The sequence below is a fragment of the Hippopotamus amphibius genome, chromosome 9 (assembly GCF_030028045.1).
Source record: "Hippopotamus amphibius kiboko isolate mHipAmp2 chromosome 9, mHipAmp2.hap2, whole genome shotgun sequence".
Taxonomy (NCBI): Eukaryota; Metazoa; Chordata; class Mammalia; order Artiodactyla; family Hippopotamidae; genus Hippopotamus; species Hippopotamus amphibius.
Window position 1 is genome coordinate 27,022,372 of NC_080194.1, and position 278,457 is coordinate 27,300,828.

General features: G+C 50.5%; 6 protein-coding genes across 12 annotated transcripts; 3 read left to right on the forward strand and 3 right to left on the reverse strand.

Annotated features, from left to right (window-relative positions):
* Positions 1-3,377: 3,377 nt before the first annotated feature.
* Positions 3,378-83,968, reverse strand: OTOG (otogelin). The gene is made up of 56 exons (XM_057749336.1): positions 83,872-83,968; positions 83,372-83,426; positions 83,146-83,206; positions 79,316-79,391; positions 78,359-78,451; positions 78,022-78,176; positions 75,654-75,772; positions 73,866-74,071; positions 72,891-73,021; positions 72,523-72,629; positions 71,993-72,102; positions 71,459-71,587; positions 70,491-70,599; positions 70,153-70,199; positions 69,500-69,645; positions 65,337-65,469; positions 64,272-64,449; positions 62,588-62,712; positions 61,493-61,705; positions 59,731-59,923; positions 58,286-58,360; positions 57,987-58,030; positions 56,364-56,517; positions 49,661-49,768; positions 46,227-46,365; positions 44,193-44,327; positions 43,753-43,899; positions 43,337-43,456; positions 40,824-40,940; positions 39,994-40,150; positions 37,233-37,259; positions 34,487-34,654; positions 30,067-30,345; positions 28,022-28,139; positions 27,215-27,294; positions 24,904-26,702; positions 23,920-24,088; positions 23,485-23,630; positions 22,795-22,884; positions 21,040-21,223; positions 18,103-18,323; positions 17,754-17,892; positions 16,135-16,329; positions 15,725-15,937; positions 15,118-15,222; positions 14,812-14,919; positions 14,072-14,173; positions 11,261-11,359; positions 9,905-9,945; positions 8,863-8,938; positions 8,584-8,762; positions 7,727-7,831; positions 7,411-7,530; positions 6,146-6,191; positions 3,690-3,769; positions 3,378-3,578 (listed from the first exon to the last, which is right to left on the reverse strand). The coding sequence occupies exons 1-56, from the start codon at positions 83,966-83,968 to the stop codon at positions 3,378-3,380; spliced, it is 8,769 nt and encodes a 2,922-aa protein (XP_057605319.1).
* A 3,032-nt stretch (positions 83,969-87,000) lies between these two features.
* On the forward strand, positions 87,001-136,983 carry USH1C (USH1 protein network component harmonin). Of its 2 annotated transcripts, XM_057749718.1 has the most exons (21): positions 87,011-87,077; positions 97,219-97,286; positions 98,599-98,742; positions 98,889-99,027; positions 103,753-103,861; positions 103,988-104,012; positions 104,204-104,261; positions 104,572-104,666; positions 106,460-106,544; positions 107,809-107,868; positions 108,029-108,085; positions 108,390-108,532; positions 109,610-109,675; positions 110,041-110,165; positions 113,677-113,750; positions 128,771-128,812; positions 129,355-129,408; positions 129,745-129,844; positions 132,650-132,756; positions 134,112-134,167; positions 136,549-136,983. In XM_057749718.1, exons 1-21 carry the CDS (start codon positions 87,042-87,044, stop codon positions 136,559-136,561), a joined length of 1,656 nt encoding a protein of 551 aa, XP_057605701.1. In that variant the 5' UTR covers positions 87,011-87,041; the 3' UTR covers positions 136,562-136,983. The 2 variants fall into 2 exon arrangements, with proteins under 2 accessions (XP_057605702.1, XP_057605701.1); XM_057749719.1 differs by lacking the exon at positions 109,610-109,675 and having other exon boundaries at positions 87,001-87,077.
* A 16,780-nt stretch (positions 136,984-153,763) lies between these two features.
* Positions 153,764-229,307, forward strand: ABCC8 (ATP binding cassette subfamily C member 8). 5 transcript variants are annotated; one of them, XM_057748816.1, is made up of 39 exons: positions 153,764-153,911; positions 155,182-155,323; positions 160,047-160,168; positions 165,299-165,465; positions 167,069-167,311; positions 168,193-168,381; positions 175,406-175,570; positions 178,736-178,891; positions 182,916-183,050; positions 183,374-183,536; positions 192,319-192,359; positions 193,570-193,715; positions 195,447-195,552; positions 195,729-195,845; positions 196,230-196,305; positions 197,053-197,158; positions 205,474-205,506; positions 207,902-207,937; positions 208,692-208,790; positions 209,826-209,910; positions 210,598-210,678; positions 212,336-212,473; positions 214,058-214,183; positions 215,127-215,226; positions 215,453-215,694; positions 215,781-215,947; positions 217,046-217,115; positions 217,606-217,763; positions 219,464-219,556; positions 223,365-223,467; positions 224,003-224,116; positions 224,448-224,568; positions 224,713-224,843; positions 226,149-226,227; positions 226,434-226,542; positions 226,955-227,058; positions 227,839-227,972; positions 228,457-228,519; positions 229,064-229,307. In XM_057748816.1, the coding sequence occupies exons 1-39, from the start codon at positions 153,764-153,766 to the stop codon at positions 229,199-229,201; spliced, it is 4,746 nt and encodes a 1,581-aa protein (XP_057604799.1). In that variant the 3' UTR covers positions 229,202-229,307. The 5 variants fall into 5 exon arrangements, with proteins under 5 accessions (XP_057604799.1, XP_057604798.1, XP_057604800.1 ...); XM_057748815.1 differs by having other exon boundaries at positions 195,447-195,589; positions 195,694-195,845; positions 229,064-229,273; XM_057748817.1 differs by having other exon boundaries at positions 205,471-205,506; positions 229,064-229,273.
* A 3,341-nt stretch (positions 229,308-232,648) lies between these two features.
* KCNJ11 (potassium inwardly rectifying channel subfamily J member 11) lies at positions 232,649-235,605 on the forward strand. Its single transcript, XM_057747314.1, has one exon. It carries the CDS (start codon positions 233,338-233,340, stop codon positions 234,502-234,504), a length of 1,167 nt encoding a protein of 388 aa, XP_057603297.1. The 5' UTR covers positions 232,649-233,337; the 3' UTR covers positions 234,505-235,605.
* A 2,540-nt stretch (positions 235,606-238,145) lies between these two features.
* NCR3LG1 (natural killer cell cytotoxicity receptor 3 ligand 1) lies at positions 238,146-257,382 on the reverse strand. Of its 2 annotated transcripts, XR_009047536.1 has the most exons (6): positions 257,013-257,382; positions 250,051-250,398; positions 242,971-243,297; positions 241,717-241,810; positions 239,854-241,058; positions 238,146-238,368 (listed from the first exon to the last, which is right to left on the reverse strand). XR_009047536.1 is itself a non-coding variant. In XM_057696025.1 (5 exons), exons 1-5 carry the CDS (start codon positions 257,110-257,112, stop codon positions 241,037-241,039), a joined length of 891 nt encoding a protein of 296 aa, XP_057552008.1. In that variant the 5' UTR covers positions 257,113-257,382; the 3' UTR covers positions 238,146-241,036. The 2 variants fall into 2 exon arrangements, 1 of the variants encoding a protein (XP_057552008.1); XM_057696025.1 differs by having other exon boundaries at positions 238,146-241,058.
* An 8,643-nt stretch (positions 257,383-266,025) lies between these two features.
* LOC130829304 (tetratricopeptide repeat protein 19, mitochondrial-like) lies at positions 266,026-268,687 on the reverse strand. The gene is made up of 2 exons (XM_057695671.1): positions 268,478-268,687; positions 266,026-268,412 (listed from the first exon to the last, which is right to left on the reverse strand). Exons 1-2 carry the CDS (start codon positions 268,650-268,652, stop codon positions 267,472-267,474), a joined length of 1,116 nt encoding a protein of 371 aa, XP_057551654.1. The 5' UTR covers positions 268,653-268,687; the 3' UTR covers positions 266,026-267,471.
* Between the last annotated feature and the right edge of the window lie 9,770 nt (positions 268,688-278,457).

Here is a 278,457-nt window from a genome sequence, read left to right on the forward strand (position 1 = left end):
AGAACCGTTGTTCAGCCTACCACAGCTGCCTAGAAATAGGATGGCTTAGTCAAAGGGTATATGTATTTTTAATGTAAATCAACATTTCAAAATTATACCAATGAAAACTCATATCAACACTATGGGTACTGGCTTTTTCAGGGCAACTGGGCAGCACTGCTTCAGGTTTAAAATGCTCATGCTTTTCTTTCTTCCCGCAGTACAGAGCAAGGTAGCATGCTGGTTGGTGATTTGCTTCTGGCTAATCTTTCACTAATCTTAGCCTAAAAGAGTTGGTTCCCCAGGGGGAAGCCAGGGGAACAGGACTGGGAGTTTTGGCCAAAGGGTTGGGGTGTGAGGTTGACTTCCAGGAGAAGCAGGCAGGAGAGGGTGCCTGCGTCGGGGATGGAAACCCAGGAACACCGTGATTCCAGCGATTGGTGTGACCATCAGAATCTGTGGCCACCTGTGACTATACAGTGAGGGTGGAGCAGGCAGCCTGGAAACTGCTGCCACCTGGAGCCAAGAGGGCCAAGTCAGCAAAGTTGGGTCACCAGTGACAGGCTATGAAGAACAGGCCCCTGAAAGTCTGAGGCCTCCCTTCCAAACTGAGGCTGCAGAAAGACATTTAGGCTGAGACTGGCTGGCTTGAGCTGGTGCCCTCTGCCTGTTTACACAACAGCTGACAAGGGATGGTCCTACTCAAAAGCTGCCTGCTTATACATGCAAATAAACAGAAGGGAATGGTAGTGAGCTGAGGGTTGAACAGCCAGGAACACTGGGATTCCAGCAATGACTAAAAGACCACCTTTATCTTAATCCAAACATCTTGCTGTATAATAGAATTAGTATTTTAAATCAGTTCTCTTTAAAGGTTGGTTTAAGGTCATGTTCTGTTGAGCTCAGGGGTCAAAACTCTCTCTGAAAGCTATTGACATGTGACTTAGGGAGTGTGTTGTGCTGAGAAAATGACTGATTACAGGCCATTAATTATCATCAGTGATGGAGAAGTGTGGAAGCCTTGTCCTACCCCATCTCTGGCTATAATGATAAGAAATTAAGAAGTACAAAGTATACATTTAAGGCTATACATGTCCCTCTAAGTACTTCTTTAGCTGCATCTCACAAGCTTAATGTGTTGTAATTTCATAATCATGAGGATCATAATATTGTTTAATTTCCACTCTGATTTATTCTTTGGTCCACTGCTTATTTAGAAGAGTGTTTCTTAAGAGGCTGTAAAGCTCTCTTTTCATTAGGAAAAGTCCCAGGGCTCATGTTAGCAGACAGATATACCATGAGGGTAGACATATATTAGTGAAATAAAAACCAAGCCTTCCAAGTGTTAGCTTCGCAGGAGATGCTCTACCCGTCCAGGCTGAGTAGAGCTCTTGCACCCAAACATTGACCCAGGCCCTAGGAATTTCCCCCTATTATTTGTGGGTGCTTCCTCAGGCCTCGCCTCTCCTATTCCTCCCCAAATGGGAAAACCCAGGAAAGCGTTCTCCCACTTGCCCCTTAGATGTGCCACAGACCTTTAAAGTTGAAGGGTCACTAAGAACTCCATCCCTCGATTCTCCCTAACCTTAGTACAGTCAACAGTAGCTGCAAAGCTTACAGAGCTCTATGAGAGAACAACAGGGACATAAATACAGAAATGTTGAGAGGCCAACATGAAACCTACTCTCAGGGCCCGACCCATCCACATCCTGTGTGAGAGGCATCTGTCCCTGGCCCCCGCAGAGCTCAGACCACTCCTCAGGCCCCTCACCTGGGTGCCAGCTTTCCAGCTCCCAAAGTCCTCTTCTCCTCTCCGCCCCACCCCAGGAACTAGCCTCCTATCCGTTCAATTCCAACCAGCAGATGCCAGTGGAGGACCTGCTTTGAGTGGGGCACAGTGCTGGGCACAGGTGGGGTAGGAGAAGTCAGGGTGACCTCCAGGGCCATAAAATAGGATTTTGTCTTCATAGCTGAAATTTCTTCAGATTCAAAGCAAACCTGACACCTTCAGAGATGCCCAGAGGTCTGATGTCTTCTTGTGTTTTATTGGATATATAAACAGAATACAGATACAGAAACAAAGAGGCTGCAAGAACAGCTGGGGAGCATCCTGGCACAGGGCTCCAACCCCAATTCTAGGGGCACCAGGGCAGCCACACACCTCCAGACATACAGGGCAGTGCTGGGGGCCGAACAACCTCACGCTCATGCCCTCGGGACCCAGCAGCACAAAGTGGCACGTGGGTTGGGGAGGCTACCGGGTGGGGTGTAGAGGGGCCCCTAAGCTGGCTTTAGGAAGGACTCTCTGGTTCAGATGCAAGCTCTGACAAATGCTCAGAGATGGCTGCACACGCGTTGAGCCCGCATTTCCCACTGACTGTTGCGCTCCTGCCGGACGGTCCCATGAAGCAGAGAGCTGGGATTTGGCTGAGCCACTAAACCCCCACTCTGCCACCCCACCCCCACCCCCCAAGACCAACTCTGCTGTGTTCTTGGAGAAAAGGCACATTGTAAAGCCAGGGTCTGCCCTTGCAGGCTGAAGGTATCATTAAACAGCCTAGGGCACTCGGAGGGGTGGGCTGTCCACCCACACGGAAATGAGTTGTGCTGGACCCTCACTGAGGAGGGCATTCCCTCCCAACACACCTCACCAGAGCCCGTCTATCTGTCAGGGAGGTCAGTTTTGAAGGATGGGAGTGGGGGTGGGTATGGATCCGGCATGGCCCTGCTCTTCTAAATCCTTTCCTGAATTACAAGGTCAGTAACAGAATACCAGGGCATCCCTCTTGGGGCTACCGGGGACTTGAAGATCACTGAGTCCACTCCCCAGTTTCCATACCTGACCTCACAGACACTGGTGAGAGCACGTGGGCCTGGGAACCCACCCTCTTTGCTTCTGGGACGTCCTCGTGGGCAGTGCTGTGTCGACCTGGCTGTTGCAGTTATAGCCCCTATCCTTTGACTGAGTTTGTGGCTCTTGCATGGTCAAAAGGGCTGAGAAAGAGAATGGGCTGTCACATCTGGGCCCTCCACTGGTCTTGGGTCCAGCCCTGGTCCTGGCTTCTCAGTAAAGCTCTCACCCTCTCCACCAAAGCACTGCAGCCAGAGTCACAGATGTGCAGGGGCTGCTGCCCCTCCCCAGGGCCTTTCCCAGACCTCAAGCCAGGGACATAGCTGAGTTCCCTGCGCTGTGGCACTTTCCCATATCTGGAGGAGGGGGAGCCCAGAGAGGGAGCCAGGATGGGCTGGTGTGGCCCGTTCCAGTCACGCTCTGTGCCCCTGTTCACCATCCCATGCTCAGCACGTACCAGCTCTCCACACCTTTAGTGCCCCCCGCCCACCCTACACTGGGCCAGCTGGAAGCAGAAAGTGGTCCAGCCAGCCCCAGCCTCCAGGCCTCAGGACCACTGGCAGGCGCAGTCGGTGGGCTCCTGCACGGTGTAAGGCACCCAGGTGGCATTGGTGGCACAGAAGAGCTGCACGGAGCGCCGCTGCAGGCCCACCTCGCGGCAGCACTTGCAGAAGCGGGCGTAGGTGTTGATGTTGTAGTTGTAGATGCTGGCGGACGGGCACCTCCCATCGCAGGACACTAGGTTCACCTGGAGGCGGGCAGGCCAGTGAGACAGCCGGTGTGGCTTCCTTCCCCCGAAGCCCTCTCCATCCCCATCGTTGGTGGTGCCCCGCCCCACCCCCACCTCACAACCACGCACAGGGGTGTTGCTCCTGCATTCGTTCTTGCGGATGGTCATGCGGATGGTCACCTTCTTACAGGAGCGCCCGTCCTCTTTACCTGGGGAGACAGGCTGGCTGAGGCAGCCGTGGCGGAGGAGCACTCCTGGGGCAGCAGGCTGGGCCAGACCGGGGCGGTTAGTGTCATGCTGGAGGTCCCTCCACCAGCGTTAGTGCCCATGCCTTAGAGCCCCTCCCCATCAGAGGGAAAGCCTTTTAACTCAGTGCCCTGGAAGGAGGTGGAGGCAGCAAGGCAGGGGAGATGGGTGAGACAGGGAAGGATGCCTTGGATGGCCTGGGGGCTCTGGGCTAGGGACGAGGAGGATTTGGGGACAAGGCAAGCTGCCTCCCCACCCCAGCCCCAACACCTGTCTCTAACGCATCGGTGAGCCTGGGTGTGTCCTCTCCTGTCTCTGAGCTTCAGTTTAAGCATTAAGATCCTGCAACTTCCTGAGTGAATGGAAACCCCAGTCCCTCCTAGCATGAGGCTTGCACGCAGCAGGATCACTCTGTTTCCATAGCTATCAAACAGAACAGGGCCAGGCGCCCACCTCACACAGCCATTAGGGAGGTAGAAATTGATAAGCGAGCAGTTTCCTCTGCCTGCACCATGCCTCCCACAGACAACCAATCACATAGCTCACGTACACCCTCACTTGCTCAAATATTTCCTCACCAAGGCCTTTTCTGATCCTTTTCTTGAAACTACAACATCCTGCCTCCACCCGACCTCCCTCCCTGACCCCTCCCTTCCTTATTTCTATGCAGGGCACTGTCACCATCCTGAGAGGCACGCTTGTAATGACGCTCTTGACATGTAAGCTTTAGCGTCTTCTTTCGCACAGGCTCCTTCCACAATTTGTTGTGAGTTCTGCCATTCTAAATAAATCTTCACTCTCACGCCTCAATATGGATTTTTAAGTTTGTGTTTTTTTCCTTAATGAAGCCCCCCAACCCTGGCCAACTGCATAAGCTTCATCCCCCATAAAACCAGATGCTTCCATCCTATTGTAATTTTACTTGCTATTCTGTCTCTCCCACTAAAACGTCACCTCCATGAGGCTGTGTCATTTGTGCTGTGTCTACAGTGCTTAGAACAGGGCCTGGCATATTGGTGCTAAGTAAATATTGCCGGATGCATAGACTTCCTCTGTGACCCCAGGGTGCCCGTGTTAAATGGGGTGAAATCCTCTCTTCTGGCCTCTGGGTTTCACCATAGTAGGTTTCCGACCACACCGGCTGCAGGTCTCCAGGCCAGAGCTAAATTCACTTCTTTGCTCCCTCTCTGCTCCCAGGAGGCAGGAGAAGCAAGGGCTGTTCTGGCCATGGCCTCAGGGTCCTGGACTGAGACCAGCTGAGTGACCAGCGGGAGCAAAGCAGTGGTGGCATTGGGCATTGGTGGGTGCTGGACACCAGGAGAGCAGACACTGCTGAAGCATTCCATGCAAGCCCAAGGGTGCAGCTTGCTACCCAGCATGCACTGCTGGCCCTATGGCCTTTGCCAGAGGCAGGGAACAGGGGCACCACACGCGCTCTCCCCGCCCCCCCCCAGAGCTCAGGGCCACCTAGCAGATGGGACGTTGTCAGAAATAGCAACGCGGCTACACGCCTCCAGTCCTGTGGGCTTCCAAGAGGAGTACCTGGGTGGCAGTGGACACTAACCCGTGGAGGAGAGGCAGGGCTAACGGGGACCATGGGAAACAGGGTCCCCGGGGAACTTGGGGAGAGGGACATGGGTCGCAGGTCACAGGGAGCACATGGGACATTCAGGGAGCATGAGCTGTGGGTCAGAGATCAGCCAATGAGGCACTGAGCCCAGTTTCCTTGGAATATGTGAAGTGGACATAAAAGGGTCCAAAATTCTACATCCCTCCAAGGAAGGGTTGAGGGCCCTGGGGATGGGAGGCATATGTGCAAAGGTCCTAAGGCTGACTGGAACGTGCACGCACACGTGGTTGGGGCCACAGGTTCCAGGGCCCAGGGGTGGGGACAGATGCACAGAGTTCTCACTTGGACTCGGTCTGGGAGTCTGAGCTCCCATGGGCCTGAGGCCCACCCAGAAGGCACCTCCAAGACAGGGCTCCTGACCACAGAGACAATTCACGTGGGGGGCATCTGGGCTGGGGTCTTGGCAGGGCAGGAGGAGGCAGAGCAGCTGGTGAGTTACTGACCTCCTGGACCCAACATTCCGATGTCCCGTCTCCAATAGGAGCAGAGGCCTTTTGTTGGGACAGGGATATGAGCATGGCCCCTGCCCGCCTGCACATCTGTGTCTGTGCTGTGAGCCCCATGGTGGGGGTGTTATCCCGTCATCTACTCACCCCTGAAGGGCCACCTCCGGAGGTGCCAGGCCAGGAACCTGGCCCTCTGAGCCCCGACATGCACACTATCTCCCAACCAGAGCCCCTCACCCCTGGCCTCCACCCTGCTCACTCACATGTCCTGCAGCATCCTTCCAAGGAAGGTACCACTGAGCCTCCAACCTAGAGGGAAAGGAGGAAAGATAGGTGGGAGGCCCCATCCTAGGCCAGGAAGCAAGACTGCAGCAGAGGCAATAAGATTGCAAGAGTCTAGACTCCCTTCCTCCCATGATGCTCCAGGGCAGGAGTTCCAGGCCCCACTGTCCATCAGGCCCTGTTGTCCATTAGGCCCTGGCTGGAGGGGGAAGGGGCCCCTGAGTTGGTCATGAGAGCCACAGGGGCTAACCCAGCTGGTGGGGACACTGGCACTGAGGCTGTCTCAGCCCCCAATGCGGCTAGAGGCTGGGCAGTGCAGGGCGCCAGGGCCATCTGTCTTTCCTTATGCACCCCCCACCCACTTCTGTCGTCCCCTTTAGTGTTTCCTGCACAGAGGTTCAGGGAGCCAAAAGGTGGGGACTGACCCACTTGGGTCAGTGGCCTGGGCTCTATCTCAGCCCTGGATAAGCTACCCCTTTCCTCCGGACTTAGTTTTCCCATGTCTAAAATGGGACAATGATCCCTGATAACCCTCCTCCCCTACTGTGAAATGGATGAAACAGTGGACGTGACAGTTCTTTGTAAAGAAGTGTGTGTGTGTGTGTGTCTCAGTATATGTGTGTGGTTTTGTGAGCACAGATGTGTGTGTACATGCATGATTTTGCACATGCGTGTCTATGTGTGTGCAGAGAATGACTGGATGTGTATAACTGTTTTCTAGGTGAGACCAGAAATCTTTAAATGCCCAACATTAATGTTGGAAACTCCAATAATTCAACAACAACCTCAAATCCTCCAGGAAATCCTTTTCCTTGAGGTGTGCCCATAGTGACAGCCGTCCATGCTAGTACTGGACACCCGTTAGCCCATCGCGGACTGAACTGTGCGTCTGCGTGGTGCGTGTGTGTGATGGTGCGTGGTGTGAGTACTGGCTCGCCAAGGTGTTAGTGTTCCTGTGGAGTGTGTGGTGCCTGTGAGTGGCTGACTGCCCGTGTTGATGTGTGCCTAGAACACGTGACAAAGTATGTCTGCGTGCATCTGGGCGTGGCCGTGTGATGCAGTCAAAACAAAGATACGTGGAGAGATGTGGAGTTGGGGTGGCGGGGCAGGTCCAGGCTCCAGCGGAACCCTCCTTACACACCCCCCCAAACCACAAGACACCCCAGCCCCTCCTCAGCACCACCACGGAGACAGCTGATGCCCCTGGCCTCAGGCCATGCTGCGGGGGAAAGCGGCTGGCTCTGACCTTGGCACATTCGGTCTCATTGAGTGGTGGGCAGCTGATGGGCGAGCGGACGAGCACGGCGCCCAGGGGAGTGCTGCTGCAGTGGTGGCGGGTACAGTCTGAGATCCAGGACGCCCCGGGCTGGAGGGCACAGAGGTGGCCAATGGGGACTTGTGGCTGATGGCCCTAGTAAACCAACAGGGCACGGCTCCAAAGACAAGTGCAGCCCAGGACGTGGCACTACCCGGGACCCCCATCTGTACCCAGCCCTGGGCCCTGGTCCTAGGTGTCCCCTCCTGGGACGCCTTCCCAGATGCACAGTTAAGGGGCTGCCTACCAAGAACAGGGAGGTGGTGCCGTTGGGGAAAGTGAAGAGGCAGGACACGTTCCTGCAGGAGCCGCAGCAGGCCGCCAGGTCCCTCGGGTGCTCATACTCCTGGTTCTGCGGGACAGGGCAGGGCGCGATGGGCTTCTGCCACGCACTCACCTCCACCCTCCTGCCTCTCCCACTGTCTGCTTGTCCCTGAGCCCAGAACCCAGAGAAGCGACCCCTGTAGATGCTCGGAAAGGAAACTCCTAGCCTCCTTCTATCTCAGGCAGGAAGGTCGTCCTTATGTCTACCCTGAGCCTCCCTTGCAGCAGGTCCTAGACCACACCCCCGTGCACAAAGATACGGCCTTGCTGGTAATTAAGGGTTCCAGTTCTGGTTCCAGATAAACTTCAGTTTGTATCCCAGGTCTTCTGGGAATTTTGACAAATGGCTGGACCTCCCTAAACCTCAGTTTTCTCATCTGAAAAATGGGAATAATTTTAATCTCTTTTATTCAACTAATACTTAGCCCTTATTAGAGGCCAGTCACTGTCCTAGGTACGGGGCATGAAGAAGCACTCAACAAACGGTAGCAACACAAATACACAAACCAACAGGATAGGGAATGTGCCAGGCATAAGTAGGTGCTTAATAAATGTGTGTTTTCCCTGTCAAATACCCACCTTGCCAAGCCTTCACTCGCTGTTCCCCTCCTGGCCTCTGCACTTTCCACCGAGGCCTCGGAGGTCCCCCCCGAAGGCCCACTCCCTAGACTCATCCAAAGAGCCTGGGCGAGCTTGAAAGGCCCCTCCAATTCCCAGAGCAGGAACGGTCTGCAAGCCAGCCCCCCCACCCCACTCCCACCCTGCGCCGCTGCCCCCTACCGCCTCGCAATGGACGTCACACAGCACAGAGGTGGTGTTGATCTGGTAGAAGCCGGTAAGAGGGTCGAGCAGGTCGGTGCAGCGGGAGGTGTGGCACACGCCGTCTGCCGAGAGCTCCACCACCGTCTGGCCCGGCTGCATCACCCCCAGCTCGCGGCTCAGACACACGGGGGCCTTCACTGGACGGGCGAGCAGGGTGGCGACAGTCACTGAGAGCCCAGCATCACACCGGCCCCAGGCCGGCTGGCCCACCCCTGGCTCCCCCCCGCCCCCACTCACCGCACTCGTATTTGGCGCAGCCGCACGGGTTCTCCGCGCTGTGCATGAACACCTCGTCCAGCTGGGACTTCTCCCACTGGGTGGGCAGAGGCGGTCAGCACCCGGGGGTGAGGGGGCCAGCCCCACCGTAGGGCGCAGCCTGCCACCTGGGGCCCTCTCTCCTGGCAGTGGGCGGGAGTGGGGGTGGGGCTGGGGGGCCCTTGGTACCCTGTGAGCGCGGTCACCCTCCCGCAAGGATGCCCGTGTGGCTCCAAGCCTCTCCGCTGAGGAGCGCTCCCCTATGTCCTCTCCCGTCATTCTGAGGGGCCGCCAGCCACATCCGCGAGGGCCCTGCTTGCCTCATACCTTCCCTTCCTTCTCACCCGTTAAAACGAGGAGAGGATGGGATGAGGGACAAAAGGAGAGAAAATGTGGGCTGGGTGTGGGGGGTCGGGGTAGGGAATACTTACAATCTAGAAAATTATGTAAAACACATAACTTTAAGCATAACTTTATATTTCTGAAAGTATTTCTGCTTCTCTCGGTGGCCATGCAGCCTGGCAGTTAAGGGCACGTTCCCTGGAGCCAGATCTCCTGGGTTGCAGCCCTGGCTCTGTCATTGACTAGCTACATGACCTTAACCTTAGTTTTCTTGTTTGTAGTATTGAGATAATCATAGATTCAATCTCGTTGGGTTGTCGTGAGAATTAATACGATAATATACATAAAAGGCCAAGGAGAGCTCCTGGCGTACAGTTAGCTCTCAGCAAACACTAGCTACTGTCATGAGTGGCATCATCACCCCCACCACCCTCACCATCACCTCCAGCATCATCACTAGTAGTACTTAACCCTCACCACAACTCTGAAGCGTGATCAGCCCCATTTTACAAGCGAGGGCGCTGTGCCCAGAGGGCAGAGCTTGGAACAAAAATGCTGTCTTGTAATTCAAGGCTCATTGCACTGGATGCAAGGAATAGGATCTCCAAGAAAAGGAAAACAGAAGGAAAGAAAATGAGGGGAGGCAGACCAGGGGGAGCAGGGAGAAGCAGGGTCTTCATACCAGGTGGCACCGGGGCACTGGGATTGTGTCACAGTCACACTCTGAAAAACAGGAGGTGCCAGGGTCCACCTCACCAGACGTGTCCAGGTGGGAGTCCCCCGGGCATCCCAGACCCCTCACTGCTGGTGTAGCCCCTCCTCTAGCCACCCTCCATCCGCACATGCGTGGGGGACTGCGTGGGGGCTGCCGCTTCCCTGGTTGGGCAAGTGGGGCATGAGGGGTTCTGATGCCGAGCTCCACACTGAACGTGCAGGGAGGATAAACAGGTAGATGGATCACCCTCGGGTTCCCTATCACCTGGGCTTCCTCCCTCCCTGTGCTCCGGAGCCCGTTCTAGAGCCGAGTGGGGCCTCTCCAGGAAGGAACAAGGCAAGGGTGGAATTTCTGACCACCTGCATCTCCCAAATGTATGGTCAGCAAGCTGGGCTCTACTCCGAGCCTTCGCCCTGTGAACAGGTCCAGTTCTGAGGACCTGTTCGAGGTCCTGTAGAGGCACCACTGACTAACGCAAGGGCTGCACCAGCTCTAGCTGGAGGAGGAGGAGAAGTCAAGTTCACAGCGGCTGTGAAACACACTTTGGAGTCACCCACTCATGCAGCAAATAGTGTTAAGTAGCCTATACGCCGAGGTTTTTCTGTGTTCTGGGGACAAAGCCACAGATAAAACAGACTAAAATGCCTGCCCTTGTGAAGTTTACAGTCTAGTGAGGCCTGGAAAAAGCATGCAAAATATCCAGATGCAAAACAGAGTTTCTCAACTGTTTTTTGAGAAAATTTTTTTTTTAATATTTTTTTGATGTGGACCATTTTTAAAGTCTTTATTGAATTTGTTACAATGTTGCTTCTGTTTTATGGTTTTGTTTTTTGGCCTCGAGCCATGTGGGATCTTAAAGACTCCCCAACCAGGGATGGAACCCACACTCCCTCTATTGGGAGGTAAAGTCCTCCTAACCAAGGGACTGCCAGGGAAGTCCCTGAAAAACATTTTTATATAAAGCTCACTGGTGTTCATTACTGATCACTGCCATTCCCCGCCTGCTTCCCAAAAGGATTTGAGGTGAATTTGAACAAAATCATATTTACTACCAGATGGTTGCAAATAAAGACTTTCTAAGGTGGAGACGTTCCTGTTTGGAACAGGGAAGTTGCCTTTGTCCTTCATTTATCCTGGGGAGACGAAGAACATTCAGCACTCAGGAAGCAGAGGCAGCGGGAGGGCCACTTTGGTGGCTTCCCTCTGGTGACTCTGGAGGGGTCGAATCTGGACCAAGTGGACAGTTGTGGGCCCGGCTACCCCCTCCCCCCAGGGGCCTGGATCTCTGCCTTTGGGGAGGGGTGTCCCTGCGTGGGGACTTACCGCAGGACTTGTAGGGGCAGCAGCGCTCTGGGCTCCACACCTCCACCAGGGCAGTGCCCATGCCACACTGCACGTGGGGGCAGCGGAAGCTCTCACACACTGCGTGGGAAGGGAGGCAGGGGACACGTCAGCCCCAGACACCTTGGAGCGGGAATCCTCAGAAACACACTGGCTAAGGAGGGGGTACCTCCCAGCTGCTCCCGAGGCCCCCCCAATGTCCTCAGATACCCTCTGGAGTCCAGGGGAGAAGACTGGGCTCCTGAATTCTTCCCGTAGTACTACATCAGGAGGCCCTAGTTCTGCTCCGGGAGGCATCAGTGACCTGACAATGTCAGAACCTTAAACTCACTCCTTGGATTCCGTGTCACCCTGAGAGTAGTAGTCAGAGGGGAGCCAGTGACCAGGGGAAGCTCCGTTGATGGGACCGTTTCTCTCTAAGAAGAACACAACTCCTCCCATGCTTTGGAGACCTCATCCTCTCGTAGGCCACCTGGAGCCTGCTCTGCTTCAGCAGATGCTACACTCTAGGGCTCGCACTTCCCTTCTTCCTGCTCTTCAGCCAGTCCCCTCTTAGTTTAGGATTCCTCGGCCATTCTTATTTATTGAGAGGCCAAGGCAAGGAGGAGGGGATCCCTGGATACAACTTTTTGGTGGGGAGGGGATGGCCAGGGTCAACGCACTTACAATCTTTACAATGAAAGATTGTAAAACTTATTTGATTTACTAAAAAAATTATTGGCACAGGTAAGGATTATCAATAGGTGTTTCAAAAATTTAAGAGGTGGAGGGGGAGAAGGACATTTGTAAAGTATCCAAGTAATGGGTTATTTTCTGATTGAAAGAGGCAATTTGTAAGATGGACGTAAGATGGACAGATCAGACAGCTGCCACCCTAATCCAGGGCCAACATGATCCTCGGTTATAGTGGCTCACCCAGAGAGTACATGTCTCCTGGTGTGATGTCCTGTGAAGCTCAAGGACAGTGTAGCCAAAGATTTCTAACTTGAATCCACCAAGTCTTGAATCTAACTTCCCGTTTACAGGAAGCACCGAGGACAAAGGAGCAAGGTAAATGGTTTCAAGAGGAAGCAACCAGATAAGTTCAGAAGTTGGGACTTCCTGCAGGACCACAGCCTGAACTCTACAATACAGTATGATACAGAAGAAGGGATATGTGCTACATTAAAAGGCATTTAAGAGACAATGTTAATGTGTGAGCCTGCCTGGGATCCTGTGTTGGACAGACCAGGAAAATCATGGACTGGTATGATATGACTTGAAAATATATTAACATGAAAGGTAAAGATCATTAACTGAAAATACCTGGCTAAAAAAGAGCATGTATGGTATGACTTCACTGTGGTAAAACACACTTACATAAGGGGGTAGAATATCTAGAAGGATATGTACTGAATTGGAGCATACTGACAATGGAATACCTGCAAGGCAGGAAAAGAGTATTTTCATTTTCTTATAATTGCTTGGATTCTGTATTCTCTAGAAGGCTTAGGTAGTGCTTTTGTATGAAAAGCATAATGAAGACTGGGACAAGGTAATAACATCGATGGCCTCTGCTTATTGAGCACCTACTATATGCCAAGCACCGTTATATTAAAATCGTATGTACCCAGCACACACTTCATGTATATTATTTCTAACCTTCACAACAGCCCCTGGAGGCACACACTATTTTCACCATTTTACAAACGAGGAACCTTGGCTCAGGGAGTTTGTATGTTGCCCCAGGCCACACAGAAAAGGTAGAACTGGGACTCAAAACCATGACTGACTCCATATGCCTGTACTCACTCCACGTTACCAGAGTACTTCCTGAGAAACACGGAGAGGGCGTCTGAGGAGGAAAGACAAGGGGAGAGGCTGAAGAGGAGGGAGGAGAGGAAGGACGGTGAGCCTCTGCTCAGATCAGCTCTGTAAACACTTTGCGACAAGTGGCCTCTGAGCCCCCAGGTGGAGCTATCAATACTTGGTCAGTACCGCCAGGCCTTTTGGGGAACTCTCGTGACCGCCTACACTGTTTCAAAGTTGGTTCTTGACATTGAACCAATCAGTCGGGGTTGCCCTCGGGGTGTCCTGGAGGAGGCCCCTCCCCTACACTGCTCTGAGCCAGTGCGGTCTACCCCACATGTTTCCTACAGTCGGTGTGGAAAGGAATTTTTGTAAATTAAGTCACATTGAAATGTAACCCTTTGGTTAATTTTCATCCATTAGGTTTGCTTAGAGCCCATGATGCTGACTGTACTGTGCTTATTAGGTACTATTAAGGTATACACACACGATGTTAAGGTGCATCCGACATACAGGTGCTAAGTCCTGTAAAAACATCAGAACGGGCCCGCTCTTGTTTGCAAAATAAAAGAGCTTCAGAGGCTTCAGAATGCAGCCTTGTGCAGGTGCTGTGGTAACAGCCGCAAGAGGGACCCCGAGGCAGGGGCCCTGGGTCGGTCAGAGAATGGGGGCTGCGGAGCTAGGCCGGGAGGATGCGAGTGGCCTAAGCATTTGTCCCTCAACCCACGCCTCCCCCTGGCCCTTGGGGGCCTCTGTGGAGGGGATAGGGACCCTCCTTAGGAAGCCTCAGAGCCATCTACGTGACAGCCCCGACCCCCGCCTTCCAGCTCCCAGGGCCGGGCCCAGCTTCCTCAGGTGGGGCCTCCTTCCTTGGCTTCTGCAGAGCTCACCATCTGGGGGCTCCCCATTCCCCCCTGTTGAACTCCCATTGGTCCCAGGATGAGGACTCTGTGAAGGTCCCCACAGCCCCTTCCGGCCCTGGCCCCCACGTCCAGCAGGACTCACCGCACTGGTACAGAGGGCAGCAGAGCTCCGTGGTGTTCCTGTCCACGGTGAGCGCTTCCCCTTCCTGACACTCGGGGATGGGATCCGGACAGTCGCCACAGGCTGAGGGGAGAGAGGGGCCACTGCTGTCGCAGGCAGCCCCCGTCCTGGGGAGCGTGGTCAAAGCAGTTTGCTGGGGGAGGCACCTAAACCCCAGGTGTGACAGGAGCCAGACTCATAATGTTACTGAACCAAACTTGGTTCCGCTCACCTGTGTGCAGTAAAGCCAACCTACTGACACTGGGATGTGATAAAGGGAAGTGCAGCCTTTATTGCAGGTGCCAAGAAAGGGAGCTAATGCTTCAAAGACCTGAACTCCTTGCTCAGCACCTGCAATAAAGGCTGCACGTTCCTTCATCACATCCCAGTATCAGCGGGCTGGCTTTACTGCACACAGGCGAGCGGACCCAAGTTTGGTTTGGTAACACTAGCAGTGCTCCACAGTCCTGTGTGGCAGAACCTGGACGTTCTCCCTCACGTCCACCTAAATCCTTACACTGAACAAGCACCAATTTTCTCGTGTTCAGTAATGTACGGGGTGAAGCAGTGGTGGTTTCCTCTTCCTCCTACACGTCCTTCTGGACAGGGATTCCCACTGCATCCGAAGATCCCCACCCTTTCCTCCCAGCCACCCAGGGAGCAGGGGTGAGGAAGGAGGTGGCTGTGATCCAGGTGGCACGTCTGATGGCACGTCCACCCACCACAGAAGTAGGAGGTGCAGCATGACTCCCCCAGGCGGCCCGCAATCAGGACCTGGTCCTGGCGGCAGCTGGGAACCAGCTCTGCTTCACACAGGTCTGGGTCACACTCTGGGGAAAAGACAGAAAGAATTCAGCACGGGGAGCAGATCCTGCGTGGTCAGGCCTGAGTCCCCACCTTAGCTCTGCTTTCATCTCCAGCCAGAAGCCAGTCCCCAGAGCTGTCCACGCTCCCCTCCCCTGACTGCAGGGCTCCCCCGCCCCAGGCTGGTAGGTGCCCCTCCCTCCCCCCACCCCAGGACCTCTCACCACAGCTGTAACTGGGGCAGCAGGAGTCCTCCGGGAAGTGGGTAAGGAGTCGGTGGCCTGGGCTGCAGGTGGGGGCAAGGCCCTCGCACAGCGTCTGGTTACACACTGGCCCGGGGGCCACAGGGCCTGTCACCTGGAGGCTGGGACTCCCCCAGCCTCCAGCACGGCCCAGCCCCTGGACACGTGGCCCCCAGTACTTCCCCCAGCCCCCAGGACCCATGCTCTTGGAGGGGGTCTCTGAGGGTCACACAGGGTCCAGGACTGAGACAGAAGAGCAATCAGAGTTAACATCGAGACAGGTCAGGTGCCCACTGCTTTTCCACTAAATCAGTGTCAATGTCTGTGATTCTCATAACAACCCAGAAAGTATGTACAATGATCAGCCTCATGTTACAGGGGACTTGACCAAGGCACGGAGGAGGCTAAATGATCTGCCGAGGTCACAAGGCTGCAAGGTGGTAGAGGGAGCGTCCACCAGGGGAGTCCCACCCCACAAGACACTTTCATTTCCCCAGGCCTTACCCTATCCAGCAAGGTTAAGAGGCAGAGCTGGAGCCTTTTAACCATCTTACAGTTGAGGTCTAGGGAAGCGCAGGGTGGGACTCACCACAGACAGTCCCCAGGCAGCAGGGATCCTCGGTGGGCAGGAGCAGAGCTACCTCCCCGAAGCGCGGGCAGCTCTCAGGGCGGGGCCCAGGGCAGCCCAGGTCCACCGGGACGATGGTGTCCGGAGCTTGGCATTGGTGCTGGCAGCAGCCACTGAGGGAGCTGTTCCAGGTCTCCCCCAGGGCCCGTGGCGCCCCCGTGCTGTCCGTGCAGGCTACAGTGGGCACGGCGGGGTGCAGGGGACTGAGCAGGGTGGGGACACTCCGACTGTCCCAGGTCAGAGCCCCCCTGGGAAACTGACCACCCCCAGAGCGGACCTGATGGGACCCAGGGGGCCTCGGTCATGGACAGCAGGAGGGCGAAGGTGACCCTAGGTCGAGGAGGGCCCTGGCCAGAAGGGGAGGAACCTACCGCACTTCTCCTCAGGGATGCAGAGCCCCGAGTGGCGCCGGTGCAAGATGGTGCCCTCAGAGCAGACGCAGCCCTCGCCCAGCACCTGGCACTGCTCTGGGTCCAGGGGGCCCAGCATCCCATCCTGGCACGTCTCGGGGGGCTCACAGGCTGCCACACATGCCTGGTATGTGGAGTCGCTGGAGCACAGGAAGGCTGCAGGGGCACAGCAGGGGGCACCAGGCCTAGCTCAGACCCCAGGCAGGCAGGGGGAGGAGGGGGCTCAGAGCGTCACCTGTGCCTCAGCAGAGAGGGCAAAGGGGTTTAGTGTCATTGCCTCCTTTCTCTACATCAGGAGCCAGCAAAGCACAGCCCACAGCCCAAACCCAGCCTGCTGCCTGGTTTGGCAAATAAAGTTTTATTGAAACACAGCCACGCCCATTCATTTGCCTGTTATACCTGGCTGCTTCTGTACTACAAGTGCAGAGCCGAGTAATTGTGACAGAGACCATATGGCCCCAAAAGCCTCAAATATTTACGTCTGGTCCTCTACAGAAAATATTTGCCAATTCCTTGCTGTAGATCAGTGTTTCCAATCTTTCTAAAAACTAGATCTTACATTGTGGCCCAACATACACATGCACATAAACAGTGGTGCTCAAGCTGACTGCAAAAGAGTCACCGGGAGCCCTTGCAACGCCATGGCTGGGACGGCTCCCCCCACCGCCAATTGAATTAGCATTTCTGATTGTGGGGCCCAAGCATGAATACTTTTTGGAATTCCCTGGGTGATTTCAAAGGGTAGCTGGGATTGAGAATCACTGATATACTGAAACAAAAAACCTTTTTCACAAAACAATCCTTAACCTTTCTAGGTGCAGTACATACCAGTATTTTTTTATTCTATTGTATTTTTTAAATGCGGATGCTGACTGCCAAAGTTGATTTCATACCCACGCAGTTGGGATCCACCATTTGAAAAACATTACCCTAGATGATTTTGTCTTTTCATCTTCTATCTGTCATAATTATAGGTGCAGCCTTCCTTTGAGCTGTTTCCAGCCTTTCTGGACATATTCACATTTATAAATCAAAGTGCTCTAGGCCGATCCATCCCTGCCTACCCTAGTAATGCAAACCTAATGGGGGTGGGGAGGCATGGCTCTCACACCCATCCTCAACGAAGGAGAGGAGAGACCGAAAGAGAAAGATGACCAGAAATTAAGAGAAAGGAACGAATATTTACTGGATGGTTATGTGTGATGGGCCTGTGTGAGGCGTTCTGTACACATTATCTCATGTCAACTTCAAACCAACCCTGGAGGGAGCTGCTATTACTGCCCCCATTGTACAGGTGAGGCGAGGAGACTCAGAGAAACTAAATAATAAACAAATAATATTTACTTGACATATTAATAGTATAACAAAAGTAAATTTTTAAATTTGTTAGTTTATATATTCAGACAATATTTATAAATTGATTAATATCTATTAGTGAATGAATGAATAATTAAACCTGGGAAAGCCTAGACTTGGACTCAAGTCTGTGAGCCTTTCTTCCACTCTAACAGGGGTGAGGAGTGAGAGCAACAGAAGCCCTGGAGGAGATCCCCGCCGCCCACCCTGCCCCCACAACTCACGGCAGTAGTCGGAGCGCCGCCACTCTATGCACACGTGGAACTTGTGGCACATGGCCACGTACACGGTCAGTGCCACGCAGGGCTGCTGCACGTACTTGGTGTCCTGGATCCACAGCTCACAGAACGACTCCGGGCTGACCTGGGCCATGCATCAGACGGTGCTGCCTACCCTGATTCCCCACATCCCAGGGCTCAGCTCCTCCCAGCCCGGCCCCGGGGCGGCAAGGAGCTTCTGCAGGCTCCCAATCCGTCCCAAGATCAACCCCTCTGGGGAGCTTGCCCCCTGCAGGTAGGTGATGCCATTCCCAGCCCGGGAGGCCTCCCACCCCGGGACCCAGGTGGCACCTACAAAGCGGTGGCAGGCGCTGAACGTGCGGTTGGACACCATGCGAAGGCAGGGCGAGCAGTCGGCTGTGGTACAGCTGTCCGGGCGGAAACGGGCCTGGCCCACTGAGGTCAGGGAGCTGGGCACCTGCCAGCTGTCCAGAAAGGGAGCAGGGTCCTCGGCCTTACCCACCACAGAGCCATCCTCCAAGGTGAGGTCATTGGCTGCATCCCCATCACAGATACCTGAAAGGGGCAGAATTACCCCAGCGTCCATAATAATCTCCACCACTCTCAGTTCCCAGCTGTCACACTGAGTATTCTTCACGATAATTCTTTAAGGCTGGTATTTCTATTATCCCCATTTTATAGATGAGAGAAATAAGGCACAGAGAAGCTAAGAAACCCGCTGTGTAAGAAACTGTCTTTGTTTAGGAAATACACATCAGGGACTTCCCTGGTGGTGCTGTGGTTAAGAATCTGCCTGCCAATGCAGGGGACATGGGTTAGATCCCTGGTTTGGGAAGATCCCACATGCTGCGGAGCCACTAAGCCCATGTGCCACAACTACTGAGCCTGTGCTCTAGAGCCCGCGAGCCACAACTGCTGAGCCCACGTGCTACAACTACTGAAGCACGCGTGCCTAGAGCCTGTGCTCTGCAACAAGAGAAGTCACTGCACTAAGAAGCCCGCGTACCACAATGAAGAGTAGCCCCTGCTCATTGCAACCAGAGAAAGCCCAGGTGCAGCAATGAACACCCGCCGCAGCCAAAAATAAATAAATAAATAAATAAATAAATAAATTTATTAAAAAAAGAAGGAAATACACACCAAAGTATCTAAGGATGAAGGAACATAATGTCTCAAACATACTTTCAAATGGTTGAGAAAAAATGTATTATATACACGGCATATGCAGAGAAAAGTGAATATATGAAAATGCATATATACATATATATACTTGCACATATATATGTATATATATACAGAGGGAGAAAGAGAAACAAATGGGCAAAATGTGAACACTTGGTAAATCTCGGTAAAAAGTAAATGGGAGTTCCTTATACTATTTTTGCAACTTCTAAGTTTAATGTTATATCAAAATTAAAAGTTACTCCAAAATATCTGCTTTAGCAGAGATTGCTAGCTAATTATAACACCTGTTTCCTCTTCTTCCTGGGTGGTCCACTAGCCTATTTCTCCCAGGCTCTCTTGTGGCTGGTGAGACCATGTGGTGAGTCCCCGCCAATGGAACATGAGTGAAGGTGAAGGGCGCCGCTTCAGGGCCAGATGCATAAAACCTGCCCAACTTTTTTCCCTTCTGTGCAGTTGGAAGCTTGTGTTGAAATGGTAGAGACGCAAGATGGAAGTAATCTCCACTGGGAATTTATGTGAGCAAGAAATAAACTTCTATTGTGTTAAGGCACTGAGACGGGGCCGGGGCTGAAGTCCATCTGTCACAGCTTCTAACGTGACCTTAACCTCTGGCTTCATCTCTCACACTCTAGGCTCCAAACACACACTTCCTTGCCCTTGACTTTGCGTATGCTGCTGCTCCTGTCTGAAACACTTTCTCAGAAGTCTTTCCTTCACACGCCCCTCAGATGTACCGTCCAGGACCTTCCCAATTCTGTGTAATAGGTTCAGTTTGCAGGTCTGTCGTGCTCTCTGAGGGCAAAGATTCATTTTCCTTTATAGTCTCACTCCCTCAACATTCCCCCAAGTTGCCTAGCAGGTGCTGAGGATACCAAGTGTTAGTCGATAAAATAGAGATAACTTAGCTGACTTTTGCTCTGACACCTCCAGCCACCAATTTTGTGAATATAAAGCATGATTTAATACAAAATGCTCAGATTTTATCAACTGTCCCAATGGTCAGGTTTTTGGTCTTGGCACTGAGTCACTGAAGGGTGTCACAAAGGCATCCTAGGGAGGAGACGGCCTGCCAGAGGCTGACCACAGCACTCTTCACTAGGCATAATCAGTAGAAGGAAGAAAGAGTGAGAAAGGGGTGGCAATGGTGGTGATGGCGGGGTGCGTGTGTGTGTGTGTGTGTGTGTGTGTGTGTAAGGAGAGATGTTTGTGTCAGTAGGAACGGAAGGTTCCTAAAACATATTTTGTCTGTTTTGCCTACTATTCTGTCCCTAGTGACTGGTACCTGGTAATATGTGTTGCACAAATGAAAGAATGAGCAAGGAGCAGAGTGACAGGTGTTAGCTCATGTGCAGAAGGCATTGTGAATGTAGGGGCATGAGTTTGCATGAATCAAATGGGTGCAAACTTATGGATGGAGGGCATGCAAGCATGTCTGTGTGTGAGTATTCCTACATCACCCATCATCATAATCACAGCAGTCCGTCATGGAGTGCCTTATGGGGGCCTATGTCCTTCTGCGCATGCAAGGACCAGCCATCCACTCTTAGACTCCTCCTGTACCCCTTTTTCTCATCAAAATACATCCAGGCCCTTAGGGCAAGCGCTCCGTAACCATGCTGTGGTCTGAAAAGCACTAGTTCTGTGTTGTGGCAGCTCTGCTGTGTGATCTTAGGCACGCCACTTAACTTCTCTGAGCCCCCTTTCTTCTTTAGTTCAATGGCCATCCCCCAGGGCTATCGTGTGGTTGACCTGGAATAAGTGAACTCAGAATGTGGAAGTGCTTTGCGAAGCACCCAGGCATATGCGGACAGGGAGGATTATCTAGTATTAGGAAGCGATCAGGGAAGCTGACAGACAATCTTGGCTGAAGTGACAACTGGCCGAGGCCAGAGCCCTGCACCATCTCCCTGTTGGCAGCTTCAGCCCCAGAACACAAGACATTAGGTCTCCGTCCTGGCAGCTCTGCTGGTCCCACCTCTGGCCCGGCACTCTGTCCCAGTTTTCCCTGTTCCGGGGGAACCTGTGTCTGGAGACAGAGGTGGACCCAGGAAGCATTCCCCTCCCCCAAAGCTGGGCCCCACCTCACCGCACAGCCCGCGCCCCTGGGCCTCGCTGGCTTTGCTGGCCTCCAGGATCAGGAGCCCTGAGCTGTGCAGCCATTGGATCTGGATGTGTGATGGCGTCCGGATCATGTACATGTGGCCCGTGTCCTCAATTCTGAACCCGTGCCTGCTCACGGGGGGCCACACAGGCTGTGAGCCCACAGACACCTTGTGGGGGAGGGTGATCAAGGTGAGCACAGCTTGTCTGCCTGTCCATCCATCCCTCCTTCCCTCCCTCCCTCCATCCATTTTTCCAACTAGCAGTTATTAAGAATCTGCAGGCTCTGTTTCAGGCACATGCAGTCAAGACACAGTCCAAGGTGGCATGGAAAAGTTCTGAAAATATTTTACGAGCACAAAACAATGAAATGAGAAGTGCAACAGCTGGAGGCAGGTAACATCTACATGCACAAGTAAGCACAAATCCTGAGCCCTTCTAATCACTCTCTCCTTTCCTGGTTCTGCTCAGATCATTTCTTGCAGAAGGTTTTCCCTAAACCCCCAGCCTCTAGGTTGGGTACCCCTTCTCTGGGGTCTCCCCAGCTCTGTGCTGCCCTTTCAGACAGATTTGTTTCCTCATCAAGGCCCTCCGTGGACCGTTGAGTTTCTTCGGAGCAGAAACCATGTCTCACTCACCTTTGAATCCCCCAGCACCTGCCTTTGGGCCTGACATAAATTGGGGGCTCAATCAATGTTTGCTAAATATGCAACACTTTAAACTCAAAGCTGCAACCCCGGCCACATTTAGACAAGGTTAAATTTGTATGTATTATGGATTATTAGCTTTACTCTGTAGAAATAGGAGATGAAAAGATTAGGATTTTAAAATATTTATAATGATGTTATACCCTCCCACCTAAGAATCACTGTTTTATTAATCACTTTGCAAATTATCTAGTGCATAAACTACTGTGTTGAGTAGAGGGAGCCCTAGCCCAGCAGTTAGAAAACTTTGACCTTGGGCAAGTCCCTGGCTCTCTCATAACCTGAGCCTTCTGAGCTGTATAAACAGGGCCATGGGCTCCATGATGCTGGAGTACCTGGGATGAAACCCAGGGATTTTTATGCTTAAGCCTCCATCGCCTGGAAAACCCACTGTCCTAAGCCTTGTTCCTGGGAGTCTCACAAGATGTGGCCCTTTTGTTCAACATTCAAGAACAGGTTCTAGTAAGAGGACGGCAGGTCTTGGCTCAGGAAGAGGTGGGAAGAGCCGGGACTTTGGGACCTGAGGAGGAGATGAGTCAGCCCTGATCACCCTCCCGCTGGGAAGAGCAAAGGCAGGGCCCTCGGAGCAGGTACCCCACACAGTGAGGGCTGTGGGTTGGCACCAGCCTCCTTGACAGAGATGGGCTTAATACGAAGCCGATACAGCTTAAATTCAAGGCTCCTCGCTTAGTCCCCTTCTTGGAAGGACCTCTAGTGGTGTGTTCACATGGCCTTATATTTTTGCAAAAATTGCGGAAGTGAGATATTTTAACCACAGTCATTCAAGTCTACTGTCTCTTGCCACTTAACTTCTTTTCTATCACAATATTCCTCCTGGTACACTTCCTCCCCTGACATTAGAGTGGCCACTCTATTTTATTAGAATACTCTAATTAAAATTACCTCCAATTACACCTAATTTTGCATTCTTTTTCTTTTAGAGGGTCCCTCCCCACCCTTACCTCCAATTGTGAATAAACCTCAAAGCCCCTCCTCCCCTAGATTCTGCCCGTCCGGCTCTTCGATGCCCTTACCTTCCGGTTGAAGCGGTCGATGGTGACCTGATGGGTCAGGTGAGTCACATTCAGCATCACCAGACAGAACGGGGGCCAGTTCAGGTGCCCCTGCAGAGAGAATCCAGCCCTCATCAACCCAGAGCCCCGTCCTGCTGCCTCCTCCTCCTGGGGAGCAGCTCTCCCCCCACCCCCACCCCAACCCTCCCTCAATATGCCAGGGGCACCCACTGGGGCTGTGCAGGTGATGCCCAGAACCCCACAGCACATTCTGACCTCCTGCAAGCCCAGCCCCCCCCCCCCCCCCCCCCCAGAATGAAAAGCTGCTTCCTTCCACCTGGCTCACAGGGGCATCCTAGCAGGTGATGCCCTGCAGCCAGCACCCTTGACCACAGGCCACATCCTAAGGGTGGCATCTTAGCTCCTCTGCATTTCAGAGCCTCTCACAGAGGGGCCTAGGCAGCTGGGATGAGCCGGGAACCATGCAGGCCGCAGGGAGGGCCAGGAGGTGGCGCTCCACTCACTCTTTTCCCTGGTGCTGGTTCCAGAAGACCCACCCCCCGCCTCCCGAGATAGACGGAGCTGCTGCAGGGGCCTGCTTACCTGACCTTGCCTCTGATACCCCTCAAAGCCCAACTCACTGCTCAGTCTCCCCTCCAAACCTAGTCAGGTCCCGAGGCCCCGGCAGGAAGGGAAGCAGGGGACAGTCACCAGGTTGGCACTTTTGCAGTCGAGGACGTGGACGGTGACCATTTCGTCGGGGCTCTGGCTGAGGATGTAGATGGCCTCCTTGAACAGGGCCACGTGGCTCCCGTCAAAGGTGACAAAGCTCAGGTCAGGGAAGATCGAGCAGCGGCCTGGGGAGGGCAGGGATGAGAAGAATAAACAGATGCCCCCAGGGCCGAGGCCACCCAGGAACAGGAGGCCTTTTCCTGGGTGATCCAGAGGCCCTGGAGGGCTGGAGGGCCACACAGAGACCAGAGGTCGCAAGGGTAGGAAATCTGCCAGGTCGGGGGTCAGAGGTCCCACGGGGGTTCATATCAGGGTGACCCTGAGGCTGGAGATCACACAGGTGAGGGGCAGAGGTGACGCTGGGGCGGGGGTATGAGGAAGACACGGGAGGCGCCAGCGGACCCCGCGACTCACAGGCACACTCCCAGACGGGGCAGCAGCGGTCCCCGCCCACCCTCACCGCGAGGCCCAGGACCCCGCAGTGAGGGGGTGCGGCACCCCGGGGGCAGTGCTGGGACTGGTTCACTCGGAGCAGCTGGCCCTCCAGGCAGATGTGGCGGACACACTCCTGCTCGGCGATTGGCTGGGGAGGAACAGCCTGGGTGACCCCCTTGGGACCACAGCCACTCACTCCCCTGCCCACCCACCCCCAAGCCGTAGGGGCACAGAGCCTTACCCTTGTAGGTTCTGGCAGGCAGGAGACCCTGAGGTACAATGACAACGAGGGGATGGTGTCTTCCCCCTCCCTCCACCCACCCAACACACCATCGGGGGCCTGGGGCTGGGCGGAGCATGAGACGGGTCAGGGCACTAAGTCCAGAGCGGCTGCATATCCGCCTGGCCCTGCAGAGAGCTGCACAGGCGTGCAGACCTACTAGCTCAGACGCATCGAAACCCAAGCACACGCGAGCACACACACTCTTTATCTCTTTTCTTACAAACAGACAGACATACACCATCTTGCAACACCATATATCACATGCACAAGAGCACACACGCAGACAAACAGGTGGTCACATGGAGTCCCATACACGTAAACACAAATGAGTTCACACACAGTCCGATGTGGGTACACAGACACAAACATGCAACACACACATCTGCACACCAGGCTGTCACACCCTGGGTGTCACCCCAAGCCATCCAATAGGCCCCTGGGCCCCAAGAGGGGCACAAGGGGACCTGCTATGGCATCAGGGGCCCAGAAGAGGCTCCGGGAGCTTGGGGCAGGGGTCAGGATGGTGACTAAATGGCCATCTGGCAGCCGGGAAGCTGGCTAAGGAGAAGCTGCCGCTGGCCTTGAGGATGTGAGAGAATGACAGTGTCCAAGCCCTGGGGCACAGGAGGGAAGGCATGGAGGGTACACATACAGGGGCAGAGCCCTGACAAGTCACTCACGACACACGTGGCAGACACATTGGCTTCCGTGGTAGTTGCCGTGGTTTCGGCCAAACCTGCCGAGATGCTCTGGGCTGCAGCCGAGCGCCCAGACTGCGCGGTGGTGGCCTCTCTCTCCGGCTCTGCCGGGGCCTGAGGTCCTGCCGAGGTGCCATGGGCCTCAGTCAGCAGGGGGAGCAGAACCAGTGAGCTCTCTCGGGAGGCCGTCCTGGCCGAGACTCGGCTGAGTGGGTGGGACGTGGGCACCAGTGGCACTGTGTCGGCCCAGGGGCCCTCAGCCTCCGTCGCCAAGGCAGCAACAGTGTGGACCACCGCAGGCGTGAGTTCTGGGGGCCCCCCCTGGGTAGAGCCGTCCATCCAGGTGGGCAGAGACACCTGCTTGGACAGGATGGCCGTCCTCTCCGTGGTGCTCTTTCGTGGGGCGGCAGACACGGTGGAAGCCGCCCCCTCAGCCACAGCCACGACCCCAGAGGCTGGCAGTGTGGCCCCCAGGGGCAGGCCCGGAGCTGTGCCTGCTGCCTGAGGGACCCCATGACTGGGCGTGTGCACCTGGGCCGTGAGAGTGGGGCTGAGAGGCAGCGCGGGGCTGGGTGTCCAAGCAGGCGGAGTCGCGGCCACCGTGAGAGATGCGGCCTGCGGCTGGAGCGGAGGGGTGACGGCAGAGCCTTCGGGGCCAGGCGTGGCCACAGGGGCGGACGTGCCCACCTTGGCCAGGGGCAGGCTGGTGTCAGGGGGCAGGCCAGAGAGGAGCCGGGGTGGCCGAGTTGAGGCCAGAGATGCGAAGGGCGAGGCCCCCAGCCCGTGAGCATCCGTGGACAGGCCGGTGGCAGCGGCAGTCCCCGAGGGCACCGCGGGGGGCCTGGCGGCTGTGGTGGCCTGCTGGGAGGGGCGGGGCGGGGCGGTGGGGAACGGGCTTGGCAGTGGGGGTGCTGGCGGGCCCGTGGGCTGGCCGGGCCCAGGTTGGACCCTCTCTGTGGACGGCGCCGTCTCCACTCTCTTGGTCACCAGGGGACGCGCAGGAATCTGTCCCGCTGCCGTTCTAGCCTCGGCCGGGGAGCTGCTGGGACTGGGAACGCTCTGGGCCTGTGCGGTCTGGGGGATCCCTGTCCCGACCACGGCTTTCGTTATTGCTGGTGTCAGCAAAGCCTCGTGGGATCCTGAGGAAGTGGGGAGCCTGGAGGTCACTGCAGGGGAAGCCACAGGCCCGGAGGAGGGACTTGCAGGCAACTCCAGGCTTGGGGAGGGCTGGAGGGGTGTCGTCTTAACAGGCAAGGAGCCAAGGCCTAGGACCGTCACGGCTTTGGTCACGAGAGGGAAGCGAGGCGCGGGGGGCGACAGGGAGGAGACGGTGACGTTGGGGCTCCCCGCAAAGATCACAGTCACCTTGCTCGTCTCCATGGCACCCGACCCCACGCCTGATGTGGTCATCTGCTGTGTGAGGGAGAGGGATGAGGGCTCTGGGGCACGGGGGGTAGCCAGGTGGCTGGCGGTCACTCCCGTGCTGGCCGGGGCCTCTGTGGGCTGCTCAGGGAGGTTAGAAGCCGTGACCCCCAGGGGCTGCTGCTGAGTGGCCTGGGTGGGGCCTGGAGACAGCGCTGGCCCCTCAGTGGCTTCCGTGGGTGGGTTCAGGGCCACGGTGGGTGGGACAGCTGGTGTGAGTGCTGGCCTGTGGGATGGGGCCTCGGGAGCTTCCTGTGGCAACTGCAGCTCCTTGTCACTGGGGGTGGGCAGCTCTTGACTGGGAGGCAGGGTCTCGTTGCCAAGGGCTTCTGTGGGAACCAACACCGCAGGCTCCACACCTGGGGCAGTTGAGACAAGAGGCTCAGCCAGCGAGGCGACTGCCGCCCGGGGGCTCATCGCTGGGCAGGGCTGTGACGTGGGGCTCCCGGGCGGCACCCTTGGTGAGGGGGTAGGCAACTTCTGACAGCCAGCCAGGCTGCCTGACCAACCCAGGGCCTCTGTCACACGGTGTTAGATGACTCAGGGAAGTCAGCAGGTCTGGACCCAGCCCCGTACCTCAAAGCCTGAACCCAGAGCCCAGAGGCCTCAGGTCCAAGTCTGGCTGCAGTCTTAACACGTGATGCAAGCCAGTCCCGTCCCCACACGGGCCTCACTTTTCCTCTCTGAGCTGGGAGGAGCGGACCAGGTGAGGCCGCCGCCTGGTCTATAGCATTCTCCTTCTCCTTCCAGAGCCCCCTGTGCTGACTCTGCTTCTCCAGGGACCTGGGGGCTCTGGTGAGTGTGACTGCTCAATGAGGCCCGGGGGGTTTACAGGACACCTGACGAGGGATGAGACGCCCCGGCCACTCACAGTCCTCCAAGTAGACGCATCTCTGTGTGACTTCATCCAGGACCCTGGGGGTGGGGCACGCAGGCACACAGCCTTCCACCCTGCGGACAGAGCAGGTGCTGGTTAGCGGTCTGGAGCATGGGGAGGGCCACCTCCTTCCACCAGGATGCAGCACAGGCCTCATCCTTTCTTGTGACACGTCACACACGCACTCACATGATCCTCCATGGAGACACCGTGCACAGGCGCACACGTGCCCCAACATGCACGCGGCACACTCCTGCCCTCAGGCTGGGAGGGAAATGTGAACAAGGCCGGGTTATGCACACACTTGTGTCCACGCTCACACATGCGCAAGTGTCTCCGTTTAGGCGTGTTCTCATGTGCCTCTTCCACACCTGCGGGACTCAAAACGTCTCACATGGATACACACACTGTCCACACAGTCTGCCAGAGTATCAGTGTACACATCCTTATGTACACACACCCAGTGGCACCGGCACCCAGATAAATGCAGCTCACACACATGTACACACACAGCTGTGTACAGCTGTGCACCCACAGCTACCCCTGCACAACCGCAGGGCTCAGCTTGACGCACATGTGCACAAATTGATATTCACATATGCCGATCTCAGGCACGTTCACCCTGGTCCACACACATCCCCATACCCAGTCCACGAAATAGACATACACAAGTACATGTGAGTACACACACACGCTGCAGCACATGCTCACGCCTAAACCTACAGCCCACATACAAGCCCATTCACACAGGTGAATCCTCAAACACACTGATGTACACAGCTCGACTCCATGCCCCCTCACCTGGGCACATCCCGGCAGCTGGCTGCCCGAGGGTCCCGGCAGGTTTGGAAGCAGGGGCTGGCACAGGCCTCGTAGCTCCACGTGCAGGTGGAGTAGGCAGCCCCCGAGGGCTTGGCATCTGGAAAGGTGCCCCCAACCCAGGGTCCCGAGACAGTGAGCCTGGGTACCAGCTCCTGATCGGGTGCCAGAGCACAGAGGTCATCCCAGCTCAGCCCATGCCCACCCTGCTCCACGGAAGAGATAAATGGACTCATGCAAGAAAAGCAAAGACTGACATGAAATGAAATGATAAAATAAAATAAAAAAGTAAAAAAAAAAAAAATCCAACCTGAGGGGAAACTATATTCCTGAGAGTTGAGGTCAGTGCTGGGGGATTCCTGGGTTGGGACTCTGGGAACTTGGTGGAGGGGCTGAGGACTGTGGGGGTGGGGCTATGGAATGGGCTGCTGGACTTGGGCTTGGTGAGAGGCGGCCAAAGAAGAGGCTGGGACCCCTGATCTTTTCATAAGGCTGCCCTGTCACCCTGCCCCTCTGGGACCATGGTGGCTAATGATAATAATAAAAGCCAACTCTCAACACCAAACACTACACTCAACCTTTCACAAGTACTTACTCAATCCTCACAATAGTCCTATGAAGTAGCACCATTATTATCCCCATTTTATAGATGAGGAAACTGAGCACAGAAGAAGCTGGGGATGATAAACCTTCCCAGAGGAGATTTCCTCAAAAAAGGCCTTGTGGCCAGTGCCTTGACAAATGAAGTCTCCTCAGAGAAAGTCTGGAGCCCGTGGGGGGCTTCAAGGCAGACCAGACCCCAGACCACGTTGGCACGAGTGACCCATCTCTGAAACCATGGCCTGAGCTGGGAGGTGTGGGCAAGCTCCCCAGCAGGCTGGAGGGAGCACTCCCACCCGGGCGGCCCCATCCTGACTGCGCAGTGTCTCCACGCTACTGCTGACTGTGAAGAAGCCTGCTTTGCTAAGATCCTTGAGACCAGAACTAGGAACTATGAGTCAGGCCCAGAGCAAAGCCCGGGAGATCCAGCCAGTCCTCACCACGACCTTCTGAGGCAAATATCCCCGTTGCACAGGTGAAGAGACAGGGCAGGGAGGAGGGGCCGGGGCTCACCCCAGGGCCAAGGACCAGGGTCAGGATTCGAACCTGCCTGCCTTCAAAGCCTGGGCTTGTGCTACTCCGCCCTGGTGTCTTCCAGCAAGGGACACAAGTCCTGCCATCACAGCCAGGGATGACTCTGTCCTGGGTGGGGCTCGCTGGTGGACTTGAACGTGAGAGTGAGCTGGCCCAGCCCTGGGCTGGGAGGGGCGGGGAATGATACACGAAAGCCTGACTGGGGACGGATCTACACACGTCTGCATGTAAACGGATCCATTCACACAGCACGGGTGCCCTCACAGGCGCAAACATTCGTGTGCACGTGCAGGACAGAGAGGCCAGCCTGGAGCAGTAAGGAAACTGTGATCACGGTCTCCAGGGTTTAGGCAGAGAACAGCTAGCGCGGGGCAGACCCACCCGGCAGGGGGATGGAAAACCCTGGAACCCGCTGGTCTCAGCTGGAAAGGGCACAAAGCCGCCGCATCACCGCCCAGGGTCTTGGGCCTCCCGTGGGGGCCAGGGGTGCTGCGAGCTCCTCAGCCTGTGCCCCAGTGGGCAGTCTTTGCGCTCACAGGGCAGGCATGTGTCCCCAGCAGCAAGAAACCCGAGCCTGTGGGCCGTGCAAGCTGCAGCCACGATGATCGCTTTTCTCACTTCCGCAAAGGCCGCCCTATTTTTAGACCTTGTAAGTGGCCTGTGGGGATAGGCAGGACCCAGGAAGCTGGCTAGGCCCCAAGCCACACTGCCCGAGGCTCCCTGGGCTACCAACACAGAGGCGGGGCCCTCTCCCATCTCAGGGGTGGCACCCCTGGGGCCTCCCTGTGCCAGGAGGGTGCGGGTCCTGTCTCTTGAGGGCCATTGGGAGGGGGAGGTGGGGAGAGAGCAGGGAGGGACGCTGAGGGAGGGGCTGAGGCAGGGTGGACGCCTACCCAGAAGGCGGAAGAGGGTGCCCCGGCGGAAAGCCTCCGTGTGCTCGTACAGCCGCAGGGCCAGCACGGGGCCCGACACGTAAAGGAAGACCCCGGGCTCCGCCAGGGACTCCAGGGCCACCAGGCCCACCCGCCACGTCCCCCGGTGCAGGGAGAAGGAGGCACGGCGGTGGAATGCATCACTGGCCTCCCACTTGGCCAGCTCCAGAGACCCGTTGGCTGTGACGCGGAGGAAGAAGTTGGGTCTGTCCGCTGCCTCCAGGGATACCACATCTGGGTCTGCAAAGAGCCACGGGGGTAAGGTCAGCAGAGAGGGGTCCAGATGCGGGGAGGGGGAAGACACCCGGGCACTGTCTGCAATCTCAGTGACTCAGGGCGGAGCCCAGCTCCTCCAAGCCTGCCCCGCCGCCCCTCAGCCCACCCACCGCTGCCTGCTGGCCGCCCGTCTGCACACACCCCCTCTCGCCCAGGGAGGGAAGGTGGGGGGTTACACCCCCAACCGCCAAGTCTTGGGGAGGTGACTGAACTGCCCCCTCTCTCCTTCCTTCTGTTCCCGCCTTCCTTTCTTCCTGCTTCTTCCCCTCTCTCCACTTTCCCTCCCTCCTGGAAACATCTTTGAGGACTCTCTGGGTACCCGGTGCTATGCTAGATGCTAGGGATACGGCCGTGAGTAGGACAGACAGAAACGGCCGTCTGGGTGGAGTTCTGCTCTATCGGACATACTAGACGCGCTGGGGTTTGCTGATTTGTCAGGTTTTTTTTGGTCCCTCTCCTCACAGAATCCCAGAGGGTCAGAGCTGGGGGACCTAGGGACGTTAAGCTCAACCCCCAGCACGGAAACTGCCCCAGCGATGGGACGGGGCCTGTCCAGAGGCCAGAGCTGGGCTCTGCTGTCCTCTCTCCTGTCTCCACAGGACCTGCTTCTAGAGAGTGGGGGTCGCGGCTACGTCGATCCCCTCAGCCCCCTCCCCCACACACCCAGGGCCCTGCAGGGTCCGGACCCAAATCCACAAGCAGGTGTCTGCAGTCCCGGCTGCCACGGCTGGCGGTGCTGTGGGCAAGCGAATTAACGCCTCCAGGCTGCGAGGCACAAACAACGTGTGACAGCCCAGCTCCCGGCCTGGTGTCTCGCCCCCGACCCACCACCCTGCCCCGTGGCCCCAGGAGGGATAGACCTGCCGGGGCAGCTGTGAGAAGATAGGAGGGGACTGGAGGAAGAAGCCATCATTAATGTCAACAACATCTGCTGTTGATCAAGGACTTAACGCCATGCCAGACGCAATGCTAAGCAAGCCCTCTACCTGCTGCTTCTATTAAATCCAAGAGACCTGTGAGATGGTGAATTCATTCATTCAGCACCTAATATTACTGAGGGCCCCACCAGGTGCCAGGCACCATGCTAGGCACTGGGGACACAGTAGGGAACAAAACGATAAAGCCCCTGTCCTCGTGGAGCTGACGTTCAAGTGGTGGGTGGCGGGGGTGGGGGGGACAGGGGAGTAAACATAATGAACAAGCCAATTCTATAACAGGTTAGAAGGTGATGACATTGTTCTCCCCATTTCACAGATGAGGGACATGAGGCCTAGAGTCACACTGACGGTGGATGAGGGAGGCGGGATTGGAGTCCAGGCTCTTAACCACTGCACAGTCAGCCCCAGGGATGGGATCCAGGAGTGGGGACGGGGCAGCCCAGGCGGGTACAGCACTGAGTCCCTTGCTGTGTGACCTCAGGCAAGTCACTTCCCCTCTCTGGGTCTCGGCTTTCTCCTTTGTGAAGACTGCAGTTGGCCTAAATCAAGGTTCTCAATCATTTGTCCTGAAGTCATCCTAACAGGGGAGAGGCTGAAAGCCAGACCCTGAGGTCTGGGTCTGAAATTCCACCCACAGTTGGTTGACTTCACGGATGTGGAACCATGGATACAGAGGACTGACTGTACAAAGTCTTGTTTTACCTTAAATAATCAAGTGATTTTCACTTTCCATTTTCTAAATTTTACTTCTCTTTCAGGAGGCAGCCTGCCAAAAGGCTGGCTGCTGTCACTTGCAAGTGATGTACCCTTGGGTAAGTTACCTAACCTCTCTGGGCCTCAGTTCTCATATCTGTAAACTGGGAAAACAACAGCACCTCCCTCCTAAGAATGTTGTGAGGATTAAATGACTTATTATACATGAAGCACTTAGAGCCATGTGCCCAGCACATGGTAGGTGCTACAGAAGAGTAAGGTATTATTAATAATAAATCAGTAAACTCTTCCAAAAATCTTTAAGTAGCGCTGATACTCCAGGGAGATGTGCCACCAGGTTGTGGCTTATATTCCTTCAGTACATCCCACAGGACATCGAGAGCATGAGATGAGAGGCTCAGGACTAAAAAACTGCTGAATCCTCCTCTCTGTGACATCTTCTGCTCTCCACTTCTTCCCAAAACAATCTTTTGCATCCTTCAAGGCCGAATTCAAGGGACACCTCCTCCATGTAGCCACCCCAGATCTTCCCTGGAAGGCACGTTCTCTTCCGCTGTCCAGTACTCTGGGCACAGCACAGGGAAGGAGCACAGGAGAGGGTGGAAGTGGGAGCCTGGGTCCTCACTGGGCCCTGCTCCCAGCTGCCCAGGAGACCCAGGTCTGACTGAGTTGGAGGCTGGCCTTCACAGCCTCAGGGCATCCTGTCCACAGCGACATTCTCCAGGGCCAGGCTACTCTAGGGTTCTGCTTAATATGCCATAAAACCACTGGAAAATCAACACTCCCTCTTGACTAGACTTTACATACTGGGCTAAAATATTGAATGAGAACAGAAAATTCCCACTAAGTAGATGGCCTATTGCATCTGGAAGGTTGTAAGATACCCTCCCTTCTTCAAGCAGGACCACACAGATCTGGGGTCGGGGATGTCTAGAGAGGAAGTGTTCTCTTTAGGGGCAGTGGGGATGCTCCTGGCCCTCCCGTGGCCCAGTCCCTGCTCCTCACTCCCAGGTTTCCTTGTGCAGTGATGTGATTCCCCCCGGCACCTCCTGTTGTACCCTGGGCTCACCCCGCCATGAACATTACCCTTAGCTGTGCCAGGGGCGTCCCCCTCCTCCTTAAAGCCCCTCCATGGTTCCCCACTGCCCTCAGAATAAAGATCCACCTCCTGAGCCTGGCTCCTTCCAACCCCTCAAGGAACATCACTTATTCTAAGAAGGCTCTTCTGACTCCCCAAGACTGTTTTAGGGTCTCCTGCTTCCCACAGGCACTGTAACTGCCTTTGACTTGTTTGTGCCCTGGATAGGACTGTGGACTCCTGGTGGGCGGGGATGGTGTCTCTGACATCACTGATTCTCCAGTGCCCAGCTCTGTGCCTGGCATGGGAACAGGGCTCAGTGCGAGGGAGGGAGACAAGGAGAGCAGAAGGGGAAGAGGAGGGGAGGAAGAGAGAGAGAGAGAGAAAGGGAATGATTCTCATAAATAGACAAACCGCAGACCCCGAGAATCTGAGAACTTAAATTCTTAGGTTGGAATAAACTCTCTGAGATGTGTCTTTCTTTAAGATTCCAGTCGATGCTGGGATTGGCTGCATGGACCATCCCTGTGATTAGGGAGACACTGACTACATGGAACCAACAGGATTTGGGGGGAAAAACTCTGATCAGTGATTGCAGTGACCACATACTGGGACACGCAGAAATGACCGCAGAAAAGAAGGCTTTCTAGCACTGGTGAACTCAGGCCTTGGCCGGCCCAAAGCCCAACACAAACACCACCCAGGGTCACTCCCCACCAGGCAAGGTCCTGCCACCTCTCAGACACTACTGAACTCTGAAGAGAAGATGGTGCCCACTAGAGATAAGCCCTTTGGGTCGGCTGGCGGTCTGAGACCCAGGAGGCTGGCTGGTTCCAGGTGTGCTTCAGTCTGTGTAACCCACCAGCCCAGGACTCAGGACCATAACCTGAGCCCACTCCTCCATTCACAGGAGAATGTCCCCCTGGAGTTAATACAACAGCCAGCTCCCCTCTGGCATTTAAAGTCTATCTAGTCTTAAAAATAGAGAGGAGGAGTCGGGGGTGGGGTGGGGTGGGCGGTTGGTGGGTAGGAAGAGGGAGAATAAGAAGGAACAATAATAAGAGCTGGGGGAGGAGGGGAAGTAGTAGTTACTGCCGCCCGGCTTTTCTGAAACACAGCTGTTGTGTAAAGCAAGATACAAAGGTACATCTGGACCTTGGCCTCCCTGTTTTTTCCAGGAAGAAGATGAAAGCTGTTTCTTGAAAGAGGCCAAGAGGCTGACCCAGGAGCCCGTCTCAGCTGGGAAAGGCGAGCCTGCTGGAGCCCCACATTTCTCCAGCTGCTACAGCTGGCCTAGGCCATCAGCATCCTCCCCTCCTCTGGCACCTGCTTGCCTCCACCAAGGGCTGGAGCAGGGGCAGAGAGTGGGCCTCACCGTGGGCCTTGGCCTTGTACAGCGCAGCCGTCAGCAGGAAGTTCACGATGTCCCCCGGCGCCACGTCCTCTGCACTCACTAGGACGATGGCATCGCCAGCCGCCTGCACGGCCACCAGGGCACCGCCGGCCACCAAGCTGGCCAGCTGGTAGGGGCCCTTACCTAGTGCTGGAGAGAAGGGGCCCAGTCGTAAGCCCTGCCTCCCTGGGCCTTTGCCCGCCTGCCAACCCCGCGTGCCCAGCTCTGCCAGAAGCAGGAGAAGAGAGGATGCTGAAGAGCTCCTCGTGGTCACCTCCCTCACCCCAGGCCCCGGAGACCTTGATTTCCATGAAAAGAAAGGGACGGGAGCCCCAGGTTGCCAGCCTCAGAGGGGAACGGACCTCCTGCACAGCACCTAAATCACTTCACAGGAAGCCTGGAAACAAGGCCAACCCTGGGGCATCTGGGCCCCCCCAAATGTCTCTCCATGGGCCTGTCCCCCTGACTGAGAGTCTACCATTCCGGCTGCTGCAATATTCAGAGCTGCCTGTGGGAGACGATGCCAGACCTGGTCTCTGCCCGCCTGATGTCTGAAGGGTAAAGGCCGTGCAGGCTTGGACTCAGCATTAGTGTTTACCTATTTATTTCGAACACGTCACTTTTGTGTCTCTTGGGTTCCTGCGGTTGTCGGTTGCCAGTAAGCTGGACAGAGGCATGGGTTTCCTAGACCATTGTAACAGCCTTGCAAGTGACCTCCCAGCCTCTGGGGTGCCCTGCCCTCCACAGTCACCTTCGTAGCCACACTCCCTGCTGCGACTCCTCGACGGCTCCCCTTGGCCCTCTGGATAGACGCCAAGAGCCCAGCTTGAATTCGGGGGTCCTGCACAGCCCATCCCCTGCCCCTGCCACACCGAGCTTCTCTCGCTCTTCCTTGTAAGAGCTGTGTGGTGTCCTGGCTTAGGGCCTCAGCACGCTGTCCCACCCACTCAGCGCAGTCCTCCCTGTTCTGTGCCCTGGGCCAATGCCTCCTCAATCTCTGGGGCCCAGCTCAAATGTCGCCTTCTTGGTGAAGCTCTCCCCGCACCCTCTCCCACCACACGCGACCATCCTCCCTCCCCTGTGCTCCGGCAGCCTCAGAGCACGGCACACGCTGATCACAGCTCTTAGGAGGAGGGTCTTGATCAGGGGTCCACGTCCGTCTCCCCTATCAGACGGGACACAGGCAGTGCTGTGCTGGGTTAACAATCAGCTCTCAAAAGACAAACAAACAAAACCCCTTTTGATAATGTTTGCTGATTTCCGTGGTGTAAATATTCCCACCAGTGGTCAACCTCAGACTACCGATTGAACGTGGAGTGAAGAACATGATGGGTTCTGGAAAGCCAGGGTGGGCCGGCTCCACAGCACCACTGGGACAGGTCTCCTTAACCATTGAATCCCCAGCACCCGGCAAGGGCCTGGACCAAAGAAAGTGCTGGCAGAAAAGCAGAGTAAGAATGGATGTGTGGGTGGGTGAGTGGGTGGAGGATGCTAGAAACAGCTTGTCCTTTGCCAGTTACTGCCACCCAAAATGCCACAGAAGGGAGAAATGCTGCTCAGAGCTGTCTTGCTGAAATGTCTTGCCTGGTGTCAGACAGACCCCACCTGTGCAGGGACTGCAATCTTCCCATTGCAGATTCATGCTTTTAGGAGTTAAATGTTTGGGCCATCAGGAGTCCCTCGGGGCTAACGTTTTGGTGGGACCGTAGTCACTGTGAAAGATCCTGCTGTATCCTGGTCCAGCCCTCATCTCGTGGACCTCCTAACTGGTATCTTTGTCCCTCTAGTCAGTCAGCCCTCATCTAGTGGACCCCCTAGTCAGTCAACCCTCATCTCGTGGACCCCCTAACTGGTATCTTTGTCTCTCTCTAGTCAGTCCTGCATTATTTCACCTGCCTTACTCCCACCAGGGGGATGTTTCTCAAAGCAAAATCTGATCATGCAGGTAACTGAGGACAAAGCCTTGGGCTTAGACGCATATAGGCCTGCTCCTGGCAGGATGATGCCTGGAAGTAGTGACAGAGGGCACCTCAGCAGTCAAAGGTGAATGGCCCCAAGGACTTGATGAGCAGCTAATGCTGCCAACCTGGCCCCACCACACAAAGATCAGTGCTGAAAACTACTGCTGGGCAGCTTCCAATCCCACCCACCCCCAGTGATTAAACTGACTAATTGGTTCTAACACTGGAGGTTTACCTCCCTGGGGGCTTTAGTCATGACCTGGTTAATGCAGAAGTTGGAGCATATCCTGGTGCCCTGCAACACTGGCTAAACTTGAAGATGAATCTGCCAGGCTGTGCTGGCAATAGGTTTTGCCCCAGCAAAGGATGAGGGGTTTGCACTTGCCTTCGCCAACTCAAAACTTCAGGAAACCCAGGACAGTGTTCTGCGGGCCTGATGAGCTAGATTGTAAAGGCTATGGGGCAGCACATCGTTACAAACGGGGTTTGCACTTCCTGGTGAAGCTGCACGGCATGAGCACAGCCCTGGGAAGCTAGCCCGGCCTGGGCTCTGGACAGAGGCTGCAGGCGTTGCTGGGGACAGAGTTCCGGGGCCTCCCTGGGCCCTGCACTGTCAGGGCTCTCTCTGCATGATGGAGTCTTCCTCCCCTGAGTCAGTGCTCTTCCAGGGCCTGCAGGGCCTCAGGATGATGGATGCTGTTGTGGCACCAGGGCAGGGACAGCAGTGCCCCAGCTTTCAAGACTCCACTTGGGGAGGATGAGCTTACCTTTGTTAAAGAAGTCACAGTCATATGCTGAAAGAGACAGAGAACAGAGACTTCTTGAGAAGCCTGGAACAGATGGACAGGGCCAAGGTCCCTAGCATCCCAGCTCTCTCTCCTTCCCCAAGGACCGGACCTGGCCTGCCTCCCAAACTCCAAGATCCAGACATGGTCATTGATCCAGATGTCTCAAGGTGTAGCAGATACAATGGCTCCTCTCTGTGCCCCCAACACAAGGCTCAAAGCCTGGCCCAGAGTAGGCCTTCAGCATGTACCTAATGAATGAATGAATGAATGAATGGATACTGGACAGAAGGGTGTGTTCTGTGTGACCCCAAAGGCCAAGAATAGAATCAAGGGGTGGAAGCTCCAATCGGAAATGTTGTGGAAGGTCCTGGAGGAATGCAAGGACAAGATAGAAGCTGGTTTTTCAAGAGTCTTGGGTAAGAAAGAGCCAGGGGCCTCCAGGATCCAAGCCTTTTCCAGATCCCTGGGTGCAGTTTCCATCAGGTGGTGACAAGCTCCTCCAAGTGTGTGCTCCATACGCCCTCTAGTGGCCCAATGCAGCACCACAGCCTGTTCCCCTGGCAAGTCAAACTAAACGGATTCCTTAGTCCCTTGGAATAAACGGGGGACTTTGCAGGGGCCACCTAAAGCCAGGAGCAAGACCATGAGAAACCAGTTGACCCAGCTGGTCTGGGACAAAGGCTAGGGAGGGGCCTCCCTCACTCACAGGCATGGTCTGAAGAGAGCCACCAACTGCACCCCACACTCTCAAACCCCTTGATGAACACTATGTCTTTGCGTTTGGCATCACCCTCTGGAAACAGCACTAGGAATCAGTAGACTGACGCACCATGTGGCTATGGGAAAGCATGTGCTTCTCCTCACTTGTGGACTCAGAAGGTTGAACTTGAAAATTAGAAGATTTTCAAGTCTCTGGTTTCAAGTGCGTACCAGGCCAACGGGAGGTCACCCAGAGAAGTCATCAAGAGCCAGCTCTCTAGAGACCCACAAACCTGGGTTCAAATCCCATCTCTGTCACTCATCAGCTGTGCATACTGGGACAGGTTCCTCAACCTCTCGGAAATTTAGTGCCCTCCTCTATAGGACAGGGACCACCACTAGCATCTGCCCCACAGACTTGTGAGGCCTGGATGGGAGTAAGGCAAGGGTGCACCTGAGGTACACAATGTAAGGGGACCTCAAAAATCTCTGTAATTAGGATATGTAATATTTTAGTACAATTTTTTAATTTCAAAATTAATGCAAGATACCCACGATGAACAAAATATTGACATTTTAAAATAAAGACAAAATCAGTGACAGCACCTTGCTGAGCCATACTGAAGCCCGAGGCAAAAGGAAAAATCAGTAATATTGAGCCCGTCATTACTTAAAGTTGTGATATTTTGTGCATCCAAGATGTTTTTGCATTCGTTTTGATTTTTTTAAAATAGTGCCTTAAAATGTGATTTATCTTGATTACTGAGTGTTTTGGTGCCCCCTTACATCTTGTGCTCCAGGCTCTGGCCTCATTTGCTTCACCCTAGTCCTGAATATTAAATGAGTTAATGCACAGAAGGCACAGGGCCTGGCACACAGTAGATACTCAGTAAGCGTGTGTTCCCTTCTCTGTCCTGAAGGATTTTTATGAGAGAAGTAGAAGGAGAAACAGACTGCATGAGGCCCCAAAGCATCAGTGGTGGAAGGGTCTCATGGTAAAATGGGCAAAGGAAAAGGAAGCCAAAGGCAGATTCTGCTCCATCTTCCTCTGAGGTCATCCTGCCTGGAGCTCTCAGGGCTCAGGACATGCCAGCACCCATGTCCCCACGAAATATGACAGCAACTTCAGTTCTAGCATAAGTGCAGTGCCAAGTGCTTTATGTGCATTATCTCATTTAAATCTCAGAGCCCGCTGCAAGACAGATACAGTTCTCTTACCCTCAATTACAACTCAGAGTGTAAGGAACATGCCAAGGTCATCCTGCTTGGTGAGACTTGAGTCTGAACCCAGACAGTGTGGCCCTAGCGCCTGTGTAATAACCACTGCACCCCAAAGTGAGGTGTATTGCGCCAAGAAGATCTTTGGTGTGCAGGAACAAATAATAAATAATCAATTAATTAATCATTTAGATTTCTGTGTATTTTATTTCATCTTTTAAATATTTACTTTTGTATGTTTTGTGACTTACATTTACACTGCTACTAATATATACATATATACATACAGGTTTCTATGTGTGTATATATATGTATGTGTGCTCAAAATGTTTTTACTTGATACCAAAAGCATCTGCAGACCACCACTGCTCCAAAAAAACTGCTATCTTGTGGTGCCTCTGATGTGCCCCGTGTATCTCAGCTGACAAAGGGTTTTCACATTCACTATCTCGTTTGACCCTCACAGTAAACCTGGTGGGACAGGTCTATTCCTATTTTTCAGATGAGAAAATGGAGCCCCAGAGAGGCTGGGGGACGTGTGTGAGGTCACACAGCTTGCAAATGGCAGCTCTGTGTCTGGAACCCAGGGCTCCAACTCCTGTGGTAAAGTGGTTAAGAGCACGGGTTTGCAGATGAGCCCTGGTTCCTCCACCAACCTGTGTGACCTTGAGCATGTTACTTAACCTCTCTCCTTCTAGCCCATTTCTCCAACTGTAAAACAGGAACAAACAGTCCTACTTCACAGGGTAGTTGTAAGAATTCAATGAATGCCACAGCGATGGGACCCCACTCTCCCCCTCGGGTGACTGGTCTGGACACTCACGGCAGAGGCGCGGGGTCCTCCAGTCGACGGCCACCCCGTGCTGGCAGCACTGGTGGGCATAGGCGGACACGCTGGCACAGAAGCACTCACAGTCGCCGCCCCGACTGCACCCACATGTGTCTGTCAGGCAGTTTGAGTAAAACCAAGTGACATCCACCTGGAGGAGGTCACAAGTCAGAGGTCAGATGTCAGACCCTGAATGTTAGCCCTTCCGCTTCTGGGCTGATGCCACTTAGCCTGAAGGAGCAGCACACACGTGAAGGGACCACAGGACGGGGCGAGCTGCCCGTGTGGGGTGAGGGCAGAGAGGCAGGCAGCTGAGAGGGAGACGCTACCTCCATGGCCCAGGCAGAGCCTGCTTTTGAGAACTAAGCTCTCTCCTTCCCCAGCCCTAGGCTATTGCATCCAGGGGCTTAGGGGGTGGCTGTGAATCCCCAGCTGAGGGCTTCGAGGCCCCTGAGGGGACCGTGCAGAGCTAAGCACCAGCTCTCCCCTGTCTCTGCTGAGGGCTGATGCCACAGCGTGAGGGGTCTGTGTTCCCCATTCAGGAGAACTTCCTGATGGGGAGGAAGAGCCAGACTGAGATAGGCTTGAAAAGGGCACAGAAGCTGTTTGACTGTCTGTCTGTCCCAGGTCATCTGGGCAAACAGAACAGACTCATCTGAGGCAGACCAGGGGCAGGAGCATGGCGGAGGTGAGTCTCCCCTCTAGACCTGAGGTGTCTCTCCAAGGCATGCGGAGCGGGGCGGGGGGTGGGGGTCTGAGAGCAGAAGGGATTACAGGGAGGGTGGGGAGGGGCTCAGAAGCAGCCAAGCCCGGGGTCCACTCACCACAGGGTGGCAGGTCTCAAACGCCTCGCTAAGCAGGACGCTGCACTCCTTTTTGGCAAAAGGTTCTCGGAGAGGATTCAGGACACATGTGTCTCGGGGGTCGAGGGTGTCTGGGCACTGAGGGGGCAAAGGCAGCACTGTTGATCTCCCTACCCTCAAATGCCTCTTGCCTGATGTGATGGACAGACTCTCAGAGTGGCTCCCTTGATCCCAGCCTCCTGTGTTCATATCCTTGTATAATCCCCTAACCTTTGTGGGACCAAACGGACACGTCGACAAAAGACAGCAAAGGTGACACATGGATGTGGCTATGTGCCGGTGACTGCATTGTCACATTGCATAAGACTGTAGAGCCCATCTGGCTGGAGTCTCTCCCTCGCTGCCTGTGAATGACACATGGCAGGAATGGTGGGTGGTCCCTAGGAACTAAGGGTCATCCTGGGCCAACAGCTCACAAAAAACCTAAATCTCTCAGTTCTACGGCTACAAGGAATTGCTGTCAACGACCACATGAGTGGCCAGAGAAGCAGATCCCTCTCTAGTCGAACCTTCAGGTGAGAGCCCAGCCCTGGCTGACACCTTGGCTGCAGCCTGTGATACTGAAGGCAGAGAAGCGAATCAAGCTGTGTCCTGATTCCTGACCCAGAGAAACGGTGAGATAATACATGTGTGTGGCTGGATGCTGCTAAGTCTGCAGGGATGTTGTTACACAGCCACAGAAAACTGATACAGATGTCCCTGAGGTCTGCTGCACCTCCTCCCTCAGGCCTGCAATGTCACTGGAGCCCCCCAGGGTATGCCCAAGGGGATTATCAAGAGAGAAATGACAGTGAAGGGTGAGAGGAGGGAAGCAACAAAGGTTAGTCACCCACTCAGCTTCTCTAAAATTGAATGGGTTAGAGCGTACTTTTCTGAGGCTGTGAGAACAGCCTTGTCCTACCTCAGAATTACATTGTCCTGCCTCCAGGCCATGCCTAACTTCTCCCCTGACCCCAGTCTATACAGGCTTACCTCCATCTACTCCCCAACAGAGAACTAGGAACCTAAGGTCACTCAGTCCAGGACAGGCAAATACGTAACACTCATATCGGCAGTCTCTAATGCAGCACCCATGGCAGACATAACTAATCAATCACAGTTCTTCCAGATGAGCCTGACACAAGTGTTGGTATTTCTCAACACAGCTTTCTAGGCAGCCTCATCTGACTGATCATATTTTTCACATGAAGTAAAATCAATTCACTCTCCCTCTTCCAGCTCCTTCACTTCACAACGGACCACAGAGAAGATGGGACTTATTCAAGGTCACCCTTGAGTCACCCATCCAGCAAGTCACTGGATGATCTAAGGTAAGAACCCAAAATAATAAAACAAACAAAAAAAGAAAAACAAAATTAAGTAAAATAATTTTTTATATAAAAAACTAAGACAAGAACCCAGGTCTCCTGCTGTTAGCTCAGTACTGTTTCCTCCCATTGTTCACAGCTTGGCAGCTTCAGTCAGACATCAGCCAAACCTCAGAGACATCCCTAGTCATTTCTGCCTCTGCTAATATCGTCCTCCCTCTCAGAGGCCTTCTCTCTGATACATTCATCCATCCAAGTATGGTCTATCCAAGACCTAGAGTCTGTCATACAGAGTGAAGTAAGTCAGAAAGAGAAAGACAAATATTGTATGCTAACTCACATATACGGAATCTAAAAATGGTACTGATGAACTCAGTGACAAGAATAAGGATGCAGATGCAGAGAATGGACTGGAGAACTCGAGGTTTGGGAGGGGGCGGGGGGTGAAGGGGAAGCTGAGACGAAGCGAGAGAGTAGCACAGATGTATATATACTACCAACTGTAAAATAGATAGCCAGTGGGAAGTTGTTATAGTACAAAGGGTGTTCAACTCGAGGATGGAAGATGCCTTAGAGGACTGGGAGGGGGAGGATGGGGGGGACTCGAGGGAGGGAGGGAATACGGGGATATATGTATAAAAACAGATGATTGAACTTGGTGTACCCCCCCCAAAAAAATAATAAATTTAAAAAAAAAAAAAAAAAAAAAGTATGGTCTATCTTTTAAGTACCACAGCAGTCCCACCACCTTCAGGAAGCCTTCTCTGATTGCCTCAACCCATGTAGGTCTCTCTTGGTCTCTCCTTTGTGCCAGACCTATCACCAGACACTGGGGGCACAGAGATGGGTAAGATGGTCATGCTTCAACAAGCTTCATCTTCCCTACTAGGTGGTCATCTCTCTTTGGACAGAGACTTTGTTTCCTTCCCAGCCCCAGCCCTCCCACCAGGGCTTGGTCCAGGGTCTGATTTGTGAGATAGGACAGTGCAGGTCCTCAGGCCACAGGACAGAGTCCAGGGCTGAGGATGCCAGGTCGGAGGCTGAGAGAGAGGTTGCACAAGCAGCCTTGCACCAATGTCCCTCTTCCCTGACCTGTAGCCAGGTTCTCTCAGTGCTGACCAGGGTCCCTCTGGGTGAGGGAAGTGAGCCAGCTTGGAGAGGCTTTACCTCGACCGCAGCCCAACTGCCACCAAACTCCTGGGGGTTAGTTAACTCTAAGTTCTCTGGGGTCCTCATCTCATTGATGGTCTTTAAGTCAAAGTTCCCACAGAGTCCTGCCAGCTGGCCCTGAAAGAAGAGAGAATGGTCAGTTTCAGGCATTCCAAGGGTGAACCATGGGCAGAGGGGGTCTCCATGAGCCTAAGAGTCTCCATGGGCCCAGAAGCAACTATGGGGGTCACAGTGTGCAGAGAGATAGATGAGTCAGAGGAGAAGGGGCCCAGAGTGGGGTGGGGCAGATAGGACAGAAGGCACGAGGCTCCCGGCTCTTTGGCAAGGGTACAGCTCATGCAAGGATGCCCAGGGGTTGGCTTGGATCTAGGCAGTAGCACAGGGCCCATGAGGGTCATTGCTCACGTGACTACCTGCCACTGTGGCCCCGCCTGAATGTGCACCGTGGTTCTCTGGTCCCATAAGAGGGTGACGTGCTCCCGTGGGAAATGCACCAGCGTGAAAAATCCTGCTTGCCACGTATGGACCTCCTGATTCTCGTCCAGGAAGCTCTCCGGACTCTAGGGGGACAGAGGTGGCCATTCTTGAGGCCAGAGTGTCCCCCAACACCTAGGTCAGCTGGGCCTGGTTACAAGTCACTGCCCAGCCTCAGGAATTCACCAGTTCCTCTGCCTCCCTCATGCCCTGACGTTGACCTCTGGGTTCCTGGCTGTAGCCAAGGAATTCAGTCCTGGCTGATGACTCAGTGGCTCCAAGAGAAAACGCGAGGGTAAGGAAACCAGTGCTTAGCTCTCTTCTGCCCCCTATTAACAGGCAAATTGTCTACACAACCTTCACTTGCACCGGGCCTTACAGGATTTCCTGAGTCGTCATCGAAGATGATGAGTGAGTTCCCAACGTTGATGGAAATAAATTTCCTGCAGATGATGCCAGAGCTGTAGCAGTTTACGTTCTCTACAATCACAGAAAAGCTGAAATCTGATGTGCTCTGCGGAGAAATAAGTTATTGCATTAAACCAGGGAGGAAAGAGATTCTGCTGAGAGACGGAGGGTAGAGGGACACAGACTCTGAAATAGTTTTCAACCCATTTCTACTTCACACGAGCTGTGTGACTCTCAGCAACTTACTTCAGCTCTCTCAAGCTCAATTTTGTTTTGTGTTCCTGGTGCCGTGTTTAGCATGTAGGGACTCTCCAAAAAGGGTCTGATGAATGAATGAATGAATACATAATAGGGATGGCTGGTGTTGACAGGGGTGTGGGGGAAGGGGCACTGTCTTATACACACTGATGAGAGTAACGTTAGCCTTTTTGGAGGGCAATTTGCTGGCACTGGACAACATTCTAAATGTATCACTTTTATAGCAATTCTACTTCTAAGAGTCTGGAGACACGTCCACACAAGTAGTCACTGAGCGTTTAAATATTGACAACAACCTAAATGTCCATCAATGGTGAATAATAAAACAAACCAGAGCACATCCTTTCTGTGGAATTCTACAGAAAGAAGAAAATTTTACTGGCTATATGAGATAATGTCCAAAGTATACTATTAAGTGACAAAAGCAAATTGCGGGACTCTATTCATAGAAACTAAACAAAATGTGTGTATGTGTGTCTGTCTGTCTGTCTTATGAAAAATGACCTTGCAGTATTCACACCTGTTATAAGCGCTTATTCAGCAGGGAATAGGAACAGAAGAGATGCGAAGAGGAATATTTGTTTTTAATATATGCTTCTACATTGTTTTAAATGTTAGTGAAGAGCATGTAAAACCTTTGAAATTTAAAAAATAAAATAAAGCGAGGTCTATAATCTTTGTCTTGTGGAGTTATTAAAATCATGTGAAAGACCCCAGCACAGTGCCTGCTCCCTAGATAGGACTTATTACATAAACGGTTTGTCATTGGGACTTCCCTGGTGGCACAGCGGTAAAGAATCCACCTGCCAATTCACCAGGGGACACGGGTTCAAGCCTTGGTCTGGGAAGATCCCACATGCCGCAGAGCAAATAAGCCCACGAGCGTCAACTACTGAGCTCAAGTGCCACAACTACTGAAGCACACGCACCTAGAGCCCACGCTCTGCAACAAGGAGTAGCCCCCACTCTCTGCAACCAGGGAAAGCCCATGTGCAACAACAAAGACTCAACACAGCCAAAGATAGATAGATAAATTAATTAATTAATTTTTTAAAAAAGGTTTGTCGTTACTATTATCATTATCACTGTTACTGTTCCTCTTACTATTATTTGATGAGATGGACAGGCCCTTAGCACAACCAAGGTCCCTGAATGTGACTGAGGCACTCTCCCATCTGCCTTGTTGGTACCCTTTTCTCCTTCCCGAGGGGATCCTACCCCACATCGCCATTCCTTTTCCTCTGGGTGAGCTGGTGGCTTTAATACATGACTCCTTTAGCACACCAACTCTCTAGTCAGATATCTTGACTTCAACTTGACCCCAATTTTGTCCCTGACTAGTTGTGTGACCTCGGGTGAGATACCAACTTCCCTAAGCCCAAGTTGCTCCAGCTATAACACGGACTCAATAAACTCTGCCTTGCTGTAAGAATTAAGTGAAATAATGCTTTAAAATGGCTTGGTAGACCACTGGGCATATAATAAAGGCCCAGAAAGCATTTGCTTTTACTATTACAGATAGAAAAACCACTGGCACCCGAGAGGGCAAGGTTATAATGGTGAGTGGACAGGCAGTGGGGTATTTATGACTGGCGGGCTCTGTCCAGCCCCAGTGTTGCTCCTCAGCACTTCTTTGAGTCTCTAAATTGTCACACACCAGGGCTTAGATCCTCAAACCCACCCAATTATGCATCAGCTGCTCTGGGTGCCCATGAAGCCAGCTGTGCAGACACACCCAGGCACTCACCTTGACCAGGTGCACTTTGCAGGCCCCCACGAAGTCAAACGGGAGCCCATCAAACGTGCGGTAGTGCCGGTCGCCATAGGCCGTGCAGGTGGAGGCGCAGGGGTGGAGCGCACACTGGAACGAGCCGTGCTGGCACACACTGAAACACAGGTGCCCAGACCCCTCACAGGGCATGCCCCACCCCCACCCTGAATATCCACGACCAAGCCGCTGCCCATCAAAGTGCCCACTGTGTGTCCCTGGGCCGGGTGTCAACACACATCATCAACCTCCAAATGCCCAAAGAGTGCGAGGGTGGGTCCCCATTTATGTAGGAGACGCTGGAACTCAGAGAGGTTAAGCCAATAAATAACAGAGTCAAGACTGAATCCATATCTATTTGACTCCAATGGTCACACTCTCTTTACCACTCCTATCATTCATTCACTCATTCATTCAACAAGTAATAAGCATCAAATATATCCCAGGCACTATTCTAAGGATTTGAGATACATCAGTGAACAAAACAGCAAAACACCACTGCCCTTGGGAAGCTTATATTCTAGAGGAGGAAGTTACACACTAAATAATAAAAAATAATAAGTAAGCACGAGCAGGTAATAGAGTGGGTAAGAAGGTGATGAGTGCTCTGGGGGGGGTAGAAGCAAGATAAAGGGGATTGGGAATGTGTGTGTGGGTGGTTTGTAATTTTAAATAAGGTGGACAGAGGGATATGTGAGCAGAGACTTAATGGAGGTGAGAAAATTAAATATATGGACATCTGGAAGAAGAGCACCCTGGGCAGAGGGTACAGCCTTTGCAAAGCTCCCGAAGAACACTCAGGAAGACAACACGGCTAGAATGGAGAGTGTAGGAGGAGAGGAGGAATTCAGGGAGGTAACAGAGGTCCAGATCCCATAGGTCCAAGAAGGCCATTGTAAGAATGGCAGCTTTGCTAGGAGTAAGTGCGGGAGTGTTTGGAGGATTTAATCACAGGAATAATAGGATCCGATTTATGTTCGACTCTGGCTGCTGCATTGAGCCTAAGCTGGAGGGTGGAAGCAGAAAGATCAGTTGAGAGGTTATTCTGCAACTTAGGAAAGAGATGATGGTGGCTCAGAGCAGGGTAACAGCAGTGAAGGAATGAGATCCAGATTCTGGATCTATTTGAAGGCAGAACCCAAAGGATTTGCAGACTGCACGAAGGTAGTAAGAGAGACAACTCAAGGATGATTCCAGGTATTTTGGCCTAAGCAACTGGAAAAACGAAGTCTTCCTCCACCTAGATGGGGAAGGCTGAGTGAGAAGCAGGTCTGAGAGGGAAGGTCAGGTGTTCGGTTTTGGGCCTGCTGGCATCTGAGATGTCCATTAGACACACATGTGGTGATGTCAAGTGGGCGGCTGGATGTGTGAGTCTGGAGTCCAGGAGTAAGGTTTGGACTATGGGTAGAAATTTGGGAATCATATGCCAGTGGATGGGCCTTATCGCCAGGAGACTGGGTGAGGTCACCAACGGAGCGAGTATGAATACAGAAGAGGTACCTCGGGGCACTCAATATGAAGAATTTGGAGAAGAGGAAGAGTCAGCTGAAGAACCTGAGAAGGAGCGGCAAGAAAGGCAGGGGGGAAAAGAAGAGAGGAATTTCAGAGCCACATGAAGAAAGGTATGAAGTGGGACTTCCCTGGTGGCACAGTGGTTAAGAATCCGCCTGCCAATGCAAGGGACACGGGTTCGAGCCCTGGTCTGGAAAGATACCACATGCTGTGGAGTAACTAAGCCCATGGGCCACAACTACTGAGCCCACGTGCTGCAACTACTGAAGTTCGCATGCCTAGAGCCCATACTCCACAACTAGAGAAAGCCTGCTTGCAGCAACAAAGACCAAACGCAGCCAATAAATAAATAAATAATAAATAACTTAAAAAAAATACACCAAGCTTGACCTGAAGCTACTTTACACAGGATCTTGTGCCCAAGCTGACCCCTTGGAAGAGTCACTGGAATGTGATGTAGGGCCAGGAAGGAGAAAGCAGGTTCCATTGGGTGCTGAGCTCCACTGGAATGAGCTGGCCAGACCTCTTCAAGGAGTCCTCATCCTGTTTCCTTCCCCTCTTCATCCTAGCCCCACCAGTCTAGCTGATGCACTTCAGCCGTTTTCCAGAGAGTTGTAGGAGCCAGGGATCAGTGGTCCCTGAGTGTCCTCTGGCCCTCTGGGGCAGTGGAAGAGCCACCTTGATCCTGCAGACACATCAGGGCTGGAGGAGCACTGGGGCTCTCAGAGCCCCAGAAAGCCAAGGCCAGGCCCTCTGCAGGAGTGCAAGGGCACAGGGGGAATGTCAGGGAGGCTCCACGTGCCTCCGCGCGCCAGGAACACAGAGCACATCTGGCATAGGAGGCCGCAGCAGGAGCCGCCCAGCCTGGGAGACATGGGTTGAAAGGCCTCATTGGTTGTTGGGGTAGTTATAAGGCCTTTGGGGGGGTCATTGGGTGAACCTCAAGATTTAGGTGATTACAAGGTGGGAGAGAGTCTCAGCGCTCCCACAAGCAGAGGACAGGTGGAGAGTGCGAAAATAAGTTACTTAAAAGAGAATCACGATAGGTCCTTCCAGGAGCCAAGCCTTGGGAAAGTGAGTTCACATGAGTTAGGCACAGCAGCCCTGGAAGCCTGCGGGGATACTTAGGAGGTTGAGACTCTACTCACTTCCAACCCCTGCTGCTTGGCTCAGGGCAAGCTCTGCAGAACTGGCCCCAAGTCTGTTTTCACAGAATCCAGTCCAGGTTCACACACTCTCACGTGTGTATACTTACATTAACGGATATACGGTGTGCAAATATATTCACATATACACTCGCTCTCATATATAGGCATGTACGTATTCATAGGAAATCACAAATGCACATTTTACATATTGTTCACTGACATGTAAATACAAATACGCACACCCAGTGCATGCACATATTCGCACACTTTGCACATACATGTCCCCACCTACTAAATGGAGGCAGAGGCACACGAATGTATATAAACACAGCTGTATACATGCACAAACTCATACCCGTATGTATTCACTAACACATTCAGATGAATGCCCATCTTTTCACATACATGGACGTGCATATACATTCACATATGCCGTCTATGTATTCTGGACACGTGCCCACCCTTACATACCCATATAAATACATAAACACACCGTCATGATTACAATACACATCTATACACATTCATATACATATTTGATCAAACTCACATTCATGTAAATACTCACAAAAACACCCCCCAAAATTCTATGTGTACACTTGTATGTATCCACAAACCCACACATAGCACACAAACACACAGCATGAATGTGAATGTGGTTGAAGGGGGAATGCTAGATTGTACTGGTGACCGTGCATCGATATCCATCCCCACTCCCAGCAGAAAGCAGAGCCCAGATGGGGCCTCACTTACCAGGAATGGCAGGGAGACATGACCTGGTCCCCAGGGAAGTACTCCTTCCCCTTCCAAGTGCATGGGCACTCCTCTGGCAGGAAACATGCATCCCCATGTCTGAGCAGGCTGTAAGGACACAGCAGGCAGGTGGTCAGGAGAGCACCCTTCCCATCTCTGCCACCTGTGGAGGATCCTGTATCCACATGGATGCCTTGGGGTGGCTCTCAGAATTTACTCTGGAAAAGAGTGACCATGTACCTACCACCATCCTGCTGCTGCCCAATGGGGTTCAGAGGCACCTCAGTATCTGGAAAAACCCGAAACAGACTTGGTCCTGCTCAGAAGTCTCTGCCATACATCAGGAAGCAAGGCTCAGCGCTACCGGCCAACCACCCCCCCCAACCCCCGGCCAGGCTGGATGCCAGTCGTCCTGCAGGCACTAACTGTATACTAGTGAACAGACCATGACATGGGCATTGACCCTCCTACCCAGGTGGCTCATGGACTGATGAGTACACTTACACTGAAAAGAAATGTTAAAGGGAATTTTTCAGGAAGATGGAAACTCAGATCCACATGAAGGAATGAAGAGACCCAAGAGTGGAAAATATGTTGGTAAATATTTTTTTAATTATTTCTTAATTTCTTTAAGAGATAACTGAGCCTTTAGAGTGAGATTAACATCAATTAATTGTGGGGTTTATAACACATGTAGAAATAAAATGTGTGACAATAACAGTACGGAGGACAAGAGGGAAGTAAATGAAAGCAGACTGGTGGAAATAGTCTACATAAAGTGGTAAAACATTAATTCATGGTAGACTGTGATAAGTGAAAGATACATACTGTAACCTCTGGGGAACCACAAAAATAAAAAATACCAGGATGTACAGTTAAAATGAAATAAAGGAGAAAAAATAGAACACTAAAAAATACTTAACCCAAAAGAAGAAAGAAAATAAGAAAAAACAAAGAACAATAGGACAAACAGATAACAAATAACAAGATGGCAGTATTAAACTCAATCCAATTACATCAAATGCAAATGTATAAACCCTCTAATTACAAGGGAGAAACTGTAACATTGGCTAAAAGAGCAAGACCCAACTATATTCTGTTTACAAAAGACACAGCTGAAATACAAAGGCACAGACACGCTAAAAGTGAAATGATGGGAAAAGATATCATGTAAACAGTAGTCACAAGACAGAATGGCTATATTAACACTACACAAAGTAGACTTCAAGACAAGTAGTATTAACTGCAATAATGAGGGATATTTCATAATAATAACAGTCAGTTTATCAGGAGAACATAACAATCCTAAACAGGCCTGCACCAAGTATCAGAGCTTCAAAAACAGAAGCAAAAACTCACAGAACTAAAAGGAGAAAAGAGACAAAAGCACAATTATAGTTGGCGATTTCAACATTCTTCTTCATTAATGACAGAACAAATAGGCAAAAAATCATCATAGAGGTATCTACAAATTTCACAACTTAGGATGAACAACAAAAACACCAAATATCTATGAATAGATTCAATGACAAATGTGCAAAGCTTTAGGTGAAAACTGTGAAACGCTGCTGAGAGAAATTGAAGAAGGCCCAGTAAATGGAGCAATAATGACATATTTGTAGATTGGAGGACACATTAGCATGAAGATGTCAGTTCTCCCAAACTGATCTATAGATTCAGCACAATCCCACTCAAAATCCCAGAGGCCGTTTTGTAGAAATTGGCAAGCTGATCCTAAATTTACAAGGAAATTCAAAGACTTAGAAGTGCCAAAAAAACTTTGAAAAGGAACGAAGTTGGAGCACTATCAATTTCTGATTTCAGGACTTACTATAAACCTTCAGAAATCAGGACAGTGTGATATTGGCCTAAAGATGGACTAATAGATCAATGGAACAAATAAAGAGTCCTGAAATAGATCCACATGTATACAGCCAATTGATTTTTTTTTAAAGTACAAAAACAATTCAATAGGGAAAGGAAAGTGTTTTTTTTAATGGGGTAGAACCACTGGATATCCATCAGAAAAAAATAAAATAAAATAACTTCATTTTACAGCATATACAAAATACAATAATTTTAGACAGATTATAGACCCAAATGTAAAAGCGAAATTTATAAAGCTCCTAGAGGAAAATATAGAAGAATATCTTTGGAACCGTGGCAAAGATCTTAGGACATAGAAAGCACTAATCAGAAAGAAAAAAGTGACAAGGTAGACATCACCAAAATTTTCAACTTCTGCTCATCAGAAGTTTTTAGACATATTAAGACACTTTAAGTAAATAAACAGGCAAATCATAGACTGGGGAAAATATTTGCAATACATATATCTGACCAAGGACTTGCATCCAGAATACATAAAGAACTTCTGCAACTCAATTTTTCCAAAAAATCAACTAAACAAAAAGTGAGCAAAAGACTTGAGTGGACACTTTACAAAGCAAGATACGCAAACGGCCCAACAACACATGAAAAAGGACTTATCATTAGTCTTCAGGGAAATACAAATTACAACCATAACGTTATTTGACTATGCTCTCGCTAAAATAGCAAAAATGAGAAAGACTGAAAACATCAAGTGTTAGTGAGGATGTGGAGAACTCTCACACAATGAGAGCGTGAAATGGTACAAATGCTTTGGAAAATAGTCTGGCAATTTCTTATGTAGTTAAACATACATCTACCCTACAACTCAGTTCCACAGTGGAGTGTTCATCCAGGAGAATGCAGCCTTATTGAAAATAGCCCAAACTGTAAATAACCCAAATATGCATCAGCCTTTGAGTGGACAAATCAATTACTGCACATTTCAACAATGGAATACTACTGAGTAATAAAAAGAAGCAAGCTACTGGAAAATGCAACAATGTGGATCAACCTCAAAGACATATGTTAAGGAGAAGAAGCCAGACATCAAAGGGTAGATACTGTATGATTCTACTTTCATGAAGCTCTAAATAGGCAGAGTCTATCTCTGCCAAAATGAATCACTGTGGTGCAGGGGTGGGGGACGTACCAACTGGGAAAAGGCATAGAGCATGAGGGAATTTTTTGAGGGGAAGGAAGTATTGTATATCTTGATGGAGGTGTGGGTTACAAGATGGTATAAATTTGTCAAAGCTTAGCAAACTGTATACTTATAATCTGTGTTTTACTGCGTATAAATTAGCCTCACTTTTAAAAACATTCAAAGGAAAAAGAGTGAGACATGAAAAATTCATTTGACGCTCCATATTTAAGGAGGGGCCCATCATTTTGTAGAGGAACCCCCAAAGTGTCAGCTTCTAGAGTTTTTTTTTCTCTTGGCCCAGCCAATTTTTAGGAGAAGAATCATCTTTCATTTCCTGCCTGCAAGGCAAAAACTCTGATGCCACCATCCCGGGAACCAAGCTGGGGAGGAAGGCTGGGTCCCAGTAGGCTTTCACTCAGTCTCCCTATTTTCACTCTGCATCTCATCCCTGCCTGTGTCTCCGAGATCAAAGTCTCTGATTTGACTTTTCTAGAGACTCTTACCACCTTTCTCTGCTGGATAGGGTTTGGGAATCTGGGGGTTTAACTGCTCCTTACACAGACTTGCAACTCACTCTCCTGTCTTGCCCCCACCGCCCCTCCTTCTGAGACGCCTGGAGCCTCCTGTTCCTGACGCTGTCAACATCATGTAGGCTGTTTCTCCTTGGCCTTCCCCTCTACAAGCATCAGTTGTCAACCTCTGCCCTGCAAGGTCAGTTTCTACAGAGTGACCTTCATTTCTTCTTCAAAAACTGTTGACCCATCTTATGTCACTGTCATCCCATTCCTATTCTCTTTGTCCCTGGTGATTTATACTTTTTTTGCCCCATTACCAACATTTCACTGTGGTTGTGAGAGGAAGCAGGAAAAAAATGAAAAAGCATGTGCTTAATCCACAACTTCTACCTGAAGCTATTTAACATTTCTAAGCCTCCGTTTTTTCATGCGTAAAACAGGGCTAAGGACACCGTCTTTCCAAAGTCATTATGAGAATTTAATTATAGGCCTGGGCACACTGCCTAGCACTTAGTAGAGACACAATAATTATTCGTTTCTTGCCCTTCCTTTCCCCATAATTGCATCAGACACCAGTGACGGGCTGGCTCACCACCTTCCATCTTCACCCCCAGGAGCTTCCCTACTGCCCACCATCCACTGGGGGTTGGGTCGCAGCCTTCCCTACCGCCCATCATCCACCACTCCCTCCTGGCCTTTTGCAGACCTGCCTGCATCCCTAGAACCTTCTGTGTGCCCATCACAGACAGGAGCATGCAGAGAGGAGCTCTGGCCTCTGTCTTCAAGGTGCCCTAAATTTGTGGAGCACCCTCTCCTTAACTGTTAAGGGACCCTCTCGTTCCAGACCCTCTCAGGGGCCATTTGCACATGCTTGGGATGCAACCAAAGGAAGACAATGCCATCACTCACATAGAGTGCTTATTCTGTGCCATTTTACAGATGAGGAAACTGAGCCTCAGCGAAGTTAACTGATTCACCCAGTAAGTGGTGAAATCAGGACTCAAGCCTGACTCCAAAGTTCGTGCTCCTACCACTGTGCTACACTGCCTAGTGGCCCCAGAGCCCTTGGCTCAGCACCAAGATGCAAAAGAATTTGGAATGGCACAGACAGCCCCAGACCTCTGCAGTGGCCCAGGAGCAATACATAACACCCAGAGATTCTAAGAAACACCATGGAGAGGGGCAGAGGGACCAGAGGTCCAGAGGGCCCCACATAGGGGTTGCTAGCTGTCATTGGGAGCCCTATCCCAGCTCCCAAGAGAATGTTCCACCATGGCAGGAAATGCCTGTCCTTCCTTTACAAGTTGAGACTGTAACAATTTCCCTTCCACAAGCCCCTGTGGAGTGGGTATAAGCTCTTCACAGGGCATTTGACACAGCACGTGAGCCACTAGGGCAAATACCCCAAGAGGTGATGGGGCTTCAGCACTAAGAAGGGGACGAGGACAAGTTCTCTGGAGGGCTTGCTGTGCCCGGCTCCTCGTAGGCACTGTCTTCTTGGGTGTTATCTGCCCTCAATTTACAGATAAGCAAACTCGGGCTCATAAAAAGTGATTTGTCTGACATCACATAGCTAGTGACAAACATTAAGTTCTCTGGACTGTGGATGCGCTTGGCACAGCCCCAGGACCTGGATTGAACTTTGAGAGGCCTGGACCAGTGGAAGAGGATTCGGGTACTGTCCTGCTCAGACTGGTCCTTCAAACAAACAGCCAGCACAGCCTCACAGGCAAGAAAACTATTTCCCAAGTGGTCCTGTAACTTGTCAAAGGTCACCCAGCCCTTAGAAATCTTCACATCCTATCCTACCCTTCAGAGCCTGGGGATTGAAAAGGAGCCCTGCTCCGGTTTCGGGATCTTCTGAGTTAAACTAATCCCTAATGTTGGACATTGCTTTAGAACCTTGCTACTCAAAGTGTGGTCCCCAGACCAGCAACATTGGCACCTCCTGGGAGCTTGTTAGAAATGTAGAGTCTCAGGCCTAGGGGTCCTGCGCGAGTTCTCCAGACCTCACAGGGGTCCCTGGTGGATGCTCTTGCCTGGAAAAGGGCAAGCTCATAACCCACATCATGACCTCTGTAGGGGACAAGACCCCAGGTCTCACAGAGCCAGCATGCGCTGGCCAAAGGGCAGGGTCTGCAGTAAGCAGAGTTGGGTTTGGGTCATGGATCCTTGGGCAGGCCACTTCCCTCCAACCAACCCTTGGTCTCAGTTTCTTCATCTGCAAAATGGGAATAATGATTCTCCCCTGCTTTCTCCCAAGGATACTCTGAGATCGAAGAAGATCATTATATCAAGGTGTTTTAGAAACAGCAAACGCCAACTGAATCTTCCCTCCCCTTCCTACCCTAGAAGCCCTGACCCTCTTTCTCACTTCTTTTGGCTGCCAGGTCTGGGCTGGGACTCCCAGCTGAGAGCACTGGTCTCTGCCCAGGCTGAAGGACACAGCTCAGCCCTGCCAAGTCATGGGATGAGGCACCTAACTGTCTTTTCAGCCTAGACCTGAAGCAAGACCAGAATCAGGAATGAGAACTGGCAGAGCGGGGCACTGGGCCCCTGCAGCCACTTTGGCATACAGAGCACCCATGAGGCAACCCACAAATCTCAGCTCATGCAGGTCACCCAGCTGCGAAGGCAGCATCTCAGGCACTCAGGAAGGAGACTACTTCCACTGGGTGGGGCCTTTCTTTTCTAAGTATTACTGGGGCCTGAGCCCTCTACCTGGTCAGAATTTTGCAGGGATAAAAGTTGAGAGCTAAACATGGGTTTCCTCTCCCACGGTCTTCAGCCATGAGACCTCTAGAGCATGCTTGGCACCCATCCAGTGATTGGCTCCTCATTTAATCCTCACAACAGTCTCTTGAGGTGGTAGGAATTATCACTATTCCCATTTTACAGATAAAAAGCTGAGCCTCAGAGGGAGAGGGTAGGACACTTCCTTGTCCAAGGTGACATGCTGGTGAGAAGCAGAGGTGGGTAGACTCCACTCTGGCTTGGGTCCCACCCTCCTGCTCCTTCTCAGACTCCTTGCTGGGCCTTTTGCTGTCACTGGCCAGCCCTGGGCTGTGCCTCCCTGCAAGGCTGTGTGAGGTTTTCCCTGTCCCTCACTCCACCCTGTGGTCCCCGGTTCTGCCAACCTTCAGGAGTGGTAACCCATGGCAACATGGATACATACCCTTGGGGACAGGCGCATCCTGAGAGGCAGGGGCCACGGGCTGGCATGCTCAGGTTCAGCAGCTGCTGCTCACACGTCCTCTCTCTGCTCAGCTCAGGGTCAGTGTGCAGGTCACTGCAGTTCACGAAGACCTGGCCTGCTGGGCAGGCAGCAGCTGGAGGAGAAAAGGGTGGTGCTGGCAAGAGCCTGGACACTCAGCAGGATGCTTGGAACACTGGACCTGGGGTGGGTTCCTGGGCTGTAGTGGGGCCAGGGAGACCTGGGTGCCAACATCTGGCAGATGCAGGCAGAGATGGGGCTCCGATGCTTTCTCACGCCCTGGCTGCCCCTGAGGCATTTCTTGGGTTCCCAGGTGCACATGACAGTGGTCAGGAGGGGTGTGTGCTGTCCCACAATAGGACAACCAGTACCAATTATTGGAGGTGTCCTTTCCACCAGGCATCGTTGCAGGCTCTTCGCATGCATTTTCTTATTTAATCCAGCAACAACTATGTGAGGTATTACTATCCTACACTTTCCCATATAATGGAAAGAAGCCACTTCTGCTCTCAAAAGGCATGATAAGGTGAGAGGAAGTGCCGCGGAGGGACCAGGAGAGGAGCCAGAAAGGGGATAGCCATGCAGTGCAGCAGGGTGGCCAGGGGACTTTTAACAACAGGGAAGTCAGGGGACTTTAAACAATAGGGAAGTCGACTTCCCATTTACCTGTATTTCTGTGACATAAACCCACTCTCTCTCCTCAAGCCTTCAGCCAAGTTGGCCATGTACACTTATACACTGTGAGTGATCTTTTTTAGGGGAAGTCAATAAAAGGAGGCTGAGTTCCATGCCCAACCTGGGATGGAACGGGGATAAAGAGATAGCTACAGGAGATGAAACTAAAGTCCCAAAGGGAAGAAACCTGAAGCCACAAACAACACAAACACTTTCAGGGACATACACGAAATGTGGAGATAACATAGGAATCTAGGTTATATACAAAAGAGGAAGCGAAGGCCCAGAGAGGTGAAGTGAGTTACCCAGGGCTGCACAGGCAGTGAGTGCCAGGCAGCATTTGTTCTCTGATCTCCTCTGTGCCAATCTCCGTGCTTAGTGGCATCATCTGCCCCAGGAGTCCCTCCCTGAAGGCTCCAACCCCCTGTCCCACCACCTCCAAGCCCCTCACAGACTGACCCACCACTGTACCACCCTGACCCCCCATCTCTACTGCCTGTGAGGGTCTCAAGGCCCAGCCTATCCTCCCCACCGCTGTGATCCCACATCACGCACTGGGCTGGACAGCCAGCCTCAGTAGACATGTAATGGTTCACACCGAGGAAATCCAGGACCCAGGGGAGGTCAAGGGACTGTCCAGGTACCCCAGCTAGCTACCCCTGAGGGAGACAGAGTCTCAGCGTCTCCTTGAGAAGCAGGAGGGACAGCCACTAGAATGAGGCTGAGGCTGGGACAAGATTTCATGATGCTTCCCTCTAAGCCGGAGCCTCTCCAGAGAGGGCAAGGAATTCAGTGTGGCACAAGAGCCGGGCTGGGCGCGCCTCGTCCTGGTCTGTCCTCGAGCTCCCCATCCTCCTCTCCACAACCCCACTACCATGAAGGGGCCCCCACCCTCCCGGTCACCCTTACCTGGGGCTCTGCTATCACAGCTCATGACTCCATCTTTGCAGTGGCTGCAGTGAGAGAGAGAGAGAGAGAGAGGCACTGGGATCAGCCCACCCAGTCACTGCAGGGCCCAGAGACCCCGCGTCACTGCACGCGGGTCACGGCGGGGTTCAGACAGACATCCCCACTTCTGTCCCTGGCTCCCTGCGCAGAGGGAGAGGGAGAGTGTCACTTCCTGGAAAGTTCCACAGAGCTGCATTGTCTTTAGTCAGGAACTCCCGCTTAAAAGAGAGGATAAAAACGCTGCTGTCTGGGACGCTCACCAGTGGCCCAGAGAAGGGATGTCGCTGTCTCCAGGGGGATAGTCCGTCCCTTGGACGTGGCAGGAGCACTGGTTCCTATAAACCCGGCAACAGAGAAAGGTGAGCTGGCTCAGGAGCCGGGGCGGGGACCCCAAGGACGGGGACTGCCCCCCCCCAAAGCCAGCCGGGGGCACCCACACCCAGCGCCCCTTCTGATGGATCAGCGCCTCCACCACACAGGTGGTTAAATACTTCGAACACCAGGCTAGGGCCTCCAAAATATATCACCTTCCCCGTCCTTACGGAGGTCCTGTAAGGTGGGGATCCTTACGCGACCCTCTCTGCGGGTTCCTCTCTGCAGGTTCCTCTCTGTAGGTCATCGGAGGGCAAAGACTCTTCCTCCTCCCATCCCTCCCCCGGCACCTGCCGGTCACGGCCAAGTGCAGACCGTGGAGCAGAGCAGCTGAGGCTGGAAGGGACAGCTGAACTCATTCAACCCCAGTGCTTCTCACCGACTTCTCCCCCTCGAACGCCTGCTCCACCGCATCTAACCCTCAGAGGCTCCCTTCCCGGGCAGTACTCAGCCTCAAGGGTGGGGCAGGGCACAGCAACCGGATCTCAAGGGAGGACTCCCGTTTGAAAAGGCCTCTGAGTGAGTCAAACATGCCCCCAGAGGGGCTTCTCTCCAGCCCCACCCCCCCATCATTCAGTCACACGTGATACCATTTTACAGAGGAAGAAACAGGCCTGGGGGGACCAAGGGCCTTGCCAGTCAGCCTGGGGGTCCTGTGAGGTCCCCACCTCCCCCGACCAGCTCTGCCCTCCCGCCACACCAAGAAGGCCCACAGCCAGGTCTCGGGGCCTTCCCTTGTGCCCTCTGCCTGGAGCACTCTTCCCTCAAATCTCTGCTCAAATGTCACCTCGCCAGAGAGGCCTTCCTCCCGTGCTCACCTCATGTGACACAACAGTAAGCCCTCCCTGCCCCCGGACTCCCTGTTCTCACGCAGCTGTATTTGGCTTTGTAGCTCCCGTTACCACCAGACCTATTAAGTGTCTGTTTATTTGCTTCTTTTCTGTCTCACCACCCAGAATGTGAGCTCTGTGAGGGCAGGATTCTGCTTTGCTCATTGCTGAGTTCCCAGGGCCTAGAAATGTCGGGGACACACTAGGGCAGTAAAGCTTTGTGGAAGGAGAGGGCGATGAGGGCAGTGACCCTCTTGGCTCCGTGGGGTTGTCCTGTCTGGTGGGAAAGCCGGGCTGGAGCAAGGAGCCAGAGCCGATGCGAGAGGCCTGGGAGGGGGGTCCAGAGGAGGGAGCCCACCCACCGACCCAGCTCATCCTCCCAGCTCTGCCCCGAGACTGCGAGATGAAGTAGGGACATGAGAGGCCCAGTCAGGCACCCCAGTTTCATATGCTCTGGAGACCCCCAGCCTCATCAGACACAGACCTCAAGCCAGCCTGCTCACCTGGGGACACAGAGGTCAGCCTGGGTGTCCAGATAGGTGTCTGGTGGGCAGGCACAGCCCTCTACACACTCGTGCCCGCTGAGGTCGCCGCCACCATCAACCCCACAGGCCTCAGGGCCAGCCAGGTCCTGGCAGGTTTGTCCACACAGAGCCACACAGGGGCTGTACTCCTTGGTGGCCTCGCAGGACAGTGCTGTAGCGGGAAATGTGACCAGGCTTTGTCTCCCTTGCACCCACAGCTGTGTGGCCATCATCGTTAAGAGGAGAACTGAGAGCCAGAGAAGTTAAGACATTTGCCCAAGGTCACACAGCTGGTCAAGGTCACAGTTGGGACTGGATCCAGTCTGCCTCCCACTACACCTGAATGGCAGAGCCACAGAGGTGGGTCCCATCGCCAAGTTCAGCCTGGACTCTGCCATTGGGATTTCCCTTTCTCTGCAGGGCATTCCTCTTAGGTAGTGATACTGGGAGAAGAGTGGAGGTCACTGCCTCCTGACAGCCCTGCACTCACGCCTGTCACCCACAGACACACATGCATAGGTGTGTAAATACACACACACATCTGTCTCTCTCACGTCCATGGGCTGTGAGGATTAACTGGGTTCCCTCCAGCAGCCTTTGTCCGAGACTCAGGGTTGCCCTCGCCCCAGCCCACTCCCCTGGGGTCTCCCACAGCCTGCCAGGTCCAGGAGAGCCACCTAGACTGCCAAGCCCAGTTGTTCTCACCCTGGTTGCACATCAGAGCCACCTGGGAGCTTTTAAAAATGCTGACCCCCTGCCCCTCACTGCCAGGTACATTGTTTTCACTGATACTGGATGTGGCTCAGATAGGTGCATTGCTCAAAAGTCCCCATGATGGTTCTACTGTGATCCTGTCCAACCCACTCTGGAGAAACTTTGACTCAGAGATGGAGAGGACTTTGTCACAGACACACAGCAAGATACCTGCAGGGCTGGACTAAAACTCAGGCCTCCTGACTCCCAATACAGTAAGTCCCCCACATACGAACCTTCAAGTTATGAACTTTCAAAGATGCAAACGTACTATAAACCTATTATAGCACAGTACTATATAGCAGATTGTGTTAGTTGGGTACCGAGGCTAACTTTGTTGGACTTACGAACAAATTGGACTTACAAAAGCGCTCTAGGAACAGAACTCATTCATATGTAGGAGACTTACTGTACTGTGCCTTTTCCATTTATTCAACAAACATTTGCCAAAAGCTTGCTGAGAGTGGGGCTCTGTGCTGGGGCTGGGGGCACAGAGATGACTAAGACATGGAGAGGTGTGTGGCCAGGGGTGGGAGTGGGGGTGGGTATGGGCCAGCCCATGACCGTTGAGCCACATATGCACTCAAACCTGAGGGCCACACAGCCGGTGATCTTTAGAAAGGTCGCTCTGGCTGCAGTGAGAAGAGGCTGTAGGGACACCTGTTAGGTAGCTGGGACTAGGGTGGTGGCAGTGGAGGTGGTGAGAACTGGCTGAATTTGGAGCTGATCGGACTGACAGCACTTGGAGGTGGACTGGAGGTGAGATATGCCCCAGGTGTCAGGCCTGGGTGGCCCACGGATGGGGGCCCTCAACAGGGATGGAGAGCGCAGGAGGGGAAGCGGTTTGGGAGGCGGGGCTGTTCGGCTGGAGGAGACGGTGGGATGTCGACATCCCAGGGGAGAGTTCGGGGGGCAGGTGGACACTCAGATCTGGAGCTCTAGCTCCTCCAGCCACCCTCACATAGGCACACAAGCGTGGGGCACTCACCACAGGCTGGCAGGTGGGCACGAAAGTCGACAGGGAGCCCATGGCGCTGGCACAGGCGGGCGTAGTGGGCCAGCGTGGCACACAGGCAGGGCTGCCCACAGCGGCAGGCATCCCGGCGGCACTGCTCAAAGTAGGGCACGGGGCTCAGGTAGGCAGAGCAGGGTGCAAACAGCTCCCCCGTGAGCACGCTGCAGGACTGAAGGGCAAACGAGGCTGGAGACAGACAAACAGGCTGAGGGTCAGGGGTCTAGTCTGCCTGGAGCCCCAGGCCTCAGCCTCTGCCTCCCTCCCCACAGCTCAGGGGACCCTGTACGTGTGTGTGTGTGTGTGTGTGTGTGTGTGTGTGTGTGTGTGTGTAGACACTCATGCAATGCATTCCTCACACCAAGCATGAAGCTGTATGCCAGAAGGAGTCACAGGAGCGAACAAAACAGACGGAAGGCCCTCCCCTCGTGCAGCAGGCATTCTGGCTGGAGGAGACCATCACTAAACAACTTACATAGTAAATTAAAGGTGAAGACTCTAAGGAGAGAGAACACCAGGAAGGAGAAGCAGGACTGCACGGTGGGGCGGGAGGGGAATTGAGATTTTAAACCCAGTGGTCCGGAAGTCCTCAGCGGAAAGACGTTTGACCAAAAACTTAAAAGACGTGAGAGAGTGAGGCGTGTGTTTATGAAGGAAGAACATTCCAGGCGAAGGGACCAGCAAGTGCAAAGACCTGGAGAGGCTGTGTCTGAAGAGAGCAAGGAGGCCAGTGCAGCTGGAGGAAGGTGGAGGGCAGGAGGTGGCGGGAGGAGGAGGTGAGATGAGGGGGATGGGAGGAGAGTGTAGGGCCTGGTGGGGCCACTGTGAGGACTTGGGCTTTTGCCCTGAGATGGAGGAGCTAGCACAAATGTGTGTGTGAGTGATAGTGGGACAACGTGAGGTTTCCTTTGGCCTGACCCTCACCAAAAGGGAAGCCCCATCCCCTCCCCACACCTTCTCCTTTCTTATCCCTCCTACCCAATGTGGTCAACATCCTCATGGCCAGGTTCCCATCTCATCTCTCTCAAACCGATCCTACTCATCCCCCCTCTTCCTCCCTGACCCTCTCACCGGCTTGCAGGTGCACATCACAGGGGTCCAGCGGGGAGCCAGAGACCAGCGGGGAGCAGGCGGACAGTGTCTTCCAAGAATTGCCAAAGAGTTGCGGGGTGCTCTCAGGCACACCCACTGGGGACCTGCAGCCACGGCAGAGCCACATTCACACACTGGCCCATGTGCACCCAAGGGAACAGACAGCATACACCCAGATCAGCATCCACCTGCTCGTGTACACACACACACACACACACACACGCAGAACAAGAATATATGCCAGACATGCAAACAGCCAAGGGGATCTATACAGACACATTCAAACACACACACACACACATCTGACATTTAACAGGCTCCACATGGGCTTAGGGCCACACACTGCCCAACCCTCACCACCTACCCCCAGTTCTTCATGTCAGAAAGAGATAAACAGGGACCCCATGAACCACACTTCACCGCATTAAGACTTCCTCCTCCCTTCCCCACAGGCAGGTCCCCCAAACTCCTTTGCCCGCCCTCTCTCTCCAGGTGGGAAATAGTTACGTGAGGGGCACCAAAGGGGGAAGGGGAGAGGCACGTTTCCTAGATATCTCCGGTCTCCAAGGGTCACCGAACTGGGTGTAGATGGTAGACTGGAGGGAGACCACAGTGTCCACGAGGGGCGGGTTCTGCCTGGTGCCCACCACGTGCACGTTATCGCTCCAGAGCAGTGAGAACACTCCAGTTACACAGAGCAGTATTTCCACCCCGAGTTCACAGTTAGGAGAATGACATCAGCCCACACACTAAACAAGGTCCGCCCCCACCATTCTGACCAGCTGCCCTAACACCAGCTCCACCAGGCAAGGCAGAGTAGCATGCTACATTTTAACATGGCCATGCATGGAACAGCTCTCAGGTTTTTCGTTTTCTTGTTTTTCCAAACAAACTCTCATTTCTGGCTGAAGGAAGCCTCTCAGGTTTCCTTCTGCACCACCCAACACATGTAACGTGAAGGACTGGCCAGAACCTTCAGCCATCAAGATCAACCCTTTCTTCTCTCTTCTGGAAGGTCTGACTCTCGTCCTCCCTCGATTTCCTAAACTGGGTCCGTCCCCAGATAGATTTTCTCTCAACTCTCTGTCAGTCCATAGGACTAGCCCAGAATGTTGGGAGGCTCACAGGGTGCAAACCTCGAGCACAGGGCAGGAAAGGTACGTGGGTTAAAAGGGCCTGGTGGGATAGAATTCAAGGGTTTTGGCATCACTGGTTCACTGGGGACTCACACTCATCTAAAAGTGTTCACAGCTCATTAAAGAGACAAAACCGTGAGCCAAATCAAACTCAGCCTGAGGTCCACCAATTTTAAGACCTCACTATAAAACAGTATTTCTCAAGGTATGGTCTCTAGACCTCATACACTAGAATTACAGAGGTGCTTATTAAAAATTAAACTCCTAGGCAGTACCCTAAATCAGATTTTTGAGGATGGGACCCAGGAATCAGCATTTTAACAAGCTCCCAGGGGTGAATCTTTAGCACAAGAAAGACTGTCAACCACTGCCTTAAAGAAGCATACTTAAATTTAAATGTAGAGGAATAATCAGTGGTACACATTGGGCAGTGAGAGCCCATGAGAGAGCACAAGAAACGTATTTAGGCAGTGCCCCAGCACACTCTTAAGGGGCCCATCTCCCCCTGTCCAGGGCAGTGCACATACAGGAAGTCGTCCTGCGTGTTGCCATTGAAGGTGCCACAGAGGCCCACGGTGTCCTCCACCCATCGCTGGTCCACCTGCAGGTAGAGCCGCAGTCCTTCGCGGTCGTAGAGCACTTGCACACCCACGTTGGTCCTCACACGCAGGAACACGGAGGACAGCCTCCGGATCTCAAAGGCATCTGGGCACAGAACCGGAGTGGGGATGTAGGAGGTTCGGACAATATCACCCCATGCACCGCCACCACCTGCATGGCCCACGCCAACCCCCACGCCCAGCTGAGTCTTCCACACACAGCGAAGCTCTGTCATGGGGCTGGCTTGGGGAGCCTTGAGGAAATCCTGCTCAATGCTGAAATCAGGACCCAGGGATAACCTACCATGGCAGCTCTGGCTGAGAAATTTCTTCTAGCATCGAGTGCCAATTAAAGCTTTGCCTCCCTAAGGAATTGGTATGTTTCCTTCCCTAGCAAAAGAGAACTCTGTAACTATCCTTTTTTTTTTCACAGTGACTACCAGGAAGCTCACAGTAAGATTTCAGATTCAACTGTAGCAATTTTAAGTTTTAGATTCAGTTGCAGTGAATTTTATACCTTTTGTGGCTTGCCTTTTTTTTTGGGGGGGGGGCTCTTTAAACCTCTTGCATCTCCACTCTTCTCAATCTTGAGCCCTTATTCTTTTTTATTTTTATTTTTTCTGGTGCTATTTTATGTCTTAATAGTTTTGCCATTTTTGTTAGATGTGCTTCCTACAAGCTATCAGAAATCCCTTGTGAAATCCGGAAGGTTAATAATTAATTAATAGACAGTGAGAGTGGGGATGGAAGACAGCCCCATTAATACCCTAATGTTAGGAGAAGCTATCATACTGCCATGACGCCCACTGTCATTTTGGGATGGGGAAAAAGACAATTTTACAAGTCCAGTGTCCATGTTCCTGGGACCAAGGTGTCCCCCTGGCCTGATTCACCCAGTACTAGAAGGTGAGCTCTTGCCTGTGTGGCAGTGCCTTTGGCCAGAAAAGCCTGGGCCACCACCTTTCAGCTAGCTCTCATCCATCAGGGCCGTACCGTCTGTGTAGGGTGGGGTGACCTTGTACTGGTCAAACAGAAGGACATCCCCTGCTTGGGTCAGGGTCACCTGCCTCCGAGGGTCCTGATGCAGAATCACTGACACTGACTGGACACAGACTCCATCCCGGTTCTAGAGAGAAAGGAAGACCGAAGGGGCAGAGTTAGTCTGTCTGGCCTGCTGGTCCCAACAGAGCCCCCAAAGGCAGGGATTTCAGCACAATTGGAGGCCAGGAGCAGGCTCCTCACAATGACAGAAGCCCGAAAGACATTAGGGGTCCTCTGACCAAATGCTTTCATCTGGGGAATGGGAAGGCAGAGGCACAGAATAGAGAAGGTTGGTGGCAGAACTGGGATAATACAAATAAAAATGGTAGTCAACCTTCAGGCTATGACACAAAGCAGAGATGGACCCCAGATGGTCCAGAGTCCAGCCTCAGAAACACTGGCCTCCCCACTGGACTGCAATCCAGGACTTTAATTTCATCCTTTTATGGGCGTTTATGTAGCTCTTTCCATGTGTCACACCCTGCAGCGTATCCAGCGCCACTCATAAGCAGGCAGGAAGTTGTCTAATATTCTCTAGGCCTCAGGTTCTCGTCTCTGAAATGGGCCCACATTTTGGGCCCATTCATACCTTCCTTCCACAGAAGACAGTCGCACAATCATATGTGATGAAAAGGACATAGTCCCTGCCCTCATGAAGAATAAATATTCGTGTGGAATACAGACATTAAATAAGTAATTACAAAGTTGGTTAATTATTATTGTGATCAATGCTGAAAACAGGTGTAGGGTGCTCAGAAAGCATCTAGTGAGGGAATGAGACAGCCTGCAGAGCAAGGAAAGGCCATCCTAGGGAATGATAATAATAATGTAAAATAATCATAACAATAATATGTTATACCATGATATTATTATAACATAATAATAACAGCTAACTTTAATATAGAGTTATGTTCACCTAATCATCATAGCAATCCTATTCAGTAAGAACTACTAACAATTCCATTTTGCAGATCAGAAAACTGAGGCAAGGGGAAAAAGTGCCAGCTGAGCTGAGATCAGAAGATGCATAGAAGCTGGCTGGGCAATGGAAGAAGGCGATGAGGAAGACAACTGGGAAGAAGGAACAGCCTGTACAAAATCCCTGACACAGGAGGGCTTTTAATGCATTCAAGGATGTCAAAGAAGACCAGAGGGGTCACAGCCCACTGGGCAAAGTGGTTTAAGATAAGATTCAAGAGGTAGGCCAGAGCCAGCTTAGGCAGAGCTTTGTAATATTTTTGGACTTTATCCTAAGTTCAAAGACAGCCAGAGGAAGTATAAGAGGAAAGTAATACAATCGAGCACTAAAATGAATTGATCAGAGCTTGAAACTTTTCAGAAAGACATTGTGCAACCAGTTATGACCTTCCTTTAAGTTCCTGTCCAAGGGGACAAAATCCCTGAAACAGCTCAAAATCTTCATGCCTAAAACATCACCTTCTTTTGTTAAACCCACTCATCCTCTGGTCCCCTCTGGACATGTCACTGGTGCAGGAAGAAAGCCTGCACCCTTTAGCCAGTCTTAGGTTCAAATCCTGATGTCACTGAAAGCCATGAGACCCTAAAGAACTCAACTTCTACAAACCTCAGTTCTCTCCTCTGTAAAACATAGATACAACAATACATAGTTGGTCCTATGGTCCTGCATGATTGGATACATATAAGAAAATGGTACATGAAACACTTTGGGGTTGCATTTGTCAAAGCCACAGAATTTTACAGTATAAAGAGTGAACACTGAGTATGCAATTTAAAAAAATCATGTAGGAGGTCAGGGGATCCCAGGATGGAATGCAGACCGTGACAAAAGAATCTAATATATTACATATATATGAAACAACCTCACTAAAGGGGGTTTGAGGAAAGCTGCTGACCAAGTTACTTTGGAAATAAATGGAGTTTGTAAGACTAAGAGCAAAAGGAACTGCATCTAAGCACTGTACTCTACTTGATAAAATTATTTCCCATGGAGATACAGAATAATAATTCTGATACTCTTCTACGTGTATACTGGAATTGAAAAGTTAAGTAAATGAACAGGTGAATAATGGAAGCCAGGTTTCTTACTGTTGGAGTGGGTGCTTACAGATAAATATGGTACTGGTGCAAAAACAGAAATATAGATAGATCAATGGAATAGGATAGAAAGCCCAGAAATAAACCCATGCACCTATGGTCAATCAATCTACGACAAAGGAGGCAAGAATACACAATGGAGAAAAGACAATCTTTTCAATAAGTGGTGCTGGGCAAACTGGACAGCTACATGTAAAAGAATGAAATTAGAACATTCTCTAACACCATAAAACAAAAATAAACTCAAAATGGATCAAAGACCTAAATGTAAGGCTGGACACTATAAAAATCTTAGAGGAAAACAGGCCGAACACCCTTTGACATAAGTTGCAACATTATCTTTTTTTGATCCACCTTCTAGAGTAATGAAAATAAAAACAAAAATAAACAAATGGGACCTAATTAAAATTAAATGCTTTTGCACAGCAAAGGAAACCATAAATAAAATGAAAAGACAACCCACAGAATGGGAGAAAATATTTTGCAAACAGACTGACAAGGGATTACTCTCCAAAATATATAAATAGCTCACACAGCTCTATATCAAAAAAACAACTCAATCAAAAAGTAGGCAGAAAATCTAAATAGACATTTCTCCAGAGGAGACATACAGATGGCCAAAAAGTACATGGAAAGATGCTCAATATCACTAATTACCAGATAAATGAAAATCAAAACTATAATGAGGTATCACCTCACACCGGTCAGAATGGCCATCATCAAAAAGTCTACAAACAGTAAATGCTGGAGAGGGTGTGGAGAAAAGGAAACCTTCCTACCCTGTTGGTAGGAATGTAAATTGGTACAGCCGCTAGGGAGAACAGTATGAAGGTTCCTTAAAAAAAACTAAAAATAGAACTACCATATGATGCAACAATCCCACTCCTGGGCATATCCCCAGAGAAAATCATAATTCGAAAAGATACATGCACTCCAATGTTCACTGCAGCACTATTCACAACAGCCAAGACATGGAAGCAACCTAAATGTCCATCAACAGGGAAGTGGATAAAGAATATGTGGTACATATATACAATGGAATATTACTCAGCCATTAAAAAGGAATGAAATTGGGTCATTTGTAGAGAGGTGGATGGCCCTAGAGACTGTCATACAGAGTGAAGTAACTAAGAAAGAGAAAAACAAATATTGTATATTAACGCATATATGTGGAATCTAGAAAAACAATACAGATGGACCGGTTTGCAAGGCAGAAATAGAGACACAGACGTAGAGAACAAATGTATAGATACCGAAGGGGCAGAGCGGGGGTAGGGGGTGGTGGGATGAATTGGGAGATTGGGGTTGACATATATATGCTAATATGTATAAAAAAGATAACCTAATAAAAATTTTATTAAAAAAAAACAAAATAATGCCATCTTCAGTAACATTGGCTGGACCTAGAGATTATCATACTAAGCGAAGTAAGTCAGACAGAGAAAGACAAATATCACATGGTATCACTCATATGTGGAACCTAATTTTTTAAAATGATATAAATGAACTTATCTACAAAACAGAAACAGACTCACAGATTTCAAAAACAAGCTTATGGTTACCAAAGGGGAAGTCAGGGCGGGGGGATAAATTAAGATCTTGGGATTACCATACACACACTATTACATATAAAATAGATAACCAACAAGGACCTACTGTATAGCACAGGGAACTCTACTCAATATTCTGTAATAACCTATATGGGAAAAGAATCTGAAAAACAATAAATATGTGTATATATATATAACTGAATCACTATGCTGTACACCTGAAACTAACACAACATCATAAATCATATTCCAATAAAAATTTTTTTTAAAAAACAAAAACAAACAAACTAAAAAACCAATGAGGCCCGGGACAGGGACGTGACTCTCCGCTAGCAGATGTTCTGGAGCCAGAACCCAGTCTGCTGCCCCCTGGCTCTGCCCAGAAACAGTGGACAGCAGGGTGAGTGGGCTGTGGAAGGACCTGAGGCCCTGCCCTAAATCCCTAGCCTCTCTAGCTGGCTGGATCAGGCCCGGGGTCCCAGCCCTTACCAGGCCACACGGGGCATTCTGCAGCGTCACTGTGAAGGTGCCCGAGGAGCGGCTCTTGGCCAGGATGTACGGACACGTGGCGGGGAACGTGTAGCGGCGGCCATCAAAGGTCGTGAAGTGGATGTCGCCCGTCACTGAACACTCGGCTGAGGGGCAGAGAAAGGCAGCTGACCCAGGGGAGCTGCCCCACGGGGAGTGCCTCGGCCCTGCAGCTCTGAGCGTGAAGAGAAGACAGCACCCTGTCCTCAGGAATCAGGGCAGTGTCTGGAGCCTGGCCTTGCCTTTGAGAGCCCAGGTCACTGGGGAGAGGCGCCCCTGCCCTCCCCGCCACAGGCCTGTCTGAAGGGAGACACAGCCCTGCCCTGGGCATCTCCCTCTGACGGGAGACCAGGCCCCAAGCGCGGAGACCAGTCTTGGTCCAAGCCCCGCCATGCTCAGGAGGGGTCCCGTGAAAAACCCTCCCTGACGGGGGTGGAGCAAAGCCCCTTAATCAGGCAAAGCGGCCGTGAGGAAACAAAGCGGGGCAGGCTGAGCCAATGGCACTGAGCGACAGCCCCCCACTCCACCTGCAGGCCTGGCCCCCAGAGCTCCCCTGCCCTACAAGCTGTGGGACGAGAGGCAGGAGGCAGAGTCCAAGGTGGGGCCAGACGTACCTGGGCAGACAGACGTGCTGCACACCCACTTGCCCGCAGCGCATGTGCTGAAACACAGAGACCAGGGAGGCAGGGGCTCACCCTTCCAGGACTAGGATCGACGCCGGAAGACGGCAGGGTCTGCAGAGCTCCTGCCCAGCCCTCAGTCTTCCCAGCTCTAAAATGGGCGGTGGAGATTCCACCCACGGAGTGGATCTAACGAGATCTCCGGCGACTCAGAGATGCTGAGTGAGCGCCCCCTTGTGGTCGGGCTCCCAGACCCTGGAGGGGCAGCCCTGACAGAAAGCCCTGGAATTCACCACCTCCCCCTTCCCCTCTCCCCAGCAGCGGACACAGACCAGGAATTGCAGTCTTCTTTCACCACAGAACCAGTCGGGTACAGGGTCCCGTGGAACTCACAGGGACACTCAGCTGGTGCCACGCAGCCCCCGTCCTCAAAGATCAGCCCTAGGGTGATAGCAAAGGTCCACTGAACTCGCCTCTACTCCTGTTCACAAACTTTTCATGGCTCTCCAGGGCCTGTGATAAATACCACCTCCTCCACACTCTTTCACCATCCCGCTCACTTTCAAACATTCTCCTGTATAAATGCTTGGCTCAGCCCAGATCTGAATTCCCTCTGAGCAAATAATCCACTCCCAGACCTTTGCTCAGAGAACAACCCACCCCAGACAAACCCACTGGCATAGTGGCTAGCTGCTCCTCCCCACCTCTCAATAAGCCTGTCACTGCATCTAGAACCAGCTTAGGTGCCACCTTCTCCAGGAAGCCTTCCCTGATGACCTCTCTTCTTGAAATGAATCCCTATATCTCTTCTTGTCTGAACCCCTGAGCTGGTCCTCACCACATTTTGCCTCAGACTAGAGTCACGTGTGTGTCTCATCACTGCAACCCGATTCTGATCCCTAAAGTCAATGACTGTATCTTTATATTTTTTATCCCAACCCCCAGCCTAGCCACGTGAGCTGCACACTATAGATGTGTTGCAAATGTATATACCATGAAAACAGTACGTGGATGAATGTTTAAACAAATGCATGTGTGACAAGTGAATAAATGACTGAATGACTTGTCCTCACCTACACACCTTAAAAAGCTCAGCCCCGATGAAATCAACTACCCTGATGAACCTCTCAAGAGCCACAGTTCTGCCCCAACCCTCACCTCCCTTAAGCCATTCATTCATTTATTCACTTATTGTTTGCTCCTTCTTTCATTCTACAGGCATCCTCTGAGCCCTTACTTCATGCCCATCCATGTCAGGCCAGGAAGATGCTGCCAGACACCCACACCACCCCTTGCATACCGTCAGGGCAGTAGCAGCCGTCCACACAGGCTATCTCGCTGTCCACGCAGGATGCCCGGGGCTGGCAGGAGGCAGGACAGCAGGCAATGCACTCATTGTAGATAAAGGCCTTCTCTTTGCAGTGCACCACTTGGAAGGAAGGGAGCAGTATGGCCTGCCAGCTCCCTTCTGGCCCCAGCTCCGCCAGAACAAACCCAGCCCCCACCCCAAGCTCTAGGGTGTGGGGTGGGAGGGCTTTGATTTTCCTGATTCCCCTAGTCCCAGCGGGAGCATCAGGTGACCAGGAAATTAGTGAGAGCCTGAGAGACGCTGAGAACCACCCTAATCTCATCCAGTGGCCCCAGGCCAGTCCCTCCCTCTCTGAGCCTCAGTTTTCCCATCTGTCACATGGGGATGAAACCTCAGGGCTTAACACTCTGAAAACTGTGATTCGCAGCAGGACAGGACATTGAGCTGAGGCCTGAGAATGCCACCAATGGCCCCAGGATAGAACTCGTCGGAATCCCTCCCTGCCCACCACCAGGCTGCACCTACTGCATGGCCGGAGCTGGTTCCTCCACCCCTGCAGGGGCCGACCTGCCTGGGCACACGTCCGGGCATACTCCGCCAGTGCCCGGCACCAGGTGGCTTCATCGCCTGCTGATCTGTGCAGGGAAACCGAGGGGCACGCTGGAATAGGATCTAACCTGAAGCCAGCCCCCTGGCACCCGATAGAGACTGCCAGGGTGCAGGGCACCCCTCCTCGCCACGCAGCTGGGAAAGGGAGCCAGGGAAGGCAGCTAGGTATACAGACCCCTAGACTGAAGGTGGGAACCCTGGGCTCTAGTCTCAATATCGCCCCTGACCTATGTGACCTTGAGGGGCTCGGGCCCCATTTCTGGGCCTCCGTTGAATGGGGAAGGTCTGTCCCACCTGTGCAGATACGCATTTCAGAGCTTTGGGAAGTAGATCTGTTAGTTCATGGGATCATCAAGTTCAATGGCCCACGGGCTGAGTCCCCCCCCAATACTGGGAGAGGTCTCCCCACCGCCCAACACCACCCCCACCTTTGGCTCCCCACTCACTGGCAGAGATCGCTGGTACAGCTGGCCGTGAAGGGCAGAGGGCTGACGTAGGCATGGCAGGCATCAAAGGGGGGCCGCAGCAGCGCCTCACAGCGGTCATACACGCCCTGGGGCCGGGGCCAGGAGCCAGAGCTGGGGGCTGGCAGGGCCACGCACAGCCCTCTGACGTCACCAGTCCCAACAGCACCCCAGCCGGGGCCCGAGGGAGAGGAAGGGGCGGGTAGGGAGCAGACAGAAGGGCACAGGCACAAACAACCTTGGGCTCCTGCGGCCAATGACTTCCCAGAAGTAGACGGAAACCAACCTAAGCCAGACACTAGGGTGTGGGGTAGGGGGCCGGAGCGGGGGGCTCCCCCCGGGATCCAGACCTGCATGGCTCCCGGGCTCTGCTGCAGGCACGGAGGGCGAGGCAGGGAGGAGCTCGTGGGCCCCGGAGGCTGGTTGGGGGCCTGCTCCTGCCAGCTGTGCACGAACTCAGCCACGTCGTCTGTCAGCTTCCCTGCAGAGGAGGACTAGCATGACCACAGGTCGTGGCGGGGGACGGCGGGGGGGGGTTAGGGGAGGCAGGTGGAGCTGAAGAGATGCCAAGAGGAAGGTAAGGAGTTGAAGAACCCAGCCTCCTGAGCGTCCATCCCAAACTGCATTTCCCTACGGAGCCATTCTCCTGAAAAAGCTGTTTGGTAAGAATAGTCAAGAATGCTCTAGACCCTCGAGTTCCCTGGAGTGGCTCCCTGCTGCTTTAAACTCAGGAAAGCAACACCATGCAATTGAAAGAGAATGAATGTGTGAGCCTGGAGAAGCTTCTGTACCTCTCTGAGCCCGAGTTCCCCACGTGTGAAACAGGGCAGAGTCCCCTCGTGAATCTACTTCAAGGACTATATGAGACGATGCGTGTAACGTGTTCAGTGTGTTGTGGCCGCTCAAAGGTGTCACTTCTCTTCTGGCCAGAGCCGCCATGATTTGGCCTGAACCCTTCAGTTTAATTCCTTGCTACTCCGGCTGGAGCCTTTCTTTTGCTGGCTCCCCCTGGCCCTCTGCGCCCTGCCGCCACCCAAACCCCCTCCATCTCCCACACATCTGGCAGGGTCAGTGCCACCTAGCTACGTGTCCATTAGATCCTCACACAACCCTAGTAGAAATTCGCATCATGACTATTTTACAGATGAGGAAACTGAGGTCCAGTGTGGTTAAAACATGCCTGAGGCCACACACTTGGAAGTGGCCCCTGGCCTCCCACTGGGTCTTTAGTACTTCTGTCCCAAGTCCCTTTCCTCCCCTCCCAGCCTGACCTATCCCCCTACCTCCACCAAAACCCCTTGGAGGCCACCTGCCCTGCACCTCACCATAGCTGGTCACCAGGTCGTCCTGGGGGTCGGCATTGTTGTTCCCGCACAGCCCATGGGTCCAGCCCAGGAACTCTGGGCTCATTTTAATGTAGACAGCCGAGGTGCCATCCCAGGCCAGCGTGAAGGCCGACTGATGCCACACGAGGACATAGCCAGCAAGCCGCTGAAGACGCACGCTCCCCATCACGTGTGGCAGTTGGACCCTGCAGGGCACAGCTCAGAGCTTCAGGGCATCCACACGACCTCCACTAACCCAGTCCCTTCACCAAAGGACCCACCATCCCCTACCTGCAGGACCCACCATGCACACAGGATCTGCCTCACCACCTCCCCACCCCTCGGCCACTGATACAACAGGGTGTGAGGTCCTTATTTCCCCTGCCCCTGACTTCTTGGGTGCCTGGAAGTCCATAATTAGAAAGGGGTTCTTTTGTTTTCAGAGCTTTAAAATTGCTTTTTAACGTGGGATCAATCAGCGAGGCTCTTGATCCTAGAGGTCTTGAGTCCCCCGGTCCCATCTTTCTCTTAAAAAAAAAAAATTGCTTTTTAAAATTGCAATTTCCCTTGCTATCTGGAATCACAGTGAGGACAATCGTGGGATTTTGAGCACTAATAGTGGCAACTTTTTATACAAAAATTATTGATGTATTTTTTATTGACAGTACTTCAATAAACAAAGTGCAGTTAGTAAAGCAAAAAATAATAATAATAAATAAAAATGCAACTTCCCTGGCAGGAATAAATCTTAGAGTGGCTGAAGTTGCCAGTACCTTTCTCCTAGACAGGAGAGAGGGTATAAACAGACATCTATTTTGCTTATATTTTTGGTGGGGAGCAAGAAAGGAATAAGAAGAGAAAAAGAAAAAGCCAAGAGAGGAGACAAACAGGGAATGAAAGAAAAGATGCAGAGCAACAGCAATCTTGACACCTTCCCAGTTTTACCAGCACAGGCTCTCCTAGCCAGTCTGGAATCCGGCAAGTTTCACCCAGCTGAAAATCAGGAGGAAGACAACAGAAGTGTCTAACAAGCCAAAGCTGGTACCAAAAGATCCATCTACCAATGTTTCTTTCACAGGAGAACCCCCTGGGCCTGCAATTCTATACTCAGCCCCAGAAAGCCTGGTTACCCAGTTTCCAGGTCTGAAGCAGGAAATAAAAAAGGGGAAAAGGTCAGTGCAGGAAGGTCCCCCTGACAGCAACATGAAGTGGCAGTGGACAGCAAGGGAAGGAAAGGCCAGTGAAGAAGAAATGCAATCAAGATTTCAGTAAGGACCACAGTCTGGGGCCTTTTGGTGTAGGAAGCTGGGACTTCACCCCTTGAGTGGTCCCTCAGGCATCCCTGAGTTCCCAAGAAGGTAAGTGACATTCAAAATGAGCCCATGCCATCAGAAGAAGGTGAAAGGATGCTCAGAATCTGCTCTGAGGATACTTGAACTATGTATGATACATTCAGGAAGATTTCCTTCAACTTGTGAAAGAAAAAGAAAATTAAGCATGCTTATCGTGCTGAATTCTTAGCTATCTGGGAAACTCTGCTGTTTACCTGAAAACCCACTGTCTGGAAATTCTGAGAGTTCTCGAAAATTATGAGGACTCATCTTTCTGCAAACCCAGCTGACTAGAAACTCAGCTGGCCTGCCAGTATGTTACTGCCCTGGTGGTGGAAACGCCGCTGTTTGCCCCCGGAAAACAATTTCCTTCAGGCTTGAGGAGGGAAGATGTTTACCATCCCTCACCACCCATGCCAGGGAGCAGGGGAGCTCAGGGCAGACGATGTTGAGTTACCTCTCGCCTCCGTGGGTGACTTCCTTGGCCAGATGGATCTCCTGCTCACCGGCAAAGAAGAGGCTGACAGACCTGGAGCAGGTGTAGGGGGAGGAGCCACACTGCGGGTCGTTGTGTACCTGGTGGGGGGGGGGGGGGTTTGGAGGCCAGTGTGCAGGTTCCTGCCACGCACCTGGCCCCGAGCTCCGGTTGTGGGCCCAGGGGCACCCTGTTGAGCTTCCACTAATGCTGATCGCCGGCCCGCTGCGTGCCAAGCACATTTCTTTCCTCTGTGATCTCTCCCAGTCCCCACAGCACTGCAGGGAGGTCAGAGCTCTCATTACCTGCATTTCAGAGAGGAGGCAGCTGGTGCTCAGACAGGTGAAGGGACACACACAGCCAGGATTCTAGTCCAATTGTGCGGTCTTTCATTTCTGGACTTTTTTGTTTATCCATCCCAGGTTATTCCATCAGATTGAAAGCCTAGTTACACACTCACACCATCTCACACTCCTACAAGCCACACACACATCTCATGTGTATATCACAGGGCACTCTCAATGCACACGCTATAAATACACACTCTTACCACAACCCTGGCAGATACAGCCTGACCCTCCCCTACACACTCAGGCACACATGTCACTCCTGTGCTGCCTGTCGCATACATGCCTCCTGTCCCATGCTCAGACAGAACCTATACATCCAAGGCCACAGGACCCAAGGAAGGGAGGGGTGGGGCTCCCAGAGTGTAGGGGAGAGTCTGAAAACATGTCTCTGCCAAATGTGGGAAACCATTCCACGAATGAACAAACCTTCCACTAGATTATCGTTAAACGTGGTTAAGCAGCCTGGAGCCATTTCGACTAAATGACCTGTGAAAGCCTTTCCATAGTCTAAATATTTTCCAAACTTTTGTGACCATGACCCATAGTGAGAAATATAGACACATATACATTAAATAAAACAAAAGTTTTACAAAATAATATTCACCACTATTCATGGGTAATGCATTCCTACAATATTTTCTATTTATATTCTCTTTTTTCTTTCTTTCGTCTTCCTTTTTACTGGTTATGACTCATTAAGTTCATTTCATAACCCATAAATGTGTGTGGCACCCCATCGGTCTAAGTAATTGCAACATTCATCATGAAATGACAGTGGTGAAAAACTCGGATGTGTGATACCCATGACACCCCAAGGCAAAGAGGGGAGAGTTGGTCAGGGCCCCCAGGCCATCCAGGGCATGGCTCTGAGGCAGCCTCTTGGCAGGTCTATGGCTGAGACAAGAAGGGGCACAGCCAGCTGGCAGAGGGGTGACACTGAGCACCAGGATCTCCCCGATCTCCCAACGCCTTGGCCTTAACTCAGCACTGGCCAAGGTGCCCTCCAGCAGAGCTGGCTCCCCAAGTAGACGTTTCTCCAGGTATAGACCTGTGCCAAGGTGACTGGCCACTCAACACACAGGGTAAATGTGAAAACCAGGTCTGCCCGACAGTGAGTTTCACATCACACATGTTCATGTACAAGACAAACTGTTTCTGAGCACGAATCCAAGCACTGGGGACAGCAGTGGAAAAGACATGGTCCCTGGCCTAGAAAGCTTACATCTGGAGAGACCACCCCAGAAACAGACCTTTGTAAGAGAAGCACAAAGACAGGGTAATGATGCAGAACCCCGGTTCCACAGAAAGGAGCCCTTGAGCCCTCTCAGGAGGTCAGAGCATGCAGAAAGGCTTCTTAGAGGAAGTCACCCTGAAGTGAGTCACCAAGGACCTCTACCATTTCCTCTGTGGCACCATGTTCTTTCTTATCTAAGGTCTGTAGCACCCAATGTTCCCTTGACCTAGAATGTTCTCATGTCCGCCCCACCCCTTCACTTGGCTAGCTCTAATTCATTCTTCAAATCCCAATTTAAATATCACTTCCTCCAAGAAGCCCTCCCTGATCACCATCCTTCCCAACAAGCAAGGTTAGTTTTCCATCACATGCTCTTCTAGCATTTGGCACTTCTCTGTTGCACTCAGTTGCACTTGAGATGATTCATTTGACTTGACGTCTGTTTTCCCCGTTCCATGAGGACAGAGACTGCATCTGTGTTGATGTTCACAGGGCCAGCACCAGGCCTTGTGCCAGGAAAAGAGTACAATTATGCACTTAATGAATACTTGGTGAAGAAGAAACTAAGTGAATGAATGGCCAGGGGCAACCAGGAGTGAGTGGGTGAGTGAGAACCGTGGAGCCCTCAGCTCCCTCCGGGTGCAGACGCCCTTGGGGGCGCTGGAAGGGGGAAGGAAGGTGTCTCTAAGTGTGACAAGCAGAGCCCAGGCCAGCCCAGTCTCCAGGTCCTAGTGGAGCCTTCCTGCACAGGCAGGGAATGCCTCACCTGGACTGAGAAGGTCTGCCCCTCAGGTTCATGGCGCCCCACCAGGGTGTAGCTGCCCTTCCCAGAAAGGTAGTAGTAGAGGCCGTCAAATGTCTCCACGTGATGCTGTCCCCATGCCCGGCAGATGCTGTCCCGCTCTGGGCCAGCATTGTACACTGAGCCAGCGAAAAAAAGAAGCTGTCTGTGTAGCAGCAGTGGGCACCGAGCCAGGAGCTGTGGGTTCCAGCCCTGGCCGGGCCACCCCTCTTCCCCTCCAGCCCAGACCCCCGAGTTTCAGCCCCACAGACTTCCCTGTACCCATGACCCCTCCCAGAGGTGGAACGGAGCCCAGACACACCCATCTGGCAGCGCGGCCCAGTAGCATTGAAGCGTCTGCAGTCACAGAAGGCCGGGTGCACACACTCACCCCCGTTGAAGCAGGAGAACAAGTCTGCAAGGGAGACAGTAGGCACCTCCCATCAAGCTAAGATTGGCAGAACCCAGTGACGCAGTGCCTCCCCAGGTCCCAGCCCTCCCAGAGCTACGTGGAACTCAGACGCCCATCACAGGGAGCCCCCACTTTCCTCGGTAGCTGGCTTTAATGGGGGCAGGAGCAGGGTGCCTCAGACAGCTGCCCCATCCCCTCCCTGGCAGGGTGTGGGGTGGGGACTGAGTACCTTCCTTCAAGACCTACCAAGTGGCCCCCAGTCCAGCCCCACCCGGGCCCTCAGCTTCCTAAGCTAAAAGTTCTTCGCCACCAGGCGAATACGGAACACGTGGGGTGAGCAGGGAGACTGCCCAGAGATCTTCACGTACTGCTCTTCCTCGCAGCTCCGTAAGCTCCGGGGAAGAGTCCAAGGCGGAAACCAAGGGAGGGGAAGGGGCTCACATTTGGAATGTAGTAGAAAGGAAGGTCACAGAGCAAGAGAGGACAAAGCAGAGCAGAGTGTGGTGAGGGAAGGAGCCATGATGCGAGAAGAGCGGCCACAGACCGACGCCAGGCGAGGGGAGAGGCCACAGAAAGTCAAAAGAGGCTATAGACACAGGGTGATGTAAAGAGGGAAAAACAACCACTAAACAAGAAGCTCAATCTCCCTGGAGTCAGACCGTCTGAGGTGGACAGCTGCAGGGCCATGGTCATGAGAACAGGAAGGAGAAAGCAGAGTGGAGATGGAGGCTGGGGCTGGGGACACTGGAAAGAGACCTCATGCAAGGAAAAGCAGTCCCAGGAGGCCCTGAGAAAAGCCCCTGGCTGCACTCACAGGCCTCTCTGCAGGCCAGGGCCTCCCACGGGCCACAGGAAGGGGGCACTTACAAGACGGTGCGCATTTGGCCCGATGGAGTCGCCTTTCCCGAGAAGACATGGCCAAGGAGTCCAGGGCTTCAGCCTCCTTTCAAAGACAGGAGAAGGAGGAGAAGGCACTCAAGGGCTGACCTCAGGGAGGGCAGCCTTCCTGCAGGTCACAGCCCTTCCTGTCCATCACTGGAGGGAGGCAGGCCCCCTGCTGCTTGGTGCCACGGTCACCCCACTTGCCCAGACCCACCTCTGAGGGGCCTGGAAGGCAGGATTTTCGGGCCTGCCCTAGGCCCAGAGGAGGGAGGCCTGGTTTACACCCTCCCAAGCAGCATCTCGGTGGCAGGCTGGGGAGGCCTGTAAGCCTGAACACACCCCCTCCCCTCCATGCTCCAGTCTTCCCCCCCACCCCGAACTCTCTCCCTCCCTAGTAAACCGTCGTGTCCTCCACAGCTCAGCACAAAACCGTCTTGTCTGGAGAACAAACACGACACCTCCTCACCACAGAAACCACATGGGGCAGAGCTAAGAAACAAAGGCAGCCCCGCACCCCAGGGCAGGGGGACATCCCCACCCCCACTCCCACCCCCACCCTTTTGGGCTCTTCTAATAGCAAAAACAGTGCCTCACAGATCACCACCAGCTGTCCTCAGTATGCAGCTCTGAGTCAGGACTCTACCTGATACGACACATGTGAGGACACAGGCAAAGCCCCCTCTGAGACCCTATTTTCCAGACCAGTAACCCCAACGCATGGTCTTTCGAGATATAAACCGTCTGAAATCAGGACTGCCTGAACATCATGTGTGTTTAGTCACCACGTGGCTAGCTGCCCTCTGAGGACTCCAGCCCAAGGTATCTAATGTCACCTGGGACTGGGACCCTGGGCACAGCAGGCTCCTCCTTCTCAGGGCCTCAGCCCCTTCATTTGTACAGCTTCCAGAATGGGTGCCAGGCCTGGCCCAGGGGCAGTGAACAGGAACATGTGTTCTTGCTCACAGGGCCAGCGAGACACAAACCACACTGAGGGTGTTTGTCTCACATGTTTTCTCCCTCACTGTCACCTCTACATTCCTGGGCTGAATCCCCAGCCCCTAGTAAAGGACTTGGAACACAGGAAGTATTCAGAACCCTAGGTCCCTTGAGCCCAACTCCAGCTCTTCGTCCCTCCTGCAGGCCCAGTCTCTTCACCTCCTGCCCGGCACCCATCACCTCCCCCTTCACTGTCCTGCTGACCCCCTGGGAGGTCACTGGCCCTCCTTGGCCAGGCATCAGCGTTCTGACTCCCTGGTTCTCACTCCCTGGTTCTTGGGTCCTCTCTGGCTCTCCTTACCCTGCAGACCCAGGCTGAGCCCCAAGAGTCAGGCTTCCCACCCTGGTCATAACCGGTCTCATGGGGCCTCAGAGACAATGGACAATGGAAGAGAACAGCCAGGGAAAGGCTCACCACTAACATGCCCCAGACCCAAAGAGCTTAATTGGACTTGGTGCTTGTGACTGTCTCCTCCTCGGCCCCCTCTCAGATGTGGCCTCTGAGCTGGGTTTTGTGAGGGGTGGACAGCCTGGGCTGCAAAAGAGTCGAGGCCATTTTCTGGAGAAGAATTTTGAATCTTGTCCAAATGATTCGTCTTCAGTATAGATCAGGAGTCCTTCATCATTTTTATGCCATGAACCCCTCTGACAATCTAGTGATGCTTATGGACCCCTTCTTGGAATAAAGGTTTCTAAATTCATAAAATAAAACAGGAGATTACAAAGCAAATCAAACATATTGCAATGCAATTATCAAATATTTTATAAAAATGGGTGACAGTAATATTGGTGCTTCTTTATTAATACATTAAACCACAAGACCAAGCAGCAGGCCACATCACTGCCAGAGTCTGGGAGCAGTGAGCATAAGTGAGATGTGGCGATAACAACAGCAATTTCAAGGTGATTTCTACTGGTGAAAGTCACAGACACTGCTAATATTCTGCGATCTGTAGCGTCTAGTAATAATTAAAGGGAAGCCTAAATTTCAGTCCCATTGAGTTTCCTGTAAATAACAATGCATTTTTTCCCCCATCCAAGTTCATGGACTCCTGGTCTACACCATCAGTTCTCTGGAGAATGGCTGAGCTCTATAGAGTGAGGCACCATTGAGATGAAGGGTGGTCAGCTACTGGTCTGAGACCCCCTCTCTTACTGAAGAGGACATTCCAGGTAGAAGCCCTCAAAGGATCCCCAGGTTTACTTTCTAACTGATAGCCTCATTCCTTCCCACCCTCCTCCCACTCCAGTAACCTTAAAGGAGGGCCATTCTAACCCCTTGTTTGCTCTAAGAAGTAATGTGAGAAACCTACTGGGGCTGCCTGGTCTAGATGTTTCCCCAAGGAAAAGAAGGGGAGGCCTATCCTGGAATCCAGCGAGGAAAGAAGCCCCCTAGGGGAATGAGGTGCTGGGGGAAGGATCGTTACCCCACTAAAGCATAGGGATTCCTGGAGTCGGGTGGGGCATTCATGATGGGGGAACAGGCTGCTTCCACCAGGAGACCTCGCTCTGTGTGTGCCCTGAGGGCCCTGGCAAGTTATTCACCCACCTCAATTTCCCCATCTATAAAAAGAATGATGAAAAAAATGTAAAATAAATAAAAAGAGTGACGACATCATCTTTCAATTGAAACTGTACCTGACTGTGATTCTAAAACTTGGGGCCTGGAGAAATGGGCAAAAGAGAAACAAAAAACCCATGTAATCCAGACATTAGAAAATAACCATGCCCTTAGCAGATGCAAACTATTAGATATAGAATAAATAACAACAAGGTCCTACTGTATAGCACAGGGAACTATATTCAATATCCTAAGATAAACCATAACTGAAAAGAATATTAAAAAGAATGTATATATATATATGTATAACTGTCTCTTTGCCGTACAGCAGAAATTAACACAACATTGTAAATCAACTATACTTCAATTAAAAAAAAAAAGAAAAGAAAAGAAGCACGCCCCCTTCTACCTTGGTGTCTTCATATCTATTTCTAAAGGGCAGGTATTTGGGACATACTGTTTTCTTTTATAAATGATACTCCCATGCTGCTGACACAAGTTGCTCCCCAGAGCTGATCCCCAGTGCCAGGGTGTGTGAACTGAGGCTTGAGATTCCCTGGGGGACCTGGCTTTGGATGGGCTGAATTTGTAACATGTCTATGGTTGTAGAAAGGAGACAAATGCAGGCCAGGATTAGAAAGAGAACCTGAGTCACCTGATCCAGGGACCAAAGAAGTTTGGCAAAGAGAGAAAACAAAGCATCACCTCTCCCTAAAGCACGGAGGATCCAGGGAGGGCGGGCAAAAGGGAATGGTCAAGACTCAGAGCATGGCAGCTCAGGGCTCTGCTTCTTAACCAACCCTTCCTTGCAAATCCCACCAGGTGGCCCCATTTTTGTCTCTCTTCTCAGGGCAGCATTGCAGGGGCACTGCTCAGGGGATGAAGAGGGGCCTCTGGCAGGGCTCAGGCCAGGCAGGGAAAAGAGACTCCACTCTCCCAAACCCTCACCTTCCTACTTTCACCCAGGGGAGGAAAGAGTTCATCTGTCTCCTGAGAGCACCTTTGCACCCTCCTCCCCTAAAAAACAATTTTTAAATAATTAAACTGGCTATAGGGCCCTAAGAGATTAGGAAAGTGGGAGTAGAGGTATCCTATAAATTTGCATACTTCAGGCACATTCTAGAAATCTTGTTTGTTCCCTTCTGAATAACTGCAAAGACATCCTTCCTGCAACCTACAGAGCTCCCTGCCACCCTCAAACCCAGACAGAAATAAGCCCTTGCCCAGTGAAGCCCCCCTTCCCCAGACCTCCCCTTACCTGGCCACCAGTCGCCGCTGTGACATCCCCCATGGCAAGGATCGCCTCCTGATGGTTGCGGCTAGATGAGAAACAAGCCTGGCATGGGTGAGGGGATAGGAGTGGGCCATGCCTCCCCACCACCCCCAGGCCCATCCCACCCTCTGTGCTAACCCCTGGGGTCACCCATGCCAGGAATAAAGATGGAGCCAGTGGGTGGGGCAGCCACAAACTCTTGCCTACTCACCTGGGATCCTGGGCCGGCTCAGGCTGCAGCTCTGCATTGCCCCGGGGTGTGGGGGCTGCGGTTGGGGAGGGTGATTACTCTCCACTCAAGCTTGGCCTCCCACCACCCATTCCCCACTTGCTAGGAAGCCTCTCCCATACCCTGGCATCGCCCCCATTCTCTCTCCCTGCAGCCTTCTCAAATCCTTTCCCCCTCCCTGGCGGCTCTTCTCCAACTTGGGTCTCCCTCCTCCTTCCCACTGTCTGTGCCCCAGGGCTCTCTGGTTCCCCACCCCACCCCCCGCCTTGGGTCTCTTCCACCCCACCCAGCTTGAGAGCCATTCCCCTGGTTGTGGCTGGCCTTTCTTTCCTTCTGCGGTCCCCTTCCCCCGACCCACTGCCTGGCTGTCCCCCTGCCCTCCCACGAGCGTTCTGTCTTTCCTCCCTCTCTGCAACTTGCCAAGGCCGGTCCCGCTAAAAGTTCCCCCAGCCCCCTGGCGTCCCCTAGTCCACACCCCTCACCGAGAGACTGCGGCGGCGGGGACTTCCCAGCCGGCTCACCCCGAGGCAGCCAGACGCAAATGACTAGCAGGCAGAATGCGGGCGCCGGGGCCCCCATAAGGGCGCGCAGGGACTGGCAAGCCTGAGCGCACAGCCGGGGTCCCGACTCCCTCTCCCGCGAAGGTAGGGTCACACCTCCACTCGTTGGAGGCCGCCTTCCCTCTCGCTCTCTTGACCCAGGGTTCCCTTGGCTCCGCCTCCCAGGCTCTTGGCTCCGCCCTGAGCTAGAGTGACAGGACTGCCCAGCTTATTACCATAATTTAGGCGCCTGACGGTGGCCCCGCCTTTGCCCTTCTTGGCCTCAGGCTGCCCCTCCCCAGTGGAGGCTGGATGCAGATCACTCAGCCCTAAGTCTCTGCGGGGAGCAAGGAGGCAGTCTGTGCAATTTGCAACATCCCTTGCTCCTCAGACATCCCTGGCTCAGGAACCTGGGTACCGGAAGCCCCTTACACCAGAGACCCAAGATGCTGGTATGAGTCTGGTCCTATGAGCTCCTTTTACAGAGGTCCTGGGACATGCTGCTAAGTGGTCAGTGGCAGAACCAGGGCTCAGACCTAAGAAGTTCTAGCTGTGCTCCCACCACTCCCCACTACCCACTCCCCCTGAGTCCCCAAGTCCCCAGCTACCCCCAGTTTTGAGCACCTCTAGGGAATGGATCATGCCTTAGTCCACTGTATGTCCAGCACTAGCTCAGGCCCCAGCTCGGGAAATGTTGACTGAATGACAGAAGTGCCTCACACTCCCATATTATTGGTCCCATCAAGGCCAGTCTTTGACAAAAACAACCTTAGTTTTGTGAACAAGACACCCTTTCTGTCCAGGAGGAATTTTAAAGTGGTAGAAATGTGGGCCTGAAAGCCTTGGGAAAGTTTGCTTCATTCACTTGGCCAACTAAGTGTTAGAACACCAACTAGATGCCAGGCCTCCTAGATGAGGAGGAGGAGGAGAAGGAGGAGGATAGTATTGGCTTCCATGAGCTCCAGGGCAAGGGTATACATTTGGGATGCATTCATTCATTCATCCACTCAACAAATTTGTTGAGCATCTTCTCCTTACCACACAGTATTCTGGGAATATAGTGGTAAATAAAGCACAGATAGGTATCCCCACATGAGGTATTTGAAGCCATGGCTTAGATGGGAAGATGAAGAGGAGAGAGCCAAGGATGAAGTCTTAAAGAACACTGGTTAAGGAATGGGTGAGGGCAGGATTGTCTCAGAGGAAGCTTGAAAAGGAACATTCACAGTGTAATAGGGAAGAACAAATCTGACTCCATATTGAAGCTGTTTCTTCTACTTTAACCTTTGTATTCTATTGCTTTTGCTACAAGTTAAACATATTGCCAAAAGCCTGAAATATACAAGATAGCCCATTCTCAAGAATCTGACCTTTAAAGGTATAACACTTTCCCATACATATAGAAATAAAAAGTTTCAGAACAGAGAATTGCATTTGTCTTGTTGGTTCTTTATAGGAACATTGTGATCCAGACCTACGTGGACAGCTAGAAGAATAAAGGATTGGCACCAAGAAGTTTGCAACAACCAACCACACCCTTTCCCCTTTTAGTATAAAAGAAGCCTTCCTCCCCTTTCAGGATAAGAGAAGCCTGAATTCTAACTCGGGGAAAATGGTTCTTCAGGACACTAGTCCACCATCTTCTTGGTCTGCTGGCTTTAAAAATAAAGTCACTGCTCCTTGCCCCAACAACTCATCTCTCAAATTATTGGCCTGTTGTGCAGCGAGCAGTACGAGCTTGGAGTCAGTAACGATAGGAGAGGAGAATCAGGACTAAGTTTTGTGCCTAAAACCACGAGGGAAGCATTTAAAGAAGAGAGTCTGCAGGGGGTGGTGGTCACATAAAAGAAGGATTGGGGTGCCAGTGGATGGCATTCCCCCTCAGAAAGGTATTTGCTGCTCTGCCTGGATTCTATATACAAAAAACAGCCATATGACGACATGCAGAAAATCAACAAATTAAATTGGAGGGGAATATATTTTGTGCGTCTTTCCCGGGTCTTTGAAAATCTCACAGATCTTTTATCTCCAACTTAACTAGTTAATACTACGGGGAGAACATGGATGATATTTTAAGGTTCTTTTCCAGGAAGGATTTACATCTTAAACTAGGTAATAATTATTCCCAAACAAAAATAGTCTGCTCACAAAACTTCAGCTATTGGTGGTGGGCTGCAAAGGAGGGGGTCTTTAGGTGCCTCTGAAGTTACAGTGGTTCACTGATTCAGGCTGCTGTTCATCTCCTGTCCCCTGTCCCCTGACCCTTGACATGATGCAAACAGAGCAGGCCCTCACCCTGGGTTAAATCCAAGAGCAAGCTCCATAATTAAAGGTGCCCACTCTTTCCACTCACGTGTGTTATCACCCCTCTCCTGGCCCCGTCTTTCCCCTCCGTGTGTCCCAGGCTTGGCTCCTGTTCATGTTTGCACCCCAGCACCAGACTTAGGAGTCGAGCAAACTTGGTTGAATTGAATCAAATGAACCAGATGGGGCCTGGGCCCTGGATAAAGGTCGGCTGTAAATCAGGATGTCATTGCCAGGCACTTCCATACTTGTGTGTGTGTGTGTGTATTGGAGGGGAGCTGGGGAAAGTGGGAGGGGAAGTCAGTTAAGAAGGGGCACTGGCCACCTGCTGATTGTCTCCTGTGGGCCACAATAAGGCCCCAGCCCCAAGGAATTCAGAAACAGAAGATTTCTTCCAAGTGGGAAGAGCCCACGGAGGAGGCTATGATGGAGTGTACACTGAAGGTGAGATGCGTGGCAAAGGGTGACGGAACTCTCAGCCGTGTGTGTTTGGGAGCCATTCCAAGAGCAGCGCCAGCCTCAAGTCCAACCACCGCTGCCACCACCACAGACACACACTCCAGCCCGTTTGCTCCAGGGCGTCAGGGAGAGGCAATGAGATTCAGAACAGGTGCCTCGCGCCTCCCCGCGGCCCCGCCCTGCCCGCCCCAGGCACCGCCCCAGGCACCGCCCCTCCACCCCAGGCCCCGCCTGTCGCGGCCGCCGCTTCTGCAGGCTCAAGGCAGCCCGGCACCCGGCAGCCGGCACCCCCCGGCACCCGGCACCCTAAGGAGCTAGTTGTGTAGCAGGCGGCTCGATCTGGCCCAGCCATGGACCGGAAGGTGGCCCGAGAATTCCGGCACAAGGTCAGAGCTGCCAGGGGCCCCTCAAGCGCCCCGGACCCCGGAGTCCGGGGCTGAGTGGGTGGGAAGTAGACAGCCTCGGCACCACTCCTCCCTTTCCCAGCAGGGCCTGGGGCTCTGGGTAGGCTGGGACCCCAAGGGTCGTTTGGTTGCCAGCAGGGATCCCCAGTAAAATGAGGGAGGAGCACTGGGACTCTAGGTGTAGGAAGCACTAAACTGATCTCCTGAAAGTGTCCTTTCTGCACTCAGGGCTGGGACTTCTCTGGGGTTAGAATTCCTTCCAGTCTTGGCCTGACACAGGATGTTTCTCTGAGATACCTCATAGTGGGCAACCCCACCCCCGCCCCTGGTGCTCCCAGCTCTGAGCTGTTGGATCGTGTGGAGTGGGTCTGGGGTAGTGTCTGAGAGGTGAGGATTGGTAGGGAGGGGAAGTGGATGCTTCCTTCTGTCATTTGACCTCCAAATTCCAGTTAGAAGAACTTCAGGCAGCCCCTTTCCCACTTAAGGGCATTTCTTAGGGCCTGAAAAGTAGCTGAGGTAACGATGCTGGCCAGGAGGCAGTGGGAGGAAGGGTGGAGGTTCAGGGAGTCAGCCAGATCCTTCTGGCTCTCCCCTGCTGTGTCCCAGTGAGGGGCCTCACTGGTGGCCCAGGATCCTCAGAGACCATCACTGAAAGACACTGGATTTCACCCAGGCTTTCCAGAACTGTTTCCAAAGCAGTGCAGGAGTCACTGAGGCCCTGAGGTCAAAGAGGACCATTTGAAGAGACCCAGTGGACCTCGCCACCAGGCCTGAGGATGCCTCAGAGCCCAAGGGCAAAGCCAGGGGTGTCTGGAGCTACCTACAGGCCCTGCCTGAGGGATGGGTGACAGTAACTTGAGGCCTGCCCAAAGAGGCAGTGTCTTTAGATCAAGCCAACCGCCTTCCCAGGCCTGAAGGGGCAGAGCGCAGGTAGGCAAGTTCAGGATGCTTAACCCCTCTCTCACCACACAGAGGCCCAGGGGAGCCCAAGGAGCCAGCCAGTGTGGAAACCACAGGGGCTGAAAGCCAGGGGTTTGGGGTTGGGGACTGGCAGTCTGTTGTCCATTTTAGAAGCATGTTTTGAGCACCCACTCTGTGCCAGACCCAGCCTGTGCCCTCAAATTGCCGGCCCTGTGGGTGGGAAGCAGACCCTACACTAGTAACTACCGACAACTGGCTGCTGAGTGTTGGAATCAAGGCTTGGTGGGGAGCAGCTCATACTGGTGGACGTCTTCTAAAAATGAGGCCTTGGGGATCCCAGGGGTGAGAGATAACCGGAAGTTCAAGCAGGAGTTTGGGGGCTGGTGAATAGCAAGGGGAGTATGAGACAGTGTTCACCAGCGCATCCAGTTGCAAAGGGACATGAGGGGAGAAATTTCAGCCCCTGAGGACATCTGGTGAGTGTAGATTTCAGGCAACCCATGTTGAAAGAGCACAGCTGCCCATCCCCCACCCCAGGATGATTCAGGCTTGGATTTCAGTTTCCTGCCCCTGGGCTGAAAGTAATGTCAGGTCCTCTTTTGTCCTCTCCTCGTGGGGTACTTCTCTTTGCCTCTTTGAAAGAATTCTCTCTAGGGTCCCTGGTGTCTGACTCAGCCCCTGGGTTAGCCCCTGTTCCTCTGCCTCAGGCCCCATGGGCTCCTAAGGGCCTCAGGCCTCTGTGTTTCCACTGCCCTGCTCTTCCGCATCGCAAGAGTCATTACCTATTAATGCCCCTGTGTGAGCGGGCAGGGCAAGGCCGAGGCTGGACTTTGTGCCCTGTTGCTTCGGAGGCAGCAGCAACCTTCCCCTCCCAAGTTGGAGATCATCTAGGCAATGGGGAGAGAGGATGAAGCAGCAGAGGAGAGACCTTGCCTGTAGATTGCTTTCTAGATGCCCCTTCCTTAGTGTTTCAGAGCAAATTTACCCCTTGGGAGTGGTTTATAATCTAAATAAATCCTTAGTCATTGGAGGCAACAATTTCAAGGTAGTGTGTTGTCATGGAAAGTGCTCTGTGACCTGGAGGAGGTTATTAACCTCTCTGTGCCTCAGTTCACCAATTTGTTCAATGCCGATAGCAATAATATTTAACTAGTAAGTTTATTGTGAGTACTGGATGAGATCTACACATGTGTAGGGAGCTTAAATAGACCCTTTTACTTAGTGAAGCCTCAACAAATGTCCACTCTTGTCTATTGTCTGGAGTTAGGTAGAACTGGGGTTAAATCTCAGTCCTGTCACTCACTGCCAGTAAGACCTTGGGCAAGCCACTTAATCTCACCAAGCTTTAGTTTCCTTAGCTGTGCGATGAGGGTCATAGTAATTACCTCACAGGACAGTTAGGAGTAAATAGGAATTCAAATACTGGCTGCTCTGGTCATGTAGTACCCGTTTGGTAAATGAGCACACTGTTCTCAGCTGATGCCTGCCGAGCATCCTGTTGGATGAGTCAACAGTCTCCAGGCCATTGAGCTGGGACTGTTCGGCTTGTGCAGTTTCCTCAAGGCCACCAGCAGTACTTGCATGCCCTTCCCGGTCACAGCCTTAAGTCAGGATATCGAGGGGAGGGGAGGGGGCATCAGAGACTAGGGCTTCTTCCCCAGAGAACCAGCTTTTCAAAAGAAGGCTGCCCCTATGCTCACTGCACCTGCATGTTGCAGGAACTTGGTTACTCATTTGCTCAAAAAGTATTTACTGACTATTCAGCAATCACGCACTTATGGCATCTGTAGTGGACCCCACCCAAAGCTAGGCATCTGGCAGCAGAGGTTGTGGGGATACACAAGAAAGTCAGAAAGAGTCCTGCATTCTAGGGATTTGCTAATCATTCATTCATGCATGTATGCATGCAATAAATATTGATTAAGCTACTAATATATGCTGGGCAGTAGTTTAACCGTTGAATAACAAAACAAAGTCTGCCCTTTTAGCACATTCTAGTGGGGAAGACAGACAGTTAAGAAGTAAACCAATGAAAGTATCATATAATACCAAGTAGTAATGAATGCTATGAAAAAAATCAACTGGGGTGAGGGGATGAAGAGTGACGAGATAGTACTTTTTATAGGATAGTCAGGAAAACCTCTCTGAAGAAGTGCTATTTGAGCAAAGACATAAAAGAAATGAGGGACGGAGCTATGGGGATATATGTAGAAGAGCATTCCAGGAAGAGGGAACAGCAAGTGCAAAGGCCCTGAGGCAAGCGTTTGCTCACCTTCTTTAGGAGCAGCAAGTAGGATGGTATTTCCAAGAAGAATTATGGAATGAAGGGCGGTGGGGAAAGGATCAGAGGAGTGGTGGAGTCCTGAAAGGCCATACTCAGGATTTGGGGTTTTGTTCTAAATGAGAGAAGCCAGCAGGGGAGTGACACTACTGATTTACATTTTAAAAGGATTGCTCTGACTGCTGGTAGAGAACAGACCCAGCGGGCCAAGGGTAGAAGGGGGACCCTCGCTTAGGAGGCTCCTGCAGTAGCCCAGAACACAGGGAGGAGAGAAGGGGGGTGGATCAGGTGGAGTGGCTAGACCCAGGATACATGTTCCAGGTAGACCTGACAGGCTTCGCTGATGGGATTGGCTGTGGGTGTGGAGAAAAAGCTCTCAAGGGTGAGACTGTGTGTTGGGAGGAGGAGCAGGTTGGCGGGGACGAGGTGGTGGAAACCAAGAGTTCCATTTTGAATGTTTTATGTTTGAGATGCCTTTTAGATCTCCAACTACAGAGGTGACAGAGAAGGCCAGTAGCTGTAGGAGGGTGAAAATCAAGGGAGAGGTCTGTGCTAGGGATAAGCCTCAGTGACTCTTTGGGTTGTAAATGGTATTTAAACCCCAGAGACTGATGAGGTCACTTAGGGAGACAGTGCAGATGGAGAGAAGACCCAAGACCTGGGGCAGGGCACCCCAGCCTGTAGAGGAGAGGAAGAGGAGAAGGAACAGCAAGGAAGGCAGGGGAAGCAGCAGAAGGAGGGCACGATCGGCTGTGCCCAGCACTGGGTCAAATGCTGCCAACGATTTAGCATGACACCAGTCTCTTGCAGGGGTGAAGGACGATAAACCATGAGTCAAATAAATCCAGTACTGTCTGGAATGCACACTGTGAAGGCTTTGGCAGAAGTGGAGCTAAATCCATTCATCTCAGCAACATTTACGGAGGGTCCACTCTCTGCCAGCTGCTGAGAACATGGAATTTGTATTCATTTATTCTTAGTTAATTTAATAACCAAAACCACTTAGAACTTGCTACTTTCCAGGCACTGTTCTAAGTATTTAACAACTATTGTCAGTGAATAATAAAAAAACAACTTTTAATCTCTCATAGAAGGATGAAATCCTATGAGATACTTTTATCCCCATTTTGCAGTTGAAGAAACTGAAGCACAGAGAAGTGCAAACCCAGATGGGGAAGAGGCTTGTGGCCTCACTCCCCATCTTCCCCTAGGCCTGTGTCGGAACCAGATATAGATTAGTGAGACACAGGCAGGTGAAGAAACAAAGTTCAACACAGCTTGGTGAGTCCCGTGGCAGAGGTGGGGACAAAGTGCCATCCTGTGCACAGAGAATGACAGGACAGGCTTTGTGGGGGAGCCTGAGAAAAGGCTTGACTAAGGAGAGCTGGATTTGAGGAAACTTAAAGGTGGAAGAGGAGGTCACAGAGAAGAAATACTGCTGGCACCACCAGTACTAATAGCTAAGGTTTCACACCAGCCAGGGTCGCAGCAGGAAGCAGGTGGCTCGTCCAAATGGGAAACTGAAGAGTTTTATGAAGGGACTGCATACAGGGAAGGGCAGGCGTGGCTAAACTGACAAGGCGTGGTCACACAGCCTGGGAGGAGCAGCGGCTGGAGCCCAGGGGCTCCTGAAGGGGCAAGGGAAGGGGGTTCCAGAACAAGGGAGAGCATGGCTGCAGAGAGATGCCCAGCCAGACGCTGCAGGCTCAGGTGGTCCAGCATGGAGGGAACTGGGGAACCACAGCCCCACTCCTTTTCTCCCCACGCCCTCTCACTATACCCCTGACTGAATGCAGCAGGAAGCAGAGGGCAGGGAGCCCAGGAGTTGCTTCCAGGGACACAAAACTGGGTGGAGGAGGCTGGGTTGTGGGTCTGGAGGCAAAAAGGAAGAGACCCAGCACACACTGTAGAGCCTTTGAAAATTTGGAACCCTGGACACTGTCCTAAGTACTTTACATACATTCACTCATTTAGTCCTCACCACAGCCCGAGGAGGGCAGATGTCACCCAGCGGAACAACATGCATTATTTAATCTGGTTCTTGCCCTCTTTCTCCGACTTTGGCTGGGTGTACACATGAAGTTGAATTTGCATCAGCCAAAGGGTGTGTGCTTCCGCTGTGCGGCTATTCTGAAAGGCCAGTCCCTATGGAGGAAAGCAGGGAGATGAGGCTGGAGAGGGCTCAAGGCCAAACCCAGAGTTTGCCTCCAGTGCCCCAGACAAAGGGCCTGAGCCTTGTGAGGGGGGATTGTGCCTGCACTACCCCCCCCCCCCACCCCTCCACAGGCCAATAACACTGAGCCAGCTGAGCATCGGCCAAAGAATGTCAGTGCTAGACGAAGGGGACCAGACACAAGGTGGGTGGGGATGGGAGATTGATGTGATAAAGAGATCCACACAGTTATTTGTAGGTGGTGGGCCCCTTAGGGTTTCTGTGCCCATCATCAAAAAGGATCCAAGAAAAGGAAAAACTTTCTAAATCTAGTTGGAGAAAGAAGACATGGTGTCTTGCACACAGTAGGTGCTCAATAAATGTGTATTGGACAAAGGCAAACAAGAAAGTTCTATCTGGTAAGTTGATACCATGTGGTAGTTTGACAAAATGAGGGTTTTGCAGCCAGCAGGTATAGGCTGGAGTCTCATCTCTGCCACTTCTTTAAGCCTCAATTTCCTCATCTGTCAAATGGGCATAATACTATCCATCTACCTCAGAGGGTTGTTGGAAGTTAAAGATAATACAAGTAAAGTTCTTCAGACATGGTGGCCAGTCTGTAAGCAGAATCTGGCTCTAATGAGGGAGCCGGGCACGGAGGGCCTTGGGCTGGGAGGCCAGTGAGGAGGCTCTGGGCTAGGCATGGTCAGGAAAGAATCTAGAAGAGGGGGCTTGGACTCCCCTTAAATGAAGGCAGGGATCAGGTGGGAGGTGGGAGGGCCGTCCATCTTGCGTGGGTCTGGGAACTACTCTTTTGCAATGTGCTGGAACTCAGCTGAGAGGAGACAGATCCAGGAGGCTGTGTACTGAGGAGCGATGGGAAGGTGACTCAGGACTGGGCGGAGAGGATGGAAGGAAGGCTCTAGATTAAGGCGACTGGAGTTCATTCATCATTCAGCAGACACCACTGAGCACTGTGTACCTTTGTGCATGGCATGGTGCTGTTGAAGACCTACTGTGTGCCAGGTGTGTTACAGGTACCTGAGGGCAAGGTTTCGGGAGATTGGTACAAAGGGCCCTAGGGCAGGGCTCTCTGAAGCTGATCCTTGGACTGGTACCGGGGAGAACCTCCTGGGGAGTTTGCTTGAACCCAGATTCCAGGAGGAGGGGATACCATATAAGTTTTTTAAACATTTAAAAAGCGAAATTTGAATTACAGTGGTGAGGTTACTGCGTGTTCAAGCTTCCAGAGAAAGTTCCATCCTTCTCAGCTGTCTTTCTCAGAGCCTTTTAAAGCCCAAAGACGGAGGTGTGACTGTGTTTTCACTCGGGTGTGGTCAGAGAACAAAGCAGTGCTGTTATCCCTGAGTTTCTTTGGAGACATTCCCGGGTGGGGGAAGGTCACGAGACTACCACCATTTTGATTTATCACTTACATTTGTACGTAAAGAGCATTCTACATAAACCAGATATGTTTTCCCAGATAGTATGGTATACGGATACTTTTTTAAACGGATGAGTTGGACTTCTGGAGATAGATGGGACATTCTGAATGAGGATGGGAAGGTTGCAGTGTGTTGGGGGAAGGGTCTTTTCGGCTGCAGCCTGAATCCCACTTGGGAAATGACGGTGGTGACCCTGGAGGAGCAGGTGAGGGCAGACCTGAAGACCTAACTGGTGAGAGTGGATGGACGTCAGGCTAAAAAACTGAACTTTGTGGGCTGCCTCAGAAGGAGACTCGTAGGGTGTGATTCTGGGTGGCGCCTCTGGATGCAGTGGCCAGCATTGGAGGGCCACCCACAAGGCCTGGGACCCCCAGGAAGGGGTTCTTTCCACAAAGAGCACCTCCAGGTGACCTGTGCTTGGCCTGGGAGGCAGAAAAGCGGATCCCTAGACTCTAACATTGGAAATTGCCTTTGTCTTCCATTCCCACTTTCCACCCAGTGCATAAACACTGTCCACTGGGGACACTGCCTCATTTCTCACCTTTATGATGCAGCAGGAAGCATTTCTGCAAGGAGGGGTGAGAGAGAGCTTCAGTCTTAAGGCCTCAGTCAGTAAGAGATTTCCCTCTCCTCCACTTTGTCTTATGTCATTACCCATGGCTGGAATGAGCGAGAAGCCTTTTGGTTGGGCTCTCCTTACTGCAATCAGAACAGATGGGATTTTGATGCTTCCTTGGAGAGCAGAACATCTGCGGTTTCCCAGAGTCATCCAAAAGATGTTGTGTTTTCTTGCTTGTTATGGACCAAACCCAAAGGGTTTTCTTAATAGTACAGAGGAGAGAGATGGGGATTAGAGATAAGGGAGATATTTTTGAGAGCAAAGGGTTTGAAATTTTGGCCTAAAGAGGCCCTGGAGTTTTTTTCCCTGGAAGGCCTGACTCACCCATGCAGTGGTGCAACAGGAAGAGCATAGGCTTTGGAATCAGATAGACCAAGGTTCAAAGCTTAGCTCTGTCTCTTATTAGCTGGTGGAACTTGAGTGAGATGGCTTAACCTCTCTTATCTTCAGTTTCCTCATCTGCAAAATGGTGTGAAAGCATCAGTCTTGTGGGGTTGGTGAGATAAACAAATGGAATATAGCCCAGGAAAAGCTCCTGGTGCCATCCCATAATGCAAATATTATTTCCCTTCCCCTCTGTTCCCATGATTCCCTTCCTCCCATCTGACTGTGGATGTACCAGGAGGCAGGGGGATGGACAAATCCATTTGATACTTATTTACTCACCACTTACTATGCCTTAGGCACCAGAAATTTAGAACAAACAGACCTCCTCTTTCCCTCAGGGGGTTTTCTGTCTGATGAAGGAAACAGACAAATTCATAAAAGAGCAAGCCTTTAATTACACATTGTGACTGTTACAGTGAAAGAATTGAAGCATCTCTGGGGTGTGGGAGTGGATTCTATTTAGGTAGGTGAGCAGGAAGACCTCCTTGGGGAGGAGGCCAGCCATGCAGGGAAGGGGGAAAGCCGTGCAGGCAGAGGGAACAACACATACGATGGCCCTGAGGCTTGAGCGAGTGTGGCCTCTGGGAAGCACTGAAAGGAGGTTCGTGTAGCCAGGAAGAGTGACAGGAGCTGAAATTGGGCTCTGGAAGTTAAGGTAAGGAATTTGGATTTGAATTTTGTTTTAAGTACAATGAGCAGCTCTTAAGCCCACAAGTGATATGATCCAATTTATTTAAATATTTCTGGCCCCTGATCCTAGGGAAATCCAGAATGTTTCTCTGCTCAGACTCCTCCACCACAGCCACATGTGGGCAGCCCACGCCTGTCTTGGCGCTTCCCCATGCCTCTCATGCAGGCCCAAGGAGAGTGGGGAGAGAGAGTCCAGGCTGAGTCCTCATAGAGATGGGCTTTTGGAGGTGCCCGCTTCTGTGGTGTGTGCAAAAGCCCAGGCTACCACCTAAGATTCAGTACTACCCACTGTAGCATATGCTTCTGTCCCGCATCTTCCAGCTGGCTGGGAGCCCCTGGCCTGGAGGAGAGGGACAGTGAAGTAGGAGAAAGCAGGAATGCCCTTCTTGGAGCAGGTGGGATAAACTTCTGAAGCTGCTGAAGCCCAACTGTGAGTCAGTGCAGGGCAAGCCTCCTAGGTTATTCTCATCTTTAAAGAAATGCTCAGCCTGATTCTAGAAGGAAGGGTCTACAGCTAACTGGAAACAAGAAATCTGCATTCTGTACCCCTCCTGCTCAGGCCAGAAATCCCAGGAGTTGGGCCCAGTATGTCCTCTCTTTGTTGGGACAGACAGACTTCCCCCAACCTTCCAGAATCCTTAAGCTACCCGTAGAAAAAGGCAAAGATGCTCCAGCCCTCCTCTGAGGACCAGTAAGGTGGGAGTTTGCAGCTTCTCCCTCTATGGGCTGAGGTCCTGGGCCATACTGTTGGACCTGGAGGCTGGAGGAGAGAGGGACCCAAGGACCCCTCAAGCCTCCACCCTGCCCTCTTACTCAGTCCTGGGCAGAAGAGAGAGTTAAGGATATAGTGCACAGAGATTCACACTGAGCTGTCCTAGGGAGCAGAATCCAGGGCTCCTGGCCCACCAGCTCCCCTGGGATTGAGGTGCTAATGAAACAGCTCTTGACCCTGACCTTGGACTCCCAGCCATTGACGTCAGCAAAGTTGAAGTAATGTAACCTGATGCTCCCCCCTGGGGTGGTGAGGGAGGCCTACAGGGACCTGGGAAGGGGAAGGAGTGACCAGAAGTCAGGGCTGACCCAGCTTAGGCCAGGACTGGATACGGAAGAATTCAGCGGTAGGGTGCTCCCAGCGGGTGGGATGTGCTATCTGAACGAGTGGCCTAAATCCTTTCTGAAAGCAGTTATCCGGCACTACAGCCACCATCAGGTAAGACAGTGGGCTTCTTCCAGAACGGGGAGCTGACACTGGTGTTGCCACCCTGGACACAGGCGACATAGCCATGGAGGTGATCGGCAGCACGGCTGCCATGGGGGTGCATGGCTGTCACATGAGGGTTCACATGTACGATATCCATGTGCATCCCTATGTCCTCGTCCCCGTCTGGGGACGAGGCTCAGCCTCACCACATCCGGATGCATAGAGGTACTCCTGTGGCTACATCAGGGTGGTCTGCACAGTCTGATGTGTTGGGGACAGAGGGCCAGCCTGGCCTCTAGCTTCCCTCCTCTTCTCAAAACCCTGAGGAGATGCAGAGGAGGTTCCCCCGGCAGGGGCCTCCCCATCCCTGGGATCTGCTGTGGGGGTACTGGGCCTGGAACTGTAATTCTGCCTTTGGGTTTTCCAGGTGGATTTTCTGATTGAAAATGATGCAGAAAAGGACTATCTCTATGATGTGTTGCGGATGTACCACCAGTAAGTGTACTGGGTCCAGCTCCTGTGGACCATCCTGAGTACCTCTGTCTTCAGGGAGCCCTGAGGTGGATTGTTCTGAGACAGGAGGACCTCCCTCTTCCGTCCTAGGGACTCGGGGAGGCTGATGCTCGGTGTTCCTGGGAATCACACAGACACACCATTCACTTGTCTCAACAAATATTTACACAAATACACTGTGTGTGGCTCTGTGCTAGTGGCTGGAGGTACACATATGAGCAAGACAGATTGGTTGCTACCCTCAAGTTGCTCACAATCTGATGGGTGAGGCTGTCAAGTAGGTTCAACAGAGTGTAATTGCTGGGGTAGGACAGGAAATGCCAGCTGGCCCCAGCGCCAGCGTCAGATGTCTGTTATCACTTACCTGCTTTTTGATTCATTCAGCAACATTTATAAGCTCCTGCCATGGGCTGGGCACCATGAATAATCTGGAAATGAACATCTACTTCCTTTCCTCGACTAACTCATGGCTTAGTGGGGGAAGATGGACAGACACTACAAACATGAGGACCTCTAATACAAGTTCCAGTAAAGGAACTGCTAAGTAGAGGTAAGAGCAGGGATGTGAAGAAAGGAGTTCTTACTTCCAACTGTGGGGGGAGGACCGAGAAGGCTGGAGCCAGCTTTTTGAAGGGTAAGAAGGATTTTGCAGGTGGAAATATCAGGGAAGGACATTCCAGGATGAGAGATCAACATTAGCAATGGTGCGGAGAGGTGAAAGCACAGGGTGTAACTGGGAGGTGATGAGTGATGTGCGGAGTAGAACCGGGGCACACAGAGACCATAACAGACCCCAGCCTGGGCAGTTCCACGGAGACAGGTCGTGGAGGCCTGGAGCCTGCCAAGGAGGATGGACTGTGTCCTCTGGACAGTGTGAGGCAGAGGCTTATGTGAGATAGTGTGAGGGTAGGATTTACAGAGTTCGGCTGCAGCTCAGAAGCGGGAAACAAGGGGATGAGAGGACTCACCACCGTCTCACAGAGGTTTCCTGTCTGGAAGGATCCTGGGCTTCAGAACTAGGCAGAGCCGACTTTGAATCCTGGCTTGATTTCATCCGCAGGGTGGGTTAACAACCCCTGTTTCAACAGTTTCCTTGCGATACTTACATAGAACAAACTCTTCTGATGCACCTCGCCCAGAGTTAGGGGCTCTGGGCTTTTCAGGAGAGTTCTCCTCAATTCCAAGGCTTGGGCCCAATGAGTGGGGACCCAGCCCAGGACTGCTTCCCCTGGGAATCCTTGGGTCTTGGGGTCACGGCTATGGCTGAGGCTTCAGGGTCCCCATGTCTCTGCAGGACCATGGACGTGGCCGTGCTTGTGGGAGACCTGAAGCTGGTCATCAACGAGCCCAGCCGCCTGCCCCTGTTTGATGCCATCAGGCCTCTGATCCCACTGAAACACCAAGTGGACTACGACCAGCTGACTCCCCGGCGCTCCAGGTGCGGAGGGAGCTGCAAGCAGGAGGCGGGGGTGGGAGAGGTCACCCTGGGATGGACAGGGTCGCTCACGACCCTGAGCTGTGGATGGGGCAGCACTGGCTGTAAGGCCAGAGCTGGGCCATCACTGGCCCCTCCTCCCATGGCAGGAAGCTGAAAGAGGTGCGTCTGGACCGGCTGCATCCTGAAGGCCTCGGCCTCAGTGTGCGTGGTGGCCTTGAGTTCGGCTGCGGGCTCTTCATCTCCCACCTCATCAAAGGCGGCCAGGCAGACAGCGTCGGGCTCCAGGTGAGTGAGCAGAGCTCAGGGAACGTGGGGGACCAGGCCCTCAGGCTTCCTGCCTTCCCGTCATTCACTCACTAGGCTGTGTGATGTAATGGGGTCACCTTGCCCTTCTGAGCCTTTGGGAGAGGAAAAGGGTGATGTATCCTGACAGATTGTCCTCAGGCCCATAGAAATCTGGCTTCAGACACTTGCCTGTTTTCTTAAGTGGAGCTGAGAACTTGGCTGCCAGCTGCTGCCACCTCTGCTGCACCACACCCCATCTCCCTTTTGTCTGAAGGAAGCACATACTTATGTCCTGACACCTGAAGTTCTGGACACATAGCCTTCTCCCTGGAAGGGAAAAGGAAATCCTGGCATAGATTTCCAGGATTTTCATATGCTTCAGAGCATAGACTTTGGAGCTGGAATGTCCTGGCTTTGCTATTCATTAGCTGTATGACTTTGGTGAAATTACTTAGCCCCCGCCTCAGTTTCCTCATCTGTAAAATGGAATGATGATAATACTACCTACCTCATCAGGTTGTTATGATGGAATAAATGAATTCATATTACAAAGTACTTGTATTAGTACATTTATGTACCTGGCACATAAATGCTGTATATTTGTTTGTACAAAACAGCATGTATTTTATGCTCCCAGAATATATATGATTTCTGTGTGTATTTGTGTAAAAGACACACACACACACACACACACACACACAACAATGAAAATCAGTTACTTGTTGGAGGGGAAACTGGAGTGGATAGGAATAAAGTGAGAGTGAATCTTTTAAGGCTTTTTAGATTATTTGGCTTTTGAATCATATGAATGTATTATCTTTTTTCTAAATGTATTTTTTAATTGAAGTAGAGTTGATTTACACTGTTGTGTTAAGTACTGCTATACAGCAAAGTGACTCAGTTATACAAATATATACATTCTTTTTTCATATTCTTTTCCATTATGATTTATCAATGAACATTGAAGCCAGGATGAAGTGAGAGAGTAGTATTGACATACATACACTACCAAATGTAAAACAGATAGCTAGTGGGAAGCTGCTGCATAACACAGGGAGATCACCTCGATGATGGGTGATGACTTAGAGGGCTGGAATAGGGAGGGTGGGAAGGAGTTGCGGCAGGGAGGAGATATGGAGATATATGTATAAATACAGCTGATTAACTTTGTCATACAGCAAAAATTGGCACAACAGTGTAAAGCAATTATATTCCAATAAAGAGCTTTAAAAAACATGAACATTGAATATAGTTCCCTGTGCTATACAGTAGGACCTTGTTGTCTATCCATCTTATATATACCGGTTAATGCTGTGTGTTTGTTAAGCCACCAGAGAGGGAGATTTAATAAACATCTACAACGTGCCAGGTAACACACTCACAACCGGCTCTCATTATGTACCTCGGCTGTAGCCTCCCCATTTTACAGAGTTGGTGGAAGATCAGGGACTTGACCAGAGTCACACAGCCAGTACGTGGCAGAGCAAGGATTTGAACCGGAGTCTCCCGACTGCCAAGCCCGGGGATCTCTCTTCAGCACCCCAGGGGCCCCCACACCTCGGTGTCTGAGCAGAGATGGGCAGACCTCCAGGTCTCACTCCTGCAGAGCCCAGAGCTGTGTTTTTGAATGTCCAGATAAAAGGGGCCCTCCCACCGCCTCCCAGGGCTTCCAGCCTGTTTGTTATCAGCATCCCGATCCGGGCTGCCAAGCCAGGGCCTTCAGGGGGCCCAAAGGCTAATGGTACAGGACACCGTGGAGTGGGAGGTGGAAACCGGGAGCTGACAGACATCGCTTTGTTCTAAATCCCTGTCTCACGGCTCACTGGTGGCGTCTGAAATTTCAGCCCCTTCATTATTCCTCTCCTGGGCCGCACATTTTCCAGCCCAGAAACGCAGCCAGAGAAAAAACATAATGAGCTCCTCTCTTGGCGTCAACTGAGCCCTCTTTTTTTCCCAGGGTGAGCTCTCCTCCTAGGACAAGCGTTTCTCAACAGTGCTTCCGTGATTGGGGCATCAGGGCATTTTAATGAAACTTTTTACCTTCCTGCCTGTTTCTCAGGCTTACGAATTATCGACCCTGTCTCGGGTTGACGGGCTCACCTCTCCTTTGTGCCGCTGTCCCTCAGATCGTCATTTCACTGTGGCCCTTGCACAAAGGGCCTTTTGCAGGGCTCCACGCGGGAGTGAGAGGGAAAGGAAAGCCAATCCTGCAAGCTGAGCCAGGGATTGTGTGGGACTTATTCCACTGGGGTCTCGGGCAGGTTCCCTTTAGGAACAAGACAGGGAGCTTCACTCAGAGGAGCTTGGGGAGAACGTCTGCATCCATTCACCTGTCTGGGGTTCGTGTTTCTGGGGAGATCTCATGCCTGAGGGTGGAGGAGGGGCACGTTCAGATACGGCCTGGCTGGACTGAAGGCCCTGCTGATTTGACCTCGTGAGGCTGGGCCCCAAGTGGGGGGCTTGGACCCGGCCCTGGGACGCCATCTCTGCTCTTGTCCCCTTACTGGAGTTATTTTAGATTTTTGACCAAGTGTATTCTGTCTGAACCCACATCCTCTGCCCTGCACAACTGTCTGTATAGTTCAGGGCTGGAGAATGAGTCTGTGTGCCTTGGTTGTCCCAGCTATAAAATGGACAGAGTAATCCCTGCCTTTCCTGTGGGATTGAGGGCTCTGTCAGGTGGTGAGGATCCAAAGAGGACAAGACACAGGGACCTGCAGCCAAGCTTGGCCAGACGCCCTTCTTTTCTGCTTCCAGACACCCAAGAGACAACACTTGTTCTGTCAGGGAGACCTGACTTCAGATCCCAGCAACGCAGTTTACTAGCTGGATGACCTTGAGCAACTCACCTCACCTCTTGGAGCCTCAGGTTCCTCATCTGATTAACAGAAACGCAGGGCTGTTGTGAACAGTGGGTGCAGGGAGGCAGTCTGGCTCTTCTTCCGTGAGACGTCCCCAGAAACCTAGAGGGTTCTTTAGCGAGCCACGCCCCCACCCGTGGCACCTTGTTGAGCCCCTTGCCACCCACTCTTGTCAGGCCCCTGAGAAGACCGGGGTCTGTGTCTAGGTGTGGAAGGGAAGTGCTCGGGTGACAATAGGGAGAAGGTGACTCTGGGAGGGTGTTGTAGAGCAGCGGTCCCCAATCTTTTTGGCACCAGGGGCCGGTTTCATGGAAGACAAGTTTTCCACGGGATGGGGAGGGGGTGGGTCAGGCGGTGATGTGAGTGATGGGGAGCGGCAGATGAAGCTTCGCTCCCTCGCCCGCCGCTCACCTCCTGCTGGGCAGCCCGCTTCCTAACAGGACGCCGACCGGTACCGGTCCACAGCCCGGGGGTTGGGGACCACTTTTGTAGAGGGTAGGAGTTGGCCTAGAGGACCCCTCAGAGGCTGTGTGCCCGCCTAGCCCCCAGCCCCTGCAGAGAGTCAAGCTGCATCCCCCACGTGTACCAACAAGCCTCCAAAGGGTCACCACGTGCGGTGTGAGTTAAGCCACCAGCTGACCTGTGCTGGCCTCAGGCTGGAGAGGGCCACCCACAATCCAGTCCCTGTTCTGCAGCTGATGACTGTGACCGTGGACAAAACATCACCTCCTGGGCCTCAGTGTCAACTGATGTCTGAGGATCCTTCCAGCTCTGCAGTTGTTAAATGAGGAGCTTCAGGACTGATCCCCAGGGCCAAGGCGCTTGGAGGAGCCCACGGCAGTGTCCAGCGGGGCACTGATGGATCTCACCAGGGATCTGTATCCAGGGTTGGCCCTGCAGGCCCCTGAGCCTGCACCTCTCCCAATCTAATGAGGCCGAACCCCGAGAAGAGGGATCTGAGCAGAGTGTTTAGGGCTCACGCCCAGCTAATGATAACAGCAATCATTTATCAGTGACTTACAGTGTGCTAGGCACTGACTGGCTTTATATGTACACGCTCGCTTAATTCTCACAGCAGCCAGAGTATTTCCCCATTTTCCCACAGTATTTCCCCAGTATTTCCCCATGAGGTTCAGTTCAAGAGACTTGCCTGAGGTCACACAGCTAATAAGAATAAAAGCAGGGGTTCGAAGCCAAGACATCTGATGCTAAAGCCTTGTGCTCATTCATTGTTCATTGCTTACTCCCAGAATAGGAATTCAGAGGTCAGGGCCGTGGCAGAGTTAAAATGTTCATCAGGTTTCCATAGAATGGAAAAAAAGAGATCGTGTGTGTGTCAGTGATGTGAGCTTGAGCCAGGAGTCATGGAAGTCCCTACCCCGACTCAGTTGTGATGTTGCATTGATGAACAGGGACTGGAGAGCCTGCTCATTGGGGGTGGGGAGGGGTACAAAAGCCAGGGAAGAGCTGCTTGAATCTGGGTGAAGGGTTGCCCTCCACGTGGATTCGGAACCTGATGGTGCCCCAGTAGTGGAAGGGACACGAAGTGAGGGTCCAGAGTCCTGACTTCTACTCCCAGCTCTGCTACCCACTCTCTGTGCCCCTTGCCCCTGTCTTGGTTCCCGCATCTGTAAAATGGGCAGAAAGACTGCTGGGAAGTATCGCCTGCCCTGTGGGTCCTCTGGCTGATGGAGAGTGGGTTGCTTGTGACAAGGCACTAGGGCACATATTGAGGTTTATTCTGAGGGAGGGCATGACCACATCCCCTTCCCTGGAAAGCAGGCCAGGAGCGTCTGGCTGGGAGCCTGCCCAGCTGCCCGATGCTTGCTCAACCTGGTTTGCATTCTTTCTGTCTGTGGCCAAGGTAGGGGACGAGATCGTCCGGATCAATGGGTATTCCATCTCCTCCTGCACCCACGAGGAGGTCATCAACCTCATCCGCACCAAGAAGACTGTGTCCATCAAAGTGAGACGTGAGTGAGGCCAGGGCAGGGGGGTGCTGACAGTGGGGGAGGATGGGGCAGCTGGTGGCACCTAGCCGCTAGAGGAGGAAGGGAAGGCAGAGGAGCCATCCTAACCCCCCTGCCTTTCTCCCGCAGACATTGGCCTGATCCCTGTGAAGAGGTAAGGAGGACCCTCCTCTTCAGGCAGACACTTCCCTGTGCACTCAGGGTCCTGGGATCAGCCTGGAGTCTGGCCAGCTCTGCCCCTGGGCCAGTGACGGTGGAGGCTTCAGATGGGGCAGATGTGGATTGGGGCCTGGTGCCTCAAACATCTCTCCCTAATGACCCCCCTTCTACTTCCCCCCCCATCAGCTCTCCTGACGAGCCCCTCAAATGGCAGTATGTGGATCAGTTTGTGTCAGAATCTGGGGTAAGAGTCAGGACCATCAGTGATGGGGTCGGGATGGGGTGGTCTTCAAGGAGGGGTAGTGGGTCCTGAAGAAAGGCTTGCTCTAGGGATTGCCCTCAGGGGCTTCCCACAGGCCCCCAGCTCATCCAGAATGCCCCTGTGGGTGGTGGGCCCTCAGCTGGGCCCAGCTGGTACAGACATACCCCCACGGGGACAGAATGGCAGTCCGGCTCACATGGGGACAGCCGTGCTTGCCCTGAAGTCCTTATGAGCACAAGAGGCCACTTGCACCATGTGGACACCCGGTGACCTTATCCTCTCCCTCCCCCAGGGTGGGCGGAGCAGCCTGGGCTCCCCCGGCAGTCAGGAAAACAAGGAGAAGAAGGTTTTCATCAGCCTGGTGGGCTCCCGGGGCCTTGGCTGCAGGTGGGTGTCAGGCACGCCCTGGGGCTCACTCATGGCCAGCAGACCCCAATAGGCCCCTCACACCGCTCCCCTTTTCACTGCTGCTTCTGAGGAGACTTTTGTCCACTAATGATGACACTTCGTGGAGCTTGACTTCCCCTCTGAGCTTAACAACAGCCCTGTAGATCCGGAGGGACAGCTCTAACAGGCCCGTTTTACAGAGGAGGAAACTGAGGCCCAAAGGCAGAACCATGTTCCTTTGGTGGGCCCTTGAGTCATGCAAAAGGAGCCTGTCCAGCTGGTCATCTCTGTCACAGTTCGCTCGTCACTTATTAGCTTGTGGCTTCCATAGGAGGCAGCCAGGGAGTTGCAAACAGGCCTTGGGTCTCATAGGGCGTTTTTGTTAAGCACACAGGTGCTGCAGTTAGAGATCTAGGTTCCAGGCTCTGCTCTGCCACCGACAAGCTCTAGAACCTTGAACTAGTTACTTAACCACTCCAACCCTCAGTTTCTTTCTCTATAAATCAGTGGTAATAGTCCCCACACCACAAGGTTGTTGTGGGGAGGAGTGAGATGACAGAATGAAGTACCAAGCTTAGTGCCTGGCAGGTAGGAAGCAGTTCGTAAATATTAGCTATTATTATTTGCTATTCGTATTTTATTTTTTTGGCTGCACTCCATGGCTTGCAGGATCCCAGTTCCCCGACCAAATATTGAATCTGGGCCCTCAGCAGTGAAAGTGCAGAGTCCTAACCACTGGATCGCCAGGGAATTCCCTGCTATCCTTCTTATTTCCAATCCATCACATTTATTCAACACTTCTCTGCCAAGTATAAGTGATTAAAAAAAAAAAGTCCCTCCTTTCTAAGAAATTATAGCTTAGTATAGAAGCCAACTGCATAAACAGTTACAGTACCAAGGGACTCTTGTGGAGCTACATTCTGGGTCAGGCATGGCAAATGGGTTTTCTACCCTGTGTTATCTCTAATCTATTAGTGGTGGCTGCCCTGGGGTAGTATTTTGAAAACAACTTTAAGGTTGTATCTAGACTTAGGTAGAAAAGAGTATTATGATTCAAGGGGGACGGGGAGGCTGGGATGTAGTGAGAGAGTAGCATGGACATATATACACTACCAAATGTAACATAGCTAGTGGGAAGCTGCTGCATAACACAGGGAGATCAGCTCGATGCTTTGTGACAACCTAGAGGGGTGGGATAGGGAGGGTGGGAGGAAGGCTCAAGAGGGAGGAGATATGGAGATATATGTATACATATAGCTGATTTACTTTGTTGTGCAGCAGAAACTAGCACAACGGTGTAAAGCCGTTATACTCCAATAAAGGTGTATTTTAAAAAAAAAGTGTTGTGATTGGTTAGTGATGTCTACCACAGATCAGCAGGGGAGATTAACAAACATCCCAAGTGCCTTCCTTGCTGTAGGTGTTTTAGGAGCACTGGGAAGGGAGCAGCCAGCTTAGTCTTGGGATAGAATAAGGAGTTAGCTTAAACCCTGTAGAGGAGATAGCATTTGAGTCTTCAGGAATGCATAGGAAAATGCTAGAAAAAGAGAATAAACAGCATATGCAATATGTTGGATGAGAGGTTGGGTAGGGAGAATTAGAAGTAGCTTTCTGTGGTTATTGCCACAGGGAAATGAGGCTGGACAGATAGGCAGAGGCTGAAGAGATAGATGGCGGAGGGCTTGGGTTCTGAGCTCACGGGTGACCTGGACACCCAGGCAGAGGGGCAGGACGTTGAGAATGAGCAAGCACTGAAGAGCAGAGGCTCGCCTACATCTCCCATCTCTCTACAGCATTTCCAGCGGCCCTACCCAGAAACCTGGCATCTTCATCAGCCACGTGAAGCCTGGCTCCTTGTCTGCCGAGGTGGGGCTGGAGGTGAGTGACCCTGGGCCTGCCCCAGTGGGGCCCCTGGGGGGTGCGGGGTCAGACTGTGATCACACAGGGATGGAGCACGTGTTTTCCCACACAGCCCTCTCTCAGCACTCACTGCTGATGTCCTACTAACCCCCAAAGGGGAGGCTTCACAGAGGGGGTGACATTTGAGCCTTTCTACAGCCTTTCTCCGGTTCTGGGAGCCTTTGTTCCTGAGCTTGGGAATGTAGTAATAATAATCAGAATTGACATTCATCAAGTGTTTACTGGATCGGACATTGTTCTAAGCCCTTTAAAATGTATGAGAACTCTGAAAATTAGATACTTTCATTCGCCTCATTTTACAGATGAGGAAACTGAGACTCAGAGAAAGTATATGAGAAAGAGAGACAAATATTGTATATTAATGTATATATGTGGAATCTAGAAAAATGATACAGATGAACTGGTTTGCAAGGCAGAAATAGAGACACAGATGTAGAGAACAAACATATAGATACCAAGGGGGGAAAGTGGGGGCGGGGGGGAGGGCCGGGATGAATTGGGAGATTGGGATTGACGTATATACACTAATATGTATAAAATAGATAACTAACTTTAAAATTCAAAAAAATAAATAAAAATAAAAAATAAAGGAAAAGAAAATTTTTAAGTTATTCTGTCCTTTAAAAAAAGAAAGAGAGAGAGAGTATGTGATCTTTCCAAGATTATGTACCTAGTATGGCAGGGCTGGCATTCAAACCTAGGTGGTCTGATGCCAGAGCCAGAACTCAACCTCTACTTTGGACAAGTTATTTCCTCTTTCTGTGCTTCAGTTTCCTATCCTGTAAAATGGAGGTACTAGCCTTCCTTCCAGGGTCATTGAGTAGATTAAATGAATTAATACATATGCTTAGAACTGTATCTGGTACATAGTGAGGGATCGATTAATGTTAGCTATTGTATTAATTATTATTATGACTCCACACAGAATCTACTGTATGAGAAGCTTAAAGGCTCCTATGTCTACAAACTGAGTTTTTAAAGCAAGTGTCATAAATTCAGCCAAAGGAATGAACCTCTAATGGTGTAATATTTGACAGCTGATAAAAGATATATGGGGTGGAGGGTCCCTGGGAGGACCCCACTGGAACTGTGCTCATTGGGAAGAGTTGAGGTGCAGCCACTTAGACCCAACATCTGATGCTGGCCTCGAGGGGGAGCCCTTCTAACAGACTGAGTGTGCAGGTAGTGCAAACATGATGATTCCTCTCCATTTCTCCACCAGACAGGGGACCAGATTGTCGAAGTCAATGGCATTGACTTCTCTAACCTGGACCACAAGGAGGTGAGATGTGGGTTTTTCACCTTCCCACTGTGATCCTCTCTGCCGTCCTCTTCTCCCCCGCCTCCCCCTTGCCACAGTGTCCAAAACCTTCTGTGCTCTCCAGAGGCCTCGACTGCTCTGATCTGTCAGGTCTCAGCTGACTGTCCGCCTGTCCCCACAGGCCGTGAACGTGCTGAAGAGTAGCCGCAGCCTGACCATCTCCATCGTAGCTGGAGCTGTAAGTCCAGAACGAGCTGGTGGGGGCCCCATGACCCCTGACCTGCAGCCCAGCTGCTCAGACCCCTGATCTCTGCCACACACTCCTGGGAAGGGCCAAGGGGTCTCCTTCCCTGAAGCTCTGACAGTAGATTGGGAGGATCTCTGCCCAGCCAGAAGCTTGCGTCAGAGAGAGCATAGCCACAGTGCCTGACATGGGGGGCCGTGGCGATGAAAAGACAACCCACACCTTGGCCCCCAAACTCTGGCAGTGGACTTCTAGGTTCCCAGGGGACTGAGCAAGGCGCCTCTTTTCTCCCCATGAGGGCCGGGAGCTGTTCATGACAGACCGGGAGCGGCTGGCAGAGGTCCGGCAGCGTGAGCTGTGGCGGCAGGAGCTCCTGATGCAGAAGCGGCTGGCGATGGAATCCAACAAGATCCTCCAGGAGCAGCAGGAGATGGAGCGGCAGTGAGTGTAGCCAGCCAGGATGCCCCTGCCCTGCCCTCCCGGGCTACTGTACCATCCCACCCACCTTTCTTCCTGCCCACTGCGTCCTGAGCTGACTTCATCCTCTCCCCCGAGGCCTGTCCTCAGACCAGATGGGTTCAGTGGCGCTCGGTGGAAACACTCAGTGGAAGTCCCCTGTCTCCAGACCACCGGGCTCCTCCCTTCTTGCCAGGGAAAGCCCCTGATTTCCAAGACCTAGGAATATGGAAAATCAGGATGCTACTAGCAGTAGCTAACATTTGTCAAGTACCAACCATGTGGCCAGCGTTGTATAAGGGCCTTGTTTATGTTCCTTAACTGAATTCCCATAATAGCCCTGGGAGATAGATGGTATTAACCCACTTTACAGATGAGGAGACTGAGATTCAGAGAGGTTACACCATTTGTGTACAAAGTCAGACATGACCAAGCTGTGGAATTCACACCCAGGGAATTTGGCTGTCCTATCTATGGTGATAAGAACTACCTCCCACCAACCCCAGAGTGGCTGGGATTATGACTAAGAGAATAAATGGGGCAAGCAATTCATAACTCAGAAACTACTGTCAAAATCCCAATCTAGATACATCCTACGAGCATAATAAGAATTTGGGTAAAGAAGGTGGACAGGATCTTTCCATCTCTCCCATCACAGAGTTTGCCTAGCGAACCACTCTGGGTGGTACCTCCGCCTGTTACTCTGGCCTTGTTTAGCAGCCCCAGCTTTGCCCCTAGGTTCTGGGGCCCTTCTCTGGGAGGACCTCACTCAGTCAGTCACTTCATCTTGGTGTTTAGGGGTGGCTGCATAGAGTGTGGCCTGCAGTTCAGTCTCCTGAAGTGCAGAATCTCTGCTCAGCAGTGCCAGACAAAACCACACAAGAGCACAGGACCCAGACTTTTTCGAACCCACTTCCCCAACATCCAGATTTGGTCCAGGCATCCTTGGAAGGGAGCCTGGAGGAAATATTTAAAACTTTTCTCAAATCAGAGATTAGCTGCAAGGAAGAGTTAACTTCTCTTACATAGATCCCAACATGCTAACCTGCTTTTGTGTTTCAGAAGGAAAAAGGAAATTGCCCAGAAGGCAGCAGAGGAAAATGAAAGATACCGGAAGGAGATGGAGCAGTGAGTGCCTTGGCCCCATGTGTCTGCACACAAGTGTGTGTGGGGGTGTGAGTGTGCTCGCAGGAGTGTGGTCACCTCCAGGCCCAGTTTACATGGCCCTCTTGTTCCCTGGTGGATCGTCCTTTATTTGTAGCCATTCCATAATCCTAGTAAAACCCATCATATTAGGGTAACTGGAACACAGTCTTCTAATTGCCAGGGTGGCATTCACACCCGATTTAGAATACGAGTGCCAGGGACTCGTTTCCTTCACCACAGCTGGAACCACGTGGCTTCTCCCCAGGCTGGTTGGGGTTCCCCGACAGGCAGGAGGCTGATCTGCGAAGGTTCTGACTCTAGTCACGGGCGTGGGGGTCTTATTTCAGGATCATGGAGGAGGAAGAAAAGTTTAAGAAGCAGTGGGAAGAAGACTGGGGCCCAAAGGAACAGCTGCTGTCACCGAAAACCATCACCGCCGAGGTGCACCCAGTACCCCGTCACAAGCCAAAGTGTATGTATCATGTGTGGGGGGGAGGGGGCTTCCTCCTGGGGCCTGGGGGTGTCTAGACAAAGGTACAGGTCTCCCTCCACTCAGCAGCACCTCCCCAGGTGAATAAGCCGTGGCTCTCTTCGTGGAGGGGCAGCCATGTGCCGGGGGCTGTCTGCCAGGGCATTGGCATAGGTGGGCTCTGCCTGCCCTCCTTGTCCTGGGGGCCTGCTGCCAGGCTCTTCCCATGACAGAGACTCAGGCACGTGGCCCTTGGACTTCTGAAGAGGGGCTGGAGAGCTGTGGCAAAAGCAAACTGCTCATGGGATTATCATCCTAGCATGTTGGGCGTCGTGTCCTCCTCTTGCCCTGTTCTGAATTGGGGCTGGGGGTACAACAGCAGCAAGAAAGAGGGGAAGGGCCTCACATGAGAGAGGGACTCTGGTGGTCCAAGGCTGATGGGCGACTGTGGGAGGAGCTTACTGAAGTGCCCCTACCAGCTGCATCCCTGTGCGTGGACCACAGTCACGCCACTCCAAGGATGGAGTCGGGGAGAGAACGGTGCGACCCTCCCAGGCACCAAACGGTGGTCATCCTGGGGCCACAGCAACCTCTGCCCTTCCCATCTCCTTTCTTCATCTTGTCCTGTGTTCCCACATCCACTTTCAGTCCAGGCCCCCACCACCTGTTCCCCCGTCCACCTGCTCTCCACCCCAACTCCCAGGATGTCACGTCTCTTCAAGGGGCAGCTCACACAACCAGGGTGGAGTGGGGGGCTTAGTCTCAGTGCTTCTCCAGTGGGCTAGTGGTGGGGAGTCAGGAGCAAGGCAGCCTGGGGGCCGTGGCAACCATGGGTCCAGGATGCCTGGTTGGGCCTTTACTCTGACTGTTTTTTTAATATTTGTTTACTTATTTTATTTTATTTTTGGCTGCGTCAGATCTTAGTTGCGGCATGCAGTATCTTCCTTGCAGAATGCGGGATCTTTCGTTGCAGCGCGTGGGCTCTTGGATGCGGCACGCCAGCTTCTCTCTCTGTTGTGGCAAGCGGGCTCAGTAGTTGCAGTGCATGGTCTTAGTTGCTCCGCAGCATGTGGGATCTCAGTTCCCCGACCAGGAATCAAACCCACGTCCCCTGCATTGGAAGGTGGATCCTTAACTACTGGACCACCAGGGAAGTCCCTACTCTGGCTTTACAGCTGTTTTGATTTGTACTTGACACGGGGGCAGAGCCTCTTCCAGCTGATTGGCTTCAGCACAGCAGAAGTGGGGGAACCTTGGTCTTTGGGTGCAGACTCGCCTTGTATCTCGAGGTTCCCAGGTCAGCTAAGCACAATCAGCTGGAGGAGACTCTGCCCCAGTGTCAAGTACAAATCAAGCTGATTGTGCTTAGCTAACCTGGGAACCTCGAGATACAAGGCGAGTCTGCACCCAAAGACCAAGGTTCCCCCACTTCTGTTGTGCTGAAGCCATCTGGGATCCTGTGATGGGGTCCAGACAGCTTTGGTCCCAACTTTGGATCATACTGGAGCCCTGGAGGGACATCAGCTTACCAACCCAGGTCACTTTGGTCAACGAGAGGCGCAGGCATCTGGATGGTTCCACATCACCCCTCCCTGGTGCAGGGCAAACAGCTCCCAGCACATTCCTTGGTGGCACCGGGGCAGTGTCATCTCGGGTCCTCTCCCAAGGACAAAGCACGTTCTCATCAGCCGCCCCCATGACATTCAGTATTAGTTAAGGATGTGGCCAGAGCTTAATTCCCGGTGAATAATCTGTGTTTTAGACAGGGAGCTAATTTGCTCTTTGCAGTGAAATAGGAGCTTCCAAAGGAGAGAAATCAATTTTAATTGCTTCTCATGAAAGTAATCCTAGTCAATTTAGTACCTCCCTAGAAACTGGGTCTGGGCTTCAGAACAAACACACCCTCTCAGGAACTATAGAATACAAAAACCCTTTCTCTAGCTATTTACTCAGTGCTTTCAAACCAAATCAAGCTTCTTGAATAAAAGCAGCAAGAACTGTCCCTTCGCTCGATATAAATGTTTTCTAAGGGAACACCAGGAAGCAAGTGATTGATGACCAGGGTCTGCCGGCCTGAGCCTCCATCCATCTCCATTTGCATCGGCAATTTAATTCAACTTTGGAGATAAGTCAGGAAACGCAGGAGGGCCTCTGAGCCAGCTCAGTTCCTGCCTTTTCCCCATCCCTGGGAGGCTGGAATGGTCTCAGCTGTTTTGGGCCGACAGGACCAGGCTGCAGCCAGCCCCTCCCTCACCACTCTGCACTTTAGGGGTCCATTCAGCGGACAGGTTATACCTGACTGTGTCTGTGCCTGTGCCTGTGTGGATCCGTCATTTTTTAACAGACAGGAAAGAGTGTGGAGCATCTGTTGCCTAGAAAAAAACAAAACCCGCTCATCCTAATGATCAGGGCAGGACCAACGGCTCCCCTCCCCACCCCCTGTCCCAGGGCCTCGGGCTGCCTACCTACAACCCACCCAGCAGAACCCCAACATCGCACCGAGCCCTCAAAGCCAGGACACGCTGTCACAGAGGCCCCAGAATATGAATTTTTTCCTTGGCAAAGCGACAGGGGGCAGAGGGGTGATTAAGGATCCCAGAGCTGGAAGGAGGCTTGAGAGAGAAAGTTTAAATAAGAGCTTTCCAGTCCTCTCTCCCCATCAAGGACCCCACCTCCATTAGACCCCATGGTTTGGAGATTGGGTTTTTTCCTATCAAACTATTAAGGAATCATTTGTGTTCATTGTTCTGTTGAGTGGTCCCTCTTGTTAGCAAGAAAGCAAGGGTGCTCCGTTATTAAGTATAAACGGAGCTAAAAGCAAAGGAACTCACTTACAGCCTTTTCATAGGTTAAAGGCCAAATTTTTCTAATTAATATTTTGAAATGTTAATAAGCAGCTCATAGCAGACTCAAACACTACATTTCAGGGCCCCGGGGAGGCCAGAGTCCAGGTTAGAAACCACTGGAAAGGACGGTTTGCTGTTGTCCACATTAGGTCAGAATTCATGTCTTCCTACCTACGTGTGCCCCTTTTATCCCTTGGGATGTCCTCACCTCCTCGGGATCCCAGACTTCCATCTGCTGCCCACCCACACAGTTCCAACATCCCCTGGGGACCCAGAGCTCAAAGGGTGATCAGAAGAAGCTGAGAGGATCTGTTCTCCCATTGCAAGCCCTTGGCATCAAACATGTATGATACTCAGATACTCCTGTCATCAGTACCTCACCTCCCACCTCAGCCTGCAAAATAGCTCTCATGCTGCTGTCAGATCAGAGGTCCCTATTGTTAGCCCATTTTACAGATGGGCAAACGAAAGCTACCAAATTTGAAAGCACTGCATGCACCATGGCAGGGCAAGAAACCTTTGCTCTGGGTTTCTGAGCCCTGTTCTTGACCCTGACCTCCCAGCTCTCCCGTGGAGTAAACTGGTCACAGACCCCCCAGGCTCCCACGAGCCTTTTGGTCTCCCAAGTCCCTCTTCATTCACCAGCTTCCTCCTCTTTTCCCGGATAGATGATCTGGGAGTGGACCCCGAGTTTGACCCAGCAGATGACCTGGACGGAGGCTCGGAAAAGCAGGGAGAGCAGGTTTGCGACCCCGCTTCGCTTCCTGGCCTTGCTGCTCTGCTTGTCCTGCCTGCCTCCTCCTGCCAGCCCTGCAGACACCCAGTTCTGAGGGGCCAGTGCATGGTAGGGACTCCTGGAATCTATGAAGCTCCTCCAAGCCCTGGCTTGCTACAAGCACTGTACACAAAACCTTAAGGACAAGACTCATGGCCAGGCTGAAATGTCAGCTGGAACCACTGGTCCAAATATGTAATACTACCCAAGGCCAGGTTCTTCCTCTGCTGCTCTGGCCTCTCCCCCAGGACTTCCTACACACCTTCCCAACATCCAGCAACTAAGAGGGTAGTGCTGGGTCCAGCAGGGGGCTTTCCAGATCCTGTTCCAGAGCTCAGGCTGGTCGAGGGTGGGTAACTAAGCCATCACCACTGGCCAGGAAGCTTCAGCCTTGAAGTATTAGCCCTTCCGCCATGCAGTTGCCTGCGAAAGGCAGGGGGCTGGGGACCTGGCATGGGTGGGGATGTGCTTTTCTGGGGACAGATCTCCTCACCACTGCTGCCTGAGCGTCCTTCCCAAAGCTGACCCCGCCAGGGCCTTCTCTTTTGACCTTGAAAACAGAGGAGGTGGGCTGCACTGTGAGACAAGACAGTTTTGTTCTGTCTGACGGTTCTTCTAGGCAGAGGCCCAGGCTTCCTTTTGTTTTGGGTTGTTTCTTGGATGGAGGGACCCGACGCCAGTCAGGAGAGGCCTCGTTCAATAGGGCTTTGTGTTTGCAGACTGTGGTTGTGATGGGGAAAAGCGCATCCTTCTACAAGGGGCTTTCTCTTTGACTTTCTGGCACTGACTTCTGAAGCCAGTGTCTCGGGGGAGGCAGCTGACAGCGGCCCAGGGCCTGGGAAGCAGGCCCTTTCTCAGGTGGTCTTGGGCCTGCTTTACAACCCAGGGGAGGTCAGGTAAGGAGAGAGTCAGACAGAGGGTGCGGTTCTGCTATGGGATTTGCCGAGACTGCTCTTCATCTCACAAAGCCTTGCGTTCCTGGGGAACCCAGCTCCTGGCTGCTGCCCATGGATGCTGTGGCCAGGCTGAACTGCATCTCATCGCTTTGTTCTCTGTGTTCTTATAGCGTTTGGATGGTTTTATCGTTATGATGGCAAATTCCCAACCATCCGGAAGGTAGGCCAGGACTGAGTGCTGTTTGCTGCTGAGTTTGCCGTGGGTTTTGACCTTCTCCAAACATTGCTTCTTTTCCTGTCGCCTCTCAACAGTGTGACCACCTGTTCACTGGGGGCGCTAACCCCATCTGTGCCTCTCGGTCAGGCTGATGTCAGATGGCGGGGCGCTGTCACCGTGGCATCGTGGGGGGAGTATTCACGGGCTGAGACCTGCCCAGGTACCATCAGGCACCACTGGGTCGGCACCAGCCCCACTGGGCATGGAGCAGGGCAGAGGCACGGCAGGAAACTTCTGCTTTGTTTCTCTGTCAAGTAGAACCAGAGGCCAAGACTGGAAGCCAAGGTCAAACAGAGTGAAAAATCAAGTTGGGTGTGGGCAGTGCAGGTTATGAGGCCGACTGTGCCGGACACAGACTGGCTGCTGAGGTGGGGCTTGTGCTGCCTCGGGCTGGGTTAAAGAGCCACATGAATCCTAGCCCTCTCCTAGAAATTTCTCTGCATGTGCCCAGGATAATTCATTTTCCTGGCCTCTGGGGCCTTGAATTTTCTCTCTAAATCTTATTACTGTATCTCCAGGCCCCATAAAATTCCCTGGTCCTTTTTCTTTCTAAATCACTTTGGCATCTGATTATGAAAACACCACTGTTAATATTTGTAGATCGGACATTCAAAATGACTTGGTATTTGGAAATCAGGCCTTGGCATAAATCTGGATGAACTAATTTAGGTGTTATCATTTGACTGGCTCTTTCTGGCAGGATGTCAGTTCCCCCAGAAACCAAAGCACCGGCAACTGGGTGACCTTGATGATATGTAACTTCTCCGTGCCTGTAAAATGGAAATATCTGATGTGCTGGAAACAGCTATGCCCTTCCTCTAACATGGTACTGTTAAGATAATAGACAGCAGTATTACTCCTGACAGAGGTGAATGTCTTTACCTAGGAGCACAGGTCATGATCTGTATGGCACTGAATAAACTTAGAGCAGAGCATCTCAGGGGATTCCTTTATACACTGCCCTGATCTCCAAATGGACTTGGTCTCGTGAGGCTGTCCTTTTTATTTTACAGGCTGACTCTATGGCTTAGGATATCTCATTGGGTTTAATTTCTACTTCTCTATATGCTATCTCTGCTAGAAAGGACAACACACACACAGGATTTTACTTGAAAAAATAATTAAAGGAGATATACAGGTAAATTCTTTTCCGGGCACTAATAGCTAGGTAAATGTAAAAGAACTAGTGTCTCCTCTACACACACCTCCCATCAGAAATCATGTCGCTTGAAAATTGCTGTTGGTAAAAAAAGAAGGCCTGTTTTCTTCTATTCATTAGTCCAGTCATTCCAGAAAGAGCTGGTATCTTGGCTTGCATCTCATTTCCAAAAGAGAGAAAAATGGCATCTAGGTAGAAGCAAGAGCACATCCATCACATCTGCCTCTTCTCTCAGTCTGGACCAGAAGGAATATTTGCGATGAATTTAACTGAGAGCTAAATGGCAGTAGAACCATGTCCCTCATGCTGGCTCTGAAAGTCCATTGACTTTTTTTCTAGAGTCACGTGAGATCCTTTGTCTCCCAGCAGCTGGAACCAAGTCCCCAAGCAATACAAGTGGCTGTCTATGGCTGTGATCAGCAATGCACAAAATTCCTCTTCTTTTAAAAGATAACGATTCAGTGTCTTCTTGAGCCCTCTGGGGCTTAAGGCACCCAGGCCTGTGGCTTCACAAAGTCTATTCCAGTGCCTGAAGGAGTCATGGTCCTGACTGAGCCCTTTTCCCAGGACTGCCTGAGTATTTCACGCAGACCAACTCTACTTGTAGGAGCCTGCCATCTGGCAGGGGAGGCAGATGCACACACAGCTAAGCAGCCTGCATGGAGAAGGCTAGTGTGTGATCAGTAGGCAATGCTATGGGGCAACTTGCCTTTCTGCATCAGTAAGCAGGTGCTGTTTTCTTGGAGATGGGACAGAAACGGTCACATCTGCCTGCCCCACCCTGGAGCCCTAGCTCTAAAATCTTCACACTGGTGTTTTTTTTAAACCAGTAGATTGGCCGTGCCTATTATGATGGTCCCTGTGGGAGGCCATGCCCTTAGTCTAGCGAGCTGCCATTGGGCAGAATGTTTCTGGTTCCTCTCGGGGAATTGTCTGAATCAACAATATGATGGTAGGGATGCATCTATCAACTGAGCCGAGAGTCTAGTGAACAGGGTAGGAAGGAACCAAGCAGAACTCTGAAGCACTGAAAAACGTTTTCTCAAGTGGCTCATAGACTGCTCTGGGGGTGGGTCCCCATCTCCTAGATGGGGGACCATCTCCAAAGCACCTGTGCACAGAGGTGCGGGTTATCTTTAGGAGGGAAGGCAGAATGATGCGGTCAGAGGTCCATAATGACCCATCAGGCACCTCCACTGTGGACAAGGTTGTGTGGCCATTGCTGGGAAACTGACTTCCTCCTTTCTGGCCTTGGATGCTGGGATGATTCAGGAATTCTGAGAGCAGACCCCAGGAAGGCTTGTTGGGGGGCAAGGGGTGAGCCAGTGAACATGCAGGCTTCCTCCTTCCCCAGAGTGTTGACTCTCTCTGCTGGCGCCTGTCCTCCATGCTGTGTGGTGAGGGCTGACACTCCCTCCTGCCGTGCTCCCGTTGCCCCCAGCTCATCAGGGCACAGTGGGGAAACTGTGGGACCTGGAAGACTCAGGTCCAAATCCTGGCACCACCACTTACTAGATATGTGACATCAGGCAAGGGATTTCACCTCTCTGAGCCATGCCTCCTTCATCAAGAGAAGGGGGATAATACCTACATATGAGATAATCAATGTAAATCTCTCGGCACATTGGCAGTCCATAAATCTTAATTCTCTTCCTTCCTTACTCCTTGGCTTCCCTGCAAGCCCATGGGAGAAGCCGCCAGGAAAGCAGACTTTGTGGGTTTGCAACAGGGAAGAGACGTCTGTTTGTCTTGCATCTCCCTCCCCCAATCCTCTTGAACCCTGATGGCCAGTGAAGAGAGTTAGGCCATCCTCCCTACCTTCTCCTGCCCCCCATCTCCCAGTCCTATAGTTCCTGTCTAGTCCTCAGTTCAGGGGCCTAGTTCAGAGGGAGCAGTGGGTTTGGACTCTCCAGGATGAAGTGGTCTGGAGTTTAAGTATCAGGACAAAATCTGATGTCCCTGGCTCTGGGCTTCCAAGTCTAAGGCTGACACCCTTCTCCTCTAGCTCGGGACAGAGGACCTCTGTGAATGAGGCTTAGCCAGCTGTCCCAGATTTTCTCTAGAATCTACCAGGATGCATCTGTGGTGTCTGAACATCCAGATGATGGAGAAGGTATGAGCCCAGATGCTAGGAAATAAATACAATGGGTTTTTTAAACACAGTACTTCAAAGCTTACAGAGCCGTTCCATAGATGCTATTTCATTGGTTCTGGATGGTAAACCTGTGGGGTAGGTATTTCCCCTATTTTGGAGATGAGGTAAACCAGGCCCAGAGATGTTAAGGAACTTAACCAAAGTCACACAGCTTGTTAGTGAACTAGTAAGCCCGTTCTTCTGGCTGGCACAGGCAATGTGTCTCATTCTGTGATGGGTAGCAGCATCCTGCCTGTCCTAACCCTGAAGTCCAATGCCCAGTGTGGTGGAGTCGGAGCTGCGGAGGGGCTCAGCATGGGGTGGTGCCTGCTGTTGTCTAAAGACTGAATGCCCTGTTTGCCATGCTGGGCCAGTGTCAACACTACCTTGTACCCCTTGTCATATAAACAATGCCACATCTGCTCAGAAAGGAAAGGATAAGAAGAAAGCCAAGTATGATAGCCTTCAGGAGTTGAGAAAGAATAAGAAGGAACTGGAGTTCGAGCAAAAGCTTTACAAAGAAAAAGAGGAAATGCTGGAGAAGGAAAAGCAACTGAAGATCAACCGGCTGGCCCAGGAGGTACGTGTCCTGCTCCAAGGCCAGGTGAGCATCCCTGGGACACAGTTTGGTTGGTCCCCATCATGCTCCCAGAGAACCAGCTGGAGTTGTTCTCCCCAAATGGAGTCCAAGGATGCAGCGAGCCCAGCCCCCTCCCCAGTCTGGAGAGTGAGATCCTCCTACCCACCCAGAGCTGTCTGAGACTAGCTTCTGGCTTAGGTGTATGCTTGGGCTCGAGACTGGCCCCCTTGCTCAGGGGCTGGCCCCTCTGCCCAGATTGTAGGTCTCGGGTTAGCTGACACACACATGGCTAGAGGTTTGTGTCTGTCCTCTGCCCACGACCCCACCAGAGTACGAGCCCAAGGCTAGGCCTCTCCACCCTCAGTGTGGGCTGTGAGGCTGGTCTCTCTGCTCAGGGTTTGAGTCTGAGGCTAACCCTCTGTTCAGATTGTAGATCTGAAGTTAGCCTTCTAGCCACCTGTCATTTGACTGGGGCAGTTTGACGGCCCTCTCCTCAACCCAGGTTATGAATCCAAGACCAGGTTTGCTCAGTCTTCCTTGTGTCTGAGAGCATGGGTCTGAAGCTAACCCCTTTGTGCAGGTGGGGCGTCTGAGGGTATCCCCCAATTAATAAAAGGCTAAGAGTCTGAGGCTGCTGCCATCAGCATGAGATGTAGATGTCTAGACCTCTAGACCTCTTCAACCCAGGAATGTAGCTAAGAGTGCCCCTTCAAGGCATGTCAAAAGTAGTCTTCCAGCATAAGTAATTCCTATTTCCTAGGTTACTCCCTAGCTGTTGGAGATATTATTGATTTTGCTTCTCTTTAATGCCTCCGTGAATCAGAATGCCAAGCTGATTAGATTACAAAACCAGAGACGTCCTGGAAAATGTGAAGTGCATTAGATCTGACATTAGGAACAAATTAGCTACAAAATTAAAGATAACATTGAACTTGTGCTCCTGAGGACAAGGCAGCCTGGAGGGGGTAAAAAAAGAGTAAAGTTGAATTCTTGGAATGTGCTGAAACCGTTCTTGGAGAATCATAAGAGCTCAGGGTTGGTGGGGGTCCAGGGGCTGTTGCTAACCCCGCACAATGCATGAGCCCCTTCTTGGATTTTGCTGCACCCACGGCTAGCTAGCCTGACACCTCAGCACCCCTCCACCTGATTTCCGCCTCCTCTGGGGACAGGTGCAACAAGCCCAGGGTTTTCCTAGGTAACTGACACATCCAACAGTACTCTGGGTTTCTTAAGAAGTGCTTCTGTGCTACTGATTCAAGTGTGCCACCCACGTGTGACTCAAGTGGGCCCTCTGTCCTCTCCATTTTGCGCTGGCCTTGGGTCCCAGGTATCCGAGACAGAGCGGGAAGACCTTGAGGAATCAGAAAAGATTCAGTATTGGGTGGAGAGGCTCTGTCAGACGCGCCTTGAACAGATTTCCTCTGCTGATAATGAGATTTCAGAGGTAACAGAGCCCTTCTTTCCACATAGACCCTCCTGCTGCCTTCCGAACCCACCCCTCTGGGGACAGCGGGAGGCAGGATGCCCACTGGGAAGCTTTACTGTCCAGGGCCGCTGACCAGCCCACTCCCCCTTCCTCTCTTGGGGGTGGGGGGGCAGTGTATCGGTATTTCTGGGCTTATCTCCAGAGAGAGCACTAAGTCCCCGCTCATCTGAGATGATCCCGGTTAGGCCTGTTGTCCTGGCATAATTGCTAAGAGTGCCCTTTTCACTGTCAAGTGTGTTCCAGTTCAGATAAGTATTGGTCATCTAATTGGTCATCTTATGGATTATATGGTCGCCTTCCTACCACTCACATAACTTGGGGCCCCTCCTGCATTTGGGCACTCCCTACTGGCCGCCTGGTATGGGATCAACAGGGCACCCAGGTGGCAGAGAAGTGATACCCCCATGGTTCTGGTTTGAGGGTGGTGGGTCTCCAGCAGCAAGAGAAACAGATAGATGAGCAGTATACGCGGTGTATTGTGAAGTGGGGCACTAGTCAGTTACAGGACTTCCTTGCAACCCCCCAGATGACCACAGGGCCCCCGCCTCCCCCGCCTTCTGTGTCTCCCCTGGCCCCACCCCTGAGACGCTTCGCAGGCGGGCTGCACCTCCACACCACTGACCTGGATGACATCCCTTTGGACATGTTCTACTATCCCCCCAAGACTGCCTCTGCCTTGCCTGTGATGCCCCACCCTCCACCCTCCAACCCACCCCCCAAGGTCCCCGCGCCCCCTGTCCTTCCTTCACCGGGCCGCCTGAGCGCCTCGTCCTCGCCCTGGGTGCAACGCACACCACCCCCCATTCCCATCCCTCCGCCACCCTCCATTCCTACCCAAGACCTCACTCCTACCCGCCCGCTGCCCTCGGCCCTGGAAGAGGCGCTGGGAAACCACCCCTTCCACGCTGGGGAGACAGGCAGTCCCGCAGAGGACTGGGAGGCAAAGAACCACAGTGGGAAGCCTGCCAGCTCTCCTGCCCCTGAACGAAGCTTCCCGCCCACCCCAAAGGTACTACCTCTGTTCTGCATGCTATACTGGGAAGCAGGAAGCGTGGGCCGGGCTGCTGTTTCCCATGTCCTCCTCTGCTCCTGTGAGCGGAGACGGGAAGAAACATCAGCCCACCCCACTTTCCAGGAGCGAGCTCCCCAGCCTGCATGTTGTGGTTGTCCTGCGTGTGTGTGCTGTCTGTTGATTTTGAAGTGCTGTACTGTATGGTGAGTTGCCTGTGATGCTTGGGGCGAGCAACAGTGTATCACTGTTGATTGCTTTCTCTTTGCTCCTCTTGGCTAGCATGGGCTGGTAAGTTGCAAGGCTGTGTCAGTGAAGAGCCAGAGCTCTATTTATGCACAGCCAGTTGTTTCTTGATGTTAGCACGGAAAGCCTTGAATATGGGAAATGAATCTTCTGTGTAATAGGGGAAAAGGGCGGTGGGAAAAGGGGAGCAGTATTAGGCTCTGTAAATGAAGTGACAACACTGACCAATGCAGTATGAGGATATTACTGTGCCATTTTCTGTGGTGATAGCCAACTACATTAGCTTGAAGCATAATGCCCAGAAACTTCTGGCCAACTTCCAGCTACAGAAAAAATGAAAATGGATAGTTCCTAGAAAGCTCCAAATTTACTACTAAAAGATTAGGGATCTTGGGCTTCCTAGGTGGCGCAGTGTTTAAGAGTCCACCTGCCAATGCAGAGGTCACGGGTTCGATACCAGCTTCAGGAGGATCCCACATGCCACAGAGCAACTAAGCCCGTGTGCCAAAAAAAAAAAAAAAAAAGATTAGGGATCTTTTTCTTGGATGTCAGCAGGCAGAACAGTGATCTTCCTCAAAAAGACATATTTCTCACTAATTTTTCTTAATCCAAAGTCTAAGAAGCAGTCACCAATGAAGACATGGAGCTTTGATCCCTTGGAAAGGAAAACAAAATATTTCTCTGCTCCCGTAGCTGTGAGGCTAAGACGTCAGTCAGAACTACAGCAGCTCATGTCAGCTAAGAGTGGGGGTCTGGGGGAAGGTCAGTTATTAACCTTTCCTCCGTGGATTTGCGTTCCTGCATGAAGTGCAGAATAAGCATCTCAGAGCGTTCGGGAGCGCTTGGGGGAAGGAAGGTGGGCGTGAAGAAAGTGCCAGATGCTGACAAGGCTGGAACTGCCAGCAGGGGCCTCTCAGAGGGACTCCGGGTGGGGTCCTGAGCCCTGAGCTCTGACAGAGAGAAGTCTGTCTGTCCCAGGGATGTCTTTCCCCAGAGCCCAGCCAGAGCAGGTTTGCAGGGGGGCTAAGCCCAGCACAGAGGCCTGCATCCTTCCTATGAGTGGCCCCCACCAAGAGGGGCAACAGCTTTCCCTCAACAAATTTAACTCAGTCATCCACTGAGCACCCTGCTTGTGCTTCTCTGTGTGGGGAACAGGGAGCAGTGCTGAAGCAGACAGAGGCAGTTGGCACACTTGTGCTCTCCAGGACTTTGCTATATGCAGGATTAGCAGCTGACCAGGCAGGATTCAGCTATAAAACCGGCACAGGCTGGGTGCTGTGGGAGGGATTCATTCCAACGGGAGGTCGAAGGCAGCTCTGTAGCGCTGGGCCTTGAGGGATGGTGATACATGGAGAATGGGAGAAGGGCATTGCCGGCGCAGGGGACATAATGATGACAAGAAGGAACTGTCTGCATTGGAATCTTGGCTCAGTCACTGGCTGCATGGCTTTGGGCATGCATTACTTCATCTCTCTGAGCCTGGGCATCCTTGTCCGGAAAATGGGAATGCTGATGGCACCTACCTGTCATGAAGGTCAAGTGAGTTAGTACATGAACTCATTCTAAGTTAATCCTTGGGGAGTGGCAAGCACATGGGAGGTGCTCCATAGACATTACCTATGATCAGTGACAGATCATCGTACAAGAAAATTTGGGTGAAACCGCAAACACGAGATCGGAGGCAAACTGCAGCCTTTTGGGTCAGAGTCAAGATTCAAAACCAGGGTCCAACTTTCTTAAATTCTTCCAGTCATCACGAAGGTCCCTCTGTTAGTTTCTGATCAGAGCAGAGAGGAGGTTAAAAGCTCCCCCCACACAAGGAGCCTCTGAAGAACTGGACCCTAAATGTCTTAAGTGACATCAAAGCCAGTGTTGTCCCTGATGAGAAGGCCAGAAGTCAGTTGTTTTAGTGACCTTCATCCCACCCACATCGGCACTTTGGCCCGTGCACCATCGACCCTGCCCAAGCCCCTCCTCCCTCCATGCTCTGGGCAAGTGATCATCAGTGCTACAGTAGGAGGTGTGGACCATCACACATCTGCACAGTCAGCCCCACCACCAGCAGCTCTCAGGTGGTGGACACAAACACCTGTGTCAGCTTAGCACCTGTGCCTGCCACACAGGCATCTGCCAGGGGAAGGTTTTCAGGGCCATGTCTACCCCCAGGCACTGTCCCACGCACCCACCATAATACCGAGTCTTTCATTTACTCATGTAACATGTTTGGTGAGCGCCTGCTATGTGCCAGACACTGTGCTGGGCACTGGAGAACCACCACAAAATAGGCAGCCCAGTCCCTGTCTGAGACAGCCTGGGGGGAGGACAGACAAGTAAGCAGGAAACTCCCACCCTACCAGGGCAGCTGAGGGAAACACAGGTGCTGTGTTGAGGGGAGAGGGTGGAGAGGAAAAGCTCAAGGAATGGTCCCCAAAGGTGGTGATACCCAAGCTAACACCTGGGCAGGTAAAGCAGAAGGAGGGAAGAGCATGTGCAAAAGTCTCAAGGCAAGAAAGCCAGGCATTTTGGAGGCTCACGTTAGGCAGTGTAAGGAGGGCGAGAAGGAGTGAGGGATGAGGCTTCCAGGGAAGTAGAGAAGCTCATGGGGGTTCAGTGGGACCCGTGGAGGGTTCGGGGCAGGGCTGTGACCCGATTTGTCTTGTCCAAGATGATCAAATGGGTTAGAGCAAAGCAGACGTGTTGCATCAGCTCTCCTGGCTGCCACGCCTACTGGTCCTCCATCCCAAACTCCCGCCACCAGAGACTCTGTGCCCACCCCACCAGAAACAGCAGATGCTGCACGTACAGTCCGGGAACTGCCACTGTCTCCTTAGGGAGAGAGGAGGCTGGATGGTACCCGTGGCCACTGAGAGAGAACCTTGAAAGTATCCTCTGAGTGGCAGTGCCTGCTGGCGCCCCCATAACAGGCTCTGGCTCAAGTCCCTGATTCCTCAGAGCCACTCATTGGCCTCAGGACACACTGTGGCCAATGGACTTCTTGTCCCTCTGATGACGATCACACCCCTAGGACATCCAGCAGAGTGGACAGACCAGGCTGGCTCAGTGCATGGTGTGAATTTGCCTGTGTGTCAAAGTGCCATGGTTGGCCTGGGCCACCCCTGCCATGACCTCACAGGGTTCTCTCTTTAAACTAACCCCTGTAGACATTTTGCCCAAGCCCACAGCCTCCACGAGGCCCTGGCGTGTCCACCATCTCCAAACCTGTCATGGTCCACCAGGAGTCCAACTTCATCTACAGGCCAGCTGTGAAATCCGAGGTCCTGGTAAGCCCCTGGGGTCCCCTCCAGGGCATCTCCGGAGGAGCAGACAAGGGGTCTCTCCCCTGGTTGCTGCTGCCTCTAGAGGAAGAGCCAGGTGGGATACAAACTCACATCCGATGCCACCTTGTAACCTTCTCATTAGCCGAGAGGTGAATCCACATGGGTATAAGTGGGTGTTAACACAACCAGAGAAATTCCTGTTTCTCACTTGACCAAACAGCCTAGGGCACCATCTAGAAGAAGAATAAGAGCTCTGATTATTAACGACTCTACCATGTGTCAGGCTCTGTGTGGCCTCATTTAATCCTCACCGCAGTCCAGTGAGATGGTTCATGTTGTCCTCCCTGTTTAACACTTGAGGAAGCTGAGCCTCAAGAGGTTACGTAGGTTGTCTAAGGCAGAGCCAGGTCTGACTGTTCACTCCACTCTTCCAGACTCCAAAGCCCAAGCTCATACCTACTTGCCATTTTGCCAAAACCTGCAGTGATTCCAGTTGCCCTGGCTTGCGCCCCTAAGGCCTGTCATGGGTCACCCTCAGATGGGGAACTGGCCAAAGCAGATCCACTTCCCTTCTCCATTTCACGTGTCACTCCTCGCTGCAGCTGGGAATGTGGGGTGTGGTCCTGGGGGAAGGGGGAGGGCCTGCCCGCCCCCAGTCACCCACGGCTGAGCAAGCTGGGACTCAGGTGCACCCCTCCCGGGGTGCCAGCCACTGACAGGCCTCCCACCCCCCGTGGGAAGAGCCATGCCAGAGTTTGTATTCCCCTTTCAAGGAAACCCTATCCAAATGTCAGGACGGAACAGCTCAGATACTTAATTTGAGCTTTAGCTGTCCTCTCAGCTCCCCAAAGAGCAAAGTTCAAGCTCCTCTGACAGCCTGAAGACGCCTCTGCATTGTGTTTTCAGGCTGATGACAAGGGGTGGTGTCTGCTTGACTAGGACTGGGTCGTTGCTGCATCTGAGGGCATTGAGGGGCACGTCCCGTAAATCAGGCTGCGTCTGTCTAGGGAGGGATGTTGGCCTGGCAGCCCCAGGCCGGCAGGCCCAGGGTCTGGCACCAGGGGGCAGACGAGACCTATTGGTAACGTCCAGCGTGGAACTATTTTTTTTTTTCTGGCAGCCACAGGAGATGTTGAAGAGGATGGTGGTTTATCAGACAGCGTTCCGACAAGTAAAACGCTACCCCGTTGTGTGTCTGTGGTCCTCCCCACCGCCCTCTGCCCCTCCCACTCTGACCTCTCTGGGAGTGCCAGCCAGCTCAGAGGTGGCCCCAGGCGCCATCTGCCGGGAGTCTCAGGCCAAAACTGTGTCCCTTTTACCCATGGCGAGGGACTGGGGGGCGTTCTCATATCAGGTGGGGACCTTGGACTTGTGAGACACCCCCATGCCCACGCTGAGAAAGCAGCAGGGTTCCTAGGGGCTCACCTCCTTTGCTGCTGTTTGTTCATAGAGGAGCAGGAAGAGGGAACCTTCAGAGGGTCCCAGAGGCCAAGACGGGTGCTTGCTCCAGCTCTAGGAGAGAAGGGGCTGCATGAGGTGTTTCCCTGCCCCTTCCCCTGTCTTGCCTCCTCAAGGTAGATCACAGGTTCACCAAACCCCACTTGGCCCCAAATGCCATGAGGGAGGAAGTGGTAGCCCAGGTGCTCCACCTGCAGGGGGCGCTCCTGTGCATGTGGGGGGGGGGGCCACAGAAGTCCTTGCTGGTCCATGAGAGGATTCAGGCAGGAAGCCACTTATCCTCCCCACCTCCTGGGACTTACATCCTCAGAGCCAGCCTTTGGATTGGCTATCTCATTACTGATGAAAGAGACCCCAAGATGGAGATCTTACAGCCAACATTCTCACCAATAGCTTAATATCTGACCACAGGCTGATTTGACTGCAGGCAGGGAACAAAGGGGAGGTATCAGCTGTACAGTGAGAAGGGGGGTCTGCAAAGGAGGCTGCCCCCAACCCAGGACTGGGCACTGACAGGTGACAGCTAACACTTAGTTGTGCTGTGCCGAATACTTTATGTATATTAACTCTCTTAAATACTAAATACTTTATGGATACTAACTCTTTTAATCTTTAGAACCTAGGAGGTAGGTGCTTTTATCATCCCCGTTTGGTAGATGAGAAACCGATGCAGAAAGATTAGGAATCATGCCCTTGATGTCAGAGCTAGTGTCAGACCCTGGATTTGAATTTGACCCAGGAGGTCAGGCTCCGTAGTTGGGCTCCTAAATCCTATGTCATCCTGCCTCTCAGGATGAAACAGACATTTAAGGGCTTTGTTATTCAGGGTGCAAACATCTCTCAAGGAGAGAGAGGCAGGGAGGTAAGGAATCCAAGTGCCCGGGGCTGGGAGTCAGACCCTCACCTCACTGCCCACTGACTGGGTGACTTGGGCGTGAATGTCACCTCTCTGGGTTCCAGTGCCTCCATCTGTTGGATGAAGGGCTGGACTCCCTCTTCAGGGGCTGACCAGCAGTAATGGCTTATAGGTCTCTGATCTAAATTCACACAAGACACAAGGCCTTGCCACCTGGCCTGTCGCTGAGAGCAGACTCTCAGAGGGAAGGAGAGAGGGCGGCCCATAGCCAGCACTGCTCAGTTTTTCAGAAGAAACAGCCAGGGGTAGGCAGGGTTCTCTCCATGGAGGAGACGCGACTCCACGTCTTGCCATCACCCATCTTGCCCGTGGATTTGCTGCGTCCCTTCCTCTCTCTGCTGCCCTGACACCCACACAATGATGCGGGGGTGGCCTCAGAGCTGGGTCGGGCTGGAGGCCCCCAGGCTTTCCGGGTTGAGCCTGGGTGATGGAGGCGAGTGAGGAGGCAGGACAGACAGGGGCCCAGGGATCCGTCTGCTGATCTGGCCCCTGTTCTGTGCCCAGAGCTCGGTTGCCGTGTGCTGGGCGTAGGGGGCTGTGGCCTCCCCGTGATGTCAACTCCAGGCCCCAGGGGACACTTGGTGCGGCCCAGGTGACTGTGTACTGGGGGGTGGCTCCGCTCAGTCCAGCACAGGCTGCGGGGGCTCCTGTCACAGGGCTTCTCCTTTGCTCCCACCTTCCCATGGGGACTAACTGAAGCGTAGTAGGCTTGGCCCTTCAGTCTGTAGACCCTGGGGCTCCCGCGGTCTGTGTGTGACTCCTGGGAAAACAATGTTTTCTGATTCTGCCCTCCACCCGCTTTCTCCCTTCTCGCCGCCTTGTTTCTGCATCGTGGGGATATTGTTCCCACAGCCCCCACCAAGCCAGCTTCCCTGAGTTGAGTGTCCCCGTCCTCCTCCCCAGGCTAAGGTTCTGCAGGGGGCCTTGCCCTCTAGATAAACATTACGTTAAGAGCAGTGCTGGGCACCAGGCCGGCACAGACAAGCCCCATTTCCCCGGGGGGCCTGGTGTCCCTTCCCCATGCCCATCGTGTTGTGGCTGGTGTCCCCAGGGAGGCTACTGAGCAGTATTGTCTTTTTGGGGGGTCAGAGCACTGGGTGGAGAAACGCTGGGCTTCACCGCAGAGCCTGGACCTAGCCTCAGGTGGGCACTTGGAGGATCTGAGAAAGGGCCTAAAGGACCTGAGGCTGTGAGCCATGAGAGCTTCAGCAAGGGCGACATTGCCTGCCTGGACCACCTAGATGTCAGCCGGTGCCCCTGCCAGTCACAGAGGCCAGCTCCGCTGGAAGAGTGCAGGGTCCAGGGCCGGGGTCCTTCAAACGCTTCCCGTAGCTTCCTGCTTCTCCCAGGCAGGGGTGCTCTGGCTGGTAGGGCTGCCAGCCTCCTCCCCTCATCCCGCATGCAGGCCACACCTGCAGCCCCACCCCACCGCCACTCTGTCCCCTCCCTCCCAGCCATTCCGCATCTGCCTCCTCCTTCAGCTTGCTTCCTGCAATGACCCTCAGGGGCCCCTGCTCTGAAGCCCTAACACCCTCCCTTTGCTTCCAGGATTTCCGGAAATATGAGGAAGGCTTTGACCCCTACTCCATGGTGAGCGATAACTCTCCTCCCCCAGGGAGTAACCCCAGGAGTGGGGGTGGGGGTTACGGTGTTGGTGGCGGTGCGTTCTGGGCTCTGGGGGTCCTGGGGATGAGGCAGGACATGTGAAGAGCCCCAGGGAGGCCCCAACTGCTCTTCCCTGTGAAGGCTCCTTTCAAACAGCATACCATTGTGAACTGTGTGTCCGGTGTGTGTGTGTGTGTGTGTGTGTGTGTGTGTGTGGTTTATAACAGTTACACTTGCTGAGCACTAACTACATACCAGGCACTGTGCTGTGTGTTTACAAGGCGTGCTCTCACCCAGTCCTCACAGTAATCCCAGGGAAAAACACTCTCTGTGTGTACATGTCCGTGGGGTCCCCATGGCGCCTGGACCCCCAGTTGAAGACTGATGGGGGTGGGGCCTGGCAAAGTCCCCTTGTCCACGTATTCTCCTGGGCCAATGTCCCACAGGTGCCTGGCTTTCCCTCCCATCCCTGCCCACCTGCATCCTTCAGGAAAGCATCCTTCATCCCCACTGTTTTTTTCCTCTAGTTCACCCCAGAACAGATCGTAGGAAAGGATGTCCGGCTCCTGCGCATTAAGAAGGTACCCGGGCACGTGGAGGTCAGGCGGGGACAGCACTTCTCTGTCCCTGCCCTCTCCCATCTTGGTTCCTTGTTTCTCCTGCTCCCAAAGTGACTCTTGGGTGACCCCCTCAGATCCCCATTCTCCTCTGACCCCCTGGGGACACCCCCTCCTCGGCTGGGACCACATGCCCAGGCCCCGCTTGGCGTCTGTGCCCCATTTTCTCGCTGACGGCACTGCCGTTGCCCCCATGGCTTCTCGCGCCCTCTCTGTGGCCCTGACAAGAGGCTCCTGGGTCCCTAGGTGCCCACAGCCTGTTGTCTGCTTGGCTCCAAAGGCCTGTTTTCCTCTCACCAGGAGGGAGCCTTAGACCTGGCCCTGGAAGGCGGTGTGGACTCCCCGATCGGGAAGGTGGTCATCTCGGCTGTTTACGAGGGTGGAGCCGCTGAGCGGCACGGTGAGTGGGGACCAGCCATGCCCCGGTCTGGAGATGGTGCAGTGGTTATACAGGGTCCTCCAGGAAAGCAAACGGCAGCCTGCTGGGGGTGCACTGATAGCTCTCAGGGATGCCCTCCCACCTGAATCCGCCCACCTGCCCGTCAGTCCCACACGTTACCCGCAGGCTATGATGGTGTCGAAATCCACAGGCACACAGCCAACCAGACACCACTCTGCCCTTCAGGGGCTCCCCGTCTAGTGGTGAAAACATCTTCAGAATTGCCAGATGCTGACGATAACAGTGTGGTCTGCTGTGGGCTGGCAGAGGACTGAGAGGGTGGAGAGAAGCTGTGGGAACCCTGAGGCCCCTCACCCACCAAGGGAAAGGGGGCTGTGGGGAGGGCTCCCTTTATGAGGGTGATGCCTGAGCTGAGCCTTTAAAGATAAGTGGATGCTGGCCTTGTGAAGGAGGGAAAGAGCTTTCCAGGCAGAGAAGATAGCACAAGTAAAGGCAGGAGAGAAACCACTGAAACCTTACCCGTCTTTTTAATAATGATAAGAGCCAACACCTATCAAGAACTAACCTTGTGCCAGATGTTATGCTAAGTACCTGCACATAACATGTGTCTGAGTAGTTCATGTGTATTAGCTTACTTAATCCTTATAACAACCCAGAAAGTAGATAGGTCATCCGTCTCATTTCACATCTTAGGCAACTGAGGCACAGAGAGCTTAAGTACTTGTTCAGGACCCACAGCCAGTAGCAGTGGAGGCAGCACTTGGACTCAACAGTTTGGTCATTTGCTTTACTGCCCAGCACAAGTGCCACCCCCGCTTGGGCCCTTCTGCAGCCCTGCCCCCTCTCAGAGGAGCAGGGGCCCCCTCTCCCCCTGTGTCTCTCCTGTGACATGATCTTCTTGCTCTGCCTTGATTCTCTTACCAACAAAAACACCCCCTGCTGATGAGTGAAGCCTTTGTGGACCCAGCACAGACGTGTGCCTCAACCTACTAACCCATTCACCTGTCCGAAACTCCACCACTAGTGATTTCTTCTTCCAAGTCCAGGCAGCTTTTCAGGACTCCTGAGTCCTTTGTGGAGGAATAGGTGCCCTTGAAGGAGGAGCCCTCACCTTTGCAGACCAGAGCAGGGAATCCAGGGTCGGATACCTTCTCCAAAGCGCTAGACTGAAGTCTCTCCCACAAGCCGAGGTGGTAGAGTGGAGGGTGGGTGTGGGCCTGAGGCAGGAGATACAGTGATGGCAAAGTCACCTGGCCACGGTGGCAACCAGGCTTCTGTGAGTTACTAGGGCGAGTCGAGCTCTGCCACCCATGGCCTTGGTGACCTCGGCCCTTCATAGCCACACCCTGAGCCTTCATTTCTGCTATAGGAGGGGCGCCTGCTCAGCTAGGCAGCTGCCATGGGCCACCACTGCCCACCTGGCCAAGGCACTCATGCTCTGTGCTCATTTCCTGTGCCAACTGAGGGAAGGGTTGGTGCTTGGCCCCACTGGTCTGCCATGTGTAGCAGGGAAAGAGGACCAGGATGGATGGGTGACTTCCTGGGCCCTCCCCACCTTACAAAGCCCCACTGCCTTATTGGCCCTGAGGCTGTATCTTGGATTTGTGCAAAATGAAAATGTGGAAGCTACCTGTCCCCAGGCCCACTGTCCAGAGGAAACTGCTGTCTACAGTTTGGTCCCACACTAATTTAGACATACAAGCAGCCGGTAAAAGTTCCCCCAGGAGCACATGTGTTTTAAGCCACCACAGCCGCCATCTTCAATAATACACACCATAATCCCATGGACCTTCATGCCCGCAAGGCTCCTGGGTAAACTATTTCAACATAACACAGAATGTTCTGTGGACACTAGAACTGAGAGAAATTCCTCGAAAAAAATAAGAGAAGGTTCTGAAGCTGAAGATATGTGTAAACTCTACTTCTTGGAGAGCCACCATGCATATTAGCATATTCAAGGTTCTGACAAGTCCTGCAGTGAGTAACTCTGTTTAGCTTATAACTTCAGCTTTTCTCAAACTGCTTATTAGATCACAGGTCTGCTTATCTAGGAACACCTTCAACACCACTCATTTATTCAAGAAATGTCTATTGAATTGCTATTTTGTGCTAGGTATTTTGTTAAGTGCTGAAGATACAGTGGTGAACTAAGAAGACAATCCCTGCCTTTATGGAATTGACAGTCTAGTAGGCGGGACCACCAGTCAATAAATAGATAGATGATTACAAATTGTGAAAAATGCTCTGCAGGAAAAGACCAGGATACTATGATAGAATAATAGGAAAGTTCTACTTGAGATTGAGTGGGGCGGATCAGAGAAGACCTTTCAGAGTTCTATCTCAGACTGGGAAGAAGAAAGGAAAGAGAGCGAGGGCAAGTGCCCCAGATGGAACAGCATGTGAAGGCTCTGAGGCAGAAAAGAGCTCGGTCTGCTCAGGGATCTAAACCCAACCAGCATGGCTGCAGCACAGAGAGGGACGGCTCCCACAGCTAGCTTGTGTTTCTGGTAAGCTCGCTGGAAATGCAGGTCTGCCTCCCTCTGCAGTCAGCGGCCCGTACAGAAGCTGGGGTGGCAACAGTTCATCATTGGTGTCCCGATCCTGGGGACTGAGCTGGGGTGAGGGCCTGTGGATGGGGTGGGAAGGGAGTGCCCCTTGCATAACCTGGCCAACTGTTTCCCCTCGTGCTTTCTGAGCCCATATGAGCTTTCAGAATCTTCTGAAAGGCTGCCTTCTGCAGCCCTACAGTGACTCCCCCTTTTCCACATACAGCCCAGTTGGTCAGTCAGCCTTATCTTCCTGCAGGTGGCATTGTGAAAGGGGATGAGGTCATGGCCATCAATGGCAAGATCGTGACGGACTACACCCTGGCTGAGGCTGAGGCTTCCCTGCAGAAGGCCTGGAATCAGGGGGTAAGACCAGACCCCCTCCCTTCTTCCCTCCCTTGCCTGCCTGCCTCAAACCCTGGCCTCTGCAGCCAGGCCTTACAGTCAGGGTGCCCCATCCCAGGGCAGATAGCCAAGGTCCAGGTAACTCTTGGATGACACCCACATACCCTATCCAGCCAATGGTCTTAATCTGACAAGATAGAATTCAGAAAGTCAGTTTCTGACCATGAGTCCAAAAAACAAGTGGCATGGACTCCAAAAGACCAGATGTGGCAACCCACCCAAGAAAAAGACTTAAGGTCTTTTTCACCAAACAGGAATCAAGAGAGTGCCTGGGGCTACTGGAAAGCATTAACAGAAGTAGAGGGCCCAGAATGCAGGAGGGGCTGATGGTAGTCTGCTCTGGCTCATTAGACACGCACCTGGGTCCGGGCCACCACATAAGGTCTCCCAGGCTGTGCACTGCACAATCCGAGGGGGTGCCCTCCTACAAACTACAGTGTGAAGGGTGCCTGCTCATGTTGTGCAATGCACAACCTGTACAACTGTATGCAGGCAGCCGAGCCTGAGGTATTAAGTTCAGTGCCGAGGATGCTGACCAGATGGGCCTGGGACCCACATGAAGGGATATGGAGAAGAGAAGACTCACGGGTAACATGATGATTGTCTTTGACTATCTGAAGTGCATTAGGGTGGAGGGAGCTGAAGTGTTTTCTGTGGTCTTGAGGGCAGAACTGGATTGGATGGAGGGAGGTCCTGGGGAGAGATTTCGGTTCAATATTAGGAGCTATTGCATGGTAGAGGGGCCTAGTGATATTTCACAAAATTTTTATTGGATGCACCCAAGCCAAGGATGGACAATGATGGACAAGCTAAGGATGGCAGTGATGCCGTTGAGGGAATTCAAATGTTAGGAGCAGAAAGCTAGGCCTGAAGTTCCCCAGTTGGCTGTGCATCAGAATGACCTGGGGAGTTAGTTAAAAATACTGTTTCCCAGGACCTAACCTCAGATTTCCAGGGACCAAGTTCATGAATCTAGAATTTTAAGAAATTCCCCAGGTGATTCTGAGGCTGATGCCTGGCTGTGGTCCACAGATCAGCATTTGGGAACTTGGCGTCATTTAAGGACCTGGCAACCCTGGCCTCTATGGTTCTGAAACCTCAGAGACTGGAAGCTTCCCCAGACCGTAGGATTGCACAGTGAGGACCCTCCCCACCAGGAGGACTTCCAGCCTCACCTGGGCCCACCTCCCCATGGGAAGAAGGCCCCAGCTGGCTGATCCTGGGCCAGGGTGCCCAGGCAGGGGAATGGAGTGTCAGGGGTAGACGCACCATTGACCACTGGGCATGCCCCAGAGTCACACGGCTTCTCCCCACAGGACTGGATGGACCTCGTCATTGCCGTCTGTCCCCCCAAGGAGTATGACGATGAGCTGTAAGTGTGTGCAGGCGCCTGGCCCACTACCTCCTCTTCCTCCCCCTCCTCCTCCTCCGGAATCTGGGCCACTTTCTCCCAGCCCAGCCCCAGCCCTCATCCAGCCTAAAGGAATGACGCAAGCACACTGCGTGTAGCAGTCGTGGGTCCTAGAAAGCGCCCAGTCTACAGCAAGCCTAGAACCAAGTCACTGCCCTCAGGCATTGCCAGAGCTGCCTCCAAATCTGTCTTGTCCAGATTCTTCTTTCCGTGTGGAGAACTGAAGCCCAGAGAGATTCGCGGTCTCAGGCCAAGTAAACAATGAAGCTAGCACAAAGCCTCAGATTTCTGATTCCCCACTCAGAACTTCATGTCCTGCCCTGTCACCAGCGAGTTTAAAGACTTCTGTGTCTTTTGCTCTCCGGAGGGTCTTCCTGCTATGTAGCTGCTTCCCCTCATGCCGCCAGGACCGTAGGCTTTGGCCCCATCCTACAGGCTTTCCTTGGCCCAGTCTCTGCCTTTCTCTGCAGTTCCCTGTATGGTCTGTCTCTCCCTGTGTCTGTTTCCTTCCTGCCTCTGTACCTGTGTGGGTCTCTCTATGTCATTCTCTCTCTCTCTGTCTCTCCTTCCCCTCCCTCCTGCTCCCCCTTCCTTCCTGTCACTCTCTCTCCCCTCCATCCCTCTCCCCTGCATCCTTCTTCCCTCCATCCCTCTCCCCCTTCTCTTACCTCTCCTTTCCTTGCCTCTCTCCACCCCCGGCTCTGAGTCCCTTCTTCTCCATCTTTGCCACCCTGCATCCATTTTCTCTCTCTCTCCCTCTCTCTCTCTCTCTGTCTTTCTGTCTCTGCCTCTGTGTATGTCTCTTCCTGTCCTCCACTCTCACTTCACCACATCCCCTCCCCACCGCATGCTTGCCTGTCATGACTGTGCCTGCTCACTCCCCCTCCCAGCAGAGGCTGAGTCCTGTGTACCTCTTAGAGAAATCAAGGTCTGGTAGCAACTAATTCTGGAACCCGGGGCCTAGGCAGGACCCGAGGCAGGAGCCAGGTGAAGGGAGAGGTCCGGTGGCTTTGCCTGGAATAACCGAGCCCTGTTTTGTGTTTCCTGCTCCGCTCTGTGTATGTAGCTCTTCTCTTCCCTCCTCTGCAGCCGAAAGCCCCCAGCCGGTCCGAAAGCTCCTTGAAGACCGTGCTCCCGTGCTTAGACATGGGTTCCTCCTGCAGCTGGAGCCTGGCAGCCCCCACGGTGAATAGGCAGGCGGGCTGCTGGGCCCCGTCTGTCCATGCTGCATGCCGTGGCCGTCTGCTGCCCATGCTGTCGGCAGGTTCTTTGGACTGCTGTCTGGGGGCTGCTCAAGGTGCCATCCCTTCAGTGCCACCTGGGCCTGCTGTTGGCCATGCTGGAATTCTGTTGGACTCAAAGGCCCTCCCGCTCAGGGAAGCCGAGCAGGGCCCACTTGGTGGCATGCTTGGGACCTGGGTGTCCTAACTCACCACAGCCCTTGGGATCTGCCCTGGGTCCCACATAGCACTTGAATGAGCAGGATGGAGCAATGAGCGCTATTCTCTGCTGGGCACAGGTAGCGCCTCAAACCAGGCACGATGGGCTGGGAGAGCCCAGAGGAAGCACACCTGGGTTTCCCCTTCCCTGCTAGCACCACCCTCTGGGAGCTCCACCAGGCCGCCATGCTTGGGCAGAGCCAGGGCAATTACGAGGCAATTAAAGCTGGTCCAAAGAACCAGGGTTGGCCTATCAGACTTGTCCATGTCCTGTTGTGACCTGTTGTGGCCTGAGCCCTGCTCAGACCAAACTGTCCTCTGTGGCTTCTCTCTCCCTTGACTCTGGACTCTATCTGTGGGACACTGTGGAGCCCAGCTTTGGGATGTGTTTCCTGCCCTGTGACAGGGCTGTGCCCATGGACAGAGCTGGTAGGTGGCTGTGAAACTGGTGTTTGGTGTGGCCTAAAGTCCACAGCCGGCAGCATCTGGGCCAGACCCAAGCCTGGACTTGTTGACTTTTCTGTTGCAAGTTTCTTAAAACATTAGGGCCTCATGCTCCCAAGACAGTTGGCCTCAACTGTGGCCATGGCTTCTGGGATGGCCTCAGTGGCCCTATGTTTTCTGTCACTTGTCATCTGCTCCATGAGGAACCCCAGCCCCTTTGCCTTCTGGTCCCCTCCCACCTCAGCCCAGGTGTCCCCTTTGCTCCCTCCCTGGCCTCCTGTGTGCAGTGGTGATGGCTGGGGTGTGGCTGCTTGGGGCCTGGACCAAGAGGGGCATCCAGAGGTCTGCAGGGCCTTGAGCCTCCAGGGGGCAGGGTGTACCCCCCTTGTCGGCCTTGCCCTCAGCTGAACGCGCACCCACAAGGCCTGCACCCTCCTGCTTTGTTCCTCTTCCCCACAGGACCTTCTTCTGAAGTTCAGAGGAGACACCAAATTCACCCCTAGAAGCTCTGGACCCACCCTCCTGAACACCATGCCTGGAGCCGGCTGAGACACACCAGCCAGCAGGCTCCCTGGAAACCCACAGCTGGCACCCAGAGATAGAAAAATTCCCTCTGGCCCTGAAGTAGGGCTGCATAAGGAACACCTTGGGCCTCCTTTCTGAAGGCCAACATGGAATGAGGGAGCAGCCAGGTGTTCTGAAGAGGCCCCTGTGATCTAGACTCTCTTGTCCTTCCTCTGGCGCTGTGAATCTAGGAGACTCCCCCCTTGAACTCTACTAGGACCTAACTCTTGGGTCTCTCTCTCCATCCCTCTCCTCTCCTGCTCTCATGGCTGCTAAGATTGATGCCACAATCTTACCCTGAACTCATTAATAAAATAAACAAACTTCTTTATGGGATTGAGTGTGGATTTGGGCAGCAGGTTCAAGGCTGTCAAATTAAAAATCATGAAGTTTTGGAAATTCCCTGGCAGTCCAGTGGTGAAGACTCTGCACTCTCACTGCCGAAGGCCCGGGTTCAATCGCTGGTTGGGGAACTAAGATCCCACAGGCCACACAGCATGGCCCAAAAATAAATAAAATTAAATAAAGTTTAACAGCATGCCCCCTCCCCCAAAAAAGTTTTTTAAAAATCATAAAGTTTTGGTCTCTATTCAAGAGTGAGAAACAGATCCCAGTGCTGGGATCTGGACTGTCATGAGGGACGTGAGCAAACGGCCAGAGGCTGGCTTGGAGCAAGGGGCTGGGCATCAGGAGGCAGGTCGGGCTCTCCAGTGTCTTCTCAACAAAAGGATGGCAGGAAATGAGACCCACGTGGCAGGGACTTTACTCAGTTTCAGAAAGTGCAGCTGACGGTTGGGGCCCCAGAGGGTCACCTCTCACAGACAGCACAGTCAGTGACAGCTGTTTCTCCTGAGGGCGCTGAGACAGGAGGTAAGCAAGGGAGCTACAGGGGATCCACTCCATCCATGAAATTACATCCAGCAAAACCTCATGGGAGGAGGCAAGGGGCCTGAGGCAGGATGGTGCAGCTCCAAGGGGCTGGCAGGGGGTAAGTCAAAGCCCTCCTGAATACAGTGTCCAGGGATGCTCTCAGCCTGGCTCCAAGAAAGAGAGTGGGGTCTGTCAGCATAGGCACCTCATGAGGATCCAAGATGAGGAGACAGGGGGTTCCCAGGCCTCCTGAGAAGTGGAAGTGGAAGGTGATTCTGATTTAAGGTATCTCAGAGGAGCAGCTTTCTCTGTTTAGGCTTCCTGTCTTTGCCATCAGCTTCCTCTGCATCCTCAGAGCTCACCTTGAATATAGCCATCCCAATCTTCTAGCTAATTCTAGATGACCTTTCAGCCATAGCCCCACCACCATTTCCCAACTCCAGATCCCTGAGGCAGAATCTGATTGGGCCAACTCTCCCAGGTGGGTGGCCCCGGGGGAAGGGGCCAATCCCAGGTCCAATCAGCTGTGGCTGCAGGGTGGGGTCACATCCCACCCAACCTGGCTGCCAAGGCAACAGGGACTGTGGGCAGCAAGTCATGATCATGGGAGGGGCAGAGAGAGAAAGAAGGAGAGGGGGAGAAACTGCCGGACTTTCTGGTCTCAGTAGAGACAGAGCCACAATGACCTCCTAATAGCTGGTTCCGGGAGATGGCAGCCATGCTGAGGAAGTCTGTGTTGTGGAGATAATTCCAAGTTGAAGGTCAAAGGAGGGGGCTCACATTTGCTGACATCTCGTATGTGCCAGCCCCGGGCTGGACCCTGGTGTCTGCCACCTCAAACTGCAATGACTGGGACTGGTGCATGGCCCCCGCAAGGAGCCGAGAGATAACAGCCAACACTTAGCATCAGCTCTGTGCCAGGTGCTGTTCTATGCTAAGCTCATTTACTCCCCTCAATAACTCTACAAGGTAGGAGCTGCTATTATCACCAACCCCGTTTTATGAAGAGAAGATTGTTGGTAGAGAGAGGTGAAGTGACTTTCACTAGGTCACACAGTAAGCAGGTAGTGGAGCTGGCATTCAAAACGCAGGTGCTCTGACTCGAGAGCCCCGTACCCTTCTCCACTCTATGCTGTACAGGGCAGGGCAACCCTCATTGGAATGTCTCGGTTTTTAGGCTGTTGGCAGGACAATTCTTCCCACAATTGAAGTACAACAAACATCTTGCTGTTTGGTGATGGTTACCTCCTCATGTAACCTACAAATACTGCTGCTGCAGCCTGGAATCTCACCATTCGAAATTCATCTCCAGCTATTCTTAGTTATTGGCAGCTTAGAGTCAACGAATTTATCAGCGCTTATCAAGACTCGGTGAGTGAGACGATAAAGAGGGCTTTGAGCCCCTGGTTAGAGAAGAGCCAGGAAAGCGTGCTACTGGGCAGGGCAGGAAGAGGGACGAAAGGGAGGCTGGAGACATGGGTGACATAAGTCCTGAGCCATTAGGTGACCTGCAGCTGGCAGGATGTGGGGACTACAGTGGGCTTCCGCTTCCTTTTCTACGAGGCCTGACTTTCTCTCACTGTCATCCAGGAAACCAGTTCTCATAAACTGGAAGGTTGTCCCATGTTGAACCCAACGTACCCAGCAGACACTGGCATTAACCATTTAAGAAGTGGAAAGGTCCAGAGAATATGTATGGAGGTGGGGGCCCAAAGCAGTACCTGGCCTCCTGTGGGGGCCATGAGGGGCACTACTGGGCCAGAGTCCACCTGGGAGACTGGGCCAGACACAGGAACCCACTTCAGTGCCAAGACTGAGTACTCAGGACTAAACACCTACCGAAGCAAAGGACTGCCCCCTCACCACCCACTGCCTGCCACACGCCTGGCGGACAGCACTCCAGTCCCAGCGCTCTTTCTAACCAGGCGACCATTAAAACTGATCAGATCTGGCCCACAAGAAGAACCCTATTTGCCACCTTCGAATCCAACCCCTGTTATTGGGAAAATTGAGGCCACACGGGGTGATTTGTCCAATCCAGTGTCCCCCTAAGCTGGTGGCAGAGTTGCCATTCCTACTGCACTACACAGTGGGGGGAAAAAACAGAAAAGGCTGGGAATTCAGGGATGCCCTTTGACTCTGAACTTTTAGCATTTTATCCATCTCATTGAAGTTCCTTCCCACAGCTAGTCCCTGGGGTTGAGCCGGCTTTGAGCCTCTCACCTCTGCCTCTGGAAGTCAGAGTAAAAGGGCTGAGTTTACAGCCTCTGTGCTTCCAGGACATCCCCCTTTGGGTTTGTGCAGGGCTGGGAAGCTGGTTTTCACCCAATTCTAGCCTAATTCCCAAGCCTAAGATGTGGAGAAGAATCTGTTTCCAGAGTTGAAAGCCCTTTTCTCCTGCTGTCCCTGCAGTGACCCTTCCCAGCTCCCTGGGGCCTGGGCTGGCCGTGCCTCTGTGAGAACTGGAGGGGCAGACGTGGCCCCTGGGGAAGGCAGGTGGGGCTGGTGCAGGGAGAGGGCAGAGAGCAGAAGCCTGCCGCTGCTGGCTCCTGAGGCTTGGGGTTTTGCAGCCCGGGAGGCCAACCACTGGCCTTAATGAGAGTAAGAGTGTTATTAACTACTAGGTGTTTACATGTCAAACACTGTACTGAGCTCTAAACATGCAGCGACAATTGTTATAAGACATTAGTAAGAGGTGGACGATGATGCTATTTCCACTAAGGAGACTGCAGCACTAAGACTTAAGTGACATGCCTGAGGTTAAATAGAGAGGAAGTGGCAGAGCCAGGACGGAGAGCCGGGCAGGGTGGCTCCAGGAGTCCACGTCATCAACCACAGTGCTTTACCGCTTCGAGTAGATGAGAGGGAGATGATGCACGGAACATGATTTCATGATTTCATGATTTCAGGAGCACCAAGAAAAACTCCAGCCATAAAATAATTCCTCTCTGCTTCTGGTATCTCTGCATCCTATGTGCTGCACATCGCAGAATGAACCAACCAAAGCCCGAGTCAGGCCGTATAACTGCTCTGCCTAACGCACTTCAACAGCTCCCTTGCTGTCCTCGGGACAAAGTCCAGACTCCTCAGCCTGGCATTCATATCCTGCACCACCTGGCCCCTGACAACTTCTCCAGGCTGGTCTCTTGCCCATGGCTTCTTTCACATCCACCACATTGAACTTGGTTTCCTGGGCTTGCCGTGTTCCATCCCTTGCCTGTGTCTCTCCTCATGGTCACTCCACCCCGCCCTCCTCATACCCACGTGAACTTCTGTGCATCCTTCAAGGCCCAGGTCAACTGTCAAAGGGGAGCACGGGGCCCGGCATGGAATCAGAGCTCCGTCAGTGTGAGCTCCTGCTCCCTCCTGAGATGGCCCCTTTGGGGTGTAAGTGACAGAAACCCAATTCAAGATGACCACTTAAGTGACAAGTCCAGGAGTATTTGATGTCAGGTCTGGCTGGATGCAAGTGTTAAAACAATGACATCAGGAATCTGTTCTGGCCATCTGTGATCGTCAGGGGGAGAGAGAGAGAGTTTTTTTTTTTTTTAATTTACTTATTGGCTGCATCGGGTCTTCGTTGCTGCACACGGGCTTTCTCTAGTTGCTGCGAGGGGGGGCTATTCTTCATTGCGGTGTGCAGGCTCCTCATTGTAGTGGTTTCTCTTGTTGTGGAGCACGGGCTCTAGGTGCATGGGCTTCAATAGTTGCAGCACATGGGCTCAGTAGTTGTGGCTCACAGGCTCTAGAGCACAGGCTCAATAGTTGTGGCGCACGGGCTTAATTGCTCCGTGGCATGTGGAATCTTCCCAGGACAGGGCTCGAACCCACGTCCCCCTGCATTGGCAGGCAGATTCTTTACCACTGCGCCACCTAGGAAGTCCGAGAGAGAGATTTTAAGGGATTGGCTCACGTGATGATGGGGCTTGGCAGGTCCTAAATCTGCAGGGCAGGCCAGCAGGCTGGAGACCTAGTGAAGAGTTGATGATGCAGTTTGAGTCTGAAGGTAATCTGACCCCTCTTCCTCGGGGGACAGTAGTCTTTTCTTTATGACAGCCTTTATTCAACTGATTGAATGAGGCCCACCCACATTGTGGAGGATAATCTTCTTTACTCAAGGCTGCTAATTTAAAGGTTAATTTCATTGAAAAAAATACCTTCACAGCAGCATCCAGATGTGTTTGACCAAATATCGGGGTACTATGGCCAAGCCAAGTTGACATAAAATTACCCATCACACCATCTCTTGTCTCTGTCCTCCTCTGATTGTCTTCATTGTCAGATGGACTCTTCCATATGATGCCAAGACGGCCTCCAATATTCAAAACAGATTCTACCGGGTAGTGCTACCCCAGTGGAAAAAGCACACCTCTATCCTGATAGTTTCAGCTAAATCCCGAGCGTGTACTCCCATGAGCTTGTCTTGGGGGTAAGGCTTTCCGTGATTGGCCAGGCCTGGGTCACATGTCCACCCAACTAACCCCACCAGCACCCCATGGGCTGAGTAAAGGGAAAGGCTGGGTTCCAAAAGGAAAACTGGGGTGCTGTCACAGAGGAAGGGGAATAGATCCAGGCAGGCACAAAGCAGTATCCACTAAGGACCTCAGTCCCCTAAAGCTCCCTTCCTTCCTCCTTTCCTTCTGGTCCCCCTTTCCCTCTGCTTGTGATCTACTCTGGTAGGAGCCTGAGGCTCAGGAGGCCAGGTGATGACTCCCTTGGTGTGTGGAACCCTCACAAACTCCAGCTGCCAGGGCAGGCTGTTTGGTCGCCACGCGGGGACCAGAAGTGGGGAAATGAAGGCTCTGCTAGGACCACAGAACTCTTGGGCTGAGATACAGGAGTTCCAACCCTAGTTCCCAAATGTCCCGAGAAGCAAGAACTGACATCTGACCTTGGGCATGTTACTTAATCTCTACCTCCATTTCTTCAACCATCAAAGGGTTGTATAAACACTATCTACTTCATAGAATTGTGAGAATCAAAAGGAATAAAATGCTTAGAAATAGTTCTTGGATCTCAAATTAATGTTAATTTTTAAAAAGTCTAGGATACATAGAAAGAGGAGCTTGGGGCCCATTTCAGGATGGGGCTTCCCAAAGTGGACTCTGAGGTAGAGGCGTTCCTCAGCCTGCCTCTGCGCCCCCACACGCACAACCTTAGCGGCTGGGGGGAGCCGTCTCCCCCCTCGACGTGTTCAGTGCAGAAAGTCCTCCGTGCACCTTCCCTTACGAGGGCAGCTGCCCCTGACCCCCAGTAGGCCACCAGCTGAGTGTGTGTGTGTGTGTGTGTGTGTGTGTGTGTGTGTGTGCATGCGCCCACACACGTGTGTAGGCTCGGTGTTTAATATTCATCTTGATTACTTTTATCCTGAATGTGTGCAGGAGGTATTCTAGATCAGAGACAGACTTCCTATCAATTATCTCACAGGAGATAATAAGGAGTCAGCCCCTCCTTCGCCCCACCTCCCACTGCCCCAGATCTTACCCCTGAGGTGATGAAATGAAAACCAGATAGAAAAATCTCCAACGTAAGCAATGAGACGATCCATAGGCCAGGGATGGAAAATAATGGGTTTTCTCCATTTATATGTAGGAGGGAGATAACCACTTCCCTCCCCTCTAGAAAAGGGAATTAAAAAAAAAAAGGCTTTGCTTTTTTGAGAAGGGATGGAAAGGATCCTCACTCTAAACTTCTGGAATGTACACACCTAGGGAGCTAGAGCTCTCCCTGGCACCTTAGGGGCTTAACCTGGGGACCTGGCCATGGCTATAACCTTCTGGCCCTCTTGGGGTGATAAGACAAGTTTTATTATCCTTTTCTAAATTGTGGTAAAATACACATAACATAAAGTTTACTGTCTTAATCATTTTAAGTGCAAAGTTCAGTGATATTCAGTACATTCACGTTCTTATGCAACTGTCACCACCATCCATCTCCAAAACTCTCTTTATCTTGCAGAACTGAAACACTGTACCCATTACATTTAAAATAACTCCCCATTTCCTCCTCATCCCTCAGCCCCTGGCAACCACCATTCTGCTTTCTGTCTCTATGAACCTGACTGCTCTAAGCATCTCATGTAAGTGGAATCTTATAGTATTTGTCTTTTCGTGACTGGTTGATTTCACTTAGCATAATTTCCTCAAGGTTCATCCATGTTGTAGCATGTGATTGTAAGGCTGAATAATGTTCCATTGTATGGAAATGCCACATTTGGCTTATCCATTCACCTCTTGGTACACACATGTGTTTTTTCTACCCTTTAGCTACTGTGAATAATGCTGCCATGAACACAGGTGCACAAATATCTCTTTCAGAGTCTGCTTTCAATGATTTCAAGCATATAACCACAAGGGAAATTGCTGGATATGTTTTGTTATCCTTTTGGGTAAGAGCAATTATCTACATAAATGGCTACAGATCTAATTCTCATGGTATATGAAGGGTAAAACGTTTCTACGGAAAGTGAAAGCAAAAATTTCCTCTTTATAGCTTATACATTTCCGAGTCTCAGGATGCTAGGGATTTTTTTTTTTTTTTTTAACAGGAGCACAGAGAAATCTAAGGAAATTTTGTTTCCCCACAGTCTACATATTGGTCACAGGTGGGCAGACAATGGAGGTTCTCAGCGAGCATCACAGGCAAGCGACAAAGGCAGCCACCTGAGAGGAATCAGTTTCTCCCTCTCCACCTATGTGTTTCAAAGCTGGCCACTCTGACCACAGACTCTTCATCAGTCTAGGGCGATCCTGAGACCAGTGAGTTGGCTCACATTCTACTGTTCAGGCCCCATTACTCACTTGACAGATACCATGGGGCAAAATTCTGCTTGATGTGGCTCTAAACTTCCAGCACAGTTCAACAGACACCCACCTGGCAGCCACCTCAGGCCGGCAGTTCCTAACTCAGGGTCCAAGGATGGATATAGGGAGGGGGTACGAAACCCAGAATTTGAATCTTCTTTTGGAGAAGTGGTCCAAAGCTTTTATCAGGTTTTCTAAATTATCTCTGGTCCAAAAGAGGTTAAATCTGCTCTATAAAAGCGTGATGATTAAAACAAAAAACGAAAACCTTAATAGTGAGGTGTTCGGAATGCCCAGAAGATTAAACAGTGAGCTCCCTCCATGCAGGCCCTGGTGATCAGTGCCTTACACAGTATGTGCTCAATAGAGATATGCCAACAAGTGAGTGAAACAGAGAAAGTGCACCTCCATGATATGATGTAAGTCAATGAGAAAGCTGAATCAATTTTTAGACATCAATTTTCCTCTTAGCTGAGCAAGCACACAGCTGTTATGTCCATGGGGAAAACATTATCACTGATCGACTTGTTTGTTCACTCATCCACTCATTCATTCACTTCACAAATATTGAGATTGGAGCACCTACTCTGTGCCAGAACCAAAGCTACGTTAAGACTCAGTCTCAGCCCCCAGTGGAGCAGGCAGACCCACACACGAATCGCCACTATCCTGGGTGGCAAGGGCAGTGACGGGGACTGTATATAAAGAGCTGGGAGACCCAAGAGAGGGATCTTTAAGTGGCCTACCTCACGGGAGGGTCAGGGAAGGCGTCACACTAGGAAGTGACATTTGAGCCCAGGGCTGAAAGCTGAGAAGCAGGCAGTCAGTGGGTCAGGGAGCCTGTTTTTAGCATCCATTGCCAGGGGCTGGGCACACCCAACAGGTGCTTCCTAAATGTGGACTGTCAAATGAACAGTGGGGCAGAATCCACGTGGGGAGGCCTTAGCCAGAGATTCTAGAGCACTAGTAAGCCCACCTCCCGTTGTCCTCCGTGACTCCCCTCAATGAGCCTCATCCCAGCAAGATTCACCGTTTCTCTCCCTGCATCTGGAAAGTCTGATTCCAACTTCCCCACCTTTACACACACTGATATCCCTCCCCAACTGGACAGTTTCTCCCTTCTTCCCCTCTACGGGCTGGGCCATCCCTCAAGGCCACCTTTCCCCTAAAGCTTCAAGAAGGCTAACTCTCCAATCCCAGTCACCTTTTTAAAAAATAATAAATGCATGTTTATCTTGTTTTCCCAACCAGATGGTAAGCCCCTGAGGGTAGGGACAATCTGTTATTCCTAATCAGGAGCCAATGCGGTAGAGAACGATGGCTCCCAAACTCCACACGTGTCAGAATTACCCAGAGGACTTGTTAAAATAGATTTCTCAACTCCACCTCCAGAGTTTTAGATTCTGTATATCTGGGGTGGGCCAGAGAATCTGCATTGCTAACAAATTCCTAATTGATGCTGTTGTTCCAGGGATCTCACTTTGAGAACCACTGGCATGGGAAGCACACCGGTTCCAGACCCAGATGAACCTGGGTTTCAGTGTAGGCTATGCATCTCACTGGCTTGTGAGTTAGGGCAAGTCCCTCAGCCTCTTCAGTTTCCTGAGGACACAATAATACTCAGTTTGCAGGGTTACAGGGGAACCCAGCCTGCACACAGCAGATGCCCAATAAATGCCTGTAATTGATTGGCTAATTGCCTCAGATACAGATCGGAGCACCCATTGACTGAGCCAAGTTATTTCTCCCAAATAGGGGAAGGGCAAACCTCAACACCCTCCTCCCCCACCCTCTCCCACTAGGGGTCTGGACCAGCAGAGGAATTTGATTTGATTTCTCCAGCTCCAGTGGAAAAGGTGATGCTTCTCTCCAAACCACAGGGCTCGCTCTTCTTAACAAAACTTCTCTTTATGGTTTCTGGGGGGGAGGGTCAGGGGGAGGGATAGTTAGGGAGTTTGGGATTGGCATGTACACCCCGCTATATTTAAAATGGATAACCAACAAGGACGTATTGTATAGCACAGGGAACTCTGCTCAATATTATGTAACAACCTAAATGGGAAAAGAATTTGGAAAAGAATAAATACATGTATATGTATAACTGAATCACTTTGCAGTACACCTGAAACTAACACAACACTGGTAATCAACTATACTCCAATATAAAATAAAAAGTAAATAAACAGGGACTTCCTAGGTGGTGCAGTGGTTAAGATTCCACCTGCCAATGCAGGGGACACGAGTTTGATCCCTGCCCCAGGAAGATACCACATGCCGCGGAGCAACTAAGCCCGTGCGCCACAACTATTGAGCCTGCGCTCTAGAGCCCGTGAGCCACAACTATTGAGCCCATGTGCCACAACTACGGAAGCCCACATGCCTAGAGCCCATGCTCCGCAACAAGAGAGGCCACCACAATGAGGAACCCGCGCACCACAATAAAGAGAAGCCCCGCTTGCCGCAACTAGAGAAATCCTGTGTGCAGCAATGAAGACCCAACACAGCCAATAAAATTAATAAATAAATAAATTTTAAAATAAATAAATAAATCAACTATACTTCAATTCAAAAAAAAGTAAATAAACAAACAAACAAACTAGGGGAGGAGAAAACTTCTCCAGGCTCTGTCCTTTGCCCAAGCCCCAGAGCACCCACATCATTAAATGACTGTCTTCTCAAGGGTGCACTGACTACTCAGAAAGCTTAAAATTAAATATATTCACCAATTTGAATTTTTAATGTACTATTTTTAGCTAAAAATAGATTTTGACTTTGTACAGGGCATAAGGGGGGAGTGCTTCAGCAATGTTTCCTTCGAGCAGGTAAATGTTAAGTAGTGGCTATGAGTCTGTCTCGATGCCTCTGTCTCTCTCACCCCCAGCTCTCCTTCCCTCCCTCCCTTTCAGGTCTCTGTTTGCCTGAGTGACAAGGTCTTTCTTTGCACAGGCACCAGATAGAAGGATCTTCTTCCCTCCTTCTCAACAGAATCGCACTGGCAGGCATGCCCACACTTACCTCCATTTATACACCAAGTTTTCACCACTGCGCCAAGAAGTCCGCTGTGTATTTACATAGAGGTGCGCACTCAACCGGCCAACTCCAAATAAGGACTGTGGGCTTGCTCTGCAGGCACCACTTCCAGACAAGTTCCCACCACCTCCTCACATCTCGTTCCAACTGGAAAGCTCCCGTGCCCCTTTTGGTCTTCCTCATTTATCCCACCCCTACCCCAGCCCATCTCTGTTTCTCAGCAGGATGTTCCAAGTAGGAACCTGAGCAGCTCTGTTACCTACTTTGCTGGGAGACCTTAGGCCAGTGACTTTCCCTCTCTGCCTTATGCTCACCTGTGTAATGATGATTCTATCACCTGCTCTAAAGGAAGATGCTGATCAAGCTAGATAATGCTCTAAGGGGCTGGGCACTTTGGTCTTGCCCACTGGAGTTTAAGGTAGGAACCCAATCAATTATTTAAAATCAGTAAGTGATGCAGCATTATTTATAATAGCCAAGACATGGAAAACAACCTGTGTCCACTGATGCATGAATGGATAAAGAAAATGTGGTCTATATATACAGTGAAATATTAGCCATAAAAAGAAGGAAATCCTGCCCTTTGCAACCAAATGGATGAATCTTGTGGGCATTATGCTAAGTTAAGCCAGAGAAAGACAGATACTGTATGACCTCACTTATGTGTGGAATCTAAAAAAGCTGAACTCATAGAAAGATTGGTGGTTACCAGAGATGGAGGATGGAGGTGCGGGATAGGGAAAATGGATGAAGGTGGTCAAAAGGCACAAACTTCCAGTTATAAGGTAAATAAGTTCTGGGGATGTAATGTACAACATGGTGACTACAGTGGACAATACTGTATTGTATATTTTAAAGTTGCTAACAGAGTAGATCTTAAAAATTTTCATCACAAGAAAAAAATTATAAGATGGATGTTTAAACACAGTAATAATCATATACATGTATTTAATCACTATGTTGTACATCTTAAATTTATACAATGTTATATGTCAATTACATTTATGTAATTATTTACATCAGTGTCTTGATCAGTGTGTTGTCTTTGGATAAGAAGCCCTCAGCTGATTTGAAAATTGAAAAGCTTGATATGATGTCTATTGTTTGCCAGGCTTTCACACACATTTGACCCATGAAAGAGGGATTACTCTTCCTCTTTTACAGTTGAGGATCAAGGAAGATGACTTGCCCAAGGTCACGTGGCTGGTCAGGGGTAGAGCTAGGACCTGAACTTCCCCAGCATAGATTTGGGTCCAGGAGCCTCTGTTCAGGAGACAGGAGCTGAGGTCCCTCTGGGTTGGGGGTGAAGGAGGAAGCTGAAGGGAAGACAGGTGGTCCAGCAGCACCCCCCACCTCCCTGGCCTCAGCCCCAGCTCCAGCAGGGCCCTCCAGGCCCAGACAGCTGAGGCCGTACTGTACCTGCCAGAGGCACCTGTCAGGGGCCAGGATGTGCCAGAGAGAGGTGCCTACTTGGCTGACCCAGAAGGGGATTCTGCTGCAGTGTGGCCTCGGGTGGGGAGAGGGGCAGGCCAGCATACCTTATGGGATCCCCATGCAGCTCACATGCGATCATTCCCCTCCATCACTAATGGAAGTTGCCTCCAAAGCAAATCACTGCAAGGTAATTTGTGAGCCTACTTCACCCACAGGCGAGGCCCCACGCAGCAGGAGCCCCTCACACCCCACTCAGCAGGAGCCCCTCACACTCAGGTCCTCCCATCTGGCCCCCCGACTAATGCCAGTGACTGATGCCATGACTGGGTATTTCCTTTGGCTTCTAACACAGAGAAAAGGCAGGATACACAGACGTGCAGCTTTCCCCAAAGGTCTGTTCTTTGGGGTCTGTACTCCCTCCTCAGGAGATGAAGTCTGAGAGGCAGTAAAATCCTCAGTGGCCTCAGCATCCCTGTAAGGAGAGACTAACAGTGCAGGCTGTGAAGCCGGGCCTAACTGGGTTTGAGTCCTTTCTCTGCAGATTCCCAGCTCTGTGATCTTAGGAAAAGAGCTTAACTCCTCTGAGCCTCAGTTTTCTCTGATAATAGTAATCACTAGGCAGTTCCTGTGAGGTTTAAAATGGGTAAAGTGTGTGGCACACACTAAGAACTCAACAAAGGTTGGTGGAACAAAAGACAGAAAATCTTATTCTCTTTCCCAATAATCTGTCCACTAAGAGAGCAGGTTTGAGGCCAGTCAGCAGCTCAGGAAGGGAAACAAGGCATGGTTGAGAAACCCTGAGTGGGTGTACAAGCTGAAGGCAAAGCTGGGTTGCTCTGGGAACTGAGGGGCATATTTTTAAGAAGAGGGTGTGTGGAGAAAGAAAACAGAGATACAAGAAAACACACAACAGAGAAGACTGTTGGGCTGAAGGAGAAAATGGGGGATTTTACTAAGTTTCTGTTGTGAGCTGTGCAAATTACGTCTTTTCCATCTCCCCATGAAGAGTTCAGTAAAGCCTCCATTTTTAGTCGATACACTGGGGAGCTGGGTCTTTTGGGGATGCAACGAGGGGATGCGCTTGGCCTCAAAGAGAAACCAGGCCATGCATGGAGCCATCCTCTGGCTTGTGTCACTGTCGTGAGGGTGATCTTGGACCAGAGCTTAAGTGGGCAAGAACAAGAGCTTTATTTAATTTCTATTTCAAACCTCCATCCCTTCCAGGCTGGCAGAAAATGTTAACATTTTCTGGGAGTTCCTTCTCCACCTCCCCAGTTATGTGATGCCAAGAGACTGGGGAGGATTCATCTTGTTTCTGCATCATCCATCCAGCCAACTATGGTGGAGGGTCCCCTGTCTCTGTCAGTCTGGTGGCCCTGCTTTGGGGCAAGGGCAGGCAGGGAGGCTGAGCACAGGTTCCTGCTCTAAAGACCTTCTCTCTCTTTGATACACCAATCATCTGTTCTCCCTCCGCCTAGAATGTGCTTCACAGTCATCTGCCTGAAGAGTGAGTTGGTGGGGAAGAGGGGGAGACCTCTTTTCACGTCAGTACAGATAGCCCTACTGCATTCTCTGTACTTGCTGCATAGTATAGACAATACCATTTTAGTATTTGTTTGTTTTTAACCAACTCACTATTGATTGGAGTTATTGAAAAGGTTAATTTCTTGAAATATCACCCCTCTCTGTTATGTCACCTTTACCATGTTGATGACCCCCTCTGTCAAGGTCACTGACACACCTCAGACAGGGCACTAAAGCCTGAACAACATCAGGGCTGGAAAGAACTTTTTTGAAGCTTTGTGCCAAGCTTTCCTTTCTCTGCACAAAGGAGGAGAGGGGCCCTGCCTGCGGCCACACTTACCTAGTTGGCCCAAGAGTGCAAGAATCCAGGTCTGTGAAATCCTTCCCAGGTTTTCCATTCTGCTATGAGGAAGGCTGAGAACTCTCAAAGGGGAATACCCTTGCTCTGAGCCTGCTCCTGATGTGAGCCCTTCTTCCATCCCCCTGCAGCAGAAGCAAGCTAGCATCTTTGAAGATGGGAAAGCGTGAGACCCAGCGCCTCCCCACAGAGACATTGTAGCTCCATGTCTGTTTCTGTTGCAGAAATAAAATGGTTTCATGCCGCACTGACTGCTCTACTCCTATGCCTTGGACATCTTTCTGTGTCTGTATACATAACGCTACTTTATTCTCTGTATTTGCCTCACAGTATTCCATAGTATGGAATTATCATGCTGTTTGCTCATTTGTTGGTTTTGTTTTAACCAGCTGTCTATTGATGAACATTTGGGTGTTTCCAAGATTACAATCCATGTTACAGCAGAAGTCCTTTCGTGCCTCTTTGTGCACCTAACTCCACACTTTTCAAGATAACTCTGGCACCCACACGATGGGCAGTGTGATGGGTATCCTCACTATAAAGCTAGGTGTAGGAAGGGGTGGAATTTGCCAACAGTCACGCGGTAGGTTTGCACTAGAGATGGCAAACGTGGTGCCCCGCTCCAGCCTCCAGACCTGACACTCTCTTAGCCCCAGTTGGTGATCCCTTAATTGTCCTTTACACTTGGGTCCAGCTTGGGTTGGACCAGGCTTTTTGTTTATTTCAAATGGCCCAGAAGAGGCAAGCATGTGGGTTGCACCAGGCGCTGTGTGCCAAGGAAGGGAAAGACCACTAGAGAACCATCATTAATTGATGGGGTCCTATGTGTGGGCCCCCAGAGAATGAAGTAGCCAGGACCATCTTCCAGGCTTACACAGCACATTTATACCCATGACCTCATTTTAATCCTCTGGGGTCGATATTATTATCCTCCCCATTTAGAAAAGAAGAAATTGAAGCACAGAATGGTGACTTGTCCTACATGACACAACTAGTAGTGGTGAGCCAGGACTGGGGACTTGTTCTTTAAAAAGAAGGTTTGAAAAAAAAACCTGGAACCAAAAACAAAACCCTAAAAACAATTTTGTTAGGTGACCAAGGGCACATCATCTCATCTCCTTGTTTGATTTTTGGCCTCGGCTTGTGGGATCTTAGTTCCCGGACCAGGGACTGAACCCTTGACCTTGGCAGTAAAAGCACGGAGTCCTAACCACTGGACTGCCAGGGAATTCCCCTTCTCATCTCTTTGAACCTCAGTGGTTTTGTTCTTACAGAAAAAGAATGGTAATAACAAGAATAACAAGCACAGCCATGGTAGCCAATGTATGCTACACACCACCCTATAGTAACAACCATTTCCAAGTCTGAGCTTCCCCTGAGGGCTTGCATTCAAACATGCATATTTAATATGGCTGTAATCAAAGGAAACACACAATTTTGTTTCTTGCTTTTTCACCTGACATTGTCTCATAAGCTTTTCCCACTTGGCTGCATGCACTCAGCAATCACTTTTTCAGTGGCTGCATTCACCCAGATTAAGTAACTCCTGCCACTGGTATAGACATTTACCACCACCAAGTTTTCACTATTTTGGCTGATACTGCAGGAAACATCTTTTGGCCTCAGAGAGATTCCCAAAAGTCAGAGACTGAGGACTTCAGACCCTGAGCTCCGGCTCTCCCCAAGCTCTTCACTCAGCCCCACCTGCCCTCTGCTCTGGTACATGGTTCTGCCCTGGCCTCTCTAAAGACCTGAAGCAGAGCTGAGTCCTTGCCTGACAGTGTCCTATAAAGGCTTCGAGCCTCAAAACAGCTTCAGAACAGGCTTGGAGAAGCTCACAGGGAAAATGACTGAAAAGGTGACCCCCTAGCTCCTCCTGAGAACATTTGCATTTATGCTCCATACCCCTAACTCAGAAAATTCTTCTAAAATCTAACCCCAAATCCCCTTTTGTCTTCTTTCTTAATAAGAGGTAAACTTTTTTGACCACGGACCTATGAGAATTTCTCCAAAAAGCACAGGGAGGCATAATACTGTCTTTACAATTTCACTGGGTTCTTGAACTCCTTAAGCGTGTCTGTGTCAGGTTAAGGATGTAGCCTAGGGCGACATTATCTCTTTTCACCTCTCTCGGCTGCCTTCCATTGCCTTCACCGGATACAATTCCACAAGCACTCCTTTTTCAACCTTGGGCCAGGACCTATTCTACTCATTCACCTGCCAGTCACGGGAAGTTTCAATGTAATAGAAATGTAATAGATGTATGTGTGAGGGAGATGGGGGCTGGGGGGGTGGGGACGTTGAAGTCTGAGGAACTAGGTTCAAGTTATGCTTCTCTACTAGTTGGCAGTGAGACCTTGGGTCAGTCATGTAACCTCCCTGAGCCTCAGTTTCCTTGTCAAAAAAATGGGAGCAATTATAACCTGTACTTAGCAGGAGTATTGGAAGATTCCGTTTGTGAAAGCGAGGGAGGGATACATTGTAAAGCATATACAAACGCCCAGCACCTGGAATCACTTTTGAAAACGTTCAGAGTTCCCCCCCAGGTAATGTTTTTCAGTGCTTTTCCTACTCACAGGGGGTGGGGCTTGTCCCACTCTGCCGCCACCAAGACCTTCCGCTGTAAGGATATCCACCAGCCTGAGCCCACACCTCAGATCCCAGGCAGTGAGCTCACACTCGAGACTCCGACCGTGCCCCCTCCGGATCCACGAGGACCCTCCTCCTCTCTTCTGCACCCCTCACCCTCGCACCCTCGAGCGTGCCCACCCATCCAGCTTGTGGTCCCCTCTTCCCCAGCGCACGCGCGCAGCGGGGCGCTCGCAAGGCGGCCCCCAGCACATCCTGCGGGCCGCCACAGCCGGCACCCCGGCCCCAGCGCGGCCCCGCGTGTCGGGCTCCCCGCCGCCCCCGGGGCCCCGCAGGTAGCGGAGCAGGGCGGGGTGCGGGAGCTGGAGCGCCGGCGGGGCGGGGCCCGCGGGGTGAGGGCGGGGGCCTGACGGCCGGGCCGGGCCGCGGAGCTACCCGGGACAGAGCGCGGGAGGCGCGTGGAGCCAGCCGCAGCCGGAGCCGAGCCCGAGCCCCCGCCGCCATGCCCTTGGCCTTCTGCGGCAGCGAGAACCACTCGGCCGCCTACCGGGTGGACCAGGGCGTCCTCAACAACGGTTGCTTCGTGGACGCGCTCAACGTGGTGCCGCACGTCTTCCTGCTCTTCATCACCTTCCCCATCCTCTTCATCGGTGAGCGCGCCGGGCGAGCGCGGAGGAGGAGAGGGCGGAGGTGGGGAGGGAGGACGAGGGGGCGCCGCGCGCCGCAGCGCTCCGCGTCCCCTCGCGGCCAGGAGACAGCCGCTCGCCTCCTTCTCGGGGTCCCCTGCTCTGTGTTAGGCTCCGCGGTCCCGACACTCGCACACCTGCCCAGCCCTCACTCCCGGTATGAACCTGAAACCGCACCAACCACACGGGAAGCTCCTGACCCAGGGCACCCCCAAGTTTTGCCACCGCAAGGGCAGAGCTGGGATGCAGAAAGGGGAGAGCAGGGGTCTCAGTATGCGCTGGAAAGGTCGGGAGGGGGTCGGGCTGTACCCTCAGAGGCGCTGTGTAGGGAGTCGGGTCACCCCTCCCCCAAGGCACCCTTCTGGTCAACCGCGGCTGGGCCCAGGGAGGACTGCAGCCGGCGCCTCAGAGGCTGGGATGGAGGCCCTGCGAACCCTGTGCCTCCCCGGGGCTGAGCCTGACAGAGCTCAGCAGCCTCCGGCAATCCTGAGATCCCATTCGCCCTGAGAGAGAAGAGGCTCCGCTTCCCCTGCTAACCCCACCCCGGCACGCCTGTCTCCAGAGCGCAACTTCTCAGGCTCGGTGTAGAGCCCATCTGACTTAGCAGCGACCCCAGAGGCCACCAGCGCCCCTATTTGAAAGCCCTCTGCAGAGCTGGGCATTGCGTGCCCCTTTCCTAGGGTCCCCTGTATCTCTCTCCAAGACCTTGAACTTCCCAAGCTGGCTAGCTCTGTCAGCTCCTAGGGTGTCCTCTGCCTCCCCCAAAATATGTTAATTAGCTCTGATTAAGAAAAACAACAAATCTTAAAATTCATATACAGCTTTTGGGAAGAAAGGAAAAACTGTCACAAAATTTAAAAGAGGAGGATGCTACAGAAGCCAAAAAGTTGCTAGTTATTGACAAACATAATTAGAAATAGGAAGGAAGCTTAGGCTCACATGTGTATCAAAAATTGTACTAGCATTTACACTGTTGCTCTCAACCAAATGGTTTATTTACGCAGTAATTTGTCAAGCAAGAAGTCAGCATATAAAATGGGTACCTGCACATGCGGGCCCCTGTGGATCCAGGCCTCATACAGCGATATTTAGTTCACGTGTACCAGACTGGGGCATTGTCATGGCTACACTCCTCATCCCCACCATGGACCCAATGTCTAAGTACCCTCCTGGGGTTCATAAAACCTCCTCCAGATGAACCAGTCTTCCCACCTCTTCCTGCCTCTCCTTGCAGGATGGGGCAGTCAGAGCTCCAAGGTACACATCCACCACAGCACGTGGCTCCACTTCCCTGGGCACAACCTGCGCTGGATCCTGACCTTCATGCTGCTCTTTGTCCTGGTGTGTGAGATCGCAGAGGGCATCCTATCTGATGGGTGAGTGACTCTCACAGGACCTGGGAGAGTGGATCTACTCCAGGATGCTTCCTGAAAGGCCCAGGGAGACCCCAGCTCACCTGCATTCCATGAGCCAATATCGTTCCATTTGCTAATAAGTCCAGCAACTGTTCACCCAACATCTGTGTGTCAGGCTCTCTGTGTCAGGCCCTGGACACTGAGAACCAGGCTGTGCTCTCAGTGCAGCAGGGTGGAGGGAACCCAAATCTGCACACCAAGACCTGATGAAATAATCCTAAAGCCTATTAGAGCGCTCCAACTCCTGTGGATATGCCCAGCCTCTCCCACAAGCTGCTGGAGTTACCTTCTTGGGGGAAAACAAATCACTCTTGCTTAAGATCTTTCCTTGGTTCCCAGTTGTTTACAAGGTCCCAAGTCCTCAGCCTGGCATCCAGGTTCCTCACAGTCAGCCTGCCCTATCTCGAGCCTCATTCCCAAGGGCCTTCTCCCCTTGCCCACCTTTCCTCTGGGCCTCACAGCATACTCTTCACACCTCTGCCACAGCACAGATTATACTGTAGGTTAACATCTATATCTATTTGCAAACGGTCTCCCCCTAAGTCAGAAAGGCCTCAGAGTTGGAATCTGCATTTCATGCATCTTTGTATTCACAGTGCAAGGCACGAGAGAAAGCTCCATAGACCCTTCATGCGACTCCTTAAGAGAATAAATGAAATAATGTTACAAATAAGTACTCTGGGAGGATAAAGCAAGACAGAGGTGGGCAGGCTTCATGGTTGAGGGGGCTTCTGGAAGGATGACTAGGGTTCTGAAAGGCAGAGGCGTTCCAGAAAAGGAGGACCAGTGGGGCGTGAGAAAGGCACCATGGGCAAAGGTGGGGGGGTACGGGAGGGAAAGCAGGCAGGGTGGGAGCAGTGCAGCGGGGCTGAAGCATGAAACATGTGGGAGTGATGGAGGCTGAGACTTGGAAATTGTGGGCATCTCCAGGAAGCCTGCAAATGCCAGGCTGAGTGTTTGGGTTGAATTTTGTAGGCAGTTTGGACGAGAAGAGGTGTAATCAGCACAGCACTTTTAGGTGAGAACTTGAGGGCAGGATGGAAGCAGGGAGAGGCTGGGGGTAGAAGCAGCACTTAAGGGGTGAGTGCAGCAGTCTAGGTGAGAGACAACTGCAGCCGAAAACGGTGTGTCAGCAGCTGGGGGTGCAGACGAGGAGGAGATGAAGCAGCCAGCTTACTAAGGAAGAATGAAGAATCAGCAAGGCTCAGTGACCGCTGCGTGAAGGGCTGGTGGAGGGTGGTGGGCATTTGGTTTAAATACCTGAGGTCCAATCCCTCTGAGCTGGAATCAGACTATGCCCAGATGCCACTCCTGCTGGCCCTGGCTCCTGCAGCTGGACGGCAGGGGGATGGGATCTCCACCCCCACCAACACACACACTCCCTCCCCCTCCCACTCCCAGTGTCCCTGCATCCTGGCTTCGGCAGTAATTTCTGTGATAACTGCTTGCCTCGGGCCTCCTTCTGATGGTCAAAGCCCTCAGCTGAGCAGGAGGACCAGAATGCACACTGCCCCTTAACTCGCAGGTGACAAATCTGCCTCCCACCTTCCATCCCAACACCCCTTCCAAAGCGGCACAAATGCTAGAGACGGAAGGGCTGCCTTGGGAGCCCTCAGGCTAGAATATACTCACCCTGCTGCAATAAACAAAGTGACAGAGAGGAAAACACCCTTCCTGCAGAGGAGATAGATCTTCACCAGCATTTCTGCTACTTCTGCTACGCTATGTACCAGCTGTGGGACTTTGGACAAGTCACCCAGCCTTTCTGGGCCTCAGTTTGTCTACCTGTGAAATAAGCATCATAATCCCTGCCTATGCCTGCTGCATAGAGCAGTAGAGGATGAAATCAGAGCATAGAGAGGGTACAGAGTGCAGAGTGGCAGAGCCCTGGGCAGAGAGAATATTCCCAGAATGTGGGAGACTGGGAAGAATCAGGCTGGGGACTCCTTCCTGCTGGCTGTCCAGCAGCCCCTCCTGTGAGGGGCAGCACCTGTATCCCAAATCTCTCCAGCTCTTTGCACATTGCCATCTTCTCCCCAAAGGGCAGGCTAGCTCCTCAACTGGGCACTTATCACCTGGTGTTTGCTGGTTTCTGTCTGTGGCCTACACCCCTGGGCAGGTGAGCATGAAGGAGGGACACAGGAAGGGGACCAGACAGGAGGAGAAGTCACAGTCCCTGCCCTGTGGCACCCCCAGTCCACCCACTCTGGGTTCGCAGACTTGTTGGGAAGTCTACGGGGCAGATGAGAGAGGGGGATGGTTAAAGCAGTGGCCTTCAAACTCGAGTTTAGTTTAGGGTAAGCCTCATGTAGTGATTAATTGAGGCATCTAACCTGTAGGGCTTCTTGTCTTCCTTTAAGTATTATTTCTCTGTGATGCTCTGAATTCAGAACACCCAAAGCAGTATAGATTATTTAGAAAAAAAAATTTTTAATATAGAATGTTTTCCCAGACCACCATACACTGGAAAAAGCCCTATATAAAACTTTTACCTAATTTCTTACCTAAGTCAGTGTATATTATTCAGTAAAGGAGCCAAAATCCATTTAAGTCGTGTCATAAAATACTCATTTCAATTACGGTTATTTGTTGTCTTATTTCATCTTATAAAATGTTTATCATTTCTACCTTCTATTGCAAAAAATGAATGTATTTAAACTTATGAGATAACATTTTAGATGTCACTTAAAAATGTATGCAAGAATACAGAGTTTTTCAAAATTATTTCAAGGAGTAGAGATGTAAGAGTTTTGAAGGCCCCCTGGGCAGGGTGTTGGTTGTTCCCCGTGCCCCCGCTAGTGACTGCCTTGTACCTCCTGTAACAGTGTGAAGACCTTGTGCTGAGACTACCCGCTAATCGAGGCTTGAAGAATATCAATGTTTACAGCCTCAGTTAACAAGAAATCTGGAAGCCACCTTTTTTAGTTGGTGTGGTAGTTTAGTGATGGCGTCAGGAACCCAGCTTCTCTGCATCTTTCTATACCATCCTCTTGTGTGTCTACCATATCTTCCCTCATGGTCACAAAATGGCTGCCCAACTCCAGGCATCACCTAAGCAAGGGAAAAGGGGGGACATACTTCCCATAAGCCTCTTCTTTATTCAAGAGATCATCTTCTACAGACATTCCTTACATCTCATTGGCCAGAATTGGGTTATATGGCCACTCTTAAACCAATCACTGGCAAAAGGGTGTGGAATTGCATGGTTGTATGAACCAATCACCATCCATTTCCTGGGCCTGGGCACATTGCTGCTGGAGCAAACTTGTGGTTCTTCTAGCAAGTAAGGCGGAGAATGCACTGCCTCTATGCTATACCTTAGTTGCACCAGACCACTTGGGGTCCCAGCATGGCTCTCCTCATGCCCCCCACCTTCTCCGTTGAACTCCTGCTCATCCTTCAAAATCCAACCTTGTGCCATCTCCTCTGTGAAGCTTTTCCTGGTTGCCCACCCTCCCCTTTGTGCTCTCAGCCTTCTGTCCATCTGCAGTACCACTTCCCTAGACTGCCTAGTCAGATGGTTAGCTCTGAGCATGGCTGCTTCCCTCCCTACTGTCAGCTTCTCCAGGGCAGGGACTCTTAGCACACTGGATAGAAGAAACAGTACAAGCAAGGGAGGCACTGAAGCAGGAGGCTGGAGGAGGCCTCCTGGGAATGGAGGGGGTCCTAGCATGGCTTCAGTAGAAAGATCAGGCTGAGCAGTGCTGGAAAAACAGCTTGAGGCCACATCACCTGTACCTTTGGGTTTTGCTTTCTTCTTTTTTTTTAACGGGAGCTATTGGGCAAATGCCTTCTTTTTCTTTTTTTCTTTTTTTTTTTTAAAGAAGTAATTATTTATTTATTGGCTGCATTGGGTCTTCATTGCTGCTTGCGGGCATTCTCTAGTTGTGGTGAGTGGAACTACTCTTCATTGTGGTGTGCGGCTTCTCATTGCGGTGGCTTCTCTTGTTGCAGAGCACAGGCTCTAGGCACACGGGCTCCAGTAGTTGTGGCATGTGGGCTCAATAGTTGTGGCTCACGGGCTGTAGAGTGCAGGCTCAGTAGTTGTGGTGTACGGGCTTAGTTGGTCCAGGGCATGTGGGATCTTCCTGGAACAGGGATCGAATCCATGTCCCGTGCATTGGCAGGTGGATTCTTAACCACCGCACCACCAGAGAAGTCCCGGCTTTTGCTTTCTATAGAAGGGAGCCTTGGAAGGACATGATCAGGGCCAGTCACAGTGAGCCTCCTCACCAGTCGTGGGGAAGCCTGAGTTCTGGGAGGGAGCTCTGGCTCCCAGTGGGGCTTATCACCAGGTCAGAGCCCACCCACTGAGGCCTCTGTGCGTCAGAGTGGGAAGGGGATAAACTGGTTCCAGGCCAGAAGCTTTGCAGCTACGACTGCCAAGGCCAGGTCCCTATGCCAGATTCTGTGAGCATGAACCCAGGGAGAGAAGGCCTTGAATTTCAAAGCCTGAATGCTGAGCTCTCATAGCATCTCTGTGTGAATGCCTGGGCCCCTTAGTTAACAGGCGTGTTTGGGGTATGGGCTGGGTAGAGCTACCAGCATGTGGTGTGGAGCTGTGCGTGTGTTCTGGAGGCCTTACTGTGTGCTGCGCCCTAAAGCACAAGGCCTGGGCTACTCTGTTGAAGTACAACACAGCTCACCTTTGTCTCCCTCTCTCTTTCTCTCGCCCTCGTCTCAGGGTGACAGAGTCCCGCCATCTCCACCTGTACATGCCGGCCGGGATGGCGTTCATGGCTGCTGTCACCTCTGTGGTCTACTATCACAACATTGAGACCTCCAACTTCCCTAAGCTGCTGATTGGTAGGGAAAGGGGAGGGGTGGGAAACGGGGAGGGATAGGGACTTCCATTTGTTCCTTCAGATAATGTTTGCTGAGGATGTACTATGTGCCAGGCACTGTTCTAAGTGTTAGAGGTTCAGAAGCAGAGAAGAAAAAATCCCTGCCACTGTGGAACTTCCAATCTGGTGGAGGAGACATATAGGCAGTAACAAACAAACAAATAAGTAGTGATGATGCTATGAAGAACATAGAGCTGGCTAAGGGGTAGAGAGTGAAGGCTGTGTTGCCATCTGTATGGGATGCTCAGAGGAGGCCTCTGGTAAGAGTGATCATGCAGATATTTGGGGGTGGATGCTTCCATGCAAATGGCACAGCACGTGCAAAGGCCTTCTGATAGGAACAAACTTGGCAAAGAGGCCAGTATGGGTGAAGGCAAATGAGCAAAGGGAAGAATGGTAGGAGAGGAGGTCAGGGGCCAGGAGAGGAACAAGGAAGACTCCTAGGCTTTGGGTCTGAGCACATGGGTGATTAGTAACTGACATGGCAAAGAAGCAGGAGCTGGGGTGTTCAGGCCTCGTTGAGTTTGAAACAGCCAACTCAGGTGTCAGGGGGTCAGTTAGATAAACAAGTTGGGTGTTCTGGAGGACTCGGGGTAGTCATGGCTCTATAGGTGGCATCTAAAGCTTGAGCCCAAATGAGGTAACCTGGAGGAAAGAGAAGGGCCCCAGGACCAGAGCCTGTGGCTTGCCAACATTTAGGAGTGTCTGCTTAGAGCTTCTGACAGCGTGTGGCTGGGGTCCCAGGCAGAAACAACAGTGATGAGTGTTGACATTTTTTATTGAGCGTGTACTGTGTGCCAGGCTCAGTGCTAAGCTTCCTCCACGCATTATCTCACTTAACCCCCACACTCTCCCTCTTGTACTCTTGCTATCCCCATTTTACAGATGTGAGCACTGAAAGTCAGAGAGGTTACAAATAATAACAGCAAACATTCATTTAGCACCTGTTGTGTGTCAGGCACAGTCCTAAGCATTTTACATATGTTAACTCATTTAATCCTTACAACTGTATAGGATAGGTTCCCTTATTATTCCCCTTTTGCGGATCAGGAGACCGAGGCTCGGACGTTAAGTGGTTTGCACTAGTCTCCCTAGCTAGTCAAGAGACAGAGCCAGGTTTAGCTCCCAGGAGTCTGGCACCCAAGCAGGCTGTTAAAAAGGCTGAGACTGTGTGTCTGAGGGTCCTAAGACTGTGCTTGGGCCCAAGGTATAAACCTACAGATATGCCTCTGTGTGGGGCTCAGTCTGCATGTCTAAGGCCAGGGCTGTACATCTGACAGTTTGGCTGTGGTCAGACTGTGTGTCATTAAGTCAGACAATGATTTTTAGGAGTCATAGCATCTAATTGACATCTGGAGTCTGGAACTCTCTGTGCTAAGCCAGAGACAGCACAGTGTCATGAGTGGGCAGAGGATGTTTCCCAAGCTAATCACAGGTCTACCTTCCTGTATAAGGTGGGGGCTGGGCTCCATCAGGATCATCCAGGTGCTGCCCCCACACCAGGGGTCCCCAAGTGAGTGTGGTTGGGGGGCTAGGGGACAGCAGGTGGAGAGGTGTTAAATACAGGCTTTGGAGAGCTTCTTGCACCAGTGTCTGAAATAGCTCCTCACGCACAGAGACCCCTCATTAACCACCAGGCCTGTCTGACCCGTGCCCCTGGAAACACCCTGTCTGGGCATCTGACAACTTCATTTCCTCATTCTCCAGAAGACACACAATATTCTGTCCACAAAGCACAAATTACCACCCATGGACGGACCAGTCCTTCTCCAAGGAACAAGGACTAACTCCCTCCATTCCCCTCTGGTAGTTTTGCTCTCCACAGAGCCAGAAATTCTAGAACAGGGAAAAGTGAAGAGGACACAGCCCATGAGCTGCAGGGCAGCAGGTATTAGGGGAATAGCTGGCCCTGTGAGGAGGCTACTGCCAGTCACAGGTCTGGAGTCCTGCAGAAAGGTGACCCATGATGTGGCTTACAGTGTCCCATGAAGCAACCTTGTTCCTGGCCCAGGTGAGATAAGGAAGTGTTCTGTGAGAAAGTCATGTGTGAGCTGAGAACTGAAGGATAGGTAGGGACTAACGGGGAGAAGAGACGGGGGAATGCTTCAGGCAGAAGGAGCAGCATGTTCAAAGGTCCAGAGGCAGAAGAATCAAAGCACATTAGGAAGTCTGGGCAAAAAACAGCAGCTGGAGCGGAGAGCAGAAGGGAGCTGAACTTTGAAGGCTGGAGTGGCAGGTGATAAGACCTTGAAGGCCACACTATAGGTGTTGGTCTTTATCCCAAGGGCAATGGGAAGCCATTGAGGATTGGGATGTGTGTGTGTATGTGTTAACATATACATAACACTTACCATTTTAACCACTTTTAAATGTACAGTTCAGTGGCATTCAGTACATTCACATTGTTGGGTAACTGTCACCACCATCCATCTCTAAAACTCTTTCACCTTCCCATTAAACAATAACTGTACCCATTAAACAGTAGCTCCCCTCAACCCCTTGAAACCATCATTCTATACCTTCTGTCTCTGTGAATCTGACTACGTTAGGCACCTCATGTAAGTGAAATCATACACTGTTTTGTCCATTTGTGACTGTTTCATTTAACTTATGTTCTCAAGTTTCACCCAGGTTGTAGCACATGTCAAAATGTTCTTCCTTTTTAAGGCTGAATGATGTTCCATTGTGTGTGTGTGTATATATATATACACACACAATGGGCAGTTGGGTTGCTTCCACCTTTTGGCTATTACAAGTAATGCTGCTATGAACATGATTGTGTTGAGATCATATTTGATTAAATGCATTGCTCTGTAGAGGCTAGATTGGAGGCGGGCAAGAGGGGAAGTGGGGAAATAGTGAGGAAGTTCTTAAGGTGGTCCAGGGGAGACATGATGGAGGCCTGACCCAGGTGGCCACCCAGATGGACAGAAGTGAATGGATTCAAGATAATTAGGAGGTAAAATAGAATTCAGTAATAGGTAGGACGTGGAGGTGAGGGAGAGGAAAGTAAGGGGAGAAGCAGAGGTAATGGGAATTCAGAGTTTAAAACTCACCAGCAGCCCCTGTGTTGCACCACTTTCTTTCCTTTCTCCTGTTCTCTCAGCTTGTACCGAGTGCTACTATCTGGCAACAGGCTGAGGGCTCAGCACTGTAGGATGGGACTCGGTAAAAAACCCCTGGGCTCAGTCCTGGGTCCACCACTAACTCCCTGTGTGACCTTGGACAAGACACTCAGGCTCTCTGAGCCTCAGTTTCCCATCTGAACAAGAAGAGTAAGTCCCTGCCTAAGTCGTAGCATTCTTATAAAGATCAAATCAAACCATATCTGTTATATGCTAGAGGCAAGACCAACCTGAGACATATTTTCAAGTCTTGGCCCCAGTAGGAACCCTCACAGAGGGCTAAAGAGGTTCTGGTGCCTGGGATGGAGTCTGTTGGGAGAGTATAGGTGTGGAGGCAGGGGGATGGCCTCCAGCTAGGGGATTCCTTGTGACCTGGAGACCAGACCCAGCTGAGGGACACCATCCTAGTCTTGAGGGCTGGGACCAGAAGCAGGTGGTCCTGTCCTCTATCCTAATGCTTTCACTCGGGGCCCTGAGATAGGTGGCATTTGCCCCTCCCAGTTCAATATCTTGACCTAGTTCCCAGCCCAGAGCTAAGCTGGGGCAGACCCCAGCTTTTGTCCCCAAGAGGTGCCCTGGCATTCATGTCCAGGCCAACCTAGGGGTGAAAGTCAGGGTGACAGTCTCCTTCCCTCTCTGTGATTCCTCTAGAGAGGAGCTCTAGGCATTTAGGCTGACCTTACATATAAGATCATATATATCATATATTGTAGAGCATATGACTCTAGGGAGTAAGTGGGGAAGGACCGCCTGTGCTAAAGCACCCCCTAAAGGGGGACTTAGTTACTGCTGTCTTGTGTTGTCACCAGCTGACTGTGGTTTATTGGTAGATTTGGGTGGGGGTGGATGGGAATTTACGGGATAGAATCCACTGATGACTTCTGATGTTTATGGTCCCAGGTCTGAAATCTGGAGATAATAAATATGTTAAGAGCTGGTATCCAAAGAGCACCCACTGTGTGCCAAGCTCGCTGTGCTAAATGCTTTCCATACATTGCTCACAACAACCTTTGAGGTAGTACTGTTATTACTCCCATCTATGGATGAGGAAACTGAAGCCCAGATGGGTTAAATGACTTACCCAAGGTCACATCGCTGTGAAGTCACAGGATCTGAGCCCAGGCGTATTTGGCTGCAGGCCCAGCTCTAACCACTATACACGCTGCCTCACAGGACGGTGACTCGCTTTTTTGTATCCCCTACTCCCCAGGCTCCCTGAGGAGCATCGTCACACAGTAATGGATTCTGGACTTGGGGGCCGGGGACCTAGGCCCTCACCCTCTTTCTGTCACTAGCTTGCAATGCACTTGGCAGGTTACCTCCTCTCTCTGGGCCTCAGGTTCCTCATCTCTAAAGTGAAAAGGCTAGATTGAAGGGCATTTAAGATCTTCCCAGCTTGGGAATTCCACAAGGAAGCCATTACAGGGTGGAGCCTACATGCACAGGCTCCGGCACTAGGCTAGCTGGACCTTAGGTCAGTTCCTAAACCTCTCTGAGCCTCGATTCCTTTGTCTGTTAAATTGAGGATGATGGTAGGACTTCCCTCCCAAGGAGATTGTAAGAAAGAAATGAGATATGTGTTTAAAGTGCTTATTTGGCACAGTGCCTCTAACTTAGTTAAATTCAAGAAATCATTTCACTATTTTTCTTCCTATTCATTGTAAAGGGAAATTTGGCTGACCATCTTGACTTATAAGATTATTATTATTTTTGAACATGCCTATCATGGCTGTTTTCATGTAGGTACAGCATCTCAAAATTACACCCTCATATATTCACACACACAGACACGCCTTTACTCAGAAATGTGCACACTCACACACCCATGACGCTTGTTTGTCCGCATGCACACCTCTTCCCTGACACACTTATTTTCTGTCCTCTTTTACACAGTCGCGCTCACATACACACACACACACAAATATGTGCACACACGTCCTCCGTGCTCTCTTGTCTCTCCTCGGCAGCCCTGCTAGTCTACTGGACCTTGGCCTTCATCACCAAGACCATCAAGTTCGTCAAGTTCTACGACCACGCCATCGGCTTCTCGCAGCTGCGCTTCTGCCTCACGGGGCTGCTGGTGATGCTCTACGGGATGCTGCTCCTAGTGGAGGTCAACGTCATCAGGGTGAGGGTAAGCAGGCCGCTGCTGGGCTGCCATCCACCTGCCACCCACCTGAGGACACACCTGGGCCAGGGCGGGGCTTCTGACCCGTGTCCTGCCGCTGGGTGTGGGCCCCCACGCTGCTTCTTAGCCAAGCCCTGGGAGGAGTCAGCTTGTTTCACCTGCCCCCAAAAGGAGAGCTGAGGCCAGTGGAAGAAGTTTCAGGAGGAACGTTCCATCTGCCCTCTACCCCAGGCTCCCAAGGGGAAAGGAGGTGACAGCCGAGGCTGTAGGATTCTGGGTTTAATCCCACAGAGAGGGATTTGTTTGATTTTTTTTTTCTTTTTGAGGTTGGGAGGGTCTTATTTTAATATATTCATATAGTTACATGTGAATGAGTAAATGTGGTACAGGTGGCTGCATACATGTCTTTTGGTTTTTTTTTATCGTTTTTGCTGGCCCCTTTCCCTCTCTGAGATTCATACCTGCCCCCCACCTACCTCTCCCCAGGCAACCAAGATGAACAGCCTAGTATGTGTCCTTCCGTTCTTTGTTTTTGTTAATATAACACCACATACTTGTATCTGTTAAAGATTTCTTCTCAACACATATAAGTATTCTTTTTTCTCTCATTATTCGTTTTATAAAAATGGGATCATATTGTTCATAGTTTTTCACATCTTGCTTTTCTCATCTAATAGAGATCTCTTGGGACTCCCTCCAAGTCTGGTATGGTTAATTCAGTTTTCTTGGTGGCTGCATCATATTCCATCATGTGGATGAGCCATGAGTTATTCAGCCATTATCCTATTGGTGGGCATTCACTTTGTTGCCAAGTTTTTGCCTTCACAAATAATGGCATTTTAAACATACATATATCTTTATGTATTGCTGCTTTTATTTCTATGGGAGAGAATCCAAGGAGTGGAGTTGCCGGCTCAAAGGGGTCTCTGTATTTTAAATTTTAATTGGTGTTGCAGACTACCTTCCAGAAATGCTGTAATCTACCAGCAATGCATCAGAAAATGCTTTCCCTTCCTCCCACCAGCAATAGGGGCTATAGCCACTTCTAATTTGGACCAGTCTGATGAGTGTGAAGTGCTACTTTAATTTGCATCTCTCTGACTCTGCTGCTTTAGTTGGCGATTTGCAGGGTACAGAGGGTTCCATATTCCCTGCCTCCACTGACCTCACAGCATCCCTGTGATGCAAGTATCATCCCCTTTTTAGATGAGGAGACATTTTAGATGAGACTCGTCAAAGACACCATGCTGGTCAGAGGAGGAGGCAGGATTCAAACTCAGGTCTCCATGGCTCCACATTCTGCAAACCCTACATGGTGCTGTCTTCAGATTTATAGGAGAAGATGGTATATGGGAGATTCCTGCTCTTCCCCAACCCAACCCAACCCAGGGGATTCAGAATGGACCTTGATGAAGAATTATGAGTCAGGAGGCCCTGGCACTGGTGGCCTAGAGGAGGAGGGGGATCCTTTTCCTGGGAATAGGCAAACGATGGCGCCATCTATTCCAGGTCAAGGGGGGGATGTCACAGCCCCAGATCTTTGCTGGGACAAATGGGGGGTGGTGAGAAGCTGCACTTACCCCTCCCCGGTGGCCCATGTGCCCCACAGAGATACATCTTCTTCAAGACGCCGAGGGAGGTGAAACCCCCAGAGGACCTGCAGGACCTGGGGGTGCGCTTCCTGCAGCCCTTCGTGAACCTGCTGTCCAAAGGCACCTACTGGTGGATGAATGCCTTCATCAAGACTGCCCACAAGAAGCCCATTGATCTCCGAGCCATTGGGAAGCTGCCCATCGCCATGAGGGCCCTCACCAACTACCAGCGGCTCTGCCAGGCCTTCGACGCTCAAGCGGTCAGTGGGGGCATGGCCACACCGTCCATTCCCTGCCCTCTGGTTTAGAGTCACAGATGAGGACCTCAGAAAGCATCAGGTCAAACCCCTGATAGGAAAGTGGGGAAACTGAGTCCCAGTGAGGGGAAGAGGCTTGCCTGAGTCACACAGTGGACCAGGGACAAGTCCAGGACCAAAGAACCATAGGACAGTCACAGCTGGAATGGACCTCACAGTTTTTAGGTCATCTGGTCTAACACTTCCATTATCCACGTGGGGAAACTGAGGCCCTGAAGGGTGATAATCCTACTGGATTTCCCATGCCTTGTGCTCTTCCTTTTGGAGCTCAGTGACTATAAAGGTGGGAATTTTCACCCATTTGGAGAGCAGGGGCATTAGTGGCCTGATCTTACAATAACTCTACGAGTTGGGCCAGGCAGGCATCTCCCCAAATCACTGATGAGGAAACTGAGGCCCTGAGAAAGGCTGTGACCTCCCCAGAGCTAGCCCACATCTGGTAGGTAGCAGAGCCTGACTCCCAGTCCAGTGCTCCTTCACTGCCTCTGCCCAAGCATCCAGGGGAGACACTGAGGCAAACACAGTGGCACTGGATGGACATATGCCACTCCCTCATTACAGTGCTGTGCTCACCACATGGTCCCTGACCTTGATCCATCATCTGGCCTCAGTTTCCCCGTCTGGACCATAGTGGGTCCCTATATGGACCCACACAACCATGCACTTGGTGGTTCCATAATTTCTTCCTGGAATTCACCTTGTTGCAGCAGTTGTGGCCACTGGGTTTCCCCAAGCAGCAAGAGCCAGGGGCTCCCCGGGAGGCTGGGCCCTGCCGTGAATGGGCCCTCAGCCACTCTGACCTGGCCATGGGTCTCTCTGGACAGCGGAAGGACATACAAAGCACGCAGGGTGCCCGGGCCATCTGGCAGGCCCTCTGCTATGCCTTTGGGAGGCGCCTGGTCCTCAGCAGCACTTTCCGCATCTTGGCTGACCTGCTGGGCTTCGCCGGGCCACTGTGCATCTTTGGAATCGTGGACCACCTTGGGAAGGAGAATCGTGTCTTCCAGCCCAAGGTAGGCCACCCAGGGGTAGAGAAGGGCACCCTTTGCAAGGTTTTCACTCATGGGTGAGAATGAACAAGAGGCTGATGTGTGTGAGCTGTGGCTGCACAGGGGCAGGTCATCACCATGCACAGAGCCCTGAGCAATATCCCCCTCCAGAAGATGCTCTGCATCTGGTCAAACAGAAATGCTAGAAGGCAAGCTATGCCCCTAGAGGATTTATGGCGCCCTGCTCTTTTCACCAGACCGTAATCACCATAATACCTCTCTCAATTATGTCGTCATTCAGAAAGTTGCAGGAAGTGCATTTGTTTATCCAGTGTCTAGAGCTGCTATTTGTTAGCTTTTAGTTCATGTTATCTTAACAGACTCTAAATAACTTTTTGGGGATCTATCTTCTTCAGTTTTGTATGTTCATAGCACTTGAGGTTCTGCAGGGCTGTCTTGGTGGCTGCTGTCGAGGGGAGGAGAGTGGGAAACCGCCATGTGTAGGGCTTTTTCTCCCTCCACTCCAAATTTTATTAAAAGCTGCTCAATTTTATTAATATGTTAGACTTTCCCATTAAAATCTCTTTTTAAAAAAGAGTTCCATGTCTTAAAAATATTTGAAACCGATCGGACTAGATGGTACCCAATGGACTTTCCATCTCTAAAGATGCTACAAACTGAAATTTGTCGGACAACAGAAACAGAAAATCTTTCTGGGGGTTATTTTCCCTCCTCGGGGCAATAGCATCCACTCCGGGGGTGAAGGTGGAGTACTTAGCTCTTCCATCTGTTTCTTTGCTGCCATTTAGGTTTAGATGGTCACAAAATGGAAAACTTTTCACCTCTAATAAGATTCAGAGTCTTATTTTCCCAGTAGGAACATCATTATAATATTTTAACCACAAATAGACAGTACAAAAATGATGCAGGGAATTACTAATTAGGGATCTGATTACTAATTGACGACTCTTTCTTGTGTAGTGTTATTCATCTCTTGGGCTCCAAAATCGCAGACACCATTTAATCCTCAGGAGGTTCGTATGAATTTTTTCCAGAGATATAATTAAGCAGCTGAGCACTTTTGGCCAGGAATATAAGACACGCCAAGTCTGTTTGTCTGATTTACTCAGCAAACGATTATTGAACCCTACCATGTGCCAGACCTGGGTTAGGCTGTGAGAGTATAGAGGCAACGGTTATGATGAGGAAGATTAATAATAACAACAGCCACTTACTGACTGCTCAATACATGCCTGGCTGCGTGCGGAAGTTATCTGTGCGCTATCTCATTTAATCCCTGAAACAGCCCTCTGGGGTAAATTTGCTTGCTTGCTTTTTTTGTAACAGCTTTATTGAGATATAATTCACATAACCATACAACTTACAAAGTAGGTATTTTTATCCCCATTTTACAGGTGAGGAACTTGAGGCTCAAAGAGGTTAAGTAACTTTCACTAGGGTCTCTCAGCTAGTGACAGGGTCAGGATTTGAAACCAAGTCTCTTTCACTCCACAGTCTTGGCACTTATAATCATGATGCTAAATTAACTATTATTATCAAGCCATCACTTCTGGCTCCAAGGATTGTGAAACCCAATGCAGGAGAGAGAAATCTAAATTAAATAGTTTTATACCATGTGTTAAATACTACTGCTCAGAGGTAGATACAAGGCACCATGGGAAGAAGGAGTGACTAACTCAGCCAATGATCATGACAGCTTTGTAGAGGAGGGGGTATTTGAATGGGGCCTTGACAGATGAATAGGAGTTGGCTAGGTTAAGATGGCTAGATTTCTTATTCAATCAAGAATGTGAGGGCTATTAGCTTTGAAATAAATTTTATGGAAACTTTACCATACTTTACCATTTTTTCACTTTTAAAAAATGCTTATATAGTGCAGCAGTTTCTTTAAAAAAAATGAACTTGGGAAAGCCAAAAAAAAAAAAAAAAAAAAAGATTGTGCGGACTCTTTTTGCTAAATAACTTTAGTGGCTTTTGAGACCTTCTCTGGCTTTTGAGCCTCTGAACTTTATTTGGCCCAAGAAGAGAGGGAAAGAGACTACTTTTCTTATCCACAGGAGTGTCACCTTCATCTTCAATCTGACCATAGGCGACTTCAGTTATAAGCAACCCCCAAATACTCCACACTGATAAACTTGCTGCAGCATGGAGCCAGTTGTTAATATTAGGGAGAAGTGGCACCAGCCGGAGCCCTTCTCAGACCGTCCACGTTGTCTCCTTCTTCCTGTGTTTCCCAGAACACTTATGCCGGTCTCCTAAGAATTCCGAGGGCAGATGTGTCAAAGAGATGGTGAGAACAGCATTGAGGATATTAGTTCATCTGAACGTTAGCTTTGCCTTCTCTTTTCTCTTTGTTTATACACAAACCCTGGGATTTTATGCCCTCATATTGGAACGCTTTTGTCTCAGTTACTTGTCAGCACATCAATCGCCGAGACAGATGGCCCTGCCTCAGTGGCAGCAGGCCTTATCAAATTTTATATTTGTTCCCTGCAGCCCAAATACAATCAGCGAATTACAGACATGGAAACGAGAGTTGAAAGTAAATATAGTCTCCAGTGTCAGCAACAAGGAATCCTCAGTCGTGTGGTTGCCTGGGATATGGCTTAATTCTCATTTGGGGTTCTGGGCCCAGAAATGGGGGAAAGGGGTCATTTATTGAAGTTATTTGGTTCACCACCACCACCACCCCCCACCTCCCACGGCTCTAACCCAGAGAGACAGGTGCTATTCTGGTCTTTATGAACAAAGAAGGAAGCTCTCTGGCTACATGTCACAGTGTTTAACAACCCTCTCAGTGAGCAAGCCCTTCTTTCTGCTCAGCCTGAATCCATCCTGCTGCATCAGCACAGCCGGGCACCCACTGTTTACTTTATTGTCAGTGGCTGCCCTGTCCTCTCTTCCCTCACCAGGATACTCACAGTTGGCAAGAATCGTACTGCCCTTGCCATCCTCAAGGACAAACATTTCTTATTTCTTCTTTTATTAATGGAAGTGTCATATGGCCTGCTAAATCTTTGAAATGCCCGACCCCTTGCTACTCCCCAGGGAAAGCTGGGACCCAGGCTGCACACAACCCACAATAGATCTCTTTCCAGCCCCCTTTCTCGCCCAACCCCCACCCACAATCTGTCACCTGCCATGGATGCCTCTGATCTGGCTGGAGGGCAAGGGAATTGGATTATAAAGAACTGCCGGCATCTGAAATCTGCCAGCACTGCTCTAGGCTGTCAGCTGAGCAGAGAAAGAAAGAACAGTCTGGGTTTGATCTCAGGGCCTCTAAACCTCAGTGGGAATCGTGTGTAGGTTAGTGAGTGTGTGTTTGTTTCTGAATGGGTTCTCCTGGGACTGGCTTATGATTCTATGCGTATGTCCTTCTGTTTGTCTCTGTGTCCCTTGGCATGTCTCTTTCTGTGTGTATCTGTGCCCCCATTTGGACGCCCGTATTTGTGGCTGTCACTGTTGGTACTTTGAGAACTTATATGCATTTCTGTGACTGTGATGTCAGCATGTTTGTTTGCCTCTTTACAACAACGCCCATGAGCTGCTCTGCCTCACTAACCCCCTCTCAGCTGTCAAGATGCATCTCCAAGGTCACCTCCTCCAGGAAGCCTTCCTCTGGTTGAATTAGATGCTCCTCTTCTGTGCTCCCATAGCATCCTACACTTGCATCATCAAAGCACCCCTTTTCTTCTTTCTCAACTTGACCTTGAGTCCCCTATGACAGGACCTACATTGTCTGGCCTCTCTATGCCCAGCTCCATGCCTGACACCCAGGAGGCACAGAAGAAATGATACTTCAACAAATAATGCAGATGTTACCGTATATTGAGTGCTTACATTTACTAAAAAAAACCTTTTTACCTACATTGCTACACTGAATTCTCATAAGAACTCTCTGAAGTAGAAACCTTTAATGACTTCATTTTACAGGTAAAGAAACTGAAGCTTAGAGAGGTTGAGGAGCTTACTAAGGACATGTTAGCTAACCTAATGAGTCAGAACTCAAACTCAGATATGACTAACCTCAAACTCTAGGCTCTAAACCATTATGTCAAATGGTTATGGATGGATGGGTGGATGCCTTGGTCTGTGAGTGGTCAAAGACAGTGCTCAGTGTTTTTACCCAGGGCCTCCCAGAGCTGGGACCTACAGGCAGTTCACTTTTGGCCTTTGCCAAATTGGAAGCAAGATCCCGTGACCCCCTCTCCTTTAAGCAACAGAGAACAAGGGAAAGGAGCCTTTCTAGTCATACCTCTGGCCAGGCAGGGGCAACGGGGGTCAGACCGGTAGAATCAAGAGTCCTGGGCTTTAGGCCTACCTCTGAAACAAACTCCCTCTGTCCTCTTAAGTAGTCATTACATTGTGCAGGCCTCAGTTGGCTCAGCTGTAAAATGGGGAAAGGTATAGCTTCTACAAAAAGTAGATGGGGGATGATTAATTTAAAATATATTTATTTAGTGCTATTGTGGAAACCCCTGGAAACAAATACAATTTCTTCCCTGAGAGCTTGTAAAAACGGGAGACAAGAGCATCTGATCTTCCAAAGCATTAACCACCTGCCAAATGTCAAGCTTGTAGGTCTCTAGCCTTCGAGGTGCTGGGCAATGCCAGTGCCCTCAGAGCCATTTGAAGCTTCCCAGGGCCTGCCTTCCTTGGGCAGCATCCTGGGCCTCTTTGGCTAGTATACTACTCACTTAATCAAAATGTAGTTATTCTGGCCTCCAGCTCTTTTATGCTGTCTCCTTGAAGAGAGATCAAATAATGACCCAATGACTTATACCTGCAAGCAGATTTTCATTTTAACATGTCAAAAAATTCTTGATCCAAATAAATATTATTTCTGACCCTAGGGTGTGCGTGTTGTTGGGGGAAGGGGTCAAGGCTTTGCCTTTAGACCTGCGAAAAGAGAATTTGTTGCTTTGTGAAAAATGTGCAAATATTGATGAATGCATTTAACAAACAGCACCTATAGCCTAACCAATGAGATCGGTTGATTTTTTGAGCCCTCTTTCTCCAGCGTATGTGCTTTCTGATCATTGTGACACAGTGAATGTGTGCTGTTCCGTGCTGCTCGAGAGCTTTCATGATGATTGGTGTTCTTGGTTGCATAGTGTTCCCATTGGTATCATAATATACTTACCCATTCCCTGTGGGTAGACATTTACAGGGATTTTTGTGCTCTTCTCCTGCAATTATCCAGAGACAGTACATCTTTGCACATACGGCTATTTCGTTATGTTAAATTATCTGGGATATTATTTGGGATAAATCTCCATGATGTGCTTTGCGGCTTTAAAATAATGGACTCCGTTATCCAGAACTGGGTCCCTACAGAGGCTGGTAGAACAGAAGAATTCCAAGGCATGTTAAACAGGACCATGTTTTTCCCAAGCCTAGATGCCTACACTTTGACTCAGAACCATCCAAGTGGGCATCTTTCATTCCCCCACAAATGACAAGCTTGTAGCTGACAATAGGAGACTCAAGGTCAAAAGGCTGAATGCGGCTTAGGTTGTGGATCTACGGTAGTGTTTTTGGCATCACACAGGTTCATGTTCACATGTTTTCCTTTATCAGCATGTGACTTTGGCCCAGCCACTTCAACCTGCTGAAACTCCATTTCCTCATGTGTAAAATTGGGCTAATAATAGTACTCTTCTTATTGGGTATTGTGAGCATTGCACCTGGTAAATATTGTATCCTGCCCTTTGCTTTCCTATAAGGTCAGATTCTTAAGCCATGCAGCCTAATTTTAAGGTCCATTTTGGTGCTTCCAGCCATCCCTACCCTCTCCCTTCTCCCTTTGCCCTTTCCCTGTTGTACTTTAACAAATGAGACAGAGTCAGGGGCTTCAGGTGTCAGTAGGGCCCTCTTCTAAGAGACTTCAATTCTCCCTATGTCTGCTTCCTGCTGTCCCCAAAAGGGAGAGACCCATCCCACAGAGGAAGGGTGATACAGTGGTAACCAGGACCAGCTCCATGGAGCTGTGAGGGCTGGTTAAAGGGCCCTGTTGAACCAAAAGGCAAGATCTGATCTACCATCAGAAAGGCCTGTATCCAGGATGCAGGAATTTCTGACTCTAGAGAAAGGACTCTGCTTAGAACCCTGACCCTTTCAGCCTGATCCTAGTGTGGACATGCCCTCAGGCTCATTCTCATCACTTTGTTCCCACCACTCTTTATCCAGCAGCTCCCACACCCTTCCAAATCACTGGCAAAGTTCAGGGCAGAGTCTCAGAAAGGGGAGAGCTATGTCTTCATGGAAACATTGATGTGGCTCTGCTGGGGAGCGATGGACTTAGTCAAGATCAAAGTTGTCCTGGGAGCTGTTGATGCTGAATTTAGAAACACATGCTGTTGTTCGCTGGTATCTTTAGCAACGAAATCAGAGCGTTTGTTTTTTTTTCCCCACTGCTTATCATCTGAGATTTTGCTGGAGGTACAGAAAGCCTTACGTTTAAAAGGAGGTCCCCGGAGCCCACAAGGCTGGGGCGCTTCGGTCCAAAATAGCCAATTACAGGCAATGAGTTCCCATCTCTCGCCTGGGAGCACTACTGCCATGTTTTCTGCTGGTCTTTCTCCCCAGGAACTTCTACAGTGCAAGCTGTTGGTGAGTGTGGGACAAGACCTCAGCTGATTCCGTTTTTGCAGCAGAGAACACACGTCATGGGATCTGTTCTAGCAATTCTAGTTTTGGCTGCTCTGTGATTCGCTCCATTTATTCTTGTCTCATGCAGAGTGAGCTCCCCTGGCCTGGTGGCCACGAAGCTGAGAGTCAGATATATGGGCATGAGGTTAGAACTGGGTCACATCATGTTCACCTAAGTGGGTTGATGGAGAGGGTACAGGCAACCCTCCCTGAAGTTAGAAGAACGTTTAGTCTGATTTTTCACTCATAAACAGTTGCACAGGGCTTGCAAGCATGGAGGGTCCTGTAATCATGGCCTCTATGGCCCAGTGAGAGGTACCAATGGCAGTCACTTTGCTGGCAATGACAGCCACCTCTAAATTTCTCTTTCCAACAGACACAATTTCTCGGGGTTTACTTTGTCTCATCCCAAGAGTTCCTTGCTAATGCCTACGTCTTAGCCGTGCTTCTGTTCCTTGCGCTCCTACTGCAAAGGACGTTTCTGCAAGCATCCTACTATGTCGCCATTGAAACTGGAATTAACTTGAGAGGAGCAATACAGGTACTTGAATGATTATTTTTTTCGCTTCACAATAAGAACCGCATTATTGTCCTCACGGACGCTCAAGAATGATTCTGCTGTGAATTTAATTTTTTTGTTGTTGCCCTTTAACAGAGTTTTGAAACAATAACCATTGACCAGGCAGTGTGACAGTGGAAAGTGCCTTGAGCTGGACTTAGGAAATGCAGTAGTTCTAGCCCCAGTTCTGCCTTGGACTAGATCTAAGATGTCAACTGCTCAGCCTTGAATGGGACAGACGTCGCTAATCAATCACAGCACTTTTTCCTGCTGAGTGCAAGTGCAGCCTCAGAATCCTTCTACAAATACTGTTCCAGGGCTCTGCTACCAGACAGTCTTCTTTGGGTACAAAGAAGCATGTTTGACATACCAGGATTAGATAGACTGTAAGATCTATGTGAGCTCTTAAATCTTGGGTCATGATGAGAGAGACGTATCCAGCCTGGTAGTTCTCTGGGTCTAGGTTCTTGCTCCTGCCTGCTGTGACTTCCTTCTCAGAGTCGGTTGAAAGGATGATCAAGGTCAGGAAGGAGTCAGGGCCCCTTTGGGCAAGGTGGTGAGGAGCCCCAGTGTTTTCATTACAATTTTGGTTCCCCTGTTAGAATGGAGAGACCCAGTGTGACAGTGGTTTAAATAGGATGGAAGTTTGTTTATCACGTTTAGTCAGGGCTGATACGGCAGCTACGCAATCATCAGAGACCTTGGCTCCTTCTGTAATGTTGCTCTGCCAGCCTTCTTACGTGACTTTTGTCTCATGGTTTAATGTGACTATCAACATTGCCACTATCATGTCTACATCTAAACCAACAAGAAGAAAGATGGGACAATCAGAGGGAACACTGCCTTCTTTTCAAATCATAATGCAGAAGTTGCACAGATCCTCTCCCATCCCACTGGGGAGAAATTGGCCACATGGCTATATCTAGAGAGGCTAGAAAGTGTGGTCTTTATTCTTTTTTGTTTTTTGGCCATGCCGTGCAGCACGTGAGATCTTGGTTTCCCAACCAGGACTCAAACCTTTGCCCCTGGTAGTGGAAGCATGGAGTCTTAACCACTGGATCACCAGGGAAGTCCCTGGTCTTTGTTCTTGACAGTCATATATGCCCTGCTAAAAATTCTTCTTACAAAAAGAAGAGAATGGAGAGTGCAGGACGGCTGGCAGATTCTGCTATTCCCAGCAATTCCCGTGAAGTCAGTAGAACACTAGGAAGTTGTGACTAAATCCCAAAGCCATCAACATTTCATTCTTCTGAAATGGTCCTCAAAATCATTAACACTGACTGGTCCTCTGGGAGCCAGGATCAGAGGCATTGAGGAAAAGGGACGGAGAGGAGAAGGGTATAGCCTGCACTGGAGACAGTGTCTGGGTCCAAACTCTGGTTATATTGATATAGTCCATGTGAGTGGCGCCCCCTGGAGCTGTATAGTGCACAGCTTGTGAAGCTGTCCTTCTCCAGTGGTTTTTCACTTCCTCACGAATGTCATCATGTGAGAATGGTGAAAGGATCCCAGGAAAATCTAAGACCCTTTAAGACTCACAGGGGTTCAGATCTAGGAGAACCAAGCTACTGTTAGTTCAGAAAACCTCTCTAAAATCCTAACCCCTGTTCAGACACCTCCAGTGACAGACAGGCATGTACCACCACAAACAACAGCCAATTTTGTAGTCAAGCAATTTTATAATTAACTCTACCTTCCGTTTCTGTCATAAATCACCCACTAGCCCAATATTTTCCAATTACACTAAAAGAGACAAATATGGTTTGTCAATGTATTAGCATGTAATTGTTTTTATTAAACTGTCTGCATCTTTTGCTCAAATAAGAGAGATTAATTCATTATGTCCCTGAAAGAAAATGCTGGCATTGATTATGGGAGCAAATTAGAAAAAAAATTCTTCCTTTCAGAGATTTACAGAAATTTATAGATAAGGGTTTATGTCTTCATGAGTTTGAGAACAACCACAGTTCTTGCACGAAAGGTTATGAAGCAAAATGCCTGTATTATATATAATTTTTGACATATACCAGGTTTCAGTTGTGTAATCCTGTATATCCTGGTCTTTACTTAATAATGCTTTATTTGATAGTTTACTGTACGTTCCTACTTCACTGAAACTAGATTTATTATTATTCTTTAAAGACTGATTGCACTTGACTTAGGATGAGCATGGACCTGTCAAAAAATGTCATTGCCATTATTTTAAACCTTACCCATGGTGTATATAAACTCAAAAAAGACAGAATAAGTTCATGCTTTAAGCAGACCTGACACATGAAAAAGCCTGGGTTTACACAAAAGATGAAATGAGGGCTGGGAATCCACCTTACAACAGAATGCACAGCAGAATCTCATTCAAGAGCAGGCATCCCTAGGTCATTTAAGACAGGAATGCATTTTTCCTTGTTTAAGGGCACATAGCCTGAAAATTGCCATCTTTTTTTTGGGGGGGGGGGGGGGGGAATCACTCTGCACTTAGAGCTTTTAAGTTCAGAGCTTTCAGGGAGCCATTACCATAGCTGCTCTCCGTCTGCCCTGGGGAGGCAGAACAAGGTCCTCGGGGGTGGCTGGGCTCCGGATGGTGCTGGGGCCGATCGACACGTGCATTTGTCTCACATAAGACCTTCCCAGGCTGAACTCTTGTTTTATTTCAAGGCTCAATTAAAACAGGGCTTGGGCCCAGAGCATACCCCCTTTCCCGGATGGAGAAGCCACATTAAAACAGATGACTGCTACCCTTCATCATCTTTATGGCTCTAAAGTGTGTTCTCCACTGGCCTCCGGTAAATCAAGAACACAACTGGATGTGAAGATCTGCTTTTAAGATTTAAAAGCTAATTAAGTCCTGCCTCCAAGGGAAAGGCCTTGCTTGCCAGGGAAGTAGCTTGTCATGCTGGCATAGATTCCTCGTGTGAATGCTGCCTCTCTGACTTGCTTGAACTGTAGTCAAAGCCCTTTACCTCTCTGAGCCTCAGTTACTCCATTTGTAAAACTGGAACAATCATGCAGTGCCCTTTACAGAGCTGCTCTGGCTCTCCATGTGGGAATGTCTGAGAAGCCCCTGGCACTTTAGAGACACGTGGCATCTGGCGTGGTGATTAGGATGCTGATGATGACAAATGTGAAACACTCTGCTCTCATTTCCAGACTAAGATTTACAATAAAATTATGCACCTGTCCACCTCCAACCTATCCATGGGGGAAATGACTGCCGGGCAGATCTGTAACCTGGTGGCCATCGACACCAACCAGCTCATGTGGTTTTTCTTCTTGTGCCCAAACCTCTGGGCTATGCCAGTACAGGTAAGGCATGTGTGCTTTATTGGCGGTTGGGGGACACAAAACCAGAATCCGATGGTACATGCCCAGCAGTTAGGAGCTCACCATCTTTCATTCCATGTTTGCCTACACCTTCCACCACCTTGGGTTCTCCATGGGGTGTACCCCTGGATACCTATACTGTCTCACACTTTGCAAGTGGTATCTCTCTTGATGATCAGAGAAGACAGTGTCACTGTGACTTTAAAAATGCAGCCAACCTTAAAAAAATATATATATAGAATAATCATGTGTGGAACACTTTCACAGACAGTAAAAATTGTATTAGCAAAGTACTTAATTACATTGAAAAGTGTTCACTATGTATTTTTAAGCAAAAAGAGTAAGTTAAAAATAGTATTCACAGTGTGCTTCCTGCTAAATTGGAATATACATAGATTCACACAGAAAAAAAGAAGATCTGAACGGCCTCGTGAGGGAATTATAAGTGATTGCTATTTTGTTTATGTGTTTCTGAATTCTCCAATAAGCCTGTGTTAATTTTGGAAATGTAAAACATGGCATTTTCTAAAGCCAGACAACTTTCGGGACTGGCTCTGGAGGAGGTGCATTCTCCCCCAACAACAGAATGAGAAGCCTCGACACGGTTTACCTGACTCCTGCCCCTTCTTCTCCATCTCCCATCTGGAGCTCTTCCACCACAAAGCCTGATTCCTGTCCTGTGCCTGGGGTTGAATCTTCACTTGGGTGCTCAGGCCAGAAGCTGAAGTCCCAGATCCATTCCCAGAGGGCCTGCAGGCTCCACGAGGGCTGCCTCGTATAGCAGAAAGTGCCTGGACTTGGGTGAGACAGGCTGATTCAAGTACTTAACCTATCTGAGTCTCAGTTTCCTCATCTGGGAAAAGGGAATGATTCCGACCCTCTGCAGCTGCTCTGATGATTCAATTAGATAATGTAAGCAAAGTACCAAGTAGAGTGCCCGGCACAGAGTAGTCACTAAGTAAACATCAGAGCCCTGTAACTTGCTCACTTTGATGTAAGAAATTTACCAATCCAGAATCCGTTGTTTCTTGGGATGTAGGTTCTGTAAACCTTAATCGAAAGTGAGTTTTATTGGTTTTCCTTACTTGTAAAGTTTATATTTAAGAGACACTAAAGACAAATATAGGGAGGCAGCTAGATAAGATTGGATGTATAGGGAGGCAGCTAGATAAGAGTGGATGTAGGGCAGGACATCTGATGGTCCTTTTTATGGGAACAGCCAAATACATCATTCCCCATTACCACTGACCACACCCGGACCTCTGTGCTCCCCTCCACTCTGCCAAGATGGATCAGTGACTACAGAAGCTATAGAAGGGCCTGGAGAGCTCATCTAATACAGTCACAGCCTTTTATCCTTTCTCTTGTGTTCCCTTGAACAACCCGTTTCGGAAGATTTTGTCCACCAAACCTGCCGCGTTTTTATAGTTGCTATTATTAATAGTGTTTATTGCACATGCAGGATTGCTAACAAAAGTAATACTACCTAACAGGGAATAGCCCCTGCCCTGTGCCTGGCCTGCCCAGCATCTCTCGCTTGTGTAATTAACTCTCACAACACGGGGGGTGGGAGGAGGGGATTAGGTAAGAGTTTTCACCTCCACAATTTACTTATCTTTGCTTATTTATCATGAAGAATCATTCGATTTTCTGTTTTAATTCCTCAAAGACTATACCTTTGCACTTACAGCTCTGACCAGCCCTCAAGACCCAGTGTTACCACCGAAATTGATACAATTCCTTTGACCAGGTCAGGATGCTGTGTGTAGGGCCACAGGGCACACGAGGCTTTTGATGGTATTGAAATGAGCTCAGAAGCCCCATTCATTTGTCCCCAAGGGCTCTCCCTGATTTGTAACCTTTTTATGATCACATATACTTTTTTTAATAACAAGTTTTATTGAGATATAATTCACCCATCTGAAGTGTACAATTCAATGGGTTTTAGCATGTTTACCGAGTTGTCCAACATCATCACAATTTTAGAACACTTTCATTACCCCAAAAAGAAACCCACACGCATTGGCGGTCACTCCTCGTCCCTGCCCCCAGCTCTAAGCAACCACTGATCTACATATACTTTTGAAAACCTAATGAAACTTTCTCCTTAGAAAAATAAATGTGCATTCACACATTTTGCCTACAATTTCAGGGGCCCTGTGGGCCCTCTGAAGCTATTGACAACCATGTCAAAGAACTTGGCCGTATTGGGGACCTCTGTGCTTCCTTATCCCCTGGGCATTGGAGGCCCAGAGAGAACAGGGCCTGGGCCACACAGTGAGCTGGTAGCAACACCATACTGGGTATCTCCTTTCTGTGGTTCCCAAGTGACAGTTCCTGTGAGGCTTGTTTGTTTGTTTGTAGGAAGCAGGGTCGGCCACCTTGTCTCCAGCTGTGTGCCAGGCACTGTTCTAGATGCTTATCATATATGTTCATTTAATCTTCCCCACAGTCCTGCTAAGTGGGCAATTAAAATCACCGTTTTAAAAATGAAGAAGCTGAGACTCCTCTTGTACTGCCAGTAAATGCTGGGACTGCATTCAAACTTAGGGCTGCAGACTCCTGGGAATGTGATTTCCCCACTACTACACGAGATTGCTTTCTTAGCCTGAGACTAGGAGGATAAAATAGTCCTTTTATTCCCCACACTTGCTTTGCACACTCAGAATCCCTGATTTCTGGTATGTTCTCTCACAGGGTCCTTTCAGACCCCTGCAGAAGAGTGGAGTGGACGAAGGGGTCTGGGGAGCATGACAAGGGGTGGGCGGAGTGTGAGGAGGAGCCTGTTGGCAGCAGAAGTCACATCCGCAGCTCCTGCCCCGGCAGCTGCCAGCCTTGGAGGCTGTGGGGGTGCAGACACTGAGCCCTCGCTGGGGCCCTGGTGGTGACTCTGGCAGTGCTCTGAGAGCTTCCGGCTCTACCCAAGCAGCTGAACAACACCCCTATTGCCTCCAAATGAGGACAGCTAATGGAAAGAGTGGATGTCAGGATAATTTTCCAGAGGAATGGTGGGAGTGGGGCCCAGCAAGAGTAGGAAAGTTTTTCACCTCCTAATGTGCTCCTCTGCCCATTCGTGCCAGCATCGAACATCAGTTAAACACTGGGAAGCAGGTGGTGAAGGGATCATTTACCAGCCCCCTAAGAATCTGCTAATGAAGGAAGCATTCTGTAATTAATAGACAGTACCGAGCCACCCAACCACTTCTTTGTCCTTGAAGTGGTGCAGGAGCTTAGTGCCAATTTGGTGTAGGGCTCAGGGAGTGCAGGGCCAACCCAGACACAATTTTTTCTTCAATTAAGGAAGACAGCACATCTGTTCCTCTAGAATAAGCCCTGAATTTAGAAGTGTCTGCCTTTGAAGGCAACCTGAGAAATTGTCATCTTGATGCTTTAGGGGCTGGCAAGAGTAATTTACACTTCTCATAAATATTCAGAAACCAGCTGTCATTTACATAAAGCTAGAAACAGAATGAATTCTCTTTTTAGAGGATACCTACCAGATTCACTAAAAATTAAAGACACCAGGAGCATAAGAATGAAAAGTAAGCTCTCAGACCCTGGACTGGATTTGTCTGGCATGGGTGCAGCTATTTTGCCCCTTTGCTCATGTATCACCTTTTTCCAACGAGAGTGAAATATCAGCCTTGATAAACAGCAAACAGAACAAAAGGTGCTGTCACTCACTGTGCAACCTCAGCTCTGAGACTTCCATCTGGAAAGTAGGCTGGAGAGAGTTAATGCCTCAGCCAGCCTTGCAGATAAATGCAGTTAGTTACCAGCCCAGAAACTCTCTGCTTTGTGAGAGCCCATCATGTTAATCCCTCCTTCTGAAATTGCTTTGTCACACCTCCTCCTCTTTCCCCCAAGTTTCCCCCGAGAAACTTTGGAAAGCCGGACACCAAGGCATGTCCCGCTTTCGAGCACTGGGGTACCGGAGGTTTGCCTGTACCCCCTGGCAGGGAAGCCCCCAGAGCAAAAAGAACTCATTCCCATGGCCCTCCCTCAGATCATCGTGGGTGTGATTCTCCTTTACTACATCCTTGGAATCAGTGCCTTAATTGGAGCAGCTGTCATCATTCTCCTGGCCCCTGTCCAGTACTTTGTGGCCACCAAGCTGTCCCAGGCCCAGCGGAGCACACTGGTAAGGATCTGCGGGTGTGCATGCGCCCCTGTCCCCATCCTTCCCCCACGCATCTGCCTGCTCCCTCGCCCCTCCCACTAGTGGGTCCCCTCACTCCTCCCCCAGATGCCACCAAAAAGCGCCCCCCATGCAACCACACTATGATTGACCTTAAGCAGGTCACTTCAGCCATCCAGGCCTCAGTTTCTTTGTGAAATGGGATTATTGGACCATCCCTGTGGAGACAGAGGCCGGCATAGTCTGTAACATGATGAGGGGATTGACTCACCTCCCTCTTCTTGGGGGCAAAAGAACCCCTTCGCTGACTCAGTGACTCCTGGCAGGAGTATTCCAATGAGAGGCTGAAGCAGACCAACGAGATGCTCCGTGGCATCAAGCTGCTCAAGCTGTACGCCTGGGAGAACATCTTCCGCACGCGGGTGGAGATGACCCGCAAGAAGGAGATGACCAGCCTCAGGGCCTTCGCCGTCTACACCTCCATCTCCAGTGAGTCCCCCCGAACCAGCCAGCCCTGTGTGCTGCTGCCTACATGCAAGGATAGGGTGTCAGGGCTGGGGGAGGAAGGGGCGGGGCAGAAGCCGGAGCCTTTGGGATCATCCCATCCAGGAGAGCCTCAAACTGTCTCTTGTAGCAGAGCTACGAGAAATCAGTGTTCTTCAGCCATTTATCCAACAAACGTATTGAGCGCCTGCTACGTGCAGGACACTGGGCTAGCCCTCAAGGTGCAGTGATGAGAAAGACAGACGTGGTATTTGATATTTTATTAAGCGAGTGTGTTATGGAGAGGCAGCAATAAATGAATAAATAACAGTAGTTTTGAATTCTCCCAAGTGTGGGAACTTCTTTTCAATAAGTCATACTAAGCTGCCACTGCCCTAAGGAAGCTACAAGGAAGCTCTCATCTACCTGGGGCCATGAGAGGGAGAAAATTTCTCTTGAAAGAACAAAAGCTCAAGCTTGATGTACTCACAGCTGTAGGGACTGAATTTATATTAGTCAAGTGGTTTGGGAACCCCAAGTCCAGAAAATAGAAAGGAAAAGACCAAAACTGGTAAAACACCTATGGTTCCAGAAGACACACATATTAAAACCATTTTCCAGAGAACATAGGACTCTAGTGGCAAACACTCCTGTTAAACAATGAGCTAAGAATAAAGATATAAAAATCCACCAGAAAAGATGCACCACCAGAGTGAGAGTCAGTAAATGCAAAAAATAGGAAAGTTAGTTCCTCACTATCTGGAGATGATAGACTAGTCTGAAAGAGGTCATAAAATAAGTGTGTTAAAATAATTAAAGAGCTAAAGGAAGGCACAAGGCAAAGCGGTAAAAAGAATGGCAAAAGAATTTCTAAAAATTAAAAATTTAGTTATTGAAATTAATTCAGATGGCCCCCTACTCTGAGTGAGCACATGGAGGTCAGGTGATGGATGGAGTCCTGGCCCAAGTTTATCTCACAGTTGGTCTAGTGGCCCCATGGGGTCACCCCTTTGTGGTTACTGCCCAAGTGCAGGATTGGGATGTAGATATTTAGCAGCTAGAAGACCTCATACTGATTCCCTGATCTGCCCAGTTTCAGAGCCATTTTGGTAGGAAGGACCAAGAGGAAGCCCCCAAAGAGAAACAAATAAAAAGGAAACAAAAAGCAACTCAATGTACAGGCTCAATGAATTAACATAGCTGAAGAGAGAATTTGTGAATAAAAAGATAGATCTGTGCAAATTACACAGAATGTGGTAAGGAGAGGTGAATGGAAAATGTTTTTTGTAAGTTGGGAGAACCATTTTACAGATGGGAAATTCAGGCCCAGAGAGGGCGTCTTCCTGAGGTCACTCCCGGGGTTGCTGGCATGGCTCAGACCAGATCCTCTGGAATCTCTTAGACTCCTGGCTTCGTGCCGTTTTCCACCCAGAGCCGGGAACCTAGGTGGGGTGAAGAAAACTTAGAGCACAGTGGAGCACTATTTTCAGGCTATTGTCTCTGCCTAGAAGAGAAACAACCTAGAATGGGCTCTGATGGAAATGGGAAATAGGGAAGGAAATTAGGAGAGGTAGATGCTAGACCGCCTGCCCCAGCTGAAGTTGGTTCCGGTGTGCCAGGAAGAGGCACACCTGTGGGCCTGGCAGCGGTGGGCAGCAGTGGAGGGTGCACCAGATGTGTCTCCCAGAGAGGCACGTGGAGAATGAGGTGGTCCCTTGGGTCATCTGTGTGTTCCTGCAGTCACATTGCCTAGAGAGAGGGTCTGGTGGGGCCAGGTGGCCAGCATCCAACCTGAAGTTTCTCACAGGGTGGGGCTTGCACTGAGCACTTCCTTGTGTCCAGCCAGACCATGGTGTCCTGGTCCAGGCTGCAGTGGCCAGACCATCCACCATCATGGCATTAGCCACGGCATCCTACACAAAATCCTGCTAAGAGCCGATGCTCTCAGAATGGAACAGTGAGCAGGACGGGCTTCCTGGCTTCCTCACCAAGACCCTCCAGGTTTCTCAGCTGTGACCCTGTGGGCTCCGAGCACCCCCAAGCTGAGCACCTGATAGGACAGGAGAAATTGGGAAGGAGACTGGGGAGCTCAGGGAAACCAGTGTCCCCAGCCCCAGGCCCCCTTCAGCCTCTCTGTCAGCTCTGCCTACCCCTGGACCTGGTCGTGGTAACAGTAACCGCACAGCCCTGTGAGTTACAGACACCTGCCTTCCAGACACCCCCTCGGGGGAACAGCTGCTGAGGTGAGGGAGGGCTACCCCCTCCCGGCAATAACGTGGCAGGGTAGAGTAGGGCACCTGCTCACCGTTGCTACAGTGGGAGAGAGGGAAGGGAAGCAGTAAGGAAATTGGTGGTGCTGGGTCCCCAAGATTCCTGGCAGCAAAGTAGGGGAAGCCTCGGATCATAGAGATGGGGGCAGGTGGCAGCTCCTTTGCTTCTAGGAGACGTGTGCTCATTTCCCGCAATCTGAACTGCAATCTGCTGGGACATGTTTTCCTATGTAAACAACATTGTAAGAGGCCTAGGTTCCCAGGCCAGCCTACAGAAGCCTGTCTAGTAGGTGTCCTTTGTCCTATGGGGCCCCCAGAAGACTAGCCATGGCTTTGTGAAGGGGCTGGGGCCAGGAGGACCTGGGGCAAGGAGACTGCATGTTGTCAAGAGCTGAGATGACTCTGGAAGGAGTCAGGGGCTCTGGAACTAAGCATGTCCAGCATGTGGTGACCTAGAAAGATAAACAGAGCAGCCCAGGCTAGTCCCTGGAAGAGGGCAGAGGGGAGGAAGGGGAAGAGCCCTCTGGGAGAGAGAGCTTTGAAACCCAAGTGCTGTTTGCCTTTCCTGGGATGGGGAGAGACAGGGTGGTAGGGTGGGGGCATCGCCAGACTGCAGTTATATGCTTTGCGTGTGTTTTCATTTACCTCCTCCCAGACCTCCTGCCTTCTGCTCTCTGTCACCCGGAATTAGGACACAGATCATTAGGCTTGAGGTAATGGGGCATCTTTCATTCTCGCCTCTGGCATCAGCCATGGGGTACTGGTGCCACAGAGGATCCCTGGAGTTACGTTTCCTCATGGGGCCCATCCTGGGGCTTCCTGCTGGGCTTTCAGTCTGGTCATCGTACACCAGGCAGTCAGATTGTCAGGCAGACAGTTTTACCTCTGACACTCTATCCGATGGTCTCACTGTCAGCATCACTGAGAGCTCCTGTGTGTGGAGCCCTGAGTTGGTGCAGGGCAGGGCAGCCCAAGGGGGTGAAGAGGAAATGAGTATAGATCCCCCCCCATCAAAATCCAGAATCAATATTTCTTCTCAAAAAAACCCAGATGTGAGTAACTCGGAGTGTGTTGGATGAGCCCTGCCCTGTGCTAAGCACCGGGAGGGATGCAAGAGACCAAAAGATGTGCTCTTGTTCTCAAGGAGTTTATACTCTGCTAAGAAGTCAGAGCTAACATACATGAAACAGTGTGGCAGGGAGCTCTCAACCACAGGGACCTGCTCTGTGCTGGCTGCCCAGCAAGCCTGACTGTACTTAACTTTGTGAAGTGTGTAGCCCTATTGTCCCATTTTACAGCAGGGAAGACTGATGCTCAGGGAGGTGAAAGGACTCTCAGAGGTCCTCAGCCAATAAATGGCAGAGAACAGAGAAGTAGGAGGCCCACATGGGCTCAGAGTTCACACAGAGCTTCATGCAAGAGGAGGCTTGGCTGCACCTGGCACAGGCAGAGTTTCAATGAGCAGAAGACAAAGTGGGGAAAAGCTGCGGGTGAATGCTGTGGTCATTCCCCTTAGAAGTCAATTTGACCCTTATTTCCTTGCAGAACCCTCATAGCTCTAGGTGTCCAGTCCAGCCATGAATTTGAGGACAAGCTTTACAGGGTTGAAAAAGGGGTCCCAGGACCTAACCATCAACCAGCCAACATGCTGCCAGTTCATTCTGTCCTTTGTGCAGCACCCATTCCAGAGCCTTCTCTCTGTGCCAGACTCTCCTGAGGCCCTGGGCATTAGAGAGGGGCTGCCTGGCCCTCACCGTCACAGTCCTGTGGGAGACCGTGCCGTGAACAGGGGCCGTGCCTGTGGTCAGAGCCCTGGGGTCGGTTCTAAATCCCCCATGTTCTCTTTTATGGTGCACACCTGGCCCTGGCCTCTTTTATTTCTTCCATTCCCTTATCTAATAAATATTCACTGAGCGCCAACCATGGGTCAAGCCCTATGCCAGGCCTGGGGGATGCGGTGGTGAGAAGAAATATTGGTCCCTGCTGCAGGCTGCTCACTTCTCGTAGGGAAGCCAGGCGTGCAACTGTGTCACGAGTGACAGGAACCAAAAGGGAAATCCATCAGAGGAGCACCCAACCTAGTCTTAGGGGTGGAGGCTGTCAAGGAAGCCCTGTCCCAGGTGAAACCCATTGCTGATGCCCAAGGGATCACATGTCAGCCAAGTGAGGGGAAGAGTGTTCCCAGCACAAAGGCCTAGAGGTGAAAAGGATGATGGTGTGTTCAAGACTCAAGTATGATGTGGTGAGGAGGGGGTAACAAGCCCAGATCACGCAGGGTTTTCTCTTGGGCGCGGGGTTTTCTCCTGAGTCAGGAGAGGCATTGAAGGATTTTAAAGGAGAGATGGGTTTGCCATCTCTTCCAGTGTTCTGTGGTCAGGGGTCTTCCCTCTTCCCCGTTGGGTCTGAACCACGGTCATGTGGTTCACATTGGATGAATGTGACTGGCCTCATACTGTGTCTCGAAAAACAAAAAACAAACCCCCAAACCCAACTCTGCCATGGATAGGGGTGTGGGGTGGGCAAGACTGTGCCTGTGAACCCCTTTCACAGGACACCCAGTACCTGCCCCGCCCCACGACCCAGGGCCTGGCTATTCTCAGCAAGTCTTATGCTCCCTGTCTCTTCCTGGGCACAGGCCCTGACTCAGAACAGCCAGTGTCTGGGGCCAAGGAGACCCTCTTCCTTCTCCAGCATCTCTGAACTTCTTCAGAATCTGCCCTTCCTTTCTCCAGCTCCTGCGGTCACAGTGGGTTGCTGAGGCTTATCCTGGCCTGCAAGGGGTGCAGGGGTTTCCAGGTGGCTGAGGGCATGCTGGAGGCAGAAATCAGTGTGGCTGTGAGCCTCCTGCCTCTCTTCCACCGCCTCCAGCGCTGGACACACCGCTAGCCTGCTTTCCTTCCCTCCGTTGACTTCCGACTGGATATCCATCGAAATAGCCCCATGCACTTCAAGAGGCCTCTCCCCTCCTGCAGGTGCAGCCTGCCGTTAGGCCCAGGCTGTGAGGGGGCAGCTCCTCCCCTGGCCCCGGGCGGGGAGGGGGTGAAATTAACCAGAGGCACAAATGGCTCGCTGTGCCTCCCGATGCATGGCTTCTGAAATATTTATCAAAGCGTTGGCAATGAAAAGCTCCTGCTCTTGCCGTGCGGGGGCTGGCACCCCCAAGGCCGGGCAGCATTCCTCAGCCAAAGGCAGGGGGGTAGCAGATGATCTGAGCCCTGCTTTGTTTTCAGTTGAGTTGTTGTTTTATTTTGTTTGGGGGGTGTGAAAAGCTGACACCGTTGTTCACTACAGTACCCCCAGAACCCAACATGATGCCTGGAACAGAGGAGACCCTCAAAAAAGAATTTCGGAGTGAATATTCTTTTAAAGAGAATATTCTTAAAAGATGGAGGGAGGATATTAAAACAATAACTACCCTTATTTCTACACCATGACAGAAAGGCTCTCCCTCTTGAAGGTGGCCTTTCAGGCCTGCCTACGTGCAACTAAACTTTTCCATAACAGCATCACACACACACATCATTTCATAATCTTCTGCTTTCACTCAGTGTTATTTAACAGTATTTCCTACTCCCTAACATTCAAGACTTGAGCACTGTCATGCTCTTCTTTTTTTAACTTTTTCCTAGATCAAATCAAAGTGAGTCAGCCCACCCCATGCCAAAGTTGGAGAGAAATCTATTCTTGGTCATATTTCCCACTCCTCCACTGCCTTTCATGTCCTATAGGCCTTTATGTGGTTCAGGAAAACAGAGGCAAGGCTCAGGTCTCCAAGCCATGACAGCTGGGATGCCCGGCTCCCTTCCCTCTCCACCCCACCCTCAACCCAAGCACAGTGGTGTCTGCTGAGCCCAGAGAGATGCCAGAGCCTGTAGCATCCCAGGCCTCCCAGTCTCTGGCACTGACATCCCCAGTTCCAGCTGTATTTACCCCAGACCCTAATGGGGTGATCTTCAGAGAGGCCTTTAAAACACAAGCAGCTGGCGAGCCTATTCCCCCAGCCTACACCCTGACGGGGACCCAGAGCCCCCTGTACAAAGGCCGTCCTTCCAGAAGAGGATAAGGACAATGGAAAATAACATTTCCATTCTTTAGCATCTCCATACAGCAGCCAGAACAGGACAGAAGTTAATTATATTACATCCGTTCTCCGTGTTGCTGCATCAGCTTTGGAATGCTCCTTTTCAGATGTATGTATAGCTTGTCTCATTCCTCAAAGAAGATCAGGCAGCTACAAGAATAAAGACAATAAAATAGAAAAAAATATATAAATTTAAAAAATCACGACCAGGGAAAACATAGGGTAGGACAGAATGTCAATGATCACACATTTCCTGACTGCAAAACCTCCCTGGAGTTGATGTCCCTCATTTACGAAAAGGGCTGCTCCTGTCAAATGTTTCAGTTTACTTCGTTTCGGTGGTTCCTTGCTGTGGCTGTGGTTTTCGTTTTGCTGGGACAGATAGTGCTGCAGCGAACACCATCTTTCTGAGGGCTTTGTGCTTCTCTTGAGTGATTATTCAGGATAAATTCCTAGGAGAGGAATTACAGGATCAGAGGGTCTGAACTTCTGTGCAGCTCTAGCTACAAAGCACCAGATTGCTTTCTGAGCGAGTGGTACCAATTTATAATCTAACTTCCAGGCCTATTCTTCAGCCGGGAGTTGAGCCCCTACGAGCGTGGGAGAGGTCTTGGCCTGGCGCAGGGGCCGAGGGGGGAAGCACAGAGACCTTTTGACAAGATGGGCAGGAGAGGAACAGAAGGTGGCCCCTGCCCTGAGGGTGCTCCCTGGAGGAACGGCCGTGGAGGGGAGGGGTGAGGCTACCTGTCTTTACAGCTTTATGGTTGGTGATGGTCAACGGCCCAGGCCTGATAGACATCCTCCCCTCCCCCGCTCCCAGCCAGCGATGGCCATGTCCTTTGTCCCAGATCTGTAGTTCAAGAGGGCTCTGAGGGAGGGCTGTGGCATTGTGATGGGCACCAGGAGACCATGCAGCCTTCATCAGAAAGGGGCGATTAAAGCACCGTCGTGTATGATATTAGTGTTGATAAAAAGCCTTGTCGTCAGAGAGATTGGCAGTGCCCCAAGGGCTCCAGCCATATCTGCTCCATGAGACAGGGAGCCCTCTGATGTCTCCCAGGGCCCATAGATTGGGAATTCCCCAAAGATGGGCACAATGTCTTTCCTATCTGCTTGGGAACCCCATAGGGGCATGTTCCCTCTCTCCCCGTCCTATAAGGTGTCTCCTGGGAGCGTAGTTCCTGTCTCCTTCCTCAGACTGAGAGCCCCCTGAGAACAGGGACCACGTTCTTGGGGTTCCACATCTCCAGCACACACCATGTATGTACTAGCTGGTGCAGGACTCTTGGAGTAAATAGACAATCAGCTTCTTGGAATGGTGTTGACCATCCGGAATTTTTCAGAGTGTCAGACACTTCACCGTTCATTAAACAGGGGCCATGTGCACAGGCTCAGCCCTTGGCCTCTGGCTCTTGGCTCCTGGCTTCTGGCTCCTGCCTTAATTTGGCTAATTGTGGAACCAGTCTCCTTTCTGGCCAGGTCTGGAAGAGGGTCCTGGAAGGAAGGAGGAAGAGGTGGGAAGGTGGCAGCTAAGATGGGCTTCTCTTACCCCAGGAGGGCTGCTCTCTCTGGAAGTTCGGGCCTGGCGTCAGGGCTCTCTCGGGCATCTCACAGCTTGGGCTAAGCTAGCAGTGCCTGAGACATAATTCTCAGGTAGCACTGAGACTTCACAGAGCCTGTTCCCTACATTACCTGCTCTCACCTTGGAGAGAGCCAGACTGTGTGAACAAGCACAAGTTTACAAAAATCAGGGGAAGAAACTGAGGCTCGGGGGAGGTAAAGGATCAGCCCGGGATTACACAGCTTAGAAATAACGGGGACTCTTTCTCTAAGTCCAGATCTCTTTGCTCTTTGGGGTCCCTATGAAGAGTCTGAGGGCCACACTGTAAACAGAATAAGGAGGGGGCCTCTGTTGCAGCAAACGAACGGCCCCACCTGGGCATGGCCTCTCAGCCTTAGCGCTAAGGCAGACCCTGCTTCAAGCTGTCCTCAGTCACCAACCCCTCAACGTGAATGAGTTTGAAATCCTTCCTAAGAGCCATGGGGGACTGCGAAGCCTCGAAGCCTCAGAGCGAGCCTGGCGTGTGGGTATTTCGGGGACCAGAGGCAGAGGAAGGGGTAGCAACTTGGTGCCCCCAGAAACACGTGCTGCTGGCCTCACGGTTGACCACAGGCCTGCACCTCTCCAATCCCTTCCCCCGCCACTTTCTCCCAGGGCTTTCTTCACGCTGTCCACATGGAGCAGAGTCAGAGTGTTTCAGCCTTTATTTGAAGGCTGGCGTCTCAGAGACAAGCGTCCCTAAGGAGCTGGAGTCCTGCCCCTCCCCTGACAGCTCCACCCCCCCCGGAGGCCGCCCTGCCTCCAGACCCACCTGAGCAGCTTCACGTCCAGCCGTCTCCTCCCTCCCACTAAATTCCACCTGTGCTTTCTCCACAGTTTTCATGAACACGGCCATCCCCATTGCAGCTGTCCTCATCGTAAGTGGATCCCTTCTCTGTCTCCCGGTGGGAGCTGGGGGATGGAGGTGGGGAGGGATGTCTGGGATGAGAGGCACCCAGGGTTTCTGCACAGGGGCTTCAGAAGATGGGCTCAGCAGTGGGACTGAGAATGGGAAGATGGATGGAGAATCTATCTACGGAGCTGGTACCTCCTTCATTCCCCAATCCAGGCAGACAGGAGCTATGCCACCTGGCCTGGAAAACCTGACACTTAGTCTGTAGAACAATTAAATTTTCTTTAAAAAATTGCTATCAAACTTCTTCATTACGAAAGTGAAACATATTTAGTTTAGAAATGCTGAGAAATACAGAAGGAAAAGGGCAAAGAGAACTTAAATCACCCATCATCCCACTGGCAACAACTTTAATGTGTTTCTCTCCAATCTTTTTTTGAGCCACAGAATACAGCATTTTTACAAAAATAGGGTTGTGATAAAAAAAAATAGGATTGTGCTTCATAGGCAGTTTTCTAACCTGCTTTTTAAAATTTAAGAATATTTAAGAATATGTCATGAACAATGCTCCATGTCATTAAATAGCACAATGGCGGTTTTCTAAAGCGATTTTGACCAAAGCTGTGTGGGAGCTGAACGGGGGGGTTGGCAGTGCCCCCCTCTGGAAAGGCCACACACCCACAGCCCCTTCACCCAGGGCCCCCACCCCTGGCTTCTGTGACTGCGGCAGTTCTTTAAAAAGACGCATTTCTTTCCCCTGGGGCTGGCGTCACTGAACTGTGGTGAGTTCACAGCCTGTCATTCACACTTGGGAATTCACGTTCAACATGATTTACTGAGTTGGTTCCTGGCCTGGTTCCTTGGGGAACTCTGGGTAGCAGAGGCCACAGAGCCAAGCCAGGTAGCCGGAGGCTCGGGGGCAGGCGACAGGCCAGGAGTTGGTTTTGTAATTATTGTATTTACATTTTCTGACTGAGGGCTGCTGTCTGAGAAGGGGCAGAGTTGACCCAACCTGAGGGCGCCTCCCTGGTCGTTCCTGGAATGGAGGGGGCACCGCAGGGAGAGATGGTTCCATGAGATGACTGTGAGGGTGATGGTGTCTCCAACCAAACAGTCCCCGAGGTCCCCTGCTTCCCGCCTCTCATTTCCTTCCCAGGGGCTGAAGCTGCCGGTGTGGGAGGGGCCCACGTTCTGAGTCACACTCTGCTCCATCTAATTTGTGCCTCTGTCCACAGACCTTCGTAGGCCACGTCAGCTTCTTCAAAGAGGCCGACTTCTCCCCCTCAGTGGCCTTTGCCTCCCTCTCCCTCTTCCACATCCTGGTGACACCCCTGTTCCTGCTGTCCAGTGTGGTCCGGTCCACAGTCAAAGCTCTGGTCAGGTGAGAGGAGAGTCCAGCAAGGACAGTGGCCAGGCCACGCGTGTGCCAGCCACAGGGCTTGCTCTGGTGACCGCTGCGACCACAGCTGTCTGGTCCTAGGACACTCCTGCCCGTTGATCTGGGCTCCCCTGAAGCTGTCGTAGTTGGTCAGGGGGACACAGGCCATGTGTGACTTCCCTCCCTCTAGTCCCTGAGAAGGACCAGCCAACTTGCTTCCTCCACTAAGAAGCGGGAGTTCAGTGTGACCTCCAACACAATCCACAAAAAAAAGAACACAAAATTCAACATCGAGCCAAAATCGGGATATCCTCATAAATTCTAACCATGGGTCCTAGTTCTGCCTTCCAGAGCCACACAGAATGAGCGCCATCCCTCCCCTCCATGACAGCCCCTCAGATTTCAGAAGGTAGCCCTGCAATCTTTGTCTTCCCCAAGCTAAACATCCCCGGTTCTCCCCACGGGTCTCAGCGCCGCCACTGCCCCGGTCAGGGAAGCAACGTCCCCCAGGTGCCCGCACATCCTGTCCCCAGTCGGCCCGCACTCTGGGAGGCCCCGCTTCTGGGCTCTAGAGTCCACCGGTGACTCTGCCACTCTCCCAGAGGCATCGTCTTCTTGGGAGTGAAAGCCTGAAGGTAGAAGGCTGAGGCTCTGGCTGGGGAACACCACAGCTGGCGTGTGACGCTCTCCTTAGGCCTTTGAAATAGTTCCTCGAAAGCAAGGGCCAGTCGTGCCTCTGGGGAGAGCTGGCTATGTCCTTTCTTACCACCAGTGGGACCAGACAGTAACAAATGTCCTCTGTATCCAAGTCTCTCCAGCCCTGAGGGAAGTGACACCCCTGTCCTGGGGACTCTGGCACGTCTGAGGCGGCTGGTGGGTAGCTGTTGGAATAAAGTAGCCGATGGAAGGAGGGTCAAGGATGGAAGGGGACATAACGCAGCAGCACTGTGGTCATAGGAGTATCTGACTAGGGGGAAGCAGGCAGAGGCTGGCTGTCTGCTCCTGGTGTGGGGAGGGGGTGTCGTGCCCAGAACAGAAACGGGGGTGGGAGTGGCCCCAGGCTATTGGACATTTAAGCAAAAGGGGGGAGAGGGATATATGAACAATTCTCAAGATTCCCCAGACATCTTGCCCACCCCCAGGGATAGGAGAGAATGACTCAAAAGAGTGAAGCTTTGGAGCCCCCTGAGGCCATAAGGAATTCCGGGGGGTGGAGAATAGCCTTTTCTTCCATGAGCTGCGAGTAACGCCTCTTCCACACCTCTGCCAGCAAGATCAAATTACATAATGGGAATGAAATGATGTGCTTATAAAGCGTTTAGTAGTCTCTGATGTATAGCACCCGTGCTCAAAAATATTCGTGATGGTTAACAACCAATCCTAATCCTAACTAACCTATCAGAACTCTAACAGTAACTGATGAAGCCCAACACCAACCATCCTTCCGTCTAATTACTCAGACGAATCAACTTTAACATTAACCCTAACACTAGCCAGTCCCACCTAACCCACGCCCTAGCCTATTCCAGCTGCCTAGTCAACCCTAATAAACCCTGGTAACACCTATTGCCCCACGTGGGATGCCCCCGTCTGTCCCCTCCAGTGTGGGCTTTGCGGGGGGCCACACCTGGAACCTGGAACCTTCTCAGAGCTGCTCTCTCAGGCCTCGCCCTCCTCCCTCTCCCCTGCCCCCTGCCCCCGGCCGGGTGAGGGGTGTCTGCGCGTCCTCTGCAGCGTGCAAAAGCTGAGTGAGTTCCTGGCCAGCGCCGAGATCCGCGAGGAGCAGTGCGCTCCCCGGGAGCCCGCGCCCCAGGGCCAAGCCAGCAAGAACCAGGCAGTGGTGAGTGGCCCAGCATCCCCTTGCCATTCCCAACCCCGCCCCCCAGTGTTTTTCTCTAATGCCTGCAGCCCATGCCCTGCTGCATCCTGCCTCGGCCTTTCCTCACCGGGACGGGCACTCCCTTCCCCACACAGCTCCCAGCCCCTGGGCCCTCACCTCCTCCTCACCATCCCCAGCCCCTCAAGGTTGTGAACCGCAAACGTCCAGCCCGGGAGGATGGTCGGGGCCTCACGGGCCCACTGCAGAGCCTGGCCCCCAGCGCGGACGGGGATGCTGAAAACTGCTGCGTCCAGGTGAGTTCTAGACCCTGCACTCCCACGCCCGGCCACCCAGCTTCATCTCCAGGAGGAAACACAACACCTGAAGGACCTGTGTGCTGAGCCCTCTGCCCTGGAGGTCACCCTGACTGCCTGTAGGGTCCATAGGAGTCCCAAGACCAGGGAAAATGCTTCCATCTCCACCAAGTGAGGGGACCTGTGGCAGTCCTCTTGTAAGGGTGCCTCAGGTAGAGGTCTGCATGAGAAGTCCATTCCCCTACTCTCCTGCCTTGGAAGTGATCTAGGGATTGGAATCAGTGTTTTTTTGGCTTTCATGGGAGGGGAGGCAAAAGACTATTCACACTGAGACCCCAGCTGCTTTTCTGTTCTCTTCCGGCTGGTGGGGTACCACCAATCAAGATCATTGGAGGCTTCTTCACATGGACCCCCGATGGAATGCCCACACTGTCCAACATCACCATCCGCATCCCCCGAGGTATGGCCCCGCTCACCCCTCCGTCATGGTCTGGGGTTGTCCCCCTCAGAGTCATGTCTGAAGTGCCCCCTCCTCATGTCCCACTGGATGACATGGAGAGAAAAAGAAAAATCAGGATTGATTGAGTACCTGCTCTATGTGCACTCTTGGCGGGTGCTCTAGGGTATGAAGGCTAGAGAGGGGGTGGGCCACTTCCTCGAGGAGTCCATGTGCCAGGCAGGAGTGCGGCAGCAGGGACAGGGCAGGACAGCAGGGCCTTGATGTCCAGCCACCTGCTGTAGACGTAATGGGTGCTTCACAAAAGGAAAAGCAATCCCCAGGGAAGGCGTCGTGGAAGAGGTGGGGGTTCTGAGGATGAGCAGGGTCCCTGGGGCCATGAGGCAGGTGGACATTCTGGCACAGGCAGCAGCGTGAGAAAGGCACAGAAGTGAGACGGGAAGGGTGGCCTTTGCTGGGACCGGGAGGTGCTGGGCTCACACTGGAGAGCATTGGAAGGAGCAGCAGGTGCTTCGGAAGGGGCAGAGGGATCAACAGGGGAGGACGGACCTGGGCGGCCAGAGGGAGGATGTAGGTTTCCAGAAGGAGAGGCTCAAAGGGGGGAAGAATTACCTGAGAATTCTAGGCAGGAGGAAAACAAATGGGGGCCCAAGGGTTGGGTATACCTGTCTGTCTGTCTGTCTTTCCGGGTGGTGATCGTTCAGACTCCCTCCTGGCCCCAGTCCCATCTGCCGCCCTCCCTCCCTGCAGGCCAGCTGACCATGATCGTGGGGCAGGTGGGTTGTGGCAAGTCCTCGCTCCTCCTAGCCACCCTGGGGGAGATGCAAAAGATCTCAGGGGCCGTCTTCTGGAACAGGTACTACGTGCATCCCCCGGGGTTAAGTTAGTGGGGAAAGACAGGGGGCAGGCGGGCCGCCCTCCTCTCAACCGTCCTTCTCAGTGGAGGATGCATCGTGCGTTTATCGGGTGTGTTTAGTGAGCGCTCAGAGAAAGCAGTTAATTGTTATTCTCGTCACTATCATTGCCATTTATTAGGCCCTTACTGTGTGCCACGTACTTTGCTGAGTCCTCTGCACCCATTATTTCATGTAATCCTCAGGAAAACCAGCAAGGTAAGGACTGTTAACAGATCTCGTTTTGTAGAGAAGGGCCAGACTGTTTGCCCTAATTCACCCAGCTAATAAGTGGCAGAGCTGGAACTCAAACTCAGTTCTGTTTGACTCCAAACTCCACATTCACTCAGCTGCACTGCCTCCCAGTGTGGGGAACCGTAACACAAACATTGGTTTCTGGCTTGGTCATCAGCAGAGTTCATGCAGACCGTTCAGTGGGTATTTCAAGGAGCCAGAGGCAAACCAGACAAATGTGGGTTTCTGGGCAAAGATCACTATCTTAATTAAAGAGCCAGAACCCCAGGCTGAGTCAATCATGAATCTATTATTTATGCCCACCTACTTCCAAGAAGCACTTGAAACTAAAGACACATATAAAATAAAAGCTTTTTAAAAAGCAAGAAAAGAAGAGCCAAGAAATGAAGAAGGTGGAAAAGGTGCTCAGAAACCTGGGCAGAACACAGCTACTGCAGTCAATATACGACCTGGCTTGGAGCCCACTGACCGCCCGCAACACTTCCCCACCTCCAGTATCCAAGAGAAAGAGGGATCTCATCGAGGTTTCAAGAATAAAAGTCACAGCCAATTCAGCAGAGGGCAAGCTTTCCCTAGCAATCATTTCTAGCAGCAAATTAGCATTCAAGATGTCAGAATTTTTCAGAAGCTTGAATGCAGACCGAGCAGAGAGAAAGGCCTTGGGACCAGTGTCTGAATACCTGCATGCACCCCCATTTCCTGCTTTTCCAAAATGTCCTGGAATGGTGCACTCAACACATTTGGCAAGTTTCCCTCCTCAGTGGGGCCATGGGCTGGCAAACAAGCCCCTTGGGTTTCCCATGACCTCAGTCTCTGGAACCTTAATTTCACTGGGGATGTGGTGTGTCTGGGGGCAGAGGCTCTCTGCCTCATTCCCCATCTTATTCGGATGTCTCTCAACACAGCGTGACTGGGAAGGTCCAGGCATTGGGTGGCCGGGCCCTTGTGCCAACTGCCCCGCAGGGCTTTGAAGGGAGGAGCCCTTGCCCGTTGGCTGCCTGTGTGTGTCTGTGATGGGAAGATAGGAGTGCCCCCAGTGAGCTGTGAGCTGAAAAAAGCAACTGATACTTATTGGACGCCTGCTATGGGCAGGCCCTCTGCTAAGTGCACTGCAAGCACGATCTCATCAAAGCCTCCCGCTGGGTGTTATCAGCCCGTTTCACAGAGGTAAGAACCGAGGACAGAGAGGTTGGGTGACTTACTGGTCAGTGAGTGGAGCAGGTTCCCAAGCCTGGGGTCTTTCCCTCAAGCCTGGCCACTGCCTTGGTCTGGGGTCTCTTGGATCCTAGTTCCAGGGATTGTTCTCCAAGTTCCATGTAGAGGGCAAGCTGATCCAGGCCCTCTCTCAGGGCGGGCCTTTCCTAGATAGGATTACGGAGCCCAGAGACTGGGGCTGCCCCTAGATTCCCACCTGTGTCCCGCTCAGCATGTATCAAACTCTCTCTGAGCCTGTTCCCATTGCCCCACTTCGTTCATTTCCTCCCCGCCCCACTCACCCCCGGGTGCCCTCACAGCAGCATCAGTACCTCTCTGGCCTCTGCAGAGGCAGCTCAGCCTCAGCCCCCACCTCCTCTCCTAGCCGTGCCAACCCTCAGGGTCTGACTGATGCCTCCTCTCTCTTTGGAAACCTCTGCCCCAACCCCAGGGGGTACAGGGGCCTCTCCAGGGTGCTGGAGCATCTCTTGTGTACCAGGTTCTCTGTAAGACACTTTATTTACTCCGCTGTCTCGGTCAGTCTTCACCAGACTCTGTGAGGCAGGCATTATCATTATCCCCATTCAATAGAGGAGAAAACTGAAGTGAAGCAAGTTGCCCGAGGCCACCCGGCTCTTAAATGGCAGAAGCGGGATGTGCACCTAAGCGCTCAGCTGCATGGGCTTTCACTGTGTGCTGAGAGAGAAGAGGCTCGAGAGCACAAGAAACGGCTAGCCTGACACTCCGGAGGCCAGCCGCCTCTGTGGCTGTGATACCCCGCACCCCACCTCAGCAGAACCACTGCACCGCTGCTCACGGCTCTGTACACGTTGACGCTCATTCTCCTCAACGGGCAGCTTCGGCCCCACATCCTGGCTTTGTCTGAGGCTCAGGGAGGAGGTAGTGGTGAAAGTGTCTTATTTCTCCAGGATCCACTGTGCCCTCCTCCCACGCAGAGCAAGCGCATCGCATCCGGGTAGCCTGCAGCTAACCCCGGGGAAGCTGTGGGAGTTCGTTCATGACTCAACTCACGTTCTGGTCTCCCTACATTGATATATTCACTTGCCCCATATTTACTGAGCACCTGCTGTGTGCCAGACCCCAGGCACAGCAGCAGGAGTGCAAAGATGGTGAAGACGTGGCCGCTGCTTCCAAAGGAGGGGAACAGAGATCAGTGCCACCATCGAGCACAGAGGAACGGTGAACTCTGTGGTCAAGGAAAGAAGGTTCACGTGGACCTGGTATCTGAGCCTTGAAGGATGCGTGTGATTTCATCAGACGGAAGAGGCAGGGGTGGGAAAGGAAGGCATTCCATGCGGGGGTACCGGCATGGGCCAAGGCGTGCTGATGTGAGAGGGCGTGGTTCTGGTGCCCAGAGCAGTGGGTGTTAAGGGCACTGGTGAAGGATAGGACCAAAGAAGTGGCCTGGGCTGAGGTCAGACCCCTGTGTACCTGGCCTGGGAAACAAGATTTAGCCTGAAGGCTGTAGAAGAAACATGCTGGTGATACAGGTTGAGGGATCGGAGAGAGAGAGGCTGCAGGAAGAGAGAGCAGCCAGGAGCTCATTACAGTGGCTGGGAGGAGGGGTGGGCTGGTCATACATGGCTCAGTTAGCTTCATCTGCTGTTTGTCTCTCAAAATCCTGCACATGTACACAGCTCTGACCGGCCCACCTACCCTGGGCAATGAGTTAAGTGTAGGGGCTGTGTGTTGAGGGCCCCCTCTGCTACCGGCGGGAGTCCCGTGCCTCAGACCCTGAGCTCCAGGTCTGCAAGGTGGTGAAAGTCAGCCAAGAGCAAGACAGCATTTGACCCGCAGCCCCTCCCGCGGGCCTGCCCATCTGCAGCCAGAGGCAGGGCCAGTGGCAAGCTGCTCTGGCCCTTGCTGCGTACCAGGGCCAAGACCTGGTGACCAGGCAGCCAGAAAGACTTCCAGCAGGCACAAGGCAGGGATCTGGGGGATTAGGAGGCGCACAATGGAGAGTGCTCTGGGAGGTTGGTTGGTGTGTACAACCATTCATTTATTCCTTCCTTGAAAAAAGATGAGCAGTATTGCTGAGAGGATAGGAGCAAAAGTTCTGGAGGCAGGCTGCCTAGGTTCAGGTCCGGGCTCTGTGCTTTGGGAAGTTCTGTGACCCTCCTGTACCAGTTTTCCCTTATTACCCTGGAGTTAATGTGAGGCTGAACCTGGCATGAAGCAAGTGCCCTATAAATATTAGTATAAATATTATTCTTCAACAATGTACTTCTATGCCAGGAACAAAATTCCCCTATTGCTCTTTAATTATACTCCAGCCTGTCTCCCAGTAGAGGCTGTAGTAGCTCCCTGGGGACAAAGATCATATCTTACTTATCTCTCTGTATCCACAGAGCCTTTGCTAAATGAATTCATTTGCTAAGTGAGTGAACCGGAAACAACTTGTGACCTTTAGGAGACTACCATTAAATGTGTCTTTACGTCTCTCTCCTTCCCACATGCTTTGCCCAAGCTGTTTCCCTCACCCAGAACTCCACCACCAACTTCTCCACCAACATGTGGAATGTGCACATCCTGTTCGTGCACGCCTCACACCGTATGCGCATGCGTGTCTCCCCCATGACACTGAGCTCCTTGGAGACGGGGCTGGAGGGTTCTTCCCTGCCGTGCCCCAGGTGCCCAGTGCAGGATGTGTATTTTGTGAACCACTCTGTGTAAGCTACAAAGGAGAAGAGCTGGCCCCTGCCCTGGGTCGGGGGGTGGGGGGGGTCACCAGTCCTGCGTGGACAGAGGCCTAGGGTGGGCACGGGGGCTCCAGGGGTGAGGCCCTGCATTCCAGGCCAGAGAGTTCCCGCTGCAGCCCTAAGTGGAGCCTGCACACCAGCTGCCCGGCTCCAGGTCTCTGGGAGCACCGTGTGGCTCCCCAATGTCCACATTAGTGATAGTCCCCTGCCTGGCTCTCTGCTTCGATGCACTGATAACTTGGCAATTTGCAAACTCTCTCCTTCATCTTTAAGAGAAAAACATTCTGATAAATACTCAGAATTAGCAGATATAGTCAAGTGAAATTCTTTCCCTGGAAATAAAGAATAGACCATTAGTGTCCACAGCAGATTGATTTTAAACATCCCCGGGGAGCCAGCAGGAAGCAGGGATCCAAGGAAAGCACTGGGGAGGGAGGAAGATCGCACCTCCCCGTGAGGGACTGCAGACTGGCCTCTCTGAGCCCCCTGCTGCCCCCGCCACCCGCTGAGGTGTGGGCCCTGGGCCCTGCTTCTTCTGAGCCTACCTCAGGACGTTGTTGCCTTGTGGTGGTGGGTGTGAGGGCTGCCTCCAAGGCCCCATTCCCCAGGGGCTCTCAGGACGGCCCTGCGATCCCATCTGCTCAGATGGTTCCTGGAGCTCTTGGGGAGTTGGGTCAGGAGCTCAAGGGCACCCCAGGTTTCCCAGAGGATGCAGGCGTGGTGAGATGGTGGGCAGACAGAAGAGGCACCATGTGGTCGTGACAAGCCCGGCTTGGTAGCTGGATGGTCTCTGGCTGTAGTCCTGACCCTGCCATTCCATAGCTGTGTGACCTTGGGCAGGTTGCTTCACCTCTCTGCATCTTGGTTTCTTCATCTGAACAATAAGAAAAACCCTTTCCTCCCTCAGAGATTTGGCGTTAGGACCCAATGACATCAATTGGAAAGGCCACTGTGGGTGAAAGGTAACGTTTCAGGGCAGCAACAGGCCCCTCTGGGGCAGGACTTATGGAGACCCATAAGTCCTAACTTCTCCTTCCAACCTCAGTTTCCACCGCTTTCCTTTTTATTTATTGTTGGGGTCTTAAATGAATTTTGGGGCCGTTGGGTTCCTCCTCTGCCTGTACCTTTGAGACCAAGCACTGAGCTAAAGGATAATCTCCCACCCCCCCTGCCCCATCTCCCATTCTCGAACCCACCCACATCCTTCCCTCCAACCAGCTATGAGCTATATGGGTAATACATTCTCCCAGAGTCATGGTGAGGCTCCTACTGTTACCCCAATTTTATAGATAAGGAAACAGCCTCTCCTAAGTAAAGGGACTTGCCTAAGATTTCACAACCAGTGAGTAAAGACGCCCCTCAGATACAAACTTTAGAGCCCACGTTCCTTCCACTTCTCGCATGGCCTGCACTCATGCAGGCTCCTCCTCCAGCCTAGAATTCCTCTGTCCACCTCTGCTGTCTTCATCCTTCCCACTTCGAGGTTCCATTCATCTGTAACTTCTACGCTCCCTTCCTCACTTAGATTTCTTCCTCCTCCAAACCACTTGTAAAAAGTACGTTTTTCTCTGATTCTAAAAGAATGTACATTAAGTAAGAAAAGATATACAATTATAAAGAAGACAAAAACCAGGACTTCCCTGGTGGTCCAGCGGTTAAGACTCCATACTCCCATGACAGGGGACACGAGTTGATCCCGGGGGTCAAGGAACTAATATCCCACATGCCAAGTGGCATGGCCAAAAATACATAAATAAATATAAATAAAAAAAAATAAAAACCACCTAATATCCCACCACCCAGAAGTTTTCATTCTTTTCTCTGTGTATTTACATGTGTGTTTGTGTGTACTTTTCCCCAAAATTTCTTTAGTACTTTCTTGCTCCTACTTTTCTTTTGGCCCTTATAACTTTCTGACTTCTGTACCAGTCTCATTCACCCTGCCAGACCATGAGCCCTTTGAGGGCAGGCTCTGTGTGGTGATTCAGTCGGCGTGCACACAGGCACCCAGCTCACAGCTGGCTGCAGGGAAGAGGTAGGTCAGAGAATTGGAGACATCAACTTCTTAGCTCAGTGCTTGGTCCCAAAAGTACAGGCAGAGGAGGAACACTCATTTAAGAGCCCAGCAATCATTGTGAGAAAGTGTGTGCCACACGTACCATTCTTTACTTTTCTGGTTAAGACACACACATACACACACACAATGAGGACGCTCATTCTAGGAAAGCTGGAACTACAGTGGAAAGAGGAGAAGGTGAACCTGGATTCACACCCCAGCTTCTCCTTTTCCTAGCTCTGTACCACTGGGCACATCAGGCAAACTCTAAGCCTCAGTTTTCCCATCTGTTAGATGGAGTTGTTGTGAGAATGAAGTGATGGATACAAACAGCTTCACACAGTGCCTGGCATGAGGACGGCCCACACCGAGTGCTAGCTCCCTTCCATTTCTTCCTCCCAACTGCTTAGAGATGTCTGTTAACAACCTCCATTTATTACAGATCTGTCATGTGCTAAGCACTGTGGGAGCTGGAAAAGATGCTCCTCCTGCCTTAAAATCCCCCTGGGGCTGAAAGACTTACACGGGAGCTGATTAGAGAGGAAGTTAGTCCATTATAAGGGCTAATCGAGCAGCCCAGATAATGATGCAAACTGAGTTAGAGCCAAGGGAGCTCACTGTGTGCTGGATCCTCAGGGAGGTCACAGATGTGCTTCTCTCCAGATAAATAACAGCCTTTGCAACCCTGGAAGCAGTCAAGGCAGAAGACTGCAGAGTTAAGCTTATCTGGGCTGTGGCCGCAGCGTTGGAATTTGTAAGCTTGGGCTTTTTATCTGTCTCATGTTACTAGCTTGTCCATAAATTACAGCAATCTGATGCTTAGGGAACATGAGGTTAGGTTGAGTTGAGAGAATGAAATGAAACTATAAAGATCGGGGAATAAGAGCATAGGGAACTGGTGATTTTATATCCATCAGAGTCTCCATTCAGTCCTGCCCCTCAGCAGAGGACAGAAGAGAATTTCACCAGGCTTCTTTCCATCCCTCTTTTTGTCCATCCTGGTTTTCCTGGCAAGAAATTTATCAGAGCTATGGCCTGGGTAATCACAGTGAAGCAATACAGCGTAGTCATTAAGGGCATGAAGCTTTGGAGTTAGACAAATCTATTTCCTCTGCTATTTGTTGGCTGTGTGACTTTGGGCAAGTTACACAGCCTCTCTAAGTCTCACTTTCCTTGTCTACAAAGTGGGAATCATGAAGAGACCTCCTTCATATGGTTTTTTTGAACTTTAAAATAGATAATACTATTGCAATGCCTATCACAGTGCTTATAAATAAATGTTAGCTGGTTTTAGTATTGTTAAAGTAAGATCTGCATGAAAACAGAACAGATTGATTTTCCCCAAATGTACATGTTGGAAGTACATACTTCATTGGCAGAAGGTTGCTTCTGGAAGGTTGAAAGGTGGCCTGGGGCAGGAGAAAGAGCACTGGCAAAGTTAGCACCAAAATTCAGGTCACCTCACTCAGTGTTTTTCAAAAAAAATTTTTACTATAATCCACAGTATGAAATGCATTTTACATCATAGTCCACTACATTTATGCATTGATGGGTAAGAGGGAAAAAAATCACACAAAAAATACATATCTTGACCACATGCAGTGCACACCGGTATTTTCTCATTTTCTTTTTTTTTTTTTAGTGCAGTTGCAATTTACTTATTTCAGACCCAATTTTGGGGTCCCAATCCACAGTTTGAAAGGGCTGTATGAAATGATTATGACCTTGGAAAAGTCTTTTTCCCTCTCCGCGCTTTAGTTTTCCCAACTATAAGCCAATCTTGATGCCAAACCAGCGTCACTGCTGCTCAGCATTGTACCAGGAGCACTAATGAAGCCCTTGCTGTTTGGAGGGAGCCCGTCCAGGTGCTGCGGGAGGGACAGAGATTGAGATGAACAGTTTCTGCCCCCAAGGAAGCCACTTGGGAACACTGGGGATGGGTGGGAGGGGTGGGGATTGTGGGGGTTGCTTCACCGCAAAGACACAGTGTGATGGAGAGAAAGGCAATGGAGTGAGAAGTAACTGGTGTTTTTTCCTATTTGTGCCCCAGCAGCCTTCCTGACAGCGAGACGGGAGAGGACCCCAGGTACTGCCTTGGAACTGGGTTGGAAGTTGGTCCCAATAAAGGGAGGGGCCTTGGGAGAATTCCCTGGTAGTCAAGTAGTCAGGACTCTGAGCTTCCACTGTCGGGGGCATGGGTTTGACCCCTGCTTGGGAACTAAGATCCCACAAACTGGGCAGCACAGCCAATTCAAAAAAAGAAGAAGAAGAAGAGGGAATACAGGGGAGGAAAATAGTTTTCTTGTTTGTTTGTTTGGTTGGGAGTTTTTTTAAGATTTTATTTATTTATTTATTTATTTATTTATTTATTTATTTATTTTTGGCTGCATTGGGTCTTAGTTGCTGCACACGGGCTTTTCTCTAATTGTGGCAAGTGGGGGCTACTCTTCGTTGTGGTGCAAGGGCTTCTTATTGCCATGGCTTCTCTTACTGTGGAGCATGGGCTCTAGGCGCATGGACTTCAGTAGTTGCAGTATGGGGGCTCAACAGTTGTGGCTCACAGGCTCTAGAGTGCAGGCTCAGTAGTTGTGGCGCACGGGCTTAGTTGCTCTGTGGCATGTGGGATCTTCCTGGACCAGGGCTGGAACCTGTGTCTCCTGCATTGGCAGGTGGATTCTTAACCACTGCAACACCAGGGATGTCCAGGAAAATAGTTTAAAGAAAAACAAAAAAGGGAAGGGGCTGGGCAGTGGGTGGGAGGTAGGGAGGAGTACTGAGTATGGATTCAGGGCCTCCATACTTTCAGAGACATGAGGCCCTATAATGAGTAAGGCATACATTCTCAATAAGGGCAAAATCTGGTTCTTGGAGAGAGAAAAAACTTAGACATTACAATGCTTTGTGGCCCTCCAAAGGGCCACAGTGTATAAACAGATATACAGTAGATCTGTGATGTTAAAACTTCAGGTGGATAGAATCAGAAAGTGGATTAATGTTTGCCTCAGGGTGGTGGGAAGGGAGGAAGGCAGTGACTGCTAAGGGGTACAGGGTTTCTTTTTGGGGGGATGAAAGTGTTCTGGAATTAGTAGTGGTGGTTGCACAAACTTGTGAATATAATAAAAAAACACTGAATTGGAAAATAAATGTAGCAGGGAAAGGACAACTAGAAAAAAATACTCTAAAATGGCCCTAGGGAGTGATCATGAAAAAAAACACTGAGGAACTTCCCTGGCAGTCCAGTGGTTAAGACTTCGAGCTCTCAATGCAGAGTGCACAAGTTCAGTCCCTCATTGGAGAACTAAGATCCCACAGTCTGCACAGTGCGGCCAAAGATAAAAAATAAAAAATAAATAAAAACAAGTTTAAAGAAAGAAAGAAGGAAAAATATGTTGAGAAATAAAGCTATAAAGAGAGAAGGTGGGTATCCCACAGGCCAGACAGAAAATTCAGTCCTGTTGCTTTACGTTCAATGTGTGTTATGTTCTGGTTGTCTAAAACACCCAAGTGAAATAGATTAATGTGGCTCTAGGACCTTCAAAGCCCTCCCTAACCACACCTCTTTCAAGACAGTCGAGACACACTGGGGGTGGTGGGAAGTCAGGACTGGAAAGGTCGACGTGACCTTATAAATCAGTTTAAGCTTCTAGCCTTCACTCTCCAACACCATAGAGGTTTCACTTCCCCATATTTTCTCTGCCCTTTCTCCCACCTTGTTGCCAAGTGCCAGGGCGTGATGACAGGCCCAGCCTCTCTAGCCATAGTGACCATAGTTCTTGAGCCAAAAAACAGACCTCATTGTATGGGACAAGTATGAACGACTGGATGAGAAGAGCAGGACAGAATATTTGACTCTGGAGCAGTTGGGGTCTGTCCAGGCCACGTGAGCATCGCAGCTGACAGTATCCCTCTTGGCAGATCCCCCAGGCTCTATGGTTGTCTTCAGACAGGGACTGTAAATCACGCCTGGTGTCCTTCTCAGCTCTCTAGGTGCCACCTCGAGTTCCATCGGCTGTAGGTGCCCATCCCCAGACTGCAGGAAGCCAGGGTGGCCTGCCTGGCCTGGCCCAGCTGCAGTCAACGCACACTCCCTGCCCCAGCTGTGTGTGTAGCCGTGTCAGCCCACGGCCTCGGCCATTGCATCCGAGCCCTGATGCAGAGGCTGGGTCTGCAGGAGCCATGTGCTGGGCCTCATACTCTTCTGACGTGGGAAGCCCACCCCCTGCTATGAGCCTACACCAGTGGTGCCCTCCCCCCACCCTCCCTCGTAACTCAACCGGGTTCCCTGAGGCCCTCCTCCCCGACTCTGCATGTATTCAGGCAGTGGAGGCTCCCCAGGATGGCGTGCAGCATCTGTGGCTGCAGACCTGGTCTCAGGGATTATAAAGGCACTCACGCTGGGTTTGAGGGAGCTCAAAAGGTCTGTGGAAAACCCAGTCCACTCAGGTGAACCCTGAAGGTGCATCTTTCCTCCCATGCTGCAGTCCAGAGCGGGAGACGGCGGCCGACTCGGACGTCAGGTACTGTGTCCCAGGAGCACTGCCCTCCAGGGCAGACTTCCTCAGAGGGGCTTTCAGGCCAAGGGAGCCCCAGAGCTCGGAAAGGCAGCCCCCAAGTCCAGCCCAGCTGTAGAGGAGGCCAGGGAGGGTGCTGTGCTGCATGGGGCGGTGTGGAGGCCGCTGCTGCTTCTGTGCGTCAAGCCCTTCACACCAGATCATTTTTATCTGGTGGACATCTTTTCCTTTTCTTTCTTTCCTTTTTTTTTTTTCTTTTCTTTTTTTTTTTTTTTTTTGCCTTCAGAAACTACATCACACTAAATGTGGTCTCCTTGACTCGGCTTTTTTTTAAAAGTTCCATTTGGAGACTTAACTGCTAACATCAAGGTCAAGTGGTTTGAGGGCTACTCAAGGAAGGAAGAAATCAGGGTTCAAGTATTTACTTAGTTTGGTACACTTTGGGCTCCTTCCAGGCTCTAGGTAGAGACTTAGGAAGGGGAACAGACTGCAGGGGAGGGGCAGGGAGGGGTACAGGATCAGGAGGGGTAGAGGTCCCATATCCCCCAATCAGGTAAGAGCCAGCACCCAAGCCTGCCTCAGGCCCTGGGGGGAAGGAGAGGCCACCAGGAGTCACACAAAACAGATTTCTGCCAACTGCACCTCTTCATCTTAGTGCTGCCCCTACCCCTTTGCCCCATTTTAAGCCATCAGGTTGACAGCCACCTCTGCCAATGACCCCCTGAGAATGCCTCCCCTACTCCTGCCCTGCTTTTTCCAGGAAGAGGGGCCCCGTGGCCTATGCTTCTCAGAAACCATGGCTGCTAAATGCCACTGTGGAGGAGAACATCACCTTTGAGAGTCCCTTCAACAAACAACGGTAAAAGCCTTCGGGATTGAGGGGATTGAGGGGGTGGGGGAGGGGAGAAATCGGTCACGTATGAGCCACTGCCCCAGCCCCCAAGCCCAGCCAGCTGCCTGCTCTTCCATCCATCTTCCTCACCCAGCCATCCTGCCCTCTAGCCCTCTTGTCTGGATTCCGGCCTGTTCCATATGGTCCATCTGGAAATGATCCAGATGTGCCGGGCATCAGGGCAGTCCAACTCCTGTGGCTGAGAGGGCAGGAGGGGTGGGAGGTGCAGGAGCCCTGCTGCCTTCTCTTGAGGTTGGTGAGAGGCTCACCCAGCCCTCCATGAGTCTCCTTTCTTGTGATTCCCTACCCCCGGCTCCGCCCTGCTAACATCCATGCAGTTCCTTCCAGACGCTCTTGCTAGGCATGATTTCCCCTGATGCTCACATCAATCCCAGTCAGCAGGTACTATCATTATCCCCATTTTACAGATGAGGAAACCAAGACTCGGGAAGGTTAGGTAACCTGCCCAAGGCCACCCAGCCCGTAAGTGACAGAAATGGGTTTCAAATCCAGGTCTTCCTAACACCCCAGTACCTGTCCCCAAGACACTCTGATGCCTGCATGCACTCTGGCTGGCACCTGCCCAGGCTGAGAGCTGACCAGGGAAGTGTGAGGGGAGCAGGCTGGGCAAATATTTGACCAGCCATCATCATTTACTGCCTAAACAAACCAGCAGTGATTTTTTTCCTGGCAGTGCCCCAAGCACGGGCTCTGGTTATAGTTTTTCCCACCCCACAGGGGCCACAGGCCCTCTCTTGTCACTTGTGTGGCTATTTGCTCCCATCCAATTTCATCCTTCAAATATTTAACTTTCTCCAAGATGGTGTCAGGTGCTGCCCTCAGCTCTTTTCAAGCTCACGTGGTGTTTGCTTACACCCATCACGCGGCCCATTAAAGCCATGGCTCATCCTGGGCACGGCTGCCCAGAGGGTAATGACCCTCTGCAGGTGTTCAGGCCCACCTCTGGCCAGGCTGATCAGCTGTGTCCCCACCCCACCGCAGGTACAAGATGGTCATCGAAGCCTGCTCCCTGCAGCCAGACATCGACATCCTGCCCCATGGCGACCAGACCCAGATTGGGGAACGGGTTAGTAGCAGCTTCCAGGGGGCGGTTCTCAAAGCTGGGGCCCTCAGCCTCCCCTGCTCCCCACCCATCACCATCACCATGCCCTGACATCCTTCTCAGGGAGAGCAGGTAATGAGGAATGAGAGAGGGGGAAGGCTGAAGAGCTGCCTACAGTGGGATCAGAATGACCTCCATGAGCCCTGGGCTGGTGGCTGTCCTCCACAAGTTTTCAGTCTTGCTTGGTTCAGAGGTCAGCTTCGCACTTTCCCAGGCTGGAGGTGACTTGACATCTCCATCCATGCCCCGAGTATGTACTGAGAGCCCACACGGCACCACGCTGGACTCAGGGTTGTTCTTCCTGTTCCCTCTCCAGGTGGTGTCCCTCCTCCATAAGCTTAGACAAATAGGATTCTCCCGTGGCTGTCCTCCTTGTGTGTGATTTACATGCCCCCTTCCTCTGTCCTGGTTTTCACGGGTCAGGTCCCTAGCACCTACATGATGAATCTCCAAAGACTTGGGGATCCTTCTCCCCACTTCTGAATGAATCCAATAAACAAGTACAAGTTCTTCCTCTCTACCAGGTGAGGAGGGGGCAAAAAGGTGGGTAGAGCCAGGCCTCCCTCCTAAAGAGCTCACATCAAGTAGGGGCCAGGACAGTCTCTCCTAAAGGGCTGTGAGGGCATGACCTTTCCTCCCCTTTGGCGGCAGGGCATCAACTTGTCCGGTGGTCAGCGCCAGCGAATCAGCGTGGCCCGAGCCCTCTACCAGCACACCAATGTCGTCTTCCTGGTGAGTGGGCCAGCTGGTACCTCCTTGGGGCCCTCGTGTCTGGCTGCCACCTTGGCTCATTGCCTACACAGACAGATAGACAGACAGACACACACACACACACCCCATCGCCCAACAACCTCCCCCTCTGAGCAAACCTCTCCTGCCAGAGGTATTACCTACTCATCTTATTGATGGAGAAACTGAGGCAAGGTTAGTCCAACTGACCCATGTGGATTTCACAATGGGCTCTGCAGTAGCCACGAGGCGGGGCAAGTAGTCATGATAGGCAACCTCCCTGTAGGACAGCCCTAACATATTAACACTTATTTAGCCCAACTATAAGAACAGCGAATACATGGAAGGTGAGTTACCACTTCTCATCTCATGCCCAGAGCAGACATTGCTAATTGATCACAGCTTTCTTTCCCACGGAAACTTAAATCGGCCTCAGAATCCTTCTCAACACAGCACTCCAGGTAACCACCAGTCATCAGACATGAGATAAAAATTATCTATACTTGCCCAACTTCATGCCAAGTTCTGTGTGAGTTGCCCTAGTTGATACTGAAGAATTCTAAGACCCAGCCCTTGGCCTCAAAGGTTGAGAGTCTGATTAGGGAGACAGAACTCACCCACACTCAAGAGCCATAGCCCACTTGAAAGCCAAGCTGTGTGACACAGACTATGTCCAGGGAGACAACTGTGAGGGCTTGAGTAATCAGGGAGGCCTTCCTAGAGGAGGGTCTTGAAGAGTGAGTCAGGAAAGCGGAAGCCCTTTAGAACAGATGGCTGGAAGAAGGAACTTCAGGTCTCCGGTCCCAGCTTTATTCTCCACCCGACCTCCCCACCAACACACACAAACACTCCCCACTAGACACACTGCATAAAGTAAAGGTTCATAATCTTTGTTACCATCTGACACATGCACAGCACTTTACAAAGTACTAGCTCATTCATGATCCCATGTGAGCTTTAAACAACCTTGTTAGAAGTAAAGCGGCTACTTTAGTTTATTTCAGCAAGCTTTTAAGCTCCTACTCTGCACAAGGCACAGGCGCAGGGGGTCTCAGTTCTTGGGGGCCTCACAGTCTGGGGTGGACAAATAACTCTCAGATCTGATTTTGTGCAGGTATCACTGAAACAGAGAGGAGGGAAGGCTAGGCGTGGGTGCCAGGAAAGGACACAGGAAGAGCTCGTGCTTAGGGGAAGCACTAGAGGATGAGTAATAGTTCACCAGGCAGACAAGAGGCAGATCAGGACTCCAGGCAGAGGGAACAGCTTGGGCAAAGGCCTGGGATGGCAAATTCCCTGGAAACCTGGCGTGTAGGGAGCTTGCACAAGGCAGATGAGACGTGAGACTGAAAAGAGAGACCGAGCAGGTGGTAAAGGGCCTGGGTTAGTATGCTGAGGAATTCGGACGTAATATATTATGGGAAGTCAGTGGAGGTTCAGGAGCGAGGAGGTGCTTGTGATTGGAAGTTTGAGAGTCATAACTGATAGCCCCATTATAAGATGAGGCAGCCGAGGCCCAGAAAGGTTAGGTGCACTCTCCAGGACCACACAGTGGTCTGGTTTAGTGTCAGTCCCTAAACCAGGACTGGTGCAACCCTGGTGGTTTTTATACCCAGTCACCCCCTCCTCCCACGCTTGTCCCTACCTTCTCCCTTCTACGCAGGATGACCCCTTCTCAGCGCTGGATGTCCATCTGAGTGACCACCTGATGCAGGCTGGGATCCTCGAGCTGCTCCGGGATGATAAGCGGACAGTGGTCCTGGTGACGCACAAGCTACAGTACCTGCCGCACGCAGACTGGGTGAGGGGCCGCAGGGGGGTCAAGCTGTGGAGGGCTGAGGTGGGAGAGGCAGTCGGACCTCTTCAAAGGCGTCAGTCAGATGTCTCGGGACCAACTGCCGCAGGCCACAAAGCCAAAGAGATCAGCCGCGGATGGCTCTCCCTGGGCCGGTCAGGGGGACCCTGCATAGCCCAAGGGTTTGGTATCACCTGGAGCTGCAGGCATCCCTGTCCTGACCTGGGGCCCCTGTGGGCACACACAGGACAGCACAAAGAAGTCTCAGAAAGAAGCAGACGCTCCGTTCTTACCTCTGTTTCCTGCCCGGTTGGATGACCCACTCCCCTGGCCTTGGGCAGTGCCCGTTTGGACGGGAGAGCCATCTTCCTGCCCACTCGTGCATCAGATTCAAGTTAGGACGGAATGGGAAATACGGACACAAACAGTGGCCGTGGTAATAGAAACGTCAGTATTATCAGTAGAATGAAATGTTGTGAAATCCTACGTCAATTAATTACCGTCTTCCTCAACATGAAGACAATAGTTACTTTTCAAATAATTGGAAAGCATTTAATTTTTAAGATGCAAATCATGTGACTTTTGAAACCTGGGTCTTGCCTGGCTCCTACATAAATTTGTCTGTGAAAATTGAAGTCCTTCCTAAGCTCAGGTCTGTGTTACGTGGCCTTGCTAATACCCCCAAATAAGCCTTCCTTCTACATGTGGTAAGATCCTCCCTCTACTATGAAAAAAAGAAAAAAGATCCAGATTTTTCAAAAGAGCTATTAAAGCAGAAAAAAAGGAAAAAATTCAGATTAAAAAAGAGCTATTAAAGCAGGTACAGGTTTGTGTTTGTGTCTGAGTTTCTGTGGTGACTCTGGTGAGACCATTCAGGACCATCCTTAGTCCAAAGAAAACAGACACAGAGGTGCCTGGTTCTTTGAGGTATCAATGAACAGGACTCCTGGGCATCCGTCCTGGAACCCCAGCATGGGGTGGGTAGGGGTGAGAGGAGAAGGATGGGTTTTTTAATTAATGATGGGTCTACGTGAGTATAAAACATTGAATGTTTCAAATAAAGTGTTTTATTGATTTCAGAGGCCACACACACTTAGACCAACAGGTCCTTTGCCAAACACTAGTGGAATCTATCAAAACTGCCATGAGAAGGAGCTAAGGGTAATGGTACTATTAGCCCTTTAAGTGTATGGAAGCAGCTGTCACTGCTAGAGTCCTTGGGGATAACCAGACAGCTTGACCAGGATGCACTGATTTGCTCCGCAAACCCTCCTATCGACCGCAGAGCAACCATTAAGAATACGCCCCAGATGTACCAGACTCTAAATCCTGCAGTGTGTTGCTGAGGGCAGTGGGCAAGCTGGAGGTCATTTGTGGTAGGGAAAGGATGTGTGCTCTGTGTACGGGGGTGAGTCAAAAATTATCCACACTCTGGCTGTAGATTTTATAGAAGTTTTAATATAACCAGAGTGCGGAAAATTTTTGACTCACCCTCGTACGTCCATCTCAGACCCGTCAGTCAGGCAGGGGTGAGATCTCCACTCCCCCTCCCCAGCCAGCCCCCTGCCGGGTTTGTTTCTGCCCTTCCAGATCATTGCTATGAAGGACGGCACCATCCAGAGGGAGGGCACGCTCAAGGACTTCCAGAGGTCTGAGTGCCAGCTCTTTGAGCACTGGAAGACCCTCATGAACCGGCAAGACCAGGAGCTGGAGAAGGTGGGTGTATCCTGGGGGCCAGGCAGCCACTCCCTGAGGGGAAGGTTTTGCTAGAACCTGAACTCATAAAGGCCTTCCTGCCCTCACTGGCCCCAGGAAGCCCCCCGTCCCCCACCACCACCACCACACACACAAAGGACAGACGTGGGAGCTGGGCATGAACTTGATCCTACTAGAGAGCCAGTACCTGCGCCAGCTACCCAAGGCAGTCAGGCAGATGCCATCCCTGTATCCTGAGACAGTCAGGTACCATTTAGTTACAAAGCATCAGATAACCAACTCAGACTGGCTAAGCAAAGAAAAAAGGGGTGGAGAGTTCAGGATTTATTGGCTCAAGAAACTAGAAAGTCAGTGCCATAGCTTCAGGTGAAGCTAGATCCAGGTAGTCAGGCAGTATCATCAGGAATCTATTTTTCCCCATCCCTTGGCTCTGCCCTCCTTGCATTGGCTTCATTCTTATGGTAGCAGTGAGGGCCATTGGCAATCTCAGGTTTCCATTCTCCCAGGTCAACAACTCTGCCAGAAAGAAAGTGCTTCTTTCATGATAGTTTAGCAAAAGTCCCAGGGCTGATTCTTATTGGTCCAATGTGGTCATGTGCCCACCCCAAACGAATCACTGTGGTCAGGAATGTGGAGTGTGAAGATTGACCAGTCCTGGGTCACATGCCCATCCCAGGAGCCAGAGAGAATGATCATCTGACCCGAATCACAGAGACTAAGAATAGGGGAGAGGTGGTCTCCCACAGGGACACTGCGGTGCTCGCAGCTGATGAAGGGGAAGGAGTAAATTCTGGCAGGCAAAGATGTGTCCATCTGGACCGTCCCCTAGGCAGGGGCAATCCAGAAGCTGACACTGGTCATCACCGGGGGTGGTTGCCCCAAACCCTCCCTTTTCCCCTCTACACGCCCCAAGGACATCGCCCAGATCCCATCTGTCTTTCAGGAGACCGTTGTGGAGAGAAAAGCCACAGAGCCACCCCAGGGCCTGTCCCGGGTCCTGTCCTCAAGAGATGGCCTCCTTCAGGATGAGGAAGAGGAGGAAGGTACGGACAGTGGGACTGGAGTGACATTGTGGCCTGAGGTCTGGTCAACCATGAGGAGAGTACGATTTGGGGTCCTGGGAGTGGCGAGATAGTGTGCCTCTGATGAAATCCCTTCCCCTCTGTGCACCTCAGTCTTCCCATCCGTAAGAGGGGCTGACACACACCCTGGTTCCCCCTCAAAGGGGTGTGCAATGTGAAGCCACAGGGGGGTTCTTGCGGCCTGCAGAGGAGGCGGTCGAGTGTGAGGAGGAGGACAACCTGTCATCGGTGCTGCACCAGCGCGCCAAGATCCCGTGGCGGGCCTGCGCCAAGTACCTGTCCTCGGCCGGCGTCCTGCTCCTCTCACTGCTCGTCTTCTCCCAGCTGCTCAAGCACATGGTCTTGGTGGCCATCGACTACTGGCTGGCCAAGTGGACCGACAGCGCCCTGACCCTGAGCCCCATGGCCAGGAACTGCTCCCTCAGCCAGGTGTGGCCAGCAGCCCTAGGGCCAGGGGAGGGCTGAGCATGGGTGGACCCCACCCAGGACCCTGCCTCGTTCTCTGCCCCTCCTAGGAGTGCTCCCTTGACCAGACGGTCTACGCCATGGTGTTCACGGTGCTCTGCAGTCTGGGCATCGTGCTGTGCCTCGTCACATCCGTCGCAGTGGAGTGGACGGGGCTGAAGGTGGCCAAGAGGTTGCACCGCAGCCTGCTGAACCAGATCATCCTGGCTCCCATGAGGTAGCCCTCTCCCCTGGCTGTGCTGGGCTGTGGGCAAGTCATTGTTCTCTGGGCCTCCCATCTCCCATCTGTAAAATGGGGATATACAATATCTGTCACACGTCTGCTGGGAGTGACTCAAGGAGATGGTGTGAGAATAGTGCCCTCCTTGGTGCAGAAAGCAGAGGGAAACTGGCATTTACTCAGCCAGACACAGTGCTAGGAATTTTACATGGATAGCTCATCTAATTGTCACAACAGCCCTTCAAAGTGAGTGCCTGCAGGCTCTGCACAAATGTTAGTTTTCCCTCCCTAGGCAGGTACCACCCACGGTTGAGCTCTTCCCTCCCCTGCCTCTCCTCCTTCAGCCGTCTGGCAGGTTCTGACCCCCGGGACTTGCTGTTCTAATCCTCTGTGATGGGATGGATGAAAGCCTCAAAGGCTGCTTGGTGTGAAAGACGTTTAGAGCCCTCACAGCCCAATTGTCGGGCCAACTCAGTTTACAAACACAGCAGGCAAACGGGTTCTCTGGCCCCTCCTCAAAGCCAGACCTCACCATCTGACTGAGCTCTTCACTTTTCAGCCTCTTGAGCACTCTGTGGCCCACAGACATGGCCTCCCAGTTTCCTTACCCTCTATTTGTCCCAGATTTGTGGTTCTGACGTTCTCGGGTGGGGGATGGGCCAATTCCGGTCACAGCCAGAGTGCTGACAGCCAGAGTGGCCTTGCAGGATCAGCCGGCCAACAGGCTGTCCCCAGGGCCCTGTCCCCACCCCACCCCCCTGGGAGAGTTGTCCCTCTAGAGAGAACTCTGTGTCCCCGGGGGGACAGCGGCTGAGAGAGTCAGGCCGCGTGAGCCGCTGAGAACAGCGGCGGTGGTCACCCATGGGCCGGGCGGTCAGAGATGCTGGGCAGGGGCCAGCGCCCCTCTGGGCGGCTGCGGGAATTCTCAGGGACACAGGCCAGATGGCTACAGACCTGCCAAGGCAACCGCCCCAGGAAGGCAGACCTGGCGATGACTCCAGAGACCCTGAAACAAAAGAAATAACTACCCTCCTTCCGTAAACAGGAAGGAAACCAATAAACGAATGAGTAACGGCTCCTCTGGTTGCCTCTTAGGTTTTTCGAGACCACGCCCCTTGGAAGCATCCTGAACAGGTTCTCATCCGATTGTAACACCATTGACCAGGTACACAGGACTGCGAAGCGTTTCCCCGGTTCAGAGAGAGGCCAGGCCCCCGGGGGCTTTCCCTGTCTGGTGCTGGCTCCCCCAGATCAGGCGATCAGAGCCTTGCGGTGGGAACGCCGTGGCCCCCATCTGATTGTAATGCTGCCTCAGGGCCAGGGCCTCCCCTCATAATAAGGCTAAAGGAAACCACATCCCTTTGGCTTCCATCAAGCCCACTCTGGCTCACAATAAGGTTCCAGCATATTCTGAACCAAGGTGACTGATTTTGTGGAGAAGATTTATTTTGATTCAGCCTGTACTTTATTTGCCGTCAAACTAAATGGTGAAAAACACAGTCCTAATTCCTGGTGTCAGGGAGCCTGCAGTGTAGTTGCAGGGATAAGACATGCACCTGTAATAAAGGGAGAGAGCAAAACATGGCAGCAGGTAACACACTGAAGATGATCAGGTACCAAAACCCATCTCCCTTTCTCACCCTCCCCTCCCGCAGCACATCCCATCCACACTGGAGTGCCTCAGCCGCTCCACCCTGCTCTGTGTCTCAGCTCTGGCCGTCATCTCCTATGTCACACCAGTGTTCCTCGTGGCCCTCCTGCCCCTGGCTGTCGTGTGCTACTTCATCCAGAAGTACTTCCGGGTGGCATCCAGGTGATGGCAGCACTTGCGGGGGGGTGAGGGATGGGAGGTGCTTTGCAATAGGCATTTATGCACTGTTATTAGAATCATCATTGTAGAAGAAGTAGAGTCATGTTCCCCACCCCCCAAAAAAAGGAAAATAGAAATATTCATATTCCGCTATCCTAATATAACCATCTGTCAGCGTGCACGCACTGCAGTACTATCTGAACTATTTCCTGGGGTGATAGGCTCAGGAATGGGATTTCTAGGTCAGGGTGTATACATGTGATTATGCCCTTCATTCATTTTGCCAAAATGCTTCCCAGGAGGACTAGGGATTCCAGTGTCCGGGCTGATGGCTGATGCATCAAAGTCAGAGGGCACCTCATGGGAGGGTCTTATGGCAACCAGACCACCCAGCCCACCTGGGTCCAGAGCGTGGCTGGAAGCCTTGACTTGAGGGAGCCTCTCACAGCCTTTCTTATTGATCACATTCACCTTCATCAGCTTCATGAGATTTTCCTACTCAGAATTCTCTAAGAACGTTCTCTTGGAAGTTCTTTCTGGGAGTGATTCTATTCAGCTCATAGATTCATAAATTTGTAGGGACAATTTTTAAGAATCTATAGGCCAGTGTTTCTCAAACTGCCAGTCACAACCTATCAGTGGGCCATGAAATCAATGTCATAGATCACAACCAGTGTTTCTTAAATGAAATAGAATAGAAAACATCAGACTATATTCACATAGTGCTTTGCTTGATGAAACCTTTGTTTTGGTTGTGTGTGTGTGTGTGTGTGTGTGCATGTGCGTGTGTGTGTGTACTGATTCGTGATATAAAATGTGTTTCTTACTAAGGGTTGTGGTCAGAAAGATTAAGTACCTGTCTCAAGTACACAGAATTTGTTAGAAATGAGTCAAAATGCTGATTGGCTATAATAATTAAATTTAGGTACATTTTGGCCACAATTACCTTAACCACAAGGATCAAGATTTGTGTAAATGGCTTTTTGCCTGGGTGATCCAGAATCCCCTGGTACCCACGAGGAACATAGTGCATTGGTATTCACAAAATCACAGTGGCTTTTTAAACACCGTACAAGCTGTTCTACAAAGTTCATTTCTTCTGCCAGAAACCGCCCTGTTCCCCTGGCACCCACTCTGGCCCTGGGGGCAGTTTGTCCAGGAAAGCTGCTTCCTGCCTTCCCAGCCTGACCTCCTTGGCACTAATACACTTGTCAAGGTGCAGCTGTGGAGAGCAGGAGCCATTCTGTTGCCATGGAAACCACTGGACTTTCCCTCTCAAGGAGCTCTTTAAATCCAAAGCTTTGTGGTGGTTATTGGGGAGGGGACTGAAAGCTGGAGTTTGTTCTTTCTGTTCCTTTGACTAGCTGTTCAAGTCGTTCGCCTGTGAAAGGGAACTGCCCCTGCCGCAGAGTGAGGGGGCGCCGCAGAGTGAATGGACAGATGCGGACGTGAGGTGGATGATGCCAGGATGACAGTAACTGTTCAGCATGCTCTGCTTAAGTATCTACACAAGCGAGCTCATCCAGTCCTCACGACGGCTCAGTGGGGTGGTACCCTTGTCTTCCCTCTTTACAGGCGAGGAACGGAAGCCTAGAGAGGTGAAGCCATTTGTCCCCACAGTAGTAGGAGGTGGAGCAAGGATTCAGACCCAGGCTGAGTCCCGAGCTGCCCTCTTAACCATCCGGCTCTGCTCCCCCGCACAGGGACCTGCAGCAGCTGGACGACACCACCCAGCTCCCACTGCTCTCGCACTTTGCTGAAACCGTGGAAGGCCTCACCACCATCCGGGCCTTCAGGTACCAGATTCACCCTGGGGGGGTAGGGGGGTGGGGATAGAGCCAGGGTCACAGGTCATGAGATTCAATTCTCAGAGCTCCACTTAGGAAAGCGCAGGACACATGTCTCCTAACCCCTCATCGGGCCCCAAGGCCAGTCTACCCGAGGGGTCGGGTCCAGTGGGCTCGAGCTGCATAACCCAGAGAGGAGAATCTCAGGCCTGGAGCCAAGCCCAGGGCCTCTGTGAACTAAGGCAAAACATGAAAAGAGAAAAGGCGGGGACAATTCCTCACAAATCAGTGCTGGAAAGGCCCTTACATGGTGTGGGCCAGCCCTGAGGCCATCTTTCATTGAGACTCTTCTGTGAGCCAAACACTCTGCTGAGTACTTTACATGCCAGTCTCATTCATGGTGCACTGCAATCTGAAATGGAAAGCTTGATTATTCCCATTTCGCAAATAAGGAAATTGAGGCCCTCTGTAAGGTCCCACAAAGTCCAGATTTGAGCCTGCTTGTTCATTCAACAAACGTTTACTGAGTGTTCACCGAGCCCCATGCCAGGCACTAAAATGACAAAAAATGAGTCAGATGAGCCCCTGCCCTGGAGGCATTTATAGTCCAGGCTTTGAGCAGGCCAGGACAAACCCATATGACAAGTACTCTGAAAGAAAGGGGGACACAGGCTGTGGGAACATAGAAAGGAGGCAGTCATGGAAGGCTTCATTGAGAAGGTGTCATTAGTGCTAGGACTCGAAGAGTAGATAAGAGTTCACCAGGCTGGAGGAACTCCACCAAAACTTCAGTGCCCCACCATTCTCTTGCCACTCTGAGTGGCTATGTTGGGCTTGACAGAAGCATCTAAGGCGGCCTCGGGAGTGAAGGGGGCTGTTGCTCCCCACCTCAGTCTCTGTCTGAAGTATTAGGGCATCTCTCCTCCAGATACATAGGCCAGAGACCCCTGACCCAGATTACTGGGGCTCTGGTCTCTAAGCCTCACCCAGAGAGTGATTCTAGGTTATTTTTAGGATGGCATAGCTGCGCAGGGCATGGTAGTAACCATGCGACACCAGCCTTGTGTCCAGTAACCCTAGGGCTCAAGGATCCGCTGAGAGAGTCTGAGGAGGCTTGCATCTCCTCCCTCCAACCCCCAAAGTCCAGCTGCCGCCCTGGGAGAGGTGCCCAGACTCCCAGTGCAGCACTGCAGCCCCAGTTCCCTCCCTGGGGCATCTGGGGCTGATGGGAGGTCCTCTTTGGGGTCTTGTCTGAGTAAAGCAAAGCAAAGCAGAGCTCTGCTCTGGCCTTGGCTCTGCTACTTGGACATCGCTGCTGTGCAAGCCTGTGCTGTCTTCCCCACAGAAGCTCCTTGGAGCCTGGTATAACTCCAGGGTTTCCTCCCAGCTCAGGCTTCTCAAGCCTGAACTCCCCAGTTCCTTCACCTTCCAGATCCCTCAGCACTCCAGGGCCAATGTCCACTCTAAGTTTTGGGGATGCTCCACTTAGAATTGTATCCTGGAGGCCTTCAGGCTGGGCCTGGGGCAGAGAAAGTGCAACTTTCCTAGAGTGGGCCAGACCCCCTCCGTAGGATCTGTGTAGATACCAGCATCCTCCAAGCAGCCTCAGACTAAGCCTGCGGTCCGCCGGAGAAACTGCTGCCCAGGAGGCCCCCCACATCCTGCACTGACACGGTGGATGGTTTGTAAATTTGAGTGAAGAACTTTTTTAACCATCCCAGGATGTTTTGAATTCACTGGCTTTTGCCCAGCAGCCTGCCCTGCTGAGAGCTAACTGGCATTTACTGGTTGTACCCTTCCCATATGCCAGGTGTGTGTGTGTGGATTATTGCACTTAATCCTCATGGGAGCCTCAGGATGTCGACAAGAGAAGCCCCATTCTACAGATGAGGCTGAGTAACCAGCCCGGGGTCACACAGAGAGTGAGAGCTGGGGCTGTGCTTGGAACCCAGACCTGGCTGACCCTCTGGGGTGTTCTTGGAGGCCCTGCTTTTTCCCCCTAAAAAAGTTTCAAGAGTGCGCAACACGGAGTGGTTGTTTCAGCCCGTGTAGGAACTATTACCATCCCCATTTCACTGATGAGGAAGCTGAGCCTCGGTCCTGAGACCCAGCCTGTAAGTGAAAATGCTCAGACTCCAACTTGGGTCTGCGTGGCCCCAAAGCTGGGGCTCTTTCCATGTTCCTCAAACCACCATACACCTATCACAGAAGCTCCCATCTCACACACACCCTCATGCAGTCACACACCCCTCAGGCTCCCCAGTCCCTCACACATGCGCTCACACATACACATCTTCAACACCCACTTACTCATTCAAACCCTCAGACACATGGTTTCACACTCCCCTCACACACATCACCCACACACACCCACCCCGTGGCTGGGCAACCACACCTCTCACACCTCCGAGACTTGCTTTGCTCTCCTCAGACACATAGTTCAGATACAGGCCCTCCACCCAGAAATAATCAAAGCAGAACAAACGCCTTCTGGGAGTGAAGAGCAACATGCCCGTAAGATCCATCGTGAGTCCCTCTGAGTCCCCTCAGATGTTTCCCTGAGACCGTGCTGAGGTGGATTTCATTCTTTCCTCCATTCACCCTCAGACAAGTACACCTGCCCCCTCCTCTAGGCCTGGCCCGAGGTCTGAAGGGGTGGCCAAGGAGACTGACACCAGGAGCCCAGGCTGGTCGGAGAGAAGAGGCCGATCCATGCAAAGTAACGCAAAGGAGAATGTGATGAGGGCATGAGAGCAAGAAAGAAGCCTCCAGAGTTCCTTGTACAGAGAGATCTCATCGACCTTAGAGGGTCAGGGAAGGTTCATTCCTTCAACAAATACTTACTGACAGTGCCAGGTGCCGGGGACACGTTAGTGACCAAAACAGACGTGGTCTCCGTCCTCATGGAGTTTACAGTCTAGTGAGGGAGATGGATGATATGAAACAAACAGGCTGCAGAAATGGAGAATAATAGGCCAGGAAAGGCCACTCTCAGGAGGTGCCATTTCAGGTAAAGCCTGAAGGTTGAGAGGAGTCAGCCTTGGGAAGAGCAGAGGAGAAAGCATTTCAGGCAGAGGGAACAGCATGTTCAAAGGCCCTGGGGTGGGGAAGAACTTGGCATTGTCACAAACCTGAAAAAAGGCAATTAAAGTAATAAATTACTTTACTGTAATTTCTATGGCCACAACACAGTAAGCAAGGGAATTTGTGGCATGGAAGGAGGTTGGTGAGGTTGGCAGGAGCTGGATCACACAGGCTCCTGGTGAGGAGGGGGTACTTTATCAAAAAGTCATTCATATTCTTAGCAGGGGAGAGAGAGGATGCAATTTATGACTTAGAAAGATTATGCTGGCTGCTGTGTGGAGGGTGGACTGTAGGGAGATACCAGGTAGACCTATCAGGAAGCTGATGCAATAGTCCAGGTGAGTTTGTGGTGGGCAGGCAGAGGCCAGGGCTATTTTGGAGGTAGATATAAGAGGACTGAGGGGTTGGATGTGAATCTCCGTGATTCCTGGGTTTCCAGCCTGAGCAACTGGGTGGGTGGAGGAGCCCTTCATTGTAACAGGGAAGCCCTGCAGAGGAGAACAGGTCTTAGGGTGAAAACACGAGTTTGAAGGAGGTGGCACACTTGACAGGTTTGAATGAGCAGCAGGCAGCTGGGAAGGCATTCCTGGGAGGAATGGCATGACATAAGGTGGCAGAGGTGGCATGTCTGCGGGCTGCTGAGGCCCCGGTGGCCCCCTCTGCGGGTGAGGAGAGTCACAGGGGCTACGTGGACCAAGATTATTCCCCCACCCACTCCCCATCCTCCCTCCAGGTACGAGGCCCGGTTCCAGCAGAAGCTCCTTGAGTACACGGACTCCAACAATATCGCCTCACTCTTCCTCACGGCCGCCAACAGGTGGCTAGAAGTCCGCATGGCAAGTGCCCCCCACCCCTGGGACAGGGGGTTCTTCTAGGGCTGTGCGGCCAGAGCAAGGGCCAAACAGGGACCGGAGGGTGGGAAGAGAGGATGGATGCCAGCTCGTGTGTGTGCACGTGGGGTGGGTGTCGAGCCCACCTGCTTCTCCCAACCCTAGGTGGTCCTCCCTGTGTCTGACCTGAGCCCCCTTTTCCCTAATGTCACTGCCTGGAGGCTTGTGTGTCTGAGGTGTGTGCCAAGAGTGAGAACAGTTGTGTGTTTAGCTGTGACAAGTGTGTGTCTGAAGCGGGTGGTAGGACGTGTGTGGGCCAGCTGGTGAGGCGTGTGTCTTGGGCTTGGGGGTCGGGGGAGCACACGTCGTCTCCTGGGGCTCCAGCCTTCACAGGCCTCCTGTGTCTCATGATGTGTACGTGTGTTGCGGGGCTGGGGTGGGGTCTCGACTGAGCAGCTCTCTGCCCTGAAGAGAGTGAGGTGGGAGGGGGCGCGGTGGCTTCAACCCCTGCGGGTCCAGGCCAGCTCCACTCCCTCTGCAGGAGTACATTGGCGCCTGTGTGGTCCTTATCGCGGCCGTGACCTCCATCTCCAACTCCCTGCACAGGGAGCTCTCTGCCGGCCTGGTGGGCCTGGGCCTCACCTATGCGCTGATGGTGAGTGGCGGCAGGCGGAGCAGGGGAGGAGTCAGACGCCGGCACGCGGGGAAGCCCAGGGCACCTTCCCGGCCTGGGGCGCTCCCAGGCCTTACCCCAGCCTGTGCCAGGTCTGATGCCCGAGCGTCCATGTGGGCAGGAGGGCTTACTGCAGGTCCCTGCCCCTTCACCCAGGCCTGGGCCCCAGACGGGTGGGGAGCGAGGGTCCATCGTCACTGTAACGCCCCTGGAGGGCCCCCTGGACAGCCAGCGGTGGGCCGCAAATGGTGTCCTCAGCTGGTGGCCAGGGACAGGACCAAGTGATCACTGACCGTGGCCTGACTCCCCACAGGTGTCCAACTACCTCAACTGGATGGTGAGGAACCTGGCGGACATGGAACTCCAGCTGGGGGCCGTGAAACGCATCCACGGGCTCCTGAGGACGGACGCGGAGAGCTACGAGGGGCTGCTGGGTGAGGCGCGCGGGAGGGCGTCCGGGGAGGAGGCCCCGCGTGGGTGCGACGGGGCTGAGGGGGACACGAGGAGCCTGGGGATGGGGGCCACGCCCGGACACCAGCCGTGGCCGCGCCTGGCGCTGACCCCAGCCCGGCCCCCAGCACCGTCGCTGATCCCGAAGAACTGGCCTGACCAAGGGAAGATCCAGATTCAGAACCTGAGTGTGCGCTACGACAGCTCCCTGAAGCCGGCGCTGAAGCACGTCAACGCCCTCATCTCCCCCGGACAGAAGGTCAGGGGCGGGGAGGGCAGGGGGCCGGACAGCCCCACAGAGTCACCTCCTGGCCCTCGGGGCCCTCAGACTCCCAGTCTCCTGGCCTCTCCCCTTCTCCCCCGTCTCCCAGCCTCTCCCCTTCTCCCCCGTCTCCCAGCCTCTCCCCTTCTCCCCGGTCTCCCAGCCTCTCCCCTTCTCCCCGGTCTCCCAGCCTCTCCCCTTCTCCCCCGTCTCCCAGCCTCTCCCCTTCTCCCCCGTCTCCCAGCCTCTCCCCTTCTCCCCCGTCTCCCAGCCTCTCCCCTTCTCCCCCGTCTCCTGAGCCTCTCCCCTTCTCCCCAGTCTCCCAGCCTCTCCCCTTCTCCCCCGTCTCCCAGCCTCTTTCCTTCTCCCCCGTCTCCCGGCCTCTCCCCTTCTCCCCCGTCTCCCGGCCTCTCCCCTTCTCCCCCGTCTCCCGGCCTCTCCCCTTCTCCCCCGTCTCCCGGCCTCTCCCCTTCTCCCCCGTCTCCTGAGCCTCTCCCCTTCTCCCCAGTCTCCCAGCCTCTCCCCTTCTCCCCCGTCTCCCAGCCTCTCCCCTTCTCCCCCGTCTCCTGAGCCTCTCCCCTTCTCCTCATTCTGCCCGCACTCACCCACCGAGGAGATGGACACCCCAGACTCCCCTGGCTCAGAGGGACTTTGTCAGGGCCCCCCACAAATGGTCAGGGGCTCTCCCAGGACACTGGCCCCTGAGCTTCAGAGCAGGGTCCTGGGGCAGAGAGTGAGGCCCTGTCCTGGGGAGGGAGCCCCTGTCTGGCACTCTGATCCAGCTCTGACTGAGCCCCCACTCACGCCCCTCTGCTCTGACTCTGCCCCTCTCCTTCTGTCTCTTTGTCTCTCTCTCACTTTGTCATTGTCTGTGGCTGTCTGTCTCACTGTCTCTGACCTTTAGAGGTACCTCTGTCCCTGCCTCTCTCATCCTTCTACATCACCACCTCTGTCTCTGTATCAGACGTGATAGGGTGAGAGATGACCCCAGTTTAAGGTGGGGCACACCCTGCACGCCACACTCAGCCCCGCCCCCCATGCCCTCCTGCCACACCCAGGCACATAGAGAGACACCAGGGTCCCCAGCTCCCCTGCAGTCATGTACCAGGTACAGCCACGCCCACACCCAGCCAGACAAGTAGGAACCCCCTCTGGATCCACAGCAGGAAACAAGCCCTGGCTAAAGAGATGCGCGTGTTAGAAAACCAGGACAGGAAGAGATGCTACACACCTGCACAGCCCAGCACTAGAGGCTCCCAGCCACCCCAGGTGCCCACAGCGTACCTGCTCCTGTCTTTCCAGATTGGGATCTGCGGCCGCACAGGCAGTGGGAAGTCCTCCTTCTCTCTCGCCTTTTTCCGCATGGTGGACATGTTCGAAGGTGAGCCATATGACAGGCACCCTTCACGTGCCCACAGCCACCAGATGGGACCTCAGTCCTCGGTATGGTCAGACATCACAGGAGGCCCGGCCATCGCTGCCTTCCCCCGCCTCCTCATAGGGACCCCTGTGGCAGGCAGACCCTGTCCCCAGCGCCACCGTCTGCCCACTCCTTGGCGCCCCACCTGTGACCCTGTCTGCTTTCAGGGCGCATCGTCATTGACGGCATCGACATCGCCAAACTGCCGCTGCACACCCTGCGTTCGCGCCTCTCCATCATCCTGCAGGACCCTGTCCTCTTCAGCGGCACCATACGGTGAGCCCCACCACCTACCACCAGGCCCACCCCAGCCCCAGGCCCAGCTCTGCTCCTCCAGATGCGAGGCACAGTGAGGAGGGGGTGGCTGAGGCCAGGAGCCTCCCTGGGCAAGCAGCCCTGCTCCAGCTCTGGGCACGAAGGGCTGGCGCTGGTTCTTTAGAGCTGCACCCTCATGCCTTTCTCTTTCCCATTGGGCCTAGGCAGACACGGGCGGGGGTCCCCCAACCCTCAGGCCTGGGATGCTTTCCTCCAGCCACTGCCAGCACCTTGCTGCCCGCTCCCAGCCAGGCCCCCATGTCAACCAGTTCCCACTTACTGTTCCCCTCACCAGCCTCGCCCTCTGTGCATCCCCTGGGAATGGAGCCAGGACTTTGCTCCCCTCTCTAGGGCTTTGTGTGTCATCCTCCAGATTTAACCTGGATCCGGAGAAGAAGTGCTCTGACAGCACGCTGTGGGAGGCCCTGGAAATAGCCCAGTTGAAGCTGGTGGTGAAGGCGCTGCCGGGAGGCCTTGGTAACTACTCCTGGCTGAGCCCGGGTCAGGCACTAAAGGACGCCTGTATGGGCTGGGAAGGGACAACACACACCCATGTCTTAGCTTTGCCCAGCGTTTAAAGTCTAGGGTCTGACAGGATCCCAGAGACCATTAAGTTCTACTTCTCACCATACAGGAGCTCAGAGAGGTCAAGTGACCTGTCCCAGGTCACGCAACTGGTCAGTTTAGGATCTGGCCCCTCTTGCAGGGCACGGGGGGACAGTAAGGGTCACTGTGACACAGAGCTTGCACGTCCCCAATACCATGATGGTATATTCGACCCTGCCCTCCGTATCCACCTGCTTGCCCAGTTCTGCCCTGAGGAAGGAGAGGACTGACTGGGAGGTGACAGGCACAGGTCACTCATCATGACTACTGGGAAGACTCTGTCCCCAACCCGGGGGTCAGCAGAACCTTGGTGTCTGTGCTGCAATGCCTGGGGCAGTGGGGGCCAGCCAAGCCTTGGCTTCAGAAAATCAGCCCACCAAGGCCCATACCCATGCAGAAAGGACACACTCTCCCAGAACTGCCCAGGGCCACAGCCATGCATAACGCCAGGGGGCGCGCTTCTCTGTAACTCCTGCAGATGGCGTCTGTGCTGTGTAAGGTGCAGCAGCCCTGCGCACACCTGTACCTACAGCACACACCTATGTTTTTGCCCCGTACACACGTTTCCTGAAAGTCCCAAGCCACTCCACCCACCAAGCTCACAGTGCAGAATTAATGCAGCCCTGTGCCCCACCCCGGGGCTGTTTTCAGATGCCATCATCACGGAAGGCGGGGAGAACTTCAGCCAGGGCCAGCGGCAGCTGTTCTGCCTGGCGCGGGCCTTCGTGAGGAAGACCAGCATCTTCATCATGGACGAAGCCACGGCTTCCATCGACATGGCCACAGTCAGTGCTGGGCACGCCCGTGGGGTGGGGGTCTTGGAGAGGGTTTTCAGGGAGCATTCGGGAGAAGTTTGCACAAAGTAGTCCCAAAGCTCAAGTTGCCTTTAACACCAAGGGTCACTTGGAGCAGAAAAGCCAAAAGGCTGGGGAACCCGAATCCCAGCTAGTCTTAGGGCATATTTATAACACACATACGTAAGCTGCACACGGACCCACAGATTTCACACCCATCCCCACAACACAGCACACCCAGACACACTCACAGCACACACACTTGCACACAGCTGAGCTCCCAACAGGTGGAGCCCAGCCCCTGAACACTGGGAACCTGGTTGGTCCTATGGGGACGAGAGCCAGAGGGAGGGGTGGGGCTAGGGCTGGGGTCAGATGAGAGGTGGGCCACAAACCTGGGCCCCACATCCCTCAAGCCAGGCCAGACCCCACGCACTGGGCAGGTGAGCCAACAGCTTCTGCTCCCACCTGGCAGGAAAACATCCTCCAGAAGGTGGTGATGACGGCCTTCGCAGACCGCACTGTGGTCACCATCGCGGTAAGGGGCCCATGATGGGGTGCAGGGGGGACACCCAGGAAGATGGCTTGCCTCCTGAGGCTGTCATCAGTGGGCAGCCTTGGACTCACCTGGCCTGGTAATCAAGAGAGGACCCTGGGGCAGTGCAGGGTAAGGAGTCTGGCGGGCTTGCAGGGAGCCTAGATTGCAGGATTTGGGGTGTAGGGAGATTTGCACCTGCACTTCCCTCAGATCTCCCCTCTTTCTCCAGGTCCCAAGGTCTCCCCCTGTCCCAAGGCCCTGTGAGATAGACTAGTGTTACTTCTCCAGAGCAAATGGGAGATGGGGGTGAGGGGGATCTCCAAGTCTTGAAGCCTGGAGGTGGGGGCAGAGCTGAGACCTGGGAGAGGGAGAGGGTGGCATTGGTGGATGGAGGGTTTGGAGTCACAGCCACCCCAGGAAAGGGCAGTCACTACAGAGACAGGACATTCTGGTCACATGCCTCCTCCTCCAAGCTGCAGGAAGGATGCCTCAGCTGCCCCAGCCCTGCCCCCACCACCCTAACAGCCCCTGCTGTCCCTCCCAGCACCGCGTGCACACCATCCTGAGTGCAGATCTAGTGATTGTCCTGAAGCGTGGCGCCATCCTCGAGTTCGACAAGCCAGAGCAGCTGCTCAGCCAGAAGGACAGCGTCTTCGCCTCTTTTGTCCGCGCGGACAAGTAACCTACCGGAGCCCAAGTGCCATCCCAAGCCCCACCCTGCCCCCACCTCCCACGTGGGTTTTCTAGCTGTAAAATCACTAGTAAATAAAGAGATTGGTTATTTCCTACTGGAGGCCAAAGCCTGTGGGTCTGGTGAGCAGGGACTGGGGGGATCCCGTGGAACCAGTCTGACTTTAGCATCAAGCAGACCTGAGGAAACTGTGTGAGTGTGGGCAAAAGCATGTTTCCTTATCGGTGAAACAAGTGCTGTCTTAGTCTGCTAGGTTGTATTTGTCTGCTATAACAAAATACCACAAACTGGGTGGCTTAAACACCAGAAATTTATTTCTGACAGTGCTGGAGGCTGGAAGTCCAAGATCAAAGTGTCACAGGCTTGGTTTCTCTTGAGGCCTCTCTCCTTGGTTCCAGACAGCTACCTTCTAGCTGCTTCCTCTTGCGGGCTTTCCTCTGTGTATACACCCCTGGTCTCTCTCTCCTTATTAGAACACTAGACATATTGGATGAGGCTGCCCTCCTATGACCTCATTTAATCTAATTACCTCTTCACTGGCCCTATCACATTGGGCCACACATGAATTTGGGAGGGATGCAATTCAGTCTATAACAGGGTTATAGTATTTTTGTGATTATCTTATCAGATAAGGTAGCAGATCTCCATATACCCTGGTCCCTTTTCCTTCTCACTTTAATTCTTGGGTTAAAATTGTGGGCCCCCAGTTACCCTGGATTAGCACTATTTCCATTACAAATGACAGGAACCCAACTCAACATGGCTTACGTGAAAAACTGGAATTTATTATCCTATGTGATGGAGAAGGCCAGGAGGTGTACTACCTCAAGCATGGCTGGATCCGGCTGTTTGACATCAAGGGTGATGGATTCCATCTTCCTCTCCCTGCCCCATGACAGATGGCCACTGGCGCCTCCAGCTTACATCCTACTCCTCTGAAAAAGAGAGGGGCCTGAATCACATGTCCCCATCTCCATCCCACACACAGGGACATTCAGAAGTGGGAGAAAGGTGGCCCTTCAGAGGGAAAGCGCAGTACATATACCACAAGTCAGCCAGGTGGTGACTGGGAGATGCTGGGGCCCAGACACTGGGGAGACTAAAACAACAGCTGTCCTCAGACTCCATGCGCATCATGAGACAGGAATGCACACCTATCCTGCCAAGAATGGAAGGTGCTCATTTCCATATCATTTTATTACCATTTACATGTTACTTTCAGCACTGGCTGTACCAGGCCCTGGGGTGCAGACCCAGGAGTCTTGGGCCTGCATCCTTGTTGTCTGTAAGCAGGTCAAAGTCATGTAATGTAAGGAAAACCCACCAGTCATTGGAGAGGGGCCCAGCACCGACCCTTCTGGCTGTTCCAGGAGCCAGAGGAGCTCAGGAAGGGAGAGCTCTGTGAGTCCTGGCAGGCCGCCTGGGAGAGGCAGGATCTAAGTAGGGCATGGGAAGAGTGGGAATTAGATAAGCAGAGAGTTAGAGAGAAGGGCCCAAGATGGGGAATAAGATCAGAGAGCCTTGAATGCCAGGACAAGGAGTCTGGGACAAGCCTATGCACAAAAGGGAAGTGGAGAAGGTTTTTGAGTGAGAAAAGGACCTGACAAGTGCAGTATTTGGGGGAGATGAGTATGAGGAGGTGAGGATGGAGCAGAGCAGGAGGATGAGCCCTTTGGGTGGGGTGCTCGCCTTCCTGGAAAGGGAAGAGCAAGCAATACTGAGGGCCACACTGTGAGATACGTTCTAGCCTTTCCAGCTCTGAGATGCCTGCGGGGGCCCAGCAGCTCCCTCCACTGTTGGGCCTCCTAGGAGCAGACCCTGAAGAGGGAAATGAGGATTCCCCACCACCACCACCACTTATGACCAGCCAAGGGATTAAAGGGAAGTAGCAGTGTCACAGGGGCATGTCACAGCTCACACTGAAGTCTTGAAGAGATGCCTAAGGCCACCCTAGCCCAAATTCCTCTACAGCATCCCTGATGGTCTGCCAACCTCAACTTGGATACCCCACAGATGAGGGTCATCTCTGGTTATTAAAACTGACTCTTCCATACATGAAATCAAAGATTGCCTCTGTTTCACTCAGTGTCTATACCGGTTCTGTACTTTGGGCCACACAAAATAACTGGTCCCTTCTCCTTGCACCCCGGGGGTTTCTGCAATAGTACCCAAACTCCTCGGGAAGGTTCTCCAAGGTTCCTTTTCTGATAGCTGAACAGCTGTAGTTGCCCCAGAGGTTTCCTATGTAACTCTGTCTCCTTGAGCTCCCCTCTCTGCTCATCCTGTTTTCCCCTCCCCACCCTAAGCACTGCACCTCTGGTAGTATAGCCCAAGATCTACCATGAGTAGCAGAGGTGGCCCAAGCCACAGAACAACCCTAGGTTGATGCCTGCAGTAGAAACACCACTCCTCTTCAGGCCAAGAGCTTGGGACCCCCAGTGCCCAAACCAGCCTTGACACAGCCCTCAGACCCAGGTACCTCCAATAACCTAAGGTAGAAGAAATCGGGCTGCAGATGTAAGGCGGTGTAAAGCAAGTGCCAGGAGTTCAAACCCTCTTTAAAATGCAGGGGTGGGATTGAAAGAGTGGGTCATGATTGAGAAGATGCAACCACCTAGGCTTCTGGGCTGCAGCATCCAGCATCCCCTGTAGTGGGTGTTAAACTATGTTTCTACACCAGCTAAGGTACATTATTCCCCCCTGGGGAGGAAGTCCGTGGCTTTCATCCGATTCTCAAAGGATCCGTGACTCAGAAAATACTAAAAGCATCCCCAAAGAGAAGGTCAGTTGAGAAGTCCTGGGGCCACCTAACCGCCCCCACCCCCACCCCCAGCTCCTCAGTACCTGCTTTCGCTAGGAATCCACAAAGCCCAGGTGGATGCGACCCAACCGGCGAGGGGAAAACTGGGGTAGGAGAGCCAGGGCTACAGGGCATCTGTCCCCAGAATGGGAGGGCGGGCCACGACGCCCTTCACGTCGCCCCGCCCCGCCCCGCCCCGCCCCGCCCCAATTTCGTAGCATGTGGGCTGGGAGGGACCTCTCTGGTCCTTCTGATTGGGCAAATCCCCAAGGCCAGGCTGTGTGGGCCGGGAGAAGGCCGGCGGTGGGAGGGGAGCGGCGAGGGGCGGGGCTTGAGCCTGCGCCCTCCCGCCCCCCTGCCCGGTATAGGTCGGGCTCCCCCTGGCGGCCCCCGGCCCCCACTCCACGCCGCGGGCGCGCGGTGTCCTCGATCTCCCACCCCACCTAGCGCAGGTCCGTCTCCGCGGGCCGGCGGACAGACCCACGGACCGGAGCGCGGCCCTCCGCGGGCGCCGGGGCAGCCGGAGGGGGCGGGGAGGCGAGGACTGCGGCTTGAGGAGCAGGAGCAGGTGCCGCGGCGGCGGCGGCGGCGGCGGGCGGGGCGGGGCTGCAGCGGCGGGCGGGGTCGCGGCGCGGGCGTGCGTGTGGCCGGCGCGGAGCCGGGAGGCCGCGACTCCGAGGGAGCCCCGCCGGGTCGCGCTGGGGGGCGAGGGGATCCGGAGTGGGGCCGCGTCGGGTGGTGACTCTGGAGGGCGCAGGATCCCCAGGAGACAGGGAGGACGGGAGCTGGAGGGGGGCCGGACAGCGGCGAGAGCGCTACGGGGGTGGGGTAGGCAAGAGGGAGCGTACCTGGAGGTGAGGCCGAATGAAACTGGAGCTTGGAGGGGAGCCCGGGGCAGGAGTGGGTGAGGCGGGAGCCACGGTGGGGGTTGTGTGTCAGTTGGTAAGATCCGGAGGTGTGACGTTCCCAGGTGGGAGAGGTGGGCTGAGAAAGAAGGCTGGGTGGGGAGAAGGGGTCCTAGGGGGAGGCCCAGGGGCGCTCAGCGGGTGGAGGAGAGCTGAGCCGGGACCCAGCGCCAGGTGCGGAACGGGCAGAGGGGGGGGGGTCAGCAGGCAGTGGGCAGGTGGGCCGAGGTGTGAGGCTGGTATAAGGAAGTGAAGCAGAGGCAGGTGGAGGTGAGGATGGGTCTCACTGGGGAGGCATCTCAGAAGTGAGGCCAGTGTAGACTGAGGGTGGTCCCAGGGTGGGAACCCCACAGTGGGTCGAAGGCTCAGTCAGGGGGTTGCCCCTCCATGGGGGAGGCCTCTCCCTGGTGGTCGCTGGAGCCATGCTGTCCCGCAAGGGCATCATCCCTGAGGAGTATGTGCTGACGCGGCTAGCAGAGGACCCGGCAGAGCCCCGGTACCATGCCCGCGAGCGGAAAGCCCGCTTCGTGTCCAAGAACGGCAATTGCAACGTGGCCCACAAGAACATCCGGGAGCAAGGCCGCTTTCTGCAGGACGTGTTCACCACGCTGGTGGACCTCAAGTGGCCATACACGCTGCTCATCTTCACCATGTCCTTCCTGTGCAGCTGGCTGCTCTTTGCCATGGTCTGGTGGCTCATCGCCTTCGCCCACGGTGACCTGGCCCCTGGCGAGGGTGCCGCTGTGCCCTGCGTCACCAGCATCCACTCCTTTTCATCTGCCTTCCTTTTCTCCATTGAGGTCCAGGTGACCATCGGTTTCGGCGGGCGCATGGTAACGGAGGAGTGCCCTCTGGCCATCCTGATCCTCATCGTGCAGAACATCGTGGGGCTCATGATCAACGCCATCATGCTGGGCTGCATCTTCATGAAGACGGCCCAGGCCCACCGGCGGGCGGAGACCCTCATCTTCAGCAAGCACGCGGTCATCGCCCTGCGCCACGGCCGCCTCTGCTTCATGCTGCGCGTGGGCGACCTCCGCAAGAGCATGATCATCAGCGCTACCATCCACATGCAGGTGGTGCGCAAGACCACCAGCCCCGAGGGCGAGGTGGTGCCCCTCCACCAGGTGGACATCCCCATGGAGAACGGTGTGGGTGGCAATAACATCTTCCTGGTGGCTCCCCTCATCATCTACCACGTCATTGACGCCCACAGCCCGCTCTACGACCTGGCGCCCTGCGACCTGCACCACCATCAGGACCTTGAGATCATTGTCATCCTGGAAGGCGTGGTGGAAACCACGGGCATCACCACCCAGGCCCGCACCTCCTACCTGGCCGACGAGATCCTGTGGGGCCAGCGCTTCGTACCCATCGTGGCCGAGGAGGATGGCCGCTACTCCGTGGACTACTCCAAGTTTGGCAACACCATCAAAGTGCCCACGCCGCTCTGCACGGCCCGCCAGCTTGATGAGGACCCCAGCTTGCTGGACATTCTGACCCTCACCCGTGGGCCCCTGCGCAAGCGTAGCGTGGCTGTGGCCAAGACCAAGCCCAAGTTCAGCATCTCTCCAGATTCCCTGTCCTGAGCCCTGCTGCCTTGGGCCCCCCTCCTCACGCGTGCACACGCCAGTGTGGCACGGTGTGTAGAGCGGACGTGGGGTGGGCTCCTGGGCCGGGCCAGGGCCTGGGGTGAGGCTGGGCCCTCCTCAGCTCAGCCTCCCCGCCCCCGCCTGCTGCTCGCCCAGGGTGTTACAAGGCACTTGTCGCCACTCTATTTCTGGCCTCAGCAGGAACCTGTACTGGGTTATTTTCGTCCCTGCTCCTCCCAGCCCCAACTCAGGACTGGCTCGTCCCCCTCGCCCTGCCCCAGGCTGGGGGAGCTGTGGGAAGTGTCAGGCCCGAAAGCTGGGACTCCCTCTAGTCCTGGGCCCCGACGACCGATCGGCTGCAAGCTGGGCAGGTGATGGGTAAGAACAGTACCCAAGTTGGAGGCCTGCTGCTGTGTTTCTGTGGCCCTGAGAGAGTTCTGTGGTGAGGCCCCAGCTCCTACTTGGTCTCTGAAAAGGTGATGGACGAAAAGGTGGGACTGGCCTGCTGGGGAGGGCACGCAGTGAGGGAGCACAGTCTAGCTGGAGGGTTGGACATGTGGAGCCTCCCCGGGGCAGGCTTGGCTGGGAGGAAATGGCACCGGGAGGCTTCGCTTGCTGAGCCCCGCTCAGGCATGGGGAAGGGGAGATGCGCCCCTTACTCCGGACCCTAAGGCTTCTTCAGTGGGGGCTCCGGGGGCTGCAGCTGCTGCACCTGCCTGCTCCCTTTCTGTCCCCCACCCTGGGAGGCTGGGGTGGGCTGGGGCAGACCCTGGCATGCCGCGCCGAAAGAGGCTGAGGAGAGACCGGGGTCCTGGGCCCACCGCACCTGGCAGGCCTCAGACTGTGCTCTGGCCTGGCTCCCCACCCGCGGCTGCCACTCATTTTGTCCAGAGGGTGGCCACGGAGGGCCTTTGGGTTGCTAGAAAAGGAGATGTTGGAAAGCTCGGAACGGGGGGTGGGTGAGGTCCCTGAGGCAAAAAGGCCCTTGGCCCTGACAGGCTTGACCCTCAAGCCGGACTCTTGGAGCAGTGCTGTGTGTCCTTGCCCAGAACTCTGCCTTCTCCATTGTCAATAAAGCCTCCCGCTTTGTGACCTAAACTCTGGGCTGTTCTTGCTGGTGGGCAGGGAGGGCAGAGGCTGGCAGCTGCCAGCCCGCCTTTCAGACCCTAGCTGGGAGGTCAGGAAAGGGACCTGGGGCTGGTCCTCTTCTGCGAGTGCAGAGACTTCCCCTTTCTGCCTCCAGTAGCCCAGCCCTCCCAGCCCGTCTGACCGTCTCAGTTGGGCACCCATCAGGCTTACAGCCCTGAGCCCTGCCTCCGCTCCCACGGGGCTGCTGGAAGGACAAGGTGCTCAAGGAGAGAGGTGGGGACATCATGGGCATCCGTGTGGCGACTGGAGCGTTAGCTCTCAAAGCAGCTGCTTGGCCTCATATCCTGGCTCTAGTTCTAAGACCTTGGTACATAACTTACCCTCTCTGTGCCTCCGCTGCCTCATCTATAAAGTGGGGATACTAATAGTACCTACCTCATAAAACTGTTGTGGGAGTAAGTGAAAAGCGTATGGCAAATGCTTGAGTGCCTTGTCCATAAATGCTCAATAAATGTTAACTGTGGAGACTGCTGTTGAATCAGCCACGGGATGAGACAACTGAGCAAGGGAACACTAAGAGAGAAGGTGCTGTTTTCTGTCCCCTTGGTGGTGTGTTTCTCTGCCTGGTCTTACTTTCCACACAATGTCCCCTCCCAGCGTAGACCCTGACGACAGGCTGTGGCAGCGCCTGTTACCTGGGCTTCTTGTCTCCATCTCACCCTCTGCACTCCATCTGCCATGTAGCCACCAGAGTGGTCTTATTAAAAGACATCATTCTCTCCAATGTCAAGTGCCTCCAGTAGTTCCCCATCACTGTCAAGGCTAGAGCTGTAACCAGTCATTTCAGGCTTTGCCTGCTTCCAGCCTTACAGCTTACCGTTCTCTGGCCAGGACCCTGTGTAACCACACACCCCCTGGCAGCCTCAGCCTCCCCTCCTTGCATCGATCTTCCTACGTCTGAGCTTTTGCTTATGTTATTCCCTTTGCCGGGCTGCCCAGGCTTCATCTCTACCTGTTGAAATCCATAAAAGTCTACGCCAAATGATGCCTCCTTGCAGCCTTCCCTGAGCCCTCTAGAAAGTGATGGTCCCTTCCCTTCCTCTGTGCTTGTGGGTATTCTACTTTGGCCTGTGTTTATGGGTCTGCCTCCTCATCCCCAAGTCCATGGCTCCTTGAGGTCAGGGACTGTGCCTGATTCAGCACGGTGACTGGCACAGAGTAAGTGCTGAATGAATGAATGATGGATCGTGTACAGGACAACAAGCCAAGGTCAATGCTGCAGTTGGAGGCCTGCAGAGGGCTTTGGCTGGATCAGTGAGTGTTTGTCCCAGGCTACTCCAGAGGTAGGGCTGCAGGGCCAGGAAGCTGCGGGTCGAAGCTCTAAGATGCCCCCTCTCTGCACCCACAGGCCCCCAACATTGATTCCTTGCTCAGCTGACCTGTTTCTGGTTTAGAGGAAGAACGGATGAGAAGCTATTCAGAGTCGGCCCAGAGTTCTGGGGATAGTGCCTGGCTCTTGGAACTCAGCTTGGCTGTCCTTAAGACCAGAGGAGGGGGCCAGACTCACTAATGAGAAGCCCCCACACACAGCACCTTCCTTGGGGACCATTCAGAGTAACCTTCCTCCACTCCCTCATGCACCTTAGAGGGCTGGTGACAGTGAACTGGCAGAACTGAGGGCTCAGCGCCACCTGCTGGCCATAGATGAGACCTACTTGATACCAGAAAATCAAAACCACTGGTCCCAGACTTTCTTCCTTTCTGAGACCCCTAGCCTTAAGACTTAGCTCAGGGAAGAGCTGGAAATTTCCAGGCACGGAGGGAGCAGCTGGACCAGACCCTCTTGACAGCCCCCCAAGATGTTCTTGTCCACTGATAGTGCTCCTACCATCTGGGGGCACCCCCTCCCTAAGGCACTTGTCTAAACTAGACAAGGGAGCTCCCTTGAGCTCCGCTCAGCCCAGCAGGAACTTCTGTGAGAATTCTGTTCCTGATATTCTGCCTCCAGGACAGCACTGGGCATCACATGAGAGCAGATGGAGAAGCCCAAGTTTGTCCACATCCTGTGTGCAGAGGTGGCTCTCCTCCAGATTCCCAAGAAAGGACGAATCTTACGTCACTGTGGTCCAGCGCTGAGGGAGGCGCTGTTCTCCGAGTCTGCAGATGAGGAATTGGGATCAGATTTGGCGTTAACTTGCTAAGATCTCACAGCTAGTAAGTGGCAGGCCCAAGATTTGAACCCGAGTCTGTCTCACCAATGCCCTGCTCCCTTCCCTCTGCTGCACAGCCCCAATGTCCTTAGCACCACCTTTTACAAGGGGTGCCACCTTGCTCTCAAGTGTCAAATCCACCGCAGGTAGACAGATGTCTCTGGACCCAGGACAAGAGGGAAACTCCCAGATTTGAGACTGCTGCACACTCAACTATGGTTAAGTGACAGCCTAGATCCAAAAGCACCAAGGGAACTAGAGGGACTGTTACCGAGTCCAGGCTCGTACTGCTCGCCACCAGACAGGCCAATAAATCAAGAGACACATTGTTGGGGCAAAGAATAGCGACTTTATTCATAAAGTCAGCAGACCGAGAGGATGGTGGACTCGTGCCCCTAAGAACTGTCTTGCCTGAGTTACAATTCAGGCTTCTTTTATACTAAAACGGGAGGGAGTAAAGTCAAACATGTCCTCGTTCCAGTCAGCCTCCAGAGGGGATGTGTTCATTTCTTCCTGCCTACAGTCATTCACAGGTGGGCTTGGTCAGGGTGCTTCCTTCGAGCTAAACAAAGGTATTTTAGCTTAATACTCATTCCTGGGAGGCAAGGTTCCCAGGGTTTCCATTATGTACAATTTAAGCTTATAGACAACATCCCTTTAGTGACTAATTTGTAATAGAATCCAAAGTTTCTTCCCTATTACAGGACCTCACCGACACTTTCTCCCACCCATGTGTATCGTGAACCCTCCCATCTTCTGCCTTCTTGCAAGTAGACTGGGGTCCCTACCTTCCAGGCCACCTTCCCACAGCCAGTCAGGTGGCACTGCAGACTAATGGGGTATATCTGCCACTCCTGTCTGTCCCCAGCTCACACCAGGTGTTGTGATGTGTCCTGGGCCTCAGTCCTGAATTCAAGAGAGTAGGGATGCTAAGCCACCCTCTTCCATTAGTGAAACTGAATTGCTAGTCTAGAAAAACTAGCCCATTAGCCATACCGGAAACCTGCTCAGGCCTAATGCCTCTGGATCTGGCATTTCCAGCTAGTCACCGCACAGCCCACGTGTGGGCCACTAAGGTGGCCCTCTGGCCTTTCTGCTGGGGAAGACTCACACAGCTTCTACAGAACCCACTCTCCTCAGGTAGCATCCTCCCAACTCTGTCCTGCCCTTTGAGTTCCTCATCAACATCTTATGGAGAACTGTCCTAGGGAGCTTGCTGCAGGGAACAGCCCTGGCTCCCCACGTCTCTGGGCTCATCTCTGAGGTCTCCCCAGGTCCAGTGTCAGATATCCTGTTATACCAAGACATGCAGAAGACTTGAGGGAAGAAGATGTGAATGCCACTGACCCTAGGCTGGGGCAGGTCTGAAGAACAGATCTGTTCCAACTTGAAAGGAGCTGGGGAAAGGCCAAACAATGGGATTAAGGCCAGAACTGGGTTCCAGAGAGTGGGTTTGTTGCATTAGAATCTACATTACTGGCATCCTCTGTGCCAGGTCCACCTGCTTGGGGCATCGTATATCTTCATCTACCTATACCCTACTCTATTTCCACTCTGGGCAGGCCCAACTCTGGAGTGACTGAAAGGCAGGCCACCTAGACTAGCCAACTTGGGTACAGGAGTGTGAACTTCTGTCTTTCCCCCATACTTAGGTCCTTGCAGGCCCTGATGCCAGTGAGTGAAGCAGTGATACACTACACAATTTGTTACATAGCCCTGCCTCTCTGTACTCTTTACTTCACGTGATCAACTCCAGTTTTTCCCATAATGCCATTATTATTGGGGAAAGGAAGATATTCCAGGGTAGACCAGAGGGAAGTAAATAACTGCAGTTCTGACTGAAACTTTAACATAGGTCTGATATCTGTGAAGGAAGGAAGAAGGGACGACTGGGTAGCAAGAGCATCAGGTGACAATGCAACTCCAAGAAAAGTCTCAGCCACCCCAACAGGGAGCTCCAAAGATACCTGCCTTGATCAGCCATTGGCTGGCCAGGGAGAGCATGGCATAAGCTCAAAAGCTACAGCAGATCCCTGAGGTGCCATACCTGGAACATGGTGGCTCAGTACATCCTTTATAGCAGGCTGTCTCTTGAAGCGGGTCTCAACAGCATATCTCCATGGCAACTAAACTTCTGGGTCAAAATACAACTTCCTGGGGAGATGCATCAGTTAGCTTTTGCTGTGTAACAAGTCACCCTAAAACACAGTGGCTTTGAAAAAATAAGTATTTCTAAAAAAAAAAAAAAAAAAAAAACCACAGAAAGAAAAAAAAAGAAAAGAAAAAGAAAGAAAAACAAGGGCACTTCCCTGTAGGGGACACTACATAGGGAACTAAGGTCCCACATGCAATGATGCAGCACCCCCCCACCCCACACTAAAAAAAAAAAAGAAAAAAATAAGTACTTCTCATGCATCTGAGAGTTGGTTCTCTTGGTACTAATGATCTTTTTTTTTTTTTTCTTTTGGGCTGCATTGGGTCTTCATTGCTGCAAGTGGGCTTTCTCTAGTTGTAGCAAGCGGGGGCTACTCTTCGTTGCAGTGCGCAGGCTTCTCAGTGCAGTGTCTTCCCTTGTTGCAGAGCATGGGCTCTAGGCGCTCACTTCAGTAGTTGCAGCGCGTGGGCTTAGTTTCTCCACAGCATGTGGGATCTTCCCAGGCCAGGATCGAACCCACATGCCCTGCACTGGTGGGTGGATTCCTTTTTTTCTTTTCTTTTGGCTGCATCAGGTCTTCGTTGGGTCTTCATTGCTGTGTGCAGGCTTTCTCTAGTTGTGGAAAGCGGGGGCTACTCTTCATTGTGGCAGGCGGTCTTCTCATTGCAGTGGCTTCTCTTGTTGCGGAGCATGGGCTCTAGAGTGCGCGGGCTTCAGTAGTTGTGGCGCACAGGTTTAGTTGCTCCACAGCATGTGGGATCTTCCTGGCCCAGGGCTCGAACCCACGTCCCCTGCATTGGCAGGGGGATTCTTAACCACTGTGCCACCAGGGAATTCCAGCAGGTGGATTCTTAACCACTGTGCCACCAGGGAAGTCTGGTGCTGATGATCTTAGCTAGATTTGCTTACATGCCTGGTGGCTGTCATCTGATCTAGACTAGCCTCCGCTAGAACAACTAGCTCTAGCTTCCAGGGTCTCGCATCCTCCAGCAGGCTCTCATTCCAGTGTCATTCATCCTCCAGTAGGCTCTATGAATCAGCTGACCAACTTTAGACAAACAGGCTTTTTTCTTGATTAATGGATTCTTCTGCTTTTCCTAAAGGATTTAAAATGAGATATATTCACTATTGCACAGATTCTGCCTTGGCAGGCTCATAAATAATGGGGGGCAATTTTATTATCTAGAACCATTTAACCAACATATTTACACTAGTCTCAACAACAGCTGGAGTTATTTTATTGGCTATGTGAGCCATAGGGATAAGCACGTTTGGAAACATGTTTTAGTTTAGAAACACCCTCACTAGGGTTAGAAATTCTTGGTTAAATCAGTAAAATCTGGGTAGTAAGTTATCCCATTGAGCTATTAACAAAATATGAGCAACCGGGGGAAGGACTTCCCCTCTCTGAGCCGTGGACTCTGTATGTGAAAACAATAGTGCAGCCCATACATCATTCACTGGCCTGGTGTGAACAATGAGGTCAGGTGTGATTCACAGTGACACTTGTTTATTATGAGGAGGCAGAGGGGCCTTACAGTATATCTCCCCAGAGTCCCAGGCCACCACATGGTGACCAGATGAGACAGTTCCTCCCCAACACATCAGAAAAAGCCACACACTGTAAACACACTTAGAATATCCCAGCATCGCTCCTAAGACTCCCCAACACCATGCATTGGCCATGAACTCTGAACAAAACTCCCAGAGCCTACTCCGAAACACAGGGCTAAACTTTTCTTTGGAGCCTCTTACCTTTTTAAAAGAAAATATATAAAACTAATCAGTCCAATAAAGATCAATCCAACATACAACCAAACAGTCCACAAGTAAGTTTTCTTCTGAGATTCTGCAGAGAAAGAAGAGAATAACATTAAGAGGAAACCTACTGGCAGGGGCCAAAGCGACAACATGACTGCTTCTAGGAACTGTGTAGTTGTGTGTCATCTTCCCTGTCAGAGATGGAACCACTCTCACATGCCTTTGCATCCTCCATCCTATCACTTACACCTCTACACATCAAACAACCTGTTTAGTACTTGCCAGAAATACACTGCAATATCAAACACCACATACAATATACACATGCCATGCACACATTCAAAGCTTCCATACTACTGCACCTTCCTGTATCACTTGTAAACTGCTACAGACTGAATATCTATCTCCCCTCAAAATTCTTATGTTGAAATCCTAATGCCCAATATGATGGTATGAGGACGTGGGGCTTTGGGGAGGTGATTACATCATGAAGGTGGAGCCCTCATGAGTGAGATTAGTGCCTTACAAAGGAGGCCCTTGAGAGATCCCTCACGCCTTCCACCATGTGAGGACACTATGAGAAGTCTGAAACCTGGAAGAGGGTGCCCACTCAGCCGTGTTGGCACTCTAATCTCAGAATTCCAGCCTCCAGAACTGTGAGAAATAAAGTTCTGTTGTTTATAAGCCACCCAGTCTATGGCAATTTGTTATAGCACCCCATATGGACTAAGACATATGCATATCACCCAGACAAATCCCTTACACCATACACACAAAGCATATTTCAATTTCATATTCTCCATGCCCCACACATACCCTAAATACATCCCTGCACACACCACCCACACAATCCCTTGCCCTTACTTCCAAGAGCAATTTCTCTCTCCCTTCAGGACCATCTCAAGCCCCATCTGGCACACCCAGACCACATCTACCAGGGCCACTAGTCAGTCTCTGCCTTCCCTACCTCTCTCAGCTCTAGGCAGATGCCTTGGACCAGCAGGGTCATCCCCACCCAGGACCAGCATCATGACCATGGAAACCAGGTCACCACTCTACCTATTGGACCATCTGTCTTGGCTTAGGGACCTAATCTGGACTGCTGACTCTGTGGCTGAGCTCAACCAGACCAAGCTTTCTCTTCTTCCCTATTGGCCCCCATCTCCCCCTAGACTGTATGAAAACCAAAACTTATATTATATTCCCGTCAAGCTGAAGAGTAGGGGAAATGTCCTGGAGGATGCTTACTGATCGGAGTGTGAGTGAAGTTCAAATTCTTGCACAGGAGTGAGGGTACATGGCAGACCACACACTGGTAGATGGTCACATTGTCTTCCAGATTGGGCTTCAGCCTCAAGTGGCTAGTGATATTAAATGTACCATCCACATTCTTGATAGTAGGGTCAGTACTGATGTCCTCAGAAACCTCCTGGAACTGGGAATCCTTCTGGGTCCACTTTTTCCACGTAATGTTAATATTCTCCGGGTAGAACCCATTTGCCTTACACAAAATACGTTTGTCTCCATTATTCTTCACCATGGCTTGCTCCAGGGACAAGCTGCTGACTGGGAGAGCTGCCAGGGGAGAGAAATCATGCCTTAAGGGTAAGTAAGCACTTGCCTATTATTGGCCCAATGTCTGCCCTTCAGGAGCGGTGAGCAGACTGAATGGTATTCTGCTTAGGCTAAATGTTCTGGGTATGTTAGTCCCAGTGCTGGCAGGGTGCTGATATGCTGTGACCCCGAATCTCACAGCAATTTTGTAAAGCAGAGTTTCCTAAGCCCCTCTATGTCATAGACACCTTTGAGAATCTGAGGAAAGCCTTGGAACACTGCTGTGGCAGAGACTGCTAATTGCTGACAATCTCCATTCTTCAATGACACCTCCAAGTTAAAGCTAATTCTCCCACCCTCCTCTGCAGCTGGGTGTAGCCATGTGAACTAAGGGTCTGGAAGTCTGGATGTATTCAGAAGTAGTGAGGGCAACTTCTAAGAAGTATCCTGAAATAACAAGGGTATCTTAAAGAAAAGAACAGTGTCTCTCCCCCTCCATTTCTTCCTTCCCACAGAATGGCTGCAATACCATGTCATGGCTGGAGATGGAGAAGCCATTTCCAATCACAAGGTGAAAATGCAGGTTGAGGATGACAAAGTGACAAGATAAAAGGATCCTGGATCCTACATGATCACAGAACTGCCATACCTGCCCTGGGTTGGCTACATTTTTGTGAAAGGAAAATAAACTACTTTCTTAAAAGCACTATTGATTTATGGCTTCCCCCTGACATGTAAATACCTTAGAAGTCATCACTTCTATCCTCATAACAGGAAAAAAAAAGCTGAGCTGAACAAACTGCAAATCCACAGCTTTTCTTAGATCCATCAGAGAATTGAGGTGGCAGAGCAAACCACCACCGTGAAAAGAGACAGGCAGATTGAGAGAATCACAGCCAAGATCATAAGACCTTAAGTAGAAGGTACTGGAGTAATAAATTGGTCAACACACTTAAGCAGTAACACTGACAAATTGCTAAAGGATGAGGGTGGACTAGCTTGAGAATAAAAAGCTCCTAGAGGCCCAGTCTTAGTGGGGGCTACAACACTTTCATGAGTTTTACCTCCAAGAATCCCACCAGACTCTCACTGTGAAGATCCAAGAAAAACCCCCTCCTATTCTGAGCAGTGGGGAGAGGAAAAGTAACTATTTAAAAATATACCCTGGGACTTCCCTGATGGTGCAGTGGTTAAGAATCCACCATCCAATGCAGGGGACACAGGTTCGATCCCTAGTTCCAGAAGATCCCACGTGCCATGGAGCAACTAAGCCCATGTGACAAAACTACTGAGCCCACATGCTGCAACTACTGAAGCCTGTGTGCCTAGAGCCCCTGCTCCGAAAAAAGAAAAGCCACCTCACTGAGAAGCCCACACGCCACAATGAAGAGTAGCCCCCACTTGCTACAACTAGAGAAAGACCATGCATAGCAACAAAGACCCAATGCAGTCAAAACCAAAACAAAACAAAACAGTGCATTCTCTACAATAACGGATGCTCTCAAGGGAAAAGACTTTGCCAGAGTTTTATCTGATCTGGGATAGTGATGATTAGCCAAATCTAGTTCCCTCTAGCCTTCCTTTCTCACCTAGAAACACTTCTGAAGGTGAGACAGCCTAGGGACTCAGGCAACTCAAAGAATGAGATTTAATCATAAGATTATAGACTGCTTCCCTTCCACAACACCTTACCACTACATCAACAGAGCTCCAGAATGATAACAGCAGATTACAACTGAGAGAGCTGTTAAACATAGGCTCTATTTAAGAAGGATTTCATAGGGAAACTTGAAGAAAACAAGGAAGAGGGAAAAAAGACACCAGAAGAAATTGAAGTCTCTGGCACCTACAGGTACAGCATTAACACAAAATACAGCCTAACTCCTAGCCAAAGTAACATAGACTCTCACACCAAAAGCCTATTCACCTCAGTTCCTATTACCTGATACATAATATCTGGTTTTCAACAAAAAATTACAAGGCATGCTGAAAAGTATGAAAAGACAAAGCAAGCATCAGAACCAGACTCTGGTATGACACAGATTTTAGAATTATCAGATAGAGAATTTTAAATAGTGATTAAAATGTTAAGAGCACTAATGGAAAAAGCAGACAACATGAAAGAGCAGATGGATAACGTAAGTAGAGAGATGGAAACTTTAAAAAATAATCAAAAGGAAATGCTAGAAATTAAAACCATTATAAAAGAAATGAAGAATGCCTTTGATGGGCTCATCAGTAGACTTCACAGTGCCAGGGAAAGAATCAGCTAGCTTAAAGATGTCAATAAAAACTTCCCATATTGAAATGCAAAGAGAAAAAAGAATGGGGGAAAAAAACCAGAAGGGAACAGAATATCCAAGAACTGTGGGATGACTGCAAAAGGTAACATATGTAATAGGAATATCAGAAGAAGAAAAGAGAGAGGAGCAGAAGAAAAATTTTGAAAAATAATGGCTGAGAATTTTCCAAAATTAAGGACAGATACCAAAGCACAGATCCAAGAAGTTTAGATAACACCAAGCAGAAATACCAAAAAAAAAAAAAAAAAGAAAAATGAGATAAATATTCACCTAGGTATACCATATTCAAAATGCATAAAAACAAAGAGAAAATCTTGAAAGAAGCCAGAGGAAAAAAATAACTTACCTATACAGGAAAAAGGATAAGTATGATATTGGACTTCTTAAATGCAAGCAAGAAGAGAGTGGAGTGAAATATTTAAAGTGTTCAAAGAAAAAAAAAAAACCCACCAATCTAGACTCCTATATCCAGAAAAGTTACCCTTCAGAAATGAAGTACACAAGAGGGCAGAGAGCAGTATCAAGCAATATCAGCAGTATTTTGTCTTGTGAAACTGAAAACCACAGCCACAGAAAGACAGAGAAAATGAAAAAGCAGAGGACTTTGTACCAGATGAAGGGACAGGATAAAACCCCAGAAAAACAGCTAAATGAAGAGGAGATAGGCACCTTACAGAAAAAGAATTCAGAATAATGATAGTGAAGATGATCCAGATCTTTGAAAAAAGACTGGATGCAAAGATCGAAAAGTTTACCAAAGACCTAGAAGAATTAAAGAGCAAACAAACAGAGATATGCAACACAATAACTGAAATGAAAAATACACTAGAAGGAACCAATAGCAGATTAACTGAGGCAGAAGGGCGAATAAGTGACCTGGAAGACAGAATGGTGATAATCACTAATGCAGTAAAGAATAAAGAAAAAAGAATGAAAAGAACTGAAGACAGCCTAAGAGAACTCTGGGACAATGTTAAACGCACCAACATTCGCATTATAGGGATCCCAGAAGGAGACGAGAGAGAGAAAGGACCCAAGAAAACATTGGAACAGATTCTAGTTGAAAACTTCCCTAACATGGGAAAGGAAATAACTACCCAAGTCCAGGAAGCACAGAGAGTCCCAGGCAGGACAAACCCAAGGAGAAACACACCAAGACATATAGTAGTCAAACTGACAAAAATGAAAGACAGAGAAAAGTTATTAAAAGCAACAAGGGAAAAACGACAAATAACATACAAGGGAACTCCCATCAAGGTAACAGCTGATTTCTCAGCAGAAACTCTGCAAGCCAGAAGAGAGTGGCATGATATATTTCAAGTGATGAAAGGGAAGAACCTACAACCAAGAATACTCTACCCAGCAAGGATCTCATTCAGATTCAATGGAGAAATCAAAAGCTTTACAGGCAAGCAAGAGCTAAGAGAATTTAACACCACCAAACCAGCCCTACAACAAATGCTAAAGGAACTTCTCTAAGTGGGAAACATGAGAAGAAAAGGTCCTACAAAAACAAAAACAAAACAATTAAGAAAATGGTAATAGGAACATACATATTGATCACTACCTTGAATGTAAATGCACCAACCAAAAGACACAGACTGGCTGAATGGATACAAAAACAAGACCCATATATATGCTGTCTCCAAGAGACCCACTTCAGACCTAGGGACACATACAGACAGAAAGTGAGGGGATGGAAAAAGATATTCCATGCAAATGAAAATCAAAAGAAAGCTGGAGTAGCAATAGTCATATCAGATAAAATAGACTTTAAAATAAAAAATGTTACAAGAGACAAGAAAGGACATTACATAAAGATCAAGGGATCCATCCAAGAAGAGGAGATAACAATTATAAATATACATGCACCCAATATAGGAGCACTTCAATACATAAGGCAAATGCTAACTATGAAAGAGGAAATGCAAGGCAGAAATAGAGACACAGATGTAGAGAACAAACATATGGGCTCCAAGTGGGGAAAGCGGGGAGGGTTGGGGGGGAATGAATTGGGAGATTGGGATACCAAATTGTACACTCTAAATATATGTTGTTTATTGTCTGTTAACTGTATCTCAAAAGTTCTTTAAAAAATAAATAAAATAAAATAAAGTAAATGGTATAAGCTATTGGTTTTATAACAGTAACACAGTAAGAACTAGATAAAGTTCACCTAAGGATATATGGGATCAAGAAAAAAGAAAAGAAAAAAGAAATGAAGTACAAATACTTTTTCAGACAGACAAAAACTAAGGAAATCTATCACCAGTAGACCTGCTTTGCTAAAGGTTAAAGAAGTTCTTAGAGAGAAGGAGAATGATATAGGTCAGAAATTAGAATCTACAAAAAAGAAAGGAAGAGTATCAGAGAAAGAATAAATGCAGGCTAAATAAAACATTCATTTTTCTTATGCTTAACTGATCTAACAGATCATTGTGTTCATTCAAAATAATAATAGCATCAATGTACTGGGTGGTTATAGCATATGAAAAAGTTAAATGAATGACAGCAGTGTTATAAAAGGTGGGAGAGAAGAACTGGAAATACTCTGTTATTAAGTACCTGCACCACCCATGGAGCAATACAATCTTATTTGAGAGCAGACAAATTAGTTGTAGATGTACACTGTAAACTCTAGGACAACCATTAAATTTTAAAGAAGTATAATTGATATACAGAGAAAAGAGAGAAAGTGGTATCATATAAAGTATTCAATTAAAACCAGGGAAGGCATAAAAAGAGAGGGGAAATTACATTTAAAAAATTTTAAGAACAAGTGCACCAAATAGAAAACAGATACAAACACGATACATATTAGTCCAACTATATATATGCAATCACTTTAAATGAATGGTCTAACTACATCAGCTAAAAGACAGACACCGTCAGAGTGGATAAAAAAAAAAATTCAAATACGTGCTTTCTACAAGAAACCCATGTTAAATATGAGGACCCAAATAGATTAAAAGTAAAAGGATTGAGAAAGATATACCATAGTAAAACTAACCCAAAGAAAACTTGAGTAGCTATATGAATTTCAAAGTAGCCTTCAGAACAAGGAAAACTATCAGGGGAAAAAAAACTAAGGAAATCTGAATAAACTATGGACTTTAATGAACAATAATGTATCAATATTGGTTCATTAATTATAACAAATATACCATAAACGCAAGATGTTACTAATAGGGGTGTGGAAGCAAGAGCAAAATGGGAACTCTGTACTATTCTTCCAATTTCTCTATAAATCTAAAACTCTTCTAAAAAATAGTCTACTTTTTTGAAAAAAAAACTTTTATTTTAGGCTGTCAGTTGCAGAGGAAATGAATTCTAATATACATCCCCATCACCAAAATTAATATGTACAAAACATTCAAAGTCTTAAGTACAATTGTGGGGGGCTCACAGACACTGCCCCCCAGTTACAGGCTGAATTGTACTCCACCCCCAAATTCACATGGTGAAGTCCTAACCCTAGTCCCTCAGACCGTGGGTATAGCTGGAGGTAGGGTTTTTATTGAGGTTGGTAAGTTAAACGAGATCATTAGGCTGAGCCCTCATCTGATATGACTGATATCTTTGTAAGAAGAGGAGACTGGGATACACAAGCACAGAGGGAGGCCCAGATGAAGACACAGGGAGAAGACAGACACCTACAAGCCAAGGAGAGAGGCCTCAGAAGAAACCAACCCTGCTGTCACCTTGATCTCAGACTTCTAGACTCCGGAATTAAGGGAAAATAAATCAGTGGTGTTCTGTTATGGTAGCCCCAAGCTCATCCACAGAGTATTTATTTATAATAGAAGAAATTGGAGCTCAAAAAAGTGTTTAGGGAAAATGTTGCTGTTAGAAGTCTTAACTGAGCACCTACCTCACAACAGCACTGGCTGAGTATTTTCATACATGATCTCGTGTAATCCTCAGAACACTACAAGGCAAGTACAACTTACCACCACATTTTGCACGTGGGAAAATTCACATGTAAAGATGTTAAATGGCTGACCTAATCACTCAGTTTGGAAGCAGCAAAGTTAGCTAGGATAGGATTCAGATCCACGGGACCAGAGAGCAATCTCTCTCCTTCCCCAGCTACCCTTCAGAGGTACCTCTTCAGTGACAACTAACTGTCCACACACCAGGGAAATTATATAACTACTGCTGCTATCTTTTACTGAGCACTTACAATGGGCCAAACACTATTCTAAGCATTTTACCTGCATTTTTCATAGCCTCTTCCCTACAATCAATCCTCTCAGAAAAGCACTATTACATTTGTTTAGAGGGAAGGGCATTGAGGTTCAGCGTGATTAATAACTTACCCAAAGTTGTCCAGAAGTCCATGGAAGCCCAGGACTCAGACCCACATCTGTTTGACTCCTAGGTCCATGCTCTGCTCCACCGGGCCCATCCACATCTCCACCCCAAACCCCATCACCATGGGAATCACAGGGCACTGCCCTCAGGCACTCACCTACAACCTCCAGCCAGACTGTCCCCTGTGCCTTCTGAGGAATCACCACCAACTCACACCGGTACTGTCCCGCTTCTCCCAGCTGGACCCCAGGCAGCTGCAGTGAGGCATCCCCCCTCTTCAGCCTCCATGGAGACACGCTGGCTTCAGGTCGGAAGGCCACCTTGTGGTCTCCAAAAAATTCAAACAGTTTGATCTCTGTTTCAGATACGTGAGTCTTCCGAAACCAGGTGATACCCATCCTGTTGATGTCCAGGTGTGGGGAACCAGGGATCTTGCAAAAGATAGTTGCATTTTCATTCAGGAAAACCATCTGAGTCCTCCCTGCCATCTGCACTTCCAGAAAACCTGGGGCCAAAAAAGAACTCCGTTATGGAAGACCCTTGGAAGAAATATAGGCCTGGTGCTCTAAAACACTGCCATGTCACTGGAAACAACTTCTTTTCTTTGGGGTAGGGGCAGGGGGTGGTCCTCAGATACAAAGGCCCTTAGTTCATGGCCTCTCATTAATCCACACAAAATCCTCCAACTTTGTTCTTTTTTTTGTTTCAAGATTGTTTTGGCTATTCTGGGTGCCTTGCAATTTCAGAGGAATTTGAGAATCAGTTTATCAGCTTCTACAAAGAAGTCAGCTAAGATTCTAATAGGAATTAAACTGAATGTGTAGATCAATTTGGCGAGTACTGCCATCTTAACAATGTTGCTTCTAACCCACAAATGCATTTTGGGCATGTGTTATGGGCTGAATGTTTGTATCACCACCAAGTTCATGTGTTGTGGCCTAATCCCCAGTGTGATGGTATTTGGAGGTGGGGCCTTTGAGACGTAATTAGGTCATGAGGGTGGAGCCCTCATGAATGAGATTAATGCCCTTATAAGAGATATGAGAGGGACTTCCCTGGAAGTCCAGTGGTTAAGACTCCATACTTCTACTGCAGGGGGCACAGGTTTGATCTCTGTGCAGGGGGCATGGGTTCCATCCCTGGTCAGGGAATTAAGATTCCACATGCCACACAGTGTGGCCAAGAAATAAATAAAAATAAAAAATAACAGATGAGAGAGATGAGATATCCCTCTCCAAACCTGGGGACATAGTAAGAAAGTATTCATCTACAAGCCACAAAGAGGTCCCTTACCAAGAACCAAATCAGTCAGCACCTTGATCATGGACTTCCCAACCTCCAGAACTGTGAGAAAAACATTTTGTTGTTGTTGTTGTTGTTGTTGGCTGGGCCGCTGCAGGATCTCAGTTCCCCAACCAGGGATCCAACCCATGCCCCCTACAGTGGAAGTGCAGAGTCTTAACCACTGGACCAACAGGGAAGTCCCTAAATTTGTTGTTTAAGCCACTCAGTCTAAGGTATTAGGGTGGCCAAAAAGTGCCTTCGGTTTTTAAGCAAAAATAAAAGACATATTTTTCACTTTCACCAAGAACTTTATTGAAAAACATACCCACCCTTTTGTTCCACCACCTTCTGCCATTTTCCAGGCAACTTCATAATTCCGTCTTTTCAAATCTTTTTATCTTTTTAAGCAAAGAACTGTTCCAGGTGCCTTTACAGTCTTGTAAATTGAAACTGAAATTTTTTTCCATTAAGAGAGTTTTGTGAAGACCGAAATAAATGGAAATCCGAAGGTGCAGTGTCTGGTGAATACGGCGGATGAATCAGAACTTCCCAGCCAAGCTGGAGCAGGTTTTGCCTGGTCATCAAAGAAACATGCAGCCTTGCATCATCCTGATGGAAGGTTATGCATTTTCTGTTGACTAATCCTGGACATTTTTCATCAAGTGCTGCTTTCAGTTGGTCTAACTGGGAGCAGTACTTGTTGGAATTAATCATTTGTTTCTCCAGAAGGAGCTCATAACAGAGGACTCCCTTCCAATCCCACCATATACACAACATCACCTTCTTTGGATGAAGACCAGCCTTTGGTGTGGTTGGTGGTGGTTCAGTTCACTTGCCCCATGACCTCTTCTGTTCCACATTATGGTACAGTATCCATTTTTCATCGCCCATCACAATTTGTTTTAAAAACAGAACATTTTTGCTACACTTAAGTAGAGAATCGCATGCAGAAATATGGTCAAGAAGGTTTTTTTTGCTTATGTGGGACCCAAACATCAAAGTGATTCACATAACCAATCTGGTGTAAATGATTTTCAATGCTTGATTTGCATATTTTGAGTACATCAGCCATCTCCCGCGTGGTATAATGTTGATTGTTCTCAATTCTGGATTTGAACGCTGTCAACTTCAACTGGCAGTCCATGGAGCATCATCCAGCAAGAACTCTCCAGCACAAAACTTCACAAATCACTTTTTTTTTTAAACTTTTGCTGCCTTGGGTCTTCGTTGCTGCATGCAGGCTTTTTCTAGTTGGGGCAAGCGGGGGCTACTCTTCGTTGCAGTGCGCAGGCTTCTCATTGCAGTGGTTTCTCTTGTTGCGGAGCACGGGCTCTAGATGTGAGGGCTTCAGTAGTTGTGGCATGTGAGCTCAGTAGTAGTGGCACTCGGGCTCCAGTAGTTATGTGGCACAAGGGCTTCAGTAGTTATGTCTCGCAGACTCTAGAGTGCAGGCTCAGTAGTTGTGGTGCACAGGCTTAGTTGCTCCTCGGCACGTGGGATCTTCCCAGACCAGGGACCGAACCTGTGACCCCTGCGTTGGTAGCCAGATTCTTAACCATGGTGCCACCAGGGAAGTCCCTCCCCCATTATTTTTTTATGTATATAAACTACATTTGCTAATTGTCAAAATCGTAAGATTCTAGAATTAAGTTTTTTGTGTGGAAATTGTGTGATAGTTTCTGTCATGATGACTTTCTAAATTGTAAATTATATATAACAAAATTTCCCATTTAACCATTTTTAATTGTACAATTCAGTGACATTATACATACAATGTTATGCAACCATCACCATGATCCATCACCATGATCTATTTCCAAAATTTCCCATTACTTCAGACAGAAACTCTGTACCCATTAACCAGTAACTACCCATTCCCCTTCTTCCTAGCTCCTGGTAATTGCTAACCTACTTTCTGTTGCTATGACTTTACTTAATTGCCAACATATGGAAGAAACCTAAGTGTCCATCAACAGATGAATGGATAAAGATGTAGTATATATATATAATGGAATACTACTCAGCCATAAAAAAGAAGGAAATTTTGCCATTTACAACATGGAGGGACTTGGAGGATATTACGCTAAGTGAAATAAGTCAGACAGAAAAAGACAAATATGATATCACTTAATGTGGAATCTAAAAATACAAAAAACTAGTGAATATAACAAAAAAAGAAACAAGGACTTCCTAGGTGGCGTGGTGGTTAAGAATACACCTGCCAATGCAGGGGACACAGGTTCGATCCCTGCTCCAGGAAGATTCCACATGTTGCAGAGCAACTAAGCCCGTGTGCTACAACTACTGAGCCTGTGCTCTAGAGCCTGCAAGCCACAACTATTGAGTGCATGTGCTGCAACTACTGAAGCCCGTGCACCTAGAGCCCATGCTCCACGATGAGAGAAGCCACTGCAATGAGGAGCCCGCGCACCACCGCGAAGAGTAGCCCCTGCTCTCTGCAACTAGAGAAATTCCGTGTGCAGCAACGAAGACCCAACACAGATAATAAATAAATAAACAAATTTTTTAAAAAAGTAAAAGAAAGAAAGAAAGAAACAGACTCACAGATACAGAGAACACATTAGTGGTTATCAGTGGGGAAACAGAAGGGGAGAGGGGTAATATAGGGGTAGGGGATTAAGAGATACAAACTATTATGTATTAAAAAAGCTATAAGGATATATTGCACAATACAGGGAATATAACCAGTATTCTGTAATAACTATAAATGGAATATAACCTTTAAAAATTGTGGGGAATTTGCTGGTGATCCAGTGGTTGGGATTCCACACTCTCATTGCTGAGGGCCTGGGTTCAATCCCTGGTCAGGGAACTAAGATCCCACAGCTGTGCAGTGTGGCCAAAAAAATTATATAAAAAAAAAAATTGTGAATCACTATTTGAATACTTGTAACATATAATATCGTACATCAACTATACTTCAATTTAAAAAAAAGCTTTAGGGACTTCCCTGGTGGCACAGTGGTTAAGAATCCACCTGTTAACGCAGGGGACACGGGTTTGATCCCTGGTCCAGGAAGATCCCACATGCCATGGAGCAACTAAGCCTGTGAGCCACAACTACAGAGCCTAAGCTCTAGGTCCCTCAAGCCACAACTACTGAGACTGCAGGCGACAACTACTGAAGCCCATGCTCTGGGGCCTGCATGCCATAACTACTGAGCCCACATGCTGCAACTACTGAAGCCCAAACGCCTAGAGCCCATGCTCCACAACAAGAGAAGCCACTGCAATGAGAAGCCCACACACCGCAACGAAGAGAAGCCCCCACTCACTACAACTAGAGAAAGACTGCACTCAGCAACAAAGACCCAATGCAGCCAAAGCAAAAAACAAAACAAAAAACCACTTTTGTTGTGTTCAGTCACAGCATCCTCGCCATACACTGCACAAATCTTTTTTTTGCATTTCGGGTGCATTTTTACCTTTCTTGAAATAATAAAGCATAATATGCTGAAAATGCGCTTTTTTCCCATCTTCAATATTAAAATGGCTACACAAAAATTCACCAATTTTGATAAGTTTTTTTAAATGCATGCTGATATGACAGCTGTCACAATACAATCTAACAAAATTGTTTCAAATGAAATTAAAGACAACTACATGGTACTAGAGCCATCTTATGGAAAAAAACCTAAAGAAATTTTTGGCCAACCAATATTTGTTACAGCAGCCTGAGAAGACTAAGACAGGATATTTTTCCATTTCACTCATTTAGATCTTCTTAAATATCTTTCAATAATAGTTTTATAATTTTCAGAGTAAGTTTGTGCTTCTTTTGTTAAATTTATTCCCAAGTATTTTATTCTTTTGGATAGTACTGTAAATAGAATTGTTTTCTTAATTTTATTTTTGGATTGTTCATTGCAAGTGTATAGAAATACTATTTATTCTTTCTGTAATTTCCGTTTCCCTCCCCCATCAGGCAACCATTCTACATTTGTTTAATGTCTACATTTTTGTTCTCTTAAAACTGAGTCTTGCTTTGTTTCTCAAACTTACAGAAACAATAGAGTGATATGTTACTGTTTCCCCTCTTGATACTGTGCTTTCAAGGTCATTCCACATTGCCATGCAAACAGCTAGTCCACTGCTTGAAGTTACCGCTCAGTTCTCCATGGTGAGTATTCACATCTGGCTCAGCTACAGCCCCACTGATGGACTCCCCGCCCCCCACTGTCTCCTAGATTTCCACATTCTCCACCACCACGACTTGCAAATACCTTGCATATACCGCCTATTTTGGCTAGCCAAATAAGTCTTGTTATTTTGACTTCTATTCTATGGTTAGTATTGAGTTTAAAGGTCTCTTTACGTGCCTTTCAGCCTTTTGGTTTCCACTTTGGGTAATTAGAAATGTCTATCAGTGTTCTCCCCAGAAACTGAGAGAGAGCATTTAATCACCATAAGATTAAAACACTCCCCTCACACTCTCAGTAAAGACTTTAATAAAGTCAAGATGCCTCATTGATATGCAGGTGGAGTACATTGCTTTCTTTTTTTTGCCTTGTTAGTTTTTTTGTTTTTGTTTTTTTTAAGGGAATTGAAAGGACTCTCAGCTAGTATGATCCTTCTCCCAATTCCTTCTCCCCTGTTGAAGAGGTTTCTGTTGAGTGTTTTCTTGTTTTGTTTTGTTTTGTTTTTCTGGTCTCCCGGCACAGCATGCGGATCTTAGTTCCGTGACCAAGGATGGAACCCATGCCCCCTGCAGTGGAAGCATGGAGTGTCAACCACTGGACAGTCAAGTAAGTCCCACAGTATATCTCTTATTTCACAACCCTCCTCATTTTTCTTCTCAGTTCCAGCAATTAGCATGATTTAAGAGAGGCAGAAATTTACAGAACATCAGAGCACGTGTTCCCAGGCTCTTACAAGTGCCGACTCTGAATATAGTAGTGGTCAGTATATATTACAATTGTTGCATCAGTAAATGAATCTGCATTTCACAAAAGAGAGCTCAGGGTTGGTTGGGGCTCTTTAAAATATTCAGCCCCAGCCTGCTGTGGACCTCACAGCCTGAGGTAGGAGACAGGTAGGTCCCTGGGCTGGACAGCTGGTGTTTGCCAAGCAGAGGAAAACTGAAGCTTTGTCCTCACCCAGACCCTCAAGCACAAAGCTAGTGGCACAAGCTGAGCTCTGCTCAAGTAAAGAGATAATATGCCCACTCCTGAGGTCAAGGAAAATTTCCCTGTCTGCGCTAGCGCAGGAAGGTTCCTTGGCGGCTAAAAAGGGAGGGGGCGCCACCCCATAATAAGTGTGGACACGCACCCACAGGCCTCTGGAGTTGGATTCATCTTAGTAAAAAGTTGCGCATGCATCTTGGGGAGGGTCCTGGGATCAGTTAGGTGTGAAAAAAGAAACAAGATGTTTGGCCAAATGTAAACAAGACCGGCGAAGGACTGTTCCATGTGAGTGATTTAAATCACCTCTTTACTGCCCTGCTCATTCAGAACCCCGGCGCTCCTCTCTGGCCATGGACGTCCGCCTAGCTTGTGACTTAAATAAATACACTGTTTCTCTATGTGCTCTCCCACATGTTATGCTGCATCTCTAATAATAAACTTTGTACCTGTTTTTACAGTTTTTGCCTCCTTGAAACATTCTTGCTTTCAAACGGGAAAAAGCCAGGGCCACGTTGCTTCTAGCCTCTAGCCCCTGGTGGTCTAGTGGCTGGGAGTCCTGGTTTCTCATCCAGGCTGCCCAGTCTTCAGGGCCGCTCGCTGCTGTCTCGCGGAGCTCACGCCTAGCGGCAGCCCGCCCGCCTCCCTCCCAGCCTCCCTCCTTCCCTCCCTCCTTCCCTCCCTCCCCACCTACCTGCGATGAGCAGCCTACGCCCCAGGGCCGGCACCAGCACCAGGACCCAGAGCAGCCTCCCGGAGCCCCGCCACACGTGGCCTGCCCACTTCAGCTCCATTGCCACAGCCTCCCCGGAACCTGTCCTCGAACTTCCTCTTCTTTGTTCCAGGAGTGGGCAGCTCCTAAGGAGGGGTGGGCAGCAACTAAGGAGGGGTAGGCAGCTCCTAAGGAGGGGTGGGCAGCTCCTAAGGAGGGGTGGGCAGCTCCTGAGGAGTGCGCGGTGACCCCAACTTTACGCAGGATTAGCTGATGGCTCATCTGCACCTCCGAGGTTTGGGGGCTCTTTCTGCAACCCTGCGAAGTCGTTCTGGTTACTTCCTTCAGAGAAGGAAAGTTACGGCGAACCCCTTGACCAGTCGCACCTCAGTGGGCTGCGCAGCGGGAGGGGACGCGGCTGCGCGCCACAAGCAGGGGGCAGGCAGTCCCGCCTCCCAGCGCGCCCGGCCGCCGCTTGCCCAGGGTTCCCTGCTGCCTCTAGGTTCGCTTTGTAAACTGAGGCCGGGATCCGATCTGTCCTGGCGCTGCTCTAAGAAAGATCCACTAAGGGTGGTGACCGAGATTAGAGAGTACGATGCAGGAGCGGTTTGGGGAATTGTTCTCACCATCGGCGTTATAAACTTACATTGCTTTTTTTTTTTTTTTAATGGTTCTGGAAATTCGTTCTTTATTTTGATACAAAAACTAAACTCTTCAACCTGTAAAGAATGTCACTAGTTTTCTTATTGTTTAAAGCAAACTTATAAAATAGGAACATCTGCTACCAGCTCCAACTTACATTATTTAAAAAAAAAAAAAAAACTTACATCACTGAAACCTAAAGCTAAATTTACATCTCCAGGATGCTTCAGTCAGATGTCTGAAGGCAGCTCATTTCCCCTTACTAACCAAAACGTGGCTTGTACTCTCTCCAAGCAAAACAAAATGCTTGGTGATCAAGTTTTACTACCTCTAGACCAGTTTTTAAATCAGTTTAATATTACTGTCTAATATGAAATTTTTTGGGGTGTTTTCTAGTTATATCTTTCTTTGAATTTTTAGCATAATTCTACTGTTACTAGAGAATATGCTGTTAAATAGCAAAATTCAAATGAGTAATTTTTAAAGATATTCTTGGCCTTATTCAGTGATTCACGAATTCGGCAGCATCCCATCTAGCAGATAGAACGGAGCTCCCAGGAGCTGTACAAAATATAAGATTTTTATAGGCAGAAGGCAGCAGGTCAAGGAAGTTATACTAGCACAAAGGGGATTGGTTGTGGCAAGGTCATTTTCCTTTAGGGGATGACAAGGGTCTACCAGGCAGACTACATCAGTAGGGCTGATCAGGCAGGTCCTGACTGGTCGAAAATTCCACTTCTGGGAGAAGCCAAATGTGTAATTAAGTTAACTCTCTGTTTGGTAACATGGGGAGTAGCATAAGTGACTCTACTTTGGGCCTGTTGTCTTTTGTCTGTTTGTTTTTTGATTAATTTATTTATTAGGCTGTGTAAGGTCTTAGTTGCGGCACGTGCTGCACGTGGGCTTAGTTGCCCTGAGGCGTGTGGGATCGCAGCTCCCCGAGCAGGGATCGAATCCACGTCCCCTGCATTGGAAGGTGGATTCCTAAGCGCTGGACCACGAAGGAAGTCTCCTGTTGTCTTGTTTTGACAGGCATTTTGCGCCTGTGGATTTCAATGGCTTCAATGTAATGAGAAATCTGTTCTCATTTTGGTTCATTTGTGAAAAATGTGTATAACATTGTATATGAAGAACTATAATAAAGAATGCATATTCTTTAAAAAAAATCAATTTAACTGCAAGTTCAGAACACAAGTGGCATTTGCTGTTGTTATAAACGCACATAACTCTTTCTCCAACATCTTGCATTCCAGTAGTCTCATTGATCCTATTTAATTTTTTTCTCACATCTTTAAAAAGAGTGTAATCTACAGAAAATCACAGGCGCAAAATGCCTGTCAAAACAGGGTGCCCTGCTGACACCAGAGAGCTGAGGGGCCTTCAGAACATCACAGTTTCTGAGCCATAGTTTTAACAAGTAGAGATCTGCAAGGTTAGATCTAGCTATAGAATTCTAAAATCCTATATTATACCTCTTCTCAACTGTTACCTCCTCTAAGCAGCCTTACCTGAGAAGTCCTCTTGCAGTATTAACGACATCATTAAATAGCATCCCCAGTGGAAATGTATGATGAATCTCTCTATTTGCCCAGAATGGTGATTCACAAAGTTGTGATACACACATATCCCGCTGTAGAAAATTGGAGAAATTGCCTCAAAAAAGTAAAAAGAGTAAAATTGGCAGGTGTCACCATTTAGATTTTATTAGCATTTAAATGTAAATCAAACTTACATTAACTTAGTCTACTTGTGTTATCACCTTTACCAACTTCAAATATTTTTAATTCCTGCAAACACACAAGAAAACATTTCTTTAATACTTTTGCCAATCTTTCATTCAATCCCAAAGCACACAGCAGAAGCTTCACAAATGCTTCTCAAACAAATGAGTTTATATTCTTAGAAGTCTCACATTGAGACATGGTACTCAAATGCTGGTTAATATTGAGGCCATTTATATAAGATGCATCATGTCCAACTTGTTTTTGGAATGTCACATACAAATTTAAATTTAAATTTCATTTAAAAAAATGAAAACACCCAACAAGCAATCAAAACATTGAAGAAGAGACATACATGCTAGGACATGCACACAAGGGCAAGACGGCAAAGACTATTTGTCGATCAATATCTATATTCCCCCTCTTCATTAAAAAAGTCACCAATTTTTTCCCGAGCACAGGAATCACCAAAATAAAAGACTACACTTCCAAGCCTCTCTTGGAGCTCACTGTGGCCATATGACTAAGTTCCAACCCAAGTAATATAAATGGAAGTGTTTTGTGTGATTTCTGGGAAAGGAAATGTCTTTAAAGGGAGGGATATGCTCTTTACCCTTTCCTCCATCTGCTGGCAGGAACGCAGATATAGTAGCTAGAGCATCAGTAGACATCTTGAGCTGGACACTTCCCCTGGGAAAGTTTTGGAGGGCTCTTCGGTTTGCCTCTAGCAAGAGTTTCTTTTTTTTTTTTTAACTAACATGTATTGTTTATTTTACACTAGGTATTCTACTAACTACTTTTTTTTTGGGGGGGGTACACCAAGTTCAATCATCTGTTTTTATACACATATCCCCGTATTCCCTCCCTCCCTCAACTCCCCCCCACTCTCCCTCGAGTCCCCCCCACCTTCCCTGCCCCAGTCCTCTAAGGCATCTTCCATCCTCGAGTTGGACTCCCTTTGTTATACAACAACTTCCCACTGGCTATCTATTTTACAGTTGGTACTATATATATGTCTGTGCTACTCTCTCACTGCGTATCAGCTTCCCCTTCACCCCCCGCCCCCCCAAACCTCGAGTTCTCCAGTCCATTCTCTGCATCTGCGTCCTTGTTCTTGTCACTGAGTTCATCAGTACCATTTTTAGATTCCGTATATGTGAGTTAGCATACAATATTTGTCTTTCTCTTTCTGACTTACTTCACTCTGTGTGACAGACTCTAGGTCTATCCACCTCATGACATATAGCTCCATCTCATCCCTTTTTATAGCTGAGTAATATTCCATTGTATATATATGCCACATCTTCTTTATCCATTCATTTGTTGATGGGCATTTAGGTTGCTTCCATGGTCTCGCTATTGTCAATAGTGCTGCAATAAACATTATGGTACATGTTTCTTTAGGGATTATGGTTTTCTTTGGGTATATGCCCAGGAGTGGGATTGCTGGATCATATGGTAGTTCTATTTGTAGTTTTTTAAGGAACCTCCAAATTGTTTTCCATAGTGGCTGTACCAACTTACATTCCCACCAACAGTGCAGGAGAGTTCCCTTTTCTCCACACCCTCTCCAACATTTATTCTTTCCAGATTTTTTGATAATGGCCATTCTGACTGGAGTGAGATGATACCTCATTGTGGCTTTGACTTGCATTTCTCTGATGATGAGTGATGTTGGGCATCTTTTCATGTGTTTGTTGGCCATCTGTATGTCTTCTTTGGAGAAATGTCTATTTAGGTCTTCCGCCCATTTATGGTTTGGATTATTTGCTTTTTTGGTATTAAGCTGCATGAGCTGCTTGTATATTTTGGAGGTTAATCCTTTGTCCGTTGTTTCATAGGCAAGTATTTTTTCCCATTCTGAGGGCTGTCTTCTTGTTTATGGTTTCTTTTGCTGTGCAAAAGCTTTTAAGTTTCATGAGGTCCCATTTGTTTATTCTTGATTTTATTTCCATGATTCTAGGAGGTGGGTCAAAAAGGATCTTGCTTTGATGTATGTCTTATAGAGTGTTCTGCGTGCGTTTTCCTCTAGGAGTTTTATAGTGTCTGGCCTTACATGTAGGTCTTTAATCCATTTTGAGCTTCTTTTTGTGTATGGTGTTAGGAATTGTTCTAATTTCATTCTTTTACATGTTGCTGTCCAATTTTCCCAGCACCACTTATTGAAGAGGCTGTCTTTTTTCGTTGTATATTTGTGCCTCCTTTGTCAAAGATAATGTGCCCATACGTGTTTGGGCTTACTTCTGAGTTCTCTATTCTATTCCATTGATCTTCCTTTCTATTTTTGTGCCAGTACCATACTGTCTTTTTTGGTTTTTTTTTTTAGTTTTTTTTTTTTATTTTATTTTTTTATTTTTTTATTTTTTTGGGGGGTACACCAGGTTCAATCATCTGTTTCCATACACACATCCCCGTACTCCCTCCCTTCCTCGACCCCCCCCCTCGAGTCCCCGCCACCCTCCCTGCCCCAGTCCTCTAAGGCATCTTCCATCCTCAAGCTGGACTCCCTTTGTTATACAACAACTTCCCACTGACTATTTTACAGTTGGTAGTATATATATGTCTGTGCTACTCTCTCGCTTCGTCTCAGTTTCCCCTTCACCCCCCGCCCCCTCCCATACCTCGAGTTCTCCAGTCCATTCTCTGTATCTGCATCCTTATTCTTGTCACTGAGTTCACCAGTACCATTTTCAGATTCCGTATATGTGAGTTAGCATACAATATTTGTCCTTCTCTTTCTGACTTACTTCACTATGTATGACAGATTGTAGTTCTATCCACCTCATTACATATAGCTCCATCTCATCCCTTTTCATAGCTGAGTAATATTCCATTGTATATATATGCCACATCTTCTGTATCCATTCATTTGTTGATGGGCATTTCGGTTGCTTCCATGTCCTGGCTATTGTAAATAATGCTGCAATAAACATGATGGTACAAGTTTCTTTTGGGATTATGGTTTTCTTTGGGTATATGCCCAGGAGTGGGATTACTGGATCATATGGTAGTTCTATTTGTAGTTTTTTAAGGAACCTCCAAATTGTTTTCCATAGTGGCTGTACCAACTCACAGTCCCACCAACAGTGCAGGAGAGTTCCCTTTTCTCCACACCCTCTCCAACATTTGTGGTTTCCAGACTTTGTGATGATGGCCATTCTGATTGGTGTGAGGTGATACCTCATTGTGGCTTTGACTTGCATTTCTCTGATGATTAGTGATGTTGAGCATCTTTTCCTGTGTTTGTTGGCCATCTGTATGTCTTCTTTGGAGAAATGTCTATTTAGGTCTTCCGCCCATTTGTGGATTGGGTTATTTGCTTTTTTGGTGTTAAGCTGCATGAGCTGCTTGTATATTTTGGAGGTTAATCCTTTGTCCGTTGTTTCATAGGCAAGTATTTTTTCCCATTCTGAGGGTTGCCTTTTAGTCTTGTTTATGGTTTCTTTTGCTGTGCAAAAGCTTTTAAGTTTCATGAGGTCCCATTCATTTATTCTTGATTTTATTTCCATGATTCTAGGAGGTGGGTCCAAAAGGATCTTGCTTTGATGTATGTCATAGAGTGTTCTGCCTATGTTTTCCTCTAGGAGTTTTATAGTGTCTGGCCTTACATGTAGGTCTTTAATCCATTTGGAGTTTATTTTTGTGTATGGTGTTAGGAAGTGTTCTAATTTCATTCTTTTACATGTTGCTGTCCAATTTTCCCAGCACCACTTATTGAAGAGGCTGTCTTTTTTCCATTGTATACTCGTGCCTCCTTTGTCAAAGATAAGGTGCCCATATGTGTTTGGGCTTACTTCTGAGTTCTCTATTCTATTCCATTGATCGTCCTTTCTATTTTTGTGCCAGTACCATACTGTCTTGATCACTATGGCCTTGTAGTAGAGTTTGAAGTCAGGAAGCCTGATTCCACCAACTCCATTTTTCCTTCTCAAGGTTGCTTTGGCTATTGGGGTCTTTTGCATTTCCATACAAATCGTAGGATTTCTTGCTCTAGTTCTGTGAAAAATGCCATTGGTAATTTGATCGGGATTGCATTGAATCTGTAAATTGCTTTGGGTAGTACAGTCATTTTCACGATGTTGATTCTTCCAATCCAGGAACATGGTATGTCCCTCCATCTGTTTGTGTCGTCTTTGATTTCTTTCATCAATGTCTTAAAGTTTTCTGCATACAGATCTTTTGCCTCCTTAGGCAGGTTTATGCCTAGGTATTTTATTCTTTTTGTTGCCATGGTGAATGGGAGAGTTTCCTTAATTTCTCCTTCTGCTCTTCCGTTGTTAGTGTATAGGAATGCAAGAGATTTCTGTGCATTAATTTTGTATCCTGCTACTTTACTAAACTCATCAATTAGTGCTAGCAGTTTTCTGGTAGAGTCTTTAGGGTTTTCTGTATATAACATCACATCATCTGCAAAGAGTGACAATTTCACTTCTTTTCCAATTTGGATTCCTTTTATTTCATTTTCTTCTCTGATTGCTGTGGCTAAAACTTCCAAAACTATGTTGAATAATAATGGTGAGAGTGGACACCCTTGTCTTGTTCCTGTTCTTAGGGGGAATTCTTTCAGTTTTTCCCCATTTAGAACGATGTTGGCTTTTGGTTTCTCATATATGGCTTTTATTATGTTGAGGTAATTTCCTTCTATGCCCATTTTCTGGAGAGCTTTTATCATAAATGGATGTTGAACTTTGTCAAAAGCTTTTTCTGCATCTATTGAGATGATCATATGGTTTTTATCCTTCATTTTGTTGATATGATGTATCACATTGATTGATTTAGCAAGGGTTTCTTTACGGCTGGTTTTATTCCCATTAGAGATGGGTCAGTGGAGAGGAAAAGACACTGCTGATTATCTGGTAGAAAGTGGTGAGGTCAAACTCCTCCAATGACCCTGTCTACCTCTGAAACCAAGTCCAGGAACTGGGCATTTTCCAAGTGTAGAAGTCACACATTGGCAACAATGGGACAGCAAAATAGAGGTAGTACATCCCTGATGATTTGTGAAACTTCCCTACCGGCCCTAGAATGACACCTCTGAACTTGAAGAACATAAGAAACAAAGTCAATAAGTCATTCTTGTTTGAGGTGTTCTTATTTTCAGCAGAACTTAATACTAATTACTACAAATGGTACAAGAAATGGCACTACCTTTGCTTGGTATAAATGGGGCTTTAAGATGTGTATCAGTTTTTAAATCTCTGAAAAGCTAATACCTAAGTATATGCATAGAAATGTTACATGATGTTTCTGAAGGCAGAAGTAAGGTTCCTATGTATAATTTATGGAGAGACAGATTTGAACTCAGCATAAGAAAAGCATCTCTAATAAAGGAATGGGCATTTTAAGTCATTCCACAGGCAACCATTCACTGAACTCTACAGTCTGAATGTAATGGATTCAGGTGACTAAAGCACAGTCCTTAGCCTTAAGAAGCTCATCTAGACCAGTGCTGCTCAAAGCAGCTGTGACAAAGGACCTTAAATATCCAACCCACTGAGGACTGATATTTTGTAAAATACAATAAAAATGAATTCTTAGAAAAATGAAATCAAAAGACATAAAAATATAAGCCCTCAATTTTTATTATAAAACAGACATAAAATTATTTTCAAAGGCATAACGAATTTCAGTTTCTATGTTGACCCCTCATTGTTGGGTGACACTGGTGTGTAGACCAGCATCAGTCACAGAACAGACTCTGAGAAACACTGGTCTAGACAAATGCAAGTTGAGGGCCACTCTATAAAATAACTGGTCGGTACTTTTCAAAAATGTCAATGTCATGAAAGACAAAGAAATGCTGAAGAGCTATTTTAGATTAAGGGAAATGAAAGAGACATAACAAGTAAATGCAAAGCTTGATTCTGGATTATATCCTAGATTACAAAAAAAAAAAATTACTATGAAGGACAGTATTCAGACATCTGAATATGGACCAGATGTTATAATAGATCAATAGTACTGTAATGTCAACTGAAAAAAAAAAAAAAACGCATAACCTAAAGGTTGAGAATTATGTTTTATTCAGTGGACCTACTGAGGACTGAAGCTCAAGCAACAGCTGCTCAGATAGCTCCGAGGAGCTGTTCCAAAGAGGTAAGGGAGAAGGCGGGATATACTATATAGGAGTTTTTGTGAAAAAACAAAAACAACAAAAACAGGTAGTTGGAACATCAAGATTACTGTTAATTAAAGAAAACCAGACAGCTCAAGTTAATGAATTTAGCACTTTTCTATGTATGGGAGGATGTAAGAATCTGGGCTCACTGAAATCATGCCTTTGATATGCCTTTCAGTTCTCTAGGGCTAGTATCCTGTTTATCTCCATCCCGAGGTCCCTTCAGGGTGCACTTTTGTTGGCAGCTACGGTGGCTGATGGCTTGATAGTCGTAACATTCTTTGTTTATTGAAATAGCAGACCACATACTTTGGCCACAGTAACAATGTTAAATTTCCTGAATTTGATAAAATGATAATTTTTATAAGATGGTTATTATAAAAGAATGTCTTTGTTCTTAGGATATGCTTACTCACATATGTACGGTAAAGGATCACAATGTCTGAAACTTCTGAAATACTTCAGTAAAAAAACAGAATTATGCAGAGAGAAAGCTTGAAGGCAAATGTGGCAAGCTGCTAACAACTGATATATCTAGGGGAAGGGCATACTAGAATTTACTGTACTATTGTTGCAACTTTTTTGGATAGGCTTGATTTTTTTGGTCAAAGTTAACAAATACACACGTACACACAACTAAATGCAATGTGTGATCCTGGATTGGCTCTGCCTAGAAAAAGTATATTCATTGGATAATTGGCAAAATTTGCAGATTAGTTAATAAAATTGTATGAATGTTGATGTCCTGATTTTAATAACTTTGTAAGATGTTAATATTTGGGGAAGCTAGGTGAACAGCATATGGGAATTCTTTGTACTATTTTTGCACTTTTTTTTTTTTTCCAGTTTTAATCTAATCCCTGTATTTTATTTTTATTAACTCTTTAGTAAATTATTTTAATGAGAAACTCAAAGATTATGAAATACATACAATATTGTTGTAGAGTCTCTAGTTGATTTTGAAAGGATTCTTCCAGTATGTATGTACACAGGGACCAAAAAATACCAGTTTATCCTTCCCACCGCCACCGGCAGAGCAGCAAGAGCTCCTTCCTGGTACCCAGAAGAACCGCCTAAACTGCTGGGTGTAAACGTCAAGGTGTGCCCTGTGTGTACGTACTTTACATACCCTGAGGCAGTGTGACAGAGCTCTGAGCACGTGGTCTATCCTAGTGAGGTCATCAGCCAGACGCTAAGAGAGGGTGCTAAGGCCCAAACTCCAGAAGCCTGAGCTAGGGTCCAGGACCCGGATGCTTCTACGGCACCAGTGGGACACATCACACACCTACAGGCCCCCAGTCAGAGGGCCGGGCTGTCCCCAGACAACACTACCCTGTGACCGGGTGCAGAGGGGTGAGTGCTCAGAGAGCAGGGACACAGGAGGACATCACTCTTTGCCCTCAATTTTTCACAGCTGTATATAACCAGATACATACAGTTCACTTTTATTTACAATCAAAAGGAAACTATACTTCCAAGTGCCTAATTCACACTTTAAGAACTTCGGGCTGGTGGCATGCCAAGACACTGCACTGAGTCCCACCTGGGCTTCAGGAGATAGAGGCCCAGTGGCTCTGGCCCGCCAGGTATCGACAGAATGAGGTAAGGCAGTGAGTCGGGACCATCATCTCAGGGGGAGGTGCCTGGCTGAAATCCGTCCCAGGGGGGAACTGGCCCCTCTTCGTCTAGAGCTCTGCTGGGACCAGCACGGACAGCACCTACCCGACCATCTGTCACAACGGAAAGCACCCACTGACATCCGTCCTTAGAAGCAAATCAGGTCGGGGGGAAGTTTTCTTTGCAAAACAAAAGGTTTATACACAAAGCATATGCAGTGTCCACAGCCTGTCCTCTACCGAGGCTAAGCTGAGGGGACTCGAGCTGCTGAGGAGGGCGTCCCGGGGGGCTGGAATAAGAGGTATGACTTGAAGGTCCCTACAAGGAAGGGCCTGGAGTGCGGCTACGACAGAGCAGACCTTTGTCTTGACAGCTGAGCCAGCTCCTCCCTGATGTGCTGCACAGACACCTCGTCTCTCTTCAGCTTCGCGCGTGTCAGAGCTTCCTGGTAAATCTCTTCTGCTTGGGTGTATCGTTCTCTGTGCATCAGGACCGCAGCCAGGTTGCTGAGCAGCACGTGGAGCTCCGGGTGCTCCACCTGCCTCGCCAGGTCGGCTGCCCTCTGCGCGTGGACACAGGCCTCGTCGGAGCGGCCCTGCGCATCCAGGGCGGTGGCCAGATCGCTCAGCAGCACGATGGTCTGTGGGTGTCTTTCTCCTAGTATTTCTTCAGCAATCTGCAAAGCTTTTTCATACACCTTTTGTGCCTCTGCCGGCTGCTTGGAGAACAGAAGGTAGCGGGCATAAGTGTCTAGGCACATGCCCAAGAGGAGGTGGGTGTTGGCTTTCTCTTCCACTGACAAAGTGTCTTCTGATAATTCCTTTTCTCTTTCAACTTTTCCCTCCAGAGTTGAAATGCAGAATTCGTAGCCGGCAAGAGCCAGTTCCTGTCTATTCTGAGCAGCATAAATTGTGGCCAGCTTTAACGAGATCTCTATTATTGCATTGTCTTCCTGCTGCATGCCCCCTCCGAGCAGGTAACTCATTGTTGCTTTAAAAAGTTTTTCTGCATTTTCAAGCTGACCCCGTATAAACGCTAAGTTGGCCATCAAATCATAAGTATAAGTGATGGCCTCCTTGTTACCGCTCTCGTGGGCAAGGCGAAGGGCACCATGCAGAAGTAGCTCTGCCTCTTCTGGCTCATCCTTCATGATGCACAACTTGGCTCGCTTCAGCAGCTGGATGATCTCGGCCTCGGCCTCGGCCGCCGCGTCCCCGGCCGCCGCCTCGCCCGCGTCCCGCCGCTCCCGCTCCGCCGCCGCGGGCCTCGCGGACCAGGCGAGCGCTGCGGGAAGGAGCGCTGAGATCACCGCGCCCGGCCCGCCCGGCCCGCCGGCCTGCGCCCCTCACCTGCCAGCAGCGGCAGCAGGCCCGGGCCCCGGCCGCGCGGCGCCCCTCGGCCCTGCGGCGCGGGCGTCCGGCCTCCCGCCGACCCCGGCAGCAGGCGCACCGGGCGGCCCCGGCCTCGCCGCCCCACCGCCCGCAGGAGGCCCCGGGCCAGGCCCGCGCCCAGAAGCCGGGACATGGCCGCCCGCGTCCTCTGCGCACGGCAGCCCGGCGTCCCGGAAGTCCCCTTTTGCACGTTTTTTGCAGATCTGAAATGATTTCAAATGGAAAAGTTAAGAAATTTTAGTTAGTAAAATTAGTAAAACCTCACAACTTAGAACTTTTAGAGTTTTTTCTCCAGACTCTAGGAGAAAAAAAAAAAAAAAAAAATCATATAGTTGGAGAATGACAGAGCCAGGGTCCTAACACCCAGCCCCCTGTACTTTCCACTATACCATAATCATGGATTCTTTGTCACTGTGATATCTTCCTATTAAATGGTTCTTGAATTTAAGTGGAAATTCTTCCTACATATTACAAACACTGGTGTGTGCGTGCATGTAACTGAGTGACATTTAAATGCTTATAGAACCTTCATAACAGTCGGGTTTCCTCCCCGGCATAGATTACCTGATGTTGATTGGTTTTCCACATGATTTACCAGCAGTTCCCAAACCTGTCTGCACATTAGAATCACCCGAAGATCTTTTAAAAATTTCAAAGCCCAGACTGTACTCCAGAAGAATGAAATCACAATCTCTGGAGATGGGATACAGGAATCAGTATTTTTTGAAGCTCTTAGGTGATTCCAATATTGGAGACAAGCCCAGAAACTACTGTGATTTCCACTTCAATCCTATCACTAGAAGCAGGGCTGGATAAAAGTCTACTAGGAAATGCTGGAGAAGAGGTCCCTTCCAGGTAAATAATCTCTCTAAGACCCTGAGGCTCTGTGACTCTGCAAAGTTAGTGTTTTGCAAACAATCCATTCTTTCAGTACTGTCAAATTTGTCTTTTTCCCCAGAAAATTACAACAAATATTACATATTTTTCTGATTTTACATTTAATAGAATTAAATATAAACCTATACAAATGATGACTAGAATAATATTTTCCAACAAATATCGCACTGGAAGAATTCTTACAATGTATACTCAAAAAACAAATTCAAATATAACAAAGTTGTATGAAGCCTTTGTGTCTTCCTAATTATCAAATTAAAATCCAATTACTTATTTTTAGTCTTAAAAATAGTCCAAAATATCTAAATAAGCCAAGAAGAATTAAATCTGAGGACACTTCAAACTAATAAAATTTCTTTCCAAAGTTTAAAATCAACAGAACATTTTCGGCCACATATTTACAAAAGGTTACCTTTTTAACTCAACATTTAAATTGAGAACTTTTCAAAACCCCCCAAAATTAGTAATAACAAATAAAAGATATTTACAATTCTGACCTTAAAATAGGATATATAAACCATTATTATTAAATGGTTTTTAAAACATAATAAATATTGATAAAATATGGATTATGCAACACAGGTTTCCTTCATGAGAAAGAAAAGCAATAATGAAAAAATGTTTTTTCATGTTTTAGTTCCAGAAGACAATTTTTTTCAAAAAACACAGGATAACTAATGATCTTCCCCTCAGACCTGTTTTAGACACAAGCTTACATATACATACACGTGCCTTCCAAAAATATGATCTTCCAATTAGAGGCTATATAAATTGGTACAAAGACAGATACTTTGAAAGTTGAAAGGGCCTGGAATTTTCATGTGCTAATAGATCCTGGATTTAACTGCTTCAGAGAAAGAAACACCTTCAGCAGGAAGGAGGCTCCTTCCTCCCGGCTGGCTACAGTACTTCAGCCTCCAGGGCTCTTCCATTCTTAGGCCCTGAAACTGGATAAAGAGGAGCAGATCATACCCGGAAGTCACCAGAACCATCAGAAAGGAAAGAAACATCAGTAGGTCTTCTTTGGAGAAATGTCTGTTTAGGTCTTCCACCATTTATTTGTTTGTTTGTGTGTTTGGCTACCTTGGGTCTTTGTTGCTGTGCACGGGCTTTTTCTAGTTGTGGCGAGCGGGGGCTGCTCTTCATTGTAGTGTGTGGCCTTCCTATTGCAGTAGCTTCTCTCATTGCGGAGCTCAGGCTCTAGGCGCCTGGGCTTCATTAGTTGTAGCACACAGGTTCAGTAGTGGCTCTCGGGCTCTAGAGTGCAGGCTCAGTAGTTATGGATCATGGGCTTAGTTGCTCTGAAGCATGTGGCATCTTCCGGGACCAGGAATCAAACCCGAGTCTCCAGCATTGACAGGCAGATTCTTAACCACTGTGCCACCAGCGAAGTCCCTTCCACCCATTTTTTGATTGGGTTGTTTTTTTGATATTGAGCTGCATGAGCTGTTTGTATATTTTGGAGAGTAATCCTTTGTCAGTTGCTTCGTTTGCAAATATTTTCTCTCATTCTGAGGGTTGTCTTTTCATCTTGTTTATGGTTTCCTTTGTTGCATAAAAGCTTTTAAGTTTAATTAGGTCCCATTTATTTTTGTTTTTATTCTCATTACTCTAGGAAGTGGGTCAAAAAAGATCTTGCTGTGATTTATGTCAAAGTGTTATGCCTATGTTTTCCTCTAGGAGTTTCATATTGTCTGGCCTTACATGTAGGTCTTTAATCCATTTTGAGTTTATATTTGTGTATGGTATTAGGGAGAGTTCTAATTTCATTCTTTTACATGTAGCTATCCAGTTTTCCCAGCTCCACTTATTGAAAAGGCTGCAAGACATGGAAGCAACCTAAATGTCCATCAGCAGAGGAATGGATAAAGAAGATGTGGTACATATATATAATGAAATATTACTCAGCCATAAAAAGGAACGAAATTAGGTCATTTGTAGAGATGTGGATGGACCTTAGTCTGTCATACAGAGTGAAGTAAGTCAGAAAGAGAAAAACGAATATCATATATTAACACATACATGTGGAATCTGAAAAAATTGGTATAGATTATCTTATTTACAAAGCAGAAATAGAGACACAGACATAGAGAACAAACATATGGATACCAACAGGGAAACAGGGGTGGGATGAATTGGGAGATTGGGATTGACATATATACACAATTGATACTGTGTATAAAATAGATACCTAATGAGAAACTACTGTATAGCTCAGGGAACTCTACTCAGTGCTCTGTGATGACCTAAATGGGAAGGAAATCCAAAAAGGGGGGGATATATGTATATGTACAGCCGATTCACTTTGCTGTACAGTAGAAACTAACACAATATTATAAAGCAACTATACTCCAATAAATTTTTTTTAAAGGAATGAAACAGTCACTCTCGGCATTAATTGGCTTCAAAATGTCGTCCTTAAAAGATTTAGCCTCTATTTTATCTTTTATATAAATCTTTTGGAAATTAATCCTTTTTTAATAAAATCACCTCCAAATCTTAATTAATAACAAACAGACTTCCTTAAAGAAAAGATTAATAGTTTGTGATTGGGAGGGAAGAGGAGAATTCATTTGAAAGTCTGGGTAATAAGTCCCATGAAGCTGGTGGCTATGAAACCTTAAGACCTCTAACGATGGTGCTACAACATTCTACATCCCTCAAAACTTTACCCAGTGATTAAGGAGGTGCATACGAAATACAACAGTGGAAAAGTCAATACAACAGTAGAAAAATGGGAGAGTACTTAGGAAAGAACTTAATTTATACTCAGATCAACCAGGCAAAAGTCATGTTGAAACAATAAACTAGGCTACTTCTCTTCTAATCAGACTGCTGAATTCATGTCCTGATCTTTCTGTCTCAAAAAATATTTATTTTCCTTTATTAACAACTGTAAGATGGAAAATGTCCATTGAGATGCACAAAGTATTTTTACCCTATTATTATTTAAGGAGGGCATTAAAAAGCTAAAGAATTGAAAAACAGACATTCAACACAGTCTGAATGGATGCTTTTGCTCTGTAAGCTGTTTCACTCTGTTAAAGAGAAGGAGTCAGGAAATCTCTACTCAGGAGTCAGAAACTTTTTTCAGGGTTAGAAGCACTCTCCACAGTGCTCAGAAACCACTCTTGGAAGGACTGCCTTCTTCCCTAACTAGTTCTAGAAAACCTGGCTTTTCTGCAAGATCAACCTTGACTCTCAGTGAAACATACTAGAAATATCAGAGAGTGAAAACACATATACATCAAAGGAAACAAGAAATGAATACAGGGTTAGAACAGAGATTTAGTCAGGAAAAAGTTAAAATACAAATTCTAAGCTACACTGCTCAATGCTATAGAACAAGAAGGAATCACTACACAAAGATGTAGGAGTTTTAAATTGTTGTGTTTGAGAAAAATGCTTCAATACTACCATAAAAATATTTAAAACATCAAGGGGCATGGCAAATATGTCTCAAAAAGGAAATGATCTATAAGACATTACTATTCTAATAAGGAAATATTTATGAAGTAGCAACACTAAGAAAAGAAAGGATAAAGTTCAAAAGTAAAGCAAACTCAAATCACTTTAACAAGTGAAGAGTAATAGTGGACAGCAAAATAGGTAAAGTCACATGGTACAAAAATACAGACGAGCATAGGCTGTACATGTGCTACTTACTCCATGCACAGGGAACCTAAAGTGAGGGTAAGGATTTAATCACATGGTGCATATTCTCATATCACTAAAAAGGAGATTTTAAATGGATTAAAATTTAAAAATAACATTTTAAAACTATGATTCATGGGAAATGGCAAAGAGAACTAGTAGGTGGAATTTTATTTTTTCTCCCTTGTTTTTAAAATACTCAGACAAGTTATAACTTTAAAATCATGTGGAAAATAAATCATTATTCATTTAAAAATTTCATGGAGTAGCAAAATTATAAGAATTGTAAAATGAAATATTTTAACACTTTAATTGCAAGATATATATTCATAATCCTGGACAGTCTTAGGAAACATACTTATTACTAAGGATAAAACAAAAGGAAGGGGAATTCCCTGGTGGTCCAGTTGGTTAAGACTAGGTTTTCACTGCCACGGGCCTGGATTTGATCCCTGGTTGGGGAACTAAGACCTCACACACTGCATGGCATGGCCAAAAAAAAAGAAAAAAAAAAAAGGTAAGAAAATTTGCACAGCAAAAGTCCTATCTATTGCTTATAATAGATTATAAACAAATTATAAACAAAACAAAACTATAGTTAAAAAAATAGGGACTTCCTTGGTGGCACAGTGGTTAACAATCTGCCTGCCAGTGCAGGAGACACAGGTTTGATCCCTAGCCTGGGAAGATCCTACATGCCATGGAGCAAGTAAGTCCGTGTGCCACAACTACTGAACTTGCGCTCTAGAGCCTGTGGGCCACAATTACTGAGCCCACATGCCACAGCTACTGAAGCCCGTGCGCCTAGAGAAGCCACCGCAATGAGAAGCCCACACATTGCAATGAAGAGTAGCCCCCATTCGCTGCAAGTAGAGAAACTCCGTGCACAGCAATGAAGACCCAATGCAGCATATATATATATATATATATATATATATATATATAAATAAGTTAATTTTTTAAAAATAGTTAAAAAAAAAAAAACCCAAACCTTGTTTACAGGTCGGCAGAGCTTAGAAGGCAACTGGAAGAGTGAGCCTCTAAGGAAAAATACACTGTCAAGGGCTGGCTGACAACCAAGATGGTACATGGCATTCATCATCAAGAACATGACTAATATCAATTAAAATACAAACTAAATCTTTGAAAATTGCAGACATCTGTAAACATAAAATGTAAGTTTTTTTCTATGTAATTCTATAGGAAATATTTGGAAGAAAACCTAAATTTCTAAAATTAAATTAAAGGTTTTATTGGTTTTGTTTTGCTTTGCTTTTGTCTCAGACAGGCTGGTAGTGCAGGTAACCATAAATCCAAATTTTTCAATTTGGTGTCTTCACCACTTGCTGCTGCTGCTTGTTCTGGCTAAGTTCTTGAACTTTTTTTTTTTTTTCTTTTCTGGTAAAAAAATTTATCAAGATTAGTTTGAGCAGCACTTGCCTTCTCATTTGTATAATTTATAATATTGAGTGAACATTTTATTTATGCCTTGCCAAATTATGATACTTATTTCTAAGTCTGGATCAGCTTCCAATACTTTATCCTCTGTGCTTTTAATGTCATGAACTATCTCCAAGAGTTGCTTTAATATGCCATTTGCCAGCATCACTTCCTCTGGGATATCTTTTATCACAACTACTTTCCTCATTTATGTTGACAAGATCATCTTCACCAAGTTCCTCTAGCTATATATCTACAGTCTCAAACAGCAGCACTGTCAACATTCTCACAAGCAGCTATTTCTTCCAAAACTCCATTTTTACAGCTGATTCAAATTTCACTTTCAGCCTTGTCAATTTTTTGTCTCTTTGCTGTACTTCATCTTTGTTGGCCAATTTCCTCCTTTGGTTATCAATTTTTGTAAAATGCTGCATAAGTTTACTGCCAAAACACTAGAAGGAACACATCTATATGCTTTGCTCTCTGTAAATGAACTGAACAACAGATTGCTGTGAGCATATCACTGACAGACTCTGAAATAAGTGACACTATTGGTCACTGATCACAGGTAGCATTGGTTATTTACATAGTCATTTGTGGAATCAATATCTAGCAGCAAAGGTTGTATTTTATGCAGTGATTCACAGTTAATACAACATGTTAACTGAAATTTGAACCATGTTGATAGGAGACTGGTGTTATCTAATGAAACCATGATAACTGATATTTGTGCATATCAGAAACATGCAAAATGAGTACTGGCTACATGTGATATGTATTAATGTGTATAATTTTCTATCTTTTATAAGCCAATATTACTTTTGTGATAAGCAAAAATTTTCAGACCAATAAAAATTGAGAGTATTTACCACCAACAGTCATTCAGAAAAGTGACTGAAAAGGATTGTGCTTCTGGCAGAAAGAAAATGATACCAAATGGGAGATCTGAGAGGCAAGATGGAATGAAAGAAGATACTGGTAAATATATGCATATATCTTTTACAAATAACCTTATTAAAATACATATATAAGAACAAAGATAAAACAATTTATCTCTTACCACATCCCTTCCAAATTAATAATTATCAAGTGCTTTAGTTTCAATTTGGGGTTACAAATATTGATTGCCTTGATAAATACTGTTTGCCTATTAAAATAGCTGGCAGGGCACTAAAAGAATACAGGGAATGTGTGTTCCAAAAATAGAGGGGAAACAATAGGAGAGATAGTTAGAAACCATTTTCTAAAGAAAGCAAGGAAAGAGGGAATAAATATAAACCACGTGAAAAAAAATAATAAAATGGGACAATATCTCTCACAGTACATGAATATTAAATAATATAATGCATACAAAAGTGACAATTGCATTCCAGACCTATAGTTGATGTTTAATAAATGTAAGTTGAGTCTGGATCAGAAGTTCATCTTGCGTATGTAATAGAACAAGAATCTCTACTTTATATGTCTGAGCTAGATCTTGGGGCAAGATTGGACTTAAAAATAAGTATCCAAAGCATACAATATTTGTTGTACAACATTAAAATATGCAATTGCTTGTGTAACAAATAAGATCTCTACCATGTAGAGTTTGCCCACATAGTTTAATTGTGATACATTCAAACAATTTGGGGTCAGGTCTACTGACAGAAATGCTGAATGCTTCAACTGGCTGGCCATCATTATTATACTAAATTCTTAAAACACACAGGACCCTGGCTTTAAAAGTCACCTCCAGAACTCCTAACTAGTCTTGTGCATATCTACTGGGAAAATGCACACATCTATCTGCCCTTTTTTGGAGACCCAAAATTTGGAGCAAATACAATTTTGATCTTTCTTTGGTGACGACTGCGGATTCCTACCTTAAGGTACATAAACTGACTTGAGATCTGGTAACTGTACTGAGTTCAGAGTAAGTTTTTAATAATCACTCAATACAGCAAAATGGGTTGGAATGAACAACTGAAATAATGCCCAAAGAAAGTTAAAATGATTAAAGTTGGGGAAAACAGCTTCTATGAGAAAGACAAAATAGCTCTGTTTGCTTATCCTAGGAAAAGAAAAAGGGTCATCAAGGAATGTGAGATATTTAATAAAAAATTGTCCACCCCTCAGAGGACTGTTGTTGATATTAAACAGCCTTTCAGTTTTTGAGAATGTACATGGCAGTGATTTTCAAAAGGCACTAAGCGTAGATTCTTCAACATAAAAGCAAGTGGAAATGCCATCACCAGAAAAGGACATAAAGCTTTTTCTGAAGACTTTTAGGAAAAAGAAATGAGAACTACGTGTACCTTTCTTGAGCACTTATGTATTATGTGACAAACTTTGCCGGATAAGATAGATGCATACATTTACCTATCTATATTTTTACATATATTAAATATATATGTAGGTGTATATAATTCAGCTTCTAAACAACCCTTTGATAAATAAGAATTTTCAATTTAATTTTATATTAGAGGAAACAGAATCAGAGATTTAGCACTTTGCCTGTGTTCATACTACTACATAATGGAGGCTCCAAGTATGAAACTTATGTCTCTCCAGTACCAGTTTCTCTGCCTTTTACTCTGCCCCATCCTGTAGGTCTGTTTGGACTGATTTCACTGATTTCCTACCTCTAAGCGGGAAGTAGAGTGATGGACAACCCAAGCTTTCCTCAACTCACACTTAAGATTCTTCTAGTTCGGGAAGAAGCAAGCATTTTCTGTAAAGGGTCAGATAGTAAGTATTTTATGCTTTGCAGGCCATGTGGTCTCTGAAAGAACTGTGCTGCCATTGCTGCATGATAACAGCCATACACAACTGTAAATTCATGAGCTTGGCTGTGTTCCAATAAAACTTTACTTATAAGATATTGAAATCTGAATTTCACACAATTCTCAGGCTTCACAAAATATTATTCTTTTGCTGTTTTTTCCCAACCACTTACAAATTTACAAAAGATTCTTAGTTCATGGGTCATCCTAAAAATCTTAGTAGGTCAGATTTGGCTCACAGGCCAATAGTGTATTAATCCCTGTTCCAGTAAAAACCTACAGGAAAGCATTGCCCTCTGCTGCTTTGATTGTCCAGTGTGTGGAGAAGCAAAGCAGCCTTCCCCGGTAAGCAAGTTGAGTGAAAGTCTATCAGAAAACAAACCATTTTAATGAATATTCTCCCTTTGTCTGTGTCTGCTAAGGTTGCTTGCAGTCAGGCAGGTTCTTTGGATTAAATTTTACAGTTGGAGAGTAAGCGTTAGGTACTGTTTCATTAGCTTCACAATGAGAATATCTTGGCATCAAAGATTTAACATTCTGGAAATGGCCTCTAGCTAGAAAGAATGAGAATTCAGTCTTTAATCTTACATTCTTCTGAAAAAAAAAAAAAAAAAAAAGCCTGTCTAAATAAATTGAGAAATCACTTGTCAAAGATAAGTATTTCTGGAGACAATATGAAATTCATGAAAATGAAAGCTGGACAAGTATGGGCGTATCTTGAGCTTCTGGGGATTTAAAAGGAGATTGACCACTTTTGTTAAAAGGTTTGGGGATTAAGGAAAGCCTTAACCCCATCAGAAGCAAAGTTCTCAGTGGTTTTTAGCCCTTTCAGTTCTAATTCAAACAAAACTGGAGACTAAAGATTCAAGCCCTGTGGGATTTACAGCAGGAAAATAGTATCATTTCAGGTTTACCAGTTTGCTCATATCGCAAAAGTTTTGGCATGGAATTATTCAATAAATCTTCAACTCCTGTTTAAGCTTCCACCTGCTCAATAAAAGGATCTACACCAAGGACCGCTTGACATTTGCTGCCTCCTCCAACATCAGAGTCCTGGCCCAACCAGAGTGTTTATTAAACAGCTGCCAACAGGAGCAATCCTGTTGATGAGGAGTGGGGGCTACCTACCACTTGTGCCTCTGGAAAGGGGTGCCAGGCTATTATAGGCCTTAAATATCCCTGCCA

Excerpts from the sequence above, each read along its gene's own strand:
- OTOG (XM_057749336.1), bottom strand. The coding sequence starts at position 83,968 with ATGGGGGCCCCGGCGCCCGCATTCTGCCTGCTAGTCATTTGCGTCTGG. Across the intron at positions 83,207-83,371 it reads GAGCCGGCCCAGGATCCCAG|CCGCAACCATCAGGAGGCGA; the intron begins GTGAGTAGGCAA and ends TTTCTCATCTAG. Across the intron at positions 49,769-56,363 it reads GGATGCGCCTGTCCCCAAGG|CCTGCTCAGACATGGGGATG; the intron begins GTATGTATCCAT and ends GTGTCCTTACAG.
- USH1C (XM_057749718.1), top strand. The coding sequence starts at position 87,042 with ATGGACCGGAAGGTGGCCCGAGAATTCCGGCACAAG. Across the intron at positions 97,287-98,598 it reads GTGTTGCGGATGTACCACCA|GACCATGGACGTGGCCGTGC; the intron begins GTAAGTGTACTG and ends ATGTCTCTGCAG. Across the intron at positions 108,086-108,389 it reads TCTCCATCGTAGCTGGAGCT|GGCCGGGAGCTGTTCATGAC; the intron begins GTAAGTCCAGAA and ends TCTCCCCATGAG.
- ABCC8 (XM_057748815.1), top strand. The coding sequence starts at position 153,764 with ATGCCCTTGGCCTTCTGCGGCAGCGAGAACCACTCGGCCGCCTACCGG. Across the intron at positions 210,679-212,335 it reads ACACCAATGTCGTCTTCCTG|GATGACCCCTTCTCAGCGCT; the intron begins GTGAGTGGGCCA and ends CCTTCTACGCAG. Across the intron at positions 215,948-217,045 it reads ATCATCCTGGCTCCCATGAG|GTTTTTCGAGACCACGCCCC; the intron begins GTAGCCCTCTCC and ends GTTGCCTCTTAG.
- KCNJ11 (XM_057747314.1), top strand. The coding sequence starts at position 233,338 with ATGCTGTCCCGCAAGGGCATCATCCCTGAGGAGTATGTGCTGACGCGG.
- NCR3LG1 (XM_057696025.1), bottom strand. The coding sequence starts at position 257,112 with ATGGAGCTGAAGTGGGCAGGCCACGTGTGGCGGGGCTCCGGGAGGCTG. Across the intron at positions 250,399-257,012 it reads GCGTAGGCTGCTCATCGCAG|GTTTTCTGGAAGTGCAGATG; the intron begins GTAGGTGGGGAG and ends TTTTGGCCCCAG. Across the intron at positions 241,811-242,970 it reads CTTCACTCACACTCCGATCA|AATCTCAGAAGAAAACTTAC; the intron begins GTAAGCATCCTC and ends CTTTCTCTGCAG.
- LOC130829304 (XM_057695671.1), bottom strand. The coding sequence starts at position 268,652 with ATGTCCCGGCTTCTGGGCGCGGGCCTGGCCCGGGGCCTCCTGCGGGCG. Across the intron at positions 268,413-268,477 it reads CCTGCTGCCGCTGCTGGCAG|CGCTCGCCTGGTCCGCGAGG; the intron begins GTGAGGGGCGCA and ends TCCTTCCCGCAG.